This window comes from Plutella xylostella, chromosome 18 (assembly GCF_932276165.1).
Source record: "Plutella xylostella chromosome 18, ilPluXylo3.1, whole genome shotgun sequence".
Taxonomy (NCBI): Eukaryota; Metazoa; Arthropoda; class Insecta; order Lepidoptera; family Plutellidae; genus Plutella; species Plutella xylostella.
Genome location: NC_063998.1, coordinates 9,123,670 through 9,364,031, shown reverse-complemented (window position 1 = coordinate 9,364,031; position 240,362 = coordinate 9,123,670). Strand labels below are relative to the sequence as shown.

At 39.6% G+C, this 240,362-nt stretch overlaps 28 protein-coding genes and 1 long non-coding RNA gene across 38 annotated transcripts in view; 17 read left to right on the top strand and 12 right to left on the bottom strand.

Moving 5' to 3' along the window:
- Positions 1-11,666: 11,666 nt before the first annotated feature.
- Positions 11,667-25,478, bottom strand: LOC105398432 (probable methyltransferase-like protein 25). Its single transcript, XM_011570543.3, has 8 exons — positions 25,259-25,478; positions 24,886-25,061; positions 14,598-14,783; positions 14,054-14,240; positions 13,589-13,786; positions 13,084-13,193; positions 12,263-12,694; positions 11,667-12,031 (listed from the first exon to the last, which is right to left on the bottom strand). Exons 1-7 carry the CDS (start codon positions 25,476-25,478, stop codon positions 12,332-12,334), a joined length of 1,440 nt encoding a protein of 479 aa, XP_011568845.3. The 3' UTR covers positions 11,667-12,031; positions 12,263-12,331.
- Positions 20,633-21,782, top strand: LOC125489868. Its single transcript, XR_007267299.1, has 3 exons — positions 20,633-21,199; positions 21,433-21,596; positions 21,683-21,782. It is a non-coding gene; the product is annotated as an uncharacterized LOC125489868 (long non-coding RNA).
- On the bottom strand, positions 25,462-26,413 carry LOC125489867 (protein LTO1 homolog). Its single transcript, XM_048627298.1, has 3 exons — positions 26,088-26,413; positions 25,638-25,892; positions 25,462-25,496 (listed from the first exon to the last, which is right to left on the bottom strand). Exons 1-2 carry the CDS (start codon positions 26,254-26,256, stop codon positions 25,648-25,650), a joined length of 414 nt encoding a protein of 137 aa, XP_048483255.1. The 5' UTR covers positions 26,257-26,413; the 3' UTR covers positions 25,462-25,496; positions 25,638-25,647.
- Positions 26,414-26,710: 297 nt separating this feature from the next.
- Positions 26,711-30,669, top strand: LOC105398518 (cytochrome b5). Of its 4 annotated transcripts, XM_038114019.2 has the most exons (7): positions 26,711-26,921; positions 27,090-27,178; positions 27,575-27,637; positions 28,250-28,279; positions 28,788-29,018; positions 29,292-29,333; positions 29,712-30,669. In XM_038114019.2, exons 1-7 carry the CDS (start codon positions 26,814-26,816, stop codon positions 29,848-29,850), a joined length of 702 nt encoding a protein of 233 aa, XP_037969947.2. In that variant the 5' UTR covers positions 26,711-26,813; the 3' UTR covers positions 29,851-30,669. The 4 variants fall into 4 exon arrangements, with proteins under 4 accessions (XP_037969947.2, XP_048483222.1, XP_037969948.2 ...); XM_048627265.1 differs by lacking the exon at positions 28,250-28,279 and having other exon boundaries at positions 29,712-30,668; XM_038114020.2 differs by lacking the exon at positions 29,292-29,333 and having other exon boundaries at positions 29,712-30,668.
- Positions 30,670-31,495: 826 nt separating this feature from the next.
- Positions 31,496-38,745, bottom strand: LOC105398431 (alkaline phosphatase). The gene is made up of 10 exons (XM_011570542.3): positions 38,588-38,745; positions 37,899-38,101; positions 36,785-36,977; positions 36,188-36,357; positions 34,195-34,408; positions 33,635-33,768; positions 32,944-33,142; positions 32,431-32,667; positions 32,106-32,203; positions 31,496-31,709 (listed from the first exon to the last, which is right to left on the bottom strand). The coding sequence occupies exons 1-10, from the start codon at positions 38,670-38,672 to the stop codon at positions 31,641-31,643; spliced, it is 1,602 nt and encodes a 533-aa protein (XP_011568844.3). The 5' UTR covers positions 38,673-38,745; the 3' UTR covers positions 31,496-31,640.
- A 2,169-nt stretch (positions 38,746-40,914) lies between these two features.
- On the top strand, positions 40,915-42,823 carry LOC105380701. The gene is made up of 4 exons (XM_048627435.1): positions 40,915-40,995; positions 41,421-41,618; positions 41,965-42,094; positions 42,458-42,823. Exons 1-4 carry the CDS (start codon positions 40,915-40,917, stop codon positions 42,526-42,528), a joined length of 480 nt encoding a protein of 159 aa, XP_048483392.1. The 3' UTR covers positions 42,529-42,823.
- Positions 42,824-50,466: 7,643 nt separating this feature from the next.
- On the top strand, positions 50,467-51,679 carry LOC119692706. Its single transcript, XM_038114124.2, has 2 exons — positions 50,467-50,582; positions 51,143-51,679. Exons 1-2 carry the CDS (start codon positions 50,571-50,573, stop codon positions 51,359-51,361), a joined length of 231 nt encoding a protein of 76 aa, XP_037970052.2. The 5' UTR covers positions 50,467-50,570; the 3' UTR covers positions 51,362-51,679.
- A 6,631-nt stretch (positions 51,680-58,310) lies between these two features.
- On the top strand, positions 58,311-73,013 carry LOC105391292 (endochitinase A-like). The gene is made up of 11 exons (XM_048627518.1): positions 58,311-58,340; positions 58,453-59,312; positions 61,452-61,458; positions 61,886-62,302; positions 65,956-65,988; positions 66,109-66,698; positions 67,113-67,116; positions 69,208-69,252; positions 69,358-69,906; positions 72,244-72,312; positions 72,440-73,013. The coding sequence occupies exons 1-11, from the start codon at positions 58,329-58,331 to the stop codon at positions 72,968-72,970; spliced, it is 3,117 nt and encodes a 1,038-aa protein (XP_048483475.1). The 5' UTR covers positions 58,311-58,328; the 3' UTR covers positions 72,971-73,013.
- LOC105398429 (vitelline membrane protein Vm26Ab-like) lies at positions 61,582-62,393 on the top strand. Its single transcript, XM_048627457.1, has 3 exons — positions 61,582-61,740; positions 61,886-62,105; positions 62,142-62,393. Exons 1-3 carry the CDS (start codon positions 61,729-61,731, stop codon positions 62,324-62,326), a joined length of 417 nt encoding a protein of 138 aa, XP_048483414.1. The 5' UTR covers positions 61,582-61,728; the 3' UTR covers positions 62,327-62,393.
- Positions 73,014-74,928: 1,915 nt separating the features above from the next.
- LOC125489925 (cuticle protein 16.5-like) lies at positions 74,929-80,954 on the bottom strand. The gene is made up of 3 exons (XM_048627530.1): positions 80,878-80,954; positions 80,209-80,756; positions 74,929-74,967 (listed from the first exon to the last, which is right to left on the bottom strand). The coding sequence occupies exons 1-3, from the start codon at positions 80,887-80,889 to the stop codon at positions 74,964-74,966; spliced, it is 564 nt and encodes a 187-aa protein (XP_048483487.1). The 5' UTR covers positions 80,890-80,954; the 3' UTR covers positions 74,929-74,963.
- Positions 80,955-87,679: 6,725 nt separating this feature from the next.
- On the top strand, positions 87,680-94,253 carry LOC125489919. Its single transcript, XM_048627517.1, has 3 exons — positions 87,680-90,681; positions 92,632-93,085; positions 94,224-94,253. Exons 1-3 carry the CDS (start codon positions 87,680-87,682, stop codon positions 94,251-94,253), a joined length of 3,486 nt encoding a protein of 1,161 aa, XP_048483474.1.
- A 138-nt stretch (positions 94,254-94,391) lies between these two features.
- On the top strand, positions 94,392-97,087 carry LOC105386328. Its single transcript, XM_011556850.3, has 3 exons — positions 94,392-94,534; positions 94,810-95,133; positions 96,879-97,087. The coding sequence occupies exons 1-3, from the start codon at positions 94,523-94,525 to the stop codon at positions 97,002-97,004; spliced, it is 462 nt and encodes a 153-aa protein (XP_011555152.1). The 5' UTR covers positions 94,392-94,522; the 3' UTR covers positions 97,005-97,087.
- A 6,535-nt stretch (positions 97,088-103,622) lies between these two features.
- LOC105386329 (DNA repair protein XRCC1) lies at positions 103,623-117,474 on the top strand. Its single transcript, XM_048627196.1, has 9 exons — positions 103,623-103,744; positions 103,836-104,033; positions 104,325-104,492; positions 104,669-104,867; positions 104,996-105,544; positions 115,386-115,560; positions 115,976-116,187; positions 116,717-117,141; positions 117,259-117,474. Exons 1-9 carry the CDS (start codon positions 103,694-103,696, stop codon positions 117,424-117,426), a joined length of 2,145 nt encoding a protein of 714 aa, XP_048483153.1. The 5' UTR covers positions 103,623-103,693; the 3' UTR covers positions 117,427-117,474.
- Positions 117,475-117,630: 156 nt separating this feature from the next.
- Positions 117,631-126,530, bottom strand: LOC105386332 (eukaryotic translation initiation factor 3 subunit F). The gene is made up of 6 exons (XM_038114092.2): positions 126,370-126,530; positions 125,973-126,119; positions 125,538-125,761; positions 124,599-124,724; positions 118,162-118,314; positions 117,631-117,858 (listed from the first exon to the last, which is right to left on the bottom strand). Exons 1-6 carry the CDS (start codon positions 126,476-126,478, stop codon positions 117,781-117,783), a joined length of 837 nt encoding a protein of 278 aa, XP_037970020.2. The 5' UTR covers positions 126,479-126,530; the 3' UTR covers positions 117,631-117,780.
- Positions 126,531-127,111: 581 nt separating this feature from the next.
- Positions 127,112-128,014, bottom strand: LOC105386333 (bolA-like protein 3). The gene is made up of 3 exons (XM_011556854.3): positions 127,777-128,014; positions 127,541-127,699; positions 127,112-127,436 (listed from the first exon to the last, which is right to left on the bottom strand). The coding sequence occupies exons 1-3, from the start codon at positions 127,822-127,824 to the stop codon at positions 127,308-127,310; spliced, it is 336 nt and encodes a 111-aa protein (XP_011555156.1). The 5' UTR covers positions 127,825-128,014; the 3' UTR covers positions 127,112-127,307.
- A 299-nt stretch (positions 128,015-128,313) lies between these two features.
- On the top strand, positions 128,314-138,519 carry LOC105386334 (ribosome biogenesis protein BOP1 homolog). The gene is made up of 17 exons (XM_048627404.1): positions 128,314-128,492; positions 128,573-128,686; positions 128,867-128,965; positions 129,218-129,629; positions 129,822-129,984; positions 130,425-130,566; positions 131,458-131,640; positions 132,180-132,335; positions 133,339-133,506; positions 133,962-134,136; positions 134,641-134,747; positions 135,203-135,314; positions 135,745-135,848; positions 136,199-136,372; positions 136,987-137,132; positions 137,809-137,958; positions 138,338-138,519. The coding sequence occupies exons 1-17, from the start codon at positions 128,415-128,417 to the stop codon at positions 138,489-138,491; spliced, it is 2,637 nt and encodes an 878-aa protein (XP_048483361.1). The 5' UTR covers positions 128,314-128,414; the 3' UTR covers positions 138,492-138,519.
- Positions 138,520-139,219: 700 nt separating this feature from the next.
- On the top strand, positions 139,220-170,370 carry LOC105386335 (rho GTPase-activating protein 4). Of its 6 annotated transcripts, XM_048627230.1 has the most exons (22): positions 139,220-139,654; positions 155,545-155,728; positions 156,799-156,977; positions 157,318-157,442; positions 157,942-158,013; positions 158,237-158,365; positions 158,681-158,905; positions 159,224-159,406; positions 159,766-159,903; positions 160,435-160,571; positions 161,319-161,449; positions 162,060-162,100; positions 162,308-162,409; positions 162,788-162,963; positions 163,326-163,443; positions 164,193-164,287; positions 164,727-164,884; positions 165,279-165,345; positions 165,651-165,690; positions 168,408-168,463; positions 169,459-169,572; positions 170,021-170,370. In XM_048627230.1, the coding sequence occupies exons 1-22, from the start codon at positions 139,549-139,551 to the stop codon at positions 170,322-170,324; spliced, it is 2,880 nt and encodes a 959-aa protein (XP_048483187.1). In that variant the 5' UTR covers positions 139,220-139,548; the 3' UTR covers positions 170,325-170,370. The 6 variants fall into 6 exon arrangements, 4 of the variants coding, with proteins under 4 accessions (XP_048483187.1, XP_048483188.1, XP_048483186.1 ...); XM_048627231.1 differs by lacking the exon at positions 162,308-162,409 and having other exon boundaries at positions 139,221-139,654; positions 162,060-162,202; positions 169,462-169,572; positions 170,021-170,369; XM_048627229.1 differs by lacking the exon at positions 162,308-162,409 and having other exon boundaries at positions 139,221-139,654; positions 162,060-162,202; positions 170,021-170,369.
- A 2,398-nt stretch (positions 170,371-172,768) lies between these two features.
- On the bottom strand, positions 172,769-176,353 carry LOC105396431. Its single transcript, XM_038114175.2, has 4 exons — positions 176,206-176,353; positions 175,547-175,693; positions 173,861-173,990; positions 172,769-173,204 (listed from the first exon to the last, which is right to left on the bottom strand). The coding sequence occupies exons 1-4, from the start codon at positions 176,329-176,331 to the stop codon at positions 172,984-172,986; spliced, it is 624 nt and encodes a 207-aa protein (XP_037970103.2). The 5' UTR covers positions 176,332-176,353; the 3' UTR covers positions 172,769-172,983.
- An 818-nt stretch (positions 176,354-177,171) lies between these two features.
- LOC105386862 lies at positions 177,172-180,586 on the top strand. 2 transcript variants are annotated; one of them, XM_038114177.2, is made up of 5 exons: positions 177,172-177,384; positions 177,669-177,881; positions 178,291-178,420; positions 180,092-180,247; positions 180,280-180,586. In XM_038114177.2, the coding sequence occupies exons 1-5, from the start codon at positions 177,301-177,303 to the stop codon at positions 180,285-180,287; spliced, it is 591 nt and encodes a 196-aa protein (XP_037970105.2). In that variant the 5' UTR covers positions 177,172-177,300; the 3' UTR covers positions 180,288-180,586. The 2 variants fall into 2 exon arrangements, with proteins under 2 accessions (XP_037970105.2, XP_011555811.3); XM_011557509.3 differs by having other exon boundaries at positions 177,173-177,384; positions 180,092-180,586.
- Positions 180,587-180,695: 109 nt separating this feature from the next.
- On the bottom strand, positions 180,696-184,723 carry LOC105386861. The gene is made up of 5 exons (XM_048627516.1): positions 184,588-184,723; positions 184,083-184,196; positions 183,462-183,551; positions 182,153-182,300; positions 180,696-181,063 (listed from the first exon to the last, which is right to left on the bottom strand). The coding sequence occupies exons 1-5, from the start codon at positions 184,666-184,668 to the stop codon at positions 180,912-180,914; spliced, it is 585 nt and encodes a 194-aa protein (XP_048483473.1). The 5' UTR covers positions 184,669-184,723; the 3' UTR covers positions 180,696-180,911.
- Positions 184,724-185,862: 1,139 nt separating this feature from the next.
- Positions 185,863-188,265, bottom strand: LOC105396429. Its single transcript, XM_048627326.1, has 4 exons — positions 188,083-188,265; positions 187,196-187,408; positions 186,775-186,904; positions 185,863-186,039 (listed from the first exon to the last, which is right to left on the bottom strand). The coding sequence occupies exons 1-4, from the start codon at positions 188,167-188,169 to the stop codon at positions 185,924-185,926; spliced, it is 546 nt and encodes a 181-aa protein (XP_048483283.1). The 5' UTR covers positions 188,170-188,265; the 3' UTR covers positions 185,863-185,923.
- A 1,336-nt stretch (positions 188,266-189,601) lies between these two features.
- On the bottom strand, positions 189,602-191,827 carry LOC105386858. Its single transcript, XM_048627333.1, has 4 exons — positions 191,526-191,827; positions 190,950-191,123; positions 190,458-190,605; positions 189,602-189,964 (listed from the first exon to the last, which is right to left on the bottom strand). The coding sequence occupies exons 1-4, from the start codon at positions 191,610-191,612 to the stop codon at positions 189,819-189,821; spliced, it is 555 nt and encodes a 184-aa protein (XP_048483290.1). The 5' UTR covers positions 191,613-191,827; the 3' UTR covers positions 189,602-189,818.
- Positions 191,828-193,324: 1,497 nt separating this feature from the next.
- LOC105396428 lies at positions 193,325-203,567 on the top strand. Its single transcript, XM_038114183.2, has 4 exons — positions 193,325-193,655; positions 194,034-194,207; positions 202,556-202,712; positions 203,386-203,567. The coding sequence occupies exons 1-4, from the start codon at positions 193,569-193,571 to the stop codon at positions 203,547-203,549; spliced, it is 582 nt and encodes a 193-aa protein (XP_037970111.2). The 5' UTR covers positions 193,325-193,568; the 3' UTR covers positions 203,550-203,567.
- Positions 203,568-204,539: 972 nt separating this feature from the next.
- LOC119692747 lies at positions 204,540-206,656 on the top strand. Its single transcript, XM_048627515.1, has 4 exons — positions 204,540-204,650; positions 205,194-205,355; positions 205,966-206,113; positions 206,541-206,656. The coding sequence occupies exons 1-4, from the start codon at positions 204,564-204,566 to the stop codon at positions 206,654-206,656; spliced, it is 513 nt and encodes a 170-aa protein (XP_048483472.1). The 5' UTR covers positions 204,540-204,563.
- Positions 206,657-207,395: 739 nt separating this feature from the next.
- LOC105386857 lies at positions 207,396-209,541 on the top strand. The gene is made up of 4 exons (XM_048627388.1): positions 207,396-207,601; positions 208,484-208,645; positions 209,069-209,198; positions 209,418-209,541. The coding sequence occupies exons 1-4, from the start codon at positions 207,488-207,490 to the stop codon at positions 209,519-209,521; spliced, it is 510 nt and encodes a 169-aa protein (XP_048483345.1). The 5' UTR covers positions 207,396-207,487; the 3' UTR covers positions 209,522-209,541.
- Positions 209,542-212,681: 3,140 nt separating this feature from the next.
- Positions 212,682-223,973, top strand: LOC105386856. Its single transcript, XM_011557502.3, has 5 exons — positions 212,682-212,837; positions 220,502-220,601; positions 221,607-221,765; positions 222,229-222,358; positions 222,953-223,973. The coding sequence occupies exons 1-5, from the start codon at positions 212,809-212,811 to the stop codon at positions 223,042-223,044; spliced, it is 510 nt and encodes a 169-aa protein (XP_011555804.1). The 5' UTR covers positions 212,682-212,808; the 3' UTR covers positions 223,045-223,973.
- Positions 223,974-225,133: 1,160 nt separating this feature from the next.
- LOC119692673 lies at positions 225,134-228,102 on the bottom strand. Its single transcript, XM_048627308.1, has 5 exons — positions 227,950-228,102; positions 227,387-227,490; positions 226,711-226,881; positions 226,081-226,231; positions 225,134-225,578 (listed from the first exon to the last, which is right to left on the bottom strand). The coding sequence occupies exons 1-5, from the start codon at positions 227,957-227,959 to the stop codon at positions 225,454-225,456; spliced, it is 561 nt and encodes a 186-aa protein (XP_048483265.1). The 5' UTR covers positions 227,960-228,102; the 3' UTR covers positions 225,134-225,453.
- Positions 228,103-228,789: 687 nt separating this feature from the next.
- On the bottom strand, positions 228,790-229,574 carry LOC125489918 (cyclin-dependent kinase inhibitor 1C-like). The gene is made up of 2 exons (XM_048627514.1): positions 229,557-229,574; positions 228,790-229,325 (listed from the first exon to the last, which is right to left on the bottom strand). Exons 1-2 carry the CDS (start codon positions 229,572-229,574, stop codon positions 228,825-228,827), a joined length of 519 nt encoding a protein of 172 aa, XP_048483471.1. The 3' UTR covers positions 228,790-228,824.
- A 7,269-nt stretch (positions 229,575-236,843) lies between these two features.
- Positions 236,844-240,362, top strand: part of LOC105386903 (cuticle protein 65) — a 3,919-nt gene continuing 400 nt past the window's right edge. Inside the window, exons 1-5 of the mRNA XM_048627386.1 lie at positions 236,844-236,967; positions 238,753-238,933; positions 239,048-239,163; positions 239,597-239,746; positions 240,198-240,362. The exon at positions 240,198-240,362 is cut by the window's right edge and continues 400 nt beyond it. Of these exons, the coding sequence (XP_048483343.1) occupies positions 236,956-236,967; positions 238,753-238,933; positions 239,048-239,163; positions 239,597-239,746; positions 240,198-240,362 (624 nt within the window). The 5' untranslated portion in view covers positions 236,844-236,955. The remainder of the gene's footprint in view (positions 236,968-238,752; positions 238,934-239,047; positions 239,164-239,596; positions 239,747-240,197) is intronic.

Sequence of the window (240,362 nt, the reverse complement as noted above, 5' to 3'; positions counted from 1 at the left end):
GTAGTGTACTATTTTAGTTCAACCGACTCATCAATGAAAAAGTTTTTAATTTTAGAGAGACTACTGCAGAATAGGTCAATTTCCGATTCGGTGAAAATTCTGTTGTACGTGTTGCATGCCCTTACCAAGAAACTATTTTGCCGGTAGTTACAGTTAGCGGAGGGTACATGTAACAGTGGCCTTTTACGAGTCAAGTGATAAGGAACCCTTAATGCTATCTTGGATAATATTTCCGGACTATCAATGATTCCCCTTAGAATTTTTGCAAGAAAGAGTACATCGGAGATATCCCGTCTCACATACAGAGGCAGTAAATGCAGCTTTGTGCATCTCTGCTCGTAAGGTAGACGAGGTAATTTAAATTTAAAACCTAGGAACCGAGTAAATCTCCGCTGTACTCTTTCGAGCCGATCAATATACATATTGTATCTAGGGTTCCAAATTTCGCTCGCATATTCGAGATGACTCCGGACATATGCACAGTAAAGAATTTTGATAGTCTTCATTGATCTGAACGGCTTTGATACCCTAATTAAGAAACCCATGGCCTTGCATGCTTTACCAATAATGTTGTTTATATGGATATCAAATAGTAACTTACTGTCATGCGTTACTCCTAGGTCTTTGGTGTGCAAAACTTGGTTCAATGCCTTATCTTTTAAACTTAGACTAATGTGAAAGTGATGGCGTTTGCGTGTAAAATTAATAAAAAAACATTTATCCACATTTAGGTCTAGTTTGTTAGCACTGCAGTAATCATCCAGCCTATGGAGATCATCTTGAAGGAGCATCGCATCAGGTGCGTCATTCACGACTCTAAACACCTTCATATCATCCGCAAATAAGAGATATTCTGAATTTAGAAAACAGGATTCGATGTCATTGATAAAAATTATGAAGAGTATAGGTCCCAACAGGGAACCTTGCGGCACACCTGATGGGATGCTCATCCAAGATGAAGAGAACCCATTCAGTACGACTGCTTGACTACGGTTCTGAACATAGGAGACAAACCACTTCAATAAGTTACCTCTCACACCTACGTTCCGCAGCTTTTTAATAAGCAATTTGTGATCAATCCTATCAAAGGCCTTGCTGTAGTCAGTGTAGACAGCAACTACCTGATTGCCGGAATCCATTTGCTCAGTAATAAAGTTATTAAAAAGTATAAGATTGGAAACTGTAGACCGACCCCGAAGAAAACCATGCTGCGCCGGACTGAAAGAGGTTTTTAGTTGATTGTATAGTTGCCTATATACTATACGCTCAAATACTTTAGCGACTAAGCAGAGTTTCGAGATCGGTCTATAATTCCCAACGCGGTCTTTAGGTCCTGCTTTATGAATAGGTGATATGAAAGCGGATTTCCATTTCCGAGGTACCACACCTTCATTCAACGATCTGCGGAAAATAATAGCAATAGGAAGTGATAATTCTGTAGCGCAGTTAGTAATAAATGAAGCTGGGAGATCATCAGGTCCTGCTGCTTTGGATAAGTCGAGTGACTTAAGTAGTCTTTCAATTTCAGCTATGTCAATGTCAATAGAAGCTATGTCACAAACAGAAGGAATATCAAGGTGATTGTCAATATCATTGTCTGAAGTGTCAACCACATTATTGAAGGTTGAATGAAAAAAATTAGAAAACAGCTCACTAATACCTTGTCCTGAATCGCTCACTACTCCTGCATAAGACATACAGGAAGGAAAAGAGCTACTCCCACGTTTATCCTTCATATATGACCAAAACATTTTAGGATTTTTCGCTATGGAGGACTCGATACCCCTTATATAACTTATATAACAATCCTTCTCCACCTTCTTAGCTCGATCTCTTAAAATTTTAAAAGAGTGGTAGTCTGAGTTATTTCCGTATGTTTTATATTTTCTCCAATGTTTATACTTCTCTTTTAGAACCTTAATGAGTGCTGTATTAAACCAAGGTGGATGACACTGTTTAACAGATGGTCGCATAGGTACATGTTTATTCCTGAGATCATATATAAGTCGATAAAAGGTATCAGTGGCCGTGTCTACGTCACCATGTGAAAGTTTATCAGTCCAGTCTATTTGTGCAATATCTTTAGAGATTGATTCGTAATTAGCGCGGGAGTATGCAAACTTTTTCCGAGGCTTAACTGGGAGTGAGCTAGAAATAGGAATTACTAATTGAACACATATTGACTTATGATACTTATCCTCAGTTACCAGTGGGTCGGGACACTCCATGACCTTAACATCAATATTAGAAAGCACTAAATCCAATATGCGACCAAAACCATTACTAATACTATTGTATTGTCGAAGATTGCACAAATTAAGCGTATCAATGAAGTCAAGTAAATAGTTCTGGGACAAGACGGAGGGTGACATTGCGTCACCTTCGCTTGCCAGCCAAGTTATATCACTCATATTAAAATCACCGACGATGAGAAAAGTGTCATTACAGTTAGAGTTTATTAATGATGTCATTTTATCCGAAAAAATATTTAATTGTTCAATAAAACTATTGCCTAGATTCTGTTTACAAAGATACAAAGTACAAATGTTCAGTTTACAGTTTAAATTGGAACGTCCGTCGTGATACTTTAATGTCACCCATATGTCTTCGGCCGAGGATTGCCATTCATAACAGCAAGACGAATTCAAACTACGCTTTACGGCGATCAGAACACCACCACCCATGGACTGTCCAGTAGCCGCGTAGTCGCGGTCCCGGCGGTATACCACATACCTACTGTCTAGGATCTCTGAGTCCGCAATACCACTGACGAGCCAAGATTCAGTTATAGTAATTATGTCATAGTCATTGAGTAGCACGTTGCGAAGGCACTCCTCGGTTTTAGTTCTGAGTCCACGTACGTTCTGGTAATAAATACTTAAATTAGTCATTTATGGATAATAACCCGAAATCTGAATAACAATACGGCACACTATTGCAGGTGAAAGGCTTAGTAACACTCAACTCGGACAATCGACTAAAAACTGCAGCAATCTTTACAAATATATAGTACTTAACTACACATACATTAAACACCATAAATATGTTAAAAGCATTTGTTGATCTGCGTATATAATAATACAATACACAGTCTTTGTATACAAAAACACAACGATTGTATACTTGTATTGCAGAAGCAGGCATTATCACTGCCATCTTATATAAGCGGCACACATTTATTCTTAAAATAATAATAGTTATTAAATGATAAAAACCCAGCAAATACGTATATATTTTAGATCTAAATAGCGCCCTAGTTATTAAGATAGTATATGCAATACAGACAATAAGAATCATCAACAGCAGTAAGCATAGCGGAATGCGCAAGCAAGAGCGAGACAGATGATTAACCATATGCGACACGGCAGGTGTGTGTGAGCAGGCTAAACGATAACCGGCCAGCGACCGGCACTGATAACAGTAGCGGGGGAAGTACATTTTATAAATTCTAACAAAAAATGGCAATGCAGGGGAGTTTAACCCATTACACGCATTTCTAGACAGAGGGAGGCACACGTTATAAGTAAACAGCATAACCCATAGTGGTAAGCAGGCTAAGTAAGCTTGTTTAAATCAATAGCCGAATTAATGACATAAACCGGAGAAGTGTCATTTTTCCTGACATGAATTTTTGCAAATTTGACCCATACAAATTGATATCCTTTGTTTTTAGCAATGTTTTTGGAGTCGTTCAAAAGTTTTTTCTGCGTAGATGACAGGTGATCGTTGACATAGATCCGGTTATTGGAGTCCGCAAAGCCTATGTCGCGCGCCTGGATGGTTTTCACACTCCTTGCTGCGGCGACAAAGTCCTCCTTCGCGTAGCGATTCACGAAGCTTACGAGTATGGACTTCTCATTAGAGTTGAAAGTTGGTAGCCTGGAGACGTAATTGATTTGCGTAACTGGGATGCTACACTTGACGTGGGCACCAATAGCTCCAACCAGCTGGAAGAGATTCTCCGACTTCCTCATGGGCACCCCTTTGATCTCCACATTGTTAGCTCTGGACCACTGATCACGCGCTTGGAGATTCCGCTGGATGATTAAGAGTTGCTCCTTGGTAGATGCAAGCTCGACCTTCGTAGCCTCTAGGGCTTGAACTCGCTCGTCGACCAGCTTAAGCTTACCAACAAAGTCATCCAGCTGTGAACTCATGAAGGAACAAGATGACCTCACATCCTGAAGTTCTTGCTTTACGCTTTTCACGTCCTCGACCAAGGCAGGCAGGGCCGTGAGCTGGGCAGTGAGGCCGTTCAGCCTCTCCATGATAGCCTCGAGCGTTACCGGCTCGCCTTTTTTCGCAACGGGCGAGGAGCTCCCGCGGCTGCATGCTGCGCACCGCCAGGACAACCTCTTCATCTTCCGGTAGTTGGCCTCGGAGATACCGGCACAGTTAAAATCGTAGGTCTTTTTACACGCGCCGCACTGTCACACTATGAAATAAAAATACTTATATATAGTTTTGCAATTAAACCCTGGCATTTGCATGTGTACCTATAAGAATATGTGTGAGTTGATTTCAATATCTTTTCTTAACAACCTGTAGCAACAAACATAGAAAACTTCTTAAACTTACTTCACTTATTTGTAACCTTTCCCCAATATAGTCCCCATTATCCGGTGTCGATTCTGCTATTTCTCGCGGCACAAACGGCTTGCGTCAACATGGTATTCGACAAATCCTGGAAATTCATGCAGGTTATACAATTATTTCAGTTTGTACTTATTATTTGTAATTTTGAACATGGAAATTTGTAAGTACTTACTCAAAGTTCTACCATGAAAAAATAAATCTACTTATCTACGGATACTACTGTCAAGAAGTTATAAAAATTAAGTTCTTTAGATAATTCAAACCTAAAGCTCAAATCCCTTTAGCGAAGATTTTCGTGAAATGATTAGGTATGTAAAAACATTACCCTCCTCCTTCGGCAGTCGGGTAAAAACGTAGCGAACTCGCTCCATTATTATAAGGTATAAGGTATGCCCTATAACAATGCTAAGACAAAATGCTACGTTAATTTAGCAGAATCCCGCCCTACAAGTCTGTAACAGGGCGGAATGTAACTTCGTACACAAGTTATATTGCCCACATCAGCAGCAGATTGCCGACACCTCTTCCGCAACAAACATCACTTGTTGCGGCGTTCGGCAACCGAAAACTAATGACGTCACCAACTGTTGACGTCATCTAATTGTATTGTAGGAAACGATTAGTTTGGTGGTTTCGTTAATACTTACTTCCTCTTGTAATGCGTGACTTAAACTACCGGTAAATATTCTGTTGTTCGTAGGTTGCGGCTGTTTAAACGCAACGCATTTCATCTGTGAATAAGACATATACTATGAGCTGTTTTCCTTGACAGCTGTCAGTTGAGCTTTTGGGTAAGCCGATAGATGGCGTGAAAACGCAGTGTACCAACTGTAAAAAATTACATAGAGAGCAAAGAGTACTAAACTCAGAATAAGAACTCACTAGTTGTGATTAAATGTCGGGTGGTAGCGCGAGCCATCCTTCCGAGGCTCAAACTGCATGTGGCTTGGGATAGTGCTAAGTATTCTGAAGCTGAAGCAACAGTGACATCGACATCATAGAGAAAATAATACTACAATTCTACCTACCTACGTCACTTTCACATTTCGTTAGCCTCACAGAATAACATATTGTGATCTGAGTGTGTTCTGAGGGTTTGAAAGTTGGTACAACCCCAGACAACGCCATCTATTTCTCCAAAAAGGAACTTTTTTTTTTTTAACAAACGCCTCATTACAATGCATATATATACAACTATTACAATGTCTAGGTGATATTCCCACATCAATATCTATAGCATTTATTGATAAGAATTACATTCACAGACGCTAGAATTACAGAAATCTTACCTTAAAGCTTAGTTTGGCCATATTGCAAAGGAATAATTTTCTATGCGGTCGAGGCCCTCCAAAACCATCCGTACGAGTAGTGACAATGTAATCTTATAGGGTTCGCGATTAAACCATTTGAGACCATTGAGATAAGGTATTTTATAATATACCAACGTTAGTGTTATACCTATTTCAATGGTTTAAACCGGCCGATCCTTATCAACCGATGCAAAGCCTTGTCTTACTGCTAAATCGCTAATCTACATACTCATAGACCTTTACGTGAAATCACTATTCGACCCGCTGCGTCATTGTTTTAGCTGAAAACGTTATCGATGATAGAGTGCCTTACAAAAGAAAAAAGTGTCGTTACCAAATGAAGATTTTTTTTCAGTAAAGCAACAATTTTATATTCTTTGTAAGTAATACATTTTCTGACTCTTACAATGTAGACCGACTTACCTAATTAATTTGTTCTTAAAGAATAAAAAGCTTCCATATTCTAAACGTTGCACAAGATTTGTATTGTGGACCTTATGTAGGGTTTTAGAGAATGATAATATAGTGCACACTCATAACTACAAGATATTATAATTTAAAGAATTATTGAAGAGTATTTTCTAATAAATAAGAAATAATAAGCGCTTCAGCAGGTACATACTGACAATTTAATCCAACGGATCGTTAAATTGGGCTCGTGGTTAAATCTTAGTTATCGTAATGGATCTATGAATTCTAATAGATATGTACTTATGTACATTTATGAGATTATTTATAGGAAAACTTCCAGTTATATCTACACGAGTCAGCAGCAGCAACCTAATGTAAAATATTGTTACTCTCTAGAGAGGTACAATCTTTCATGAAATATTGACATTTTTAAGTTTTCCCCAACTATAAAAAAACGGAAAACTTAAAAATGAGAAGTTTTTGGCAATCATAGACTAACATTTATGAATAAAAAAAAAACCTTGGAATTTCAACTTTAGTTTTCATGGTTAGTGTAGGAGGCGTTTGCTAAAACGTGTGTCACGTTAAACAGGTGTTTATATATCGATATCAAATACCAAACACGTTTTAATATTTTGTTAGTACTTAATGCAACTTCGAGAATGTTCTCTATGATAGATCATTGTATTTCGAATAGTCAATATGACGATGACGACTGAATAATGATGCCCCATATACTGTATCATTGGTAACCCCTGGAATAACTGACAAGTCAGTGTTATATGTCTGGTATGTATATCGGTGTGTCTGTCCGTAGTCACATAGATTCCAGTCTGTAGGCGACGACTGAATAATTCAAATATGGTTTGTTTCAGTTTAAGCATATACAAAAGTTACGGTCTTATATTATCTTGATTGAGGGTGTTAAGTTACGGTCTTAAGTATATTATCTTAATTAAGGGTGTTTTACTGTTGTTTTGTCAATGACTATACATTATAGTAATTCAAAACGACATTGTACAGCCTATTTTTTTATAAATTCTACGAAATACGGATTCAAGTAAGTAGTATAATTCGTTTTTTTTTTACATAATTTTATTATAGAACAATTAAAAGAAAATTTGTAACTTTTCTTTCTTGAAGTTGACATTATTTTTTTGTTCTTCATAAACGAAATTCAAAATGACTAAAGAAAGTTTAAACGAAGGAAATGCCAACTTTACTGCAAAAAAGAATGTATGAAATATCGAATGGAAAGTTTTCAGGAAAAAATTAAAGAATGAAAAAGTGTAAACTAAATGCGAAGGTCAGGGGAAATTTCTCAGGCTATGTAATATTAATTATTACTAGCTGCTCCCGCGAGCTTCGCTTCGCCTTAAAAAGTCTTCCCGTTGGAATTCCGGGATAAAAAGAAGCCTATGTTCTTTCTCAGGATCTAGACCATATGCATACCAAATTTCATTCAAATCCGTTCTGTAGTTTTGGCGTGAAAGAGTAACAGACAGACACAGTTACTTTCGCTATTAGTTAGGATTACACATGTAGATTTCGAAATAAGTTTTTTTAAAATATATTCCTGTGATAACAGTTTTAAATTAGTTAAACGAAATTGTTTTTAGACCTACCCAGATTAGCATAAATAAGCTCGCTATTTCAAACACGTATGTTTAGGTTTTGTCTGGAAGAAATTAATTAGGTTAGTATACTTATAATGTACATCACTTAATTGCACAAACAATGGCAATTGTTATAATCTTCATTAACATTTAAAAGAGCTTTCTGGGAATAACCAACCATACATGTGAAGCCGGTATTTTTTTTTATATCTAGCCCCTTGCAAGGTATGTAGAGAGGCAATGCTATAACGTTTTTTCGAATAGTCCCTAAGTAATAGGGGACCTTTAACATGCTGCTACACTGACACCTACATGGAGGTTGTCTGAAAGATAATTATTCGTGCGTTAAGACCGCGTTTCACTTACACCCACGCAGTCTTGTGATAGTCCACTGTTAATCTCTGCTTCAATTCATGGAGATATCACACTCACACTAGAAAGATTTGACATTCAAACCCACATAATAGTTTATACATCTAAAGGATGTCAACAGCACCTTTAAAAAAGCCTACATGTTCAGAAATTGAAACGGTCGCAGATTTTCTTCAACAAAAATAATAGTTACAATGACGAGGGTTTTTTTATTGGAACTACTCTACTGGCTATATACTCTGTATGTCTTTAAAACCTCAATACCATAGGAAAATATAAAACTAACGTTACTTTTTGCTCAGTACAAATTTAATAGCAGAGTAACTTCTTCAGTTTCACAAAAATAATGATGGTCTTATTTAATTAGGAGGTTTTGCTACGCCGCGCGTAGCGGTATGTTCGTAGCGCCAGTGCGTAGCCCAAAAAGCGTAGCACAAAGCTCAAATGAATGAACGTGAAAAACGTTGTAAATTTAAGCACAGTATAGATTTTAGTCTGTTTTTAAGCTAAACAAGTACTTATTTATGCATATTTTCTAACGAGTACATTTTCGTAATAAGGTAGTCAAGTCATATAAAAAAAATAGAATTTCATATTAAAACCCACAAAATTAATTTATATATTATTTAACAAAACACAGAACTATTAAACTACCTGTATACCTTTATAACATTACCTTCGCAGTACACCAACACTGACACTGAAGTGGCTCAGTTCCCCGAAAGCCCGCGGAGTGGGTAATTAAAAGTACGAGCGGCGATACGGGTCGTATCTTGACTGCGATCTGATTGTAAGTCGCTGGTTCCGAGAGCCTCCACTTCGCGGTAACTTCAGACACTCACTTGTTTATTGGAAACTATTAGTTTTGTTCGTTTAGTTTGTTTAGCCGGTATTTGGTATCGAGGAAATGTGACTAAAGCATACAATGGTTTGTGAAATATTATGTAAAAAGGTACTTAATAATTTAGCGTTAACATTAGGCTTGGTCGCCGATGCTATGTTACGTGGAAGTATATATGGATGGGTTAGTTAATATTTGTGTAATAGAGTAATTAACCCTAATTCATCACTATCATCATCAGCTCGTAACCTTTCACTGCTGGGCAAATGCCTATCTTGAAGAACACCGTAAAACTCTGTCCTGTGCCTTCCGCATCCATTACTTAGTACGGTCCTACCAATTAGATAGGCCTAAAGTTAGCCCGCGTTGTAGGTAAGTACTTTAATAATACCTTAAATTAAAAAATGTTGTAACTATCTGGAATAACAAGATTCATTAACACATGGCCCTTGATATTTAGAAGTAAACAGTAACCAGTCCCACACATGCATCGCACACTTCAGAAAACCTGTTTATGGGTATCCTATGCGAGGTTCTTTGGCTACATCAAACTATTATCATTAATATTCCTGCATAATACATTATTAACGTTCCTACCTACTTAGAAGTCCCCAAGATCACGCAATATTACAAACAGACAAGTGAAACTTGCTGATGAGTAAATGTCAATTGAAGCTCGGATTTAATATCTCTTCGCCAACTATTTCTCGCATCTTCTAATATCCCCCTACATCCCTTCATGCATATACGCTACAAAGGCCTGCTATAAATGAACTCGCATGTTACTATGTCTTTGAATATGAATAGTCATATTACTTTGTTTACCAGGATGTACATAATTGTAAATGTGCTTAATAATATTTATATCTAATCGCTGATAGTATATTATGTATCCACTAAGAGAAGTAATGAAATTATTGTATTTAACGACTTATTACCATTACCTAATATTATTAAGATGGATTTCGGTAAGCAATACTTAAGCTGGATGCTCCTTCTATGCAGGTGAACTATGCGAGTACCTACTTTTGCGAAAATAGCACAAGTTCATTAAGATTGCGAGATTTTGTTGAAGGCATTTTACCATGTTCTTCTTCTTAGCCGTTTTCAACCTCAAAGGTGAAGGCCTCCATCAGTCTATGTCACTCATCTCGATCTTGGGCTAACTCTATCCATTTGTTACCAGATGTCGTCGATGATCGTCGGTCCATCACATTTGTGGTCGACCACGAGGGCGTGTCTCGCCATACGGTCTCCATTCCAGCAGCGTTTTGCACCACGAGCCAGCAGCGTACTATGTTCATGTCATATAATATTCAAAATACAGTCAAAGAACCCGAAATACTACCTAAGGAAAGTAAATAATGTATAAATAATATATTATCATATATATTCGGGCAAAGTTTTATGCTTACGGCATTTTGCTACGAGCTACAACAGCTACGCGTAACGGCTACAAGCGGCGTAGCATTTATTACAAATTCTCTGTGTAGATAAATAGGTTTTAAACTGGAAGCAGGAACTTACCGCAATAGAGGGTTCAATCAGCTCGGCATGCTATGCTCTCAGAACTTTAAGAGACGAGCTGACTTTGGAAAACCTTAAAATGGTATATTACGCATTAGTTGAATCCAGGTTGAGGTACAGCATCATGTTTTGGGGTCAGAGTCATGACTACAACATGAAAAAAGCATTTACAATCCAGAAACGGGCCATCCGTACAATGGTCCGGATTCCACCCTGGGACTCGTGTAGGGAACACTTTGTGAGGTTAGGAATATTAACTGCCCCTTCCTTGTATATTTTTGTACTACTCACAAAGTTATCAAAAAATCTACCCAGATACGAATCAGCAGATCTTAAGGAAGCGCGAAATAAAACAAGGAGGAGAGATATTCGCATTAATTCTCTGAGCGCCAGACTCAAAATTGCGGAACATAGTGCGCGATATCAGGCTGTGTTCTTATACAATAAACTACCAATTGACTTGAAACAAATTGACAAAATAACTTTATTTAAGAATTCTTTACGTGCCTTCTTGTTGGAAAAGTGCTTCTACTCAGTTGACGAATTTATTAACTTGCATGTGCATGACCTATTTTGACTTGTTTTTTTTTTATTATTTGTATTATTTTAGTATTTTGTTTTGTATTGCATTATTATAATCATTGTATAATTTTATTGTGTGACATTCAAATACAATGTATTATTGTGAAAGAATAAATGAAATGAAATGAAATGAAATATCACAATTTTTTTTATAGGCGATTCGCAATTTTGTTTATTCGATAGCTTGTATGAAAAACGATTCCAGCTCCCCGATAGTTTATCTATCTATCCAATATTAGTTTATACAGGGGATATTGCATTAAGGAACTAGTTTACAATGACCACCTGAGTCACTCCGCTGACTAGTGACTATACCACTTTTGCCACTGAAAAAACTTTGAGGGCTAAGCGAAGCTCCAGGGAAAATCTAGAACCTAATATTAAAAGATTATTGTAAGTAAAATAAAGAGACATGTATAAAAATCTTTATTCATAATAATAACATACTTAACTATCATACTTAAATGTGTCATAAATATACAATTACCTCTCAAGAGTCTCAAGTAAAGGTCATATTATTTTTACTGAAGGAGACAGCTGTAATATAAATATAATTATGTGTGTAGGTAAAAAGCTATTATTTACGGTAGGTATAACATTATTTAACATGAACTATTAAATCTTAGAGCTAGTTCTCTCCCCTTTAATGTCACAAAATCTATAAGTACTTCATTCCATATAGCCATATTAGACTAAAGGTCGAATTAAGGCATCACGACGACCAAAGGTAATTTTTTATAGATCAATAAAGATACACCTACATGAGAGCAAGAGTAAATAAATAAATAAATAAATATATGGGGACATCTCACACACGGCCATCCAACCCCAAGCTAGGCAGAACCTGTGTTATGGGTGTCGGACAGCTGATATATCTACACAAATACATAGATAGATAGATACTAAATATTAATATCAACACCCAAGACCCGAGAACAAATATCTGTGTTTAAACAAATATCTGCCCCAGCCGGGAATCGAACCCGGGACCTTCAGTAGTCAGAGTATCAGTATTGGTTGATATCATACCTCAGTTTAAACTTTTGTTTAACAATGCTATTTCAAATATAGTATGGCTACCTAACCGCCACTATGCCGTGACAACGCGGCGACAACACAGGGTCAAATAATTTCACTAAAAACACATTCTCAAATCCATTTTCATACAAAAATAACAATCTATCCAACAATATAACAGATTCCACAACTTGTGCTAGGCACATCCTTAACAAATAGAACAAAACCAAGTCTTTCCACCTCCTTTCGTAGTCATCAATGACAGCTGTCAAATAGCTATCAGATAAAGTGTCATAGAGTTGTAGATTTAAAATGGCGTCTGCGGACTTAAAGTATTCGGTAAAAGACTGACTTTTAGATGAAATCCGCTTCAATTTGCCTTCAGCCACTGTTGAAGAAGGCAAATGCTTCATGATGATTACCTGAAAACAAACAATAAATTAATAGCTGTGTAGCATAATTTTTTTAGAAATTAAAAGGTGTTACAAAGGTGGCTCTTAAATTTGCAAAAGTTATAGAACAAAAGTTCTTTAATTACATTTATACATCCTGTAAATAAAATAAAATAAAGATAGCTACTATCTATCTAACTTCGCTTAGCTTTGAAAGATCACAGAGATCAATGTATATTTAATCAGAACCTGAGATCAGAACTAATCAGAAGTACCATTGACAAGAGCAACCGATGACACACGAGATAAAATTTAATATCGGCAGTGGTAAAGTATAGTAACTTCACTCACCAATGACATATTAAGTAACCCAAGTGTACCTATATAGAACTAGGTACATACTCCATATAGCTACTGACCTGTAGTAAAGCGCGGTAGTACAGGCTCCGCGCCGGCATCTGTCGAAGCGCCGCTACGCGGTCTATCGACTGAGCGGCCAACATACGAGCGTTGCGGCCTAGCTGGTAACCTGGAGACAGATGAAAACAGTTTATTTACTCATGATACACATTAGAAAGAAGTAACCGACATGTACCAATGACTTCTTTGGAATTTAAGTACAATGTACAGTGCCACAAACTTATCTGTTCCGGTGAGAGCAAACTAAATTGATCCATATCTCATTACTTACTAATGAATTGTATATTGTAAAAGATTAGATGGGTTTATTAACACCGCAAGGGCGAATTAGCAATACGAGCAAACTTAAAATCTTATAGAATTAAGAAATATTACACATTTATGTGAGCTGTCACCGGAACAGATAAGTTTGTGGCACTGTATACCATTGCTCTACGAAACATGTACTGAACTCTATGGCAGGAAATTATTGGAGAACTATAAAATAATAACTTATCAATTTACCTCTCAAATGCTCGCTCATAGGAAACCCGCTGTCCATCTCCCCGTCACAACAACCTTTGTCGAAAATACTCCAGACAGCGCCATCTGTGGGCTCTGTGAGTAAGTGGTAGCAACACGGCACGTTGAACAACGCCTCGGCGCGGCGGCCGGCGAACAGACGCAGTGACGTGGGGCCCAGGTCGCCGCATGTGTGAAGACCTGGGTAAAGAAATAATTATATAAATGAATGCATTAAAATTATCTAGATTATAGTAGTAAAGGTATCAAAATAAAACGTCTAGGCGTATGGAAGTTAGCGTATCGTTTATTCTCACATAGATGGTAGCGCCTCTAACGGAAAATATGGTAAACTGTAAACAGCGCCATCTATTGGTTCAGTGAGTAAGTTAAAGCAACATGGTACGCTGAAAATGTAAATGTTTCTCTTTTTTTTTCGTAAATTAAGAAACCATCCAAAAATCTTACCAGTCAACAGTATCTTGATATCCTGACCATCATGTTCTGGAAAGCTCTTTTTTACTAAAGCGGTCAAGTCCGTATCTTTAGTGACGTAGGCTTCAGCGTATCTGTGCAACGACGCACGTTCTTTGACGGTTTCCTTGCTAACTTCTGTACTATCGTCGACTTTCTTAGCTATGGCGTGCCATTGTTTCTGCAACATAAAAAACTTTCAAATGTCTTATCGATGATTTTTCATTCAGTTCATATATTTTCTATAACTTTAAAAACTAGTTAGTGAAACTGCAAATTAACACACTCAGTAAATCGCGGTGCCAAACACTGTAGAACTAGAATACCCCCACGATTATCTTCTTTGTCAGATATATTATGACTTCAAAGTAATTCATACTGAATTGACAGATTCTGAACGGCTCATCAACAGTCGATTGTCCCGCGATTACGTGGCATTTTGTTCTATTGGCGGGACAATCGACTGTTGATGAACCGTTCAGAATCGTCAATTTAGTATCTGAGATAAAAAAAACAGACTTAAGACTGTATAACTGACCTGTATAAGCCGATCCCTCTTCACCCCGCCAGCCAACGCCACCGCATCACAATCCACAGTGAGCCCCTGCACCCCGTGCGCCAGCGCCAGCACCGCGGGCAGCGCGCCGCGCCCCCCGCCCGCGTCCACCGCCAGCGAGCAGCCCCCGCTGTGCAGGGACGCCGCGAGTGAGGACATCGTTTGTACCTGTGCAGTGAGATGAGTGGCTGAAGTAGTGGCTATGTAAGTAAATGCTGCTGGGGTGCTGGGTGTTTACATACAGGGAATTTCATATGACAATGCCATATGGAGAGCCGAGCGTGACGCGACGCTGCTATATGTAGTATCCCCTGCATTAAAAACCCCGGCAGAAAACTGGCATCCCTACGAGTGGGGACATCGTTTGTACCTGGGGGTGCACAGTGAGATGAATGGCTGAAGTAGCATCCGAATCCTTATGGGCTGCATGAAAAGCACCCCGATTAATGCAATGCAAGTTGAATGCGTTGAACCCCCCCTTGCAATCCGGCGCCAATTTATGGCAGATCGCTTTATTTATAAATCCTACATACGCGTAAACCACCCTCTCTATGAAAAATTTAAAGTATTATACAAACTTTGCAATAGAAGCGAATTTTGGAGAATAACATTAAATAGTTTTAAGCCCCCCTTAATATTAAATAGTTTTAAGAAAATTCAAGAAATAGAGAGCAATAGCCCAATCATCCGTAATAACAAGTTACCCATTTTTGATTTCCCATACACATCCTTATTCTCCACCCTTCCATCATTTCCTCTATTGGTATTGATAAACAAACCACAGCTGCAAATTCCATCTTTAAATCTGTTTTTTCCTCTAAGTGGCATAATTCACATCGTTTCTTTACTGATGCCTCCAAATTGTCGGATGACAGCCTGATTGGTGCTTCCGTATTCTACGAAAACTCAAACATAGAATTGTTATTCAAATGTCCCCCAGAAACGTCAGTTTACACTGGTGAGTGTATTGCTGTCCTAGAAGCCTGTTTATTCATCGAATCCCATAATATAAGTAATGCCATTATATTCACCGACTCTCAAAGCTGTCTCGACTCACTAACCCAAAACCCTCTTAAAACGAAAACCCATAGCAGACATATTTTGGAAATAAAAGATTGCTTAAGAAGATGCCACGAACGTGGGTATAATACCGTACTTGCCTGGATCCCTGGGCATTCAGGAATTTCAGGAAACGAGCGCGCCGATCGGCTTGCCAAGTTAGCTACGACCAATACCAATAGTGATAGCAAATATTTCTCAATTCAACCATTTGATTTACTCAGCCTTCCTACAAAGGATTCCTTCTCTGCTTGGTCTCTACACTGGAAGGGATCGTGCAGATTCAGGGGCCACTTTTTTTCTTCCATCCAGCCAAACATTCCAACCAAACCATGGTTCTTTAAATATAAGAAACTGCCAAAAGCCGTAGTTTATATTTTATGCCGAATACGTCTAGGTCACTGCTGCACCCCGGTATTCCTAAATAAAAGTTAGGGACTCCTCTATATGCGAATGTGGACGAGAAGACGGGACCTTAAACCACATTTTCCTTAATTGTCCGCTATTTGGTCTGGATTGCCTGTACCCCTATTTAACCAAATTAAAGGTCCCCCTTCCTGTTAACTTCCAACACCTCTTGTCATATTTTCCCAACCCCAATATAGGTTTTTGCGCTTAGCAAATTCCTTCATATCAATAAAATAAAGTTATAATTTATCTATATAAGTATAAAATAACACAATATAATATCAATCCTATATTTATTATACAACGGAGGATAATGTTAGGCACTTTCTGAATAAAGTCGCCAAATCAGACGACTATTTTATTGAAAAACGCGTTCTAAAAACAGACAGACATGCATCTTTTGTAATTGGCATTCCCGAGAGCCTGTATACGAACTTCAAATCGCCCACTGTATGGCCCCCGCGCGTCAAGCTAACGGACTGGTTTCAAAGACGTCCCCGCGGCTCGCAAGAGCGGCAGCGGGGCGACTCCAGACGAAGTGACGAATGCCCCACACCGCCATCCACCGCCGCGCCGGCCCGAAAATAGGAATGTTTCGTCGTTAACTACTACTCCTGGAACATCATCAGCGAGTGTCCCTAGTCCTTCCGAGATGACACTTCGAATTTGGTACCAAAACATCCGAAAACTGGATAATAAAATTGCAAGAATCGAATATTTATTGCAAACAATGTATGATTGTGAGATACTATTGTTATCAGAACACTGGATGAAAGAATGTGAAATTGATAAGATCAATATTTTTAACTTTAACTTAGTTTCTAGTTACTGTCGGCCTACCCGTGAACATGGTGGTGTTTGTATCTATGTTAATAAGCGTATGAATGTAATAGATAGGTCAGACATTCGAAAATTCTCTGTAGAAATGCACTGCGAAATAACAGCAATCGAGTGCGTCGACATAGATTTAATAATAATGTGTGTTTATCGTTCTTGCACAGAGGGCGACTATGATATTTTTGTGTCTCAGCTGAGGCTAGCGCTGGACTCATTAGTTCATGAATCATGCAATATCCTCGTAATGGGTGATTTTAACGTAGACCTACTCGTACCGTCCGCGCGTAAGCGTGAATTACTTGGACTTATATCTGAGTTCAACCTGAGTTCCCGGGTGCGGTTCCCGACGCGCGTGCAGGGCGGCTCCAGTACGTGCCTGGACCACGCCTACACTGACCTGGACGCCGCCAGGACCGACGCCTCCGCAGCACACTCGGACCTCTCGGACCATAAAGGTATTTATTTTAAAATAAAATATTTAAAAAAAATTTGCAATGTTAGACACATCAAAAAACGTATTTTAACTGACGCTAATATTAATAAATTTCTGGATAACTTACCATACTTAGATCTCTCACGGTTTGATAATATAAATCTAAACATCTTCATAGATGAAATCATTCAGCTTTTTCACAATTATTGTCCAATAAAAAAAGTCCCTGAATCGTATAAACATTTCTCGTGGAAAACAGAAAATATTTTAAATACGTTTAACATCTTGCAGATGTTGCAAATGTATAAGGACCACTATACTACAAATCATGATATTAAAGAACTTTACATGGAGTATAAGTCTAAATTTAATAAAGAGGTGAGGGCGGCTCGTCGTGATTGCATAAACTCAACCATTGCTCACAGCTCCAACATATCACGGTCATTATGGACTGTCATAAAATCGGAGACATGCAAGGGTCCCGCTATGAATCCGTTGACAATATTACAGAAATGTGTATTAGGGCCGTCGGGCTCGGCGCGCTCACTGGCGTGCCGCCTCAACGAGTACTACATATCGGTGGTGCGCGACACGGCGCTGCGGCCGCGCCTGCCCGCCGCGCTGGCCCTGCTGCGCGCGCGCCGCCCCCCGGAGCCCTCCTCCATGTTCCTCGTGCCCTACACGGTGGACGAAATTCAGGCAACTATAAAACGAATTAAGAAAAAACCAACCAAAGATGCTTACGGATTTCCGTGTGACTTACTTTGCAGATTGCCCGATATAATATTAGAATGTCTTTGCAGACTTTTTAATGAGAGCGCAACCGATGGCATATACCCTTCGGCTCTCAAATTAATAAGAGTCGTCCCAGTCTGGAAGGGCAAGGGTAGCAAAACTGAGATGGGGCGGTACAGACCGATCGCACTCGTACCGGCCATCTCTAAAATATTTGAGACAGGCCTCTGCAGCAGGCTAATGGGCTTCCTGAACCGGAACAAGGCGCTCTGCTCGGAGCAGTACGCGTACTGCCCGGGGCGCTCCACCGTGTGCTGCGCGCGCCGCCTGCAGCGCGAGCTGCTCGCGCGCCTGGAGCGCCGCCCGCGCCGCCGCGTCGCCGCCGTGTTCGCCGACCTCTCGCGCGCGTTCGACCTGGTCGATCACTCCCTCATTATCGCGAAACTGGAACACTATGGCGTCCGTGGACAGGTACTGGACGTATTTAAATCCTTCTTAGCCAATAGAACACAGGTGACGGAGGTGGACGGTGAATCATCCGAGCCGCTATCGGTTGGTGACAGGTCGGTCCCGCAGGGCTCCAACGTAGGTAACACCCTCTTTGTCATCCTGATGAACGATCTGCCAGGAATCTCGGAACGCGCCACATTTCTGATGTACGCCGACGATATCTGTGCGATTGTAGATGGTAAGGATGACCTGGAGCTGACCACGAACCTGGAATCAGTCATTGACAGTCTCACTGGATGGTTTTCGGCAAATGGGATGCAGTTGAATTTGGAAAAAACCCAAGTACTGCGATTCTCCCTGCGTGGGCAGTCGTGCGGCGACGCGGCCGCGCCCGCGCTCGTGGTGGGCGGGGTGCCGCTGCCGGCCGCCGCCGCCGTGCGCTTCGTGGGCTTCACCGTCGACTCTGCGCTCCAGTGGGGCCAGCATATAGATGCCCTGTGCTCCAAACTCGGTAGTGCGTACTATGCCCTATCAAGGCTTTCCGCCACCTTAAGTAAAGAGCATATGGTGACTGCCTATTACGGCTATTTTCACTCTTTGCTTACTTATGGCATAGACCTGTGGGGCGTGTCCGCAGACTGCAACAAACCATTTATACTGCAGAAGCGAGCAGTCCGCCGCGTGGCCGGGGCCCCCGCCGACGCGCCGGCGCGACCACTGTTCATCGGCATGCGCATCCTGACAGTGCCGTGCCTTTACATTTTAGAAGTCCTAAAATATGTAAAGCGCAACCCCAATGAGTTCCCAGACTTCACTTCAGGGGATCGCAGATTCGCCTCACGAAGACCTAACGACCTAAGGTCTACTGAATGCCGCTTATCTAAAACTGGAAAGTCATTGCATGTAATGGGTCCCCAGATTTTTAACAAACTTCCTGAAAATATAAAGGAAATCAGGAGAGTTACTAGCTTCCTCATTAGCGTGAAGAATCACCTATTAAAAAACGCGTACTACTCTGTGCAAGAATTCTTAGACTCATAAGTGATATCACTATGTGTGTTAAATAATAATGTAATATACTTACCTAGTTACTTTTATGACTTTAAATAATTAATTAACATACTTACCTATTATTAGTGTGTCTACTAACCATGTGATTGACTATCTATTCATTCTTTAAACATAATTATTCGAAATTTATTAATACTATAATATGTGATAATTAATTAATTTAATCTCAATTCTAATGACGTGTAATGTTTATTTATCAATAAATGAATATGAATATGAATATGAATATAATATAATGATTATATAACGACTCTACATGAATCTTAAAGACATCTCTACTTTTTAATTTTCTTTCTCTACATGCTAAGCCAGAACACGACACTGGCACAAATTGTTGGCAAAACCGACAGATTGCCATAAACTAATGTTGAAGTTGAAAACTAATTCAGGCGGCCAGCAGGACGCCTCGTGGATGCTACGCGATTTATTCCTTCTACAGTTGAGATAATACATTTATTACAGGCTCGTTCGGCACCATTTCGTAATTTACCTAGTGTGCCACCTTGTTTTTAATACATAGGTAGAATTCCATGACAGAAGTGGAATTCGATTTTGTGGACCAACAAACTTAGTTACTATGGAATTAGAGCATTTAGGCTTTGGCTTTTCTAGCATCCCATTTGAACAAAAAGCACACTGGGCAGTGAGCCCAGCCACCATGTACGTACCCCAGCGCAGCGCCAAAATAGCATTTAAATGGCAATCTGAAGATAGCTTATTGTGATAAGCAACAACTGTTCAATTTGAAGTAAGAAAGAAAGAAAGAAAGATACATTTATTTGACACACTGAGACAGAATAATAAGACAAAAAAAAAGAGAGAAAAAGAAACAACAACAAAATAAAGAGAATACTTAACATAACAAACAAAACAAATAAAGGTTGCTGTCCAGAGTGTCAAAACGGCACCAGCTCAGCATATGCTATGGACAGTGAGGCCACAGCGCTGGTTTTCAGCTGGCCCTTGTGTTGACCTCAGTCACGAACGCGTAGTTGGTATATATATATTAATTATGATGAGTTGTAATATGTGATAAAATATTAATAATTACATAGGTTATAATTGTTGAAATAAATAAATAAATAGTGGGTGAGACAGTGTTTGTGTAAGGTAGGTAGGTATATAGATAAAATGTAATATGTACAATCTGTATCAAATGTATTGAGTAATAAATATTAAATATTAGAAAGGGTAGAATGAGTAGAAATACAAAACATAAACTAAAAGTAAATAAAAGTGCACAATAGTAGTAGGTACTATTAGCCGTACACAATGCCAGCCAATCATGGTACCGCCTACTTACTTATAAGCAGTGGCGGGTAGCCATTATGAAACGGCACCCACAGCCTGCAGCGTGAAAATATTTTTCAGTATCCGGGCGCGACCCGTTCAGTGTGCCCGCGTCATCCCGCCAGCCGTGCGTAGATAACGGGACGAGGCGGCGCCCGCGCACCCACGCCCGGATACCTACCAAATGAAGTACCCCACGAACAGCTAGCAACAATCATTATACTCCAGTGTATAAGTACCTAAAGTGATACATAATGTTAATTTCATTACATGATGAAGGCTGCGTTGACCAAAATAAAAGGTAAGAGAATAATAATATTATTACTGTGGTGCAATAAAAGACAATAGGAACACAGGAATTAGAAATAAGTAGTAGGTAAATAATTAATAAGTCATGTCGACGACGGGTAAAATATAAATAGATATCTAAACAGTATGGACCATAATTATATTAGTGGACATTAATATATTATAAAAAATATTGTGTATACTCAACATAAAATAGAATATAATAAATATAATATGTGTTTTCAGGGTCAATTTAAGCAGCAGAGTAACCGGAATAAAAAACAGCAACACCAGATGTTATGATGATAAGTTTGGTGATGATCTACTGCGTGCAGCTTGCAGCTAGGCAGTCTGGAACCGTGTCACAACCATGGAACACCGAGTCCTTGCTGTACGTGAATACCTACGAAGTAAGTATGACTTTCTATGGCCCTTTTCTTTGTTCTTCTAGTAGAATCATTTTATACCGGTATTTAAACGTGGACATTGATTTCAGGTCACGTAGGGGTGGCCTCAGCGTGTTCCATATGAAGCTGGCTGTGAATCGGAACGAGTGGCGAAACAAAGCGGTTTTGTGCTTCGGAGTGACCATAAGATAAGTGGACGCCCTAGTATTAATTGTATGACAGTCGCGTGACCATTCAAGTTTGTTGTATAGGTACTGGGGTGATTTATACTTTATAACACCAAACAGAAGCGCAGCAAGGTGCAGCCGCTGTCTGGCGGCTACCTTCAGTAGCCCGCAGGAGTTGAGATAAGGGGTAACATGGGAGCGGGGCGGAATATCCATACAAAATCTGATGCAGGCGTTTTGTACCCTTTGAAGTAGCTTTTCAGTTTTTCGTAATAGACATGGGCCATATACAGTATCAGCATAATTTAGTTTGGACAGAACAAGTGACTCACATAGCTGTATTCTAATATCAACATTAATGTACCGTCTAATTTTATATAGTGTCTTGAGTCTGAAGAAGCAGTTTTTGACCATTTCGATTGCGTGTTTTTCAAACCTCAAATAATTGTCAAATGTTAGGCCTAGGTTACGAGCTTCGCTAACCTGTTCGATATCCACTCCTGCCAGTTTTATGTTGGGGTTATTGATATTAGTAGTTAGTACCTGTTTCCTTGTGCCGACTACAACAAACTTGGACTTATCGGGGTTTAGCTTAAGAAAATTTTTGTCAGACCAAGTTGCAATACGGTCTAAGTCCTGGTTTATGAGATCACAAGTATTTCTAACGTCAGTTGGGGATCCTGATATATATAATTGCAGGTCATCAGCATAGATATGGTATTTGCAATTTAAAATCTCGTTGGTGATATCGCTAGCATAAAGAATAAATAATAGTGGTCCTAAAGTCGATCCTTGTGGGACTCCTCTAGATACTGGATACTCAGCAGAAGTAACTGTATTGCCATCACATTTCCTCAGCTTAACTATTTGTGAGCGTTGATCTAGATAGCTGTAAAACCATTTGACCGTACTAGCATCAAAACCATAGTATGTCAACTTTGCGATCAGCAGCGGAACATTGATAGTGTCAAAAGCTCGGGAAAAATCCAACAAGGTGAGGATGGTGGACATACCCTTGTCTGCGGAGGCCAGTATATTATCTACCACGTCTATTAGGGCAGTAGAGGTGCTGCGGCCTCGACGAAAGCCGGACTGTACATCAGGCAGAATACCATTAACCTCCAGGTAGTGCGACATTTGGTTATACACAGCCTTTTCGAGAATCTTTGACATACATGACAGCAAACTTATCGGACGTAGGTCCTTGTATTGACTCGGAGTAGGTATTTTGGGTATAGGACTAACCAATGCAATTTTCCACGGATCTGGGAATGTAGAAGTTTTAATAGAGAAGTTAATTATAAAAGTGATAATATCCAAGGTTCGCGGTAGCGTCAGCATAATCATATCCAATGATATGCCATCGCACCCGAGTGCATTGGATTTAAAATTGTTAATAATTTTGCCAACCGTTAGCTCGTCGATAGGTGAAATATTAAATTTGTATGTGCCATGTCTGTGAGATTCATAATAAATTATATCTGATAAATTAATGTTATTACTACCTGGAATGTCAAGAAAGTGCTTATTAATCATGTCTGGATCGCTAAAACTATCAGGTAGGCAGTCATTTTTGTGCTTACGGAGAACAGTATTCTTTAGATTCTGCCATAATTTCGCCGAGTTTTTAATATTGTTGTTTATGTTGGACTGAAAATATGCTCGCTTTTCATTGTGTAAAGCTGCATTTACCAAATGTTTCAGGTCCTTATAGTAATTGTTATCTGAAGCGGAGTTAGTGATACGGAACCGTTTATGGGCTGCGTCTCTCAAACTCATCATGTACTTCACGTTATCAGTGATCCACGGGTAGTCGGCGGCCTTCACACGGACAGTGCGCTCGGGAGCATGTAGATCAAATAATTTTATAATATAATCCGTGAATGTAATTACCATTTGATTGACATCATCCAAACTTTTAATATGTTCCCAATTAATTAAATTTAGGTCAGAGTTAAATTGTTCCAAAATAATATTTTTTAATGGCCGGTAAGTAATCCATCGGGGCAAAGGTTTAGGTTTTTTTATATTCAGTTCTACCGTAATAAAGGCATGCTTTCCTAGGGTAGGTATGTAGTCGACATTTAAACTTTTAATTTCCGAGTCAGAGCACACGACATCTATTAAGGTTTCGCTGCTGGTGGTGAAATGCGTAGGTTCGGTTACGTACTGTTTTAAATCAACAGTATGAGCAAAATCATCAAAATGACGCCTTTTGTAGTCAGTACTATTAGGTAAAAGATTAATGTTAAAGTCTCCCAGCACAATGATTTGGTCATAATTAGTGAAAGCTGTTATGCTATCCGTTAACGCATCAAAGAAAGTACTACAGTCTTGCCACGGCGGTCTGTAGGCAGTTCCGATAAGTAGTTTAATGGTGTTTACGGTACAACTTAACCACATTTGTTCGACGCCGGCCGCGGCGGGATGTGTGCGAAATCTTACCTTAAGACCCGTTTTCACATACATACCTACGCCTCCACCACGCATGCGCTTACCTGGCGGTCTCGGCGTGTGGCGTAGTTTGTAGCCGGGTATGACGGGCGCGCGGTCTATTTCCCCTTCCCTGAGCCAGGTTTCGTTGATGGCCATTATGTCGACATCATAGCGCAGTACAGTGGCTATGAGTTCATCATGCCCTGTGCCCAATGATCCCGCGTTAAAAAGTCCAACTAATAATGACTTGCTTTTACCGGTCATTCTGTACATATAGAAGTGTAGATAGTTTGTATAATATATAATATAATGTATATATAGGATAAGTTTGTAATATGTATGATGTGTGCGCGGTGACTGTTATAATAATAATATGTTGTAACTTTGCGTTCGAGCGTGGGCGTGGTAATTAGCGTTTTATATAGCGAAATTTTAAACATCAAACAAACAGGATAATATTGTACAAAGATATTAGGGAACTGGGGAACAGTTTGACCTCTGGGCAGCAACACAATCAGAGCAGTGACTGGGGTACAAGTGGTACAACAACAAGATACATGATTCACATACTGTACAAAACAAAGTAGGCACGTAATACAAATAACACATAACAAAGACACAAACAGGCAAAAAAGTATAATTAAAAAGTATAATACTGAGGTGGTACAAGTAAGTACATATTAACTGACCTCATAAGCCTTCTTGGAGCTCATAAACTCCTTGACCCGGACCTCAGGTTGAATCTCTCCACCCCACTTCACTATTCTATTTTTGAACTCGTCCACAGACAGACATATCTCATTGTCTACAGAGACGCAGTGTGAGCGAGCTGCAGAGACAAACTTGGCCAGCTCAGTGTTAGGATCTAAAAATAAATGTAGATTAAAATGTATTATGTAATTTAATGTATATGTAAGAGAGGTAATCTTGAAAGGATATTTCAAATAAATATTTGCACCTGTATTAAATGTGTAAGTATATAAAAAAATATGGAAATTTAATTTATAATTAGTAATTAATGTATACTTAATTAAAACTAGCTCAATATAGAAAATAAAATACCTTTACTTTTCCAATCAGTAGCTGCTGCCCAGAATTGTTCAACGACTTCATTTATTTCCAAATTTTCTAAATAATTTCTCAGTTGGGATGGGACCAGATTACCCCAGTGATGGTCTGTGAAAAACTCTACCATATGACAATTGGCTAGTGGGAGTAGGGGGCTGAGGTAGCTAGTCAGACAGTCCAATTGCTTCCTTATTTTGTGAGGTGTTGAGTCCATTTTTGATTGTGATAGGGCCTGTAGAAAAGTAGATTTTAAGTTGTATTTTTATATTATTAACCATAACAAAATATTTTGCCTTGCTAGTTATGTGTGTATAAGTCATAACCATACCATAAAGAACTTTTTAACTTTCATCTTCATTAACTAAGATCTTACCTTAAATAACCTAAAAGGAAACCCCAGTACCATAGGGATTGTTTGAAGGTATCTTTAGCAAAGCACAAGCTTTTTTATACTGAGCGCGAATACTCTCAAGAAGAGCAAATATGTCGTGTTCCTCGGAGTTAGTCTCCGGAAATGCTGTGATCAGCTCAACCACTTTCTTCAACTGGTTAATTATTTTATCAGTATACTGTGTGGAGGAATGTTCAGATAGATTAATGTGGTGATTGATAATGCCGCTGTAGAAACCTGAAAAGAAAGGTTTTTTTTTTGTTTAATATACTTAACCAGTATCTAAATTATCTACAAAGTAACAATGTAAATGAAATCTGTGATTTTATAGATTAAGGCATATAACATGGTACCGACATTAGGATAGGTTGTTCTTCTATAAGTTTTCCTTTCATTATAACCTATTGGCTAATGTAAGTAATCCATGCTTACCAAGTTCTCTGCCGATCTCAGCGCCCCGGTGGTACCCTAAGTGGTAGCCTTCAGGGTTGCCCGCGTCGGAGCCGGCCTTGAACCCCTCGTCATAGCTCTCCTTGTGCTGAGTCTCTTCACACAGGAATATGTCGTCAAGAACGTCGTTGAAATCTTTATCTTCAGCCATTGACGAGGTTTCTTTTGGATATTGGGTAAATTATCATGCTAGGCTTTATGTTCTTTGCTCATATTAGGAATATTTTGAAAAGCAAATAAGGAAATTTGATAGAAAACACGTAAAAAACTTTTTATTTAGAGGTTATGTTTACAAAATATTGTGTGGCCCACAGAGTAGGTGCGCCTACTCTGTGGGCCGCAGGGCAGGTGGCGACAGATTAATTTTGATGTGATAAGATATCTACAGATCGAACGTCACGTATTAAAATAAATTATTTATAGCATGTTATAGGATCTAATATTGTTATTATATTAATAGATGTAAAAAAGGTATAAACTAACGTTATTATATTTGCTTCTTTCGTATAAAACAGTTATTTTAACATTATTGAGATTAAGCACAGCACTATTTTTGATCACAGAGTAATGGGCATGTTTTTGACAATTGACACTGACATTGACACACATAAATGTCAGTCAAGTCAATCAATTAGCAAAATTTTATTTTTTTCGGATCAAATCAAAATTGGAATTTTAATTGAATAGTTTATTAATTTACAAACAAAAATGAGCAGAATAATTTCCAGAGAAGAAGTTAAAAAACATCATCGATGTGATAGCACCTGGATTATCATCGCCAACAAGGTGTACGATGTCACGTCTTTCTTAGAAGAGGTCAGTTTACCTTGAATTCAATGTTTCTTCGTTGAAGACTACATTTATTATGATTAACCAGTTCTTGGGCATATCCTAGCTTGTATAAGCCAAGGGTCTGCTAATACTTGCATAATTTTTCACGCAATTTCATACAATCTAAAGTTAAGTTTCTTGTCACTATTTCAGCACCCTGGAGGTGCAGACAGTTTGCTGGAAGTGGCTGGACAGGACGGCACCCGCCAGTTTGAAGATGTCGGCCACAGCGAGGATGCCAGGTTTGTTACTCTATCAAATACCTACAGTAAGTTTTCAAATGTGGAATAGGAGCTTGTTTTTAACAGCATAAAGATTCTACTACATCTTAAAAGATTTGATTGTCTGCATGTATATTGAAGAAAAATATAAATTCTTTCACCAAGGTTACCTGTGAGTGCTACTTTAAAACACATCATCAACTCCTGTAAAGCTGCATACACACCGGGCCAACGAACGCCCAACGAACGCCAACGGTTATTCCAACAATGGATATTTATCATACATAATACAGGGCAGATTGCAGCAACGAAGGCCAACGTAACCCGTTCGTTGGCCTTTGTTGGCCTGGTGTGTACGCAGCTAAAAGGGTATGCAGAAAAGCCAATTATTTAACAGATGCTCCCTTTCATTTGCAGGAAATTATTAAAGAAGTACTACATCGGAGATCTCCCAGTGTCTGAAGCAGGAGAAGGAAGCAGGTGAGTGGAACTGAAATATTCATTAACTACATAGAAAATGTTTGAAAGAATAATTTTACTATCACTGTTGTGGTTGTGGCAATATAATAAACAATACTGTGACTTCAATAATATGTGTGAATCAACTTTTAATTCTAGAAAACACTGATGTTGATTCTAAAGGCACAAAACTTTGCAATGTCAAATATATTTTATTCAGTAAAAAAATAGATTTTCAGATGTGATTTCAAGAGTGTTTAACAAAGAATTTTAGGTTTATACTGTGGTTAATTTAAATTTTGGTGTTTTCCAAATCACTATGTTTATGTAGATAATACTAACAAAGACAGATTATGTGTAAATAATAATATGATAAGAGTCATCCTAAAACTGATAAGAAAATGTCATTAGTTACATAAGATGTTATCTCATGTAATAATATTCTATTATGATACAATAATGGTATGGATTAGCAATAAATACTATTATAGGTACTTACCTTATACCAAAATATTCTTAGATCATGTTATTATGAGATAAGGTAATTAATAGTGGCGTTGCGAAAAAAAAATGTGATGTATCAAAGTATCTTTATGATGTTGTTACTTTTATGTTTTTATTTTTCTTCAACAGCTGCAACACATGTACAAAGAAAGAAATCAGGTTACACTTTATTTTCTAATATTATTTTAGTGATTATCTCATAGTACACTGTATTTTTCTTTGGGTACTATAAATGTTTATTATATTTTGATGTATCAAGCACATCTTGCAAATTGAGAACGTCATCATATTTATAAACTGCCTGTCTGAACTGTTATATCTTTATCTGTTTGTGTGCTGTATTTGAGATATAATATTGTCTTCAACCAACCCGCACTTGGCCAGCGTGGTGGACTAGGCCTAAACCCTTCGTTCATTGGAAGGAGACCCGTGCCCCAGCAGTGGGGACGTAATGGGTCGTGATGATGATTGTCTTCAATGATAAACTATTACCTACTGCAAAACCCTCACTACCTCAATCCTAATGCTGAACCCTAGCCCGAGATAAGTGGCCTGTAGCGTAGATACGAGTAGTCATATAACCCTAAACCAATCCACGAAAACAGCCGCATCAAATCCACCAATAGTAGCCATACAACAACCCTTCACTCCACCAATCACGACGCAGCACGCGCCGCAGCCCAGCCGGCTCGCGCCCGCGTTCGCGCGGCTCAAGGTCACCTTCAGGCTCGTCCCAGCGGTCAGTCAAGCAGCACTCATGCGTGAAGCCAGGCCTCGCGTCTCCCAGACGACCGAGGGCGGAAGAGCGCAGGGCAGTGGGACTGGACAGGGGGGTTGAGCCCTGTATGCCGAGGTTGCCTAGCCCGAGGGTCAGCACTATTGATACGTGCCCGCCAAGGTTTTTTTGTTTTGTTTTTTTGTTGGGTTAGGTTTTAGTTGTTGAATAATGAATAAGCCAGATGTGAGGTACACAAGTGGTTCACATTGGTAAATTTATATTTATCCGCCACACCATAAATTAAAGACTTGTTGAAATTTACACATAGGTAGCCCCAAAGTATCTGTCTAGATAGACTTTCTTATTGTTTTCCCCGAATAATATTAATTCATTTAATTTACAGAAAATCGCGTTTGCGTTAATTTTTTTTACTTTATTTTAATTATTTTTAAGGCACCGCGCAATATGTTGTCCGCGACCCGGAGCCGATGATAGGTATTGTTAAAGAAATGGCTACATTTTGTCGGTACTTTAGTTAGTAGATAGAAGAACAAAAATAAATACTCTAATAGAGATATTGTATCAAATATCTGTTACATAATCCTTCATATCCTTTCTGTATGTAGTTAAGAACATAAATAATTAGGTAGGTAAATATGTACTTATAATAAAGTATTACGTATGTATGATTCATTAATGTTTGTACATGTTTATGTTGTTATTATGTAAGTTTACATAATATTAATGTAGTGTTATGTAGTGAATAGATTTAATCACGACAGTAGTGCCTCCATTCTAAAGGCTCTTAAAAACCATTCTTCATGCCATAAATTACCATACCGACCTCTATACTAACCATGACTTTTGTTTCAGTTGGTGGTGGGTGAAGTACGCTATTGGAGGCGTGGTCATCGCCATAATAGGAGGCCTGGTCTACCGCAAGCTGTCTTCACCCTCGCCCCCCGAGCCCCTCATAGAGCCCGCCGCGCCCGCCGCGCCGGCCGCCACGTAGACCACCAGGCTGGGACTCGATGCACGGAAGTAAATGAAGATGGTGTTTTAGCGACTCGCATTTTTACAGAAGACTTCCTAAAGGATAACGCGTTTTACCCCCATAAAAAAATGCAAGTGGCAACCTTAATGGAATGATGTCTTAGGGCTCATTAAAAAATAACTAAATCGTAGATGACACAGGTACACGGTAGATTAGTTCATTCAAACTAACCTTTTTTTTATATCGGAACCGATAAAAATGCAGGTCGCTAAAATGCCGCTGTCGTTTTGTTTCGTGAAATGAGGGGCAGGCGTAGCAATAAGAGAATGAGCTCTGAACAAACACTGCGTATGCAAGGGTTTTGCAGTGCCATCGTATCGCCGTCGAGAAGTCTAGCATTTTGTTAATAGATATACATATTTAACTCACAGAAATTACGGTTTAACCTATGTCTATAAAAATTTCTGTTCGTCATTAAGTTCTCCTTTAATATAGGGGGCGCTGTTTAAAATCCCTACTTACATTAATATTTATTCTCGATGGCGATACGAACCCGATACTAATCTGATGCTCACGGCGCGTCGACAATCACAAATCTTAGTTCTAAATAAACAGGGTGGATTTTTAAACATTGTAAACGTTGTGAAAATTGCCCATTCATAACACTTACAATGCTTGCCCTTTGAGAATCCACCTAGTTTAATCCACAGGCTCACAACTATCAGCTCAAAAGGTTCCTGAGGTTGATCATTGAGTGACGGGTCTCATTCATTCATAATTTCACTCATAAGTAGGTACCTAAAGATGCAAATGAATGAATGAATCGCTCCCACACAGGTCATGCCTTTTAATTTAAAGAGAGTTGGTGGTGGTGGAGCCCTTAGCTCATTATTTCCAATATTGTGATCTTGAAATACTTAATTTCGCATTGTTAAATGTGCTTTTAATAGTTTATATTTTATTCCTTGTTATTCGATACCTTGAACTTTTGTATCTTGTATCTAATATTTGAGGTGTTATTTTTATGCCAATGTACAAAACTAGATGTGGATGTAGAATTATGTCTGTACGACAATAAAATATACTTTGTTATACATATGTCATCTTTATTTTAACTAACATGAACATTTAAAAATATCCAAAATATAAAATAGGAATACACACACACGCACTCACGCCTTGTACTAATGTACTCCCTTGCGGGGTAGGCAGAGGTGCATTGCTGCACCCACTTTTCGCCAGAGTGTTATGTTAGTCCCAACGTAATAGGGGGCGGGCCTATTGCCATTTTACGGGCACATCCAAGACCCGAGAACAAATATCTGTGTTTTAAACAAATATCTGCCCCAGCCGGGAATCGAACCCGGGACCATCGGCTCATTAGTCAGGGTCACTAACCACTACGCCATTCGGTCGTCGTCTAAAATAGGAATAATTTAGTAACAGCCTGTCTAAAACTTAACTAGGTCTTAAAATACATGAAAAATATAAATAGATAAAAAAATATTTATGCTTACAGCAGAAAGCAATAAGCATAAGCTTTAGCTTCTTTAATGCAGTCGTTACAACCTATTGTGATTAGACTGACCAAGAAAGGTGCAAATAGATAGCGGTCGAAATTAGCAACATGTTACTGGCTGCACAGAAACCAGTGTTTTTTTTCTCTGCGCGCTATGCTACCAATTTGCACCTCAAACACTAATCACAATACGCAGTTCGAACTCCTTTGCAGTGACCTCCTTGCTTCCGCCCCACACCACAGAGTTCCGGCGCGAAGGAGGCCGCATCGCTTCAGGCACACTGCACTATTACCGGGTGAGCAAAGCGGTCGCGAACAAGATGGCGGCTGTGAGCACGCAGCTCGCACGTACTGTTTCCTGCGCATAAGCATAGCAAATAATACGTTTAAAATAATTATAATTTTAGATTCAAACAATCTAATAGATATTAGGTAGTTATTCATTCACATCCTAACTAAGGGGTTTCCTGATAGCTCAACTATTCTATGGACGGTATATTGTTTGATTACAAACTATCAGAAAACTCCGCTTTACAAATAGTTACTTTACTCTATACTATACAGTTATAAAAATATCGCTCCAAATAAATGGTTAAAATATTATCGAGTCCGAGCCACCACTCAACTCCGATAGACGCGGCGCTGCATGCACAGAACTCTGCAGAACTAGACATTGCCGCTTGACTTTTATATTGTAGTTCCGTTTTGCCGTAAGACTTCAGTGGTGGCTTGGACTCTAGCATGTACCCTATACCTGGCTGGACGCGTACTGGCCGAGGCGCGCGGCGTACGAGATGACGTGGTACACGTAGTGCTGCTCGTGCACGTTGTGGAACAGGTGGCTGTATGGACCTGCACACAGAGTAGAGTAGTTTAGAGTGGAAATGCAACATTAGAAGTGCTAGGCTAGAAGAAGGGCTTTCATTTAGAGAAAACTGGCTGTATTGGGCCTCTATAAGCGGCGGAGTATTTTTCCACATCAGAAAACCGGTATCTAACGGTGTGGGTGAGCATGTACAGCTCCTTAGGAAAGTACGGTGCAACAGTGATCACTGATTGGCTAATGACGTTGAACTTACCTCTAGCATAAATAGCCACATCATCACCACCATGATATGCCTCAATGGCCGCCGCAGCCGCTATCTGCTCATACTCGAAGTCCTCAGTATCATCAAGATTAGGGTCCCGTCGCTCCACGGAGGTGTTGTTATTGTCGTCAACCTTCACCGAGTATTGAATAGCGCCGGGCCCGCCGGTGCCGTAGGTCAGGGTCGTGTAGTCTGGGCCGTATGCAGGGTTGGGGTTCTTTACTATGCCTGTTGATTGAAGATGGGTAGGTACTCAAAAGGTGTAATAGGTAGTGGTGTTGATGGTGGAAGTAATAAGCCATAACAATTGCATTTCCATTGCATTATCCAGGGTGGTAGAAAATGGATGCTGTAAGAGACTGACTCCAAAATAAGAGTATCCCGTTTTTCTCCAGACGTTGCCGTCCTAATCTCTCTCAAAGAAATTTCAATGGAATTGAGATCTTTTTCCTTTGCTTCTCCTACCAAGCAATTCCAATAAAACGATAGCTAAAAATAACGAACCGAAAACACTAGACCCCCGTTTTGGGAACCCATTGATTTGCAGCCCGTGCGAGTGGTCGCTGGTGACGATGAGCAGGGTATCCTCTTCATCCACCAGCGCGGAGGCCACCTGGACTGCTTGCTCCATGGCCGCGGACTCGTCTATGGCCTTCTTGGCCTTGCCGCGGTGGTGCGCCATGTCTATGTTGCCGCCTTCTACCTGATGTTGCAGGGAAATTCGAGTTTTAGCCAAGTTGTAAATGCCTATTTAGTTTTTGATGTCTTCAAGACACTTGGTTTTGAATTTTATTGATTTTCCTGTTATAGAGGCCAAAGGGATTTGAACTTTAAAACAGGATTAAATATTTGAACCTGCAGAGTGATCGACCGGAGGGCAAGTCAGTGCATCGAACTGCTCGAATTCAAGTTAGGTAACTCGGGTGCATTGACTGTAACTTGAAATTTATTTTTAGCATCTTTTTTGGACCCAACGGTACAGCATCTGCTAAAAATAAATGTAAAATGCTTAAGGCTGTTCATGAAAACCATACCACACAGTACCTACACACACAAACATGACAAGACGCGCATAGGAGTGAAATTGCATGGGCTATCATCTAATTCCCTTTGGGTTCATACTTCCTTACGTTCAGACATAGAACAACGCGGACTCGGGACTCAATGCGTTCAGACGTTTAAGAGAATCACTGACCATCAGAAAGAACCCCTTCTCGTTCTTCCTCAGCACCCTGATGGCGGCGTCCACCATGGCGGCCAGGGTCGGCATGCCGGCCGGGCCCGGGTCTTTCTCGTGCTCGTACTGTAGGTGGCCGTTCGCGAAGATACCTGAGGATGGGGTGTAGGGGTTTATGGGGCATCATGGCAGAGTTGGTACAGCGAGTCTCTAGGGCGATACCCCATTGGTGTGTGCGTCATGGTTAGATATATATTTTTTATGTCAGTTAATTTAAGGACAACCCACCACTGGGCCGCAAACTTAGATAGCAGAGTGGTGAAGCCACGAGACTGTACCTATGTAGATATAGCTAGGTGTAGTTGCTTAATTATAAAACAAAGAATCGACTAAGTACACGACTTACTAAGTAGGTACTTATACCTACGTGGGATCCTGGTAGTACAACAAACAAATGACTCAGAAGAAAAATTATAATTAATCTACGATAAATTTATCGACTTATAAACTGATAAACGTACATCAAAACATAACCCTTCTCGTATCAGCATATTAAAAATCCTCCACACGTAACTCACCTAATAGATAATCCGTGTTATTGAAGTTGACGCTCTCCAGCTCCCCATTGTTGCTGACGACGCGGTACCTCAGCCCCCGTTCCTCCTTCCGCCTGCGGTACTCCTGGATGAGGTCAGCCCCGTCCTGGCGCCGGCAGCCCCACGTGTCCAGCGGGTCGGAGGGAGAGCCCGAGGAGTTGGAGACCAGGACTTGACGACCGCCGCCCATTATTACCTGGAATGGAGGTGTTGTGATTGATCGAAACCAACCCGGTTTAGAATAAAACAGGAAGGCATTGCAGTGATGGAAGGTTGGTGGGTCTGGGATTGACATAAGTACCTATCCTAGATGGTAGGGCAAAGCTATAGGGGAACCCGGGGTAAGACGGGGTCGCTAAGGGAAAATTAAAAAAACAACAGGTATTTATAACCACAACGTTATCAATTATTTATGGCTCATTAGGAACTTAATGACGAACACTTTGGCACAGCTTTTGCCAAAAAAGTAATCATTACAATTGACTTATTTTAAGAAATGTAAAAAATGGGAAATAAACCATCTTGCCCCATGTACGGGGTAAGATGGGGTACGTATACTATGTGGGGCACAAAACAGACAAACAACACTTCTTTTGTGATTTTATCGTCAACATCAGCACCTGCAGTGTGAGCCCAACGCCTGCACCTTTGAAATCCGACCCACTTTTCCTTAGATTTAAAGTAGGACTGTTGATATCCTCAAGTAGAGGTAGACACAGTCATCTTCGTTGTTATTCTTCTTCGTAGGCAGTATTTGCTTTGTCTTTTTAGCCAACTTCCCTGTAGCCCTTTTAGAGCCCTTCTACAATGTCAAATATCGGGATGGAGAAAAAAAAAACTTAACCAAGCTAGATCCGTACCCTATCTTGCCCCTCCAAAAATACCCCGTCTTGCCCCACGTTATATTTTTTATAAAAATTATTCATAAAAAAAAATATTTTAAATGTTAAAGTGATTTTTCACATATTTAAACAAAGCGTACCAAACCTTAAATAAAAAGACACAATTACCAAAAATGCCACTGTTTTACTTACTGTGTTGTGACGTTGTTTCTACCGGTCAAAAATAACATGGACACTACGCAAAAACAAACAATTGAGCTTACACAAAAAACGCATGCGCTCACACCTGCTGTCACTGGCGCACTAAAGGTCAATCATTCAAGCCTTTCTATTGGCTCATTACTCAGATTCCTAAGATGTATAGTTTTGCATATATGTGGGGGGTCCCGTCTTACCCCGCGACCCCATCTTACCCCGGGTTCCCCTATGTGGTGTATACGAGTAGCACCTACCTTATGTCATGGCTAATGACTGTCGTTTTGTTTTGTTATCCCGATCCAGACTAATGATGTTTTAATAACCACATGTTCATCAGGCAGATTCAGGCACAATTAGAGTTGTATTGTGTCATGCTGATGGGATCCACAATTCCAAATTAAGATTAATAAGACCAAGCTGTCCGATATTTATCTAGACATCAAACACCAAGAAATCAAAGTCATCAATAAGTAGGTCCAAGAGTGAAGTCGCGCATCTGGCCACCATTAACAGCCATGACCACCGTCATTTACAGTACAGTCTTGGCTACCTTATCAGTTTGAGACCCCATTCGTGCGTTGCGCGTCGTTGTTAATGGCTTTTCATAAAAACTGAAAGGAAAACCATGCAGCGATGAAGGAATGTACTAATGGTGGTCTCGCTCTAACTGCTGGTAGCTAAGAGTGATAATGATGGCCAGTCAGCGAGCGTCTACCCAGCCACTATAAACCAATCTTACATTAAGCGATGCCCAGGGCTCGTCTTCCACCAGTTGCCTGGCGATGTCCTTGCATCCGGGAGCAACATCAACAGCCATCATTTACAGTCTTAGCCATCGGACCAGTAATCGAGAGATCCCATTGTTGCGTTGCGTTGCGTCGTCGTCATAAAGCATGAAGGTAAAACCATAAACTATAACTATAAACCAATCTTACATTGAGTGAAGCCCCAGGCTCGTCCTCCACCAGTTGCCTGGCGATGTCCTTGCAGCCGGCGGCTACAGCAGCAGCTGGCATGACGGCCTCGCACTCCCAGCGCCGGTCCGCACTGTGGGCGTAGAGTGGTGCGGGAGTCGCATGCGTCACGCGCATTGAGGTTACTAGACCTGGGGAGAAGGTGAAAGAAGTTTAGGGTTATGGGGAGTTTTAGCTTGCATTGGATATTCTAGAGCAAGGCCATTGATCAGTTGTTGTCCTCACAGAAAGGCGTCAAATGATCAAGGACAAATAACGACTGGCGTTATGAGTGTTATGACCGACTCGCCATCGTGTCACGTCGCCACGCAATCATAGTGTAATTGTATGCTCCTTGATAACTATCTTCTCGTTACAGATTCCTTAATTACTAACGATCAAAGGCTGTTAGTCTAAACTGGCGCATCTGCTTAGTTCTCATATGCAGGATGCAGTCTATGTTACCTAATGGTCATAATGACATCAGCAAGGTTCTGGACAAGTTTTTCCACACAAGGAGGGACCTAATAGCGGGCGATAGAGGGCCAATGATGATTATGAAGGTCTCCTCATCCTCACCAGTGCTCTTCCCAGCCTGCTGCGCCAGCACCGCCAGCGAGCGCAGCCGTGACTCCGGCCTCAGCCCCGAGGCGCAGTCGCCCTCCGTCACCGTGGCGTCGACTCCGACTGTGTTCTGGTTGGTCTTCACTCCGCAGAATAAAGCTGTGGCGGTGGACGCGGAGTCCGGGACCATGTAGTTGGCGTTGTAGGTCTGGAAGGAGTTATTTGAGTGTTATAACCATTGAGTTATTCCTAAATTTGACTTTTTTTTAAACGAGAACTTTCCGCTTCCGTGTTTTTCTATGCAGGATAGTTTTAACGCCATTTGATCAAACCAGTTCGAAATCCAAGAATAGGATAACTAGGTAACTAGTTAGTTAGGTACTTACCTAATTTCAGTAAAAATCTCTGAGGAGTGAGGAAAGAGTACCTAGATACCATCTATAATAACATAACTCGTAATAATTTGTAACTTGTAAAAATAAAGTCGTGTTTTTGATAAATAGGCCATAGGTCAGTGTCATAATGGCTAGAATATTAAATTAATGTCATTACAATTAGTATTTTTATGCTTTTCTGATAATTTACTATCATCAATAACATTTAACCCAAGATTAAAACTTCCATCTCTACTTAAACTACCTACTAACTTAAATACGTGACTGAGATTTATCCACGGGGGCAAACCTTAGTTTACTTATAAGTCTAGTTTGTCATGGACACGCTATGTAGATGACCTACTATAGTCAAACACAGATAAATTCCTTCTATTTATTCCAACATTGACCGTACCTATATTACTGCCTCCATAATCTCCATATTTCGCTCTAGAAACCCTATACTGTCATGGATCAACGTGGGGTGCCTTCCGCCAGAGATGTGCTATACAGCAGCTACATAGTTATTATGTTACGAAGATGTGAAAGAAATCCATATACATCAGAGCTATGCATGCCTAACCAATTATAGCAATTGCATTCATAGCAACCCAGCCAACGCAGCATACTTTAAAATTTGTGGTGGAGAATGATAGGAGGTTTTTGGGAGAGAATCATGAAGGTGCCAGCCGTGTCGGTGAAGAAGGAGAAGGAGATTTTTGGAATGGTAGATAATACTCCAATATCTCACTAACCTTCAGCATCCCAACATGCGGGAAGGTCTCATAGAACAGCCGATGCGACTCCCCGCCCCTGTACAGCCGGGTGGCGGCGACCGTGGCGGGCCCCATGCCGTCTCCGATGAACAGCACCACGTTCCTGGCGGTGCCCAGGTTCCACTTCACCCGGAGCGCCTCCTCCAGCTCGCGGGACACCAGGGACGACCAGAACTCATTGTCTGGGGAGGAATTGGTTGGGCGGTTAGTTATTATAACTGTTGTAATGTATCAGCCAACGGAAGTTTTGAAAACCTAGGTGGTATTAACTTAATTTACGGTGCAATGTCTTTCCAAAATTAATCTCGACATACTTACATACCTAATTACCTACTTGCAATAAAATTAATTAATTGATAGGTACGTTACACCTGTTTAAACACAAACAAAACATAATTATCTGTCTGGCTAAGTACATACAAAACTAAATAATAATCTTCTACAGATTAAATTAGCGAAAACAGCTTATTTATACTAAAAGATAAGTAAAACATCAAAATACGTAGACAGGTAAGCGAAATAGCGAAACATTTATAAATCGGCTATGGTCTCGCCTACTCAAGTGCAATGTTAATTAAGTGTAAGTAATATTTAACTCTACAATGGGCATTGCTGTTATCATGCAAGAGTCCTAACTAGGGTTAGAATCCAAAACTAAACAAACTTACCGGTCCTAGGTCCTTGACACTGCGCGAATCCGATGATCGCAAACAGCGCACCGACAAATGTGACCAAACGTGTGCGCGGGCGCATGGTGACTGACGTTCATGACGTAACGATGTAATTCGGGTATTACATTATTCTGTGAATGTAATTGACGTGCCGGCTGTAGTGGAGCACCAATCAGGAGACACGGACTGATTGCAATGTTCATTCATGAGGACAATTTGTAAGTGAGTAAGTATAAGTAAGTATGTGTTTGTACGCGTAGGGTAAACTAGGTAATATCAGATTAAGTCTAGGTTATTTATACGCGTCGGTAGAAACCTTTACGCCTAATACGTATTCATATAAGTATGTATATGAATATTAAGTAAGTACCCAGTTTCCTTTTAATACATTCACTTAATTACACTGATAAACGGTTAATTATTCCAAAACATTATTATAATTTGGTTCTCTGGGCCAAAAGTAAATTTAACCCGAAGAGAAAAATATACAAAACCTACCTAACTACCCTACACAGGGTGTCTCCAAACGATTAATGGGTCAATCAATATACTTACAATACGAGTGATATTTAAATGTAAGTAGGTCATATCTAGGAGAGGTAGGTCATATTTCACTCGCACACGAGCGCATCTACCTAACTGCTGACGTCCACATACCTAGGTAGGTAACCTGGCTTAGAGTAGATATCGGGTGTGGGTTACCTACTATACTAATAGGTACTTATTTCATTTTCATTGTTTTTTAATTTAATTTATATTAATAAATTAACCATTATAAGGAACCCATGATGATGAATGAATGGCTGTAACTGTAAATGTAAACTATGGCTAACTAAAACGACTGAACAAAGCGCCTGCAATAAAACTCATAGCAAACAATATCACAGCCAATACACGCACACACTCAACAGGCGTTAACATTCAAACCCTAATGAAGTTGTTACAGTTTATCTACCCCTTTCCCCGTCCCGTTTACGCACAATTTTATCTTCTAGTAGGTTGGAGCTAGAGTTCAATGACGGAGATGCATTTTTAAGTTGGTTTTGTAGAGGGTGGTGTCCTATAAAGCGATCGATCGGGTCCCTGAAGGCCGTATTGCGCAGGGTCCAGGCAGACTCTGGGGTTAAGGGGAATATCTCGTCATATTATTTGGTGTTCATTGTTATTATTTTATTGTACTCAAGATATTTTATAATTTTATTCATAATGTAGCTAGGTGTCTTTTTTATGTATAAATACTTTAAATATATACCATAGAATACAAAGTTTTAATCGACAGTTTATAAAGAGCACAAACTCTATAAGTATATTATAAAACAAATGCTCATGCAGTGTTTTTTGTTCGATTTTTTGATAACTCCTAATCGCCTGCCAAACGTAGAGATTAAAGCAAACATCAGTCTTATACGAGGCTCTTAATTGTCCTGTAGAGTATTAGATAGATAGATAAGTTATTTATTTATTTACTTAACACAACACATATACAGGTTACACAGAAAGATTTCTAACATTAAGTTTAAGATTACATTAACACAAAACATTATTTTGTTTGAAGTTTACTTTCACTCATTGGCCAAACTATACCGACAGTGCTGCCAAAGGTTCCGAAATTCCCCCATGTGTCGGGTTTCAGTTACGGCTTTCACGATACGATACCCCTTAACACGTTTTACTACTCCACAAACCCGGCGCGTTTGACAGTGCTACGAGTATATTGTCCTTGTGAGGCGCCTCCTAAATTCCTGCCATGTAGCTTGATCGTAAATTAAAAGTAAATAACCGATGGAACAGTTGTGGAGAGCGTCCAGAGTTATGATTATGGTGATGAGCTGATTTCCGAAGTGGTGAGGGGCGGTGATAGTGCGTTGTATTTGAACAGCTGATAATTTCTTGGTACGTTCTAATCTATATGTAGTTATGAATGAATGTGTTAAAGAAACTTTATGAATTAATAATTGAGAAGCATGGCAACAATTCTATAAAAAGTAATCCACAACGGTGGTGGAAGGTGGTATATAATAAAATAAAATATAGGTAACAACATTTAACGAAAGGTGCTTATGAGAGTGTTAATTTTATTTTCAGTTGCTATTTTTGAAGTTACAATAGCACTTAAATATTGTCGACAAGATATAGTCATGAGTCTCAATTCATGGAGGTCTACCTCCCTGAGTGTAGGCTCATGACTGTGTCTTCTATAGGACAAATCCAACCATTCTGTCAACTCCCGTCGATATGTGCCTATAGGTAGGAATAGCACACCATACACCCACGTGCAATGAAAAATTAGCTAGTGACTATTTATATGAATGTTTTCAGGCAAGATGGAGCTCCCGGTGCTGGACAAGTTCTGCTACGTATTCGACTTGAAGACAGGCTGCATCATCATCGGCGTCATCAATGCTGTAAGTAAATATACTTACCTAAAGCCGCGACAGGAAAGTTATTATAGTCGGCTTGCTTAGGGGCGAGCGATCGCGACAAGCGAGGATATCGCTAGGATCGGACCATACTATCGTCGTGCCACGCATTTCTTTAAAGTTTCATTGAACTCCACACGGCGATATTATAGCTGCGATGATACGATTGGTTGAGTGCGCGAGAAGCGTCATAACATCGCAGCGAGTTGTTTGTTGCGAATCCGTTGCGAGTAGCTTACTAAAACGAACTCTAGACCTATATTCCACAAAAAACTACACTCACGAGCAATGTAATCGTTCCTGTGACATATGGTACAGCAATGACACAGGCAGAACTTTTTCATTGCTCATGACTCGTTAGAGTACTTACCTATCATGTCTTTTGTTCACCCTCCTCATTTCGCCACCAGGTGATGACCCTAATCCACGCGATCCTGCTGACCAGCGTGGCCGTGGACATGGACTCCTCAGCAGCCGTGGCGAGGCGCCTCGGCGAGGGCGACGAGGGTTCCATGAGCACCCTGGTCTACACCATGGTGGTGCTGATGGCGCTGCTGCTGTTCCTTAAGTTCCTCGCTGATGTGTTCTTCGTGTATTCTGTTTATCGGGTAAGGATTGTGTAAGGGTTTAAGTAGTTTAAGTTTGTAAATGTAAGCGTCTATTGCATTGTATGCAACGGACGCATCGCATTCAGCGCTGCATAGGAAAGTCACTGGAATCTGTATGTGTTTTATTAGTGTCTATCGTTACTGATAAGATGAAATTAAGAAATAGTATACAAATTCCAGTGAACAGCCTAACAAATCGGATATAAACAAAAAAAAACCTAAAGGGATACCACGAGTTGCAAGACGCGCAAACATACTACATCATGACATGCCAAACTTTTGCATCGCGCTCACTCATATCGTGCGGCCTCTGAACACTGAAATGACGTTATAATTCCGTCCACAGGAGAAGACCTCAATGATCAAGAAGTACTGCATCTTCTGGATGGTGTTCCTGGTGCTGTTCATCATCGGCTTCCTGAAGACCCTGTTCCACATGGAGGCGTCCCACGTGATCGCGCAGCTCGTGTACCTCGGTGAGTCAGCTTTTGTTGCCCTGACTGTAGTTATTGTGTCTGAAGTGAGTCAGCATTTGTTGTCCTCACTGTACTTGTATCAGGAGTAGAGACTGCCAAATAACCTATTACTATTGTGGCAGAACAAATTTCTACTACGATGGATGGCTTTACGGTTTTCATTGGTAGAGACCTGTATCCAACTTTACGGTTACGGATTTACTGTTCATATTGGCTGTGATTATGATTCTTTAGTATTTTTAATTCCAAGCCACATTGATAAATTCTAAGACATTCCATATTATTTACCAATGGTCCAGCATGTATTTTCTCTACTGTTATATTCAGAGTGATCTAAATTTCTTCCCATTTCTTCTATTCCAGCTGTGAACTTCTACTTCATCGTGACCATCCGCAGCTACCTGCTCTCCATCAACGAGGCCGGCGTGTTGTAAGACCACAGACAACAAGACACAGTCTGTAGCCAACGAAGGTCACTCTAGGTTACGAAAAACTAAACTAAGTTTATCCCCTGAAATTCAACAGTTAAAGTCGCATAACTTTTATCTATGATTAACCATATTATATCAAAATCGTATTAGCCGTTAAGTTATGCTACGTTTACTGTTGAATGTCCGGGGGAGGAACTTAGTTGAGTTCTTCCTAACATTAACTATGACGAAAAAACAAAATGAAAATCGGTTGTGTCGTTTGGGAGCTACTCTACTACAGACTATCTGTCATAAGTACCTATACCTTGTTTCACGGGGAAAGACATCTGATACAACCAAAAACTACCCTTATTCGAATGTAATAAGGGTCCTGTCAGATGTCTTTCCTCGTGACACAAGGTATAAACAAGTTCAAGCTAAACACCCTTCTTTTTCCATCGGGGGTTAAAACGAGTCGATTCCGTGAAAGCCTTAGACAAGTAGTTGACATATCTCTAGTGAAAGCTCTTGTTCGTTCGTTATTTTTAAACTAGAGTAACCCTCTTGAGCTGAGGTCTACCAGCTCCTAGCAGAGAGCTGTATTATCCGATGGTGATTTAGTAAGATCAGCCGTGCGAGATCGGTTTTTTAAATTTTATATTCTTTTATTGATTTTAAACATTCAATTTAATACCAAAGAAAAGAGGCATAGTTGACTAATTATCCATCTCATAAGCTTTTAAAGTTGTTGTGGTATAAATAATCAGCCGGTCAATTTGGTTTATTTACACATACGACATATGAATGGAAGGATACTTACTACACAGGGAATAAAAAATCAGTTGAAAATAGGGAGCTTTTGATTGTCTAACTTGTAAAGTTTGGTTCAGCACGCGGATTGTTATATTTTAAATTGATAATGGACATGATGGAAACGAACATCAGGTATAGTCAGCTAAAGAAGAATGTTCAATTAAATCATCATCATCATCATCATCATCATCATTTACAACTCATCTTTTCTTTTAGTAAATTAACTCTGACGAATCAAGTACCTACTTATTATTATCTTAATTTTAATATTTGTATAGGTACCTGAATTTTTAATTTAATACACATTTTATTAGAATTCAGTTTATGGAATGAAAGTTGTGTTTTAAAATTTAGTCTTCCATTCGTAGTCCTAAGCGAAAATATGATTGTTTTTATGTTATAAATGTTACAGATTTATTGAATACAATAAGGATTTCCTTAAATTGTTTATCTAGTATGTAAACAAGCGGTTATAATAATGTTTTTTTCTACTTAGGGGCTATTTGCATAATAGGTACAGCATTTAGAATATACTTGACAGTTAGTAGCTCAAATCCATTAAAATTATCTTCAAAAAAGTCTCAACTGTCTACTAGGTATATTCTAAAGGCAAGCGTCAACCTATCGGTAAGTATCGTACGTATCGGACTAAACGAATTTTCATAAATGTATGAAGAAACGGTGTCGGCAATTGCCGATGAAGTGGACGTACAAACTTGTCTGAATTTCTATACTAAGAATACTGAATGCGATGCGTCCGTTACCGATACCGATAGAGGTGGACGCTTACCATAAATGTTCATGAAATGTACAGGTAAATAATACATATAAGTGCCCGGTACATAACAAACCAATAAATAATACATGACAATACGTGGGACATATCATGAAATCCACATTTAGTGGTAGGTAATGAGCGAATGGAGAGTTTATTATTAGGTAGTGTTCCGGTACAACCTGGATTGTTTAAATGTCTATATAACCATTATATACTTACCTAGTATGTGATAGTAGGTGTTGTATCAAGATTGTGGCTCTGAAATATAAGCATATATCAAATAGACATTTCATTATAAATTATCATATTATATTAATTCAATCCAAGTATCTATGTAGTCGAAATCTGAGTGGCGATTTTCTGAGTATTTAATCGTTGAATGCTAAAATTAAAGAGAAAAAAGCCAACGATAATTTCTCAGACAGAATCATCTAAACATTTAGAATAAACATGATTCTGTCACATTTAGGGTGAGGCCCTATTGGTGTGTTGCGATGCGATGCCCCGCGGGGCCGCGTCGATTTAAAAAAACATAAATAAGCATGTTTTTTTAAATCGACGTTGCTCCGCGTAATTATGGAAAAACTACACAGCGACGACGCAACGCATAAATGGGGCCTGGCCCTTAATAAACGTCGCGTTGGTAGAAAGTAATCCTTTCCTCCTACGTTATACGTTTTAGGGTGGTTCTAGGTGTATTTTACCGTGTTTTTTAAACCTCTTAAATTGACAATAAATACGTTATGTCCTAATCTCTAAATATCTAAAATCTATCTGCAAATGCTAATGATGTACCTATCTCTACCTTTCTACGAACTAGAACATAATATCATTATTTATAAACATGGTTGAAAGTTTTATACATAGTTTCGAAGTTAAAATATTTTATTAATATATACCTCAGTAAGCAATTTATACCTACTTTTTTCGTAAAAGTCTGATGCAATTTTGATAAATCCGTCTTTTTTACTTGTACGCAACTCATACAGAATCAAATAAGTAACTTAATATATTATATAATTACTTATTCTTTCGTATATTTCAACACTATTTGATTCATAACGAAGGCTATATTTTTAAATTTATACAATTTTATTAAGTAAATATTTTGATATACTTTTATTCATACACTTTTAAATGTGAAAGTTTAAACTAGAGCTTATCAAAAGTTTTATTCTGTAACAGAGTTGTATTCTGCTTACCTCGGCAACTTAATGTTAAAATTAAGTGCATGTTTCACAATGGCTGGATAAACTTACCGGCAGTCTACAGTCAGAAAAAATATACGTTTCAAATAAATGTTTGTGAAACGTAATTTACTACAAAATTATCACAAATTTATCTGACAGGTAGCTTTCTATCCAGATTTTGTGAAATAGGCCAAACCTTCAGGGACGTAAGATACATAAATACTTCATACTACCTATAATATTTAAAAAAACCTATAAAACTTCAGATGTTGTTGTATTTTCTCTATGTGTAGACTATACCTACTGTATTTACCTAGTAAATTAAAAGAAATTTCATATCTCTACGTATTATGTGTTAGAGAATTTAGGGTGAAGCCCTATTGGTGCGACGCGATGCGTTGCGTCGCTTGCGTCGCCGCACAATGGAACGAATGTATGGGACACGTTGGACATTGGGGTGTCAAAAAAAATATGGACGAATTATGAAAAACAAAAAATACAGTTGTATTCTACTATTTAATGCCTTCATAAATGGTTATTATGAATTTCTTCATAACTATCATATATGGGGAATTATTTGAGAAAATGTGATATTTTTGTATGAAAATTACTGTACCGTGCTCTCTCCCTCCCGATTCCGGCCTTGTTTCAAGTTGCAGTCACAAACATCATAATAGTTGTACACGGAGCTACATTTAGTACGAAGACACATAGTGCGCCAAACGTGCACTTTCTGAGATAAATATTTTTTTAGGTTGTACCTATACTGGTTCTTTAGAACTTTAGTTACATAATACATAAGATAATTCAAAGCTCAACTTTTCTAAGAAACCAATAATAATATATACCTACCGGTTAATTATAAAAGGTGATTACGAGATTAGGTGGTTCAAACATAATATGATAACTGATGATGCACTACTATAATTACTTAAAAAATCTCTTTTAGTAATTAACTAATTTAGTCGGTACTTCTATCAGCGAACAATAATGAATAAATGAGGGTTTTTTGAATTACTATAAATAGATCTAGTAATTACGAATAATTAAAACATGAGGATATTTTGAATAATTATAAATAGGCCACTAAGAGTTACTTTAAAACAGTATACATTTACACCTCGAAGTAATCACGCTAACCTCGCAATGTTTTTTCCAAAATATCATACATATCTTGATATATATGTTGCTTTACGTGAAAATAACGATAACATGCGCAACTATAACTATCTATTCGATGTTATAAAAGACAACAGTTGTGTTCAGTTAAGTGCTAGTTCTGAAATAATATTAAAAGACTGGTGTCGTCGATTTTGTTACCGCACCTATGCAAAATGGACACAATCTGGAAGAAATGCAGATAAATTCCGGAAGAAACATGAGACGTGGCTGCAAGCTGCAATTCAGTGGCCGGAACTGCTAAGTGAAAATATAGAACCATCTAAAGAAAATGAAAGTGAAGACATACAGCATATCATTTCTCCTGGTAAATCAGATGCTTCCACTTGTACGCATGCTACACCTCGAAAATCATTTGAGGACCTTAGTAACCGGCAAAAAATAAGACGAACAGAAGATACTCTTGCATGCAGTAGTAGTAGCGCTGAAAAAGTGTTTTCTGCCGAAAGATCGCTTAGAAAAGCTGGGGAAAGTGACAGTGCTGATATTATAAAATACTTGATAGAGAATCCACAAGAAGCCTCCAAAATCAAAGCCTTCATTGATGGTAAATCGATTCAAGTACATGAAATATCTCCTTTGAAGGCATTGGCTCTGTATGTCTCGATGAATTTATCAAAATGGCGCTACAAAGTTCTTCGTGATTTCAACGCTCAAGAAGGATATCTTAAATATCCAAGTTACTATATGCTGGCAAAAGAAAAAAATAAGTGCTATCTACAGCTACATTTATGAAGGAAACTAAAATAAATGTGCAGAAAGAAATGGCTGCAATGGAAACCGAGATTGAAGCCTTAACTCCATCCACTATCACTGATGGAATAAGTGTCAAAAACCAGCTACTGTTGACAATGATTGATGGAAAAATTCATTCCATTATATCGGATACAGCAGCTTCAGTGTGTGACATATGCAAAGCTAGCCCTAAAGTTATGAATAACTTGGAATTAATCAAAGGGAAACACGCAAATGAGGACATGTACAAATACGGCTTAAGCTCTCTTCACGCTTGGATTCGTTCCATGGAATGTTTATTACACATTTCATATAAATTAGACATCAAATCATGGCAAGCAAGAGATGATGATGCGAAAAATAAAGTAAATGACAGAAAGGCGACAATTCAAGTGGCTATAAGAAGAGAAACTGGCTTACTTCTCGATGTTGTGAAACAAGGTAGTGGATCCACTAACAATGGCAACGCAGCAAGGCGATTTTTTGAAAACCACATCAAATCTGCTGAAATAACAGGGATAGACGCTGAGCTTTTAAGAAAAATCTGCGTGATCTTGCAGTGTATTTCATCGGGACTGAAGATTAACATAGCTAAATTCCGAAAGTTCTGCTATGATACTGCTAAGCTTTACGTAGATTTGTTCCCATGGTATTATATGCCTTCTGCTCTCCATAAAATTCTATTGCACGGGCCAGACATAGTTCAGCATTTCTCAGTTATGCCTATCGGTTTTCTATCTGAGGAGGCATCTGAGGCTAGAAATAAAGATTTTCGCAAATTTAGAGAGGAGCATTCTCGAAAGCACAGTAGTATCTCATGCAACACAGATATTATGCACAATTTATTATTGTCTTCTGATCCACTTCTTACAAGCATACGTCCAAAAGTAAATAAGTTTGTAAAAAAATCTTCCTTTAAGGAATTTTATGAACTAACGGATTCTGAAAAATGTGATATAGAATTTGTTAACGTCAATGATTTAGCAGAAATCGATTCTGAATCTGAATTAATTGATGATGATGATGACGATTAAGATAACAATATAAAAATAAAACAATTTGTAGCTTGAAATGATATTAAAAAAATAATATTGTAAACTAATTGGTTAACTTACATAGATTCTATTATTTGTATAAGTAATCGTTATAAATAAGTATTTAAAGTCTGTTATTCCTAAAATATTATCACTCAATAGTTTTTTTTTCATATTTATAAAATATATATAATGTACGTACGTCTTTTTAAGATTTAAAATAAATAAAATAAGGAAAACATATATTTATACTTTTTAATTATAAAAAACCTTATATCTCAGAAAGTGCACGTTTGGCGCACTATGTGCTACTATTATGATGTTTGTGACTGCAACTAGAAACAAGGCCGGAATCGGGAGGGAGAGAGCTCGGTACAGTCTTTTTCATACAAAAATATCACATTTTCTCAAATAATTCCCGATATATGATAGTTATGAAGAAATTCATAATAACAAGTTATGAAGGCATTAATTAGTAGAATACGACTGTATATTTTGTTTTTCATAATTTGTCCATATTTTTTTTGAGACCCCAATGTCCAACGTGTCCCATACATTCGTTCCACTGTGCGCCGTGGGTCCCAAGGGAACGGTAATAAACATACATGAAGTATATATATGCCAGCGACGACGACGATGCTTAAATGACGCAACGCACCAATGGGGACTCGCCCTTACTGAAACTATATGGATGTGCAGCGATCAATTAATAAAATGCTTTAAATGTCGTCTTACGTATATGTATACACGTGTGTAGGTTAAAAAGTAATTTTATAGAATTTTTGATGTTTGTGACTGTTGTACATGATGCTATGTTAGCACTAAGCTATTTGGAAATAAAGTTTAAAATGATTGATCTCATATAAGCTTAGTTTTGTTTTTTTCCGATACAGTTTATAAATATTTAAAAAAGTTGGTGAGCATTTAACTTTTAAGTTACAATACGAACTTGTATAAAACGGTGAATTAATTAGGTAAGTATTTATAAATGGCCTAGTCCGAGTGCTCATACATACATCGGTATATTTTACGTCGGTACGCATGGCTAAAGTGATTATTATTGTTGTTCAAAGTGCAAACCGCGCCCAAGTTTAGCCCGAGGGGTCTCCCACGCCACAACACTCACCTTATCTTTGTAACGCCGAAGCACGGCTCCTTCCGAGACACAATACCGTTGGTTCTAATTTTCCGACAATGCTGTTAACCCCTAGGGTACTTGCTTAACTTCGAATTCTTGAATCTTCAATCTTTTTATCTGTCCACCTACTACCTCTATAACATGAATAGGTACCACGACATCAAATTAAGCACTTGAAAAATTCAGGCGTACCTAATGCTGCTTGGGAGCTTGATCTAACAGATTTAGACCGTTGCTTAGTACACTCACGGGCAATGAAAAGGTTCCAGTGAGAAAAGGACCAAATAACTCCTTAACGGAAAAGGCTAGCTTAATGACGCCTTCTGCAACATTGAAGTACGTTTAACAGAGCATCAGGATATAACCAACTAATAACGATAATATTTTGTTCATAAATTAAATGAAATGTTAGAAAAATTGAGATCGTTTGGTGTTGGCATTTTGTGAGTGGAACAGTTTCTTTGCCCGTGAGTGTATACAGAACGAAAGCTGAGCTTCCAGAGCTCTGATCCGTCAGTTTTATGCAACGCCGAACCAGCGGTAGAGCTGATAAGACGGCTACGAACAATTCTAGTAGGTAAGACAGGAATAATATTCATAGAAAAAGCGTAGTTAGATAAATTAAGTTTCCTGGTGCCGTTACACGGACTCGTTATAGACGTAGATTAATATGGCGCTGTGATTGGTGGAACTCGCATTCATCATCACGACCCATCACGTCCCCACTGCTGGATCACGGGTCTCCTTCAATCGAAAGGAAGGGTTTCAGGCCTAGTCCACCACGCTGGCCTAGTGCAGATTGGTGGAATCCATGTAGCAACCCCTGGAAACTGTAATAAATGAAGGATTTCGTTTCCTTGAAGCTGTAAGTAAGTACTCGTAGATAGAGCAATATTTTATATTAATATGCATTGGCAGTAAAACCAAACAATGCCGTGATATATTCTAAATAATTTAAATAAAAAAAACGTCATTGATCTTAATTTGCTTATGAATTGCACTAAATTTTATAAATTTGTTTGTTTGTGTATTGCAGCTAGGTGTTTCGATGTTTATGCGTATATCAATGTCACAAGATGCTCAGTGGGTGAGGCCCACAACTTGGTATAAAAGCGAAAGGATCCAACATCCTTGCATTCAGTTCATCTGATCCTTTCCAAACGATTACCAACACTTTAAACAATTTTAGAAGAAGCAAGATGAAGTTCTTCGTAAGTATTTATTTTAAATATATTTTTTTATCTAATTTCGTAAAGTGGTCCTATAAGGGTTCCGTTTTTACCTTTGACGTACGGAACCCTAAAAATATGTAGACCAAAACGCAGTAACTTTTTCAAAGCATGTTTGGTTTAAAGTAAATTTAATAGATCACGGTTGTCAATCTTATTATTTTATCCCTAAAGGTGTGTAAATCTAAACAATTTTCCCCTTCACCTAATATTTTTATACTTATTATTTACTTGGTTATATATAATTCGGTTAAAGTTAACCTAAGTATCTCAAATTGCATCTTGGTGGTATTAAATGAATTATTTATTACGCCTATTAGTTTCGTCCTAAAACTGAGGTGAAAGGCAAGCGATGCTCATGATCTTATAAAGTTCATTCAACTACATTTTTCTCAACTAAGTAATACCTTAGCCCCCCATTGATTTGGCCACATGGAGCCAAGTAATCTAACTTTTGCGGCAAACACTTACATACCCTGAACTGAAGATGGGTCATTTTTTAATCTTCAACACTATACTCATCCTCTCCTCTTCCTCCCCAGGGCGTGCTATTCTCGCTGGTGGCAGCCCTGGCCTCTGTCTCCGCGGGTTACATCGGCTGGTCGTCCCCGCACTACTACTCGCGCCCGGTGGTCGTGCGCCGCGTGGTCTACCCCTCGTCTGGCTGGAGCTCTGGCTGGCCAAGCTCTGGCTGGAGCTCTGGCTGGCGCTCTGGCTGGCCAAGCTACAGGAAGTCCGGCTGGAGCAGCGGATGGTGGTAGATTGGAGAGATACGACGAACCGGTTGCTTATTTTTGACATGCTCTTTTTCTTTTGGTTATGTATTGATGGTTTATGGTTTTTTAAAAGCGTATATTTAATGAATATTATTGTAATGATAACTGTGATAGTAAATAAATTAATAAAATAAAGACTTTAAGTGACAGGTGCTGAATTTAAAGTCCAATAAAAAAATATAAAATTCGTTACTCAATCTGCGAAATGTCAATGTGGAAATTGCAATAAAGTGCAAGCCATAAAACTCGTAAACTTTCCTTAAAAGGAGATAAATACATATTTAGTTGTTGACAAAAAACTATCCATCTAAGTGTTCACCTACCTGCTTCAAATATTATTTATATACCTGATTGCTACTGTGATAAATCGGAAAGTACCTATGTATTTCCTAACCAATAAACTATGTATTTAACCAATTTTGCGAGATTTATTTATCCTTTTATTAATCCTTAACTTAAGTAAGTAATTAATAATTATTTTCTTAAGTTATAAACCTGTCAGTAGGTCAATCAGATGATGTGACATTTTGAAATCATCATAATGATATGAATTAATTAAAGGTGTTAATAATTTTATGGATAAGTACTTGACACAGAATCAGGTGCTTAAAAGTTTAGAAAAACGACTAACTATACACTGCGATCGCGCGTGTCTGATGTTTTATCAAAATAATTGGAATACAGTTAGGAAAACAAACAGATGATATTCATAATTATCAGCCCATAGCTAGTAAATTAATTTTTTTTAATTTCTTTAAATTATCCAGTGCTGGTGGTGTAACGAATGGGCTCGGCTCTCATTCGTGAAGCCGTGGGTTCGAATCTAGCCATGTAGTAACGAAGACTTTAAATAAGGAATAGAAGTACAATTACACCACGTACTCTAACGGTGAATGTACTTACACTGTACAGCGAAGCGAAAAGCGGGTGGCTCGCTTCCGAGTCACCTCTGACTACCCCTTCGGGGCTTGAAGTCTTGAGCATGTGTATGCATCCACTGCTGAACATAGGCCTCGCCCAAGGAGCGTCACTACCGACTACCTGTCTACACAGTCTTTGTCCAACGGAATAGACATAATATTCATATATTATAATGTATGTAAATATATGGAATAATGTAAATTTATTAATATTATTATTGAATCGAGTATATTTTGGGCAAATTTTATGTAGGACAAGGTCATTGAATGTTTACGTTTAGTTCCAACTGGTAAGTGATTCATTGGGATGGTCTCTAGAATACACTATATTCGTTCTAATAAATAATTTGTAGGTATTTATTGGATGGATGTTTGTCACTCTTTCAACCCGAGACTACTAAACGAATGTAGGAAGTTGACACCCTGGATTATAAGTAAGGCTATTTTTTATCCCGCAATTCCCACGGAACCACTTTTTAAGGCTAAGCGGAACTTGTGGGAAATACGGCAAAGAGCTTTTTAGGGTTTGTCCGCTACGCCTATGTTGTACGGCTATTGTGTTTTCCTATAGCCCGATTTACATCATCCTGCTTCCAAATTGATAGCATTTTTCGTCACATTAAAATAGGTAGGTTTACAAATTACTTACGTGTGATATATGAATTTGGACTGACACAAAGAGCCTAAACTGTAAACATTCTCTGAACTTTAAATACGGTCTATGCGTGATAGTGTTTAGCAGAGTGCTTTCTTTAAACGCTAAACACTTGCCTTAGTACGCTCTCTTCGCACCAAAGCACTAAATGACTTGCATTTCAAGTTTTATTAAAATACTATACTAAACAATAATATTTAAGTATTGCACTTAATCATTATTCTGACTGTAAATACAAGGTACACTTGTCTCATAAATCTTATTTTATTGACATAACTATAATATCAGACGGATTATTGTAGGTGTGTAAAATTACCATAACGATTAGAATATTTTCTTATTCATTCGGAAATGTTCTTTAATAGAGTTGTCTGCAAGGATGCCGAAGTTTCGAAACTGCGTCGATTAGCATCACAGCATCATTTTATTCAATTTTATTTAAATAAGTTCAATATTAATTAATTCAAATGCCGCGTTACGTTATTTCCGGACCGGATCAGAATGACAAAGTTCACAACCTAACATTAGTGGTAGTTCACAAGATTCTATTCTATTCTGTGGAGGATGAAGCTCCTGTACGTGGCTCTCTCTTGTGGTATCTTTCTACATATTTCCCTTATTTCAGCCCAGCAAGCCTAGCTCTCGTGTAAATTGGAGCAGCAAGCTTGGATGTTGCAAAACTTGGAGTTCACAACATGGATCGATAAGGAAAATATGTAAAACTTAGATAAATATACCGGTCATGGTCGATAGAATAGAATAGCTCTCGTTTTTACTTTGCCGTAGTAGCTGACTAAGCACCCGAATTTCTCGATGAAACAACAAACAAAACATACTCTGTAAAGGTAAAAGGATCTGGGGAGTCTTGGCCATTTGGTCATCCAACATAACTAGACTTGGATTGATGTAGTTATTTTCAAAGTCAAAGTTGTATTTGTCTCATGAGCCAATGGTAAAATTGGGTATTCCGTATTCTTTTAAAGAGAAAAATATAGATTAAAAATTAAAATATATATAAGGGTGAATTTCCCGCGGCCAAAATTTGCGTGGCATCAATGAAATCGGTACTAAAAAACAAAGTTATAATTTTCTTATATTTTTTTCCGGTTATGTGGAATAGTAATCTATATGAAGCACTAAATATTTTATCATTAGGATTAATGGATACTTTACAAAAAAATATTAAACCTCCAAATCTTTCATTGCCGTGTTTGTCCCCAGGTCATCTCGTTTTGTATTATTCTTCATTGATGAAAAAATATTGAGTGTTTAGATATAAACTTAGTTTCATTTGATACATTAATAGTTAAAGTATTGTTACGAAATACATTTATTCAAATAAATAAAGAATATAACGAACGGTAAGTGAAAATTCATGTGTCCCAGAACTACATTTCATCGCCGTGACCTAAACATGATCAAGGATATTGTTTTATCTATGAACTTGAGTCCCCCCCTCGGTGCGCTAATCGTTTTTTACAAGTTTTGCCTAACTACTCGACGTGGAAAGAGGTACACAGGTGCCCACGTTTTCGCGCTATAGTGAAAGTTATATTTGTTTTTGGACACTGGTCATTTTTTCTTTCATCGCCGTGGATAGATATAACTTCTATAAAATTAAGTTTGTCTTCTTGAGTAAGCATTCAAAAGAAAGCATTTAGAAAATATTTGTCTTATAAAGTGTTTGTTTCTCCGAATAGTTAATACTTTTTTCGTTATTTATATTTAATGGCTTGATTTTCATCGCCATGCTTTCATTTCCGTGGTTTCCGTGGCCAAAATTTGCTATGGAAATGAAAAAAAAGTCACGGCAATGAAAAAAATTTCATCGCCATGTCTTGTAAAATAATGTGTATTCATTGCCGTGGCCTGGTTATTAATTTCCGTGGCCAGGTTATTCATTTCCCTGGCCAGTTTATTCATTTCCGTGACATATGTTTTCATCGCCATGGTATGTATGATAGGGCAAATAAAAATTTAATAACCATCTTTTGTAATATAGGTAATACCGATCATTGAAATTACCTACAGGACTTGTTAAATTACCTCTTTTTGCAGTTCGAGAAATCATCGCGTATCGCGATGTATAAAAACTAAATGTATAATTTATCAATAACAATCACAAAATAAGTATTATAATTAATGTAATGTATAAATAAGATCTGTTTTAGCTCATGCGCCCGCTTCTCATGCCAGAGATGCGGGTGCAAATCTCGGCGCTGGCATGTACCAATTAGTTCTTTCAATTTAAGTATAATGTATACCATCGCTCTTACGGTGAAGGAAAACATCGTGAGGAAATCTGCATATCTAGATTTAGCACATCTAGATATGTGAATCCACCGACCCTCAGTGGACCAGCGTGGTCGGAAATGGTCCAAGATTAAAAAGGCAGTTTAGACCTTGGATATATGCACAAAGGTTCCATTCGAGAGAGCCAGGTGCAGGTACTTACACCCCCAGCAGATAATAGAATAGCATAGAATATACATCTCCGCAGGAACTCAGCTGGATGCTAAGTGGCCTAAATGCTGCTTGCCAACGTGTAGGCCTCGGTATGAACTTGGGCAAGACGAAAGTCATGTAGAATGTTCACATCAAACGGGAGCCGGTGATCGTTGGTGAGACAACTATATGTCTACCTCAAGCAGACTATTCGGCTAGGCAGAAGCAATTTCGACAAGGAGGCTGAAAAGCGCATCTAACTGGGTTGGGCTGCATTCGGGAATCATCGTCACATATAAATGCTCCTCGGCCATTCCTCAGAGCCTGAAGACAAAGGTCTTCAACCAGTGCACCCTGCCAGTGATGACGTATGGTGCAGAGACGTAGACACTGAGAGTGGGACTGGTCCACCGATTTAAAGTCACTCAGCGTGCTATGAAGAGAGCTTCGCTTGGGGTTTCTCTAATGGATCGTATCAGAAAAGAGGTTATCCATCACAGGACTAAGGTTACCGACATGTCAAATCACCGAGCTGTCAAAATGTGCAAGCTTAGGTAGGTAGCCGGTAGTAGCTGGATTAGGAAGGCAGAGGTCCGAGTGTTGTGGCGCTCCTTGGGAGAGACCTATGTCCAGCAGTGGATGATTATAGGCTGATGATGATAAAATACATTCCATATTATTATATTAATTAAAATATACTTTCATTTAGCATAGAGCTCATAAAATATTCCATCATATCACGTAATCTGTGTAAAATTACACAACACCATCAAAACCCCTAGCACCAAAACCTTAAGATAGGTGTGATGACGAGGAAAGCGAGGAGGAGCGGTTAAGTGCACATGCTGCGCCCCACTTTGCTGTTGACAAACATGTGCACCTAACTGCACCTATCTTTAGGTTTTGGTGCTTTTGGTGGTTTGTTCGGTGATTTGTAACTCAGCTGATCATGTCATATCATAATATATTTTATGAACTTTACATAAAATTAACAGTTCGTATACTGTATAATATTACTATCATCATCATCATCATCTCAGCCATAGGACGTCCACTGCTGAACATAGGCCTTCCCCAATGATTTCCACCTTTTCCGATCGGAGGCGGCCCGCATCCAGTTCTTCCCCGCGGACTTGACTATATCGTCCGTCCATCTCGCGGGGCTTGCCGCTACGTGGTCTCCACTCGAGGACTCTTCTGCTCCACCGACCATCAGTCCTTCGAGCAATGTGTCCGGCCCACTGCCATTTCAGCTTACGCCGGCTCCATACGTTGGCCCCAACGCAGGTCCCAACGCTACTCGTCCAACGTATGGATCTAGAAAATTGCGTTGGCCCCAACGTTGGGGCGAGCGTTGGGAGTTGGCCGTCTCGTGTCGGTTTTATCAAAGGAATCTGCGCCAACGCTGGCGATCACGCCCACACGTTGGCGCTTTGCTCAGTGCTGTTGCAACACGCAACGAGTGCGGACATCGAGCGAGAATGGATTTCTCACCACAAAATCGTCACCTTTATGGAAAAATTAAAAAGTTACAGATTTTATTGAAATTAACAACAAGCACATCCAATAATATGGGACGCAACTCGAAAGGAACATAAAAATCAAAATGTATTAGCATGCATGGCGCAGCATTCATCAGAATATGGGCATGATCTTCTCAATTGGAGATTTTTAAAAAGGGGGAATCATTAATGAGCACATATTTATCGCCTCAGAGCAGTTAAGATTTCTGTATCAGACATCTTCACGTTGGCTCTGTCGGGACAAAACTGGTTTATTAGCCAACGTATGTACGCCTCACCCAATTTGCAGTCCAACGTTGGTACGAGCGTTGGGACCAACGTGTGGAGCCGGCCTTACTGACTCGATAGGCCATGTCGGTTACTTTGGTTCTTCTACGGATCCCTTCATTTCTGATTCGATCACGTAGAGATACGCCGAGCATAGCCCTTTCCATAACTTGCTGGGTGACTCCGAGCCTATTTAAGAGACCTAAAGACCACGTCTCGGCACCGTAGGTCATCACTGGCAACATGTATAATATTATACTTTATGAAAATATAGATGTTATAATAGATACGGTTAATTATATTTTGTGAACGATATTAATGTGAAATTAAACATTTAGTTTTTATAAGTCGCAATACGAACCCCATAATACTACTTAAAGAATTCCATTCTTTATTATTTTATACATACTGTCGTTCTTTCTTTCGTTCCAATATCTATCCAAATATTTCTACCATACATAATCTGTCTAAGTTTGCGTTTCCCTCATAGTTTTTTTTTATTGCAATGGATTGATTCTTTCATATCCATAGCACAGTTCTTTCATTGCCGTGGGCGTTAGTTTCATTGCCGTGGATGTTTTTTTCATTGCCGTGGACGCTTATTTCATTGCCGTGAACGCATGTGTCATCGCCGTGGCACGAAATTTTTGATCATCTGTGTCTCGTTAAGTTCTTAACTTATCTGCTAGCCATTAAGTAAGAACACTAACATTAACAAAAACTTTAATAAAAGCGCTTTTTCAATATAAAAAACCTAAAGATAAAAAAGTCCACGGAAATGAAGATTTTTTAGGACTTGTTGAAATCCACCCATAAATACGTTCTTATCCTTAGTATTAGTTAGTTTTAGCTATATTATTTAGATAATTATAGTTTTATAATATGCATATCTTATGTAGATGCTTGTTTGAGGTTTTTTAATTCATCGGAGAGACATTAAAATAGGTTAGAGGACGTTGGCCCAGCGTCACCGCTGATGCGGTCACTTCATTATTTATGACATGGACATTTATTAAATGGTAAAATAATTCGGAAAATCTTACCGAGGACCATTGCGACACTAATATGTATTTTTAGTATATATACTGGAGTTTTTTTAGGGTCGTCATCACATCCTACACGGCTGCACACAAAATATCAACATGAAACTTTTGGTTAGTATAAAGCACATATAGTTATTCTTATTTAATTAGCTGTATTCATAAGTTCCATCCTCCAGACTTAATAAATCAGAGCTATGTTATTAACAAATAATCTTATCTTCAGGTTGTCGTCGCCTTCACCCTGGCCGTGGCATCAGCCGGCCAGGTCCGTGAGAAGCGAGGGGTCCTCAGCGGCCTACACGCCCCGGCCTCCAGCTATGTTGCCCCAGCAGTCAGCTATGCTGCCCCAGCCGTCAGCTACGCCAGCTCCCCACTGACGACCTCTGTGTCAAGCAGCTACATCACCCCGGCCACGTCAAGCCACGCCCACCTCCCGTCCGTCAGCAGCTACGTCTCCCCTTCGTACTCCAGCCTGGCCGCTGCCCCAGCTCTTTCCAGCTACTCTGCCCCAGCCCTGTCAAGCTATTCTGCCCCAGCCCTCTCAAGTTACTCTGCGCCGGCCTTGTCCAGTTACTCTGCTCCAGCCTTGTCGAGCTACTCTTCATCAAGCTACTCTGCCCCAGCTCTATCAAGCTACTCTGCCCCAGCCCTATCAAGCTACTCTTCCCCAGCTCTATCGTCTTACTCATCATCATCGTACGCCTCCGCCGCCCCAGTGGTGAGCTACGTGCCAGCGTCGTACTCAGCTCTGGCCCACGCCCCCACTCACGCAGTGTACCCGCCTGCAGTTTCCAGCTACGTCGCCCCCGCTGTGTCCAGCTACTCCCCTCTCTCGACCTTCGCGTCGTCTAGCTATGTTGCCCCCGCAGCTAGCTATGTTGCCCCCTCGGTGTCCTACGCGCCATCAGTGTCGTACTCCGCGCCTGCAGCTCGCTACGAGACGGTTCGCAGGGTGGTGAACGTGAACAAGGTGGTGTCGGTCCCTCAAGTGGTGAAGGTCAACAAGCTGGTGTCCGTGCCCCAAGTGGTGGTCGAGAAGAAGCTCGTCTCCGCGCCCAGCTACGCGCCCGCCTACTCCGGCTGGTGATTGTTTAAGTGTTTGTTTGTGATAACTAGTCATGTAGAGTGTTGATTGTTTGCTGGAAATATATTTTTGTATTTTTATTCCTGTTGTTTTTTTTTACTATTTTTCGAATAACTTCTTAAGTATATTACTGCATACCAAATAGAAAAAAACCCTTACACCAATATAAATTGTGTCCATTTTCCAATTAATGCGCTCGTAAAGCTAGGTGCTCAAAATTGCCCAGACCCCGATTTTCGCTCTCTCGGCATTCCCTGTTACAAGAAATATCACGTGTTCTAAGAAATATTGCATGTAACAGACATGTAAGAGAGTACTAGTAATCGAAGCTACTCGAATAAATACTGATTAATTTGGACAATGCCGTTTTGGTTGCTCTTGGGTTAGCTAAGATTATTACCATAATATAATTATATTGCTATGTAAGTACTTGTTCTAGGACATAAAGCTAAGCACAGGTAGCATTTAAAGTCAAAGTAGACAGTGAGCTGCGAGCGCAGGGCCTGAGCCGCACGGAAGCCAGAGTGGTTGCTGAGGACAGAATGGCGTGATACACGCTTGTAAATGCCCTCTATGTACCACCGGCGTACATTTGGACAGCAACAACAACATGGCAACAAGTAGCATTCTCTTATTCTCTTATAGGGTGATGATGGGTATAGTTTGGCAAGATTCAATGCTCAGCAGCCAGCGGAGTAAGTAGTTATTACATACAACGTTTTATGCATTTCGATCCGAAAGTCTGAAACTAATTGAAAAATTGTTTAACAAATGCATTCGCAGCATCCAGGCTATTCCGTCAGAAAATCATCGATGAATTCCAATATTGTAAAAAAGGAAAGAAATAATGGGAATTATGACACTGAGGCGAAGTCATGTTGTTTGCGCATGATATAACTTGTTGAATAATAATGTAAAACGGACAGGTATATGTGCAGTTTCATTATATTCTTGATATGAATACTTTCTATGATATAACATAAATTATGTATTTCAAACTATATACCTCTAAGGTATGTAGTAAGTGCAGTTATTTTCGTAGCGCAATTATTTCATACAAAAGACATCAACGCGTTGTCAAGAACTTACATTTGCTACGAACATTTCAATGGCACAGGAACTTTACTAGTGCATAGATCTAAGCTCTTCTCAACGTTTGTGCTATGACATGCGAGTATATACGTGATACGTGAAAAAAATATCTTCTTCCCATAAAGTTTGTAAGGAAAAAGAGTATTAATTCTGCAAATATTTTCTAAATTCACAGAACTATCGCGTCTGCAAACAATACCCTTATTCTAACACCTCGTACAGTACCAACTTCAATTTCACTCCAATAAGTTAGTAGCAATTTCATGCGTTGTATAAATTGGTGGAGCATAATCTCAACTTATATGTCTTGCTAAGAAAATAGTGACGGCGCGGTGTTTGATACTATACGATACAGTGCGTCCACAAGCCCACATAGAGGAAAATATACCGAATATTTAGAGGCATTTTAGGGAATGGAGACTTTATTTTAGTTTTAAAACAAATTCTTTGAATTTAAGTACACATCTAGTTTGTAACATTTACATAAACAATTTGGAACGCATGGTTAAGCTGGGAAAAATAAAGTCTCCCTTCAGTAAAATGCCTATTTTCAGTAGTTTCAGTGGGGCACGCATTAGGAATATTAATTAGGCAAACGTCTTAATTCGTATTATACTGTACAATTTTAAAATTTCGTCATCGCATCCTAAGAAACATTTCTTGAAAAAAGTATATATTAAGTAAGTAGGTTTTGTGCAATAAAGCATTTCTTATCTGTAAAATTTATGTAAATTGTCTGTAGATCAAAGCAATATTAAAGACCAACGTAATTTACACTTGACCACATCTTAATTAATTGGTGCATGTTCCTTTCAATTGTTTACAAACAACAAACCAGTTCTTGGCGAATTATTTATACGTTTCGGATATTGCCCCAGTGGCGATCAACAATTTACATTTTGAATGTGTTGAGCGTATCTCAAACTTTTGTGAAAGTACTCGATATCTTTTATCAATATTGTTATTAGAGATACCAGCGACCATTAATTTGATCTATTATATCTAGATCTAATGATAACTTATTTAAAACAACCAATCAATTGTAGTTTAACTGTAAAGTGTAGCTACGCACGAAAAAAAAATTCCGACTGTTGATAAAAATCTCAAAAGTTTGGCAACCACAGGTCGACGAAACCTGTTTCTGTGCAGAAACAGTGCATCAAAAGATGTCCAAAACTGGGGTTGGGCAGGACCTCTAAAAGCAAGGACAAATATTGCGTAAATAATATAGTTCACTTGATATATAAAGTGCAAGCCTCAGTACACAGCATCACACTCGATCTACTTCTTTGCAACCGCAAACAACTACACTTACAAAACAACATGAAATCCTTCGTAAGTTGATGTGACTTTATTTATAGCTCAAATGTAACAAAACACTCAAGCATTTCTAAAAAAAACACCATATATGTCGTTGTGCTTAAGAATCTATTTAGACTCCTTCAATACTCCAATATCATAACAGTGTTTATCTCCCCAGGTGGTAGCCCTATGCGTGGTGGCGACGGCGGCGGCGGCGGCGGCGGGGGAGGTGCGCGACAAGCGCGGCGTGCTGGGAGGCCTGCACGGGCTCGCCTACTCGCCCTCGCTCTACTCCGCGCCTAGCTACAGCTACTCGGCGCCAAGTTATAGCCACTACGCGGCGCCTAGCTACAGCCACTACTCCTCGCCCAGTTACTACGCGGCGCCCAGTTACAGCCACTACTCGTCTCCCAGCTACTACTCGTCTCCCAGCTACTACTCGTCTCCCAGCTACTACTCGCCCAAGGTAGTGTCGGTGAACAAGGTGGTGAACGTGAACAAGGTGGTGTCGGTCCCTCAAGTGGTGAAGGTGAACAAGGTGGTGTCGGTGCCTGAGGTGGTCTCCGTCAAGAAGGTGGTGGCGGCGCCGCACTACGCCTCCTACAGCTCCCTGTGGTGATGAGTGTCGTCTAGTCGAGTGTAAATAATAGTGTTGCTGTTTTCTTTTTGGAAAATAAATTATTTTTTAATTTTATATATTTTTTGTTTTTTAATGTAATCTTTGGTGAGCAATGTAAGAATCTTTAGTAATACTAACCTACTTGCCTTTATCATCATCAGCCAATAGTCCTCATCATAGGTTTTCTAAAGAGTGCCGTATACCTTCCTCATCCAACCAGTCTGGCACAGATTCGATTATTGCCTACTTGATCACCAATGATCAGTGGCTCCCGCTTAATAAGTATTAGGAATGTATTACACAGGTTAAAAGCGGCCCTCTTATGGAGCTTAATGATGTATTGGTGGAAATTGTATAGTTAATTATGTTCCCGTCATGCCTTATGAAATATTTAAATAGATTAGTAGGTAACTATAATAATACTAAGCAGGGTGCTAGTTAAGATAACTAGTTCCAGTTTCTCACTTGAGATATACTTCATATACTACCTAAGATACATCGGGCGTTTTTCAAATCACATGTTCGCGACTCTTCTAAAAGCGGGGCAAATTGCGATGCAAAACGCGCAATGTCCTTTTACATGAAAACTTAACTAGGGTACAAAAGGCTACGGATCAGCTAAGCTTGAATTTAAGTCCTACTTAGAGCCTATTCAGCCAGTCTCAGCGTTGCAATCCATAATTATACTCGTATACTCAAGCATTACTAAAAACGTCAAACTAAAAACATTAATGATCATTATTTTGTCTACATTACAATAAAATATATACACTCACGTGCAAAGAAATAGTTCTACTTTTTTTTTTTTAATAAATGTTTAACACTCCACAGACTTTATGTCCGTGCCTTTTGAAGAGTGGTAATTTTTATGAGATAGTTTTCAATTCTTTTATCTACTTTCTACTTTAAAAAATCCGACAAACAACTTTTTTATAATTTTCATAGGAAATTTTAACAAAATGTTAAGTTTTCCGTTGATAATATTCTGGTGAGCTTTTAAATGTAATTCAATATTACAGGCGGTATAACTAAGCTAGCCTTTTGCGCTTAGGAATAACTTGGTGCTTTTATGACTGGAAGTTTTTCATTGCCCGTGAGTGTATTAGATATTTATTTGCACCAGAATAACAACAGAAAAAAATTAAATAATTATGAACAAAACCGCGGCTTATTGCTTATAGAAATCTCTACCAGACAACCTTGTGAGTTTAAAAATGATTTTGAGGTATAGCTGTCTAATTGTTTATATCTATTAACCTAACACCTAATACCCTTGTTACATTTACCAATTATTTTGGTGAGACATTATATCCTAGGCATATCCGCGACCAATGAACGGCTAGGAATTGACTGATGTAATCAGGGTACAACTTTGGGGTTAGGTTGCTTGCACATCAACTTTTCCCGCTTTGTATCGAGAAAAGTAAGGGAAGACATGACACAATCGAAAAACGTTTCGGAAAATGTAGCAAAATATAGGTGGAGCGGTGGTAGCTCAGTCGGGTAAGCGCTCGCTTCTCAAGCCAGAGATGCGGGTTCGAATACCGGCGCTGACATATGTATTGAGTCTTTTGGAGTTTAAGTATGTATGCCATCGCTCTTATGGTGAAGCAAAACATCGTGAGAAAACCTACACACCTATATTATAGATGTGTAACCTAAGCGAATTGTACTCAATAAAAATCAGCGATACGGCTCGCGACCATCGAAAAGCGGATGACTCTCTTGCGAGTCACCACTGACTACGCCTTTGGGGTGGTGAACATTGACAATTATTTATTATTTTTTTTGTAACTAAGTAGTAGTACTTGGTTATCGTTACGAACTCGACTTAGAACCAGTTATACATTGAAGTACTTACTCTTTTTACTTTTGACCTCCGAGTTTTTTCTACCTATTGCCTAAATTGGCTTTGACTTAATTAATGTTTTTATTAAATTACTTGACGATAACATCTTTGTAGTTTTAAAACTAATCTCTTTTGTGCCACTGATTTCGGCTAAACGGTCATCGTCGTAAGTATTAGGTAATTCAGTTAAAATTATACTCTGAAATATGGTATGAGTACTATTGTCAAATGTAAGTAAATATTTAAGTAATATTGCTTCCCTGTATGGTAAAGTTCAATTCTTATTATCGTGTGGTGTTAAACAAAAATGAAGTACCAGCTATATGTACTTTAAAATATTCCCTATAACTTTGACTCCATTGCAATAAATAAAAATGAGTTGTAGAATTAAATTAAATTTATTTTCCAAAAAGAAAACACAAAAACAGCAACACTACTATTTACACTCGACTAGACGACACTCATCACCACAGGGAGCCGTAGGAGGCGTAGTGCGGCGCCGCCACCACCTTCTTGACGGACACCACCTCGGGTACCGACACCACTTTGTTCACCTTCACCACTTGAGGGACCGACACCACCTTGTTCACGTTCACCACCTTGTTCACTGACACCACCTTGGCGGGCGAGTAGTAGCTAGGAGACGAGTAGTGGCTGTAACTGGGCGCCGCGTAGTAACTGGGCGAGGAGTAGTGGCTGTAGCTAGGCGCCGCGTAGTGGCTGTAGCTAGGCGCCGCGTAGTGGCTGTAACTAGGCGCCGAGTAGCTGTAGCTAGGCGCGGAGTAGAGCGAGGGCGAGTAGGCGAGCCCGTGCAGGCCGCTGAGCACGCCGCGCTTGTCGCGCACCTCCCCCGCCGCCGCCGCCGCCGCCGCCGCCGCCGCCGCCAGCACGCATAGGGCTACCACCTGGAAAAACAAATAACACTGTTATGACATTTGAATAATTAAGGAGTTTAAATAGATTTTAACAATGACAATAGATTTTCACAACGATAGAGTTGATAGTTTCTTTTAAATGCTTGATAGATGATCTAACATAGATGAACTTTGTTGAACTGTAAATAAAGTCTGAACAACTTACGAAGGATTTCATGTTGTTTTGTAAGTGTAGTTGTTTGCGGTTGCAAAGAAGTAGATCGAGTGTGATGCTGCTGTACTGAGGCTTACACTTTATATATTCACATGATCTAGATTTTGCGTAATATTGTCCTCGCTTTAAGAGCTCCTTTCCAACCCTACTTTTTGTCATTTTTTATGCAGTTGTGGATATAAATAATCAATTAGGTAAATCAAAAACACATAATCTGAAAACGGTTTCTGGAAGGTCACTTTTGCTTTACGAAATACCTACAAGTTTCGGCAGCATATCTCGTTGCATTAAACATACTCGTACCGAATTCCATGAAAGCTCTCCGATTTCTCATGTCTGAAACTAACTAATTTCGTCAAGCGTTGGGATTTTCACTGTGGTGAAAAGATTGGTCAACGTAATTAGTTACCTGACTGCCCTGGATGCGCCGGACTTATACAGGATGTTGCAAAAAGGGTATACTTACTAAGTCAATACCTACAGTAACTATTACGAATGATTAATATATTAAATATTTATATTCAAAATTAGGAATATTTAAAATCATTTATAATGAATTTGCTACATATTTTACCCGTTTCAATGTCATTGCCCGCCACTAGGTCATCGATGCAAATTATTGAGACGAATTCGTATAAAAGAGTAGAGCAATCGTGTTACATCACACACATCATCTTCACATCCTTTGAAGACACAACGAAAATACTCAGCCATGAAGACCTTTGTAAGTATTTTGTGAAAATGAACCAATCACCATTGAACATACCTATACTTACTCGTCGAAATAAATTAAACTATTGATTCTTTATTGACGAAAGATTGATGATCTGATTCTTGTCTCTAGGTGACCGTCCTCTGCTCGCTGGCGCTGGCCTCGGCGGGGCAGGTGCGTGAGAAGCGCGGGTTCCTGAGCGGCCTGCACAGCTACGCACCCGCTGCCAGCTACTCCGCCCCGGCTGTGAGCTATGCAAGCTACTCCGCCGCGCCTAGCTACAGCTACTCCGCCGCGCCTAGCTACAGCTACTCAGCCGCGCCGGCTGTCAGTTACTCCGCCCCAGCCGTCAGCTACTCTGCGCCGGCTGTCAGCTACTCTGCCCCCGCTGTCAGCTACTCTGCCCCGGCTGTCAGTTACTCTGCGCCTGCTGTCAGCTACTCTGCCCCAGCCGTCAGCTACTCTGCCCCGGCTGTCAGTTACTCTGCCCCAGCTGTCAGCTACGCCAGTTACTCTGCTGCGCCTAGCTACAGCTACTCGGCGCCGGCTGTGAGCTACGCGCCGCGGCTGGTGGCCGTCAAGAGGGTGGTGAACGTGAACAAGGTGGTGTCGGTCCCTCAAGTGGTGAAGGTCAACAAGCTGGTGTCCGTGCCTCAAGTGGTGGTCGAGAAGAAGCTCGTCTCCGCGCCCAGCTACGCGCCCGCCTACTCCAGCCCCCAGTGGTGAACCCGCCCCCGATAGCACTCTAGTCAACTGCAAGCCTTATTTTGTAATAAAATAAAGTATATTTATTGAACTTACCTAATTGTTTAATATTATTTTCTCACCAATGTAGTTTTTAAATTAAGATAGTACCGTCTTAGTTTGAGCATCGGATATTAAAGGCCCATCAAACAGGACTAGGGATCTCCTAGGTTATATCCACTTTCTTTCAGCATTAACTGAAGGGTCAGACAAGGTCATTTAGAATTTCTCAATTTGTAAATGTTTACGCAAACGTAAAAGTAGTTTATTGACATACTTCCTGTGCGAAATATAAACTTGATAGCTCTATAGATAGTACTCGTACGTGGACTTCATTCTATGTTTTACAGTCAACCCAGTATCAGTTGTTCTAAATTATGGTCCCCCCAAAGGTACGTAAGTACCTACTTGATCAATGTTACTCATTTAATTTCATGATTTCTCATTTTACTCAGAGTATGAGCCGATTTTTGTTGATGGAACGTGTTAGAACACTCTTGATATCATCAAAAACTTAACTTGTAATAAATCCAAGTCTCACAACTTTGCCATAGAAAGTTTTGATATGCCGTATTACCAAGTTTGTTTATTTTATCAGTCTCTGCTTAAAGGTTCGCCTATGCTAAGTTATAACGTAATTCCTTAACCTAACACTATCTTGCACGGACATAAAGTCTGTGGAGTGATAATCATTTATTTAAATAAAAAAATAAAAACATTATCTTGCAGTGACCAAATTAATATAAAAAATCTTGTATTGCATTAAACAACTCAATTTAATATGATTAACGGGCAAGAGTCGGAAAACTAATAGGACACTATATTATTTTTTGAAATGTATACGAAATTATGCCGTGCAGGAGGCAGCCGCCCTCGGCATGAGCTGGCACGAAGTCGAAGGCGTGGCACAGGACCGGTCACAGTGGAAATCTACACTTCGAGCCCTATGTCCCTGATTAGGGATCCCAGGACTTGATGATGATGATGATGATGATGATGATGATGATGATGATGATGATGATGATGATGATGATGATGATACGAAATTATAATACTTACTAATAGAATTTAAACCCGACAGCTGAAAAATTATTCACCTACTCGACTGATGTTCACATGTGATATGAACAAATGAACATCACGTTCACATTATATTCCTAATTATACATATTATGAGCAATCAAGTATACCTACGTCCGGCTGCTCATGCTTTATATACAGGGTGTCCCAAAAGTCAACGTTATCCCTTGACGGGCTGATAGGCCAGCTCATGGGTGGCCAGAACATCATAATATGACCTTAGTAAAAAAAAAAGTTTTCGATTTATAGTTTATAGTTATATAGGGCATATCGTTGAATTTTGGGACACCCTGTATACATCACCCTAGTAAACACCTGTAGTGAAATTGACCAACATGTAGAAGACTCCTGTTAGACTGTATGCCTTCAAGACCACGTATTGTGTATCCTGTAATGATGAAAATCATGTGAAATTTTCAACTAGTGCATCCTGCACATGATGGCATGTTGTATGGTGCAATATGGTGATAGCTGACGCTTTGGCTGGTCCACCGATTTAAAATCTAACTAGTGCTATGAAAAGAACTATACTTACAATGGCTGACATGTAATTTATTTAATAAATTAATATTTCAGTATGCTCAGAGCTTCTACGAAGGATCGCATGAGAAATTAGGTCATGAAATTGAGAATACCATTATATGCAGCTCTGGGCTTGAACACAAAACTGCGATGCGACGTCGCAAGTGTTTTAACAGTTTTCAGGCCAATTGCTTGATTACTGTTGCAGGTTTTTGCGATGCGACGTGGACACGCAGTTTTGTGTACAAATCTTTATGCAAGCTGGAATATGGCAGTAGGGGAGACATAGGTATATATTAATATACCTATTTAAATGATGAATGATATATTAAACAAGTATTTGAATGAAGACCACGAACAGACAAGAGGAGGTGGGTCGACGAGCTCAGTACATCACATGGACATTAGACAGGTAGCTGTGACTTGCTGGAGGAGGAAAGTCGAGAACAGCGTATTGTGTCGCTGCTAAGGAATCAACGATACCTATGTCCAGTAGTGGACGTGTATTGGCTGATGATGAGGATGACGATACTATATGTGCGTTTTGATAATTAGGTAATACATAGAACACTGGTTTGTCAATTATTTTATTTAATTCATTCGTATTCAAATAAATTAATTGTGTCATATTGTTAAAGTACTAATGGAAGACTGAAATTTTGTTTGTAAAGGGAAGAGCAATCAAGCGGAAGCCTTCATTCCTTCTTCTAGAACAATAAACTCTGTGTATGAAAATTCACCTTTGACATTGAACACAGTTGACCCCCAACAGTGTCGCATGTCTGCTCGTCACTAGGTCATCAATGCAAAATATTCAGATGAATTAGTATAAAAGAGTAGAGCAGTCTTGTTACATCACACACAACATCTTCTCATCCTTTGAAGACACATCGGAATCTGAAATCTTCTCACTCAGCCATGAAGACCTTTGTAAGTATTTTGCTATAATTATATTTATAAAGCATTTATGACAATAAGTGAAACTAAGTATAAATTACCATAGATACCTAATAACCAAGTCATGATTGTCTCCAGGTGACCGTCCTCTGCTCGCTGGCGCTGGCCTCGGCGGGGCAGGTACGGGAGAAGCGCGGGTTCCTGAGCGGCCTGCACAGCTACGCACCCACTGTCAGCTACTCCGCCCCGGCTGTGAGCTATGCGAGCTACTCCGCCGCGCCTAGCTACAGCTACTCCGCCGCGCCTAGCTACAGCTACTCCTCCGCGCCGGCTGTCAGTTACTCCGCCCCAGCTATCAGCTACTCTGCGCCTGCTGTCAGCTACTCTGCCCCAGCCGTCAGCTACTCTGCCCCGGCTGTTAGCTACTCTGCCCCAGCTGTCAGCTACTCTGCCCCAGCTGTCAGCTACGCCAGTTACTCTGCTGCGCCTAGCTACAGCTACTCGGCGCCGGCTGTGAGCTACGCGCCGCGGCTGGTGGCCGTCAAGAGGGTGGTGAACGTGAACAAGGTGGTGTCGGTCCCTCAAGTGGTGAAGGTCAACAAGCTGGTGTCCGTGCCCCAAGTGGTGGTCGAGAAGAAGCTCGTCTCCGCGCCCAGCTACGCGCCCGCCTACTCCAGCCCCCAGTGGTGAACCCGCCACCGACTGCGCTCTAGTCAACTGCAAGCCTTATTTATTTATGAAAATAAATTATTTTTATTGATCTTACGTACTTGTTTAATATTATTTTCTCACCAATATAGTTTTAAAATTAAGATGCTTAGTTTGAACATCGGATATTAAAATCCCATCAAACAGGACTAGGGATCTCCTAGGTTATATGCACATTCTTTCAGCAGTCACTGAAGGGTCAGACAAGGTCATTTAGAATTTCCCAATTTTTAAATGTTTACGCAAACGTAAAAGTAGTTTATTGACCTACCTCCTGTGCGAAATATAAACTTGATTGCTATTATAAAGGATTGGTTAAATTTAAGTTGAACATTATTATTTGCAATTAATAATTATTGTTCAATGTCAAAGCCACTATAATATTGTGCAATAAAGGATTAAAAAATATTTTTATTATTTAATCCTTTATTGCACAAATATAAACATAAGTGTAAGTAAGTGTGAGTAAAGGGTGGACTTAATGCTATGTATAAGTATTTTTGGACAGTCAAACCAATATCAGCTGTTATAAATGGTGTTCCCACCAAAAATATTTACCGAAACGAACTTATTTGAAACTGAAATCAGTTTTTAAAACTCATTTAATTTCATAATTTCTCATTTCATGAAGAGTATGAGCTGATGAAACGTAAAATTAAAACACTCTTGATGCCAACAAAAATATAACGTCACGCACAAAGACTGAGACAGAGACTGAATAAATAGTACACTAATTTTAGTAATGTAGTTATTGTAATTTTAGTACCTATATCAATAGTAAATTTAGGCAATAAAAAAAAAACTTAAACTATACGACATTAAAATACTTAAATGACCAAAATGTAGGTACCTGACGAATGACTCGTTTGTGCTTATAAAATGTAAACCCGACAGCTGAAAAATCATTCACCACCATTTATACATACGATGAATCAAGTATACGTTCGGCTGGCCAATCCTTACATTGCTATAAAATAATATAGTATAAGTTGTTATTTTTGTTCATATTAACGGCATCAATTTAACTTTAACTGAATTGTTAATTTAATTTGTTCTTTGTGTTGCACGCATGTAAATGTACATTTACTTTGCAATAGTTACCCATAAGCTACAATTACAAACTACATACGTTATCACACCTACATAGTTACTATATTAAAATTCATAACGTGGAGAGGCGCTTTCTCCTGAGATACAGTTTAATCTAGTATTAAACTGTATCTCAGGAGGTTGCAACCTTTTCTCAAGATATACCTACACTATAGCCTATAGTACACTGAAAATGTAACTAATATAATGCTGTGTCTTAGAATAAGTTTGTACTGATTTTTTTCAGGAAATAAATGTTTTTTTGTTTTTTTCACCACTCTAGTATACAGCTGTAGTACTAGTAGCCAATATTTGAAGTAGAACACCCCTGTTAGACTTAGTATTTTACTGTATGTATATCCTTTGATCATGAAAATCGTGTGAATGTTTACTATTTTCAACCAGTGCATCCCGCCATTGATGATAACATGTATTGCATTTATATGGCAGTAGGTGAATCATAATACATTAAGCGAAAGAAACGATGTACGATGGGTTATATGTACAAAGCTTTTGAATGGAGACCACGAGCAGGCAAGAAGGCGTGTTAAAACGAGCACATAAGCACATCACGTACTCACCCTTAGACAGGTAGCTAATAGCTGTGACTTGCTGGAGGAGGAAGGCTGAGGACATCCTAACTAATATTATAAATGCGAAAGTAACTGTGTCTGTCTGTCTGTCTGTCTGTTACTCTTTCACGCCAAAACTACTGAACGGATTTGAATGAAATTTGGTATACATACGGTCTAGACCCTGGGAAAGAACATAGGCTACTTTTTATCCCGGAATTCCCACGGGAAAACTTTTAAAGGCGAAGCGAAGCGCGCGGGAACAGCTAGTATTTTATAAATTGTATTATGACTATTCTAATCAAATGCCTGTATCCAATTAGTAGTGGACGTGTATTGGCTGATGATGATGTTAATATGTGCGTTTTGATACGTAGGGTTGCTGCGATTTCAATAGTTTTATTTATTTCATTCGTATTCAAATTAATTATGTTAAATTTTAATGCACTATCGAAAAACTCTTAAAACATAACTAACTTTGTAAACGGAAGAGGAATTAAGCAAAAGCCCTCATTCCTAATTCTAGAACAATAAAATCTGTGTATGAAAATTCACCTTTGACATTGAACACATTTGACCCCCAACAGTGTCGCATGTCGGCTCGCCACTAGGTCATCAATGCAAAATATTCAAATTAATTTGTATAAAAGAGTAGAGCAATCTTGTTACATCATCTTCACATCCTTTGAAGACACAACGGAAATACACAGCCATGAAGACCTTTGTAAGTATTCATTTAGAAAGAACTAGCACACTTAGGTACTAAGTAATCTAAATAAAAGCAACTCTTGATATAGACAGCTGATTTGCCATAGATACCTAATCATTAACCCACTCCTGATTGTCCCCAGGTGACCGTCCTCTGCTCGCTGGCGCTGGCCTCGGCGGGGCAGGTGCGGGAGAAGCGCGGGTTCCTGAGCGGCCTGCACAGCTACGCACCCGCTGCCAGCTACTCCGCCCCGGCTGTGAGCTATGCGAGCTACTCCGCCGCGCCTAGCTACAGCTACTCCGCCGCGCCTAGCTACAGCTACTCCGCCGCGCCGGCTGTCAGTTACTCTGCCCCGGCTGTCAGCTACTCTGCCCCAGCTGTCAGCTACTCTGCCCCAGCTGTCAGCTACTCTGCCCCAGCTGTCAGCTACTCTGCCCCAGCCGTCAGCTACGCCAGTTACTCTGCTGCGCCTAGCTACAGCTACTCGGCGCCGGCTGTGAGCTACGCGCCGCGGCTGGTGGCCGTCAAGAGGGTGGTGAACGTGAACAAGGTGGTGTCGGTCCCTCAAGTGGTGAAGGTCAACAAGCTGGTGTCCGTGCCCCAAGTGGTGGTCGAGAAGAAGCTCGTCTCCGCGCCCAGCTACGCGCCCGCCTACTCCAGCCCCCAGTGGTGAACCATCGCTGCAACTAACTGTACTCTAGTCAACTGCAAGCCTTATTTATTTATGACAATAAACTATTTTAATTAAACTTATCTGCATTATTCTATTGTCACCAAACTAGTTTTTAAATTAAGCGCTTAACATCGAAGGTGAATCAAACGAAACTAGGGATCACATAGGTATCTGTTGATTCACAATATTTCAGCAGGTCTTTGGAATGGTATTGTCAGTTGTAAAGTATTATGCAAACATAAAGTTAGTAGTGTATTGGCATAAGTAAGTACCTAATTTAAAAACTTGTTTGCTCAAAAGTAGGTATAACTTGTTCAATTTAAGACAAATATGGTTTGTAATAAAATTAATACTTAATTGATATATTATTCAGAGATATAATTTATTGTCCAATGTCAAAGCTACTGTTTTCACTCTACTATAATATAATATATTTTTGTGAAGATGCAACAACATGCTGTGTGGTATAATATGAAGGGGTCAAACCTTAATTAGTACTTACATGACTTATTTTTATCTGAGAAGTCACAGTGCCAAATCGTAATTTTCCATGTAGACTATTTTTATATTTGGGTGATTCTTCAGGGACCGTATTTTCGACTTTGAGGATTTGTGCAATAAAGGATTAAATAAATAGATAAATAATTAGACAATGCTTTAATCGCTGTGATATGCAGTGGCGTTTTAATAATAGTTTCTAATATCTTTATGGGGAATAATCCTTTGAAAGGTAAACAAATTTAATTAAATTTTATATTTTGAGAATAAAACAATATGAATTTAGGTCGATGTGCAATATGAGGTTAGGTTAATTCACTGTAAAATGTCTTGTGCGTGGCGTTTTAAACAACGTTTGTAACATTGCCACAATTTTTCAATGTTTTCGTTTCGTTTCACAGTTTTCTTCAAAGTTCTGTTGAAAGTCGTTTTGGTCCGGTGACAGCTCACATAAATATCTAATATTTCTTGATTCTATAAGATTTTAAGTTTGCTTGTATTGTTAATTCGCTCTTGTGGTGTTAATAAACCCATCTAATCTATATATCAATATATAATTTATAAGTAAATAATGAGATATGGACCAATTTAGTTAACTGTCACCGGAACAGATAAGTTTGTCGCACTATAAAATAGTTTAACATATTAGTGTAAGTACTTAATTGCCAACTGAAACCACTGTTTTTTTTACAAAGATTCCAAGAGGATTGTGTACATACTTACATGTGAGTTTATTTATTCAAATAAAGCTTTTTTATGAGTTGTTAGAAAGTAGGTACTCTGCAAATCACGTTTTTCTGTAGCAAATTAACATTATTATAACTATAACTCTATTACTCTATACTAAACTATCTATATATTTTACAAATAAAAAAGATAATAATATAAAATACTTATAACAACATCCTGGCCTGGAAATATTCTACCCTTAATAAACAGGAGTTTATCAAAGGTAGAATATTTCTTTTAGTTCGCTGCCGTCGCCCGGGATGGTTCCGAGGAGGCTGGCAGCGTTCCCTCTCTGTATAGCCAGGCTGATGCGCTGGCTGAGATAGCTACCAGCCCTCTGGTCCCTTGATACCTCGACCAGGCGCGACGAAAGTTCTTTTACTAATCGTCGCGCTTCGGGTCCCCACGGCCCCAGGGTCTCAACCCCAAACGGTTTTTCTTAAATTTTAAGATTAATTTTGGGCAAGTTGTTATTTCGACTACGTGTACTACTTCCTTTTACTTTGCAAAATAAATATTCTCCTGGACTCTTGTCTCAATCTTATTGCCTCACCTTTTACTTAGAACGAGTTGAATATACGACAACATTGCTGTGAAATAATGATCCAACTCCCATTTTTTTAGCATTTTATATTATACTGCTGATAGGGCTACTTATACTATTGTTAAAGTAGAAAACAAATATTTAGGTAAGTTTACTAAAACATGTTTATTCTCATAAATAAGGCTTGCAGTTGACTAGAGTACAGTTAGTTGGAGCGATGGTTCACCACTGGGGATTGGAGTAGGCGGGCGCGTAGCTGGGCGCGGAGACGAGCTTCTTCTCAACCACCACTTGGGGCACGGACACCAGCTTGTTGACCTTCACCACTTGAGGGACCGACACCACCTTGTTCACGTTCACCACCCTCTTGACGGCCACCAGCCGCGGCGCGTAGCTCACAGCCGGCGCCGAGTAGCTGTAGCTAGGCGCAGCAGAGTAACTGGCGTAGCTGACAGCGGGGGCAGAGTAGCTGACAGCTGGGGCAGAGTAGCTAACAGCCGGGGCAGAGTAGCTGACAGCCGGGGCAGAGTAGCTGACAGCTGGGGCAGAGTAGCTGACAGCTGGGGCAGAGTAGCTGACAACCGGGGCAGAGTAGCTGACAGCCGGCGCGGCGGAGTAGCTGTAGCTAGGCGCGGCGGAGTAGCTGTAGCTGGGCGCGGCGGAGTAGCTCGCATGGCTCACAGCCGGGGCGGAGTAGCTGGCAGCGGGTGCGTAGCTGTGCAGGCCGCTCAGGAACCCGCGCTTCTCACGCACCTGCCCCGCCGAGGCCAGCGCCAGCGAGCAGAGGACGATCACCTGGAGACAATTAGGACTTGTTTATTATGTCATGTCAAATCAATTTATACTTTATTTCATTTATTGTGATAAATGCTTTAAAAATATAATTATTTCAAAATACTTACAAAGGTTTTCATGGCTGTGTATTTTCGATGTGTCTTCAAAGGATGTGAAGTTGATGTGTGTGATGTAACAAGATTGCTCTACTCTTTTATACGAATTCGTCTCAATATTTTGCATCGATGACCTAGTGGCGAACCGACATGCGACACTGTTGGGGGTCAACTGTGTTCAATGTCAAAGGTGAAATTTTATACACAGAGTTTATTGTTCTAGTAGAAGAAGGAACGAGGGTTTCCGCTTGATTCCTCTTCTATTTACAAAGTTAGTTTAGTTTTAAAAGTCTTTCAATTAGTACACTCTCGGGCAATGAAAAAGTTGCACTCAGAAAATTTTAACCAAACAACCCTATTTTAAAAAAATATTTAATTTTAAATTTGAACCCAACATAACCATTTTTAGTTGGTAATAATATATTGTATCCTGATGCTCTGTTAAAAAAATGTACATTTAGGGTGGGTTGCACCATTTAACTTTAACTATTACAAACGTCAAATCTCTTGAAGATTGATCTCTCTCGTCAATGGATTTGACGTTTATAATAGTTAAAGTTAAATGGTGCAACCCACCCTTAATATTGCAGAAGGTGTCATTAAGGTAGCCTTTTTCATTTAGAAGTAATTTTGTGCTTTTCTTAGTGGAACCTTTTCATTGCTCATGGTTGTATATAAACATTTAACATAATTTATTTATTTGAATACGAATGAAATAAATAACATCTATTGCAATCGCAGCAAACCTGCGTACCAAAAAGCACATAGTATCATCATCAGCAAAGACACACGTCCACTACAAACTGGATATGCAGATTTGATCAGAATCACCATAGTTACAATATAAACTTTGTCTTCAGCCCTTCTCATCTGGCAAGTCACATCTACCTGTCTAAGAGTGACTCTATGTGAGCTTATCGCAGTACGAGCTCGTTGTCCTACTTACTATTGTCTGTTTGTGGTCTCCATTCAAAAACTCGTTTAGCCCTTCGTTTATTGTTTTTTTGCATAATGTTTTATGACTCGCCTACTGCCATTTCAGGTCTATATCGGTAATCTCAATTCTATTATTCTGATACGAGCCTTCGTAGAAGCCCCCAACAAACTGAAATAGTTACTCATTTATTAATAAATTTTAAAAATTTAAATGACAGCCATTATATATGTATAGTTTTTTCATAGCAATTGTGAGATTATAAATCGGTGGGCCAGCCGTCGTCGGCTATCACCTTTTTGCACCATACATGCCATCATCAATATGGCAGGATGCACTGATTTAAATTAAATATTCATATGATTATCATGTGAATATTTAATTTAAAATAAAATAAATTAAATGTGTCCAAGTACAGGACCACAAGACAAGACCTATCCAACTGCAACGTCGAGTGAGACAGGGGGATGTGATATCTCCGAAACTGTTCACCAATACATTGGAAGATGTCATTAAGACGTTGGACTGGAAAGGGCATGGCATATGTATAAATGGCGAGTACATGTCACACCACCGCTTCGCGGACGACATCGTTATTATGGCAGAATCTCTGCAGAAACTCAGCTGGATGCTAAGTGGCCTAAATGCTGCTTCCCGACGTGTAGGCCTCGGTATGAACTTGGACAAGACGAAAGTCATGTACAATGCTCACATCAAACCGAAGCCGGTCGCCGTTGGTGAGGCAACAATCGAAGTTGTGCAAGAATATGTCTACCTCGGGCAGACTATTCGGCTAGGCAGAAGCAACTGCGACAAGGAGGCTGCAAAGCGCATCCAACTGGGTTGGGCTGCATTTGGGCGACTTCGTCACATATTCTCCTCGGCCATTCCTCAGAGCCTGAAGACAAAAGTCTTCAACCAGTGCGTCCTGCCAGTGATGACGTATGGTGCACTGACGGTAGGACTGGTCCACCGATTTAAAGTCGCTCAGCGTGCTATGGAGAGAGCTATGCTTGGGGTTTCTCTGATGGATCGTATCAGAAATGACGTTATGTGTCAGAGGACTAAGGTTACCGACATAGCTGTCAAAATATGCAAGCTGAAGTGGCAGTGGGCTGGTCATATCTGCCGAAGAACCGATAACCGTTGGGGTAGACGAGTTCTCGAGTGGAGACCACGAACAGGCAAACGCAGCGTGGGACGCCCTCCTGCCCGCTGGACTGACGACCTTAGGCGGGTGGCGGGTAGTGGTTGGATGAGGAAGGCCGAGGACCGAGTGTTGTGGCGCTCCTTGGGAGAGGCCTATGTCCAGCAGTGGATGATTATTGGCTGATGATGATGATGATTATCATGATCAAAGGATATACATAATAATACGTGGTCTTTAAGGCATACAGTCTAAAAGAGGTCTTCTAATTTACATGTTGACATAGGTTGGCGTAAGGAATGGCCAGACGAACGTATACGTATGTAAAAAGAACATAATACTCGAGGAGGTTAATTATTTTTCAGCTGTCTGTATTCATTTTTATAACACTCTTAATGCTTGTGAATAAAACAGTCGTTCGTACACAATACATTTTATTTTAAATTATTGTATTTTATTTTATTTTATTGGAAAAGGTGTAATAACAGCCAATAGATTACCATATTACATAAAATTCGGCACTATAAAAACATTTTAAATCTATTGCCCTATTGATAATTACACACAACATTTACATTAACACTAGCTTAAATAAAACTTAACTTAATTAAGCTAAAAATATAACTATTCATGCATTATTGTGTCCTATTAGTGTCCTGTCTGTTAATAATATTTAATTATATTAAATTTAAATTATACAATGCGATTGCCAAGTCAATCTATATAGGGGAACCCGGGGTAAGACGGGGTCGCTAAGGGAAAATTAAAAAAACAACAGGTATTTATAACCACAAAGTTATCAATTATTTATGCCTCATTAGGAACTTAATGACGAATACTTTGGCACAGCTTTTGCCAAAAAAGTAATCATTACAATTGACTTATTTTAAGAAATTTAAAAAATGAGAAATAAACCATCTTGCCCCATGTACGGGGTAAGATGGGGCACGTATACTATGTGGGGCACAAATCAGACAAACAACACTTCTCCTGTGATTTTATCGTCATCACCAGCACCTGCAGTGTGAGCCCAACGCCTGCACCTTTGAAATCTGACCCACTTTTCCTTAGATTTAAAGTAGGACTGTTGATATCCTCAAGTAGAGGTAGACACAGTCATATTCGTTGTTATTCTTCTTCGTAGGCAGTATCTGCTTTGTCTTTTTAACCACCTTCCCTGTAACCCTTTTAGAGCCCTTCTACAATGTCAAATATCAGGTTGAAGAAAAAAAAAACTTAACCAAGCTAGATCCGTACCCTATCTTGCCCCTCCAAAAATACCCCGTCTTGCCCCACGTTATATTTTTTATAAAAATAATTCATAAAAAAATATTTTTAATGTTAAAGTGATTTTGCACATATTTAAACGAAGCGTACCAAACCTTAAATATAAAGACACAATTACAAAAAATGCCACTGTTTTACTTACCGTGTTGCGACGTTGTTTCTACCGGTCAAAAATAACATGGACACTACGCAAAAACAAACAATTGAGCTTACACAAAAAACGCATGCGCTCACACCTGCTGTCACTGGCGCACTAAAGGTCAATCATTTAAGCCTTTCTATTGGCTCATTACTCAGATTCCTAAGATGTATAGTTTTGCATATATGTGGGGGGTCCCGTCTTACCCCGTGACCCCATCTTACCCCGGGTTCCCCTATATACTATAAATAACATTTAAAAGAATATATATATGGTCACTGCAAAAAAGTGTTAGGTAAGACCTAACACTTCCTTCACCTTCCTTCCTTCCTCAGAATTACGTTATAACTTAGGATAGGAGAACCCTTAATACCTACTGAATAAATAGGTAAAGTTGCGAGACTTATTTATTATTGGCTTTATTACAATTTAACTTTTTTATGGCATCAAGAATGTTTTAATACGTACCTTTAAAATCGGCGCATAATCAGAATGAAATGACAAATCATCAAATTAAATGAATTTTAAAAACTGTTTTATGTTTCATTGATTAAGTACATCTCAACAACTAATATAGAGTTGGTAAGAAAATTCTTATAGCATTAAGTCCACCTTTCTTACACTTATATTTATAATTGTGTTATAGAGAAGTAAATATGTAGTAATAATATTATATTTCCACAAGAGAAAGTGGCTTTGACATTGAACGATAATTATTAATTGCAAATCATGTTTAACTTAAATCCAAGTAATCAAGTTTTTATTTTGTATAAGAGGTATGTCGATAAACTTCTTTTACGTTTGCATAATGATTTATAAGTAGATCAATTATAAATGATCTTTTCGACTCTTCAGTGACTGCTGAAAGAAATGTGAACCTAGGAGGTCGCTAGTCATGTTTGATGGGCCTATAATATCCGATGCTCAAACTAAGCAGGTACCTATCTTATTTTTAAAACATGTTTGGTAAGAAAATAATATGAAACAAGTAGGTAAGTTCAATTAATAGTTTATTTTCATAAATAAATAAGGCTTGCAGTTGACTAGAGCGCAGTCGGGGGTGGGTTCACCACTGGGGGCTGGAGTAGGCGGGCGCGTAGCTGGGCGTGGAGACGAGCTTCTTCTCGACCACCACTTGGGGCACGGACACCAGCTTGTTGACCTTCACCACTTGAGGGACCGACACCACCTTGTTCACGTTCACCACCCTCTTGACGGCCACCAGCCGCGGCGCGTAGCTCACAGCCGGCGCCGAGTAGCTGTAGCTGGGCGCAGCAGAGTAACTGGCGTAGCTGACAGCTGGGGCAGAGTAGCTGACAGCTGGGGCAGAGTAGCTGACAGCCGGGGCAGCGTAGCTGATGGCTGGGGCAGAGTAGCTGACAGCTGGGGCAGAGTAGCTGACAGCAGGGGCAGAGTAGCTGACAACCGGCGCAGCAGAGTAGCTGTAGCTAGGCGCGGCGGAGTAGCTGTAGCTAGGTGCGGCGGAGTAGCTCGCATAGCTCACAGCCGGGGCGGAGTAGCCGACAGCGGGTGCGTAGCTGTGCAGGCCGCTCAGGAACCCGCGCTTCTCCCGCACCTGCCCCGCCGAGGCCAGCGCCAGCGAGCAGAGGACGGTCACCTGGAAACATTCAGGAGTAGGTTAATACCTTATACAACAATTAGACTAATAGTTTCAATTACGTAGCCTGTCGCAATTGCTTTTCATATTAAAAAAAAAAACTAAGTACTTAAGTACTTACAAAGGTCTTCATGGCTGTGTATTTCTGGTGCTTCTTCAAAGGATGTGAAGATGATGTGTGTGATGTAACAAAACTGCTCTACTCTTTTATACTAATTCATCTGAATATTTTGCATCGATGACCTAGTGGCGAGCCGATATGCGACACTTTTGGGGGTCAACTGTGTTCAATGTCAAAGGAGAATCAATTTCATACAGACACAGACCTATGGTTTTAAAAAGAAAGTGTACACACTAAGAACACTCTCATCTTAAAGCGTTTGTAAATACGAAACTAGGTAGACTGGGTAGGCAGATGTGCATTGCTAGAAGTGCGACTTTCGCTATTGCCCATCTGAGCAGAAATCAGAACTATTAACCATCAATCAAGCTAAACAAGAGTATTCATCAATAAAAAAGCTTAAAAAGTCTTGAGCTTTAAGTAATTACTTGTTAAATTTTATCGCCTGATAAGAGTTTTTAATTGAAGCCTTCGATCCGGCCGGTATCTTTTGCATTTCATTGCTCATGATTTCAACAAATTATATAAAGGCGTTCTCAATAAATTACTTATTGGCTCCTGGCTCCTTGCTTTAAACGATGTGTTTTATTTACTTAAATGAGGGCCTTAAAATGGATCATAAGAAATTATAATGTAGACTGGCAAACTTTTTTTGTATAAATTTTATTGTTTGCCTTTTTTAACTTTGACAGGTCATAAATGAGATATTATGACTTCATCTTCCTATCCTAATCCTAACTATATATCCTAACTAATATTATAAATGCGAAAGTAACTGTGTCTGTCTGTCTGTTACTATTTCACGCCAAAACTACTGAACGGATTTGAATGAAATTTGGTATACATACGGTCTAGACCCTGGGAAAGAACATAGGCTACTTTTTATCCCGGAATTCCCACGGGAAAGCTTTTTAAGGCGAAGCGAAGCGCGCGGGAACAGCTAATATATATAAGTACATAATTAAGTAAGGATGTACCTACTTATAATATCCATGGGTGTACAGTACAATATTAGCCTCCCCGAGTGTTGAGCAGTTCTGTAGCGAATTTCGGAAAAAGATTTCGTCTAATAAAAGGTACATTACACAGTTATAATTACGTAATTAATTGAGTAAGTAGGTAATACATTGACCTATTTATTAAGATAATCCAAATATTTGACATTTACAAAATAATAATTGCTACCAGTTTATAAAAAACATAAGTATCATGTTACGCAGCGCACGGTCCAAGCTGGGTGGACATTGTTAAAGCAAAATTAAGATTAACTTAAATAATAGTAAGTAATCGTCCTTGTAACTGCTTCATATTTTTGGTCTCTTATGACCTGTTTATACGGTATTAATTTTCACCTTAACTTTATATGGCGTTGAAGTTCTCATATCACAAAATCTATGATGAAATTTAGTCATTTACTTCAAGTTGTACAAAAATATGTATGTCCAGGTAGGTACACACATATATTAAGTACATACCTACCCAGCCTATAACTATAGATTTATAGATATCATATCATGATTAATGAAGGCACTAAGCAAACACTGATTTTGCAATACATAATAAAATTGGCTATAATTTTTTTTTTTTTAACGATCTCTTCATGAATACCAATAGAAATTTTATTTTCTCTGACTATCAATGATTTTCTAACACTAATGTGTTTTAATTTTCAATAACATATTTTAACGCATATATACTTACCAAATTAAATTATTGATGTACTAAACATAATTATTAAAATTCTGATAGTAATATTATGTTGATGTGATGTGCATCAAGGCAAGCAACCAAGGTGCTGATCTGTTCTAATTATAATATATTTTTTCTTTCTACAGGGTTCTACACCAATCTATGAATGAACATTATAGTATTATTAAGGGACAGTTAAAAGTGCGAGGAAGTACGCGTACTTACGTATTAGGTACTTATAGGGCTTGATGACCCTTTTCTCCGGTTCGTCTCTTTAAATTCGAGTACTTCATTAACAAAAAAGTTCATCACGCTTTAAATAAATAAAAATAAAATAAATTGTCATTTATTTCAGGCTAGACACCCATATTACACATTATATAAACACAAACGTACTTACAAAAATAAATTAAATTGTAGTATTACAATTATTATCAGTTTAAACATACATATACCTATTAAATAGGTAAGGTCATTTTTATTTTCGATTTGCGTCTTGATGAACAGAGAGCCAGTGTCTGTAGAATGGATTTCTAAAATCCTCACTTACCACTTTCAGTATTGCATTCCCAGTGCTGCGCAGCCCCGACCAGAATGTCGCTATACGTGACCTCAGGACTGCGAAGAAGTCAGGCACTCCCGCCTCAGAGAACATGCCCGACGCGCTACAGTACCGCGGCCGCCTCATGAGGGTGCGGTATGCGTCATTATACTGCACCCTCATGGTGCTCATCGCCTTCCGGGTGTAGTTGATCCACAGATGCCCAGTGTAGATGTTCTGGCAGTATGCCCTAAATAAAGTTATTTTAACTTGCTCACTGCATCTGTGGAATCTTCGGGCAAGCATGTTACATCTGATCGAGAGTGCCCGTCTTTCACGCTCTATGTCAGTGTCATCCCTGAGGTCACTCGTCAGTATATGGCCGAGATATCTGAACTGCTGCACAACCCGAACCGGTGCCCCATCCAGAACGACTTCGGGCACCCTCTCCGGACCCCTCCCCGCTCTGAACACCAGCATTTCGGTCTTCGACACGTTGTACTTCAGTCCATGCGCATTTGCATAATGCTCACAGACCGAAAGTAGTTTCTGCAGACCCCTGATCGAGGGGCTGAGGAGCACCATGTCGTCCGCATAACTGAGATTGTTTACACAAACGCCCCCAATATGACAGCCGACATTGGCGAATTTAAGTATGCGTACTTAGTACTTACTCGTACCTTCTTCTGGCCCTTTAGGCTCTCTCATTGGTAGATTGAATGAATCTTGTTTAGCCAAAGATAAACATAATATAGCAGTCCGTCGACTCATGACGAGAAAAGTTACACCGTGAACGAATGACAGTAAAACTGTACCCTTCAGTTTTACTGTCATTCTGCATATAACAACCTATCGTCAGTACTGAATAATTAGATATAAGTACCTAATTACCAACATAATTTTTACGTTTTTATTTTTGAATAATTGAGCTAAGTAAATTAAGGATATAAAAGTAGGTCATTCCACCGTGAATTCGAACTTGTTGGAACTTTGTACGCACCAAGTATCCATTATTTTGTATTGCTACGTGAATTAGTGTAGTAATTAGGTACAGAGTTGATTGCCATTCGTGTTCAACAGTGATATCTTTGCAGAATTGACCCGTGATCGGTATGGGTCCACTTAAGTATTTCTAAAATACACTAAATAAAGTTTCCTTGACTAGTAATTGTACACAATAATAGATCCCACATTGTTTAGAATTATAGCCTGTGTAATAGAGCAGAGCCAGAAATCTGGTCTATGGACCATATAGTATGGTGCTATGATATTTGGTTCAATGAGTGTGTTTAGATCAGTACTGCCATCACATGATCACAGCATATAGCTGCACAGCACATCTCTAGTGGAAAAGCGCCCTTATTGTAGGGTTATTATCCTGTCAATTCACATATTTTCATCTGTAGAGCGAGCTAAAACAAGAACTATCTACCCACACATTGCATTAAAAGTTTAGTATAAGCGTCCATCTTTCGGAATCGTACGTAACGGACGCATCTCATTCAGTATTCTTTGTATAGAGTTCATCGTTCACTTCATCGGCATCGCCGACGCCGTTTCTCCATACATTTATGACAATCCGTTTGGTCCGATACATACGATACCGATAGGTGGACGCTTACCTTTGAAGTTTCTTATCCACAGTTTGCATCCAAATGAAGTAAAAACCGAGCTCGCATTGTATTTATTTGTTTTACGAACATACTACGTAGATACGTAGCCTTCTCAATGGTGTGAATAATGTGGACAATCTCCATAATGAATAATGAATAAATATATTTATTTCACAAATAAGCTTAACCTAATACATCCCACAAAACCAAGTACATATTGGTTTGTCTGTGGGGAGGGAGTCGCACTTCTTTTTCTATGGTTACTTATACTTAAACAGTTTTAACTTAACATTTTCTTAACTTTACAAAAGATAGACATACCTAACGTTACATACATAGACATATTGTTGATTATTAATGTTATATAGGGTAGGTTTTTAATTAGCAATAATTACATAGCTATATTTTGTAGAAGGAAAGTTTTATATAATCTTGAAAAAGTATTTTTATTTGGTTCATTTCTTCATAGGAGGGGCGCCTCACATTCGCGCGTTATTTTAATATTATATATAGGTATTGATAATATGCATAATCATAATACAATAAGGGCCTATGAGTAATCGGTAAATATGCATGGACATCTATAATTATAGAATTAGATAGGTACATACATTACATATTTGCGGAGACCTGTTACATATCTATAAATTTAGTCAAATATATTTTATTGCTAACTACAGTTATATAACCATTAAATAAATGAAAATCCAAGGCATTAATTAAGTAGGTATTTAAGTATTTTTTTTAAAGTATGCATCGGCAATATCGGCATGGAAAGCGCTTTAAAGTATCACAAATCAAAGATGCACATTGAATATACATCTATGATTATTATTCAATCCTAATGTAGATTAGTCTGATATTATGTATGACATGGAATTAAAGAGCAAAAGTTTAAGGTTCTATTACCCAAAAGCAAGTTCCATTGACCTTGGCGGCGCAGAAGGGCGGTTGCACAATAACGGCCGTTTTCTCATAAGTGCGTGTGTCCACCGCCGCCGTCACTGTCGCGTCACCGAGAACGAGATTGTTTCAGGCCGAGTTGAATATGACTTGACGGCGACGTGACGAATGTGCGGTGGACATGCGGCTAAAGTCCTGTTTCACAATGTCTGGGTAATGGCTACCTGTGGGATAAAATACTGTCACTTTCCGTAATTATGTTTTAAGGCGGCGCTGTTCGCACCCGCGACAGAGACTGGAGACCACGACCGCGACACCTAAAATGTATCAAGGGAGACCGTGAGGTTGGTCTCGCTTCATACATTTTATGTGTCGCGGTCGTGGTCTCCTGTCTCTGTCACAAGGCGCGGACCGCCGCCTTTAGACAGTGACAGCGTGTCTTTTATCTCACAGGTAACCATTAACTAGACATTGTGAAACAGGCCATCTCGTTCTCGGTGACGTCACGGTAACGGCGGCGGTGGACAGACGCACTAACACTCACACGACTCTACGCATGCTGACGTAGACAAGTGTGATTATACGTAATGATTATCAACATTGTGCGTAATTTTAATATCAGTATGGCTGTAAAAAAAGGTTGGGAAGAAGTAATTTGGTGCGGAATGAACTTTAGTGATTGTAAATGCAAGTTCGTGTAGTTTTTGTTTGTGATTCCGAAGGTTGATGCGTTTACAGCTCTTTCGATAAGTCATTTAGACATCTCACAATTGGCCATCCGACCCCAAACTAGGCAGAGTCTGTAATATGGGTATCGGGCGGCTGATATATTCACACAAGTTAGTACATAGATAGATACAACATATTAAATATAAATATCTGCACCCAAGACCCGAGTACAAATATCTGTCTTTTAACAAATATCTACCCCAGCCGGGAATCGAACCCGAGACCTTCTGCATAGCAGTCAGGGTCACTAACCACTACACTATTCGGCCGTCTTTTGCTTTGTCAGTTGCTGACTAAGCGTATTATAAAGCGCTCAGCTCACTGCACAAGAGTCGAGGCGGCGTCGTGGCGGCGGGGCGTCAAAGAACTGCGCCTTCCCTATGCAGACGAGGCGAGAACAAGACGCCGCCGCCTCGATTCCTCATCGACTCTAGCAGTGAGAAGAGTGCCTAATATGTATTAGGTATAGTTGATACGTCACTCGGTGAGGCAGCTTTCGTGCCCCACAGTGATACACCAGAGTCCGCTTTGTTCTATGCGTGTGAGATACACTCACGGGCAAAGAAACAGTTCCACTTACAAAATGCAGACACCAAATGGCGTCAATTTTTTTAAATATTTAAGGAAATGAACATAATATTTATGTTTTTAGTTGGTAATATCCTGATACGCCGATAAATGCACTTTTAAAACATTGCAGAAGGCGTCATTAAGGTAATTTTTTTTCTCTTCGGTGTAAATTGGTGATTTTCTGAATGGAACTTTTTCTTTGCCTGTGAGTGTATTAACCTAAGTCACAGAATCCTAAGTCCAGAAATTTACAGGACTGCGATCCTAGGTCGTTCATTGCATATAACATTTGATTAGTATCGTAAACGTATCCACATAACATTATCAAAAAATTAATGCCTTGTTAAAACGTTTATACCATTTGTTACCAACAGGTTCTCATAATAATTACGACCTCCTTTTGTATATATTCTTCTTTATTTTTTTTGACTGTCAAGAGTTGCTTTTTGGTTTGTTTTGTGTTGTAAATAGCCTAGCTCCGAAAATACACGATTTTATTTGTTTACAAATCCTGGGTTTCCCTATAGCCTACGCACCGTAGTTTACAAGTGGTCCTTCGAGAAAAATCAGTGCGCCCCGCCGGGGAATGGTTAAAACGCGTAGCACAGTCCGAAGAGAGATGGAGGACGCTGATGCCGACTCTACACCACATACTCTGGTCGGTACAGTGGAAATACCTTCTACCAGTGGCCTTACTCACAAGCCAAAGGTTAATAAACTGCCGTCAGAAAATGAAGGAAAATCAACGACGTCAAGAATGTCGAAAAAATCCTCATCTACAGTCATATCACGGCGAGAAGACGAAATAGCAAGGGAAAAGGCCAGGATACGATTGGAACTCTTAGACAGAGAGCTAGCCTCACTGAAACGCAAACGCAGCCGCAGTTCACGATCAGCACAGAGTGAGCACACTACTGATAGCCAGTACGTAGAGAGGTGGCTCGAGCACAACGAGCAAGAACTGGGAAAGTACGGGGCCTGCACTGAAGGTACAACCGCGGGACCCGTGCTGCCGCCGATGGGGATCGGCACTGTTGGCCCGGTTCAGCAGCTCGCCGCCGCCGCTCCGCCGCCGGGTGAAGCCGGCACGGATGGGGCTATCATGCAACTTGTCGCTGCCATGAAGGAACTAGTAACAACCACGGTTGCAAGCAACAACAACACCAACAACAACCTATTGAGTCGGATTAGCACACCGAAAGAGCTGCCACCGTTCTATGGTGATCCAACGGAATGGCTAGCATTCAAACAAGCTTACGAAGAATCCACTTCACTGTGCAATTTCAGTGACAGAGAGAACGTCTGGCGACTAAGGAGATGTTTACGTGGCCCCGCGCGAGAGACCGTGGCCGCCCTGCTCATGACCGCCGCCGCGCCGCGCGACGTGATGGCCACGCTTGAACTACAGTTTGGAAACGCAGAAGTGATCTTATCAAAAATCATGACGGAGATCAAAAAATTAAACTCAGTTTCACCGGAATACCAGAAAGATATTGTACCATTTTCCATAAAAGTGAAGAACTACGTGGCCGCCGTGCGCGCGCTGCGTCGCGATGAGTACCTGGAGGGAGTCAGCGTAGTCAACATAGTGCTCTCCAAGTTGCCTACAGTGCTAGTGTCGAAATGGGCTGACTACAGTTACCCGCTCATCACAAAGGGATGCAAATCACGATTGGACATAATATCAGACTTTTTAAACGAAGAAGCAGTCAAAATTTCTACATGTGGTGCCAGTTTGATGAACGTTCGTGATACCAAACGTATACATAAAGAGAACAGTAACTTCAACCAACCACAAACTGTTTTGGTACAAAGTGCACAGTATAAAGACAGACTAGATGAAAAGTGTCAATTTTGTCGCGTGTCCAAACACATACTGACAGACTGCAAAAAGTTTAGACGATCGTTAAGAAAATACCGCTGGGCATTTGTGAAACGTACTGGACTATGCTTTAAGTGTTTGACAGCGCAGCACGACCGACAGACGTGTCCCGCCGCCGCTTGTGACGTCGACTCTTGCGGTGAAGCCCACCACCGTCTGTTACACTACGTGCCTAGTCCGCGCCAGAACAATGTCGTCGCTGTGCAAGTTACACAGACTGAAAATGCAGACACTGAAAGTGAAAGCCCTGAAACTGTAACGCACATAAACTCTAATAGGTGTTCAGTGTTGCTAAAAGTTGTAAACATAAACATTCACGGACCGAACGGTGTGATCAATGCCACCGCGCTGCTGGACGACGGCTCCACGGTGTCGCTCATCAGCGCCGCGCTGGCGGAGCGCGCCGGGCTGCGCGGCCGCCCGCACGCGCTGCGGGTGCGCGGGGCCTGGGACAACACCGACCTAGTGTGTGATACGGAGATACTAGACTTTGAACTATCGAATAAACACGGAAAAGTTTTCAAAGTTAGTGCGCGAAGTGTTAAAGAACTAAACTTACCCGAACAGAACTTGAGCGTAGTAAACTGTGAGAACTATAAGTACTTAAGTGAACTGAAAGGTGAACTGTGTACTAGTGATAAAAAACCGGAAGTACTGATAGGCCAAGACAATTTCCACCTACTGCTTCCACTGGAAGTGAGGAGCGGCAGCCAGCGGGAGCCCTGCGCCACGCGCACGCCGCTGGGCTGGGCCGTGCACGGCCGCGTCGTGGCCGCACGCTCCCCGCCCGCGCCGCCGCCCGCCTCGCACGCCACGCTCTTCATAACCGATGTTGATGCATCAGATACACGCAATGAGAACCTTCACGAATTCGTACGCCGCTCCTTTGAGATAGAGTCGATGGGTGTGTCCGCTGCCTCCAAGCCTCGGCAGAACAAGCAAGACGAGCGAGCCTGGGAGCACCTAGAACACACGTCCAGGCTTGTGAACGGCCAATGGCATGTCGGCTTACCCTGGAAGGATAAACAGAGTGTAATGCCTGACTCCTACACAAATGCTATAGCAAGACTAAAAGGGGTAGAGAAGAAAATGAATCTTAATGAAGAATATGCCGCCAGATACAAGGAACGCATTCAGCATTTGTTGTCGAACGATTTTGCCGAAGAGCTGAAAGAGTGTAAAGTTGGACCTAGAACATGGTACTTGCCACATTTTGGCGTCGACAACCCGAACAAAAAGAAACTACGACTGGTGTTCGATGCTGCAGCACAGTCGTCAGGGTCGTCGCTGAATGATTACTTGCTGAAAGGACCGGATCTGCTCATGTCACTGTTTGGTATACTGTTGCGGTTCAGAGAGAATAAAATAGCCGTAACAGGTGACATCAAAGATATGTTTTTGAGAGTAAAGATTCAACAAGAAGATAGAGATGCCTTGCGCTTTGTTTTTAGAGACAACCCTGACGGTAAAGCAAAAAACTTATCACAAAAGCTAAGCGCAGATAATGAAAATCCCGTGAAGACTTATGTCATGTCATCGCTTATATTTGGTGCCAATTGTTCCCCATTCATTGCACAATTCATAAAGAACAAGAATGCTCGGCGCTTCGAATCCAGCATGCCAGCCGCCGCCGCCGCCGTGTGCTACCAACACTACATGGACGACTACATCCACAGCGTGCCGGACGAGGCTACTGCTATCACGCTTATCAAACAAGTCACCTACATACACTCACAAGGTAGCTTTGAAATACGCAACTGGAACAGCAATAGCGAGCGCGTACTGAGTAGCGTGCCAAAAGAGGCCCTGTGTGAAACAGCTGTAAAGTTCAAAATGGGGCAGCAATATGACGGTGAACGAACGCTTGGATTGATATGGTATACAAAAGATGACACTCTTGGATTCGATATCTCATTCAAAAAAATACCTGAAAACATAATCAACGGAAAACAAAGACCGACTAAACGAGAAATGTTAAGAGTTGTGATGTCCATATTCGATGTTCATGGATTTCTCTCGCCTTTCACGATTAATGGAAAAATAATATTACAAGAAACGTGGCGTTTAAACAATATTAACTGGGATGATCAAGTACCAGACGGAATCTACTCTAGATGGCAAAAGTGGATTGGTCTAATACCTACATTGGGTAACCTACGCATACCGAGGCACTATCCAGCTGCAACGTCAAGAGACTCAAGTGTAAGCGAGACAGAGAGTGATATGGGTAATCAACCGCCCTCCTCGCACGCAGGCAGCGCCTCACAGGATGCCACGCCACTACGCAAGCCTCTGAGAGATAATGAAAGAAGATCATTTGATACTGCTAACCACTATAAGAACCTCCAGTTGCATATGTTTTGTGATGCTTCAACGAAAGCGTTTTGCGCTGTAGCTTACTGGCGCTGGACAGACGATAGTCAAGGAGCGCAAATAGCCTTTATAGCAAGTAAAAGTCGAGTGGCAGGAAATAAAACGACAACGGTGCCACGCTTAGAACTACAGGCCGCAGTGCTGGCTTCACGACTCGCTGCCACGGTAGAAAAAGAACACGATATAACAGCAAAGCAAAGATTCTTCTGGAGCGACTCGACTACAGTGCTACACTGGATAAGAAATGACGCACGCAATTACAAAACATACGTGGCAAACAGACTCGGTGAGATTGATGAACTGACGCAAATAAATGAATGGCGATACATACCTACTAAGATGAATGTCGCAGATGTGGCTACCAGAGAAAGCTATGATTGCAAAGTGCTACAGCAAGAGTGGTTGAATGGACCCACTTTCTTAAAAGGTAGTGAAGCTGATTGGCCGCAAGATGTCATTGATCCTGAAATAAATAATCAGCGATTAGAATGTGTCACGGTCGTACAAACTGAACAGACAATATTACCTGTACCCGACGCTACCGGATTTTCTTCGTGGCTCCGCCTCCTAAAGTCTACCTACCGGGTCCTGACATTTTTAGACAAAGGAATAATGGCTCTGCAAAAGAAATTCAAAGATAGAAAATATACTTACAATCCTAATGACTGCAGACTGGATAGAGCTGAGCGATTACTGTTAAGGCAGTCACAATTGCAGTCTTTTGGATCAGAAATAAGTCTACTGGAAAATTCTAAAGCTATACCTACCTGTAGCAAGCTGCTAACATTATCGCCGTACCTAGATGAACACGGAGTCCTGCGCGCTGGTGGCCGGATCGACGCTGCTCCAGATGTGGCACCTGAAACAAAAAGACCTGCGATACTAGACGGACGAAATTACATCGCACGATTGATTGTCAGGCATTACCACGTAGCCGCCGCGCATGGAAACCAAGAGACGGTAGTCAATGAGCTGAAACAAAGGTACTGGATTACTAGATTGCGACCAACAGTTAAAAATGTCGTATCAAAATGTATGTTGTGCAAATTAAGAAAATGTCAACCGGAAATACCTAGAATTGGTGACTTACCTGCTGCCAGAATGGCTCATCATCAGCGCCCATTCTCCTTCTGCGGCCTAGATTTATTTGGCCCAATGGAAGTGACAGTCGGAAGGCGCCGTGAAAAGCGATATGGAGTTCTCTTCACTTGTCTCACTACAAGGGCGATACACATTGAGACAGTGCCCTCACTTACTTCCGATTCCCTCATCATGGCAATCCGTCGGAAGGCTTCACGGCGAGGATGGGCAACCCAGCTGTTCTCTGATAACGGCACGAACATGAGAGGAGCTGACGTTGAGATGAAGAAGGCAATAGCTAAGTTAGACCAACGAGCTCTTACAGATGAAGCCATGAACCACGGTACTAAATGGACATTTATACCACCCGTCAGTCCTCATTGGGGTGGAGCCTGGGAGCGGCTGATCCGATCAGTAAAGACTTCACTGAAGGTCGTGCTTAAAGAACGTGCACCGAGAGACGAGACATTGTCAACCCTGTTAGCTGAGGTTGAGAACATAGTGAACAGCCGCCCTCTAACACATGTCTCAGTGGAAGCCGGAAGTATAGAAGCCCTGACTCCAAATCATTTCCTCATTGGTTCATCATCGAATTTGCCACAGATGGGAGTTTTTGATGACTCGGACCTGCACCTAAGGAAGCAGTGGCGAATCGCACAGCGATTAACAGACATGTTCTGGAAAAGGTGGGTCAGGGAAGTGCTGCCAGAAATGATACCCAGAAAGAAGTGGACCAAAGAAGCCAGACCATTGCAAGTGGGAGACCTTGTGTACGTTGTAGACCCGGATGGGCCAAGAAACCTCTGGGTAAAGGGCCTGGTCAACGAGGTATGCCCGGGGAGGGATGGCCGGACCAGAATGGTCAAAATAAGTACGAAGTCCGGAGTATTCACAAGATCGGCAGCACACGTCGCCCGAATCCCCATGGAAGTGGAGTGCTGCTAGCAGCACTGGGGTGGAGAATGTTACCAACAGGTTCTCATAATAATTACGACCTCCTTTTGTATATATTCTTCTTTATTTTTTTTGACTGTCAAGAGTTGCTTTTTGGTTTGTTTTGTGTTGTAAATAGCCTAGCTCCGAAAATACACGATTTTATTTGTTTACAAATCCTGGGTTTCCCTATAGCCTACGCACCGTAGTTTACACCATTGTTTCCGCTGTGGGAAATGCTAGAGGATTTTGATAAAATCTACGGAAATACCTACCTGCACCCAAGAACGTAACTATTACGTATATTGTATTGTACATACAGAGCCTACATAGAAGGTAAAAGTCACATTAAAGATCGAGAGGTCTGCCCTTCCCGGGGAACATACCAGCTCCAGGGTTACTGTGGTAATTACTTATTTTATTATTTTAGTAGATAGAAGTCAAAATCACGGTCATGATAATACTTATTCTTGTGAAGAATGGTAAATTCGTATTTTGCGTGTTTCACTTCTTTGTTCATGATAACGATGCTTTATATTGTTTTAGCCTGTGTTTTTAGGGCTGTCCGGCTATTGGTAGTGTTAAATAGGATTTTTCCTCAATGAAAATGATTTATTACCTATGTATTCTAATTCAACAAATTGGGTGTATTTATGTAATTATCAATAGGTAAATGTATAGGAATATAAAGAAATGTGAAGAATAGAGGATCTGAAGAAGAAATGTGAAGGTTTGGGGATGGGGTGAGATGCATGAGTGGAGGTGACGGGAGTGTAGAGCAAGGGTGTGAAGGATAATGTAAGAGAAGGGACGGAGGAGAGGTTATCGTAGAAAGGCAAGCTAATGCAGGGGATGTGGATCAAAGTGGAAGGGAACGGGACTTATTTAGCCAATTATTATATTTTTGAGTTACCTATTTAGGCAATAATGTTGAGGAATTGGATGGGAGTCCTTCACGGAGAAACATCTTAAGGCAAAACGAAGCTGTTGGTCCTCTATAAACCTAAAAAACATACATAAACTATTTCTACAGAAATCTCGAGCAAACTCCAACTCTCCTTGACCTAACATCAAAACCGAATAACTCACTCAAAACTTAGTAAACAGATACCTCATTGATACAGTGTCGTAGTGAATGAACCTGATACGATTAATTAGAAGCCTATGTCGCAACCCGCAGGCGCAGCGAAGCCTCTTTTGCAAAATTGTGTGCGGCCTCGGGGGCTGAGTTTACGTTTCGAGTATAAAAAGCAGCAATAACGTCCTACCAGCATCAGTATCCTCTGAGCCTTCTCTTGTGTATCAACAAAGAACCACCCAAAAAAAAACAAAATGAAAGCCTTCGTAAGTGTCTCTGGATTTGTTTTAGAAAAATAGCTACGTGATAGAAAAAAAATCAAACAAGTGTCATTTTTTTTCTTTATATTGAACAGTTATAATAAACCTTTAGCACAACCCTATAATCATCCCTTATCTTCAATCAAGGGGATATTTCAAAGGTTGCACAGGAGCGATCTATTGGAGTAAACCCTGCTTTTAGGATACAGTTCGTAAGACCACAAACAGAGCCCCAATCCACTATATACAACCTTCAGAACCTAACAGTAACCTCCTTACAGGTGTGCGTAGTCCTGCTCGCCGCCGCCGCCCTGGCCGCCCCTGAAGGCAAGCGCGACAAGCGCGGCTACCTATCCCTGGACCACGGCCACCTCTCTCTGGACCACGGACTGGACTACCACTCCCTCCACGCGCCCCTCTCGCTCTCGCACTACCCGTCCCTGTCGCACTACGACAGCCTGAGCCACCACGACCTGTCGTACGGCCACGGCTACGGCCACGACCTGTATGCCCACGGACACGGGCTCAGTCTGCTGGACCACGCTCCCGTCCTGCACTCGTCTGCCAAGATCGTCTCCGTCAACAAAGTCGTTGAGGTCCCTAAGGTATGTTGATTGTCTTTTGTTTCTTTGGGTCGTTGGGGAGATTAGGGGGTTTGAGAAAGTCAAGTGGTCAAGTCATTACGTCTTGCCTTACAAAAGGAATAAAATGTGGGACATTGGAAATACCTTTCGGCCATAATACCTAATAGCTCTAGTAGGCCATAGTATTTAAAAAAGTTATAAGCGTATTTCAGTACCATTATCAAGTCCTTTGGTCCTTCATCAGATTTGATCTCTGAAAACACAAAATTGTACAGTCCAGTATTATTTGAATGCAATATGGAACAAGGATTCTAAGACTATCCCACGACCTCTCACGTCGGGAGCCTGTGAACGCTCAGTAGATACGTTTATTTCACAATAGGCATATGCAGAAGTACTGACCATTTATTTACGTCCATACCTTAATGTACATTGAGTACTTTAAATATTATATTACCCTATTTATGAGCCTACCTTATGTTAATTATACTCGTAGGTACACTACTCTCACAATCAACCAAATATAGGTAAAATCTCAATACAGCTATAGTCTACGCGATTTTTTGGCTGTTAGCTTTTTTTTGAAATAGCTGTATTTTTTCACTGTAAGTAATATCTAAAATAACTGAAACTTTAACACCGATTGAAATCGTAGTAGAAACCTAATCGTTCATCCAAAAAAACTAAGTATAACTACGCGTAGCAACTTACTTAAAAGCATATATATGCTTAAAGTGTCTGTTTACCTAAAACAATGAGATATAAGATCTCGGTCACACATACGGGATGATTAGTATCTGTATCACATACAAGTTGTGACGAAATGTGTAACATTGACACCGCCTGGGTATCAAGTGTCCGCGATATGTGTGACCACTTGTGAAATGTTACATAAAGTACCACTTTGGAATAAAATTGTTAACCTAAAAGTGACCTGTAAGTGTAAGATACTGTAATTCGATAAACCAAGGTCAGGTTTATGATAAATAATTCACTTTATTTAAAATTAAGAGAAGAACTTACTTTTACGAAGCGCGTTGAATTCTTTTGTACTCGTATGGACGAAACACTTATGCAAAAAAAATACTCAAATTATAAAAGCGTTTCTAAGTATTGCACTATAGATACACATGTGCCGAACTTATAACACTAATCTTCTTTGGCTAAGGTTAAAAAATACGGCTCACAGTATAATTTAAATTTAAATGAGACCATATTTAAAATAATAGTTATAATCATTAGCTTCATAGATAGAGTGACTATTTCTAAATTCTTGAGGTCATAATATGCGTTGAACCTTGAAAGAGATCTGAGCTAGGCCTAATGGTTCCTGTCACATCACAATCTAAGGCCTTCAGTACTTAACTGTTATTAATGTTTATAGGATTGCTAAGAAGAACCCTAGGTCCATTAATATGCAAGCTCGCATAGCATATTTTAATTCACAAAAAAATTACCAACACCTTCTTCACACCATATTTAACTTTTTTTTGTTGCTACCACTAAACATACTCGTCCAACGACCCGCAACCAATACAAACTCTTAAATAACAACTTCATATTCAATATAAACTTCAAAATTAATTAATCAATTTACTTAAAGTTCTGTGTCTTCTTCATCCCCCGGTAAAACTATGAAAACCAAACATTTTAATAGAAAAAAAGTCATCATAAAAAAAACATCGTTCTAACTATAGAACACTTGAGTGTTCTAAACTCCTGTCCTCTACTCAATGTTTCTAACCCCTCCCTATCTTTGTCCTCAGGTGGTGTCAGTCAAGAAAGTAGTGTCAGTCCCTAAGGTGGTCTCTGTTCCTCAGATCGTGAAGGTCTCCAAGCTGGTACATGAGCCCACTCTTAGCCTTTCATCCCACAACTCTGGTTGGTGGTAAACTAGACTACCCACCTTAGTATAGAGGCTACTGTTGTATTACCAAATCTATGATTAGAAATATACTTTAAGTTTTTTTACTGACTTCTGTTTTTTACTGATCACCGTCTACCTAAACATTTGTAGAGAAAGCAAATAGTGACTTTCGGAGGATGAGGATTCTGACGTCCTTTAAAAAAACATAGTGATTAACAACTCTAATTCAAAAGCACCTAATAACAGCCTTCAGAGTATCATAAGCGATACAGTACATAAGCATTCATTACGTATACATAATGTGTTGTTAGTTTTAAACAAGATTAACGAGATCGTAAGCGATAGTTTCGCAAGAGCCTCTCCACTCTAGGCCAGATGTCGCTACCAAAACGATATGATCTTGAATTTATAAACATTCATTTATGCGTTAAAAGTAGGGTAGAATTTTTGAAGGCCAATAATTAAATATAGCTTTAGCTCATAAAGTATATGATTTCAAAAAATATTCTTTATTTATTTATTCCTGTGTATGTATGGTACATATTTTAGCATTTATAATAAACTAGCTGTTCCCGCGAGCTTCGCTTTGCCTTTAAAAGTTTTCCCGTGGGAATTCTGGGATCAAAAGTAGCCTATGTTCTTTCCCAGAGTCTAGACCGTATGTATACCAAATATATATACAAAAATAAGATAAATAGGACTAGTGCGAAAGTAGAATTATGTACCAAAATGTAATCAATCATCAAAATCATCACAGGCATATATTACAAGGTTAATGCCATTAATCTAATATCCTGAAGGTTGCCATGATTTCGTTAAGTCACTTTAAATTATGCAGAAGGTGGAATCAGAAGCACGCCTCAAGTTCAACAGTGTTATTGTGCAATTCACTGATCTATAGTTATTATTTAATTCTTTATTGCACAATCTATTTATAAACATAAACCCAAAAGGGAGACCACTGCTCTCAATGAGTGTGTTCATCAATTTATTATAATACGCAGATATAGAACGCAAATAATACGTATAATTAATAGCAATAATGATCTATAATCAGCTGTGAGCGGCGATGCGCGCGCGCCGCTCCTCGACCGTGAAAACGTATTAACTACTCGCGAAAACTGTTACGTGGAAGTTGATATAAATCAGACTCACTTTCGATTGGTGGTTCCGTGTGGAAGCACATTGATTATTTTCTTGCTGAAAGCGAATGTATAAACCTAGTTACCTCGTTTTGGTTTCTAAGTTATCTTTATATTTAATATGGCTAAGGCTAAAATAAAATGTTAGAAAATGATGTCTTTTTTACTATTTACTGTGTCACAGCCGCAAATCGATGATCGTTGGACAATAGATGACCAATCCGTAGCTTTATAGGTAAACCCTAAACTCAAAGTTTAAATATATTTAGGAACGGATTGAAAAATATAACCCTACGTTTTTCTATACTCTGTCCATCTTATTATTGGTTTTTTGACATTCGAAAAGGTCAAAAACAATAATTTAATTTATGCCAATAAAAAAATAAACTTATAAAACATAGCAACAATACGTTTTTGGTTATATAATTTTTCCTTATTATACAGGAGTATGTATACGAGTTATTGAGTAATTTATCGTGGTTCTCTCGTTGCCCAGGGAACCCTAAACTTGCTGTAGCGCGCTAGATTTATAATTCAGCCGTCGTAGTTCCGTCCACATCTATCACCTTTCCAATCCAGTTTGAATTTTAAACTTCAGTAAGCATACCTTTTAAATAACACCGGATACATACCTGCTGAAAGTTACGCTTCCTTTCAGGAGATGGTACTATTAACCGATCATTATATTTTTTTAATTGAAATTGCGGAAACGCGAATAAATTCAGAGATTCCACTTATAATGAAGGCGATTTTACTTGTTGAGTCGATGGCACTTGGTAATAAACTTACAGAATGGGCCGAAATAGGTAATCTTTATTTTTCAGGAGGTTGTGTTGCGGTGTTGACACCTACTGTTTACCGCCGCTGTTTTGTTTCAACTAATAACTAAAGTAGCATAATATATATTTACAAGTTTTGTATCCGCAGCTTATACTTATCAATTGAAGAGCTTGGACTACAATAAACATTTTACTTTAGGTCGCAATCACAATGTTATGATGGCTATTCTAGAATAAAACACTAAGTAAGTACTACTTAATTAATGAAAACTACTTGAAGCATTCCATAAAAAGTGAATAAAATGCTAAAGACGACAGGTTCATTAGTTTCCATTATAATGTATTAAACGTGGTTGTCAATAGTGCAGTGTGCTAGTCGGAGACGGAAGGAAGACATAGGCGGCAACCACGCATGACCAGCACGGCGGATTCATATAGAGCTGCTGAAACATCGGTTATATTCCAATATAATAAAATAATATATGAAATGTTACTGACTGGAAAAACCTTTTACCTTGGTACCGTCAGACGAGGTTACCAGGGACCGGACTATTTGAGATTCAAAAGATGTTCAATTATTAAGTAGTTAGCTACCACACAAGTAGCTTTGGTAATTGGCTCCAGAAAGTTATGCAAATGCAGAAGCTGATTTTGATTGTGATTAGGTTCATACAGGATTTTATCGCTAACTTTGCAGAGGCCAAAAGAGATTGCAGGTTGGTAATACCTACAGTGGTTAGATATACCTATGTTCGTAGCTATATCACCTATATTTATAGATATTAACACAAGCCCAGGTTCTAACAAGTTACAAACTAAGATATTTCAGTCGGAACGGGCCTAGTCGAAATTCGCGTTGTGTTAAAACCAGTGTTGTAGTAGCTCCATATGCCATACAGTTGCATGTGGCCCGCCTGAAGCGTAGTCAGGCGACGCCGCAGCCGCCGCCGCAGTCCCGAAAGTGCCTCCGACTGCAGCGGTCATCGGCTTCAGCATCAGAAGCAACATGGATAATTCAGTGAGTGTGCACCCTATTTTTAGGTTACGGAATATTGTGGGTTGTCTAGTTTAAGAAGAAACAGTGTTATCTGGTGTGGTGGATCTGGTGAGGTTTATATGGGTTTGGATGAGGAAGGCTGAGGATAGAGTGCTAGGGAGAGGCCATCATGTGTATGTGAAGCATAGGACGATTTTAACGGATAATGATGATCTTAAGAAAAAGAGCTTCTGAAAATAAGGGCACATGGCAGTGTATCATTTATGGTAGCAATGTCTAATTGTCTATTCGTCATGGTGTTAGTCAATCCATCGATTAAGTGAAGTTTGGGCTGAATTTTAATAGTTATCATCTCGTTATCATGAATTATGATGTATGTGATGGTGTTTTGTTTGTGTATTTGTTGATAATTCTCGCATCACAATACCGGTCAAGCCAAACAGATCATACCGCAGTTTAGGTAACTATACATACTCGTATATACTCGACGTCAAATAACGTTTTATAAGATGTTCGATTACCTGTTTTTATTTATTCTCTCTACACAACCGTGTCCAGCATCCATCTTCATGGTGTTCCTCTCCCTCCTCAGCTCCGGATCCTGATGCTGTGCGCGTGCGCGTGTCTCGGCGGCTCCGAGCCCCTGAAGGAGGCCATCAAGAGCCGCAGCGAAGCGTTCCTGGTTTACGCCAACAGCTTCGCCAACGAATACGAGCCTATAGCCTTCGCCGCGCTCCCCCTGCACCCCCCACTGCCCGTCGTTCACATGCTGAGCACCAAGCCGGGCGCCCCCCGCGCGCCCCGCCCCGCCGCCCTCGCCTCCAGCCTCACCCCCGTCTACCACCGCCCCGACCAGAGACAACCCGAAGACTACTACAGACCAGAGCCGTACCACAGACCAGCAGCTGATACCTATCAAGAGTCCTTGTACCGAGGACCAGATTCGTACCACGCAGATGTGTACCGACCCTACGCGTCTCAGTACTACCCTCAGCAGTATGAAGAGTCGGAGCGAGTGATCACCTCGCCCTCGGAGATCCTCTACGCCAGGCCCGACCCCTACGGAGGGTACACCTACTACAGGAAGCCGACAGGACCAAAACGACCGCCAGCCAAGAAGGTTGTGAAGAAGAGACCGAAACCCGTCATCGTCAGGATACACAAGTACAGGGTGGTCAGAGACAAATAGACTGTAAAGTAATATCGAACTTTCTAGGCAATTTTGTATGGTCATGAAGACTATTAAACAAGTGTTACCTCTATGTTCTAAACGAGCTCGGTCTTCAATTATCTACGAAGACGAAGAGGGTATTCTATCTTCTATAAGTTTTCTAAACTTGAAACGACATCGAACGTCCGAAGAACTTTGTCATAATTTGTTAGCATAGCACGAGTAACGAGTATTGTAGGGAATATATTTATAATAATTGCTTTTATACTAAATGAACGGAAGTGCTTTCAGCTGAATTTTTCAGCTGCGAGTACCTTCCTATTAGACTTGTTTGTTGAAGAACATTCTAGAGTGAAAGAATGCGACAATCTAGTCTTTGGCTAGAAGTCTAGCCATGATGTAGCGTCGATATTAGTTTCAGTGTTTTGTTTAGATTCTAGATTATGTTTTTCCAGAGGTTGGGATCATAATGGTTGATGGACAAGAGTTTATATAATTACTTACATGTGAAAACAAGATTGTAACGGGCTATGATAGGCATCTAAGTATGCATCTTTCAATGATCGATTTTGAATATTAGGTATATTTTAGTGATTTGTAGGAATAGAGGTACTTACTTATTATTATACAGGTAGGTACCGAATTTATTTTGCGCTCAATTGACCTGAAAAAACCAGCTAAGTTAGGCCGCTATGCTGGGATAATTAATTGTAGTAGGATAATCTTTTAAGAGAGCAACAGCTTTTTTATTATTAACTAGTTAGAGATCATCTGTGGATTCTATATAACTATAAAATGGAAGGTAGGTATAATATATTTTTACTAAGCGATATAATTTTATAACTAACTAACTAAGATAACGGTTCATTAGGTAGGTATTCGGTAGGGTTTATCATTGCTATCACAATTAAATTAGAAATAAAGTAACGCCCGAAATGTAAATAAATGTAACTAGTTAAATAGTTAACTAGTTATAAGTTCTTCAGGGTAGCGTACCATAATTATGTATACGTACATAGCTATATTATTTACTTTGAAAATTTAATATAAGTAGGTACATAACATTGAACTTATTAAAGTTGCAGTCAAACTTACTTACAATGACTTGAACTGTTAAGTTTGTACCCCACTTTGACTATCTACCTGCCAGAGTAGGTAATAAGTTAGGTTTGAATAAGATGGGTATTTTAATAAAGCATTGCTGTTATTCTTTATAGGTAAGTAGGTACAACATCTTCATTTGTAAATGGCATTAAATTTAATTCATGACATCTATAGTTAACTTATTATTTGGCATATTCCCTGAATAGCTGAAGACACTCACCGTCACGAGCATTGAGTATGAATCGAGTCCGCGTTGTTCTATGCTTGTGGATGTAATGTTATACCGGAAGTTCATTTCTATTATTCTGAGAAATAGTACTTACTTAAATCGAACCAGGAGCCCTAGCACACAACCGAAAAGCCTGAAATATACATACCTGAAATATACTTATCAACACAATCTATTCTGCAAAATATTGAATAAGGTGGGAAATGATGATCATATCACTTTCCTCGATTAATTAATTACGATCATAAAACAAATTACATAAATAAGGTAGGTTAGGTACCTACCTTCTTTACGATTTATCAATGACGGAAGTGAAATTTCAGTGGACATAGCACGCTGCCACTGGAGGGAAATGTTCTCAGTGCTATAAAAACGAACATGCGATCAAAGTGTTAAAGTTTCCGCTTAGGTGTTAAGTTCGTGGAATTAAGGCTAAGTACTTACCTAAGTAAGTAAGTATCATGGATTAACGATTAGCTACGCTACGCTGGCTAGCTGGAACTCCAACAAAGCCTAGGCTCGCGTAAAGCGCAGAGTACCTAGTACCTACATCTAACACCTACACTACACCGCCAGCTAGCAGAGCGAGCTAACTAGCTAGTAGAACACATCGGTTTGACGCTCGGACTAATCTGAAAAGAAAAATATGCTCAGGCTCGCTACTCTCGCTAGCTGTAGCTAGCGAAGTTGGTGTGGCCCTTTAGACACTGTCTTGTGTTCGGTGCGCTAATAAGATTTAGCTGGGTACCTAGTTACTTATTTATCTCTTTGTTACTACTACTCTACTCCATATCTACCCATGCAGAAACACTATCTGCCACCTCAAAAACGCCAACGGTTCTTAACCTTTTGAACCCCGACGCGACGTGTCGCGATATCTCGCAAGGCTCAATAGATTTTCTATAGTTTAGAACTCTTAGGTCTCAGATCATAATACCTGCAATGTAGAAGTTAGGTAGTTCAGAATATTAATGGATATTGCTAAAAGTTATAGATGCGTTATTTTTTTGCTTGAAAAGAAACGACAATAGTAACGTTTATTCCAACAACTGCCTTGTGTTGTTTTCTGAAACACAAAACAAGTGGATTATCATCCAACGTTGTGCAACGTAACTCAATAATCGTCAAATGACATCTGTCAAATCAAATGGCAACATGTTTTCAATGTTTTGCGGGCTTAGTTTGCGGGCAAATTTCTGTTTTAATTAGATGAGTCCCCACAGATTGTAACATATTTTCACAAAATACGATAAAATTAACCATTTCAATGAGACAGTGAAACAAATTTAAACATGCCCCGAGTTAAAATCGATTACGTAGTCAGCTTTAGCAGCGAAGACTCTGTAAGTACACAATCTACCAACCAGTCCCTTGTAAACTATAACCCATAACTCCAAAAACACAGGTTAAACCAACTATTTCACCACTCCCAAGGGTAACCCGGCCAGTAATCTCCTAGCGAATGAGATCTCTAAGAAGAAGTGGCTGTGCAGTCGAGGGGAGCCGTCGTGTTCGGTGGTGCTTCAGTTGGCGGGAACTGTGAGGATATCCTCGGTGAACGTGGGGGCGCACCACGCCGCGCTCGTCGAGGTGCTTGTGGGGCGCTCCGAGACTCCCAATGAGCCCTACAAGGTGTGTACAGTGGTGGTGGATAATGAACTTGATCAGCTTTGGGCTGTGGGCTCTGAGCCCGACAAGTTGTGTAGAGTGAATAATCAACTAAGTATATTACAAGTGAACTAGGATTATGGTTCAGTAGCCTAAAAACTGTATGTATGCTGTACAATAATCAGAGATTACACTATAAACTATATTTACTGTGTAAAGCCATGCCAACAGTATTTTATCTTAAATTATGATGATTACTTACTTATTTTTGTATTTTCCAAAGTTGAAGAGTCTGTAACCCAGTTCAATCAACAGGTGCTGGTGCCAAGTTGTGTGTTCCTGTCACCATCTGACTCCAGGAAAGGGGAGGGTGTGGACAAAGTGAGGTCATTCAGTGCCGACCAGCTCGCTGCCGACGCAAAGGACCAGAAGTGGGACAGAGTGAGAGTGGTGTGCTCGCAGCCTTACAATAAGCATTGTCAGGTGAATATGAATTATGGTGAATGCTTAATTTTATTCTTGATATTTTGCTAGTACCTGTCAAATAAATACAATTTTAAATTTTTCTTTCTTTCCCTAAAGCAGGCAAAAATTACATAAATGTTATTATATTATTATTAATATTAATATACTATTAATATTCCATTATTTTGTTACAGTACGGCTTGTCCTTTATCCACATATTTGAACCTGAAGAGGGACCCTCAGCTGCAAACCCAGTTACTGCATCAAACCCCTCCGCTGTCCCTAACCGCCTGTTCTCCATGGACACACACTCCTCCGATGAAGAGGAAATCTTCAAGCCCGGAGACCTGTTTGCTAAATATCTACAGAACAAAAATGCTGGAACCTCAACAGGTAGATTCATGAAAATTACAAGTTGTACCCTTGAGAAACTATACTAATACTGTGCAAAACAGGCAGCCATTGCAAGACTCTGTTTATTAAAAATAAAAATGTCTACATAATTGTTTTCTACTTTTCAGAATCTCAAATTAAACAAGCCAACTCACTAGCAATCAAAAACGCATCTGACTCAGCTTCAAAACTAGTGAAGACACCAATTTGCAAAGACAAACATAAAACATCATCATCATCATCAGCCAATCACAGCAACTCAACCCCAGACAGGAAACGAAACAGCCTCATGTATGATGATGAAGATGACAGACCAAACTCTAAAATAGATAAAATAGTTCAAAGACATAATGATGACAAGAAAAAGAAAGAAGAATCTGCTAAAGTGGAGACTCCTAAACCCAAAACAAAAGACAATAAAACAGATAAACAAGAAAAAGACAAATTCTCCTTTGCATTAGAATCTGAATCTGATAAAAGAACAGAAAAGGCTAGTCAAAGTAAAAGTAGAGATAAAGAAAAGCTAAATACAAGTAGAAGTAGTGAAAGAAACGATGACAGACATGGTAATAGAACCCCACAGTCCAGCAAAAAGGATGAAGATAGAAATGGAAGGAGTCGCGAGGAATCAAGAAAGCATAAAAGAAGACATTCTGGAGAACTTTCCTCTGAAAGAAGTAAGTTTATTGCAGTTTTTTTAACAAGTTTGTTAACTGTTAAAAAAACTGCAATAAACTTACTTACTGTTTTTTTAACCAGTTTCTAACGAGCTTAAACATTACGGTGGTGCGGTACTTGCGTTAAAATGGTGCAGTGCAAAAAATGTAAGCAATATATCTCCAAAACTAAAGGGGATAGTGTTCAATGTAAGGGATTGTGCGGAAACTACTTCCATAAAACATGTGCCGGAAACATAAAAACCTTTGCACTAAACGATACGTGTGAGGAATGTTCAAAGACACCAAAGCAAAGCCCGAAAACAGTACCTAAGATTGATCTAGATCCCTCTAAACTAACTGTTGAGAATTTGTTAACAGAAGTAAATAAGAAAATGGAGGTTATCTACACAATGAAAAAACAATTGGATGAGATGGCCGAAACAATCGACTTCTACGCAGAGAAGTATCAGGAGTTAATTGATTTTAAGGCCGACTGCATCGAGAAAAACAAAAAAACTGAAAACAAGATCACCGACTTAGTAAATCGGAACAAGTATCTAGAAAAGTGCAACAGTGCACTTGAAGAAAGAGTACAGTGGATAGAACAAAAAGAAACCGAGAAGAAAGTAGAACTAGTAGGAGTACAGATACAGAATGATTCCATAAGAGAAACAGTTTCCCAAATTGCATCAAAATTGGAACTGCCGATACAAGATATAGTGGATGTGTGGAGGGTAGGCGGTGAAAAAGGCAAAACGGACCGCCGCAACACGACGCTGATAATGAGCCTGCGCACAAAGAGTGCGCGTGACTCATGGCTGCAGCGCCGCAAGCAGCGGCTCACGAACAACTTTTTCTTTAAAAACGCCACTGAGGATCCTATATATATCAATGAAAATATTACTAAGCAAACTCGCAATCTGTTTTGGCAAACAAAAACGAATCTTAAAACTTCCCACAAGTTTATATGGATTCAAAACTCAAAAATCTTGGTGAAAAAAGATGCCGATTCAAAAATTATTAACATACGACAAGAGGCCGATATACAAGCACAGATGAAAGACTAGTATCCCGGTATTCCTACTCATCATTATTATCCCCTCCAATCTACACACATAACCTCAAGTAATATTATATTCTCCTACTTATGGCTCACGACCTACCAGCAGATATAGATTACACAAGATACACGGAAAGTAATAAATGGGCTACGTGCATAAATAACCAAAACACTCATTTACAAATTGTGCACATGAATGTTAGCTCATTTAGAAAACATTTCAATGAAGTACTTGTTATTCTACAACCATGCCTATGTAGCTTGGATATAATGATATTTACAGAAGTTAACTTGAAACAAGAGGAGCTCTGCATGTACAATATAAACGGATTTAACATGTAACGTAGCGCCTTAGGGGCGGCTAGCTCAGGGGGTGCTACGCTAACATAAATTAACCTAATGACTGATCATTTGGGTTACCTATCTGAGTGGAGTTTGAATTGAAACAACTGATTTGGTTTTACGAATACAACGAGGATAAAATCTTTGACTTTTATTTATACATAATGCTTAACCAACGACACGTTATAATTACAACATACGGCCCAGACTATGAATACGACCAAGAACCGATAATCTAATTTTATTGACAATTCTGATGCGACTCGTTATGCTTTTAAATGCTTTTGGATATGACAATTATGCTTGCGGCTGAAGGCCCTTTTACAGAGAGGTTGAGGAAGCAGGGGTGGAATAAACGTGGTACAGAATCCGGCAGTTCCTTTGGGTTCTGGGAGCGACGCGAGCGATCGAACCGCAACCAGACTTAGTAGAAGTGCCAGGTCTTTCGAGAACTCCGTAGTTCCACCAGGCTCTTGCAAACGTGTGCGGGGGAAGACCACAACGCAAGCTTGAGGAAGGCAGACTTACTGAGCCGGTCTATGTCTTAGCGCACTAGACCTCCGGAAGCGACGCGGTCGACCGAACCGCAACCAGAGCTAGGTGTGAGCACTAAGACGACCCCACGAGTATTGCCTTTCTGTCCGCGCGTGCGCCCTTTTATATGCGGCTTCTGTAGTGGGGAGTGGCGGCACGCGGCGGCGGCGAATCTTGTTTACTTCAGTGGCAGTGGAATCTTCCATGACGTCATCGAGTGGCGGCAGCGGCGGCGGCGGATGTTGTTTACTTGCTCGCGGCCGTGGAATTTTCCGTGACGTCGCGCTGGCTTCTTGTTTCTATGGTGCGCGGGCGTCACATTCTCCCCCTTCTTATGGAGATTTTTACCTGTAAAAATCACCGTCTAAGTACATGTTGTATACTCTGAAATCCTTTTGTGGTTTTGTCCCTCAAAACTTGCGAAACTTAACTATCTTCATACTTTTAAGTGCTACTTAGAAAAACTAATTTACTAACTATTCCAAGAATAGTAGTCCTATACCTATATAAGCGACTATTTTACTAACTATTTTAACCAAATTTTAACAAATAGTACTCCTTCTGCTTTTGACTTTGAGTACACAGAATAAAACAACAAAAAAAAACTTTGTCAAAATTGTGACGAACCAAAAATACCAACAAAAAAAATAAAAAAAATGTAGCTCCTTTGCTATTAAAAAGAAAAAGAAAAGGAAAGGGAAAACCGCGCTCTTATTGCGATTTCCTGATATATTTAGGGAGACGGACTATCCCACTTCGGTGTCCCCCGTTCCTTTTTTTTCCACTCCTCTTCTTCTTTTTCTTCTTCTTCTTACCATTGGTACTCTTTATATGCATTACCCCTGCCTTTTTCTCTTGTGATGGTTTATGCCTTTGACATGCTTCGCATCTGCCCACGTATCTCGTTACGTCCTTATACATCCCAGGCCAAGTGTATCGTTGGGCGATTCTGTTCAAGGTTTTCTTCACGCCTAAATGTCCCGCACTTGGGTCGTCGTGATTTTGTTCTAAAATTTCTAAAGTTTCCTCACGTGGTACGCATAATTTCCATTCTGAATATTCTTCTAATTTCATGCCGTACAAGTTGTTCGTGATTTTTTTATATAGCTTTCCGTCTTTTATACAGTAATTTTCGTCTTTGTTTTGGTTTTCCGCGATTTCCTTAAATTTCTTGTCATACCAATTTTGTTTTTCGACTGCACTGGCGTATCCTGGGTTCCTAGACAACTCGTCAGCTATTTTGTTTTGTGTCCCGCTGCGGTATTGTATCTCGAAATCATATTTAGGATATTCTCCGATTTCCTTTTTTGCTAGGACTACCGGTGAGCTGTAAGGACTACTTGATTTTTCTATAATGCCGTCTTTTAACATCTTATGTACGTGTTCATTAATGATTTCTTGAATCTTTGGGTTCCGTGGGAAGTATCTTTGCTTGACGGGTTCCTTATGTTTAAGCTTTATTTTATGTTCCACCCATTTGTTACCGATTGGGCTGTTTTCGCATTTCTTGAACTCTTCATCTAGGACTTGTTCTAATTCCTTTTTTTGAGCTTGATCTAAACTATCTTCTGATGGTATTACTGTGCTTTTCATTTCATTTGTTTCGGCTAATTCAGGTTTAATATCTTTATTTTCCTCTATCTTGTTCCACTTTATGTCCATCCCTAGTCTTTTTAAGATATCCATCCCGATTATTATCCTTTTCGTGTTAGGTAACATGTTGACTTGGTGTTTTATTGAAATGCCGTCTATTTCTATGTCTAATGTTAGCGCTTTATTTATTTCTATTATGCTTCCGCCGGCTAGGATAACTTTCTTTATTGTGTCAAACTGCATTGCTCCTGCGTCTAATAATTCCTTGTAAATTTCGTGGTTTATATATGAATTTGTTGCTCCCGTGTCTAATAATGCTTCATATTTCTTCCCGTTAAGTTGTATCTCAATAAATATTCGATTATCGCGCGTTACGTCCCTGATTGTGTACGATTCATTTTCTATTGTTCTCGATTCTGTCTTCAGGCAACAATTAAAACTGGTTCTTCCCATGATTCCGCATTTACAACAAAATATTGCCCTCCGACTCCTACATCCTCTAGCTAAGTGGTCCGGCATTCCACACTTCCAGCAGTGTGTTTCGCTGTTGTAGTTTGGATTTATTTTACGACCGTTGTTTGACCTATGTATTCTATCGTCGTCAAGTGGTCTACGGTTGCTTGGCAATGTTGGTTTTGTTGCGGCGTTTGCTGTTGACCTTGGTTTATATCGTTCCGCGTTCAGTTTTTCAAAGTCTTTAGTTATCGAGATGAGTTCGCTAAGGTTACTGAAATCCTTCCGTTTGACGTAGTATTTGTAATTTGTGTTTAAGTTTTCGTAAATTCTTTCGAGTTTTCCTTCTTCTGTCAGTTTCCCGTATCGCCTCATTAGTGTTTGTATATCGGTTAAATAAGTATTGAAATCTTCTAAGTATCTTTGCTTTCGCGCGATTATTCGTTCTAATAAACTATTTTCCTGGTTATTCGGGTAATACTGGAGTTGAAATCCTTGTATAAAGTCGTCCCAAGTATTCCAGAGACTTTTATTGTTCCTATACCATGCTAATGCCTGTCCTTTAAATATCCTCGGTAACAGGTGTAATAATTTCTCCTTATTCACTTCTGTGCCTTCTATGAATTCATCTAATGTTTCTATGAAATCTACTGGGTCGTTGTGGTTATCAAATGTGATATTCCATCCCAAGACCGCCTGCATGATTTCCTTGTTCGCTTGTATTTCTGCTGTTATCTTGACTGCTGAGCCGTCTGTCGGGCTCCTGGCAGTCGTTGTGCTGTTCTTTTCTTTTGACATGTCCTCTTCTGACCTGCTATCCTCCCAAATTTCTTCCCCCCTATCTGCTTGTTCCCTTAGTTTTTTAATTAATGTTTTTCTTAAATCCTCTACTGATAAATCTTTAAACTGTAACTGTATATCCTGTTTTTCTAACTCGTTGATTAAATCCTCCTTTTTTAATTTATATATCCACGATGACATTTATTTATTTCTTTTCCTATTTCGTTCCTTCTTACTCCGTTGTTATTTCTTGAATCCCGGGTTTATTTTAATTTTTTGTACTGACCGTACCTTTCTTTGTGACTGGTGTTTGACTACTGAAACCTACCGAATCACTTACTAAACTGAGTCGATTTTAACGTATCCTACTAAGTTACTCATAATACGACAAAAACCGAACCTCCCTTGTGGTTTGACCGACCGATGAAAACGAAAGACTACCGAAGTACCTACTTGTACTCTTGGCCTGAATTCCGAACAAAATGGTCTTCCCGTTTGGATTACTAATTTTGGGCAACAAATGTAACGTAAATCTTAGTATTACGAAACAAGTGGGCCTACCCTTTCAGGGTTATTTCGTTGGGCGCCAAATGTAACGTAGCGCCTTAGGGGCGGCTAGCTCAGGGGGTGCTACGCTAACATAAATTAACCTAATGACTGATCATTTGGGTTACCTATCTGAGTGGAGTTTGAATTGAAACAACTGATTTGGTTTTACGAATACAACGAGGATAAAATCTTTGACTTTTATTTATACATAATGCTTAACCAACGACACGTTATAATTACAACATACGGCCCAGACTATGAATACGACCAAGAACCGATAATCTAATTTTATTGACAATTCTGATGCGACTCGTTATGCTTTTAAATGCTTTTGGATATGACAATTATGCTTGCGGCTGAAGGCCCTTTTACAGAGAGGTTGAGGAAGCAGGGGTGGAATAAACGTGGTACAGAATCCGGCAGTTCCTTTGGGTTCTGGGAGCGACGCGAGCGATCGAACCGCAACCAGACTTAGTAGAAGTGCCAGGTCTTTCGAGAACTCCGTAGTTCCACCAGGCTCTTGCAAACGTGTGCGGGGGAAGACCACAACGCAAGCTTGAGGAAGGCAGACTTACTGAGCCGGTCTATGTCTTAGCGCACTAGACCTCCGGAAGCGACGCGGTCGACCGAACCGCAACCAGAGCTAGGTGTGAGCACTAAGACGACCCCACGAGTATTGCCTTTCTGTCCGCGCGTGCGCCCTTTTATATGCGGCTTCTGTAGTGGGGAGTGGCGGCACGCGGCGGCGGCGAATCTTGTTTACTTCAGTGGCAGTGGAATCTTCCATGACGTCATCGAGTGGCGGCAGCGGCGGCGGCGGATGTTGTTTACTTGCTCGCGGCCGTGGAATTTTCCGTGACGTCGCGCTGGCTTCTTGTTTCTATGGTGCGCGGGCGTCACAAACATGAACAGCAGAACAAGGCAAAATAAGCGTGGTGGAGGTATAATTATATACTCAAAACAACACTTACCATTTACAATAAATAATACAAATAGTAGCTGTGAATTGGAACTATTACATGGAAAACTAACACAAAATAGCTACAAAATGGATATCTTTGCAATCTACCGGCCACCTCATCGCAACAAAAACCTATTTATCACCGAAATAAATAACCTAATGAGTACTGTACCAGCTGATAATGACGTCATGCTTATCGGAGACTGTAACATAAACATACTCACATATAACATGGATCCAGCGGCGGAGCCGTACCTAAACATGCTTTCACAACACGGATTACAGTGTGGAATAAGAGACGTGACCCGTGACGTCATAGTTGCGGGACGCCGGGTTACGTCATGTTTGGACCATATTTTTGTACGTGCTGAGAAATCGTCGTCATCTATGCTGTCTACTTACGTTTCGACCCAGCGCGTTGCTGATCACTACTTGACGGGTCTAACAGCTGATACATGTGTCACGAGGGATGAGTCACCTAGGAGCAGCGTTATGTACAATAACAAAAGGGTTAGCGAGAAATTACAACAAATAGATTGGCTAGAGTTAATGAATACTGACTGCCCTATCGAACTGTACACGAACTTATGCGCGATTTTTGGTGAAATCTACGAATCTTCAAGAGTCCTGCGTGGGCTAACAAAAAGAGACACCCAGAATTGGGTTGATAAGGACCTACTTAGGATCCTCGACAGGCGGGATACATTATTTAGACAATGGAAATCGTCCCCTAAGAGTATGAACCTGCGACTTCAATACACCAAATACAGAAACAAAGCCAATAAGATAATAAACAAAGCTAAGAATAAGTACAAGCAAGATTTGTTAGTAAAGTGTAAGGGAGATATGCGAAAAATTTGGTGCAACATAAATGAGTGGCTGGGAAAAAAACCATCGAGTGTTGACAGTGTAATTGAGAAATATCTGTGCAAATCTGAGTCCTCATTAGTGAATGTGTGTAATAGCTTTTGTGATACCTTTACAAAGGAAATTGACGGAATAAAGCATAAGTGTAATAAAAACTTTTTAAATAGAAGCTCATATGTTAAGGAAACTAATGTAAGTTTTAGAATTAAGAAAGTTACCGCATTAAATGTGTCTAAAATTATCGATATTATGGAGTGCAGCAAGTCGCCGGGGTCTGACGGTGTCAGGGTGAGAGATCTCAAACAAGTAAAGGAACAAATAAGTCCAATAATTGCCCGTTTTATTAATTTATGCATAGAAAAAAGCTTATATCCTGATGCTATAAAGATCTCTTTAATACGACCAATATACAAACAAGGATTACATTCAGAATATACCAATTACCGACCGATTGCTATCTTGAGCACTATAAATAAAATAGTAGAAAAAATTTTAGTTAACCAAATCACTAGATTCCTGGAAAATAATCATGTGATAACAGATGTCCAGCATGGATTTAGGCCAAATAGGAGCACAGCAACTGCCTTATCTCAATTCACTAATTACGTAAACAACTCATTAAACGAAAGAAAACTGGTAGTGGCTGTGTTCATTGACTTTAAAAAAGCGTTTGACACCTTGGACCATGACGGCTTGCTGCAGGCCATGAGTGAGTGTGGGATCCGCGGTCCTATCAATAACTGGTTCCGAACTTATCTCGCAAACCGCAAAGTTCGAGTTCGTGTGAGAGAAACCATAAGCTATGATGGTGACGTTAGGTACGGGGTGCCAACTGGATCTGTATATGGCCCTTTGGGGTACATTATGCATGTTAATAGCATGCCCAACGTCATCGAAAAGTGCAATATGTACATGTATGCGGATGATACTTGCCTTATCTACAGCGGTAAAGATGACTTATGTATACAAAACGCAATACAAGACGATTTTGATCGCATTGTGTGTTGGGCCCATGATAATGGCATTATAATAAACACCAATAAAACTAAGTGGCTAAGAATATGCTCACCTTACAGTAATTATAAGTATAGCCAAATTAGTTTACGAGGGCATACCTATGACTGTTTCCATAACAATAAAGATAACTGCCTATGTACGGAAATAGAAGAGGTAAGCTCATACAAATACTTAGGTTTAACTATAGACTGCCGCTTTTCATGGTCACTGCATGTAGAATATGTTTGCACTAAATTAAGATCAGTTATAGGTAAAATGTATAATCTAAAAAGAATTGTAAGTAAAAGTATTATGTATATGTTGTACTATGCATTGGCAGATGCTATAATGTGTTACGGGCTGAGTAGCTATGGACTTACCTTTCAAACATACATAAATAAAATAAAATTACTACAAATGAAACTTCTAAAATTTTTAATAGACTCAAAAACTAAACGAAATCTTAATAAAAACTATGAAAAAATATACAATATCACTAAAATACTACCCATTGATCTTAAATTAAAACAGCTGTTAATATTAGAACAGTATAATAATACTGAATTTAAAATTGAAAGAATTCATCGCTATCCAACCCGTAAGGCGGAAACCAGTACTTATAGTGTACCGAGCACCTGTAATTACTTTGGTGAGCGAACAAGGCAATGGCTTACTCCTACCTTACACAATGAATTACCTGAGGGTTTTGTAGAAAAAGCCACTTCAAAAACGAACCTGAAAGTAAGATTAAAACTACACTACCTCTCACAGTGCGCCTAACATTGTTATCAATGCGTAGGTACTTTATTGTGTACGCTGGCGGTCTCGCTAAACGTACACTTGTCCAGGGTTGATAATGCACATGCAGATCTTCACAGTCTTCACACCCGAATCATTAAATCGTAAGAGCCTTAAAAAAAAAAACACTTGCATTTTGCACCTTGTTCGAAAGAAATAGGAGTCAATATCAGGTGTCACATAATCGAAAACAACCGAGCTGTCAAAGATTTCTATGCGCATTATCAAAGCACTGTACACTTTGTTTGGACTCATTATCGATCTTAAGCCCTCCTTCGTAAGAGTCAATTTTGACTGCAGGCTGTACCTATTTAAACATTTTTTATTTTTTGTTTCTGTTATAATTTTATTATATATACCTAAAAGTACTAGATTAATTTGTCGATAATATTACTTACCTGATATTAAATTAACTTACGATGTCAAGTCCGGTTATCTACCTACTTACCGTCTTCACTGTTTCAAAGTCAAAATTATTACTGCATCCTTCTTTGTGTTCTCTGACTTACTGTTGTTCAGATCAGATATGATAATGTGTACCTCACCTTATATAAACATAGATATGTAAGTACCTAAAGTATTAATAATTGCCTATTTTATTGTATTAAGAGAGTGCTATGTCCGCCATCAAACTGCTGCGCAGTTTGGCAGACCTAAATTGTAATACCAATTAAGAAAAATATATGAATAAACTTTAAAAAAAAAAAAAAAAACATAATTATGTATTTAAAGTTATCAGTTTTTATTATAACTATACATGTATAACCTGCTCACGACTTTTTCCAAATATCCACTTTATTACCTACCAGTGGCAATCAATGTCTGTTATTTATTTTAATATGTATTAGGTACTCAACATTATAATAATCGCTAGTTTTCCGAATAAAATAATTAAAATAAAACATACTTCCCCCTTTTCCACCCAGAAGCGAAGCGCCCCCGGCCCGGCCCGGTGTCCTCCACCCCGCACACTCTTCTCTCCCACGTCGTGTTTGTTCTCTCCGGCTACGAGAACCCCCGGCGTGGTACAGTCAGAGACAAGGCGCTAGCTTGTGGAGCTAGATATTCTAGGGATTGGGATGCGAGGTGCACGCATCTTATGTGAGTACTGGTGCAGTATGTATTTATTATCTGAGGTGAAAAATACGCTGATAAGACGGAAGAAAGAGATGGCATCGCCTTTCGTTTCACTTTTATAAACATTTATAGATTTGGTATGTTTAAAAATCCTCTCTCTTGCATCTGTTCAGTGTGTCTTGAGCCTTACATTAAGGCATTCAGCCTTTAGTTGTTAGATAGGGATCTATCATGATGATATGGTTGTTGCGACACTTATCCACTTATCATACTACATAATTACATATGTATAAGGGGGTACTTCATAGTATTTTTGTATACTTAAATAAAGAGCAAGAAAAGAGCGTTAGTAGGTAAAATATTTCTTTCGGAAAAGATACAATATCCATCCATATACTCACTCACAAGTCATTCATAAGTTTTCCAACATTACCCGCAGATGCGCGTTCCCAAACACGCCCAAGCTCCGTACAGTCCGCGCGGAGCCCAACGGCGCCTCAGCCATCATTGTCAAGGCTGAATGGGTGGACGAGTGCTGCGCGCGCCGCCGCCTGCTGCCGTGGCAGTGGTTCGCCACGGAGCCAGCTAGGCTGGTGAAGAGGAGTGAGGAGGATGAGGAGGAGTTGGAGAGGGAGGGGGGTGGGGATGAAGGTAAGTCGATGGTTTTGTGTGTGATGACTGTGATGAGGGACGGAGGTGGCGCAGATAACGCTCACGTGTTTAATGGCCTGTACTCACATACGGTATTACTCGATCGAGCTAAACTGTCGAGTAAAATCCATGGCATAATTACTTTCATTTAATTCCATCGAGCTGTGAGTTTTGCGTAGATTTTTACTCACTTCGAGTAAAACTATCGAGTAATGACGATAGTGAGTAGTGGCCATTAGAGTGCCTTTCCACCAGATAAGATAAGATAAAATACTCTTTATTGCACACAAACAGAAACAGTGATATGTGCATATCTCTAGTGGAGTAGAACTTAAAACAACTGGAGGTTGCCTAGATTTTCTAATATTGCAAGATCTTTTTTTGAAAACCATGAAAAGGCGAGCAAACCTTAGGAAAAGCCGCATAAAAACGAATAGTAAACACGAATTTGTGAGAGAATGTAAAGATATTACTCTTATTACCCCTAATATAATTATTTTACAATAACGTCTACTTATCTCATTTCCAGAGGGCGACACCGACGAAGAAATTGAAAAAGTTGTGCGAAAGCAAAAACAGGATGAGGAGGGAAAACAAAAGCAAGAAAGAGAAAGAGATAATCATTCAGCAGCAAAGAAAGAAGACAGAAATACCTCAAAAGACATGACCAGCCCTAAGAAACAACAAGACATCAACATGTCGCAAGGTTCAGATGATGTAGCGTTTGTAAGAGACGAAAGGATAAAAGGCAATGTCACGATTAGCGATTCTGAAGGTGAAAAAACTGAGGAAGACATTCCAGTCAGAACCAAAGTGAAGATAGATGAGAGTAAAACATTGCCAGATTTTCTAGATGGTTCCACATTTGTCATAGACAAGGGTGTTGTTGATGAAGGATTTGATATGGAACTGCTGAAGCGATATGTATTAGCGTACGGTGGAGAGGTATTAGAGGTCAGTTTAAATCCAATTATCTTGATCTTTATGAATTGCTGTAAATTATTATGTTCTATTCATCATGCATGGCAGAAATTATGTCACACTCTCACAAATTATTTCCTTTTTTTTCAGCCATCAAACATAGATTCGGAAACCGGAGTGACCTATGTGCTATGCGCAGACGCAAGTTGCGACGCGGCGCAAGTGGCGCCCTCAGCGCAGATACTGCGCGCTGATTGGCTGTGGCAGTGCCACCGGAAACGGAAACTGTGTTCCACTGACAAGTTTCTGATAACGTAGTTTGATTTTTGATAAGATTATTGTTACTGTTGTGTTGAATTAATTGTTATTTATAATACAGATGTGATTTGATTACAAAAACAAAGTATTATTTGGCTAATTGAGATCCTGTGACTACTTGCCTAGTCCAAAGTCTAAAGGTAAATTGAATAGTCACTTATGATGGGTACGATACGAAGATATATCAAAATAAATACAAACGGATGGGATCAAAAATAGTGTTTATTACAAGGAATGTAATAAGTACACTTATTTATTTGTATCCTATAGCCGGCCTTGTAGTGTGTTACTGGTGTTCTTCAATAATAATAATAATACAAATGATAGTTTGTGACGCAACCTCCGTTATTCCTGTTACTGTGTTCCCGTCAACAGAGTAAGTTTCTCGTTCAGCTGAAGTTGAGTCTTGATCAGTTGGGCCAGGGTTACCACCTGGAAATGACAACACAGATGAGGATTAGAATATGTCTATTGGTCACCCAATCACCACAATAACATTGTCAGACAGAGCTGCTCATTACAAACTACGAATGACAGGGCTCTGCAAGCTGAAGTGCCTATGGCTAGTCCTGGTCATATCTGCCCATGAACTAGTAACTGTTGCAACAAATTCAAAATTTATTTCGATGACCTCCTGAATCACCCCCTTAGACTTACTATACTAACTATACCATTCTTTATCATTATACTTTTCAATAACCTGTATAAATCTGACACAATCTGAGTAAAACTGACCATAAGTAAGTCCTTGATGCTGCTAGCGAAGGCATCGGTGAAGGAGTCTGCAGCGAGGTTGGGCACGGAGTTCACCAGCTCCAGCAGCTGTCTACCGACTGCGTTGTTCGGGACCGTCTTCTCTGCTAGCACATCTTCTACATATTGTAGCACCTGTAGATTAGAGGAGTATTGCTTTTATTTTGGTTTTACAGACAGAACAATTAGTCTCGAAAGTTTTTTTTTTTTTTTTTATCTTTATTTATTTGAGGACTTTTGTCACTGAGTGACGATGTCAGTCCCATAATACCTACGCTTAAATACTACAAAAACTAACAATTTTATTTACCTACCTACTTAAACTAAACTCAAATAATAATTTGGCTGCCTCTGACCAAGGTTCAGCAAGGATGCCATGGAACACTCCAACATCAAGCCTATTTAAGTTAAATTTACTAACTAGTAATTGTCTTTTATCGCGGTTCCGGACACATTCCACTAAGAAGTGGTAACAATCCTCTTCAACCCCGCACTCGTCGCAATTTGGGGAGTTAACTTTTCTCATTAGAAACCCGAATTGATTCAGTGGAATGTGTCCAGTCCGTAATCGAAGAGCCATAACAGTTTGAGGTCTATTCAACTTGAGATTGCTAAACCACGGTATACGAGGAGGCTCGCAGACTATACTTTTATACCAGATGCCTTTTTGCTTAGAAATTAGGTTAAAGAGTATTCCTTCCAATTTTCCCTTATCTTCTGTCTATATTTACCTAATATTTCCGACCAACCTATTGAAACAACTGTTTCACAACCATCTGTAGATGCTTGTTTAGCAAGTCTGTCAACCTCCTCGTTACCGAGTAGCCCAATATGAGATGGAATCCACTGTAGAATTATTGATTTGTTACTTTTATACAAATTTAACAGTTTGTCTATGATTGAGTACGCTATAGAAAGGCCTCGACCCCCTTTTACACATCTAATTATATGCTGTAGAGCACCTTTACTGTCTGTTAATATTACAGTTTTAGGAAAATTTCGAGTTTGAACATAAACTATTGCTTTGTAAATGGCAAGTAATTCTATAGACATAATGGAGATAGGAGAGTTAATCTTAAATATATTATTTACATTATAATACGGATCATAGTAAGCTGCTCCTCTGCCATCATTTGATTTGGATCCATCTGTAAATATTTGGTGGTATCCACTATATTTAAGAGCTAATTCCTCTTTGACAACATTTTTGAGTAAATTGGGCTCATATATACTTTTAGCGTCACACACACATTCTAAGTTAGGCTTCACTAAACCATTAATTCTAATAGCTGAGATCCATACATCTAGACTAAACATTTCTAAAGGAAAGACACATGAAATATTTTCTACCTTGGTTGTCTCGAAAATATCTACCAATAGAGGCTTCTTTTTTCTAGCCCAATATACGCTATTGTTATTACATTCAGATAAAAGTTCAGATAGACATTTGGTAGTAGGGTTGTCATGAAATGATTGGGATTTGAGGCAGTATTTCATTGCCAGATATAGCCTTCTCAAATTAAGGGGTACAATACATAAATCGCTCTCCATAGCATATATCGGAGTAGATTTTATATAACCACCTATCATTCTTAGAGCCTTATTTTGTAATATATCTAACTTAGCCAAATGTGTTTTAGCACTATTATCATACAAAAAACATCCATAATCTATTGTACTTCTTATAAGGGCTATGTATAGCCTTCGTAGGTGTGAAGGATGAATACCCCAGCCCGACCCAGATAAAACTGACAAAATTTGTAAAAATTTGCAGGATTTTTCATATATTTCGTTGATGTGTTTTGTCCAACGGAGGGACCGATCTAACCACACGCCTAAATGTTTTATGTTTTCAACGCACTCTAGCAGAACACCATTTACTGAAACATTAACGTTTTGGGGTCTAAAGTTTCTACTAAAAACACATATTTTTGATTTAGAAGCAGATAATTGAAGTCCCAGTCCATCTAATAAGTCTACTAAAATATCCAAAGATAATTGAATATCCGATTCGCTGTCTCTTAATTCAAGTTGATTACTATATAGCACAAAATCATCGGCATATTGCCCTATATAAACATTTTGTATATGGCGACAAATATCAATAGTAGCAATATTAAATAGGAGTGGAGAAAGAGGATCTCCTTGGGCGATACCTTTGCTGGCATACCTTAAAAAATTATCAAACTTCTCTGAATCATCTTTAATTCTGAGATGCCGTTCATTCAAAAAATTCCAAATATATCGACAGATCATTGTACCGACTTTAATTCTATCCAAAATATTTACAAGGGCTTCAATTAAAATATTATTGTACGCTCCATCTATGTCAACAAAGCATGCTACGGTGGATGTATTTTTAGAAAAACCTATTTGTATGTTTGTTATTAGTCGAGTTAAGTTGTCTAAACAGGATTGTCCTTTTCTAAAGCCAGTTGTATAGACCGAAAGTAACTTATTTTTCTCTATATACCATTCTAGACGTTTATTAAGTATGGAGTGGAATAGTTTGCAGATACAAGATATCAACGATATAGGTCTCAGTTTAGAGTTATTATCCCCATTGTTTTTCGGAATAGGTATTATTACTACGTTTCTCCACTGTATAGGTATATATCCCGAATTAAGTATATCATTAAATATATTTACAAGTATTTTTTTTGCATTAATAGGTAGATGTACTAACATGGAATATGAAATGCCATCATCTCCTGGCGAAGTATTTTTAATTTTAAGATTATTTTCTAGTTCATCTATCGTAAATTCAGATTCGAGTACCTCGTTAGAAGAGTAGAAATCAGGACATTCATTGGGTACAAAGTCTGGAGTTAACGATTGTAGCAATTCTAATTTACTCTCCTCAGAAGCACACCTCCTTGCTTGTCTGTAACCCCTCATCCACCTCATCTTTCTCCACATGTCAGAAGCGTTAGTGGATTCGTCAATTTTATTGCAAAATGAGTGCCAACTATCCGATTTAGCGCGTCTTATCTTGCGTTGAGCTTCTCTGATTTTATCCTTAAGCAAGATAAGGTTTTCCGGCGTGGGGTTACGTCTAAGCCTCTTTAAAGCCAGCCGACGTTCAGCAACTACTCTTGATAAGGTTTGACTCCAGTATTGCTTGGGGGTGAATTTACTATTAGGGTTGGTACAAATTTTTCTAATTGGTATAAACTTGTCCGCAGCCAAATTGACTTTTTGTAGGAAATAATCATAACTGTGCTGGGTACTTTCATGATTCAGCTGATCAGAAAAGACATCGTTTAACAATTTTGCATAATCCTGCCATTTAGCCTCAGCAAAATTTCTTTTACTTATAAAGTTTAAGCTATCCTGATAACGTAGGGAGTACTTGATAATTAAATGATCACTGCCTAGATTTTCGTTAGTTACCATCCAATCTAAATTAATAGAAATATCATTAGTACAAAAAGTAATATCTGGGGCAGACTGTTGTAAACACCCATTCACCAACTTAACACGAGTCGGGCTACCATTATTCATGGAAATGTAACCATGTTCAAGAGAACTATCAAACAACATGGTTCCCCTAGAATTACCACTATTCCACCAACATGGATGGTGTCCGTTAAAGTCCCCAGAAATTATTGACTTAGATGAAGCTAAAGAAAATACCTCATCCCATTCAGTAGGACTAAGGGTGGATTCGTCCAAACATCACGTTACACGAGAATAACTATACCGGAATTAAAATTATACGCGAGTAAATATCTAGGATAAGTACATTTGCATTCTACCAAGTTATACCATGATTAAATTGAATGAACGAGGAACGAAACTGTAATGCAACTAAAATAAAAATAGCTGCGTTTCAAAGCATGCAATAGAAATGACATGCCAACTTAGTTTGAATGGATTATAAAAGTATGAAATTGTTTATGTTTTAATATTTTATTCGCTGTTGTTATTCCGAGACTTTGCCTTTTAACGTACTTTTGTTTATGTTTTGACAGATGTGTTTATATGTCATTATGACGGTTTTCTAATCAGCTGATGTGCTGCCGCCATTACAAAATTACTCTCGGATAAGCTCGTTACACGGTCAATTTTGGCGGTATAACGGCGGTATTCTTGGGATAAGCTAGTTATCTTGGTTTCAGGTTTGGTAGAATGCAAAATCTGCTTACTCGCGAGTAACTGGTACTTTACTCGTGAGTAAAAAGTTACACGACGTTGGCCGAATCCGCCCTAACATGGACACTAGATGGACAATATACAGAAAAAATTTTTTCTAAAGTATTACAGTTGGTTATTCTTATTTGAATTATCTCAATACCATTATTACTAATATTTACAGGAATTGTATATGCTTGCAAGGACTTATGGGTTAAAACTGCTACGCCACCAAATGAGTCACACCTATCTTGCCTGAATACATTGTAGCTATTAACATTTAAACTACTCTCCGGTTCCAACCAAGTCTCGCTAATTATACAGACATGTATTTTATCTCTAGACAACAGATCTTCTAGTTCTACAATTTTAGGTCTGAGACTTTGAGAGTTCCACTGTATGATATTAATAGCACAGGATATAGGAGTTTTAGCCATTACGGAATAAAGATAAGAAAAAATCAGTCACCTCACCTTTAGCAAAAATACTTGTTATAAATTTAGAAAACTTCTCCACAACTACCATGAAGACACCAATGATTTTCTCCTGTAGCGAAGATTTGGATAGCAATAAGTCTTTAATTTTTTTTAACATCAGGCAAATCCAGGAGTATCTTTCTTCATTCAAGAACCTCTGTTTCTCTTCACCATCCACTTTATCTTCCACTTCCGAAGAACTCTCAGAACTTTGGTCCACTTCTCTTTGCTTTTTCTTTTCTTTGGGTTCCTTAAGTCCTGCATTCTTATGAGAATTGTCTTGAGTAGGTCGCTTTGGACGTGTCTTCTGCTGAGAGGAATCCTCATTTGATTCTCGAGGTACTTTGGCCAATACGGCATCTCTGTAAGTCCTAGTTTGACTTTGAGGTATCGGTACTACAGGCATGCCTGAAGTCGGGTTCTGCTGTTGAAGATCCGCAACACAATCGTTCACATATTTTGTCACTGTCATCGGCTTGTTTGATTGAATAAAAGAGTTCAAGGCTTTCTTATATTTCACATTTTCTTGACTCATAATAATGCGGATTTTCTTTTCTTTCAGGAAAATAGGACAGCATTTATCGAGGGCCATATGAGGACCCTTGCAGTTAACACATGTATAGTTAGCGATATCACAGTTTTGGTGGTTATCACCGCACTTTGGACATCTGATTTTCTTAGTCGGGCAAAATTTTAATGTATGTCCAAATCTCCAGCAACCCGAGCATTGAGTTACTGGGAACGTGTATGACTCCACCTTGAACGGAACCCCGTATGCTTGGACATACGGCGGCAGGGAGGAGCTCTTGAATGCAAAGCGAACAGATTCGCTGACGACCCATTCACCAAGATCGTTCAGACGATTTAACCTCCGGACAGAGGCTATTTCTAGGGAGTCACACGAGAAAGAGTTAAGAATTTCCTTCTCATCCATGTCTACGTCTATTTCCCTCACAATACCATATGTATAGAGTATATCGTCAATATGGCATCTGTACTCTAGTCGAACCAGCTCCTCGCAACCAATCAATTTCTCAGCATCTGTCCGGCTTGCAAATGTTATGAAAGGTTTATTCACACCCATCGACTTAATTTTCAAAATATTTTTAACACCTAAAGAGGATAGGAATTTCGCCATACCTACTTGCTTCGGCAATATAGTTTTAGCCGTTAGGACAACTACAACGTTTTTCTCTGAGGATAGGATCTCATTTCCCTCAACAAAATTATCCTTGGACAACGTTCGTGCAACCCGTTTTGAATTGCGTTTACGTTGGACGGTCGAGAATCCCTCATCATCAGCTTCATCACTCGGCGGCCGAGGTCGCTTTTCCGTCATCCGAGTCTGAGCAAGAGACTCAACCTCCATATCCACACTATCAGACAGTCCGCCACTCGTAATTTCATCTGTCGGAATAGCCTCGAGTTGCTTTCCTAAGTCCTCACTATCATTACTACAATCACAATCAGACAGCCCTCTTTGCTCATCCATAGTTATCCAGGACACCGAACACTATAAGCAATCCTCCAGGCACACCACACACATTCAAATTATAATCTAGGCAACCTCTTGGTCGAAGTAGTTGTAATTTTCTCTTTTAAAATAATCACTTCTGAGTCTCGAAAGTTATTTTCGTATTAGGTCCTAATACATATTGATTTTAGGTTAACATACAGTGCAAGTTGGGGCACTGGTATCCCTACCAATGAAGGAAGGGTTTTAGGCCCAGTCCACCACCCTGGCCTAGTACAGGTTCTTTGACCTTGAGGCTTGATAACCTTTGTTGTTAAGTAAAAGCAGTAATTTACCTGCTCTATGAGAGTGGACAGCTTGGCGGCGGCCTCCGACACCTGGGCCAGGTCCTGCATAGGCTGCACCTGCCTCGAGCGCCCATTGGGGGCCATCGTCTTCTGACACAGTTGCAGACCTACGATCTGTAATGTGTGATGTGAGATGAGTAGAAATAATATAGTCCTAGCCATGAGAATTCGCTCCGGACACATACCGACTAACAAATTTGGCTTCCTAATGAAAAAAGTCCCGTCCCCGAACTGCTCGGAGTGTGGTGTCCTGGAGGACGCCACGCATCTGTTGCTGGAGTGTGTCCGGAACGAATCTTTTAGACGACAGATATATCACAATGATATGTTTAATAACTTGGGTGGTTGTAACGTAGTTCTAGCTAGTCCCCTATCAGATGAAGCCAAATTATTGTATACGCTAGTTAAAATAGGTTTAAAAAATAGATCATAAGTTAGAATAAGATAAAGCCCCTACGAGGGTGACATAGTCACTTTAGTGTACTAAACCCTCAATAAAATAAATAGATTAAAAAAAAAAAAAAAAAAAGGTGTGTTTTTTAATACATTGATGTTCAGGTTTTATATTTAGCTGTAAAGTTGATTTATAAACTACTGTGCCACAGAAACCCAAATGTATCATAATTAAATTTTAATGATACTTGTACATTGTGCTTGCTTTGAATCAATTTAAGGCTTTTATCAAGTTTTCTTTGATATTCCCCATTTAGAATAGAATAGAATACATTCTCAAATGAATTCTTTGTTCACCAAAAAGAATAATAAAATTCACAAGTTGTAACATAATTAGGGTACAAAAGCCGGTCTTATAGACAATCTTTGATATTTATTCATACAGATATTTATTAAACAACCGACCTGTTTTCTATTCATCACAGATATTGGACAATACTTTATAAATACATAACAGAGACTCAAATTACTCACCTCGGGCTCATAACTGGTGAGCGACACATCAATAGGCGTGAACATGCAGCCCTGCTTGCCTCCGGGCACTCCGAGTGCCACACACACATACGCACGGAGACCCATGCGACCTCCTTGCAGGGAGGTGTCCAGTGTAACGTGAACTGGCTCCCGGCACTCCCGAGAGTAGTACTCGTGGATCACCGAGGAGTGGTTGGTCACCTCGTTGCCGGTTGCCCACCAACCTGGAAGTGAGAAAGGTTTTATATGATTAAATGCAGAGTCAGAATAGATACAATTGATTGATTTAGTTTTCTAGGCAGACCGGCTATAAATAACATCACTTTATCTCATCAATGGGTAATGATAACGAAAAGGGATGTATAAATATAAGTTCCTTTTCTATAGAACCAGTAGAATAAGCGAAAACAGTCGTGAATTTGGGTCTTTACTTACCGATGATGTTTTCGGTGGCGTTAACTCGGCGATTGAGCTCGTATACGTCCATGGCGTAGTTGAGCTCGGCCTCCACCTGGTCCGCATGTTCCTTGTGCGGCACACAGAAGCAGTTGGTTACCTCCACGACACCCTTGTCAGCGGTCCCTGGGAAAACAGCATCACAAAACTTAACCTCAAAACACTGCACTTTTCATGGATAGTATCAGGAGAAATAATGGTAAATTTTGCAAAATAGCGTTAATATACACTGAAGCAAACAATATTACACTGAATAAATTGGTTTTAGATGCACAGAACTGCGGAAAACCGGTAGATTTTGCTGCCACATGACAACATGAATTTTATCACTTAAACTTGGTTATTGAAGGTTTTGTAGATCACAAACATAAATTACCGAGTAGAGTGCCGATAACACGATGTGAATCGGCATTTCGACGTTCATAGGCGTCTACAATTTGAAATAAAACAACGGGATGGATCTTGACAGATAGGTTGAGCGCCATTTTGGTTTTGGAAGGATTAAAAAAACAAATTTCGTTCCAATACACGCTTATTTCAATAGGAACTATTCACGTTCCATTTTCAACAAACAAAATGACCACGTCAGTTATTATTCTAAGAAAATTGCCAAATATAGCATCAGCCAACAATCATTATCACCCCCTGCTGGTCATACGCCCTTCTCGTTAGAGAAGTACTTAAGAACACGATCCTATAGGCCACATCACAATAGTATCCTGGGTTTTCTTCATAGAACTACTACTGGCTACTTGCCACCTTTGAGGGTTTGCTCATTAAATTTGTTATCTCCCCTCTAACTACTTAAGAGCGTGTTTGGAAACCCCTAATCATTATTTTTCAACAGATATGGATGAAAGAATGAAAATCAAGACCTATTTCATTGTTTGAAATATTAATAACTATGACCTACTCTTACGAGATAAGCTTTTAATCTCTGACCTTTCTGATATCTTTCACCCTAAACCAAACAACAAAAATTGGTATTAGGTACATTCTTAGGGGATTCATTTAATAGCTACACGGTAGTCATGGTACCAACGTTTGTGTAGTATATAGGTATGCTGTGGAATACATTTTTAATAAGTAATGATATTAAGTACTTATTTGCACAACAGTTTGCATAATTTTAATTTTTATTGCAACATAATCTTCATTAAAAACATAATTAGACAACTAACATTACATCACACAAGCTGTAATTTAACAAAAACAAAATCATTTTAGCATCTAAGACAACCTGTTATTATATCCTAACTATTTACATATAATTTTTATTGTTAACAAGAGAGTCTGATGAGACAGATTCATTATTTATTTAGGTGCAGTAGTGTGGATCCGTATGCCATGCATCTCTGCTATCTCACTCTTCAATGTTTCTGTAACTATTCTATGTTGTTTAACTGTTGAAAGTCCTACAAATTCTTTGGCTTCTATACTAACCTGCAAGAGAAAGAAATATTGACTTATTAACATGATGGTAACCTTTAGTACACATTAGACTTTAATAAGTTAATAAGAAAATTTCACTTTAAATAAGTGCTCACTTCAAACATGGCTCCACAGCCACCGGAAATATCTTCAACGCTGATGAATGTGATACCCGGCATTTTCTTTTTCAAGGCTTCCGTCAGTTGTTCTTCTTTTGATACGCGGTTCTGCTCATAAACACTGCCCTCACCGTTTAAACTTCCAACTGCCCGGAACTGAAATGAATTGCCATTATGAGACTCTAGATCAAGAACCAAGCTTGTATGAGATGTTTCGAGAGCTGCTTACTTACCAGCCGCCTTCTTACAGGCTCCAAAACTTTACCAAATGTGCGCAACATTTTTCAAGTAAATTGGTAGTTCAATTCAGCTAATGAGATATGCTGATATCTAGATAGAATAGCGCAGGCAAGGCACAATTAAACGCACATTATTATTGAAATTTCAAGGGATTCAACATTAAATTTCACGTTTGTTTTGGCAAAAAATATTTTACATAACCTCGAAATGTCGAAAGTATTCAGAACAATAACTCAAGTTGACATTAAAACTTTTTAATTCTCGTGTATTCTTCATTTCTTGCTTTACCCAATAATTTATAATTTATTTATTTAAATAGACAACTTAGGCCCAATGTGTTAGTAACAATGTTCTTATTCTATGTTAGTATCCTAATTCTACACACATTTACAGGTACAACTTATTAATAATTATTACAACTATAACTAGGGATATAATGGTAGTAGATTTTAAGGGAGGTAAAACTGGTAACACTATTAAAAAGTTTATCGACTGGAAAACCATAGACAAACTCAAGCTCGAAATGTCACTTTGACAGTTGTTATTTGTCAAAAACACGTGTGTTTACTTGCGCTGTGCAGAATTTGGTGTGGTTTTTACTTTTAGTGAAATGCACGATATTTAACAAAAAATGCCTCCATTTCGTGCTGGATTACAAAAGAGGAAGTTAAATGCTGAGGAAGCTAAAGGCAAGCCAGTGAAAGACGAGGTAAGCATCAATTTTATATACTCAATGTTGACAAACGTTGTAGTCATGTTACCGCTTATTTTAATCTTTATTTTCTTCAGTCTTCCGACTCCGGAGAGGGCGAGGATCTGCTGGTTGGTGGTTTGGACAATGGCGAGGATGCTACAGACTCAGAAAATGAGGCTGAAGCTGCTAATTCTGACACAGAACCAGATGTAAGTTGCTACATTTAAGGTTATACTTTCACAGTGTATTTTGTCTTATGTTTGTTCTTTGCTCTCGGTATTTTGATAACCTATTCAGCCCTATAATATCAATTCAGAGTTAGTTTGGAATCAAGAGATATGAGAATGTTTTCTATATTTGTGCTATCTACATTACTTTTAACTTTACAGGGTGTAATGTTTGGTGATGATGCAGATTCAACACTTGGTGATGATGATGAAGATGATGAGGATGAAGATGACGTGGAAGAGGCAACTGATGAATCATCAGTAAGTTATTGTTATACATAGGGAATCCAAGGAATACATTGTATTGAAGAAGGGAAAAGGATTAATAACATGAAGTTGAATAGCTCCCTATTTAATTTATATTTCAATTTTGTGTATAGTTATCAATCTATTTAATTTATTAATTTTCTCACAGATTATAATGTAACTTCAAAAAATAAATGAGTTACACTTTAGACACACACCATAATAAATTTAGTTTATTTATCATGATTATTTGTGATCTTATTACAGGAACTGACAGATTCAGAGGCTGATGACGAATCTGAAGATGCAGATGATGATGATGATGACAAAAGTGATGATGAAGAGAGTGCAGCATCAGACAGTGGAGAGGAATCCGGGCTCGGACACACCCATGGTTCCAGTGATGAAGAATCAGAAAAAAACACACCCAACATAGCTAAGAAACAAAATAAAACTAAGACTAAACCTGATAGTAGTAAAGAAACTAAAATTAAGGAAATAACTAGTTCAAGTAAAGAGTTTGGACCCAAAGAAAAGGAAAAAGTAGAAGTAAAGAGTAAAAAGGATAAGAAGGGTAAAGGAAAATCAGTAACAACTATAGCAATTAGGGATAAATCTAGCAATGCAGTTGACAAATTACAGAAACAAATAGAGGACAGCCATATTATTGAAGGAAAAGGTAAGCTATAAGTATTTTAATTCACAATATTTATAGTAAAAACTACAGGTTGAGTCCACAAACTGTTTTTATAAAATTTCCTTATTCAGACACCTGACCATAAAACATTATAAAACAGGTGTGACAAGCATGTTTCAGCAAGTTTCCCATATAAAGTAAACTTGCAGAAGTTAACTTTCACAATAATTCCAGATGAGTACGAGTCAGGGGACTCCTCAGACGAGGAGGACCGTAGGAACACGGTCGGGGACATCCCCATGTGGTGGTACAACGAGTACCAGCACATTGGCTACGACCTTGACGGCAAGAAGATCATCAAGCCACCGCAGCGGGACCAGATTGATGAGTTCCTCAAGTAAGATTATATTTAATGTTTAAGCCTGTCTAGTTCAACTGGGATAGTGATGTTTAGATGACATAAATAATATTTGAGAAATATATGCTTAGCTTATCCTGGTGTTAACCTTTCTTTATCTACATGCAAAGGCAGAATCAACAATGTTCAGCATGATGCGTGATGGTTCATAAATTTCAAGAATATACACTTCATACAATTTTTTCCCTCAATTTTAGGAGACACAGGGCATTAACCTTTATTACCTTAACCTTTATAAAGCAAAACAATTTAAATATTTTATTGTATTTCAACATTTTCAAAACCTTAACTCTTGCATAGAGTTCAAAATAAGGTGGCAGTATTTCAGCCACTGCCTGTAAAAGGGTTAGCATCCCAGTTTTGAATGTCCGAAAAGTCCAACATCCACTTTAGATTCTCACCAAACAATTTTACTCCAGAAAGTGCGAAGACCCGGACTTCTGGCGCACGGTGCGCGACCCGCAGACCGGCCAGGACGTGGTGCTCAGCGCCGCCGACCTCGAGCTGCTGGCCCGGATCAAGAACGGGATGGTGCCTAATGCTGACCATGATGAGTATGAGGTGAGATGACGTTTGTGTTGTGTAAGCACGGAGTTACTGGAGGTAAGGATGAAATAAGATTACAGTCTATTTCACGACGTTTCAGATGGGGGAAGTTTCGAGGTTGACAGTTTTAGAGACGTCTCATAGAGAAATCGTAGTGTGATGTAAATGTTGTGATTGAGGGCAGGTGCCTAGCCCATTCAAAGTCAAGTGATAATCAAAGTCCTCTTCCAAAAATCAAACTAGTCTCTTGAAACCACTATCAATTTATTCGACTCATTGTCGGGACCTGTGGTTCTAATCAGAGATTGCACCGGTACGAATTATGGACCTCCTGTTTTGATGCGTTCGATAAACTGCTTTGCAGTTTGGCGGTGTGTACTGTCATTTAAATTTGTGTTTCTTATGAATAAATAAATAAACTGTAATAAATATCATCGACCGCTGACGCCAAAAGCAGACGCCCCCTAATGATAGTACACAACCATATTTACCTAAAAAAAACACACGCACTCACGCCTTGTACTAATGTACTCCCTTGCGGGGTAGGCAGAGGTGCATTGCTGCACCCACTTTTCGCCAGAGTGTTATGTTAGTCCCAATGTAATAGGGGGCGGGCCTATTGCCATTTTACGGGCACATCCAAGACCCGATAACAAATATCTGTGTTTAAACAAATATCTGCCCCAGCCGGGAATCGAACCCGGGACCATCGGCTCAGTAGTCAGGGTCACTAACCACTACGCCATTCGGTCGTCAAATTATCATATTTACCTCGTACATTATAAACTAAATTTTCCTCAACCACATCCTCTTCTTTCTTGGATATTTTTTCATCTTAATATTTTTATTAAACTTACTTGTTTTCTAATACGCATAATACTAACTTATCCCCCTCTTCCCCCGCAGCCGTGGGTGGACTGGTTCTCCCGCGAAGTCCTAGCCACGCCGGTGCGCGCGTTTCCGGAGCACAAGCGGTCGTTCCTGCCGTCGCGCTCCGACCAGCGCCAGGTCAGCAAGCTGGTCCATGCGCTGAAGATGGGCTGGATCAAGACCAGGAAGCAGCTGGCTGATGAGCGGAAGAAGAAGAAGGTTTGTCACGTTAAATGATGTTAATTTTTAATAATAGTACCTAATTTTTTTAAATGCAATTGGTGTTCGGTACTACAGCGTCCCCAATGTTCTATGGTTAGCTAGTAGGTATATTAAATATTGCAGTTTATTAATTAAGTAATATTAATAATAATTATGACCAATCACGTTTACTTTATTTTATTTAACACTTTATTGTACAAATATTACTTTAGTGAGTAGAAAGTATTTAAATTTTTGGCCCTATGGATTTTCTTATAAATTAGAATGAGTATGACATGGTCGGCTGATTGGCATATTGTATGTATAATGTAACAGGCCATACAGTTTTTTAAGAAGTTTGTGATCTAGGCGGTTCTTACTAACTCTACTAAATTGGTTCAGCGACCCAAAGCGAGTCTTCGCATTAACAAGATGTTGTCTCTCGACATTTTATCGGCCAATCAAAAGATATTCGCTGACTTATCATACCGCATACCGTAATCAATAACGTTCTTTCATCTGCAATTACCAACCCCTACCATTCCACCTCCCCCCAGGAGAAGCAGTTCTACAACCTGTGGGGCTCGTCCAGCAGCGAGGAGGAGCAGCGGCTGCGCGGCATACACAAGCACATCGCGGCGCCGCGGCGCGCGCTGCCCGGACACGCAGAGAGCTACAACCCGCCGCCTGAGTATCTGCTGGACTCTAAGGAGGTAATATTATCATTAGCACAGAGAAAAGCGAACGTTGACCTTTGCATCTACCAATCACCATCAAGGTTACCGTGCGCGTGCGACAGAGACAAATATAAAAAGGACAATGCCTATTTTTCGTTGAGCTTAGCGACCATGCTTTATTATAATAACACACGATCGTAGGAAATGACAGCTCCTGTCCGATTTAAAGCTACGAGTATGTTGATGGAAACCCAGTCGAGACAGCATCGTTTCAATCGAAGTAGGTATCTTGACTGGTGTAACACCTGGGTCTGGTGCTGGTATACACAAGCACATCGCGGCGCCGCGGCGCGCGCTGCCCGGCACGCCGAGAGCTTCAACCCGCCGCCAGAGTACCTGTTCGACTCTAAGGAGGTAATATAACGTTCTAAGCTTATTTATGGAGTTATCTGCTTTCAATCTGATAAGATCTACTATCGAACCGTCATCTATACAAGCATACAAGCAATTAACAATGCTTAAGGCTGAAAGACGCTGTTTGGACATGCCGAGAGCTACAACCCGCCGCCTGAGTACCTACTGGACTCTAAGGAGGTAATATATAATATCTCACATACGGCCATACCTGGCCCTAAGGTAGGCAGAGCCTGTAACATGGGTGTTGGCTGATATGTCACATATACAAAGATAGATTCATATTGTACCCCTATGGAGATCTGGTCAGACTTAAAATTGATGGAAATCAGGACGAGACACTGCTATATACCAGTATGGTCATTTAATATATACACAAACACATACTTACATTTACAATTAACAAAACAACTTACTCCACTATCAAGTGTATTATTTCCCATTCTTATTGTCAATGTAACATCATTTCCTATCTATGTGGTTGTCTGGAAGATTGCTTTTAGTAATAAGGCCGCCGATTGTTCTATTATATATTTTCTTTTATATGTTTGTAAAACGGTTTCTGTTTGTGTGCAATAAAGAGTATTTTATCTTTATCATACTAACCCTCTTTCCCCCTCAACAGCTGAAAGAATGGAACAAGCTCAAGGAGACCCCGTGGAAGCGCAAGTACACGTTCCTGCCGACTCAGTACAAGGCGCTGAGACAAGTGCCGGCGTATGAGCGGTTCATCAGAGAGCGGTTCCTGAGGTGTCTGGACCTGTACCTCGCGCCCAGGGCTATTAAGATGAGGGTGAGTCTGTTGGATTCATATACAGGGTGTTGGAAAATAGGTAAAGTAAGCCGAAAGGTGAATTTACAGAAGTCGTAGAAGAAAAGTTTGGAATGAACCCCAGAGTTACCCTCTTTCGGCTCATCTACAATAGATACCTACGATGTTTCAACGATTCGTATTCTGTAGCGACCATATTATAGCTACGCGCTGAAAATTTGAAAGCGCTCTAAGCATCAAATTTATTCTTGCAATCACATAATGTACCTCCTGTGGTTTGCCTGGGAGAAAAAGCTATTAACATAATTTTTATTAAGTCTACCCTTTCTACTCTTATTTCCTAATATGTGTACGATAAAGAATGAAATAAATACTTATATACATCATTCATCACGTCCCCACTGCTGGGACACGGGTCTCCTTCCAATGTTTTAGGCCTAGTCCGTATACTTACTTATCCCATATTATATTTCCAGCTAACCATAAGCCCAGAGGACCTGGTCCCCAAGCTACCGTCCCCACGAGACCTACAACCATTCCCCACCAAGGAAGTGCTACAGTTCAAGGGACACGCCAACATAGTGAGGTCCTGTGACTTCGACCCCTCGGGGCAGTATGTGGTGTCTAGCAGTGAAGATGGCACTGTTAAAGGTATGGGCGTTTGGAGATTTTGCGTTTGTTATTATGGTGTTGTGATGATGTGCCTTGTTTAGAGTTAACGAAGATAAATGGCCCCTTGTTGATGTTTTTGTAAATTTCTTGGAGTTGCAGGGTGACGCAACATCAAAGAAATCCTAACAATATGGAATTTTGTACCGGCGGCATGCAAAAAACTGATCCAAGGTGTCGATTTTCAGCAAATTTATTAAAGTGACAATATCTCGAAAACTATCGACTTTTTACGGTATTCTGGCCACTCCTGAGCAGGCCTATCAGCCCTTTAAGGCATAACGTTGACTTTTGGGACACGTGTATGTAACTATTTACCTACTACCTAATCTGTTCAATTACGAAATATGAGCTAAAGCTAGGCCTAGATAGCATCCAGTGGCGTGGCTTTAGCTTTGGGAGAGGCACGTCCAGAACTAGACTGCTATAGGCTGATAAAGAACAAGACTAGGACATTTTGACATCAACAATATGTATTAATTCCAGTGTGGGAGGCGAGCACGGGGCGCTGCCTGCGCACGATAGACCTGGGCGAGCCCGTCGTCAAGGTGGAGTGGACCCCCGCCAAGGGACTCAGCCTCATTGCTGCTGCTGTGAGTTATAATAATTATACAATGATGTCGATTCTGAAGGCAGAAATTTTAATTTAAGAGCTGTTAAATCCTTCATTTCGACTCTATGAATGTTTCCGTAAATGTAATTTTTGCTAGCAAAATTTATAGTTTGATAGAATTTCTGCCATCAGAATAGCTACCAATATTACTTTATTGACAAAACAAAATACAGATATTTTCATCATTAGTCACTTTTGGTTGTAGGGATCTTGTCCACAGTTCCCCTCGCTGATGTCACCTGACTATCATGTGGTCTGCTAACAGCTTTCTGATAATCTCTAGGCCACCATACTGAGCTTTGTCCATCTTCCATTGTCCCGAAGAGCCACTACCGATAACCTATCATAGGCTCCACTCCAGAACTGTACCCCACAAAATCAGAAATTGATAATATTTTCATAAAACTTACAACCTAACAACAATACTGCTTCCAGGTTGGCAACAGATTGCTGCTTCTTAATCCTGGCTCAGACATCGGCGCTCACAAGGTGGCCGCCGCCACGGACGAGCTGTTGGAGGAGCCTCCGCCGCAGCACGACACCGTCAGTAAGTACACCCGTGACTGTTTGGCTGACTGTACTCTTTAAGTTTTCTGCCCACTACACCATATCGCACATACATGATCATGGTATGATACGGTGTAGTGTGCAAACTCCTTTAAGCTAAAAGCGAGCTAAAGCTTTAAGCGAGTTTTAGTTAATCGACAGTGTTGGCAGGTATTGAATAAATGTGAATTCAGGGCCCTATTTTGCAGTCCATGCTGGTCGGCCATAGATGATGTCAGAATTTTTAAGTACCGGTTCTGTAAATTCGCCTATCTAAATTTACATGTTACAGTTATAGGCCAAGATAGATCGTGAATAATTTTATTGTAGATGCATATAAAGTCGTATAATCTGAATTTACATGTTCACGGCCAATTTTCCTCACAAAGATGTAGAAACTAGTTCTAACATAGTCCTTACAACTTTTCCAGTGGACGAGAGGACGCAGACGGCGATCCAGTGGGAGAAGGTGACCCCCGAGGAGTGGGCCAAGGGCATCCGCATCGCCATCAAGCACTTCAAGCCCGTCACACACGTGAGTCAATCAGAAACTCTTTATTGCACACAAACAGACACATGAAGCTGTACTAACATGCACACTCTCTCTTCTTCTTCCTAGCCTTTTCCTTATTTACGGCTTTGTACGTCATGCCTCGCCATTTTACCCTATCCTCTGTCATATCCTCATTTACTCAGCACTCTCTCATATCTTCTTTCACACAATCAAGCCACGTCTTTCTTGGTCTTCCTCTCTTAAGCCTTCTATCAGGTCTCATTTCCAACACTTTCTTTGCAATATAATTAAAACAAGCACACTCTTTATTAGTTTCAAATCAATGTACTGTAGTCTAAGTCTATAGTCAACTAATCTTTCACAACCCGCAGTTATCGTGGCACGCGCGCGGCGACTACATCGCGGCGACGCTGGCGGACGGCGACAGCCGCGCCGTGGTGGCGCACCAGCTGTCGCGCCGCCGCTCGCAGCTGCCGCTGTCGCGAGCGCGGGGCCGCGTGCAGGCCACCGTCTGGCACCCAGTGAGGCCTTGCCTGCTTGTTGCTGTGAGTATTTATTGATTTATTTAATTATAGTTTAACCCAGAAGGGCTAGCAAAGGGTGTAAAACGCGTACGCTAAGACGTGACAAAAGTTTACGACGATGCGCTCACTCACATTACTCATTCATGTGTCAAATAAGTTTCTAAATATATATACATGGCGCCGTTTCGATAGCGAGTGCGACAGAAAACTTTTGCCACGTACTGATGTGAGCATCTTTCACCTCGTGCTAGGCTAGCAGGATAAATCTGCATAAAATATAAACTGGTCTAAAACACAGTAGGCTACTTTGCGCTGCTTAATGGTACGCACCTGCGTAATAAGCGATACCAGCTGCTACATACCATAATAATGGGCAAAGTGGAAGGAAAGAGACGGCCTGGAAGGAGAAAATTGACGTGGCTGTGCAACATCAAAGAGTGGACCGGTGTAAAAACCGTGGAAGAATTATTTAAAACAGCCAGGAATAGAGAGCGCTGCAAAGAGCTGACTGCCAACCTTCAATGATGGAGAGGCACTATAAGAAGAAGAAAACACAGTGAACATTCCGTATTGCATCACGGGTTAACAATGAAACTATCTAAAATCTAAAACTAACATTAACCCCTCCCCAACAGACGCAACGAGTGGTCCGCATCTACGACCTGGTGAAGCAGGAGCTGGTCAAGAAGCTGCTGACGGGAGCTCAGTGGATCAGCACCCTGGCGGTCCATCCGGCTGGGGACAACCTGATTGTGTGCTCGTACGACAGGAAGTGCATTTGGTGAGTGATGGTAGTGAGTGGTGGCTTTTAGTCTGAACATAAACACAGCCCGTAATAATCCACTACTGGATCCTGTCCTTCCTAAGACTGGAGGGTTGTAGCTATAATCTCTAAGATATTAGGAGGGTTGAAGATATCATAACAATAAGATATAATTTAAAACATACTATGCTTTTTAGTTACCATTTTCTCAAATGTAAAGTGGCGCCTCTAGCGGAGACTATCGTCAAATGTATGCTAGAAAAGAAGCGAAGAAGCTTGAAAATTTACATGCCAGGATTCCAACCCATTCCACGATCTCTCCAATGTGAGCCGAGATCTTATCCGTTACGCCACCACTGCTCATCAAACCCTACTACATATTTCTAAGTCGTCACTCTATCAACTATGAGTACTTACTTAGGTACTTATTCGCAATTTCTGCTGGGGAGCAAAGGGCCGAAGTGAAGCGCCGCCATTCTTTGCCCAAGACATCCTCAACTATGAATAATCCTAACTAATATTATAAATGTGAAAGTAACTGTGTCTGTCTGTCTGTCTGTATACATACGGTCTAGACCCTGGGAAAGAACATAGGCTACTTTTTTATCCCGGAATTCCCACGGGAAAACCTTTTTAGGGCGAAGCGAAGCTCGCGGGAACAGCCAATAAGTAATAGTAACCTCTCTCCCCCCAGGTTCGACCTCGACCTCTCGTCCAAGCCGTACCAGACCCTGCGCCTGCACGGCGGCGCGGTCAGAGCCGTCGCCTTCCACAAGCGCTACCCGCTGTTCGCCACCGCTGGAGACGACAAGTATATTGTCGTGTCGCATGGGATGGTTTACAAGTATGTACCGAGACTATTGTATTATTCTTATATCTTTTAATTTCATATCAGCATCAGCTCAGTCATAGGAGCTGAACATCTACTGCTAAACATAGGCCTCCCCTAATGTTTTCCACCTTTTCCGAACGAAGACGGCCTGTTTCATGTATTGAAAGAGCATAATTATAGCGGCTTCAAGAAATTCTTATTGTACAATGCAGATGAATAATATTTACATAGTACTTGTGCTGCAAAAGCCCCACACTAGACCAGATATGACTAGGCTAATGATCATACATTCAGCTTGATGAGAGAAAGAATAGGGCATAGTGCAAAAATCTAACCACAACCTACCGTACGATGAGTGTACCACAGATTAACCACTTTCTTCCATTTCCAGCGATCTCCTACAGAACCCGCTGCTAGTTCCACTGAAGCAGCTCCCGGCGCCGGCAGTCCGCGACTCTCTGTGCGTTCTAGACCTGCGCTTCCACCCCACGCAACCGTGGCTGCTCGTGGCTGGGGCCGATACAACTATGCGCCTTTACGCTTGAGGAATGATAAATATATTCGTATTGTAAAGTTGGTGTGTTTGATTTTAACCTGTAAAGGCCCACATTCACGCGCGTACCAATCCGGCGGATTTGTCGCTGGCGACAAGTCCGCGGACAAATCCGCGTGTGAATGGGTAGGTGTGATGGCTCGCGGTACGGCGCGGCGGTCGCCGACTGGGTGCGTCAAGTGAATGGGCTGCTTAAGAGCTGAAGCAGAGCGGAGCTACTGTTCCAAATGTTGGCTATTAGCCCAGAATAAGAAATAACTAAACTTTCAACGTTATTAATTTCTATAGAAGAAGGATTTGTTAGCATGTTTCCAGCAGCACTGAGCAAATAAACTACGTCCAGCAGAGCTCAGAACAATAACTGCCGTATGCATTAAAATAAAATAGCTGAACTTATGTATCCAGATCTTAAAGTATATTAGAAAGTAGGACTGCCTCCGTTAACGAGACAATCGCAGTGTTAATTATATTCATTATTATTTAATACATTAATATATGAATATAAATCATTATTCCGAGATACATATAACCGCTAGCTTTACCCAATCATACACGGAAAATGTCAATTTTATTATTTCTACCATCGATTACTACTATATTTTTCGTTAGGTAAATATGGCAACATTGCAAGAATCTGTCAATACTTTCAGTCGTTTTGATTGGCTGATAGGCGGCGATCTATTTTTTGCGTGATCCTATTGGTAGTTTATGTTAGGTCGTTGATGCGGTGAGGATAGAGGTGAAGAGGGGGCGGGCGTCGTTTGATTTTCCGTTCGCGTTGCTCGTACACTTTGACTTTCGCTTCTTTCTTTCCGTTTGTTTTGTTTATTTCGTTTCCGCGGCGCCGTGTGAAGCTCGTGCGGTTGTAAATTACGGCCGGCGCCCGCGTTATTTTCGTTCTAAGCTTGGAGCGAGCGTATCGCCTAGCTTTCACAGAAGAAAACATTTTAGTGCGAGAGGTGTTTGGACTTTCATAAATAATTCGGTTCCTGATTGTGCCTGAGGACTTGTGGTGGTTCAGTGATGTGTAGGAACTGAAGTAGCTCACCATGTCGGTATCCTCGACGGCCGTGGAGGTGTTGGACGACCGGGATGCGGAGCCGCGGACTCCTATGAAAAGACTCGGCTCCACGAGAAAACTCGCCGCTTTCAACAGTAAGTTTTGCACCTATTTGCCGACTCCCGGCTAGAAATTCGAATGTTGGAGAGATAATCATGACTGAGATTTGGTTTGAGTATGATATCCTTATTAGAAAGTGGATGGTTGAGAGGATTTCAATACGAATTTTATGTAGACAAAGCGCCGGCGTTAAATAGTGCCTCTTTTGTAATTATTTTCCTTGTTTTATTGTATTGTTGACTATAATGGACATTTTATTTTGCCTGTTATGAATATTGGTTGGCGGGTCATAATCATCACATCATGTAATTCATCATGAAATATACTGATTTCATGCTCTGAACCTGTATTCATAATTTAATTTTAAAACAACAAACAAAAACTAAGTCTCCTGTTTGAAAAAAATCAATTTCCCTATTATAAATAACAAAAGCTTGGTTTACAGATCACCAGTAAATGGAGACATACTTATAGTTGAACTCTGTTCTATTTCTATTTAGTCAGTAATGGCTCTTCCTGTCTGAGTGTGGGGTGTGATATCTCCCACTTTATATTATTAGAAATTACATTTATCATGGGAGTTCACTGCGTCTCAAATTCAAAGCTTTGAATCTCTTAAAGCTTTTACAAAGTGAGCTTTGATAAATCACACTCATTAGAGTACTGTATTTTTAACAAAATGTTAGTGAAAAAAAGTAGAAAGTATGTTAATTTGAGAATGATTTAAGTTAACTGAAGTTTTATGGGCATTTAATTACTTAGTATGCATTTGTGGTTAAGGTAATTAATTAAGTATTTCATATAATATCCATTAAATAAAAATGGTGCTACCAAAGTTTCATGTAAAGCACTAGAAGTTTAAATATCCATTGTCTTATGGGATATTTTTAGCATAAGTTTTGTTTAACTTTCATAAAGTCATTCTGTTAAAACATCACTCAAAGACTTTGTTAATTGCAAATAAACAACCAGCAATTATATCATACCTACGATACTAGATGCTTCATGATAATATTGCATATTTGTCTATCAACGTCAATCCTTATCACACTTTAAATAGAGTCCATAATCTTTTAATGTGATGCTGAATGCCACTTAATCCATAGTTATACTATGTCCTCTTTTCTGAGTGCCAACATTTATCATATCTGTTATCTACATGGATTTCAACTCATTCTACTATTCAGTAAACCCTATTTATTTGTGTTAAAACATAAAAATATAGTTGGATATGGTGGGAATTTTTAATATAATATGTAACTTGCAAGTTTAGTAGCTAATAGTGTATTGTACTCATACTCTCACAATTAAACAAAAAGAAAAAATATATTGATGGTGGAAGGATGTTTAAGAATTTAAAAATGTAAAAAAAAAAACATTTTTTTTAGAATCAAATATTATAATATTATGTTTCAGTATTTTTTGTTATTTTCACTATAAATTTTAACATTTAAACATAAACTTTGGGTTTATTGTAGGTACCTATTTTTCTGTATAAAACTGGGAACATTACAGAATAAACCAAGTGCCATGATATACACTAAAAAGCTATCTATAAAGAAATTGGTCCTTGTACTATCAGACTATCCAACAGAACTGTTGAGATAATATGAATGAAATTTATTGTTAAGCTACACTTTGAGTTGAATTCACTATCTCTATTCTATTAATTACTTCCACGATAAGTAATTATGCAAATCTATGATATACAATTGAGTGTTTCTGAAATGGTTATTGGTTATTGTTAATTCTATCCCCTAATTATTATTATCCTCACATCAATGAAAATACCTTTAATAAATAAAATAAATAATCTCCTTTCTCTACATAGATAGGTATGCATTATTTTATTTTAATCCTATCCACTGTATAATAATTCGATATAGGTACCTAGTCATGAAATAAAACTTCATACCCATTACAAAAATGTTTACGTAAACCTGCCGATCTGCCGTATGCCTAAAGCATCCATACTCAGCTTATGTTTAATTGTACAAGCCGAATTGTGTAAGCAAAACTAGGTGTTTTCGGATTGTTTGACAGAACCCAGCTGTATGTTATTAACAAGTGCTGCTATTTGGGAAATTCTATTTCTCTCGCGGATTCTTATGAATAACCTGGTGCTGTATTCAGGGCTCCTTTACGATTCTAAAGCATAGAGTACAGCCGTGAACATAGTAAGAAGTAATTGTGGCGCTATGGCGTCGATACAGGTACAAGGTACAAGGAATTCGCTATCGCTATAGAATCGATTGGTGCTACTGAATAGGATGCCAATGGGAGTGTTTGTGGTGTATTTATGAGCCACCATTGATCACACCTATAGCTGAACACAAAAGAGTAGAGATTAATGTTTTTGGAACTAAACAGATTTAAACCTGGCAATAAAAAAAAACTTGTGGTCTGTTTCTATGGTTTGAATGTCAAACTCGCCCTGTTCCTGTATAAACAAATCGAATTTTGCTTAATTTTGGAGTTTTGTGGATTGTTGAGTTTGTTCACGAAGTGAAAATGAATAAAACCATTCGCAGCGAAGCTAGACAGATGATTTACAGCGTTTACCTACGATGTTTGGCGGAGAATGAGGCTGGAGAAGTATTAGTCAATATATACGATGTTTATGAAAGAGCAGCGTTTTATACTGGTGAGTAGGTACTTAATTTCTAACCATTAACATACATTGCTTATATTTCTTGTAAAAAAGTACTATTTTGATGTAATAGAATGCCTTTAAATGTGTATTTGTTATTCTTATAGAGGTTAGAAAATACTAGTGTCAAACGTTACATGACATCAGGGTCTGGATGCTAATGTTGTTAAAACATCAGGTCTAGATACTTTTTTACTAACCCCCGACTCATAAAGGGTATCGATAAGTTTTACAGCTGTAGGTGTCTATGTGTGTCGGTCTCTCCGTGTTAGAGTACCTATTGTAAAAATATGTGTAAGAATATGTAATGCCGAGTTGCAGAAAGGGACTTTAAGCTAATGTGGACATTAAATCTATGTCTGTCTCTTTCTGTCCGTATACTGTCAAAGCAAGGCAACAATACATTTACCTAATGCCGACATTAACTTAAAGATCCTTTCTGCAACTCAGTGTAAGAGTCGGTATAAATTCCCCAGACATAATAATTTGCAAGTCACTGCTTTTCTGACCAATTAAATGATTTGTTGCAGGAAAATCGGTAAACACAGTTTTAGAAGAATTGCCGGGGCACATTTGAACTTTTTCCTGAGCAAGAAAAAACTGTAATAAAATATCGATGTGTGAAACTATCACTTTTCTCCTATAGTAATTACATAATGGGATAACCAACACGTGTTTCAGTGCAAAAAAACATTATGAAATACACAATGAAATAAAAGTTACAGTTGTTTTGATTTAATGAAATTCATTCAATACTGCCCCCCTCTCCCCTACTAATTTCTTCTCTTAACATAAACCTCCCCAAAAAGTGGCATTTTATAATTAGCAAATATTTGAAACATTTCCCGTTTTGATTTTTTCTGCTAAAGTATCGTGATACTTTTGTCCGTTTTCTATACTATAATAGTGTGGCCACTTTCTTAGATTGCCACGCCCTCAATTATTCTTTACTCTTTTATGTTCAGCTATACTACTGAAAGTCTGAAACGGTACCTACCGGACGTTGAGTATAAGAATCGTTTTATTTCAGTTCACGGCTAAATTATTAATAATTTTTAAAAGTAACGTAAATTCCACGTGTCGTTACTAAAATTGGATCTTGTCGCTTCCTTACCTTACTCTTTATTTTGGTAAATATTAAGATGGGAACCGAAAGCTAGGCCCAGAAACCGTCCCGAATTCAATTGAAGTGGACGACATGTTTACGCCACTTTATTTACACAACAAACATGATCTTCGTTTAATTAATTGTTTAAGAAGACAAGGCTCGTTTCTTTAACTAACTAATATCGTCCTAAGATCTGGCTTTGTTAGATATAATATAGAGAGAGAGAGTAAAGGAATGAAAATAATCATTTAAGAAACTGTTTTCTCAACAATATATTTCGGTAATTCATTACAAGCTTCTGTAGAAATAAGTTTTATTTTTAGCTTCGTAGAGCTGAGAACTTTAATGAGGACATACTCAATCATAAAAGGAAAATAAAGTAAACTTAATATATATAATGACTTAGGACCTAGGGGAATGAAGTCTGATCATCAGGTTGTTATAGTGTAGAAATGGTCTGCTGGTCGTTAGATCGATCCTCCTTTTTCATCTATTCCATTACAGAGCTAGTGATGATCTATCGAATAATTAAATAAAAGCTCTCCAGATCAGCTCAATACGTTAACCAATTGCAAATAAACAAACCGTATTTTACACCTCATACGAAATTAGTCTACGCAAGAAACACTGCCAAGAAACCCATCAGCTTCAATCAAGGTCGCATCCATATTTATTGTGTTAAGCTTACAGCGGCATCATAGCGCATACAAAGTACTTGAGCAGTAAAACGAACCCCTACAATGTACAATAATGTACATAAGCTCTCTATGGACAGCACCGTATGAATTTTAAACGGAAACTTCGTCTTCGTCTTTGCAGTCGCAAGAAATAGCTATCGATCAATAGTCTAGAAATACTGTAGCCTAGACTGTGCCAATCAATACCCTATTAAAGTAAGACCTCTCCTCGAGAAGCCCACTTGACTGGAGCCGAGGCTCGTCAAAGACCCCGTTAAGGGTTCAAGAGTCCCTTTGTTCCAGTCCTGCGTTTACTGCTTCCGCCAGTAACGAGCGTTTCCGTAAGTGCTGTCATGAATTGAATAAATCATACGACTCTGACATGGATTTTCCTGGCGGAAATTGCGTAAATTGGAACATTTGGGTTCTCATGAAACGAGAGTGAAAATGAGTGATTTTCACACAGCAATTAACATTTCAAATCAAACAGTGTAATGGATGTAGAATGACACTGCTGGACCGAACCTCTTTGACCTTTAGCACAAAACAGACCATCACTAAACTCCAGGCGTCGTCGTAGGCTGTCGTGTCTCCAAATCAAGATCATCTTACACCAATTACACAGCAGCACCTCAAAGGTTGTATCAATCTATGCAGCTCCAGACGCATGTTGTGATCACGCGAGCAGCGTGGTCATTGGCTGCTTCCTCTCGCCCACGCGGCCGTCACCCCGCGCCTGGAGGGTTACTCTATACTGACTGAAGAGCGAACGAGAGCTGTCGAGCATTCGGCAAGTTTAGTACAACGAGATAGAGTCAGCAGCGCTCCGAAACTTTGTGTTTCGTCTTAGAGAGTGACCCCTTCTGGTCCCGGTCCTGTCCCGCCCACGCGCTATCAGGACCATAACTAATGTCCCGGCCTAGCCAGACCCGCAGAAACTATAGTCCCGCTCCACTGGAAATTCTCGTCCGGGAACCTGTTTTAATAGGCCAGCTTTAGATAAGCGCGAAATCTGCAGGAAACTGATGCCGTTTAAAAGGATTTGTAATCCGATTCCAATGGCAAAACTATTAGATGGTGAAATTATTGTAACATGCGATGTAATTGTTGTGTAGAGTTGCGTCCGTAGAATAATGGGATCCACACAATGTGTTGTTCATTATCAATTCTGCGAGGCGCGCCGGTCCCCCGAGTCTTGCCGAGCCCATGTTTTATTAATTCGAGCACCACGAACCTGCCTCGTCCTTACCTACGCTATAAAGGGATTTGCATCAATTGCTAAAAATAACCCCTTCTGTAAACATAAATCGATTCGGATCGGTTTTACAGCTCTGTGAAGTGGTGATCAAATTGATGAGTCAAGGGTATTTAAATGTCTGGATGGATGATATAACACGGGTGCACATAAAGGACACACATGTTGGGACATGTGTTGTACAAATGCTGTGTGAGACGAGACGGCCCATTGCCCCCCAATAGGTTAAAGTTGCGGTTGCTACGAAGTTAATCGAACTCTACACGAGGAAGTAATTTCATGCTTGCGAGCTTCGGGCTTCGCAACATCACTTTCTCGGAAAGGTGGATTTTTCTTGGATCCGCGAGTAGTTCTGGCTCCATTTAATTTACAGCGTGTTGTCGACAATGCTTTGTACGACAAGATTTATCTCCTTTGTTGTAGAACAGCGGTGAAGCACGTAAAGGTGTGGTTATCACGAGCTGCTAATAATTGGTGTCTGCCACCGCGGGCCGATTATGATGTATTGAGGCAATGAGCGGCCAATTAGCACAATCGCTTTTGTTTCGCACTCCCCCCTTTGTTCGTTTCGGTAGGAACTTTATCGTAATCAATATTTTAACGACTATAACTTGGGCAAGTTTCAGTGCCAACTTTATTAGACCATTCCGTATAAATTTTCTTCGAAAGGCAGCAGCGGTCGCCGCGACTTCTATTGTTGTCGGGCGCATTTATCGCGTCTTTCGAATGCTAATCGCCCACTTATTATAACCAATAGCCGGCCATTTGTCCTGTTGTTACAAATTATGAGTTAACATTGTTCGCTAATCTGGAAATAATTTCGAATGGCGTAATTCATGGTCGTGTCTTGTTTACTCGGTTCTCTTCAATGCGGCGTGCATGAAGACTTTTGTTGTAATGAAGTGTTGCAAAGTTACGCCATTGACTCACCGTTTACTGGTCCGCTTTTATATATTATTTTATTGTCCTCATTTGTGCTTCATTCTCCTTTTCAAACGTCTTCCTAATTAGGAGTTTAATCTTCACAAATGTTTAAGATCATCTGTATAATAAGACCCTTTAAAGAGTGATCTGTCACTGGCAGGGCCTGAAACGTCTGAGTAAAGCGTAGGTATCTCTTCATGCCTCCCTGGTTGTTAGTCAGTGGGAGCGGTAGTGTGGTCCGGTGCAGCGCTGTCGCGTGATTCAGTGCCGCTGCGGCGCCGCGCTATATTTAGCCTCCCCCAAACTCGCGCCGTCTGAATGGAGCCGTCCTTGTTTGTGGACATCCTAACTAACCAACTAATTCTATAACCAGCTCTAAATGGCGTTAACTCGATAAGCAACCTTATACATTAACACGGAGGCGTCTGTTCACCCTGACATTACTCATCCAGAGAAGACCCAGACTCCAGAACGAATGGGGCACTTTCGCCTCCGCGCGATCATTAATATCGCAGCGAGATAACGTATCTCTAGGCTGAGGTTTCCGTATTGATTTAGAACGGCATCTGTGTGAGGAGCGTAAACAGTTTAAACATAAATCAAATGATATCGTTGCTATCGCTCGCTTCTGTGATTGCTGCATTGTTAACGTGACATTGTGACATGCAGCCGAATTTTCAGCTCCAGTTTTAGAATGTTAGTTGTGTACGGAAGTATTTTTGGTTTCCAGTTCCCCCTTATTGGTTAAGTGAGCTTACCTATTCATTGAATGTATCGTATTACGGTGGTTGTGTTATACGGTGAGGTGGCGGTGGTCAGACTGGGGACGCACCCTCGCCAGCCACTAATTACTGAACCACCGGCGAGCCCCAATAAATAACCGACACGCAACTTTTTAATTCATCAACATGTGTATTAGTTTGTCCTAAAAATAAATAGTACCTTGAATATGTGGAATAAGTTAATTGCCATTTTGTGGAGTAATTTTCCTGTATGATTTGTGCGAATGTTTGAATTTTATAAATTCCACTACTCTACCCACTTCGAAAGCTATAAATTTGTTATTTTAGATTTACGGACAACGGACGCTACAAAAAATTGTCTAGGATTGCCGAGCTCGCCGCGGCGGCGCGTGGCTTTAAGTTCCAATATTTCGAGTTTTCGACAGAATCGTGGCAATAAAAATTTGTTTCGCGTATTTTTAGGATGCCTCTTGTAATGTTGATGTGGTGTTTTATGGTTTTGTATTATTATATTAGCGTTCACATACATACTCATCTACATACGTACACATTTAGATTTAGGTTATAAGCCTTACTATAGTGGGCGTGTCTTCACCGCGAAGTATGATAGATGTTTTAGTTTCCGAAGCGAAGATATGCGGCCGCGATGAATGTGATCGATTGCCGTGTTGTTATCGTTATCATTATCCACCAGCGCCGCTTCGCGAACGGTTTCATGTTTCAAGACAAAAACATTACCACTATCCAGCGATTGTTTCTGTAGATATTCTGTTTATATTATAGTGTTACATACAAGTGTAGTGGTTGTTTCATGGGAGCTAAAGCGAAGGCGCGCAGAGTACGGAGAAATATCAGTGATGGTGCGTACTTGTTGCATTTTACTATTCGTTTTACGAGCGACGATAACCGTGACTGACTTCATTATCATAATCCTTATCGTTGCATCGTAGTTCAAAATTATTTTGACTTTCTAATTTCTTCATTGTATTTGTGGCACTCGGAATATTTTTAACAAAAGATCTAGTTCTTGTGTGAACAGCCCCGATGTGCAGTAATGTGTTATATTTTGTCGGCGTTCACAAAAATAGCGTTGATCTTGACTGTGCGGAATTGCGGATGGTAATAGCGGCGTATGGATTCGATCTCTCATCGGTCGAGGGGCACGTGGCTGGCCCCTGCTAGGATGAATAGTTTGATTCACCCAGTGTTCACCGGAGCTGCACTCAAACGCTAAAATTCGGCGAACTCGTCGGATCAATTTTCTATAATTAAGGTCAGGGCGTACTCTCGTTACCGGGTAACCGCCTCTCCAAATGAGGTCGCCGCCGGCCTTTTTAGTTTGTTTTTATGTTTGCGATGTTATTTATAGCATCTTCTTGATGTTTCCCCAAGTTCCTGATGTTTTCTAACGGAGAACAATGACATACAATGGGCTGTTTGGCGGAGACAATAATAACCGGGTCCCACGTTGTGCTTGGATGATGTTTTTTTCCGGACGGCGTCGGACGGTTGGTTGGAAGATTCAGCTGGGAAGGCGGGTGGTGATGATTGTTGGAACGGAGACAATGGGTGCGACCGCGGGCTGGCTTCCGGCGCGCGCCCTCCGCTGCAAGCTAATGAGCAGGGGAAGCGCTGAGGCGCCGGTTCTGCTAAATCTATTGCGGTTCACGGTGTGTCCAGAGTGCACAGCCGTGATATAGAATACTCAGTAGTCTCAGTACTTACTTATATTTATAATTTATTTTTTTTATATTGGCGTTACTATATTTTCAATCTTTTAAAAGTATTTAATAATCCTAACTAATATTATAAATGCGAAAGTAACTGTGTCTGTCTGTTACTCTTTCACACCAAAACTACTGAACGGATTTGAATGAAATTTGGTATACATACGGTCTATACCATGGGAAAGAACATAGGCTACTTTTTTTCTCGGATTTCCCACGGGAAAACTTTTTAAGGCGAAGCGAAGCGCGCGGGAACAGCTAGTATCGTCATAAAAATCACCCAGCTTATTTACTGCAGAACACAAAAAAGCAGAGCCATTCTGAAAATCACATCCTCTAAAATACTAGAATGGATTTACTGAGAACCACTTGAAGACCTTGTAAAGAATTGAATGCGCAATCATTGCATTTTGTCCGTACACTCTATCGAGATAATATACAAACCTCTGCGAAGAAAAAGGAAAAGGATTTTATTTGAGCTGACTATGCACTAAAGTTCTGTTGAACGGTAGTTAAACTAGCGTCCTTGTAATAAAACATTCTGATTGAATGTCACGCGTCCGTGACTCATGTGGGAACTTACCATCGGAAATATACAAGTTCGATGCCAGAACTTACGCCAGCTATTGCCGATATCAGCGACTGCGCCGAGGGTCTCAGGTTCGATTCCCGGCTGGGGCGGGTATTTGTTTAAAGGCAGATAGTGCTCTATGGTCTAGTCTAGTATCTCCGACCCGCCTGCCAAAAGTGGAGTTCTCGGGAGTCCTTGAGGAGTCAAATGTCCTACAGTGAATTGCTTAATTCAACAAATAAATATTTAAAAAAAAATACCTTTATCATTATGTTTTGTAACACAATTTTTGAAAAATCTTTCTTGTCTACAGTTGGATTATAGGTAATGTCATTCATCCAAATAAAAATAAGTGATACTTAATAATTTTATGCTAAGCAAGCATTCGGCAATACTTATCGAGGAATACGTTTCCTCGGACCTTCATTTCGCCAATGCAAAGCAGGTAAACAGGTGTACACATTTTGGCGATAAGGCAGGCCCGAAACACGGCTATACGGACAAAAAACTGTGATACACAGAACACCTGCTTGCAACCTTCTTAAACTGCACCTTTACTTTTTATGGAAACCCGTGAAGAGTAAAAATAAACTATTATCAACTTAATTATATTGAGAAACTGATTAAAAATTCGGATGGAGATTTGGCTGTAAATGGTTTAAATAAGGTAATGGTCGTTTGAACTAAGGTCGGTGACTTAAACGATTTTGCCGGTCAAAGCTACCGACATTCAATTGGCTTCGGCTCTTTATTGTAAGAGTTGTATAAACTAACAAAGTTTTTAACTGTAGCACATGCTGAGCTCGTTCCCTTTTCGCAAAATTCTTTTTTGTGTTATTGTTTTAATTATGGTATATTTTATATAGCTTACTCCTGTGTCTGATAGGATAACGAAAGAGGCCGATAGAGTGCATTTTATTACCCAAGTCATCCTAACGTACCTATAACAAAATTAGTTTCCGTATTAGTTTTTATTTTTTATTTTTATTTTATTTTACAAAAATAGACACACCAACAGCACATATGATCATACATTATCAAGACATAATTAAAGGTATTATTATTCTATCTATGCACCAATTACAGGCGTGCAACAGTTCCATTACATAAAATTAGTTACACGAAGACTACATTTTATCGCACGATCAGAAATTACCAACTTTAAATAGTGCCACAGATCAACCACAAATATTGTAACTAATCTACAAGATAGAAAATAATTTATACAAGTACCTACAGGATATTTTTTTTATAATCCTATACACAACAAAGTCCCGTGTTGTTGTCTCGTTGGTAAACGACCTCGTTGCAGTTTTGCGGTCGACAGAAAACAAACGAGAGGTTTTACTCTAGCTTAAGAAAAAGTAAGTTTCGAAGCGCTGCTGCGTTTACCATGACTCTTACGTAGTTGTATCAAAAGTTCAAATTGCATGACAGCTCTCGTTGGTTGGTCTAACCCCCGACGCAAAAGATGGGTGTTATGTATTTAAGGTTGTCCGTGGTAGCGTAGCTCCCAAACGTCTGAAACGATTTTCGTTCAGTTTTTTTCTGATCATAGACAATGTTATCCCGTGTGTTCTTAGACATATTTTATCAAAATCAGCTTAGCCGTTGAAAAGTTATGCAAGTGTTAGTGTTGAATTTCGGGCGGGTTTTAACGTTGGTTAAGTTAACGTTAAGGTAGAGTGACCTCGAGACGCGGCGAGAGGGGCGCGCGCGCAGATTTAACAAGCCCGCTGCTGCGGACGAGGCCAGGTAGGACCTTGCGATTGGACCGTAAAATATATGTTAATATTAAGTACTAGTGTTTTATTAACATCACTTACAACTACTTATTTTTTGTGTACAAAACCAGCTAAATGTCTTATCAACTTTCAATGAATTACAAAATATTCAAATTAGTAGGCATGTTACACAATGGTTCACCTATCACTTACAACAAAATGTGATCTATATAGTATGATTCTGAACTAAAATGGGTAACTACTGACTAGTCACCAGTCACCTCTGATGATATCAGCGGATTACAGTTATGAGTCGTCAAAAATTACATTCCGTTCGACCGTCTCAGTACTTTTATTTTGAAAGGCGATTGACTCCCCCGTGTCTACGACATACATATCCAAAATCCAAATCTATATAATACCTTTGTTTACGGTCAGGTTTGTTGATGAAAATGTATATGTATATGTCATCAAATCAGCCATGGATTCCATTTCGAAATGAAATAATGTTCTACCACAATTACACAAAGGCTCGGCGGCCACTAAGGAAAAGTCATATTATTATTGATGCATCTACTCTCCTGTCGCGCCACATAAAGTGCGTCTGCATCAGATTGCCCAACATCGAGACAAGATCGCATTTATTATGAGACATCCTCGTTAGGGCCGGGGCCGCTACTTATGTCGTTAAAACTATGAACCGCTCGAAATTGACCAGCCAGAACGACGCGCTTGAATGGTATTACGACTTACGGCTAATGTGTCACTTATTATGCTTTGTTTTATTGTTGAGTCTATCGTTTGATTGAAAATAAATCCATTATTACATAATTTTACCTGGCAAAGGAAGGATTGAAGAAGTATCGCCAGAAACCTTAGGCCGACACGCCGGCCCCTGCTCCTGCGCCTAAAGCGAAGGCCGCGGTCACTGATAAGGTGATATTTGGATGAATTTGCTTCGCATTCTCTTATTATAGCCGTTAAGATAATTAGCTATGTTTCAATATGAGAAAGTCTTCTAATATTCAAACAGGCTACCGCGATAACCGTCTAAATTGTATCAGGATCAAACATTGGTCCAATCCAAAGGCGCAGTCGGAATGGTGCACTTCTTCGACCGGTTCTACTTATGCTTTCCCTCCCCCCTCTTACCTTCGCTCCCCGCGCCTCACCCCCTATCGACGGGCGGACTCCTCATTTGTATCCTCATTGCTTATCGCCTCCATTCACCTGTCAACTCCAGAGCTTGTTCGCTCACTGATAAAACTGTGCAACTATGGGAGCCATCTTTTATGTAGATTTCTATGAAGTTCAAGTCTTGCGATAGATTCCGTGACGAATGGAAAATCTATAACAGAGTTCCTTTGAATTGATCATAGTTCATCATAGAATCATTCGTATTGAATACAGTAATTATAGCAATGTGTGATTGTATGAATATGCATCGTGTAGGCAGCGATTACAGCAGTATGCATTAGATAATGACATGCACCGAATGTGATGCTTTGTTTCCCGTGAGATCATTCTAATGACTGTTGACTCTACACGGTTCGTAATCAGAATAATGTTCGTAATTTGATTTCTATTATTAGCTCGAATTGCGGAAGGGTATCCAAAATTCATTCGATCTATTATAAATTCAGCACTCCTAGTCTGCGAGGCTATTCTCGTCTCCACTACATTTGCATATTTAGCTGTGAATTTCGTGTGTCCGTATAAATGAAGCAATGTAGCACACATAAGCCGGGGCTCAACCCCCGCTGGTGGCTGCGAGAGATGCTGGAGGTTTCCTCGGAAGCTCCCACCGTCCAGCTAATCCTGGCCCCCGTCGCCGCGGGGTGGACGCGATGTTCCATTGCCTTCACCGTCACGTTTATTACACCATTTTATCTTCACACGGCATTAATTTTAAGTATTATGTGCTCTTGTTATCAGCTAGATAAGGTTAGATTTTTATACAATGACTTTTGTTATCAAGCCAAGTCGCAAACAATCTAAAGTTATGTACAAACAACTTCAATACCAGCGCAATACGAGGCATACGCGTGTCGGGTCTGCCACTTCTTTGAAAGGCTAGATCGAAGCAATCTTAAGCCCAAGGACCAAGGTCCCATAAATATAGACACGTCGATTCAACAAGTCCGCCCCACACCCCGCACCCTGGAGCTGCGCAGGGCGCGCGCGGGGGCGGCGGCGCGCGGGGGCGGGGGCGCGGAGGCTGCGGGCCGGCGGCAGTCGCGCGCCGCAGCCGCCATGTTCCACTGCATCGTGCAGCCGCGCCACGACTGGGGGCCCATCGAGGACAGTGCTGTTAGCGGTAATACCCCACACACTATGATACGACTCTACACAAAGTGCGACAGACGACAGCTTTTTGTTTCGAGCTTTTCACGGCCAGCGGCCGGGAGAGCAGGAAACAGCGTTTGTTATGAGCTATTAATGTCCGCAAAAACGTTTAAGTCGCAGCGAAGTGCCAATAACTAATAATACTTACATGATTACACCGTGTGTGTTTCGCTTTTTGTTTGTCTGTCCGGGAAGTATGTGTTGTGCGTGTGAACTGGTGGATGTACTACAGGTACCTGCGTGGTGCCTCAACACAAAGAGACCGGTCCTCGGCGATGCCCATTATCTCGTACAAACAACATCTGCCCCTGCCCCTATGCCCGACGGAGCTATGTTTGTGTACTACGCCGAATGCGGGAAATCAGCTTCCAACCTCATAATATCTACTGTTTGCTCACCTGATACCTTTCCAAAACCGGTACCGAGTAGTCTAGTAATACGCGTTCGATCGCCATTACTCGATGAGTGCGTGTTTACATTACATTGCTCAAGAGGAAAACCTCAAATATATAATTTATGAGTATTCGTTCCTGGATACCGTGCTCTAAATCATACATTTTAAAAGTGACTCACTTTTCACGTGAAATAAACACGAAAAATGAGCAATTACTTCCAGATTCTGAACTTTATGGATTAAAAATAAAACTGGTCTTCAAGCGGGATCGGCTTTCATTACGCTTATTACTCTCATTAGGCAGAAAGTTTTACTTAAACGAACACTCACGCAGATGCGAGCGATCAATGCTCCTAGAAATGTAGAAAAAATGGGAAGTAAGGGATTAGGGGAGCAATAATTGAATGCCGTTTTAGGAAGACGCGTGAAGAATAAGAACCATTGTTTGATTTTCGAGGGGATTATGATTGCGGCGGCGTTGAGTGTGCACAGTGGAAGGCAGGACAAAAGTCACCCTTATAGGTTATCGGCGTAGACGGCAGCGACTCCACTCATAACCATATCTACGAATAGGAGGCAGTAAAGTTCTTGGCCCCTCGCCGTCTGCAAGCGCCCTATCGGCGCTCCCCTTTTGTTTTGATCGCGTACATCGAAATGTACTTTCGTATATTAAAAGTATGCTTACCAAAGCTTTTATTGCCGGAACGCTAATGCTATCAAAATAAAGCAGTAAAAAATCAGGCTTAATTTCGAAACTCTGTAGTGCGAAATTGAGAGAGACACTTCAGAACCGCACTGATTTTGAAATGCATAAACAATGATACACGACATTGAACCTAATTGCAAAATGAGCTCCCGAGAGGCATTGAGGCATTGTCACATACAAATTAAGCTGTCCCGACCCTCCGTCAATAACAATAAGCCAGCAATTTGTGAATACATTATTTGTGTTTTAGCCAGTTATTGTTTTATGTGCATCCCCTTTGCGATTGCTTTCGATGCCGTATTGTTCAGTCTTGTCATTGAATTAAAGAGTTGGCAGGATTTATCCAGACACGCTACTACAAATGTCATGTTATTGATAATGGATGCAGATAATGTAAGCTGCCCGCTACCATGCCGACCTATTATAATCGTAAAAACAACTTTAAATAAATGATTTGTTCTTTCATGAACACAAACATTTCGAGTATGTACAGTACTCATTGCATGTAGGAGCAATGTAATTTACGAACTCTGCATCTCAACTGACCCAACTCATTCAATTGCTCAAAATCGGAGGCTTATTACCTATCATTTACATCTCGTCACCTTCATTACATATTACTTATCTGGGGCTACTGACTGAAACTTCTGAAAGGACGATGAGATCATCAGTCCATATTTTTATATGTACAAACTTAAAGTTTTTTTATCTAACCACATGTTTCTCAGACGGAGTCGACAGGGTTAAATTATGTCGACACATAATTATGAATCTGTCTTTCAAAATTACTTATTTGATAAATCTCTTCCGATTCATTAGGTTGTTGTTTTCTTTTCTCAAAGTATTATCGAATCGTAACAAATTGTTATCTTCGCCGGCGCCCTTTAGCCTTGAACTTATATCTTCAATTCGAGCTTGCCAATGATCGAAGTTGCCAAGCGTGGATCTTAAAGCATACCTAAGCGACCTGCTGCCCTATTCACAGCACAAAAGTTCGATCCAGTTGTAGACTTCTCTGATCATTCAATCCTTATCAGAGAATCTTCACTCCCTTCCAGATCCATAACTGAATGCTGACCACAGAATCTATCCCCTTCCAGATATCAAAGCGCAGCTATCGGAGCAGACGCGAGTGTTGGAGGCGCGCGCCGAGGCGGCGGCCGGCGTCGCCACCGAGCTACATGACTACTGCAAGCGCCGCGCCGACCTCGAGCTCGACTACTCGCGCTCGCTGGACAAGCTCGCGCGGTACGCGACCCAGCGGCATCGCGACCAGAGGCACAAGTATGTACTGTGTCATCATCAGCCGTCACCGCCATAGAGCTGCACGACTGTGCTGTGCCTTTGAGGCACAAGTACCTATGTACTGTGTCATGATCAACACCCGAACCACTACCAGACGACAACAACAGAGCACCACAATCCACAACAGTCTGTTTTTATACTTTATCATCCTACCTCCACTGGCTACCTGTCTAATGTCGTCGGTCCAGCGGACTGGAAGCGCTACGTTTACCTGTTTGTGGTCTCCATTTGAGAACTCGGTATACACGGTAACGGTTTTTACCATAGTGTCGTGTTGAAAGCTCTTAAACAAATGCTAAGCGGACCGTTTACTCCTATAACGACTCCGTACTTTATAATGAGAGCTACAGCTAAAACCCTCGGTCTAGACATAAAAGTATGTCATTAAATCCCTCTCAAGGGTCTGAAAGATAACGTCTGCCGCAGTAATGTATTCAAAACGTTTCCTTCCTCACAATACGTCCTTGCCTCGCCCGCACCACTCCCGACCCTTCTCAGTCCCCGCACCTTTATTTGAAAGAAGTGCCTAACCTACCTACAATTACTGCGGTCGCCCCTATAAGTCATTTCATTTGCGGAGTCCCTTCGGAATATAGGGGTGTCCTGTAATATAAATGTCAGGCCTCTGACATGTAGGACCGTTGTATTTGTTCGTTCATTCATATTTAAGTCTCTCTGAAGTGGATTAACGTCTGTTATTCTGACAGACGTTGTGGTTTGATTATTTTATTGACTATTTCGGAGTCAATTCGATTTTCATTGTTTTTTAAATATCTCTTATCATTCGTGTGGCTGTCTTAGCTCAGCCCTGCTAGACGAAATGCGTGCTATCTTTGTATAAATTTATTAAGCATCGAAAATTAATAATCTGCAGATAGACAGCTGCGTTGGCTAAAGCCGCTTAAGCATAACCTCTCAAAACACATCATCATTGGCCACAACAAGCGCCACAACAAGCTCACATACCTCACCAGCCCAAAAACCCAAAACGGTCACCTACATTTCACACCCCTATCTCTAAGTTCTCTAACCACCTCTCTCCTCCCCAGACGCACAGAATGGCAGCTAGTGGGCGCCTACTCCTGCTGGCAGACAGCCCTGGAGCAGACGCGGGCGCTGGCGCGGGACCACGCGGCTCTGGGCGAGCTGTACGGCGGCAGGCTGGCGGCCCGGACGCAGCGCGCCGCTGAAGACGTGGCTCGGATGCACAGGAAGTGCAAGGATATCGGTGGGTAACGGTTGCTTTTGTTTTTTGTTTTTGTGCTGGAGTAGCTTTGGTCTGAAGCAATGAGTTGTAGATACAGCACACTCACGTATTTCAAGCAAGTCTCGTAGCCGTTCATGTAGTATCATGTCATGTCATTTACCAGAACCTAATCAACCAATGCTGGACACGGTTAGTAAAGTAGTTCTGTTCAGCAACTTGGAGTGTTCTTCCTTCAGAAACTCTAAGAATTTCATAGATTACGATAGCGTATTTAAATCCGTGTCACTATGTGGCTATCCGTCTCGCAGCTTGCCCTTCTAGTGCTAAACATAGTTATAAACATAAATTCATTACCCCACAGTGCTGGAGCGTCATGAAGAGGTCGGCAACGCGCTAGCGGAGGCAGGCGCGGCGGGCAAGGCGCGCGCCGCCGCGGCGACCGAGTGGCGCGCGGCCGCCGTCAAGCTGAGGCACGCCTACGAACAGGTACTGTGATACCCCAGGGATGTACTTACCTAGGATACTCAGCTATCTTCATCAAAGTGATACCGGTGTACGAGCCACAACTCGTACATAGCCGTATCAGTGGATGATCCGAAAGCCTACTACGAACAGGTACTGTGATACCCCCAGGGATGTACCACCTACTATACTCGGCTTTCCTCATCAAAGTAATACCGGTGTACGAGCCACAACTCGTACATCGTCGCATCAGCGGATGATCCGCTTTACAACAAATCAATAATTTTCCATGTTTCATTAATATACTTTCAGCAATAGCATTGGTTATATACTCATCCCCATCATTATCATAAGGCATTGGTTATCAATAAATCAATTTAAAGTTACAAAACTCTTATCATTTATCTTCTGTACGGTCCATACCGTACAACCGGCTACACAATATAAATTTACCCTATGTACCGTCCGGAAACTTGTCTCCCCTAGTGTTATTTTTTTAATTCCAACTACCTATTTGTTTCAGCGTGAACGAGTGGCTGCAGCTGAACCGACTCGACAGAAGAAGCTGAAGGCGACAGACAAAGAACTTGAAAAGGTAACTTCAGCATAATTATAAATTATACGATATCGAAAGACATTGCACTAACCCTTGTATTGGGCCTGGTTGGATGTACCATCCAACCACTCCATGTTAGCATTTCACGGTAAGTTAACCTGTTCTAGATCCCCTTTTGTAAATTCGTCTAGTTCATCGTTGGTTCTTAGCCAAATACATATGACTGCTTTTACTTGACTTATATTTTTTTAATAACTTCCAGCGTCGCCAACGCCACAGCGAGGCGCGCGCGCGTGCGCTTCGGGCGAGGGCTGACTACGTACTGTGCCTTGAAGCGGCCAACGCCACACTACAGCGGTACTATCTGGATGACATCGCGGAGATTATGTTGGTGAGTATACATTGTGATTTGTTAGGGGTCTAGTGGTGAACTTGACATTGATGTGTAGATTCCAAATGAATATAGCCTGTGACTTTCCTAAAATGCCTCACCTGTGTGTAGACTAAACTCCGAAAGCTACATTAATGACCTCATGTCTGCAAAGGTTACATAATCATCTTTGTTTTGTTTGAAAATCAAGCAACCTAAACTGCATAAATAGACACGATTCGGCCGATTCGGTTGAATCGTGTCATTGTTTTTGTACCACACAATCCGCACATGTATAAACGTATAAAGAAGTAATCCCCCTTTCTCTCCCCCCAGTGCATGGAAGTAGGCTTCGAATCCGTCATCTCTCGAGTCTCCAAATGCGCCGCCGAGGCGGACAGCTCGCGCGGCGCCGCGCTCACCGCCGCCGCTCGCACCCTCCTCGCTTGCGCCTCGGGGCTGGACGCACAGGCTGATAGACAGAGGGTGATGGATGCGCATGCGCAGGCGTTCACTCCGCCGAGGGCTACGGGGTACCAGGGCACGCCGCCGCTGCAAGAGGTAATGTTGTTTCTTAGCTACCTGCCTACCAATTTTCAGACAAATCGCTTCGTCCGTTCGTTCAGCAACGAGATAGTCATAGTTAGAGCAAAACGTTCTACACGGTTTCGTTAGCGACGTAGATAAACGTCACTATATGGTTTTCCTAAGTTTCGGAGCGCTGCACTAATCACGACTCAAACAAAACCGCGCTGCGTGACGTATGGTACCCAAGTAGTGCGCATTATATCTTTCGTCGCTATTTATATATTGCGGCTACGTTGCCCTTCGAATCCTCTCTTTCCACTCTAACCTCACACACACACATTTCCTCCCCAGGACGCAGAACTCGCCTCCACGCTCGGCGACGCAGCCCCCCCAGAAGACGAGAACACATCAGCCGTGGACAGCGAGCTGGCGGCCAGGCTGGCGCAGCTGGAGGAGGCGGCCATAGCGCTGCGGGCCGAGTGCCGGGAGCGCTCCAAGACCGTGCAGGCGGCCGAGGAGCAGCTCATACTGCAGGTAGCTACGTCAGCCGCTGACTCCATGAATGATATGTGTTTATTGGTCAACAAAATAGCAAAATAGCCAAATTAAATTTGTAAACGAGGACTTAGGACATAAGGAAGATTTCATACATAAACTCGTATATATACGTAATATTGAAAAACAAAGTAAAATTATATACGTGCGGAACCCCTCGTGTTTGATTACGAAACGAACAAAGCCTGTTTTTTCTTTAAAAGAAACCTCGAAATTTCCTTTCAAATAAACAAAAACATTTGAAAATTTTGCTTCACAAAGATTTTATATCTAGTTATAAAAAGTTTAAATTTCTTCATCTTCACCTTCACACTTTAACCCCCACCCACCCCCCACAGATGGAAGGCGACGAGTCCACATGGGACGTCACCGGCATGTTCGGGGGCTCCGGCACCGCCGAGGACGCGCCCCCCGCGACCCCCGCGACCCCCGCCGCCGACACCCCGCGTAGAGAGCAAGAGGACTACTACTTGGCTGTGAGTATTTCGTATACACATAGTAAATACAGTAACTACATTATTGCATTGCACAGCCTGGCAAGAAAGAGTAGAAAATGTATAGGGGCGCCTCTTTTCTTAAAACATGGCCAAGTAGCAAATCCTACAGTCTATCAAGTAGCTTTCCTAACTTGACAGGCTGTAGGATTGAAAAACTAGACTAACTCTCTACTACTCTCCCAGCTATCTTTGCTCCACAGAAGTAACAAGAAATCATTCCATCACATTTCACACCTATCCATTCCCCAACAGAAGTTCCGCTCCTATGTCTGCGCGGCTGGAGGGCCGGGCGCGGATGCTGCTTATGTAAAATGTCGTCAGAATCATTCCATAACATTTCACACTTATATATGTTCTCCCGCCAACAGAAGTTCCGCTCCTACGTGTGCGCGGCGGGGCGGCTCGCGCGGCAGCTGCTTATGTAGAAATTTAAAAAGAAAAACATGATCCGCAGCCGCACGTCAGAATCATTCCATCACATTTCACACCCATCTATTCTCTCCCCAACAGAAGTTCCGCTCATACGTCTGCGCGGCGGGGCGCCTAGCGCGGCTGGAGGGCAGGGCTAGGACACTGCGCGAGCGCCTCGTGCCGCCCGCGCAGCTGCCGCCCGCGCCCGCGCGCACCCCCGGCAACGCCTGCAACAGGTATGTACCTATACAGGGTGTTGCAAAAAGGGTATACTAAGCCGAAACCAGCATGTGCAGCATGGTATATCTAAGCCCGAAACTGAAATAAGAATTTCAAAATTCGCAAAAATATATATATCATTTTCCATAGAAACTTAGTTGGTCACGTTACTTTTTTACTATGGAGAATGTTTTTTTTTTTCGCGAAATTCTGATTTCAGTTTCGGGCTTAGATATAGGTACCATGCTGCACATGTAGGTTTCGGCTTAGTATACCAATTTTGCAACACCCTGTATAGTGTGTAGCGTCGGCAGGACACATGAGTGTGTATATAGTAGTGCCGCCCGCGCCCGCGCGCACCCCCGGCAACGCCTGCAACAGGTACAGAGAACTGTTCTCGCGGCACGAGTCTGTTAAAGACGTAGATAAACGTTTATACAATAAAATCAAAAAAGGCTTTCCATCTGTTGTTTTATTAGGTGTCTATGTAAAGTTGGTTAAATAAATATTTTATTCATTTTCATTTTTCATTCGTTATTTTGCCTGTCTTGTACACAGCTTTTTATAATTCGAACAAACGAAACAAGTTTTGTTTTTACACCTCTAACTGACATGAAACTTTTTACAGAGATAAAAAAATTATTTTAATATTGGTCCATAAATTTATACTAGCTGGACATGAGCCTGTCCAGAAGAGGCATTTTACGCGCGTTGCTTGACGGAACATAAACTAACTAATAATCTAAACTCAATTTCCTCCGCAGCCGCCTCTACGCCTCCCAGCCGATGGTGAGCCGCGGTCAGTTCGCGTCTCCATTAGACGAGCACCTCGCGGCCACGCGGCGCCCGCTGCCGCTCGTGCTCACCGCCTGCGTGCGCGTCATCGCCACTTACGGTAACTATAGTCATAATATGTTGGTGTGGGGACATCTGACTCACTGCCATATGACCCCAAACTAAGCAGAGCCCTACTGACACACACGACCATCCGACTCCAAGCTAAGCATAGAATGAGAGAATTAATGCCCCGCCTAAGATTCGAAACCGGGACCTTCGGCGTAGCAGTCAGGGTCACTCACCACTACACCATTGGGTCGTCGACTGAAAGAATGAATGAATGATTACAATGGTGATCCACTTGAGCCCGTAATCGTCAACTGATGGAAATATGCTATGCCTCTCCCAAGGAGCGACATTATAGGTACCATCCCCTCGGCATTCCTCATCTAACTTCTACCTCTGTAATACAGTGTCGTTCCAGCGGGCTGGAGGGCAACCCACGCTATGCTTGGCTGTCCGTGGTGTCCGCTCGTGAACTTATTATTACTTTATATAATCAACCGATTAACCGATTGTTCCCAATACAGCTAATAAGTACATGGCACTATGTTAAAGACCACGTATACATTATGTTAAGATCACTGTAAAACTTACACAGTTGCAACAAATATATTACAATTACTATAAGTTTTCACAATTCCTAAAACAACCCCATTCACCCCCAGGTCTCCGCCACCAAGGCATATTCCGTGTGAGCGGCTCCCAAGTCGAGATGCAGTCGCTGCGGGCCGCCTTCGACCGAGGGTTGGACCCGTTGAGTAACGTGCGTGACGCCTCGGATATTAACTCTGTGGCTGGACTGCTGAAGGTTGGTGGTTTGGTATTGGAGGGGTGTTTTAGTGGGTGTTAGAGGGAGATGCGAATGTGGAGGCGATTTTTTGTGAGCAAAACTCGTAATGTTTGAGAGTTTGAGGTCGAGATGCAGTCGCTGCGGGCCGCCTTCGACCGAAGACTGGACCCGTTGAGCAACGTGAGGGATGCCTCGGATATTAACTCTGTGGCTGGACTGCTGAAGGTGGGTGGTTTGGTATTGGAGGGATGTTTTAGTGGGTGTTAGAGGGAGATGCTAATGAGGGGGCGATTTATTTCGTAATCTTTATGTTTGAAACGATAATCAAGTGAATAGGCCCTCGAGCTAGAAGCTTCAATTCTCACTAAAATGTATCTGTTACTTTTTTGTTATTCACTAATTATTGTTCTTTTTGGCCCCAGTTTACCTAAACGTTTGTAATCAGAAATATACTATATCAGATGCTTATTATATACGGCTTGATTTTAGCCACGAAAATACCATAAATGTTACTCTCTTTTGCTCCAAACCTATTGGTCCTTCGGACCCTATTACTACAAACCAAACCAATGACAACAACTAACCCCCATTTCCCCCCCACAGCTGTACCTCCGCGAGCTGCGCCCCCCCCTCCTGCCCCCGTCCCACCTCGACCGCCTCACCCGCCTGGCAGCCGTGCCCGACGACGAACAGTTCAAGCAGCGCATGCGCGAGCTGGTCGCCGCGCTGCCCACCAGCTCCGCGCTCGTGCTGCGGTACCTGTTCGCGCACCTCGCCCAGTGAGTGAGACACCTGCCCCCGTAGCATGTGCCCGACGAGCAGCAGTTCAAGCAGCGTATGCGCGAGATACCTGTATATGTAGCATGGGGCACAAGAAGTGCACGACAAGAAGCGACAAAATATTTCGCGCTCACTCACATATCGCCTGACGTCGAGTCGAAAAACTTTTGTCCAACCTCCTCGAGTTGAAATCGTCATGACGCACGCGCCTTGCGCACCACGTCAAGCATGCTCTAGCATTTACACACCCGCAGTACATACCTACGTGTAAATTGTTCACAAACAAATTGTAATCAAAGTAAATCCTCCTGTCACTTTTGACACAATCAAACATTACTAAAGAAACCCTTATCTCTTACAGCATAGCGGAGTACAGCGACGAGAACATGATGGACGCGTGGAACCTGGCCATCTGCCTGGGCCCCACGCTGCTGTGGGCGCGCGGCGACGGCGGCGGCCAGGTGGCGGCGCAGAACCAGGTACAGTCCGCCACAGGTACAGTCCGCAACAGCACAGCGGAGTACAGAGAACATGATGGACGCGTGGAACCTGGCCATCTGCCTGGGCCCCACGCTGCTGTGGGCGCGCGGCGACGGCGGCGGCCAGGTGGCGGCGCAGAACCAGGTACAGTCCGCCTCAGGTACAGTCCGCCACAGCACAGCGGAGTACAGAGAACATGATGGACGCGTGGAACCTGGCCATCTGCCTGGGCCCCACGCTGCTGTGGGCGCGCGGCGACGGCGGCGGCCAGGTGGCGGCGCAGAACCAGATACAGTCCGCCACCAGTGCACGTGTGATGTGTGCCTGCGGCCGACAGTACTATTCTGAAATATTGGTCAAGATACTTTTATGGTTTTGTACATGGTTCTCCCGAGTGAAACTTTTCGTGTGCCGGTAGTGGAGATAAGTAACATGACGACAGCAATAGAAGATCTTCTTTAGGTCTACTATGAGGTGGCAAATTCGTTAAAACCAACCGCATTTTTATGCATTTAGGCTGTTTTTAACAGCATACGGATTTGATCACGCTGGCCTGCCCTTTATAGAAGTATTCATTGTAACGCGTGGAATATGCAAGCGAGACTCGGGAAAATGGCGTGCCATCCCGCGTGCTTGATGAATTCCGCATGCTGTTAAAACAGCCTTACTGTTTTGGCCGCATTCTAAAAAGCTACGAGAACAACAAACTTAATAACATTTTGGTTAGTAATAATGTTTGTTCTTTCAGGTGAACGAGCTAGTGAAGCGGCTGATAGTGCATCATGAGGAAATATTCCCGCAAAATGTCGCGCTCCACGCCGCCTACAGGAGAGAAGACTTTAAGTAAGAAATTTGTACATAGAGAAATAAACATACATACCTAGCCTTGCTTTCTAGCTGAAAACCAGCGCTATGGCCTACCATAGCATCAAGCTGAGCTAGAACCAGTTTTCATGACCGGAAAGCAACATTCCTGCTCATTTTTTAAAACTTTCTTTAAGTTACTTATTATTTTTTTGGTGTGAATATATATTATGTATATGCTTACCTGCTTACATTCAATACACACACAATAAGTAGCAAATTCAATTGCGCTCTGCGATACAATTAGCGATTCCTTTTTAATTCAACCTTCTCCCTATCGTGTCGTTAGTAAAATCACATCCTTCTTGAGTTCTATGTATTTAGGGTTTATATAGTGTCTAAAGTTTACACATAATAATGAATATCTCCTCCAGGGTTTTCTGTCTATAAATAATAATGTATATTTCCCCGCCTACAGTACGGAAGACAACCCATGCCCCGACGCAGAAGGCGACATCTCAGTGGAAGCGGAAGCCTCGTGCTCGGGCTCAGAACAGAACGGGGACGAGCCGGACGGGGTCGACGACCTCTCGCTCTACGATGATGAGGAGGAAGAGGAGGAGGACGATGATGATGGTAGGTAGTCGATGAAACGTGTCTAAACATGTGATGCGGTGATGAGTTTTTTGAGCTAAGATATCTGCCCACTTCTTCTTTGAATTACCTACTCGATAGTTTCTGCACATTCTATTTTATTCTGAAGGAGGGTGAATCTCCTTCGTGGCTATCTCGAGTGGAACTTTTGTGCCCCTAATTTCAGCTCAGCCAGCCTAGCTCTCGTGTAAATTGGAGCAGCAAGCATGGGTGTGGCAAAAACTGAGGTTTAGGTTTCTGTACATTTTATGCAACATCTTTTTAATTTAACAGTATTAGACTGAGAAAACCTTTGTACGTCCTTGTCATTATTATGCTTGTGTCCTTGTTATCGTAATGTTAGAATGTACTAATGACGTGTTATGTTAATTCGCAGATGACATAAGTGACGACACTGAGGCCGGCCAGTGGAATGGAGATCGAGACTCGGCTACAAATGAGAGGTGGGGGACTGCTTTTATTTAATTTTACAATACAGTGTACAATACAATAGGGTGTCCTCACTCATGCTCAAGGAGTTTCTTTTGCCATTTCTTCTCCTTCGTGACGGAGCCTTTGTGAAATGGTAGAGTAATAGTATGACTATCGGCAAATGATTATAAGATTTTACGTCGAAATAAAGAACATTTAAATTTCAATTTACCTCATTTTATCACCTCCTTTAATATCGCCTTCTTGTACTTTATCTTGATGCAAGTGTTTTGCAATGTATTGAATTATAAATTTTAACCTATTTTTGTTTTGACAGGCCGCCGAGCCCAGAGCGACTGCTGCCGGCCGCAGCTCAGGTACCGTTCGAGACTCACGTGTGACTCATATTCGAGTCACCTGCACGACACAGGGGAGGCCACACAGAGTTGGAAAGTCAAAGCCGAAGTTGCCAACTTTCGCCTCTGTGTGGCCGCTCCTTAAACCTAATACGGAACTTTATTGAGAGCTATACTTTCAAGTGGAAAGTTCTAGACACACGATTTTTCATGCAATAACAATACGCAAAGTAGCTTAGCAGAGTCTTTTACTGACGACCAAAAGGATATCAACTCAATTATTCCTTATTTTTGCAGAAAATCTATCTAATTTCTTCTCTCAGTAAAGTAACGTAAAGGCTACATGAGTGGATGAATATCAAACTGCCATATGTCCACCTACCCGAAAAATTGACTTTTTGATTTGGTCGTGTTCTCCGTTAAAATGTCAGTTTGCCTATGCCCTTCAAGTTACAATAAGTGCAAGGGATCCATGAGAAAAATGCCGTTAAAAAAGTAAGTTTTTTTCAAATCCTTTTAAGTCTAACCGTTTCGCATTACAAATTTTCACAAGTCCATTCCGGCCAATCACAAAGCGTAATTTTTTCAACATGGCGTCAGTCTTGGTGAGAATTTCGAGGCTGTGGTGTGTGCTTCCAGTGTTTTATAACGAATATGAATGAAAATGTTGAGGAAATTGTGATTGTGGACCCTGATAAAGCTCGGAAAAGGAACAGATTGAAGACTGTAGCAAAAAAACGACAGAAAACTATGGCAAAGTAAGTTTAAAACCCCTTATTTTCCAACCCACGTGTCAATCACAAAGCATTTTCGTAGTAAACACGGCGCCGTATCGGGTAGAATATAATACGGTAGGTAGGTACTTTTCTACCAATAAATTTTGGTTGATTAACTTCATTGTATTTATTAGAATATAGACTATATTAGTCTTACTGAGTCCGGCCCATGATATTAGTATTTTTCAAACAACTATAAGTCCTTATAACTCATATCAAAACAGCATAAGTCTTGTATGGGCATATCAAACTGCTTTAAGTCCAAACTGTTTATTAACTTTTACGCCTTTCTATGAGTGTTATAATGGATTTGTTTATTAAAATACATTCTTAAGGTTACAAGTCAACTGATTAAATCACGGGGCAAGTTCTATGACCGTTAAATAATAGAGAAAACAAAAACCTCCATTTCCCAAATTTTGCGTGGACGTGACATATGGCAGTTTGATATTCATCCACTCACATTTAAAGAGTGATTGATTTGATGATTGTAAACTATTATTATCATCATCGAATCGTCTTTTCATGTTCTATTGTTCCGAGTCTATCGAATGGATACTCGTGTTTGAGATTAAATAAACTGTGATAGAGTGGTGTTCATAAGTTAGTGACCAATCAGAAGCGAGCTTGACAAAGCGGCGTCGCTATTGGTCAACCACTGATTGCCGCCGATTCGGTCCAATAAAACCTTTTCAAATAATAAATAAAAACCGACTTGCCAAATTAAATAAGAAACATTGGATAGACTTTTACCCAAATACTTACAAATAAACGTGGCATAAGATTGCTTAGCTTTTGCGAAGGTTTTGTTACACTATCACTGCGGTGATTTTTAAATGAGATCAAACATGGAATGGGTATACCAATGTTGTACCGGTTTATTGAAGAAGTAATTTATTAGTTTAGTATTGTTGTACTTGTGTTTATCGAAGCCACCACTGCATGCGAGGGTGCTAACAGTTTTGGTAATTTTAGTTATTTTAAAATTCTTATTGTGATATTACTCAGCCTCATTTAGGCGCAAAATTGTTTATAATTATTATTTAGTTTATGTACATTTGTGCTGTTTTGTCATTGTGTTCATTGCATGTTTTTATTATGTTGTGTTTATGTTTGTGGTCTGTTGGTGGCTTTTGTGTATTTTTGTTGCTAAAGAATAAAGCAGAATTGATGTAAAGTATGATTGGTTCCTAAATCTGAATATAAATAACAATTGAGAGATATAAACTATATTCTTTTACCGCTGCATCTTTGAAGGAAAGAGATTCATCGTCATAAACGAACGTATTTCTGCTTTATCTTTGGCTGAGTATTTTTATGCTTCGACTGATAATTATATAGTTTCATTGTAGACATTATTAAGTAGAACCAAACATTTTGTAGAATTTCATCAGCACATTTCAAAAAACAATAATTATCAATACAATCACAAATATTATATTGATGTTTCATACAATCATGTATTTAGTTAAGACTTACTTTCAAATAGTTTATGTTTTAAGAAAGACTGCATTTATTTTTTACTTTTTATTACTCCTAGAAAGCTTTAAAAAGCTCATTAGTTTATGTTGACGAGACAACTAATTAAACGTAAGTTTTAACGAATATTATGTAGTTTTATTTGGCTTTTGTGCTTCTTTTACTTTTCATTTGTATGCTTTAACTGTGAATGTGTTGTGGGGCTTTCGGCTGTCGGGAAATTTATAACATATTTAAACATTAAAATAATTAATCCTTCAATAAATGGTCACTTCTTAAATCACTTTTTAATTTAATCGCTCAAAATTAATCAAAACTCACTCATTGAAATCACAAACCCCACCTTATTAGATCACAACCTCTTTCTTCACAAGAAGATTTCACTACTCCTTGCACTTCCAAAAAGTTTCCACACCTCAACTCGTATGGTGAGTGGTGTCAATGTGTGTGTCGTCTCAGCCCTGTCTACCTGTGTGTGTGTAGGTGGCGCCCGCGCCCGACGCCGCCGCCCCCGCCGCGGATTCCGGCAGTGGGCCTAGGTAAGTGAATTCATGTCTGCACATTTTACATTTACATCGTATACGAGAGAAGTACTGATGGACTTTTTTATGAAGTTCCTTCAGCGTTGTAGCGAGATTGTATCATCCAATGGAATCTACATAAATATACCTACGTATTTGAAAATGATTGGAAATTTAAGGTCTGACATAACTAAGTCATGAGCTTATTACAGAGATATTGTCTAAGGCTTATTATTATAGTTTGAGTAATAGGTAACTAGTAGCGTACAGACAAAAGGGAGAATTATATTGCAAAAAAAGTATTCACAAATCTATTTATTACCTATTTGCACAGCACAGAAAGCACTTGAATGTATCCAAATCCACAATTCATTGTATTTTTATCATCATGTAATTTAAAACCCACACCCTGCAGAAAATTAAATTCATTTTATAAAGCGTTGGGTAGGTAAGTAGGAGTTGTCTTTATCTTCTCTTTTGTATGAGCCTGTGTCAATGTTATGTACGCTTGCCTTTAAATTTAAATTGAAGCGAACTAATGCTGAGTAAACAATAAGTGTCAGTAACAAATTAATAACTAAACATTACTTACCTACCATTATGCATAATACGTTCATAGCTTAATGGCTAAGCCGATTAACACTGACCAGCGTTCATCGTGGTCAACTTACGTGAGTTGAACTGTATAAGTACCTACTACTGTAATATCCAAATAGCATTAGGATTTCCGGGTAAAACTGTCACAGATCAATAAATACGTACATACCTACATAAGTGCAGTCCATCTACAAAGTCATGAAAACGGAAAATCGATGTATTACCTTTAGGTACTTAAGCACATAGCTGCTCAATAGAAATTATCCTTCGGTAATTATTTTTATGACCATGTTAAAACGTCAAGGCAAACGTTGTAATAGCACTCTTTATTTTCATGACTAGGTAGGTATATGTAGATGGACTATACTTACCCTTCCTTTCATCTTCCTTGTCCTTAACCTTCCCGTACCCTCCAGCAGCCGGCGACTAGCGGAGTGCACCCCTGACCTGGTGCTGGACCTGCCGGCGCGCGACCCCGCCGACACCTTCCTGCACAACCGGGACACGCTCAAGAAACGACCCCGGGCCAAGTACGTAGCTTCATACTGAGACACTGGCTAGCCAGCTTCTAGTGACTTAAGTGCATAAAGCGGATGATCGTAGTGGAGCTGTTTTATGTATACCGCTGGCCGGGCGAACGATGAAGAGGCTGCGATCCCAGTAGACAAACTGCTCTCTTATCTAGACGCGCGCCGCGCGTAGGTACCTACGCCGAAATTTGCGTAGCGTGGGCTTAAAACTAAACCAGCGCGGCGAAGACACGATATACAATACACGAGCAAGAAGAAAGTTGGCTACCTATTACGTAATTATCATCAATTCATATGTTAGTTCTGTCACGAGCTGCTGCTAAATAAACATATCCTACATATACCTAGAACGCCACGTTATTCGTGTCCATCTGATCGTAAGAAAAAACAATCTTTCACTACATATTTTGTTACTATTAGGTAATAAAATCTATGCTCTCATCCACAGTCAATCATCATCCGGCGAGAGCGGCGCCGAGGAGCCTCCACCGGCGGAAGAAGAAGAAGCCCCTAAGCCCGAAGAGGCCGCCGCCCCCGCCGCCGCCGCCGCCACCGGCGCAGAGAGCCCCGTGCCCGCCAGGAACACCGCGCGAGTCGCCGCCAAGTTCGCAGACCTGACCCTGACCGGAGGCTCCCTGAAGCCAGCTCTAGCCGCCAAGCCAGCCCTACTGAGGAGGCCGACGCCGCACCCGCAACATGCGTCGCCGGCTAGCACCCCGCCGAGGGTGCCGAAGCGAGATGACAGCGCGTAAAGAGGTCAAAAGATGTGTTTACAACCTATTTCGTGGCCACAAAAAAGGCTGAAATGAGAGAGGTTGTGTAGAGAACCTTTTTGGTGGTTAAAAACGTTGAGGTGTTCCGCGAGTTATAGCCTCTTTGGTGATGAGATGAAGAGTTTTTTGTTGGCTGGAGGGAGACGGGAAGAAAAGGCTTGAGATTTGATTTGTGGGAGTGCGAGTAGGATAAAAGACTTAACTGCGTTGTGTATAAGTGACTACGAATGACAGTAAAGAGGTGCTATATATAAATGACGTGCAAGGGACGATTTCCTCAGTATATTTTTGTAGTAACACTCTTAATCATATTTTATTCTTGTATGGTGACCATATTATGACTAGGTTAGTGACTTGTAATCGAATAGATTTAGCATTTAACGGTGGGCGTGGTCTCGGTACTGTTTTTATATTACTTACTTATATTATGTATATTTTATAGAAACTACACGATCACAATTATGTTATTCAACGATAATTTCTTACACAAATAGGTGCTTTAAGTTTGCATTAATGTAAGGTGCATTTATCTCCCTTTTTGTTTTCACCAGCATAGATAAACATTGACCATGCACAAACATATTTATGGATAGTTTTTACATTTAAATTAAATTCCTTAGGTACTTACCTACTAGGCTGGTGTAATCAAAAAGGAACGACTCCCTATTCTTGATGTAGCATTTAGCTGCTACTTACTGATCGGATAGTTCACGGGTGAAGTCATTTAAAATAAGGCGTAAAAGATAGAATTGCACCATAACTGTCATGGCACAGAGTTCAAAATAAGGTGGCAATATTTCAGCCACTGCCATCTGCACTATGATTGGACCAGCATAACAAGTGCTGTGTTTACCACGGCCTTTGACCAATCGCAATCAGTGTTCTCTACCAATTATCCAATCATAAGGTAGCAGTAAGTGTCTGTAATCGTTTTTTAGGGTTCCGTAGCCAAAATGGCAAAAACGGAACCCTTATAGTTTCGTCATGTCCGTCTGTCCGTCTGTCCGTCTGTCCGTCTGTCACAGCCGATTTACTCGGAAACTATAAGTACTACAGTGATGAAATTTGATGGGAATATGTGTTGTATGAACCGCTACAAAAATATGACACTAAATAGTAAAAAAAAGAATTGGGGGTGGGGCCCCCCATACATGTAACTGAGGGATGAAATTTTTTTTTTCGATGTACATACCCGTGTGGGGTATCAATGGAAAGGTCTTTTAAAATGATATAAAGTTTTCTAAAAAACATTTTTCTTAAAGTGAACGGTTTTTGAGATATCAGCTCTCAAAGTCGTAAAAAGTATGTCCCCCCCCCCTCTATTTTTATAACTACGGGGTATAAAATTCTAAAAAAAATAGAGGTGATGCATGCTAATTAACTCTTTCAACGATTTTTGGTTTGATCAAAGTATCTCTTATAGTTTTTGAGATAGGTTGATTTAACTGTAATTTTGCTGCTACGGAACCCTTTGTGCGCGAGCCCGACTCGCACTTGGCCGGTTTTTTTATGAATATGTGCTCAAATGTCGTATAATTTATTATTTATTAGTCACAATCAATTCACAAAACACCGAGGCCCGCGCCTTCGTAACGATCAATGGACAATGAAAATTGTTATTTTTATAATTTATTATTTTATGATATCTAAGTAAGGTGTATCAATCTATGTGCTATAATGTTGTAAGTGTCTAAACTCATAAAAGGTAAACGATACATGTGTATGCAAATACTTATTCCACAATAAATAAGTATAAATATTTTCGACATGTGTATCTATGTACACTCAGGAACTATTTCGATTCTACATGGAAAGCTGAGTTTTGATGAGTATATTTCTAAATAAATGAAAAAAGTATGTATGTGAAACGTGACATTTAAATACTAGAAGAACGTATGTGTTACCGTTTGTTTATACTTTATCAAAAGGCCGAAGTCAAGCTTAAACAATGTTAACCAGCTTCCAGAAGCATGTTTAAATATTATCAGTCTACCCAACTTGTAGTCTTGTAATACTTTTTACATAGTATATTATAATTCAAATACATACCGAGAACTCAAAAATAAATCAGTATTATAATATTTTTGTTTATTTTATTGCTAACTGACCTAATAGAATGTAGTCTAGAGAGTGCCATATTCGCTACGAATGTTGCACTGAGCCGCGAGCACAGGATTCGATACTATTTTCGAATCTACACAAACATATGGAAACAACAAATGCCACTTTTGGAACTAACAAATTTGCCTTTGCCTTACATTTTGAGTGACATATGACGATACGCAACGTAAACGGAGGTTTCGAATCCTGTGCTCGCGGCTCGATTCACATCCGAAATTACCGTATACATAACACTAATGTATTTAGAATCAGGTTTTCCCGAGGTCGGTTGAACAGTGCTGCGAGCATAGGATTCGATACTATTTTCGAATCTACACGAAGGGTCACTTTTACCAAACGCTAAACGTATTTAAATCAAATTATAAATACATTTTGTATTAACTGACAGATGTATGACAGGCTAATAAATACGTTTAGCGTTTGCTGAAATTCCACCTAACATATGGAAAAAACAAATGTCACTTTTGGAACTAACTTTGCCTTACATTTTGACAGTGACAGATGACGATACGCAACGTTAACGGAGGATCGAAAGTGGTGCTCGCGACTCAGAGCTATGGCTGGCCCGGGATTGTTGGCTGCCCCGGGACTGCTGGCTGCCGGCAGAGTCTTTGGAAGTCTGTGGTCTCCTCGGGTTGTCTCTGTCTCTCGTCTCTTGTCTCGCTTTCATCTGCTGCTTCTTCTGCTCCAGATGTAAGCACGTGCTTCGTATTACTACCACGTAGAAAAACAGGATTACTGAAAATAATTAACGGGGTATAAGGAAATTGTTGTTCGTGATTATAGCGTAATTTAGTAAATTAGTTATAACATTCAACAGGAAAGTTAAAAAGGCGCTTGTAAAAGGGTCTCTTGCTGCTCGTACACTAATAATTCAAACCACCTTCATCTGATGATTCATCATCATCATTATCTGCCCGCGTAGTTGTCTACTGTTGGACATACGCCTCTCCCAAGCAGCGCTACAACACTCTGTCCTCGGCCATCCTCATCCAGCCACGACTGGCCACCTGTCTAAGGTCGTCAGTCCAGGTATCCAGTCATACTCTACTTACACAATAATCATATTTGAATTATTGCTTATTGAAACGAAGAGATCCTCTACCCTCTACACAGAAAATAATGTAAAAGCCATGTAAGTAGAAAAAAAGTCGGAAGGGATATCGCAAACTAAAAAATGAAGCACAGCAATGGCGGTGACATGAGAGTGTGTGGGTGCGTAGGTGCGACGTGATTGGCGCGCGGCGGCAGACAGACTTACTTTGAGTGTGAATGTGTGTGTGTCGGGCTCGTCGCAACAATGAAATCTACTTACATACTTTGGGTGCTTCAATTTTTAGTTAGCGAGATTCCTTCCGTCTTTTTTTCTACTTCCATGGTAAAAGGCAACTTACAAAGAGTAAGACACATCATAATCCCGAGCACGAAGTTGACCAGCGACAGTAGGACGAGTGCCAGCAGCGAGCCCAGCACCACATGCGCCAGTTGCACCACGTAGTAGACTCGCAGTAGCAGCAACATCTCCTGTATGTGTTGACTTTGTAATAGCTGCGTACAGACCGGCCCAACGATGGATATTTATCATACTTAATACATGGCAGATTGCAGCAGCGAAACCGACTGAAATACTTACTAGACCATATTGACCTCAATATAACTAACTACCTTATGTATATGTTACTGTAAAAGCCCGAACAACGGTAAATCCTAAGATTTACGCGTAAAACCTAAGATTTACCAACTCTTAATGGTAAAAGCCCGAAAGATTTTGCGATTCGCACTTTTACCACTATTCACTTGGTAAATCTTAGGATTTACATTAAGGCACGGTAAATGTTGAAAAAGCCAGGTTATAACTTATAACCTCCGTAGTCCGCTTCAGTGATCGTAACTGATCACTGAGGTTTAGCAACAACCAGCATGGTCAGCCATTGGATGGGTGACCGATTTCAAGTGGTTCTTTTCTGGATGCTTTCGTGCTTCGGACGGCACGTTAAGCCGTGGGTCCCGGTTGCTGCTTCGGCAGCAGTCGTTAAGCCTAGTCAGAGGCCTTCGGGCGGCTTGAAAACGTCTGACAGTCGGGTTGCCCACTTACCCGACAACTCGCTCAGCAAAAGCTTGCTTGTGTTGGGGTCCACCAACCCGCACTTGGCCAGCGTGGTGGACTAGATCGAAATCCTTCCTTCATTGGAAGGAGACCCGTGCCCCAGCAGATGGGGACGTAATGAGTCGTGATGATGATGATAACTTATAACTAACCGAACTTAAGAAATATTTATTATTGCAATCTACTTTACTCGACGTCAACAATAATAATACGTGAAAATTATTTTACTTCCGGTTTCCGTGTTTAAATTATCGTTCAGTGAATGAGTGAAAATAAAGTTATTTTCCTATAATCCAGCATGCAATGATAATTCGCATCTATTACTATACACATAAATATCTTTGTTTTATTCCCAAAACCAACTTTTACTAGGTGTCAGTGGTAAAACCTAGCATTTACCAAATTGTAATGGTAAAAGCCCGAAAAAAATGACCCATTTTCACAAATCCTTACATTTACCAACTCATGTTGGTAAATCCTACGATTTACTGGTAAATCCTAGGATTTACTGGTAAATCCCAGGATTTATCGTTGTTCGGGCTTTTACAGTAACATATACTTAATACAAAACACATTCTCCCTAAAGAATCATTAAAAAGGAAAGATAGAATTTTGGAAAATCGTTTCGTAACCGGTGCCTTAGTTATACAAGAAACAATCCCTGCGCGTTTCAGGAGGATCCGTTCATGGTTTGGCCTGTGCGTTGATTCTCGGTCGGTCATCCAGAAGGATTTTATTAATTAAATATAGAATAATCAATCGAAGAAACAGAAACAATATGTAATAATAGCGACGTTACCCAGTGGAAGTAGAAAGGAGTGTAACGAGTACCTATTAGGTATTATTTATTGATTAACGTTACTCGCTTGCAAGCCTCTCTCTGACTACCGCTTCGGGGATTACAGTCGTGAGCAAAGTACCTATGTATAGGTACGTTACTTATGTAACCTAAGGATCCAACTACTCTACATACCGTATGCAGTCCAACAATGAGTATGAAGTTAAGTATGAAGAACCAGAATATTCCCGTGATGTAAGAGGTGTGTGCGCCCGAGGCGGTCCGGTGCCCGAGCGGGTCTACCCCAGTGCGCAGCAGCACTCCTGATGTCACTTCACCACACTGAAATAAAAGAAATAAAGTAACTAAGGCTGTGAAACTACGGTGTTGTAATTTTCGTAACACTATGCATACTCTTATTTTAGACAATATAAGTTTGTATGGTCCATTATTGAGTCCTTGTCCATTATAATATACAAATTGGTGCCGTTACGTTACAGTTACTGACAATTAGTTTTCAGCTAATAAACGGAAATATGGATATGGATAGGCCTTCGACCATGGTCGAAGAGATAGGCCTCTCACAAGGACTGCCACAGCCCTCTGACTAAGGTCTGCCTCTGCTAGACGAACATAGTCATACCTAGGTACCAGACCACTAGCACCACGAGACTAGGACTAAGTTTGATATCTTAACTGAAGATGTTTGTTTGTCGATCTTCGGTTCTTCCACAGATACCTGTACCGTCCAACGAGACACTTAGGCTCACTTCCAGTTTGACTTGCAGCTTCCAGATTCTATGTTTCTAAGAATATATCTAAGTTACTTAGTTGATAGGTGCTTGACCGCTTACAATCTGAAAGTACCCGATACAGAAAGCAGCTGTTTTTAATTGGAGACCGAAACACTTCTTTATGCGCATTATCGGCAAAAAGTTACGTCTTGTCCATCTCCTGGTATTTGTATTTGTACTATGCATTACTTGCTGTATTTTTCCAGTATCCATCCCTCATCATCCCAATCTATTGAGAAAACCTTAGTTAAAGTTTTAATAAAATTAATTTAAAGTTTTTACAGTCAGTCCTTGTTTTTGTTGGACTTGGCATGGACTTGGCCAAAACTTTGGAAAAAAATAGCAAAGTCGTTGTGTCAGTCAACGACGTACTGCTTCTCCTTATTCTGATGATCTCGTAAATCACGGAGTTATTTTTCTGCTATTCGTAGGTGACCCCGAGTCCGCGTTATTCTATGTAGGTATGTAGGCGACCCAACCATGACCCCATGCCATGCCCCATCAGACTCCCTTGCCTAGGTACGCACGAGCTCATGTCCGTTTGCGTCAGTGCAGTAGACTGAATTCATCATTGCGATGGGGGTGGAGGACAACAGCGACAAAACGAGGGTATATATTCTATGAATTTGGTAGTATAATAGAAGTAAATAAACTAACTTTATTGTTAGCATAATTCGAAAGGACCAATGCTTAAATCTACTTGTCTTACAGGTGGATGAATACAGTCCTAGAGTCCTCTCTTGAAATTATAAATTATTATGAGTAGAGCTTTTTTTGAAGTAGTTAACTACAGGCTGTAAAGCTAAAATTCAAACTCACCTCTCTAAATCAGTTATACTAAAGTAAGTACATACATTATAATTAGGTACCTACCGAGATTACAACATTTGTTATTTTTATGTTGTTAGTAGTAACCGTTATCCAGTTCCAGTTAAATAAAACTAATCTATAAAATTAATTCTCCGAAGCGCTATCCTTATCAGTGATATGTATCGATATTAACTTGGCCAATGTTAAACCTGATAACAATATCCTGCCAGACAGACGAAACATAGTTTTTCAGTCAGTTTACCTGGTATAACAGGAGAATTCAGGAGATAGGTACCTCATTTGATAAATTTATAAAAGTTCTTGAGTGAATATTTTTTATTAATCATGGGTTGTGAGTTGCCTCGTGTTAATAAGTGCTGTTGCTGCCCATTACGAACTGGAGCACTGATAATCGGCTATTATTCACTGGTTAGTACTTACCTATGAAGGAACTTTCATGCGTCTAGGGTTCATTTAAATAAAGTTTGGACCATTTCCTGAAACACTGGTCTGCAGCAATAAAGTGGGTGGGTTCATGCTTAACGCTAAATCTTTATGTGAAAAATGTAGTACCTACTTAGCTACCTAAAGTTATGTGCACTCTTTAGTCTATGCCTTGAATCCATGTAGGTGATCCTTTAACTCTAGTGTTTGCTGCCGACACGCGAAGACATTCCCCATACCTGCATAATTATCTAATCTGCCCATAACAGATCAGCGCGGGCTTCTCCCTCGCGTCCACGTCAACCCTCATCTACCAAGTGGCCCAGTACGTGGCTCAGAACCAGGACCACCCGCCTCCGGGGCTCACTTCGGCAGACGTGAAGAGCAAGGCTGTGAGACAGTACATCGCACTCGGGCTTCAGCTGGCTGGATACCTGTTCTACTTTACTATTAGTTTGTTGCTGGTCATTGGCGCTCACAAGGTAATCTTCATGCAAAGCGTAAACTTTATAAACATAATCTATTGAACAAAGAAACTCGTAAGTAGACTGCTAAACTAGGATATTACCCTGAGCGTTTCCTTCATTTCTTGGTCTTTCCATGGAACTGGTGTAAAGCTTCGGCCTAGCAACGCTTAATTGCTTGCCAGACACCATATTCGAAATGGCAATAAAGCCTAAAAGGGCATCGTTCAATAAGTAGGTACCTTCTTAAGTACCTGTGGAAATGCTACAAGCTGTAGGTAATCATACATGATCGATTCAACGTGACATCGTGTCTTGGATATACTTACATCAATACAATATTACATTTATCTAGGTGTCTAAGTATCATATATTTTAAGTGGATTAGCCATGACACCATCCATGACCATATCGCCAAACATTCCAGAACAAGCCGCGCTACATGCGGCACTACTTCATCGTCGGGATCGTGAACCTGGTGTTCAACCTGGCCGTGGTCATCGTTTCCTTCCTCTTCACCGGCCTGCTCGTCACGCTGTGGCAGCTCTCGGCTTGTGGTCAGTACAGAATAGTATACTATTTATATACAGTATACCAAGGGCGTACCCAGGTAGGGGCAGGGGGGGGCAGCTGCCCCCCCCTAGAAAATAAAATAAACGTAAATTTTCCTGCCAAGTCGGAATTAAAAACGTGTTATCTACTCTTACCTACCTACCTATTTTGTTTTGTATCTTAACCAAACTAATTAAGGTCAACTGGGGTTACGTTGTATTTTTAGATCACTAAAAGTTTTCGGAATAATGGGAGCAAAGGTATGAAAAATGTAATGTAAAAGTGAGATATTTACTTTAAGAAACTAACGACTATTGAACAACTATTTCTTAACAAATTTAAAGCATTGATTTCTTTGGTGGAATCTTATAAAAGTTTCTTATTTAGTGTATTAAAAAAAATCGTGATTTTGAACGCATTTTCCAGGTTTGAGGCAAATGTGTTTTTAGTATGTAACTATTCAATAAAGCTCAGTAAGCTTTCCGTGAAAAAAATCACGTTAAGCCGTGGGTCCCGGTTGCTGCTTCGGCAGCAGTTGTTAAGCCTAGTCAGAGGCCTTCGGGCAGCTTGAAATAATCATTGATCATCAGTCATGACAGTCGGGTTGTACACTTACACTTACCCGACAACTTTAGTGCATTGTACTCAATAAAAAACGGCGATACAAATTTACAGCGAAAAGCGGGTGACTACAGTCGTGAGCATAATTATGTATGTATTAAAAGGTTGACGATTTCTGTTTTGAGGCAATGCGTTGCAACAATCGCAATATCCCCATTACGCCTAACGCATTTACCCCAAGACTTTTATCAAACATAAAAAAAAACATCATTGATTCATCAAATAAAGCTATTTCATTGAAAATTTGTGTATAAGTAGCCCAATGACTATTGTTTAGAATACCTACTGAATAAAAATCAATTGATAAAGAAAACTTTAGATTCACATTTTCAATCACCTGTCACAGTACCAAACTTTCAAAAAAATGTGCAAATCACAAAATGACTGAATACTTGGATAATATTATGTTGACTACAACACCATCTGTCTGCAGTTCATGTAAAGTATTTAGTTTAAGCCACCGTAACTACATAGATGGCATTTTTCAACATTGATAAAGCCGTTTTCAAATAGGATCGAAAAGATTAATTTGGCCCGTAGACGCAATTGGCCTAGTTGACCTTAATAAAAGACAATTTTCATGATTTTTGTTTCAATATACCCGACCGACCATCATCTCAAGAGCTGCCCCCCCCCTAGCTGAAATCCTGGGTAGGTACGCCCTTGCAGTATACGAATAGTTTAATAAATTTATTGTACAATTTTAAATAGAGTAGAGGTGAAGGCATGGCGTAGGAAAGTGTAGGAATAGTTAAACTACCTACAAAACTATTAAGGAGCAAGTCGTTTGCCATAACCGTTACCTGTGTCGTTAAAACGGTGATAGCGTATAACTCTACGGTTTGAATAGGCCTTTGGAAGATTTGTTGCAAGGTGGAAGATCGCTTCATGTCAGAGGCGACTGAATGCTGTTTCGCAAAACACGCGCACGTTAAGACTTGACAAAAGTTTTCCGTTGCTCTCGAGGCCGCGAAAAACTTTTGTCGCCTTTGTGACCGATGTTTTGCAAACCTTTTATGAATTCCAGCTCTTACAAGTGCTCTCCCATCTTCCAGGTCTAATGTTCTACTTCCTGCTCGTGATCCGGAGCACTGCGCTGGAGATGGAGGAGGCGGCTCGTCCCAAGGTGTACGAGATGACCGAGACCGGGCCCAGGTCGCCGAGCTACGTGCCCACGCCGCCGCAGTATGCGCCTGCGCAGGAACCGCTGATGCAGTAGACATGGTGACCAGGGGTTGGGTTGTGCAGTAGTGGAGTGGAGTGACCAGGGGTTGGTGATGCAGGGGGTTGGGAAATGGATATTGTAAGGGGGGTTTTGTGAACAATTTTTTTTGAGTATAATTTACTAAGGTTTTATGTTTATCGTTATGAAAACATCAATAATGTTCAGTGGAGTAGACCACTTTTAGCTTACAATATCATTTCTACCCCGTTTAGGTACTTAAGTAGGTTTACTTAAGGTATAATTGCAATAACTGCCCACCTCGGTGTAAATGAATGGATGCTAATTTAAGTTAATAAAATACTTAGGTGTTAAATTAAGAAAAGTACTTAAATAATTTGTTTCTTTTTACTGGCCTTCCCCTATCTACATAAAATGCTTATGATTATGTAAGTGCTAGAAAAGTAATATTTATTAATATTATTACATTGTTTATTTATGAGACAAATAAGTAATAACAATGGCTTGTAATCATGTCATGATTTTTTGTACAATTCAGTACTGTAGTTTGAATCATTGCATTGAGTATATTTACAGGACCTTATCCTATACTATATAAAAGACTAATGTTCAAGTGCCCTAATCTTAAATACCTACATTTCATCTCTCTAACTCCTTCTAACAGCTGGCGGGAACGACACAGATAACTGTTACTAAGTGGTTTCATCAGAGACTTCTTCTGTGGGTAGAGCCAGCTCCAACTCTTCTCGACCACTCTCCAACGCCGTGTCCACTGATTTTTTATCACTCTCCAGCCATTTCTTTACTACGCTCCGTATGCATAGAATGTAGTAGCATTTGTAGGCTGAAAAATATTAAATAACTACTTAAGTACATTAGTAGGTACATATTATTATTTAGTCAGACGGGCGAGATATTTGTAACTTGTACGACTACCATAACTAGTCGGTTCTTTCTGACTGTCTAATATGGATTATTTTACTTCGACCGGATACCACGTGCTCATAGGCGATTCACACACGCATCGCCTCACCCATAGACTAGAATATTATAACTGGGCTTCACTGCGCGGATTGTGGATTTTAACTTACCTACTTAGTAATTTTTTAAACGATACGTTATGCGGGTAAGCGTTTTTTCTATATAAATTGTAATTTTTGCATACAATGATAATACGCCTTCCGCAGCGGTGCGCGGTCAAGTGTGTGGTCCTAAGGTCCGGTATCGACGTAGCTAAACGTCTCTATATCGCAATTTGCTATAAATAGGGCAACGTGATTGGCGAACGAGTTTATCGATGTCGGACAAAGGAACCATGTAGTGGAGTTTGTTCAAGTAACTCACTCTAAATGTAGAGCATAAAGCAGGTAGCTGCAGCAAAAAAAGAAGACGTAACTTACACAAATGCGCCCACTACAAGCAGACGACTGGAGAGCGACGCGCAGGATAGAGACATGAGGCTAAGATCCACTTCACCAGCCAGCGGAGTAAGTAAGTAAGTGACTCACCCGCATAGACGACAGCTGCGAACAGCTCGGCGCGCCAGCTGTAGTGGCCCACGTCGAACATGCGGAACAGGAACATGAAGGCGGATATCAGCACGTTGAAGTAGAGGGTCACCTTCAGCAGGTCTAGACGCTGAAGCACCATCAGTCCCCACTGCAAGGGTCCGTTATCGACGTCTCTATATCGCGATTCGCCATAAAGCCCATAAATACGGCCACGTGATTGGCGAACGAGTTTATCGATATCGTAGAAAGGACTCCGAATGTAGAGCGTAAAGCAGGTAACTGCAGCAGAAAAGAGGTAACTCACATGCATACACCAACTTATCTGTGGCGCCAGGAAAGCGACCAGCGACCGGCGACTTCTTGTATCTGAGGATAAGATAAACTTCAGGTCGCTGAGCCAGCGGAGTAAGTAAGTGACTCACCCGCGTAGACGACAGCTGCGAACAGCTCGGCGCGCCAGCTGTAGTGGCCCACGTCGAACATGCGGAACAGGAACATGAAGGCAGATATCAGCACGTTGAAGTAGAGGGTCACCTTCAGCAGGTCTAGACGTTTCTGGAAATGGTAGATCTAGGCGTAAATCAAAGGTTTAGTCCAAATTATTCGTAATTAGGTATAATATATTATGCATGGGTTCCGCTCATCTCGCATAATCTTTATTGACCAAAACTCATTTCGCATAACTCGTATGGTCTAAACTTTTTTGGCCGAACCATCACTTTGCCATTTGCCAAGACTTATGTGGCATAAGGCTCGTTTCGTCTAAAACTCTTTAGGCACAATCTTTAAACACCTAAGTTTCGTTTGCTCAAATTTATGTTCGTCTATACCTATGTATAATCTTGTTTCTCCTAATATTATCCTAATAAATAATATATTAAGTATGTAGTAAATGTACAAATTGTAGTATTTTTCTCCTACATCCCGAAAATCACGATATTGTATGATAAAAAAATCGAAAGTTAACGACCAATATAATTATTACAAACCCCATGAGATCGAAACCTAAAAATAGGTGCGACGACGAGCAAAGCGAGGAGGAGCGTGTTAGGTGCACATGTTCATCAAAACCAAAGCGGAGCGCAGCGAAGCGGAGCGGAGCGTTTTCCAAACAGCGGAAACAATACAAGGCACCAGTTTGCGCTATGTAGGGAGACACTCCGTCAAAGTTAAAGCCAAACGAATATTATTACTTTGTATAAACCTATGCCATAGCATTATTAGGCTATTCAAGATTTGGCCATACCACTATTAGGCTAAACAATGTTATGCGAAATAACTTTTTACTAAACGAGATTTATGCCATACGATTTTCGGCGTAACGAGACTTTGACCAAACGTTACTATGCAATACGAGATTAGGCAAATAAATCTTATGCCAAAAACGGTAGAACCATTATGCATATATGCGCAAAATTGCTTGTAGAGTAGTGGTTTCGCAGATGAGAGGTGCAACCATGAAGTGCATGATGTTCCATTGAAGTTAAAGTCTTGGTGACATCCTATCAAATGAGCTTTTATGAATTTATAATTTATTTTCAAGTAGGTACTATCACTCTAACGTTGAAAGAAAACCTCGTAAGGAAACCTGCTCATCTGCTCAACTATCAACTCTTAGTGGACAGGAGTTAAGTTCTTGAGAATATGCACAATGCACAAAGGTTCCATCTGAGAGAGCCAGGTGCAGGTACTTACACCCCCACAGATAATAGAATAGAATAAATCAGCTACCTTATGCAACCCAACCAGCGCGACCACAGCCATAGCCAGCTCCAGCAGTAGATCCGCCAGCAGCAGGGGAGCCACCAGGTACGCGTGCACCTGTGTGAGATGGAACCCCGTCACTGCTAGCCAAGTGCGTCATTCATTTAATGAGTAGTAATAAATCTCCTGGATCTGACAACATAAGAATGCGAGACTACAACTACAAGGGTAAATAACTACTTTGGCGGGAGAATGCAAAAAAACAGGTTCCTAGATTAATTAATGAAATTCCAGCTCATATTAGACTTGAAAAAAATATAATTAAATTTTCAGTCATGTATAAAACTTACCTCTTAAACAGTATCCAAAGTACCTAATTGCCTATAATGTAATGAATCAAAATTACCTTTATACCTGTATGTATGTGTCGTAAACATCATAAACAAAATCTAAAACTTATTGTTCCTATTAATATTAAACTACTTATACCTAATGTAAGCTAGGTATATGTACTAATAAGCTATGTAATTTTGTTATGTAGTGCGACTCCTTACCCACAGTCATGGTTTTGTGGAATGTATGTAAATACCTACTTATCATAAGTTCTTTTTCTTGACTAAAGATTTATTCTATTCTATTCTATTGTACCTTGGAGCGGAAGGCGCGGTGCAGTCCGGTGTACCAGTCCTGCAGGAACAGCCGCAGGAACGTCTTCATGAAGTCCAGGAAGCCGAACGCTAGCACTGCCATGGCGCATATTAACTGCGGGTGTTTGAAGACTATAGGTTAGATATAGGGTCAAGGGTTTCTAGTGTAGGTGTAGTGGGTCTGAGATTCTGAGATGATTCCTTAGCCAACAATATTCCTGTTTTACACGGAGGCTTCTTTCAAGCGCCACAAAACTCTATTGTTGGCGTCCTTACCCACGTCCAGCTCGAGACCACGAATAGAAAGCATAATATCTTGAAGATGGAAGCTCTAGTAAAGTGGTTGGGTAGTAAGTAAAGTGGCTGGATGACAATAATAAAGGCCTCACTTCTGGATGAGGAAGGCCAATAGCAGTTTTATGGGGCTCTATGTCGTACGAGTACGACCATAGGTGAATATTAATATCTCATTTATGCAGTAAATTATAATGAAAGTAATAACTTACCAGATTCAGGTAGACCAGCAATATGCAACCTCTGCGGAGGTGTAAACACCAAAATACTCTTTGGAATCGCGGCACTCTCATTTTAGAACAAATAACACTGGCCAGTATTTAAAAAAAGTCAATTGTAGAACTTTACTGTGTGTTTGTATTCTCTGTTGTTAATGATATTAATAAAACGATACGTTGTGTGTTAGAGCGAGGCCACTGTTAGTCAGGAAGCTTTACTACTGATAGTGGAATATCTCTCATTAATAATATCCTGGGAATTTTGCTTTAGCTATCAGTGTTGTTTATTATTGCTAATGTGGTCGGGATTTCTCGTTTGTTGATGTCTGGGTAGGGATATGATGCTCATCGTAACATGGGTCCTCTTCCCAGGTGTCCATGTGGATTTTCCCCCAGCAGTGAAAAAAAAAAGAGAAAAAGAACAATATATATATAAAAGAAAGAATATATAAACTAAAGACAAAATAAATATATATAAAAGATAATATATATAAACTAAACTTCCTTACCGAGTAGAAAGTAGATAAAAGAATTAAAAACTATCTCATAAAAATTACCACTCTTCAAAAGGCACGGACATAAAGTCTGTGGAGTGATAATCATTTATTAAAAAAAAAAAAAAAAAAAAAAAAAAAAAAAAAAAAACACCCATTAATACATTCTTACCTACATAATAATTATTTACTTACATACATACTACTGTAGTCGATAATATAATAATGTACGTATTGCCTATTAAAAAGAAGCAGCAAATAAAAAAATACGTATTGCATCTTTCAAAATCTAGGATCGCTGGTCTGAACATAAACGGCAAGCATTATGTTATTAATAACATTATTTTTAATCATACTTATTAAGGTATTCATTACAAACTTGTTCGGAAATCAAAAGTAAAATAATTAACAGTACACTTGTCCAAAATTAATAATGCACATGCAGATCTTCACACCTGAATCATTAAATCGTAAGAGCCTTAAAAAAACACTTGCATTTTGCACCTTGTTCGAAAGAAATAGGAGTCAATATCATGTGTCACATAATCGAAAACAACCGATCTGTCAAAGATTTCTATGCGCATTATCAATTTTGGAGCACTGTACCTACCTAAATAACCCTGTGTCAATTTTAACTCGCGCACTTTAGACGGTGTTCTCAGTAAGCGAACCAACTATGTGATTGTGTAAACCAAAACTAACGAACTTTGAACACTCTGCGGCGAAAAGTTTGCCTACTGGAAACACAGCCTAGTAACGGAATATAAAGAAATTAGGTATACACTTTGACAGTCTCTTCAACTGCTTTCGCAAAGAGTTCAATGGTCACTCCACCACTACGTGATGAGCGGCGCGGGCTGGTACTGCGTGAGCTCGTAGACCTTCGGCCGAGCCGCCTCCTCCAGCTCCAGGAACGCGCTCCGGATCACCAGCAGGAAGTAGAACAGTATCGCTAGAAGCAGAGGACAGGGAAATGTCTATAAATATGACTCTTCAAACATTGGATGACCGGATAGCGTAAACAGTTATTGGCGTCACGTAATTTACTAAGACTCTTGTGCTGTATGTGTTGGGCTAGCATCGCGGTTGGTATAGTTACGCGAGACCGCATTGCTGTATGACGGATTTTGTTTTGTGTTTTATCATCAGCCTGTAATCTTAAACAAGGCCAAGGAGCGCTACAAAATCGCTTTTTTCAGCTGTGTAGGCGGTGGCATGCTCTGGGACATATTAAATAGAGGTCATCTCTTAATAAGCACTAACCATTTTATATGATAAATTAAAAAAATAGTCAGAAAGTGTCAGAACAGAATTTATGAAAATGACCCAAATAAACAACAACGACTCGATAAAACGTCAACGTCAATCAAAAATGAAAGTGACAGTTACTTTGTTTTTAAATCTATAGGCTTTGATCATCAAAATGCATCGCACCTGATGCATGACGTCATCAGCACTTTTTTACTATTTTATGATTTTCTCGAAAATGATACATCCAAAAAATACAAAAACATTTTTTTTGTGGCCTTGAGAGCTAAATCTCGAAATGGTTTTCGATTTATAGCAGCTTTAGTTTTTTGAAATGTTGTCCATTGTCGGCTGAACATCAACGAGGAAACGTCATTCAATGAATAGTGTTTCGAAATGGCGTAGGGAATCCTCACTGGGTACTAAAGCATATACTGACCACATCCCATCAGCTGCGCCACGGTGGTGAGGAAGCCGGTGAAGAGGAAGGAGACGGTGACCACGGCCAGGCTGAACACCAGGTTCACAGCACCCGCCAGGAAGTAGTGCCGCATGTAGCGCGGCTGCTTCTGGAATTACAAAATATACAGTCTTGTTAGAGCCTTTGGGACTGTAGATTTTAAAGGTGAACTTTCTGAAGGCAGGGTTTGTACTGTAAGTGAACTCACTATACTTAAGTACTTACTGAAAAAAAAACAGAAATAGCAAAATAACACTAGGTTTGTCTCTATGATGAAAGGATTAGCCCGCGCGTCAGAAAAGCGTGTCATCGGCGACCCATCAGGGTGCGCAAAATGTATGTTAAAGTAAATGGATAACTTTCTACCTCCCTCGGTGTGGCTCTCTTCGTGCATACCCACCTTATGAGCGCCAATAACAAGCAGCAAACTGATCACAAAATAGAACAGGAAGCCCAGCAGTTGCAGTCCGTGCACTATGTACAGTCTGACGGCGTTGCTCTGCACCTCCGCCTGTGTGTGGCCCTGGGGCGGGTTGTCAGCGTGCTCGGACACGTAGCGGGAGACCAGGTAGATGAACACGGAGGTTGACGCGAGGGAAGCCAGCGCGCTGAGCTGAAACCACCAGTTATGATAATATGTGGGCACATCCAACAACACCATTAATCAAAATGTATTAGCCACTGCTGGACAATAAGACCACTCTCAATGAGCGAAATAACACTCTGTCCTCGGCAATACTTTGTAAAAAAAACTATTTAGGACATCAATGATCCTTCCAAGTTTTTTAAATAACATGTATTTGCGCTAGTGCCTACTTTAAGATTATTGTAGTTAGGTACGGTCAGGTGCAGAGAAACCTGACCCCCCTCTCATAGTAACAATGCTTCTTATGGGGGTCAGGTTTCTCTGCTCCTTACTGTACCTACACATCTTCTGAAAATATCATCAGCCTATATCAGCCACTGCTGGACGGTTAGGCTCAAGGAGCGCCACAACACTCTCTACTCAGCCTTTCTCATCCGGCCATAACGTCCATCTATGTAGCATCGCGCACGAAATCTAGGTTGGTGGCCCACCTTAGCTAAGGACCACTTGAAGCATGCCGCGTCTTTGCTATAGGTATAGATACTTTGTAATAGCCCCGATAGTAACCTGGTTTTATATCCAATAGTTGTCTATATGCCATTATTTATTATCCTGTAATCCCTGTATAAGTTCTGAATTAGTACTTACTTACATACACACTCTCACAATGTAAACAACATACACAATATTAATTCACTGACCATTGAAACATAACCTATCAACAGCGCTCCAGTCCTCAATGAGAAGCAGAAACAGCACATCGTCACACGAGGCAGTTCAAAACCCATGATCACTTCTAAATACACTACAGAACTATATAAAAATAAACAATAGAATGTTATTGATTGGTGATTTTTTATGTTGCTGCAGTCGAAGTTTGTAAATTGTCTGTTCTCCAAATGGCAGGTAAAGGTGTTATCTGGCGTCCACTGTCGTTATCAAGTTGATAAGGCAACGGTTTAAACCGTTCAGATTGCTTAAACTGGATAAAGTTTACGACTGAGTGTTTATTTTTGTCTGTAGTATTCCACTGCTGGACGCCTTCTTTCTCCCAAGAAACACGTCACTCTAACCTTTCCTTCCTCATCCAGCCACCTGCTAAGGTCGAATCCCTTAGCATGTGGTTAGGTACGGTTCTACCTTTTTTGGCATAAGATTTTTTTGCCTAATCTGGTATTGCATAGTAACGTTTGGTCAAAGTCTCGTTACGCCGAAAATCGTATGGCATAAATCTCGTTTAGTAAAAAGTTATTTCGCATAAAATTGTTTAGCCTAATAATGGTATGGCCAAATCTTGAATACCCTAATAATGCTATGGCATAGGTTTATACAAAGTAATAATATTCGTTTGGCTTTAACTTTGACGGAGCGTCTCCCTACATAGCGCAAACTGGTGCCTTGTATTGTTTCCGCTGTTTGGAAAACGCTCCGCTCCGCTTCGCTGCGCTCCGCTTTGGTTTTGATGAACATGTGCACCTAACACGCTCCTCCTCGCTTTGCTCGTCGTCGCACCTATTTTTAGGTTTCGATCTCATGGGGTTTGTAATAATTAAATTGGTCGTTAACTTTCGACTTTTTGATCATACAATGATATCGATTCTGAAGGCAGAAATATTAAATTTAGCGATGTCAAAACCTTAATTTCTTTGTATAAAATTCGACTCTATGATTGTTTCCGTAAATGTCATTTTATGCTAGCAATTTTTTTAGTTTGACAGCGTTAAAATTAGAATTTCTGCCTTCAGAATCAACATCAATATCGTGATTTTCGGGATATAGGAGAAAAATACCACAATTTGTACATTTACTACATACTTAATATATTATTTAATAAGATAACATTAGGAGAAACAAGATTATACATAGGTATAGACGAACATAAATTTGAGCAAACAAAACTTAGGTGTTTAAAGATTGTGCCTAAAGAGTTTTAGACGAAACGAGCCTTATGCCACATAAGTCTTGGCAAAGTGATGGTTCGGCCAAAAAAGTTTAGACCATACGAGTTATGCGAAATGAGTTTTGGTCAAAAAAGATTATGCCAGATGAGCGGAACCCGGTTAGGTACCAATGAGTAGCCTGCTTATTTGAAAGTAAGTATTTATATGAAAAAAAGTAAAATGTTAGTAAAACAAAGTACCGTAAGGAGATTTCCACGAAAAGGATTTAAGTACTTATTTATATGTATGCCCTTAAGTTACAATTCGAGTGAGATACAAATAATTATGTTGGATTGCAAAATTTTAATGACTAGTAAACTTTTACAACAAACATTTTACTAAACAAAAGTAAGTAAGTAAGTACTTATAGCAGAATCTAAATTCTTACGCTCTATAATAACAATTAAAAACACTATAATTATACACTATACAAAAACAACTTAACAACAACCCTACTCCAACAATTCACACAATACAAACACCCTGCTCCTAACTCTTCACGCGTGCTCGTCAGCAGCAGCAGTCTCTGTCTCGAAGTCCCCCAGCACCACCTGGGTGAGGTGGTTCTCGTAGTGATGCGGGCCAGCTCGCTCTGTCTTGGCCAGGAGACTGTAGACTAAGACGGACAGGTACACTTGGACACCTGCAATGTGGGTGTAGATACGTAGATAAGTTATTTAATTACTTAACACAACATATACTTACACAGATTACACAGCAACATTACTAACATTGAGATTAAGGTGTGAGGGTTTAGAGCCGAATGGGCACTGGGTAGTAGTGGTATTTGTGTCTAACGTAATAAACTGCATGTTGCCTGTGAGCGCTGCTTTGGAGTTTTCGATTAGGTCTTCCTGGTTAAATACATACATAGATGCCTGACTATTAATATAATTAATTATTATTAATTATGTATATGCATCCCTAAGGGTAGCCAGAGGTGATAAAAAAGTCGCGAGGAACATTAAATGATCAGCGTCATTTTAAAACTGTATCGCAAAAAGCACGTCTAGCGTGCGCCTGGCCTTATCCCGGATTTCCCACGGTAAACCTTTTTACGGCAAAGTAAAGCTTGTTATTCCTGCTCACATAAAATATTAGTGCTTAAAAAAATAACAGTAGAGTGTAGAACTTACACAGTCCCGAGAACAGCACAACGAGTACCTCCGTGGAGAAGTACAGCGCCCGCCTGTTGATGGACACCTCGACGATCGCCAGCAGCACCGCCGCCGCCAGCGTGGAGATCGTGAAGTAGAAGAAGCTCTTTATGTAGGCTGGTATTTTCTGAAACATGCAATAATTACTGTTTTATGCACCTAGGTACTCAAGCGATATATTATGTGACAGCATGAGAATATAATGAGAACACTACTTGGTCACGTGACTTAACTATGGAGTGCAGATTTGTTTTCCATGATTTTCCAAACGTAGACGAAAAATTGTTAAGTAGGTATAGGCACCTGCCCCTGAGTCATCCCCTTTTGACTTACCACTTTTGCTACACGTATACATACTTACCATAAAACATTGTGTTTTGTTTATTTCGAAGTAAGCAGAGGGGTGCTTATCGCTATTCCCTGCACTAGCCAGTTAAAAGCTTTTTCGAAAAAGTCTCTTCAAATACTCACCCTATGAGCTCCATACAGCAAGAGAACGCTGAATATGATCTCCAGCAGGTATATACAAAGACTCAATTCTTTAGGCAAGTTCTCTGACAAGGCACCGTGGTAGAGAATTACTGAGTGAGTTTTCTTATCGTGAATCAGCATTATGTATATTCCAGCCAATATGAGGGAAAACAACTGAAAAAAAACACACCCATTTAATATAACTTAAAGGTATATACAGCATAATATATACTCGGTACCTACATAAGTAAAATTTCATCATCATGTTCAGCCCGTAAAATTATCCTCTGCCTTCGGCTGTCCACATCAAACCAATACCCTCATTAGTAACTCAACGGTTTTCGGCAGATAAGGCCAGCCCAAGGACCATAGAGCTTAATCATGGAAATAACTGGGAGTTATAACAAAGCAGAACTTAAATATGGAAGATGAGATTGGCTGAATTTTCATCGAGTAGGAAATTTGGTTTTATTACTCAGACGTATATTAATAAGTTCAGATTACCCAAGAGTAAGAAACTTCCACTTAATTAAACTTATAGAGCTATAAGTACAGTAAGTATACTTGTCTACTTACAAGGTTAAGGTATCCAAAAACTAGCACTCCGATCCTGAGAGGCAGGCAGCAGCAGCACCGCGTCACACTGGGCCACTCGAACCTCATCTTTACACTTATTTTAACCGACTGACGCAAATAAGAACCTTCCTTTGTGTCTGTGAAAATATCTGTTGCGTAAGGCTAAAGTTTTATAACTTGGAAGTTTCCAAACTTTTATAAGTATTTAAAAAAATATACGCAAGGAGCGAGTGGTCACTGAATATGCACAGTTTGATATGCACTGCAATATAACAAATAAAATCAGTTTTATTTGAGTTTACGGTCACTATCTGGGGTCTGGGCACTACCTAGTTGTGTTCAAAACAAAAGTGATTCCTAGTTGCTGAGATAAGAGAAGGTCGCGACATGTGTTTACTGAGCGATAGATAAAGAAAGTGTTCATTCAAAATACACTGGATTTGTGTCGCATTGAACTTCATCGCAAGAAGTCAATCTACATAGGTATTTTTTACACTTTTGGTACCTATAGGTGTATTTATAAAGATATATAAATAAATAAAATAGAATAGACGTTACCTGGCGAGGTGTGTAAATTCTGTAATATCCTATGTAGAGTTGTTTTTTAAAATCTGTTTATGAAAAATCAATCAATAAAATCAATGAATAACCACTCCAGTTGTATTTTGTCAGAGGTGTTCTGTAAAATTCCACCATATAAAATACGATTCCATGTATAATATACTTAGATAAATATTTATAAGTAATTTTTAAAATTGAAATATGTATTGTCTGTATCATTTCCAATATGTTATTTTGATTAATTTACTTAAGTAAGTAGGTATATTTTGTTAGTAATATCTGAATATAACCTGTAAATTAACAGTAAAGCATTAATACTTAAGACGTAATATTTAACAGGGTGCAAATTTCGCAGAAAACAGAGATAATTAGCTCTACAAATAAATATATTTACACTTTTTTTTATCCAGATTCGTTGTTATTGTTTACAAACTTAAAACAATATTTCCTCATTATTCTGACTACTCTTAATTTTTGTTCAGTCTGGGCCAAGGTGGGTACTTATCTCATAATGACTACTAGCTTACTGCCCCGTATGCAACGGTCTGATTTGTTCGAATTATCTATGTATGTAAGTAGTCATATTATTCAAAGATACAGAGCTAGCTGAGTTAAACTAAGTACTACTACTACTAAAGTACTTAATAACTATCTAAGATTAGTTCGGGACACCAATACCACTCTGAAATGACTTTCTAATTAAGTAAAAATGTAGTTTCTTATATAAAATTTTGAGCTAAATATTAACACAGTATAATTTGTGATGTTCGTTATGTTGCAACGGACAATACACCCACACACATACATAGGTGCGCTATATGCACAGTAAATACACGTATTAGGCAGGAGACACACAGCGCATTCAAATAATTACGGCTAAGTAGTTACAGGCGTTTTTTTCTAAATGAATAAATGAATTCATACATACATGCAAACAAATTATTATGCCGGCGACTGGACTGCGACTGTACCTAATCCAGAAAAGGTAATCAGAGGTGACTGGCAAGTGTCTGAATCTTAATCTACAGGTTTCCTCACGATGTTAAATTAACCGTAAAGAGCATTGCACTTCCTACGTGATAAGTCGTATCGCCGTTTCTGAATGAGTTCCTAATTCCTATAATGCACTAAGGGTTCAAGCCGAAACCGCTAAAATAAAACTCTGGACCCTGTGTGCCTCTGGCCTAAAACATAAATAGGATCACAAAAAGGAGCTCCATTGGATAAATGCTTGTTAGAGAACAGTCTGTGCGGCATCCAAGTGCCTACGTGTGTTTAGTGCACGGATTATCACAACACTTCTTTAGTTATTCTTATTCCATTTTACATATTTTTTGGAAATTCTGAAGGCAATACCGCAAATACCTACATAACTTCGTAAATATATTTAGAAAGATGAGTGTTTGTTTGAATCCTAAATTGTAGTGGCATAATTCTATACCCAGTTTGATACTTATTGCAAAAAAATATTAGGTGAATATAATGAAGTTTGAGTTGCCGGATTTGTCTCGATGTTGTTTCTGTTTGCCGCTGCGGAAGGGGGTGATTGGGTTTGGATATGCCAACTTTGTAAGTTAAGTTATTTTTTTAATGTAAAACAGGCCGCGAGCCTATCATCTAAATAATCGAACACTGCTTAGACAAATAGTTCTTAGTGGTATCATGAAGAAGGCAGAGGACAGAGTGTTGTGACGCTTCGACCATGTATAGGTACTAATACTCTTTAAACCCAATTGAATCTTCCATGGAAGGAGACCCGTGCCCGAGCAGTGGGGACGTGTTGGATTGTGATGATGATTCCCTGCAGTATAATAACGGGCTGATGCTAACGTTAATAATGCTTCATCATCATCAGCCTATACCAGTCCACTGCTGGACGTAGGCCTCTCCAAGCACGTTACTGGATGTGATCTATAGCTTTTAGCTAAAATAATGCTTTCTTTACAGATATACTCAGCCTTCATGGTAGGCGTCTACAGCTACTGGCTACACTCGGGTGCGGGGGGCGTGCTGGTGGTGTACCACGGCGCGGCGGCGTGGGGCGCGGCGGGCGAGGCGTGCGTGGTTGTCTATGTGATGGAGATGCTGTTTAATGTGCTGCTGCTGTATGGCGCTCATAAGGTGAGGGGACGTGGTTGACGTCTTCTTCTTGGGCCTTTCTCCCATTTCGATACGCCCGGCGACTGTAATCTCGGAGACTAGTCGCCGCGAAGTATCTCACATACTTACATTTAAGCGTAGAATACCTACCGAGACTATATAAGGTCACGCGTGCGTATCGTAATAGGAGAAGGGCCTTATTCTTACTAATTCACTATGGATGTTATATCTGAAAATAAATGTTTAATAATAATAATAATAATTAGCTTAGCTTGATGACAAATACTGGAGCTTGGATAGCTTAATCTTCATAGCAGATGGGTGGCAAACACTAGAGCGAGACTACGGACACCTTGGCGTGGTAAATGGATTGATCCGTCAGATAAGAGAACACTGACTGTGCAGATTGCACCAGACATATACAGGGCGAGTCGTACGGAGGATTTAAACAGGTCGTTAGCTAAGATAAAGGCGTTTGTTTAGTCAGCAAGTCAGCCTAGAATTCATTTGGCTAACCGAAGTTAGAGCTGGGTACCAATAAAATGATTTAAGGGGATTACGAAACCTAAAATGCTAAAGTCGGTTTGATATATTTGATTGGATTGGAAAAACGGTAGCTTCTATCACTTTGAGAAAAATATATATTGTAGCAGAGGGTATACTCAACATGATATTTGCTTAGAAATTGGTGCAGGATTATAATAAGTATGTTAAAAAAATTGCAAACAGACCATGTCTTTTGCCATTTTTCGACTTATTATGAAAAAACCCTCGAAATCAGAGGGCCCATTTTCATGGAATCTTATATGTATGTGTAGGTAATTAAATTCTTAACAAAGTTACCTTAAAGAGTTGGATTTAATGGACCAGAAGTCAACTTATTTTGCAAAAAACTAATAAATTCCGGTTTAAAAATGATGACGCCGTGACAGATTTCAGATTTCTTCAGTCGTCGCCCTGGTGGCGGCCTGTTAGGAGCGATACCCACGCCATTTTATTTTTAATCAAATATTTCACAAAAACTGATTAAATCAACAAATGATGACTGCAAATATTATAATACATATGCATTTGCTATGAAAAGTTAATTTTCTAAACATTTTAGATGGAGAAAAGCCGAAAATTCTTAGAAAACATTTCGCCTTTTCGATTTGTTTACATTTTTTACTATAGAGTTACAGATGCATAGATAAAGGTAAACATTACACATAATGACACTTATTAGATTCTCCGAATAAGAACTATACGGTCAATACAGTATGCCAAAGCGCGAGCCTGTTTATATTCTGAGGGGTAATAATTTAACTTTATTTTATTTTAACGGTTGTGTATGCTAGGTAAGCTACACAATATACAGGGTGTTGAAAATTAAGTTCTCAATTTGTATTATTTGAAACCAAAAACCGTAATTTTTTATAATATATATTTTAAGATGTGGTAGTCTGTACACTAAAGGGTGTTCAAAAGTATAAGTACTTTTAAAAATTGAAGAACTAAAATGTACATATTTTTTTAAATCTATGAAGGTATTTAACAAGCTTTGCAAAAAAAGCGGTTAAGTGCGACTTTATCTACATATCTACACACATACATACACTCTCACGCCTTGTACTAATGTACTCCCTTGCGGGGTAGGCAGAGGTGCATTGCTGCACCCACTACCTCTGTAGTACGTGGTGGTACGGTCTCGACCTTTCGGACAGTCAGTTTGGCATCCGAAATGCGTGATCGTTCGTTCACTGTCGGAGCAGGATGAGAACTAGCTCTTAGCTTAAAAATAGTAACCGCGTTCCTAGAGGGCTGACATCCCAAGGATTCATTACGAAAAAATGGACAACATTTCATTTTTTTTACCCTACATTTTTATTAGCTATTCGGAAAGTTTATTAAAAATTAGAGGACCCGTATTTTTTTATTTTTCATGTACATTTCTTTTTCCATGTTATTTTTAACTTTAAAGTTTATTATTTTAAAACCGGAAGTGACGTCACATATTAGGCTCAATTTTGATTTAAGTCCTTTGCCTTAGTCTCGAAAAAAAAAAAACATAACTGACACTGACAACTGACAGGTGACATAAACTTTGTTTACGTGCCAACCAGCAAATGGGTCATTTTCAAATGACAAAAAAAGTGTGACATTGATAATTCTGATGATACAAAATACTTATCATGAAAAAATAATTTTACTAAGCATTCCAGTCAACCATAATTGAAACACATGAATGCATAATAAATTACTATTTTAAAATAAATATAATGTACTTACCCCAATTTTTTTAGCTATGTAGGCGGTGGCATGCTCTGGGACATATTATATAGCGGGTCATCTCTTAATGCGTACTAACCATTTTATATACGATCAATAAAAAAAAAAGTCAAAAAGTGTCGGAACAGAATTTATGAAAATGACCCAAATAAACAACAAAACGTCACGATAAAACGTCAACGTCAATCAAAAATGACAGTGACAGTTACTTTTTTTTTTTCATCGATAGTCTTTGAGCAACAAAATTCATCGCACCTAATGCATGACGTCATCAGCACTTTTTGACTATTTTATGAATTTCTCCGAAATGATACATCCAAAAAATTCAAAAATATTTTTTTCGTGGCCTTTATAGCTAAATCTCGAAATGGTTTCCGATTTATAGCAGCTTTAGTTTTTTGAAATGTTGTCCATTGCTGGAGCTGTGCTCGCCATGCAGTGCATGGGCTACTTAGGAATCTGGGAGGCTGTTGCAAAGGAGTCTGTTGCCTCTATACGGTACGGGTGCCGTGCGATTTATGGCCCTTCCAGGAGCACCTGTTTTGTCAAGTCGAAGAGAATGGCTCGTATTCGACGCAACCTGCAGTACTGGTGGGATTGGTTGGAGGTCTGGACAGCACGTAGCTGCAGCAGCCGTCATGCCGTCATTCGACGCATAGATGCAAAAAAAAGTTGAAATTCATGTTAATAATTAGATTTTAATTTTACAATATTGCAAAAAAAAAATATTAACATTGTTGAGTATGTTATTTTATTTTAGTAAAGTAGTAATAAAAACAAAGGCTTATTGCATAGTTTTCGTTCACGCTCGCCTACATCGCCCGTTGTATATGAGAATAAAGGGAATTACTAAATTTTCTTGTTTAAAAATCACGGTTTCTGGTTTAGAGGAAAACAAATTGTAAAATGCGGAATACAGTTTTTTTTTCGAATAAAGAGTAAAACAAAACATGTAAATTCAAAAAACGTTTCTATTGACACTAGGGCATACAATACCGCAATACCGGGAACCCGGAAAAAAAATAAGTATTTTTCAATACCAGTATTGAAAGTTAATATCGGTATTGAAGTAATACCGGAATCGGACTTTTTAGGCTATAAATAAAGCGATTAAGGTATAGTTAGCCTTGTGTTCTTATATACTATGAAAGCGCACTTGTTTCCAATAGTTTAATGTAGTTTTTGGCCGTTGGAAATCTACTGTTGCCCATGCGTAAACCGACACCAAATATTTTTTTTCAAATCTATCATTTTAACTCTAATACTCAATTGTCGTAGAAATCTATATCTATAATTATAGAATTTGATTGCCTTTTCTTGTTTAATTTTGGCCTATAGTCCTTTAAACACAATATTTGCCATTTATAACAACAAGAAAGTCTAATACCGGTATTAGTACCGGAATCCCGAAGTAGTAATACCAAAACTCAATACCGGTATTGAAAATTATTCCGGTATTGCATGCCCTAATTGACACCAACTGACACTAATTGACTTTTCGCCGAGAAAAGTGGAGTTACAATGTTTGCGATCTAAAGTGATTATAGAATAATTAGAACTATCTATTTTTTTTCAGTTCACCTGGTGTTGACTGAAATTGTAATTAGGTACTGACTCCTTGACTTGAAAATAACTTTTTTTATAATCGTTATTACAAAACCGCAATTTTTTTAATACAGCAATATTTGTAGGTACTTACAGTGAGCAAAAGAGCGCAACAAGGTTTTATTTTTTTTTTGGTTTTAAGAAACAAAAATATTATTTCTATCATATTCAAAATACACATACTTAAGTACATATTATACCTCACCCAGACCACCCCATATCACCACCTTTGCCAGCTACGTAACCTTTTGGGACACCCTGTATATGCAGAGTTCTGCAAACTACTGTTCTGCTTTTAAAACACCAAAATAACGTCTTCGGTCGACTAACTAAAAGGTCACGTGACCAAAAAAAATATATGGAGAAGCGTTTTTTTTTTCACGAATATAAAAAAATACGTAGGATAAAAGTTATTCAGAGTAACGCCCTTTCGGCTAACTATACTTTTTTTAATACAACACCCTGTAGTCCCTCTTATATTAAAATCTGCCCCCAAGTGAGGCTATACTTAATTCGCGAAAAAAAAAACGCGAATTTTTACATTCTGATTTCATTTCCAGGGTTTTAGACATAACATCAATAACATGCTGCACACGTAGGTTTCGGCTTAGTTTAGTATACCCTTTTTGCAACAACCTGTATAAATATCGGCACGGGCACGACTTTTTATAATTAATGATTAAATATTAAAAATACATTCAAATAAAAATAAATATTTTCGTATCACTTACAAAACAAAGTGGCATGTCTTCACTTTAATGTTTTCGAGTACTATGTTAAAATTTCATGTCATTGTCCGGAGAACGCCCCGCATACCTCAACCCCCCCTCACTAGATTTGACAGATTCTGATTTTCTTCTAGCTTTAGTGACAGCCTTAAGGGCCCGTACAGGGTGACGTGCCGCGCCAATTTTGGGTTTTCAATGCTCTTCACACAGCACACGCAGTGACACGCACACATGTAAGTTTGCACAGTGGGTCGATAAACTTTTACTCGCCAACTTTATTGACAATTATGTTCAAGTACATTTTGGGTGATTTTAGGGTAAGTAAGTATAATTCTTACTTACACTGGTAGGCACCAGGAAAGAGTAGAAATTAATAGGGGTGCCACTTTACTCTATACTCGGAACCCGATTAGCTTTCTCAAACAAATGTGGTATTTACTTGTAGAAAGGTAACTAAAAGTATTGAAGTGTAGATAATAAGTTTCGGGCATCCTCCAGCCAACTGAACCCCGACGACAAAGCAAAGTAAATACATAGTGTCGCAAAAGGGCTATACTAAGCCAAAAGGGGATGACTCAAGGGGTCATTCTGAACAACTTTTGTTCTACGAGATTTGCAAATTCGCGAAAAAAAATATTCGTTTTCCATGGTAAAAAGTCACATGTCCAACAAAGTTTCTATGAAAAAGGTTTTTTTTTGTTAATTTCCAAAACTCGTAGAGCAAAAGTTCAGAATGACCCCCTGTCTTACTCCTTTTTACCCGACTGCCGAAGGAGGAGGGTAATGTTTTTGATTGTATGTATGTATATATGTATGTTTGTCTGTTTCTTTGTTCCCTCCTGTAGCCTAAACGGCTTGATAGATTTTGATGTATGAGGTATTGTTAGAAGCGTATTGATGGCGCGATGGCTATAGGCTATGTGACGTTCCATTAAAATGTACATAGCGCCCTCTTGAGGACATAACGTGATAATCGAAAAAATAATAATTCAACTTTGCCGTGTAAGGTATCAAATGAAAGGACTTGATTTTCACATTACAAAAATATGCATATTGAAGGTATTTAAATAACAACACCAAAATTATTGAAATAAAAAATGATCATGAACTACCTACCGACGTAAAATTTCATAAAATAAAAACAACTAAAAAGTTACAAATAAAAAAATACAATTGTAAAAAACTAAAAACCTGACTGTACGCTAAAAACATGAAAACGAGTCCCAATGTTAATGGAAAGTATCGCAGGCGGGGACCAACTTGACCGCCACTCAAGGCCGTTTTCTAAGTAACATTCAGCTAAATGATGAACCCTCTGCTGGTATAATTTGTTTATATACCGCTTTTTCAATACCTGTAAGTACATTTTTTGGCAGCATAATATTTTTACTTAATTTTAGGGTTTCGAACGTCAAAAGAAAAAAAGCAACCGTTATAGGATCTCTTTGTTGTCCGTCTGTCTGACTGACTGTCTGTCACCGCCCTTTTTCTCAGAAACGGGTAAAGATATCAAGCTTATATTTCGCATAGATGGGGAGTACCCCAAAAAAAATATTATGGTACTCCCTGTCCCACACAAGTAAATTGGGGCTTATATTTTTTCCAGTTATTTTGATGGCTATCAAAATATATAACAATCTTCCCATAGAAATCACATCCGAAACCAATAGCTCAAAATTCCACAGTAGACTTAAAACTTTTCTCTTAGACCGTTGATTCTACTCGATCCAAGATTACATAAGATATAAAAGTTCAGATAAATATGATGTACTCTCTTAATAAGTTGATTATCTAAATTTATTATATGTTTTATTATTGTGTTTACATTTAATTGTTCTTTTTTTTTAGTTAGATTGTAAATGCTAAGTATAACTATCTTCTTTAGATATAAGGACAGACAACACTGTCACTTTGCAGTGCCCAATATGGGTAATCAAGTATTAAGCACATCCCTATATTGAAGATCTAATGTACACTTGATTGCAATAAATATTTTGATTTTGATTTTGATGTGTATCCTTTTTTTTTCTTTGTTGTTTTGTATAAGTATGTGTTTCTTTTCTTTAAATCTGTATTTTTTTTGTTGTTGCTGTCTATGTGTCGAAAAAATGTATCTTTATCTTCAAATCACGCCATCTATCGTTTGTTTTTTTTGTGGCTACTGTCTATAGAAGAAATTCCGTCATTGACAATTTTACGTTACGAATTTATTTTTATTTATTTTATTTTTATTTTTACATTTTCGTGGAGAATCAACAGCATTTTGTTAATAAATAATTATTACTTATGAACACATAACAACTTGATGCCATTAACAGAATGAACTTAGTAAACCCAGTAAACCTAACACATCCAGAGGAAAAACAAAATCTCTTTCTCTCTCTCTGAAAAACATACTTAATAGCCCAAACTCGATGCTTTTAGCTATTAACATCTTTGAAATAAAATTGAGCCACCACCGTGTTACTGCCCTCATCAGATCCTCACGAGACCATACCTCAACCAGCACCAAGAGACTGTATTTTTGATCCCTAACCTAATGTTCGTGCGTATTGTCATCACTTAGATCCATTCGCTATATTCCTGCTCCTCATCAGACCTTTACGAGACTGTAATATCACGAGAATATTGCACACTATCTAATTTAATTTAATGTATTGAATATACTGGAAGAATTATGCTTCCTCAATTTCAAATCAAATTATGTTGGTGTCATAAAAGTTGAAAAAGTACAATGACAACCAATGTGCAGTGATTTTGTATCTGTACACGATAAGATCGCGAGCTGTCAGTGCTGCCTAAACCGACGTGACCCTTCTTTGGAGGCCAGCGGCCAACTGAGTCAAACGTCACTTGTGTTTATGATTTTATAACACAGAAAGCCGCCATAGATATTTGTATGAAGATTTGAGGGAAAAAAATTGCTCAAGTTTGGGATTAATTTACACAAAATAAGTGTGTGTTTATTAAAAAACAAGGTATTTAGCGCCTAGTCCAAGCCTTTAACTTTATAATATGATAAAAATCATATGAAAATTCTTAATAATTACGACACAGTTGTTACAATACGGGAGTGTGATTGACTGGTTTTTCTTGATATTCTGAAATTAATTTACAGTTATCCATAATCATTTACTTAAATTCGAATGATTCAGCACCTAGCTAGACTCTTCAACTACCTGTGTGATTTTTTTCAAGGCTGTAGAGCATCATTTACTACATAATTCTATGACAATGCCAACCCTCGATTCCCTATTGCAGACCCTTAAAGTATGTTGTTTCCGTGTTAATTTTATACCATTTTGTGTGATTTGTCACCTGCTCACATTGTTATTGCAAGTACATAAAACATAAATGTCGTATAAATACAGGAATTATTGTCCTTCATGGTCGGCTGATCTTTCATTCTCAGAGACTAACAACAATCCATGTTGCTGTAGTATACATAATATAGAATCATGACTATGTAACTTTCTCAGTTTTTCAGTGTATTTTTCAACTTTGAATCTGTTTTCGAACGACAGAACATATCCAACGTCCTATGCAAAAATTCCCCTGTCTTCTTTTTAGCGAAACGTGGTGATGAAAGGATTAGGCAGCCAGAATAGCGTTATGGCGCCCAGATTGCTCAGGGGCTTGCATCACACGTATATACAGTATATAGATATACGTCACTCCACTCAGGCTCCTTTCGTGTAACTATTCTCCGTGAAAACCGATAAAATACATAATGACGTCATTATAATCAAACCTCCTGGTTGGTTCCAGCAAATCCCCAGCTACCTGCGGGTGTTCCAGTACTTCGGCTGGGGCTCGCTGGCTGCGGCGGCGCTGCTGCTGCTGCTGCAGCTGGTCACCTCCACCGACAGGTACCGAGGAGTTGGAGTGGATGTGGAGCTCATGGCGGTCGCTTTTGCGGGATTCAGTGAGTATCATGTAATAATTTTATGTGTGTGTACAAATAAAGAATATCTATCTTTTTTTCTGTGTCCGCGTTGAGCTGATACCAGGAGAGTATACCCGTTGAGAGGGTGTTTTGTTTTGAGTTTGCTTTGAGGTGCTGGCTCCGATGTCCGATTCCTTAAAACAAGAGTAGGTAAACTGCACCGCGACCGGCATCAGCTGCCGGATATTAGGTGGTAGATTTTATTTATCCTGACAGAACCCTTTTTAGAGATCAGTAACAAAATGTAAAATACCGGCTATAAGATAAGATAAGATAAGATAAGATAGCCATTTATTTAACTCGTTTTTACAATTTACATGCATATACATTAACAGAAATCATAATATAATAATTTATACATTTTTCCATTTCATTACAAATTACTAATTAAATTATATCATAAAAATTATATTAATAGCATTCAAATTAATAGATTAAAAAATAATATGACTTTAATTTCTATTAATTAATTATTAATTTTATATAAAAAAAAAATAAAAAATTCACATGTAAATTAATAGGTACATAATTACTCTCATAAGTTTAAAAGAAAGAAGAAAAGAAGAAAAGAAAAAAAAAATACCGGCTATAAGATACATTAAATTGGTTATACTATGGCAAACATATTCCAACATTTATCTATTTTCTCCAGCCATACAACTCTACCTACTCTGCCTGGTGAGAAGCCTCATCAGGAAGCTGGCGGAAGAAGCGACTCCGCACCAGTACGAGAACCAGCTGCACTCCATCACGGCCGCAGACCTGAAGATCGACAGGACCCTGGACGAAGGGCCGGCCAGACCTGTCGTGTACTAGATATGAGCAAACTTGGACGTTAAAAGGAAAATCCAAAAATCTATGCTCTTTTTAACCGACTTCAAAAAAAGGAGGAGGTTCTCAATTCGTCGGGATCTTTTTTTTTTTTTTATATTTTTTTTTATGTTTAGAATTCTTTTTTTACAGTTGTGGCTTGTTTTTTTTTAAATATTTTAGATCAAATATTTGATAAAAATTATTATATACATTATTTGATTATCCCTAAGTGCTTTCCCGATTACGTAGTTAATAGATAATTAATAATATAGGCATCGTTATTGTTAAGTTTAAAGTTCAGTTTCCTAGGTGATATTTTTGTACTTGTATAATATAGATAGATATGCATAGATATGTAATAAATTATGTACCTATACTTAAGCATTTTGTTAGGAATGTAATGAAGTATTATTAAATTAATTAGATAATAATGAAAATGTTAGGAAATTTCGATGCACGATGTAAATAAATAGCTAATCATTTGAAACTCGTGATGACTGCTACATCTTTGATCATTGACTGTTCTTCTACCTATTTGCAATCGTGATTGTTATAATAAGTATAAATTAATAAATAAAATGGAGTCACTGTATTGTTTGTTGCTTCTTATTGTTTGTTGGTCATCCATTTACAAACATCAACTATTCATTCATTCAATTCTCAGTTAGCGAATGTGCCTGTACAGTATACAGAGTATACACATCACAAGTTTTTTTTATGTGAGCTAGTAAAACGGTGTAAATCTAACTATCTAGACACTTCTAGATCTCAGGATGTTCTACCCAGACGTCAGGAATCTTTCCACGAGGATTTAACAAGGTAATTACCCTGAATCATCTTGTGAATTCACACTTCTTTATAAGGTCAAAGTTATATCTAGACTTAAAAAAAACGATGTATTATGACTAACATTTCATGGTTTTTCTTTTTTTTTTTTCAGCATTTTATGAAAAAACTATCAACGACACCTTTATTTCATATGTATGTACCTATATCTGAATAGAGCATTAAATTAAAATGCGTTTTGAAGTTCCAAAGTTTGAGAGGGCTTGCTTCTGCTTGCCGCTACGAGGGGGGATTATTGCGATCGGTTACTTGAATTCTGTAAGTTTTATTTAAGTATACTTTCCTTTATATTATTTTTTTAACTGAATATTTATATAATAATATGACCATAGTAATAATATTCGCATAATATGAATAACCCTTATTAAGTAAGTAAGTGCTACAAAAATGATGCTACGAAATTTCGTAGCAAAATCGTAGCTTCTCTTGACTTGTCTCCTATTATCGTTGCATACGTAAAAAAATGCACTAAAATCCTACTGAAATTTTCGAAAGATAACTTTACATACCGATTTAGATACACTTTTAAAAGTAAAGTAAAGTAAAGTAAAGTATAAGGTTTCTATATGTGAAAACCTTTAACTGGCATGTTTGTTACTATTAATTTAACTATTCCTAGATCTATAATTCCATGCTGTTGGTTTTCCATGCTTCATTAATAAATAAATAAATAAATAAATAAATTTACCTGCTCCTAGGTCTCCTTGTAAAGCGTCCCTACATTTTAAATGAAAAAAAAAGAAACAGTTGACTGTCTGATTCCACTACACCTGAAATATAAATCCTACATTTCACTTCCAGCTCTACTGTATCGTGGAGCTCTCGCTCCTCTTCCTGTTCCCCGGAGCGCCGGCGCTGGTGGTCTACCACGGGGTCTTCATCAGGGCCGAGGGCTGGGTCGCCGGAGCCATGTACGGGGCTGAGCTAGCGTCGCTGGTGCTGCTCTTGGTCGGGGCTCATATGGTATGTAGGAATGAGAGAGATATAGGAAGGTGATGAGTTCGTTTAAGTGACTTATTACCTACGCATTACCCCAGATACAGATAAAAAATAATATGAAAATTAACAAGATGTAACCTAATTACTTCCCCAAGGCGGTCTTATCGATGTCTTCCAGATAACCTTAACCATTGAAATTTTCCACTTTACTGCCAGTTTTCAAGCTTAGCGTGGAGAGTCCTCAGGCCTTGTAATACGTTATTTGTCAAATAAAGGAGCTGAGGACCCAATTATTTGTCGCTCCTTAGGACTATAGGCCGATTTATAAGCTGATTAATATTGCCCGAAACCTTGATTCTCCAATTACATTTTCATTAGAATTATGCCTAGTTTCACCATAGCCTGTTAGGTCATTAACTCCCCTGTTACATTCATCATTTCCATCCAAATTCTTGACAGATGTGTCAAAAGCCAATAACTAATCCCTTGTTATGATCTAACAGCGTATGGTGAAACTAGACCTAAACCTCGAATCCTGGAAACCTTGAATCTCCAATTACATTAGAAACCTCAAGAATTCCACCTCTCCCTAATAGTATATCATATCCTCCCCCATTCCACCTATCCTTCACAGAAGTGGCCGCAGCTGCTGCGCGGGTACTACTACTACGCGGTGTCCACGTCGCTGGCCACCTTCCTCACGTTCCTGGTGCTGCGTGATGAGGAGGAGAAGGGGGTTACTGACTATGTGCTGGAAGCGGCGTTCTTCTTCTGTGGGTTTGGTAAGATATTATCAGCAGTTAGACCTCAAAGTTGTGCAGAGTGAAGAGCTCACTATTGACGCCCTTTCTAATGTACACAACATTTACACATTTAGAGCGGACGGTCATACTTCACACTAGCTTTACATCAACTAACTTAACTATCATCATCATCAGCCAATAAACATCCACTGCTGGACACAAGCCACTTCCAAGGAGCACCACAACACTCGGTCCTCGGCCGTCCTCATTCAGCCAGTACCGGCGACCCGCCTAAGGTCCTCGGTCCAGCGGATAGGGGGGGCGTCCCACGCTGCGTTTGTCTTGTCGTAACTGAATTAATCAAGACTCTATCTTCATAGTTGAATACATATATTATTGCATGAAAGTTCTTCTAAACTTTATAAAGGAAGAAAACCTAAATAATCTTTTATTCCCCTCCATGCAGTGCTGCAGGTATACCTGGTGCTGCTGGTGCGCAGTGAGCTGCTCAAGCTGCGTGCGCAGGCGCAGCCGCGCTCCTTCGTCAATCATACCGCCGAGCTCACCGACACCATCGCTTGAAACTACTGGTGATAACCCTGTGTTTAGGGTTGTCAAAACACTCTGCACCTGAATATTAAAGTCTTCATAACTAATTTTGTTTTTATCTAATCAATAAACTTTTATGATAAGGTAGATCATGTATGAAAACACTGAGTCCATGATTGTTTTATTCCTTTGTAATCCTCATTCCTATTAGACATAAACCCTTTTGATAAAAATAAAGCTGCTTTGTATTTGTATCTAACGCCTAGCCATTGTGTGAGGGCAACACCGCACCACTAGATTATGCTGCTATATGAATAAGTGGCGGTCTAGATCCACGCAACAGGGTTATTCTGAGCTCTGATCGAGTCTGATCTAGTCAGTTCCAGATCAATGAAATCAATCTAACGGCTGCTGTTCTTACAATTACCTACCTACATGCTGAAGAAGTTTGCTGATTACATCATCGGTAGCTAAATTATCGTTTTCTGAATAGACGAGTTAACAAAATGAAATTAAGTAAGTACCTAATAGGAGAGTTTTGGAAATAGTTATTTTAGAAACTTAACTAAGTACCTACAGGTAGATGGTTCTACCCAAGACGACCTCTGGGAAATGTCTAGATACATAAGTGTTTCTTTGCATTCTAAACCGAATAATAAATAATACGCAAGCGCGACGGCCCGGCGACGCCATCACAAACTAAATCCAATCTCTCCGAGTATTTAATAGGCAGGATGAGGCTCATTATATCCATATCGTAAGGATGGCTTGGAGGAAGCCATTCCTCTACCAATCTGTCAGTCAGTCTACTACAAGCGGTGCCCAGTGCTGGTGGTGTGAGGGTGTGATGATGTGCAGGTCACGATGTGGAGGAGCAGACTCACCCAAGTGACGTGGCCTGAAGTGCCAAAAGTTAAAAAGTGCTGCTTTTGCATCCCAGTGCGGAAAGGGATCATTATATTTGGATACATCAATTTGGTTAGTGACTTTAGTTACTTAAGTATTTTAGTTGTTGTTAGTTTTTTTATATTTCATATTGTTAAGGACGGCATTAGTTAGTCACAGGTTTTTCAAGAAGGGTAATGATCATAGGTTTATTGTTAAATTTTAATCGTAAGTGCTGTTTTTAGAAACTCAGAATGCCAACGTATTGAGCTATATGCAGGGTTCCTATGATGAGGTTATCCATCAGATAACTAAAGAGACAGACATCAGTGTAGTGGGCCGATTATATCATTATCATTTATAAGCCATTGAAAAAATGTGGACGTTTTCTTTAGGAATAAACGTAGCGTGGGATGTCCTCCCACCCGCTGGACTGCTACTGGACTGATTCCCGTAATGTCTTGACATTGAATCTACAACACTACAAGTGTTACATGACACTACAGTATGAAGTTAACAAGGAAGTGCAAGGAGGCAAGTCAGGGTCGCGGGAACCGTATCAAATTCACAGACCATTACGTACATTTAACGGTGAGCGGTACTCAAATTACAATTTGTTAAATTACACAAATGATCATGGCGAAATCGCGGCTCTTGTCTGTTTTATGTGGTTAGACAATGACCGGTACAGAATAGCGTAAAAGAAGTAAGGTCGCAAATTTTGGTGGCTATTTTCTGACGACGACAGAGGAAGATTATCGGCTAATGACGATTAAACACGAGATTTAGCGCCCACTGCACTCTACTTATATCGTTAACCGATCCACACCAGACGATTCAACGCGATCCGATCGCACAAACCACAACTTTTGTACAAATTCCTTAGCGTCTGGTGTGGTCACAGAGCTATTCACATTCTATTAATTGGAAAATTAGACCATCCCAGATCTATATCTCTCATTCTCTCTCTTCCAGACGCTCTCCCTCCTAGCCTTCCCCCTGCTGGTGTTCCTGCTGGTGGAACAGCTCAGCGAGGACTCAGCCCCGGTGCGGGAGCCGGCGCGCCTGCCGCTCACCGTGGCCTGGATCGCCGTGGACGTCGCCATGAACCTCGCCCTCATCGCCAGCGCACATAAGGTTGGTAGCGACTCCCTCAGCACAAGCTAGTGTTGAAGTCCACCAACCCGCACAAGGCCAGCGTGGTGAACTATTAGGGTAGGAGACCCGTGCCCCAGCATTGGGGACGTGGGTTGTGACTGCTGGAATGACAAAGACCGACGTTGCGTTGCGGGTTGTTGTTGATTATGGCAATGAACCTGACCGGATTGCTTTGTACTTAAGTACTGAATATATCTCCCTTGTCCCTGAGTATAATGACTCTTTCGTAAGCATGTCTAAGGTGACTGAAATCTATGTATCTATGTATCTCTGTATATATAAATCGAGACCCATGTTACAGGCTCTGCCTAGCTTTGGGTCTGATGGCGGTGTGTGAGATTTCCCCTCATATTATTATTATATCTCTTTCCTCACTGTCTCCCATCTCCTCTCTCTCCACAGAAGAACGCGTCTCTCCTCCGCTTGTACCTGGTGGTGGGCGGCGGGTTCCAGCTGCTGACGCTGCTGCTGGACCTGCTGCTGTTCGACCTGGGCGACGTGCTCGAGAACGTGGTGTACTTCTTCTTCTTGAGTATGTGGAACTTTTAGTTTATTTATTTATTTAAATAAGGAACACCATGATGAGTGTGGAGTGAATGAGGATATGACAGAGGATAGAGTAAAATGGCGTGGCATGACGCACAATGCCGACCGATATAAGGATAAAGCAAGGAAGAAGAAGAAAAAAAGGTAAACAAAATTTATTGCCAGACATTGTAACATTCACAATCTTATCTCCTGCTACTTCAAGGTCTGAACGTGTACCTCCTGTACTTGGTGTTCTGCACTATCCACCAGCTGCGCGAGACCTCGGGCGTGCAGTACATGGCGCATCGCGACCCGCAGCCTCTGTGACCTGCACACCTGGACTCCTGGACTCTCTTGTACACCTGCACATCTGGACATTTGCCGCCGCTGAGACCTCTGTGCTATTTCTGGGCTCCTGCTTACCTCCTGCTGTTTGTGTTATGTAAGTTTCATTTATCATTAATTTTCATAGGTCTCTTCCAAGGAGTGGCACAATGCCCTGTCCACCACAGCCGACCTCTCCAAAACAATTCCGACTGTACTTATATCATTTAGTATCGTTTCATCCGTTTGTAATGTAGCAGCTCAGCAGGAGCTGGTCTGGATCACCGGGGAGCGACCCCTGGGCGAATCGACCTGCCTGGCCTTCCCCGAGAGTAGGGGTTGGGTGCTATATGTGGCTTCGGTATGTGGGTAGGTGCGGTGGATGGTTTGGTAACGGCTCGTTACACGTTTGTGGTCTTAGTTGATGACATGTTGATGCAACTGAGAAACTCTCATCATACATGGAAGAAATTTTAGGGGACGTCTTACGCTTCCATCAAGGAGGCACTAACCTTAGTTAGATAGTTAGTATCCTTGAAAACATTTAAGGTAAACTTTTATTTTTCCTCCCATATAGTGTTGTGGGCTTGTGGGATGCCCCACTTTTTTGCATAATTTACTGTTGAATTTTCCCATAGTGCTTTACAGGCGCTCGGCTAAAGAGTGCCTATTCTGGTAATTACATACACTGCCATGGATACTTACACTTGTGACTGTTGCAATAGTAAATAACATAACTTGTTGAGGCGTATTCTCACGGTGTTATCCACAAAGAAAAAAAACGCTACGTTATAGTGTTATCCAGCTCCTTTGTTCTGGTAGTTATGTAGTAGAAGACCAGTTGCAGCATATTATGTACCTATACTAAAGGTGTCAATCTGTTAATAATTCAACTTTTATGCCATGTCCATTGTCCAAACATAATAATTGATTAAATCCAACAGGACTGGACCATTTCTGGAAGTGTTCTTGTTATTGATACCAACAAAAAGCTAGAGCTGCTTAGGGCATGTGTGTTTGCAGATGGTGGATATGAATTAACAACTTTAAAATTATAACAGATAGTGGTAACCATTCCAAACCTGGAAAATAAGGCGGGACGTGATGTTGGTTGAGTTATAAGAGTTATACCCTAAGTAGTCGTAGGTTGTGGCTTCTGGCACATCTATGACTGTGGTCGACCACGACTCAAGCATCTCATAATTACTGCGCGAATTACAGACATGTGTATAGAGCTGCTGCTAGTAGGAAAATGGCTCTTTGGATACTTTTTAAACCTGTTAACTGGAAAAGGGGGAGTCGATTATGTGTAGTCTTTTTATGTGTCAGCATATCCAATGAACGCGTTAACTAGTGATTCAACCAGATGCCTGCGACATATGCATATGTACTCCTTTTTTATTAGGTCTATCATACAAAGTTTGATGTTATTCATAAAAGAAATACTTATCAAACCATTTTATAGGGGTAAGTACTAGGTACCTACTTATTATTGAAGCATGACTGATTGCAATATGCATGATGCTCTTTTAATTTCATTGCTTACTCATAATTTTAATAATTGTATTTGTAGACTGAAAATTAGTTTCGCCTTGACTGCAGTTGAGTAAATAAGTCATTGTTCAGCATTTCACTACTGCTGTGCTGGCTCTTTAAAATAATGCAATAAAGAAAATCTATATTTACCCAACGTAATTAACTAACACTTTCATAAAAAGTAAATTGTAAAGCTTATAGGTAGGTACCTAAGTACTAAAGTTATGGTACTAAAGTCCTCAATGGCGAAAAGAAGAAAATATTCTGTAGATTATTATTATGTTGTGTCGTTACCGTCTCGGGACCATGGGGTCCTGGGCATTTGGAAGGCCGTTTGACAACATTAATTTATATGAAATGTAACACCAACCGACGATTTTTCCCTGTGCAGACTATAGAAGTAAACCCAAGGAAAATCCCCGGTTAGTGCAGGACTATTGTAGGATATGGAGAAACTAATAAGTACAGGGTTATGGAGTGGGGTGCTAAATGGACTGGGTAACTGGGACTATGGAAGGACCATGGCCCCTGCCTGACCTATATGTTTCACACACGGATAAAAAGGCAGAGGGTGACTCGCACACACATTAAATGGGCCCCCAAAACAGTCGCTAGCACATTACAGTGACGTAGCAACAAGGGGGCAACATGGAATGAGGTGCTGAGGGTGGAGAGGTATACCAAGGCTCTCAGAGCAATCGCGGATGCCGGTCAAGACCTCTACAAGCACTTACTGGATATACATCCTTCCTCCGAGCATTTCTGCTCTAGCGGTACACCACTCAAGCCAGCCAATAAAGGCAAGCAAGAGGTGGGAGATCCTGTTCCTCGTCAGTGTTCACTCTGGACAACCAATAAAGGCAAGCCAGAGATGAGGACCAGGGGTTCTATTATAAATTCTTTATTGCACATAAAAAAACATTGTACAAAGGCGAACTTAATGCTAGTAGCAATTAGCATTCTCTACCAGTTAACCTTTGGTGATGTCGAGAAAGTGGTAGATTATCGTGTTCATCTGAACTGAAGGAGTAGCAGGATTTCGGTATGTAATAATCTAATAATTATGATGTGAGTAAATTAAATGTCCATGCTTCTTGCTATGTCGGGAATCTCCAATATTGAAAGTTAAGTAAAGGCTTCCTCATTTATTTTCTATCGCTCGTAAAATTTTGATTTCCTACTAATTTTTGTAATTTTTTTGTTCTTGGTGCAAATAAAGTGTGTGTGTGTATTGTATTGTAATAGCTATAAGGAAAACGGTGGACCAACTTTTATGAAATTTTGCATTGTAGTAAGCTAACTAACAGTTTTGATTGACTAATACGTAGTCTACTCTCCGTCCCCGAATTTCCACGTGAAAACCATTTAAGGCGAAAGGCGAAGGCTTTCATGTCAATAAATATTGTGATCCGTCTGTTTATATTGATGGATCACAATGTTTATCTTGAGTGTAGCGCTTGCCAAACGAAGCTCGAGGGAAAAGCAACTCAATGTGCTTGGATTAGTTGTAAGTAATTCGTTCACTCATGGTTTCGTAACAAACTTCATTGTTCGATTTTCCGTCTGCCACCAAACTTTTCCTTCCTTTAGAAAATACTGGCTTGCAAAAGAAAAGGAAACCTCGTATCATCAGCTCCTACTACATACGAATACGAAGGAGGCTTCAAGCGGTCTGTGGCGCAAGAGCATAGACAAGCCAGACTGCCTCAGTAGAGGCAGATACGCGTCGCGGCCCGGTCGTGCATCCAGCCAGCATGTCGGCCACCGTGGAGAGTACTTGGAAGTAAGTGCGCGCGCTCCGGCGAAAGTGTTCCATTTTCGAATTTTACTTTTTAATCTGTGTCACCTATTTACGCGGTTACGGTTTGTTTTTTTTTTTGTTTGTTTCGGTCTTCAGTTTTGGCGGTTTCACGTTTAGATTTCGAAGTGTTTCTTTACTTTTTAACTTTAATTGGAAAGTGGTCTTGTTGTTATTGATAAGATTGCGCTAATGGGCGTCCATTACAGCGTGTTTTGAAAGGAAGTTGTTAGAATTAAAAGTAAACTTTGGAACTCGGATTTGTTACAAGGTGTCAAAAAGTGAAATGTAAATAAGTCGTTTTATTTCGGTCATGTCTGGTGCCTATTGTTAGGAAAAGGAAAGTTTATAAATATTTATATCGTAACAGTAACCTATGAAGATTCGCCGGTTAGCCGACGACGTCGCTTGGTTCGGGTTTATGACCCTGTGTCTCTGTAGTTGTTAGTCGTTTGACCTAGAAATTAGTTGTTGTAAAGCTTGTTTATCGTGAATTATCCGACAAAAAGTGTTTTCACACCATTCAGCGAATTAAATTTAACAATCTATAGCCACTTTGTTGAACGTAAACAACATTTAGATATCAATTCTGAGTGCGAACCTTGTGGTTTTCGTAGAATAACAATTGCGGTAGTCTGTGCATATCACAGCACATCCTGTATTTTGGGAATTTTTAATTTTTGTTTGTAGTAAATAAAAATATAATAGTTTTAATCTACGCAGGAAGGAGTCGAGATAAATACTCTACTTATTTATCTACTGGAGATATCACCACAATGCGCAAAGGTCTCTATTAATGGCTCATTATTAATTATGCCTAGTTAACTATATGCAGCATAATTATAAAGCTCACTAAGGTCTACTTTGAGTATTTATCGATGAATATTGCAAAAATATTCTATAAGTATAAGTACAAAACTTACCTACTTAATCGATTCTTGCCGGCTACGTGTATCTCTCTAGTCTTCCTCTAATGTATGTACATATTGTATATATACTAGGGTTTCGTTTTTCCCGACTTTTTTCTGTTCCCGGGAAACGGGAATTTTTTTCTTGATTTCCCGGGAATTCCCGGGAAATGGGAATTTATTTTAAATGCTTGGTTTTGCTATTTTCTGGTATTAAAAGTCTATTAAAACACGTACAATTAAATCAAATATACTTTTATCACTCGTATAGGTAGAAAAAAGCAATAGTCAGATAAATTAACAACCAAAATTATAATGATTTGTTTTACATGCCAAATCATTTGGTTTTCTTAATAGTAAATTAAAAAATAACAAATGTATTATAATTAACAGTTTGAAAATAATATTATTATGACAAATAATTAAAATAGAAAATTAATTAAATTTGAGGTAATGTTTGCCTGCCGATAATTTTTTTTGGTTTAAGGTAGGAGAAACAGATAAATAAAGATGAAAATATAGCATAGAATCGATTAAAAATCAAACCCGGGAATTCCCGGGAATGCTATTTTTTTTGCTATTTTTTGACAAATTTCCCGGGAATCAACACCGGAACGAAACCCTAATATATACCCATCGTACAGCCTATTTTGATAGAGCCACCACTTAGGACAGCAGGGGCACGTTAACACCATAAACCATAACCATTTCAGCTAGGGGGAAAATGTCTTAAGTGACAATCAATATTTTCTCGGATTACTAAACATGCCGTTTATAATGTTATGTATGTTACGTAGGTAGGTACGTTACCTTGTTACAAATTTTTATTTTTAGTCTAAAATAGAGAAAAGTTGTACCAACTCAACACTACGTGAATGCCATTGAAGTAGGGAGACAATGGCACATTGTGAATGAGAGATAAGTAACTGTTAATTGGCTGTTTTTTATAACCTTCATAATTTTGGACGCTACTATTCTATAAAAATGTATCTGTGCAGCGAACACAGGATCCGATACTATTTTCGAAACTACACAAACATATGGAAAAAACAAATGCCACTTTTGGAACAAACCAATTTGCCTTACATTTTGACAGTGACAGTTGACGATACTGTTCTTTTTCCATATGTTTGAGTAGTTTCGAAAATAGTATCGAATCCTGTGATCGCTGCACTGATAATAATTTAAAATTGATATTCAGATGATTCGAGCTATTCTGATCGATCAAGTGAATCGAGACGTGAAACTGACGAGGACAATTAACTCGTTAATTCCGGTATAAGGAGGTCAGCATTTGCAGAATTGATGAACTCTTCCCGATTATCCTATACGGGGACTCTGTGTACCCGAGTGTGTGTCCGAGTTGTTCTATGACTATCATCTTCTTCCTAGCCTTGTCCTTATTTAGGGTCCGTCCTTTGTGCGTCATGTCACGCAATTTTACCCTATCCTCTATCATATCCTCATTCACTCCACACTCTCTCATATCTTTTTTCACACGATCCCACGCCACGTCTTTCTTGGTCTTCCTCTCTTACGCCTTCCTTCAGGTCTCATTTCCAACACTTTCCTAGTAATAGTACCTTGTCTTCTCTTCTCATGACATGCCCAAACCAAAAAAAGGCGATGGCTTTTCATCTTCTCCACTATAGGAGCCACTTTCATACTTCCCCTTTGTATACTCATTTCGTATTCTATCTTTTCTTGTAACACCACACATCCATCTCAACATTCTCATCTCTGTCACATCCTTCATCTGTAGAGAGAGAGCGTTTCGATAAATAAAACATCTGAAATGTGAGACAGTGTGTAGACAAAATTCGTCCCATAGAAAAAAAAAGGCAAATGTGACCATAGCACAGTGGAGACGCACTAGAAAAAGAAGAAGGAGACCGTATCAAAAAAACGGACACCACTGGGTTAATAAATGCTATTAAGATGACTGAAAAAAGGTTGGAAATAACCATTCTAGGTTAAACTTGTGCCACTGTAAAATACAATACAATACAATAAACTTTATTTGCGATTTATGGTGTATAAAAAATACTAAAATATAACTTAAATAACAGAAATGCACAAATGGCGATCTGTTCCAGACAACCGTTGTAACTAAGAAAAGATAAAAAGGCCATTTAAGTGTACTTACAAATATTATTTTAAAAAGAAAATATACATAGTCCATTAATGCTAAGTATATCATGTACTGCACTATAGCAACTGAAATTATCCATCAATTAAATATTAACTTACTTACTTTAGTTTTGCTAATGCACGCAGGTTCAGACTTACGTCAGAAGCAGAAATTCTTCACAAAGTTACTATTTCTGCTTTCTTAGCACTTATTAGTGTGTGTTAAGGGCTGTTTTCCTTTGCCTTCGTCTGCGTTAGTGTGTAGATAGTGCAAGTAACCTACTTGCAGGATAGCTTTTGCAATTGGGCAGAGTATTAGCAATGTTTAGTGTGGACATGGCGATTTGGAGGTACCGATGCTACTAACGTTTTTTTGCGTTAAACGTACTATTAAAATGAAATCATTAACTAAATGTAATTTGATAAATAATTTAATTTAAAAAAACAGTTAAAATTACGTTTACGATGTGTAGTGCACATTATGAATTCCTTTTAAAAGTAAAATCAATTTTACATTTTATTTCAAAATTCTAATGTTACATTTTCTTTATTCTTGTTTCTTGTCTGATATTATTTTAGTTTGTTCGTGAAATCTGCAGCTTCGCAATAGCTAATGCCTGGCCCTTCGGAATTTCAACATTCACTATGTAACCTAACCTATGTGGCCCTTAGAATTGATAGTCGCACATAGAAATTGAAGATAATCGACTGTATACACACTGTCAATTGTTATTTTCATCTAAATTACGTGTATACTTTCACAGTCAACGAAGACAAATAGGTAGGAGATAATTATAATAATCGAAGATTAGTATGTATTTACATAATTTAAGATTATGAATAAAAAATCCCAAGAGTTTTATTAAACACTTTATAACATGAACCTTAGCCTAGCCTTATAGCAAAGTCAAAAGGAAGTTCTTACTTAACATTTACAAAGTAACAAGTTTGAAATTCAATACCTACGTACATTTTAAATCCAAAAATGGTCGTTAAAAAAAGTTCGCGATGGGTACAGTGGATCTAGTGTAATACATAAAAGTTAATTTCATTATAACATGACATCTCAGCAAGCATCCACAACCATGACGATAACATAACATGATGCGATGACTGGTACCAGTAGATTAGTATAAGATTGTTCTAAGTCAGGACGGCAACAGTAACTATTGCGTGCAGTTATTCAGGCCCAAGGTGTAGGAGTTTGCGATATACGAGACTCTTCTCCCATGAGTATACTTACGGTAGCCTGCCTATACGTATGTTTTAAACAAGCCATGCAATGCTTACATTATGCTGAGGGCACAAGCTTAGCCAAGTGTGAAAGCTCCTACTACCATAGACTTTAGTTATGGTCTAAAAGGGTAGTGAAAGCTTTACGCAGAAAGTAGCTGAAATAAGCTCTTATTTAATAAAATAGGTATACTTAATATAATCTTCCAAATACAAAAGTACTACATAGTAAAATTCAGTATCCGTAAGTACCTACATTTGAAAGACCAGTAGACTTGCATTTATACCAAACAGCAAATACAGACGATTAAGAGCAGACAATAGTAACAGTATGATTTACGTGATTCCTATCGTTAGATCATAGGTTCAAGGGAAAACCTGTTTTATTATTAGTGAGATAAGATGCTGGTATTGTAACTTGATGGCGTTACGATGACAATACAGTAACTGCTCTCAGTTTTTTCATTGAATGGTTGCTGTAATAAGATAAAGTCCTCCTCCTCCAAATTTATGGCAAATGTGACTTGTAGATACTTGAAATCATAATATTATGTCTCACCACAATCACACACACACATCAATCATCATTATTAAGTAATCATTATTTATTTTATTTTTTTTTTCTTCTTTTTTTTGTTTATAGTTAGGCTAGGTACCTTTAGTCATAATTTTTCTTAAGTTTAGAATAAGTTATTTAGATTGTATTGTGTACATAGATATTTACAGTTTGATTAAATGAATTAAATACAGTAACTAAAAAAAAAAAAAGAAAAAAAAAAAAATCATTATTCTAGTTATAATCATTTCAATGTGAACCTACTTAAGTCCTATATTCTTCTTTACTTACTTAAATAAAGTTCTCAATTGATTCGATGTGTGTATCGTTAACATAATCGTGTTGCTTCTTCAATAACACACTTCACATTATATTTTAATTAATTCAGAACTAACACGAAACATAAGTTGCCTTGCATAATGTATCTACCTACCACCGTGAAGAAAAAATAATTATTTGGGTTAAGTAATTTTATAGCATAATCTCTTCTTTATTAAACTAATTATATTTCTTATGTGTAAGCTTTTGAGTAGCTACATAATGGCAGAATTTCTAGTTGGTAGTATTTTAGGAATTTAATTGGATGACAGCTAATGGATCTCCCAAGACGAATCGTTCAGCTTTCCCAGCACTAGCAATGTTTTAAGAACTGATATTTCTGTACATGATTGCTACCCTTCTTGTTTTACACACACACAGCATAATTACCTAGTAAAAACTAAGTAGAATTATATATGTAAGTAGGCACATTACGTATATTTTGCTGGTATAAAACCGTCTCACAGGAAATGGCAAAATTTAGATTTGATGACACTGAAAAAGGAAATAATTTTGTAATCATCAAATTACCGATCCTATTTTGCATTTTACGTCAATCAGGTTGTTTATGTCGGTACTTCGGTGGGTCGATGACTGATGATGATGACTATAATGAGTGATGGCAAGTTATAATCTCTAACCAGGGTAAAACCCTCTCAAGTAAAAACAAACCATTCGGGACAAAGATAAGTCACAGATAAGTCTTTTTAGTTAGGCTAGCGGCTAGTATAAAAAACATACAAATTATAAACTTTTGCATCGCTCTCGCTGTATAATTTGTACAAACAAATGCAGTCAATTCAAATAGTAGAAAATTTAGACTTATCTATGAAATTTCATGCGCAGACATGACACAGAAGGCATAAACAGTCATTTTCCTCATCCATTACCGTGATGATGCTCGTGAAATGCAAAATAAGTAGACTATTATCTAATAATTCACATGTTTAGACTACGTCCAAGTGAGTATGTCCTTGACAGTCACGGTAAATCACTCTTACTATTATCCGACAGATTCACACCCACATTACAATAATAACATTCGTACTTAACTAGTTAATAGCCAACACAGCGTGACATAGTGTTAATTTTTTGGTACTTAACTGGAAAATGGCAGCCATTGAAATCTATTTTGTTTTATTTAGCAATGTCAAAACATACAATTCTTAGTTCGAAAACGACTTTATCATACAACTATTATCCAGCCAATATAACACTGAACTTGAGCCCTTAGCTACATATGTTTTGCGAGTGTTCTCTCAGCAGAAACTGTAAAAACTCAACATTTTCTTTCTTTATGTTATAAAAATATCTGCTCTATCATATTTTCTCCGTTATAATGAGAGTGACCCTTGGTGATCGTTTTAAGTCGTTGTATGAGTTGTTTCTAATTATATATATTGTAATTGCGATGTTTCTGTGTATGTACCTACATAATACCGCTGTATATGTACAAGATTAGGAATGATTTAACACACAGGTCATAGTTATAAGTGTAAAAAAGTTTATATCTGCATAGTTATAAAGCGGAGTTCACACTGGCAAAAAAGACTCGACGAAATCTGGTTTAGAACTGCTAAAGTTGGCGGGTGCGGGTGGTAACAGCTACGCTAGGAATTCAATGAAAACTGCATCAGAAAATGATCACATTAAAATGAATAGAGACACATAATTTTATTATCATTGGAACGAACGATACATCCGCCGTTCTTTGTTATCTTATCAGTGGGTCACAGTTCAGTTCTTATTTACCGGCTTCTAATAAAGTCCTATTATAGTCATTTTTAGGGCTTTACCATCAAAACTTGGACACATGCTAAACGCTGTCAGTTGACTGTCAAAGGCCTTATAGATGTGACAAATTTTGATCTAAACACCAAGTAAACATGGTTTTATTTTTTTGATGAGTGTCACAGTATTTTGTCAATTAATTCTAACTGAATTATATATCGTATTGAATTATAGAAGCACTTTCGCCGTTTCGTTAAAACACACACGCGTTCAAACTAATATAATAATTCAATGAATCTCTATGTATCGTGACAGGGTCAATGATATTTAATTAATTAATTATGTGCGCAATTTGTACGGAAATGATGTCGGAATCAGGAATACATTCACCACTTTTTATTTAGATGGTACAGTGCCGGGCTTCATGAGCCGATTTACATTTAGCATATTATGCAGAGATAAGAGATATACAAGAGGTATACAGGCAATATTGTATGTATTTTAAGACATACCTAAGTACTTTTCGTGTGAGTCGCAAACTGAGATTGTGAATATTAATATGTTTTCTTGTTCATCAGTCAACTGAATACATATCTAAATCTTGTCATTTGTTTCACCTAGTGTTCAAGGAACATAAAAGTAGTGACCTAGGTATATAGCTGTATTTATGTTCTGTACCGACGAACTTTTTGTGAGTTTTACGTGGTTTTAGCTCGTTTCCTCATTAACTCACTTACATAAATATAAAACAGATGTAATGTCTCCACTTGCAGGTCCAAAATATCGAATAACATCGAGATCCCGAACCTGACGCGATGCTGCTTCTGCGTGCCGCTGCGCCGCGGCCTCGTCGCCTTCGCCTACGCCAACCTGGTGGGTTACAGCTTCATTATCTCTACTATAAAGTCTGTTTTTTAATCTTAGATACTAAATTGTCAGATTCTGAACGGTTCATCAACTGTCGATTATCCCGCGAAAGGATCGTTCTAATGGCGGGACAATTGACTGTTGATGAACCGTTCAGAATGCTTTAGCCCCAGTTTCACCATACTCTGTTAGATCATAAAAAGGGATTAGTTTTGACATATCTGTCAAGAAGTTAATATGGAGATGAGGTATAATTGATGACATTACAAAGTAACAGGGGTGTTAATGATCTAACAGACTATGGTGAAACTAGGCATAAGGATTGTAAATGATTGCTAATGTCCGGTACCTACTTAGTGAAAACCGTGGAAACCCCACTGGCAACGTGAAAGAGACACATCCATGATTGTGCTACTCATAAAACCGGATAGCAGATATCTGATTGTGATGAGTCAGTACTCATTATTTCTCAAACATAATACTTACAGCAAACCTCATATTCGGTTTTGTAATCTGAACTAAAAACGAAACGGTGCGCGAAGAGTTGTTTAATTACTTGTGAAAACAGTCGAATCTGACTCTCGATGGATAGTTTGATATCACATGTTAAACTGAATGGGCGATACGTGACATGAGTTTGTAAAAAAAGTTGCTATAGACTCACCACTGACCACAAATTAATGATGCCGAATGCTGTAAAATTTTGCTTACAATCTACGCTCATGAATCACTGACCACATCCTCTTTCCCGCTCACTCACTAACCGATCCTCATCTCCCGTCTCCCTCCAGGTGCTACCCCGAATAGCTAGTCACCCCGACTAGCTACAGAAAGCCAGTAGGCGATCTAGGTTATTTATGACTTCCCGGAGAGACCCCGGAGATCCGAGGGTTTTGCTCGTTCTTTCCTCCTCACTCACGAACCGCTCCTGATCTCCCATCTCCCTCCAGGTGTTTTGCTCATTCGTTCTTTCTCGCTCACTCACTAACCGCTCCTCATCTCCCATCTCAGGTGCTGACGCTGGTGGTGTGTGGCATCCTGTCGTACTACATCTCGTACCTGCGGCTGCACGGGCTGGGCGCCGCGGAGTTCCCTCGCCTGGTCGCCGACACCGCCGCCCTGGTCATTGAGACTGTCATGACGATAGTGTTTATTGTCGCGCTGCATAAGGTAATTTCATTGAGATTTTACGTTATTTTCTGCTGCATGAGAATAGCAGTAATGCTCCAGGATCGAAAATCTGTGTGTGCTGCTTGGGATATCTTCCAAGAAGCACCTAAAAACTTGGTCTATCGATTTGCCCAGCTATACCACTTGTCAGCTGTCGGGCCCGATTTTTTATCGGATGTTCCAGTGGTTATTTGTTACATCGATTTTACATATAAAAAGCTCATCCGATAAGTTGGAACAATGGGTTTAGGTAGGAGGATATAATTATTACCAGATACCTGACAAAATTTGTTCAAATAGCCCAGAGAGCATCCCAAAACAAGCTCACATATCTACGATCTACAATTAAACTTACAAAAGAAAATAATGAAACTGCTTATAAAATAAAATAATAAAATACCCTACGTGCACCCCAAAATATATCTCAAAACCTCACCACAACCCCCCAATCCCCCCCTTCCAGAAGCACGTGACGCTGATGAAGATCTACCTGCACTTCGAGATCGTGTTCTCCTTCGTGGGCTTCCTCTACTCGCTCGCCTTCCTCACCAACGAGACGGCCAGCGAGCTGTTCCTCATACTGTTCCAACTCAGTAAGTTAATTGGCATTATCAATAATCAATCACTTGACGTCAGGAATCATTTTTTTTCCTTTGGACGTCACTCTTTGGGCCACCCTGTATAAGTCAATGCAACATCATCATCATTTTGCTCTATTTTCTCAAAGTAAGTCACCAACATGAGAATGATCGCATTAGCATCAGGCTGTTCGATTTGTGGAATTCAGACATCAAACTTTACGTATCGATTGGAAGTTTAAAATCAATAACTATATGTTTTTAAAATCTAATATGCACGAAATGCAAGCCTGAATACATAAATTATGAAATATATTATTATCTAAAGACTTTGCTATCCAAAACTGATGAATCATGATTCATGATTCACAAACACACAATCAATGCCAGTGTGTTATATTGTTAAAATGATCCTACATAAAAAAAAACAAGTAAAAACCCATATAACCAGTTTGGATGCACGATGTTGTTGAATTTTAAGACCTGTACCGGTTTTTATTCGTATATGTAGATATCATCAAAGGTATATCAAAACATCTAACAACCCCACATTTGTCAATCAGACTGCGTCTCCCGCTTAAAATTAATGATTCCCTTAATCTATTCCAGCTCTTCAAATCTACCTGGCGATCCTGATCTGGAGTCTGATACTGAAGATGCAGCGAGATGGGACTGTCAAGTACGTCAGAGAAGACGCGTAGTACCGGCCCAGCGTCCACTCTACTTACCACTGGAATAAAAGGTTGGAGCAAAGTAACGAGGATTAAAGATCAGGTGACCAAGGCTGATATTTTTTCAGGTGCATAACTGCATAGGTATTTCTAGATGAAACTCTACAAATTATAGGTTTAGAAATGTTTGATGGAGAATAAGATCTAATTAGATGTCTATCAAAACGGAATTTTACTTTTCATAGCTATATAGACATTGTATAAAATTCAGGTGCTAAGTTAGACGATGTGATAATGTGCCTCTTATGTAAGGGAATTATTAAATTATTAAGATATTAATTATAGAATAATAATTGAAAAATACCTAATCCATAACAATTATAATAGTAACCTTAGGGCTGATTTCTATATTCCTAGGCAGGTCATGTCTGACTTTATACGTAAGAAAGTATCAGCAAGTATATACCTAGGTACTTTTATTCATCCCTTACGTAGTAAACCTAGATTTTGAACAAGGACAATAAATTCAGTAAAATGAGATATTTGTTATTTACTTAGATTTAGAGGTAACGAGTAACGTAACGTAAACGTGTTCAAAGTTACCATGATTTATCCCGTGTTGTAAGTTACATTATTATTGCTGTTTACATAAATACCAATGCAACATACGTCGACCTAAGCATATTTTTGGTATTTTTTGTATCTCTGTACCTACTGTTAATTTTAACCCTAGTGTGATGTAATTAATGAGATGTTTATTTCCTTATTATCTTATTTGAGATGATCGTTATTTTTCTATCGACAGAATTTGATAATGCCGTTTACAGGCTGATAGCATTATAATTTATTATTAAGTTATAATTTGTACATATAATTCTTAGTTCGTAGATGATTATCATTAGTTTTCATAAGTGCAATTATCATTAGTTATATAAAGTCTTATCTATGTTATGCCAAATTAAATTTAGTTTTACTTACCGACTAATCCTCCTCGTTGAAATTTATATATGTTACTGTAAAAGCCCGAACAACGGTAAATCCTAGGATTTACCAGTAAATCTTAGGATTTACCAACATGAGTTGGTAAATGTAAGGATTTGTGAAAATGGGTAATTTTTTTCTGGCTTTTACCATCAGAATTTGGTAAATGCTAGGTTTAACCACTGACACCTAGTAAAAGTTGGTTTTGGGAATAAAACAAAGATTAATTATTACCTATTCATTTATTTCAACCCAATAACCACTTGTCGAAAAGAAATTGGAGGTCAAGGTCATTCATCAACTTTTGGGCGATGTAATGCACCGGATTATGGTATTTATGTGTATAGTAATAGATGCGAATTATCATTGAATGCTGGATTATTGGAAAATAACTTTATTTTCACTCATTCACTGAACGATAATTTAAACACGGAAACCGGAAGTAAAATAATTTTCACGTATTATTATTGTTGACGTCGAGTAAAATAGATTGCAATAATAAATATTTCTTAAGTTCGGTTAGTTATAAGTTATCATCATCATCACGACTCATTACGTCCCCACTGCTGGGGCACGGGTCTCCTTCCAATTAAGGAAGGGTTTCGATCTAGTCCACCACGCTGGCCTAGTGCGGGTTGGTGGACTCCAACACAAGCAAGCTTGTGCTGAGCGAGTTGTCGGGTAAGTGGGCAACCTGACTGTCAGACGTTTTCAAGCCGCCCGAAGGCCTCTGACTAGGCTTAACGAATGCTGCCGAAGCAGCAACCGGGACCCACGGCTTAACGTGCTGTCCGAAGCACGAAAGCATCCAGAAAAGAACCACTTGAAATCGGTCACCCATCCAATGGCTGACCATGCTGGTTGTTGCTAAACCTCAGTGATCAGTTACGATCACTGAAGCCCGCTCGACTACGGACGCTTTGTTCGACTATGGAGGTTATAAGTTATAACCTGGCATTTTCAACATTTACCGTGCCTTAATGTAAATCCTAAGATTTACCAAGTGAATAGTGGTAAAAGTGCGAATCGCAAAATCTTTCGGGCTTTTACCATTAAGAGTTGGTAAATCTTAGGTTTTACGCGTAAATCTTAGGATTTACCGTTGTTCGGGCTTTTACAGTAACATATATACAGTTAGTAAGTAATAAAAAAGTTTAATACAAAGTAATACAAACACAGTATACATATATTGTAATATTATTACTATAATATATATACAAATTATACAACGAACTTAAAGCCCTATCCCAACTTCTTTCAGTCTACTTTTGTTTCCAAACTTAATGCGATCCAAGCTACCGCCAGATCAGCTGGCTACCTCCACCAACACATTAGCCATCAACGAACCATGCTGCAGCATTTTGTCCATACATACACATTATGACAGTTTTCACGTATGAGCATTGGAAAGATGGTTGATTGCTAAAGTGCGGTGGCGCTACGCCAGCACTTCACCGGCTAGCAATAGTGCGTCATGGCGAAGTCCTTGTCTAGCAGCGACCTCAGCCGCTCCGTCTGGTCCTGCTCCTCTTCCAGCTGTCGGTAGTAGCTACCCACCAGCACCAACATGTAGACTCGGATCACTGGGAAATAAGTATTAACTGGTTAGAACAAAAAGTTTAAACTAAGCCCCAGTTTTATCATATAGGTTAGATCATAACAAAGGAATTAGTTCATTAGATTCTTCAGAATTATTAAATTCTTGACAGATGTGTAAAAAGTCAACAAGTAATCCCTGGTTAAGTCGTCCCTAATAAAAAATATTCGCTAAGTGCATCCTCCAGCTGCCGGTGGTACCTGCCCACCAGCACCAAAATGTACACGCAAATCACTGGGGAATTAATGTTTAGTCTCCACCACGATTTTTAATAGCGCAAAAAGTAAAATCGTTATGCGCACTTAGCTTTATACCACTTTCAGGAACCGTCTTTATACTTTGTTCATAGCTACACACTGCCAGCGAGCGGTCAGACGTCTTGTCATTCCAATATGTCAGCATAATTCTAACCAATGCATTTTAGGATAAAAAAGGCATCGTTATCCCCTACCAGATTTTCAATCCTTCCCTCTAATCACCCCACTCACTGAACACAGTCCCCTGCAGCAGGTAGTAGCCCAGCAGGTCCCGGCTGACCGGCAGGGCTCCGCTGGCAACGTACGTGATGAAGAGCAGCAGAATGGCCACCACCTGCACCGACACCCACACCAGCCACGGACGCATCAGGGAGGGGGTCTCCTGGAGTGGAGAGATTATGGGGAATATAGTGTCATCGTTGTATGTAGCTACGTCTTTCTTAATGTAGACAAGGTACTTTTACTTAATGCATTGTTAGGTAGATATGTACTGTGCTTCTCTTTCTACCAGTGGAAGTGGTAGGATTGTTGCTATATTTTGGGTAGAGCTAAGCTCACACCCGAGATCAAATATCGGTCCAGAAAAGTTAGCAGTTTAGTCATTGTATGTACTAACATCTAGAGATTTCCTCTATAAGTATTAGAAGGTGAGATATGTGCAATTTGTGCAACCAGTACCTACTTGACTCTTCAATAAGTACCGCGATGTAGAAAGTCTAATATGGATTGTATTATTGGCATCATCGACGTGCATTCCGTTTCACTGCCATCTATTGTTAGTTTGTAGTACTGCTTCGTTTCTAGGATACCCTCGACACAAAGCTGTACCAGACAACCAACAGATGGCAGCACACATCTTACCCTTAAAGCTCCAATCATCATCAGAGTAGACAAGAACAGCGTGACGAGCGAGTGCACGGCCGTGTAGACCACGGACCCCAGCCGCAGGAGGGGGGCGGGGGCGTCGGGCGAGGCGCCCGGCAGGGCGGACAGCGCGCGCCCGCAGTGCGCTAGCACGAAGATTGAGTATAGCTGGAATGTGGACAACATGAGGTGGTTGAAACGATCTCTTATTAAGGTAACGCTACGTAAAATCACAAAGCGTCTATTATTGAGTATAGCTGGAATATAGAATATAAACAGGATGAGGTAGTTGAAACGGTCTCTTATTTAGAGGTATGAACGTAAAATCACAAATCGTCTATTCTTGATCGTTTTGTATTGTCAGGCACTGATAAATAAAGTCACACAAAAGTTCTGGTTTATTATGAATCCCTTCTCATAGATATAGGTAAGTATCGGTGAATAAGACTGTAAATATACTTAGTGCAAACCTAGATTAGAAAGAATCAAAATAACAAAAGAAGGTAAAATTTCTCTTCCTAATCTTCCTTTTCTAGCTAAAATCCTAATGCCTTACGAGTCTCTCTCTTCTCTAATCGACTATTTTAAACCGGGTTCAACAGAATAATTAAGTTCTTACTAATCGATGATATAAGTCAGCAGTTTAGTAGAAAAATATGTGGTAAGTACTTACAATGAGTATGAGCGCCGTGAGCACGCAGCCCAGCTTGAGCGAGAAGCAGCCGAACGAGCGCCGCGGCCGAGGCAGGTTCTCCATCGACACGGGGAACGGGAACTCTGCAATATTCCATCATCATCACCTTTATACCTAGTTTAACCATAGTCTGTTAGATCATTACACCCCTGTAACATTGTTACGTCATATCTATATTAAATTCTTGACAGATATGTCTAAAGTCAACAACTAGGTAATCCCTTGTTATGATCTAACAGAGTATGGTGAAACTGGTGCTTATCCATCCAACTAAGATGGATGTCTAGAGTCGCCAATCATACTGTTTGTTATTGTTTATGTTAGTACTTTGTTAACTTTAATGTATATCAAAGTTAACAAAGTTAACGTTTTCTAAACTTGAAACTACGCGTAAAAGTCCATTGTTTTGAAAATATGTTTTAGTGCCTTAAAACTGTTCCTACACAATTTTTTTCCGTGTTAGGATAAGAATTCTGTAGGAACTAAGTACATATTATTATTTTCTACTGTAAACTAGACTTAACTATATCGTTTCTACTCACTTGAATACATCCTAGGTTGAGTTGTTTAACTTTTGTTCACACCAAAACACACTAAATTTTCTAAACGAAGACAGCCAATACCTTTGTTCACTGATCGGTACCTACTGGCTGTAGATAGCGTATTATCAATAATATCATAAATTAATCACGTACGAAGATAATAAAGTTATCTGACCTATTAGGAGTTTTCTAATATAGTATAGTTGACTGTAATTTATAAATGACTAGCTGTTCCCGCGCGCTTCGCTTCGCCTTAAAAAGTTTTCCCGTGGGAATTCCGGGATAAAAAGTAGCCTATGTTCTTTCCCAGGGTTTAGACCGTATGTATACCAAATTTCATTCAAATCCGTTCAGTAGTTTTGGCGTGAAAGAGTAACAGACAGACAGACAGACAGACAGACAGACAGACAGACAGACACAGTAAGGATAAGAGCATTTAAGGACTAAAATTGGTCGATAGTGGTTACAACCTAACTGTATCGAAATGTTTACAAATAAACGAATTTCTATTAATAAATTTTACAATACAACTGTTGTAAAGTACTTCCTGAGCAATACGCAAGGGTAAGTCTTGATATCCGAACCAAGATACCAATATCTATAGGTACTTATGTGTGCCAAATAAAAGCCTTATTCAATTCATCAGTTTCGTTTATATTTCAACATAAAACTACAACAAAAATAACACAAAAAGCTAGTCATTCTTATTTCTAGATTATCAGATCAAAGGCATTTGGTAACATTAAAATAAAATCCTACATACAATACTGATAACAAAACAAACATAAACATTGCTCCTAGAACTTCAAGTTAACTCTACATAACAAACATTCGTTGGGAACCATTTATCTATCCTTACACTAATACAGTCTCATTCAATACGGATGTACTACAGCCTGTCCACTGCTCGACACTACCGTCTGTCCGGCGACGACCGGCACCGGATGCGGCACCCGGACCGGCACCGCCGACGGGTACGGCACCGGGTACGGCTGCGGCACGGGTATCGCCACCCCCTGCGTCACCGTCACAGGTACCGGGTGCGCGTACGGGTACGGGAACGGCCTATCCACCGGCACAGCTACCGGCCTATGTATGACTTGAGCCACTGGATGAGGAACCAACACAGGTACCGGCCGCGGTCGTATGACAGGTACGCCGACAGGCACCGCGTACGGTACGCCGCGAGGTACGGCCACGGGTACGGGGTGCGGGACCACGATGGGTACGCGGTTGAGGTACTCGGTGACGGAGTGTCGCGTAGGGAGGTGACCGGGCGCGTACACGGTGTTCACGATGTGGCGTTTGTTGTGTTGTGATGGTGATGTTGATGATGATGAGCTGGATACGTGGGTGATGGACAGGACGAAGAGTAGCTGGAAAGAAAAAAATATATTAAGTATGGCTGCAGGTTGCAATAGCATTATAGGGATGTTCTAAAAATATACCCTCTGTTGCTTAGGGTTTAAATATAGAAGTCAGGAAAAGGAAATCACGAAGTACCAACAACATTTGCTATACGAGAAATAGATTCTTGAAATGAAATTTTCTTTTTAAAACAGTATCAATTATTGTGATTCATACATAATTTATAATCAATCACTTACAAAATAAACGAGGGCCATTTTCTGTAAAAAGGAACAAGAAAAACTAACAACTTATCGAAGCGTGTCAAGGAAAGAAAGTGCGTATATTTAGTGAAGTAAAAGGTATTTATATGCCCTGCGCGGGAGTCAAACCCGCTGCTATGTACCAGTGCCACACATCCGCGGTGAGTACATAGCACGCCTTATGTACTAGTATGGGAGTACGGAACTGCAAACGCCCTGTGTAAGCCGCAAATATCTATACAGAGCTGTTGTAAAAATAGTTGGAAAATAAAGACACCTTTATATGTATATATATGTAATACACTTTTATAGACATATATACATATTACACTTTTATAGAAACTATCGCCCTGACGTTAAAGCAGGTCGGTAAGGTGATAATTGATTCATAAACTAGAAACTGTAAAAGTTTTCTTGATGAACCAAGAATGCTGAAATTAAGATACTAAAACGATGCTCAAATGTCACTCAATAGGACCTACACTGTTGGTGCTGGAGCGCTGTAACGAGATAGAGTCATGATAATCATGACTCTATCTGATGAGACTACTAGTTAATTTCTTGTCAAGATCGAGTGACCCACATATTAAAACAAAATTCCCTGCAATGCAATAACGCGTCTTATTTTTGTGTCATCGCAGATTTCCTTTCTAACCATATTTATTTTTATAGAGCTGAGTCTAACATCAGCTCTATATACATGCTTTCTACGTAAACTCTCAATACATGCCACACATGACATAGGTACCCGATAGCGGACTAGATGTGTCTAGATCGAGACTTGGACGTAACACTAACCTGACCGGTGTTGCATAATGTGCTTGCTACTGATTGTTTATGTTAAACTTGCTGTCACATTATTCGTGTTTATGATGTAATTATATCATAGGCACAGCGTAATGCTGTACTATATTGTAGACTTATAGTAATTTTAGAGCTTAGAGACATTGAGATGGTCATACCTGTCGAACAACCGATAATCGTTACAGAAGACGAGTTTCCGATGGAAACCACGAACAGGCCAAGTACGCCCTTAGCCCACTGCACCGAAGGTTTGGACATAGATAGAAGGTTTGGACGAGGTAAACAAAAGACAGAGTTCTGCTATAAGTGTGACCTGTGACATGTGACACTCTTTGGGAGTGGCTATGACCTTCCTAAAACAAGAACGACACTAGGGTCTTTCATCGTAGTGAAAGGATTAGTCAGCCAGATTTTATCTCAGTCTCTGACTGCCCTGGATGCGCCGGAAGTACATAGGTACCTATATGAAGTACTGTCGTCATGGACGGGTCTCCTTCGATGCTGATGATGATGTTTATAATCAAGAATTTGTCATGTCAACGTCGCATATGCATAGCCAGCAGAAAAATCTCACGGTTCATTTACGGCCATATGCAAAGTTTACTGTCTTCAGTTAGCTAAGTAATGAAACCATCACAATCACACCTACCGACACACAAACACAGTCAAGCAAATCAATTGACAAACCACTTACTTAAAGGGATAATCGATGTATTAATGTGATGCAACGGTGAAATAATCAGGGTATCCCATAGAATATCCTTACGTTGTGAAATAATACCATTATATTACCTCGTTTTAAGGCTGCGTCCACAGTAGGGAAACAATTTGCGGGCGACTGAGTTAGCAGTGTATCGGTTTAAATGTCGAGTTTTCTCATTTTGCGAGCACTATACGCACGCACGCCTTGTAACGTTCATACAGTTTGCCTACTGGGAACACAACACAGCCTTATAAGCCCTATACTTACATATTATTATATAGATATAATGTAAAATGTATTATGGCCGTTTAGTGTGTAAGCGTAACATACAGACCGACAGTCGTACTTCCTGCACAATCAATCTGCGCCTTCTTGTGACTAGTTCCAGCAACTGGTTCACACATCGGAGGATGCAATGGGGCGGGAAATCGGTTTGTTTCAATCTTAAAACTTAAATCGTAATATTCTGATGCTCTGTTAAATGTAGGTACCTATTAGTTACTTACCTACTTCAATATTGCAGACGGCGTTTACCGTTTAGGAAAATTTAATTTGATGCTATTGTCACTGGAACTTTGTCAGTGCTCGTGAGTGTAGTATTTATTTTTTATTATAAAAAACTTAATTGTGCTGCACGCTAAAAAAATCGGTTAGATAATTTGGAAACGTCTGAAATTAGAAAACATAAATACGGAGATCTTCGTAACTAATCATGAAATCGATCGACACTTAATTTGACCCCTACATGAAACTTATAATACCCCTGCGAGGCTGCGATGATCCTCTGCCTAACCCGTAAAGAAGTGAATGTATTCAGGCTTTTTTCAGCACTGACGTAACGTAAGACTCCTAAACTGTATCTAGACATCTTCATAACTTTTGTTATGGTTGTCTGATTATAACGCGAAATCATCAATATATTCCACGAAAAATGTTAAACGCCTCCACAGTCGGCCTGCACGCAGCCTGGCGCTGCTCTGGCATCACATTCTGTCGCGGTGGGCTAATCTCAGACGTGCCGGGCGTACCGATGCGCTATTCTCAAATAAATATGGAGTGTATGTTGAAATTATTTATATTTATAAATGTTTTACACCGCAGATGTCATTCTTGTATTCAAAAAGCTTCTGGAATAGGTCAACGTATTGAAATAGGGGCATTGTTCAATTTTAATATGCGAATGCCATGCAACCATAATATTTGAAAATCTCCGCCCCATGTATTTGAGTAAGTACTTATTTTTGGCCATTCTGTCTCTTTTACTTCACGTAGGTATGGTTTTTACGTTTTGCTAGTCTTAAGAGTTAGTAGTAGAGCTCTATATAACCACTGAAGGTTTTAATATACAAAATGAAATAATGCATTTGAAATGAAATGATTTCAGAATATCTCATATTACCTGAGATTAGCTGCATTCCTTATTAGTGAGGTTTGGAATGCGCGTTATGTCACACATACATAAGTGAAAATGCCGTAAAAACTGTTCGGGACCACACCTTACCTCAACTAGATCATACCAAGATGACTAAACGACTCTATGTATATTAGCGTAGGGAGTAAAATCACTTTGAATGCCTAGATTTATACTGTAAAGGAAATTTTACGATAAGTAGGCTCGTAAGTTGTACAAACTGGGGTGTAATGAAAAACCTCTTACATCCATATCTATAGTTAGCTGGACTTTAGAAGTTAGACACTCTCTAAATGGATGAAGGAACGAACAATAATTTTCAGGCAATTAACAATGCACTTACCTGAAGTCGATTACTTAACATGATAAAGGTGGGTATTATTTTATTATTACAGTATACTCCGTGTCTCATGATACCTACCTATACCTGAAGGGCTAGTACGGGGTGCTTTTAAGACGTGACAGGAGTTTTGCATTGCCTCCCCCTTCTCACAGCACTCTCCCTTGATCACTCACATTGCGCAGCCTCAAGAGTGAGCGCGACGGAGAACTTTTGTCACGTCTTAATAGCGCCCCGTGCTACGGGATCAGCAACATTTAAATTATCACTGTCCTGGTAAAAAGTTAAAATTAAACGATAAGTGGATGTCATGACTATAACTACGGCTATTAAAATATGCATGAGATGATAAAACAGATGGATCTAGGCTGTTTTAGTTCTCCTGCCCAACTTTGCCATATAATTAGCAAATAGAAAAACTTATTTTATTACCTAAGATGTAAGTGCTGATTGAATGTTTCCTTTTTAAATTATGTAAAATCTAAGGTCAACACATGTTTTGGGTAAATGGATCAGTTTTTGTGCATTTTCCGTACTTGATCTGATTTTCGCTAAGAACTATGAATGTTTTACTTTTCAGTATGCCTACCATAGGATAGGCATAGTGGGTAACAGTGTTATAAATATAATTCATTTTGTGTCCATATTTTAAGTCATTATTGTTTTCAGAGGTCTCTATCAAACGGGGAATTTCACAAAAGATCTAAGTAGTCATGTTTTAATGACATGGAAGGCAATCTGTAAACTTTAACTAGGTGCCTTATTCTGTTTTTAGTGATAATCTAACCAGAACGGCTCTACGTCTACCCAATGGTTAAAATGGTGGTGTATTTAAACTGTTAAATTGTTAACAGCACATAAATACCAAACAAACAGGGACAATGTCCTTGGAACCACCAGACATACCTACTACCATGGAAAGTAGAGCATCGGTGCATAGTTGCCAAGTCAAGATATCCCTTTCACTCCTGCAGGGGAAAACCAGCCCTGTGGGTCTAGGCTTTGAAGTGCTATTCAATTGATAATGTGTGGTAATTATAGTGATTTGTATGTAGAGTATTTCGATGGAGATCTAGAGGAGCTGTGGGAACAAATGTCCCTTTCAAATGTGTCCGCAGGATGCTGTGCAATCGCTGTTTCGGTTTTCAAATTTATGGTGAAAAAGAGGGGTTATAATTTTTGCCTATGTGTGTCTGTCCGTCATATAAAGTAGACTACGAAGGTAGGAAGTTACTAGTTTTTTTTATCAAAATTGGTATAGCCTGCTGTAATTTTATTTCAAATATTTAAGTTCAGATATTTCTGGGTTCTAAGTGGCAGGAGTCCTAAATTCAATATGGACTGTTTTTTTGGGATTGAAAAAAGGTATATATAATGAGTATATAAGTAATACGTTGTGTAGAGGGCCCTATGAGAAGCCTATGTCCAAATAAGTATACTACACTCACGGACAATGAATAAGTTCCAGTGTGAAAAGTACCAAATTACTCCTAAGCGAAAAAGGCTAGTTTAAGCCTTCTGCAATGTTGTACTACATTTTTAAAGCGCACCAGAATATTACAAACTAGAATCGTAAACACTTTGTTCAAATTTCCTATTAAAAGTTTAAAATAATTGATATTATTTAGGGACGGAATTTTGTAAGTTTCATTGCCCTTGAGTGTATATACCTTCTGTAAATGATTTATTAAATTTTAGAAAACATCCTGTATCAGCATTCAGCACTGATCAGAACATTTGTGCTGCTCTTTATTTTATTAGTATCCAATTACGTGCCGAGAGCAACAACACAGTGCTTAGGTCACCGATGCCGATGTTGACCTATAGTTAGCGTGGAATGGATCAAGCAGTGTTTATTAAACTGTGGTGGACATCTCGTTTATGTTTCTTATGTTACATTGAGAGACCAAAAGTTTACTGAATTATTTACGTTATATCCTGAAAAACTGAAAATTGCCCATAATAATTTTTGTCCAATTCCGTTCTAATCTGTACAGACCTATTGGATTGGTAATATGTAGTATAGCTAAAAGAGATGATACTCTAGCTACTGCGACGACGATGCAGGGGATACACAAAAGCTTTCTGAGAAATAGTAACATGATCCTAACTAAGTTATTCGGAACAAATATCTCTCATAAATTATAATAAAACACCTACTACCAATACGGCTACCTTTTAAATTAAATTAACTAATTAAATCTAATAATCTAACAATCGTTAGTTATCAATAGGTTATTGCTAAAAATACCCACATACCTAAATACAGAAGGTTGATCAGTTTTTTAATGTGGTCGGAAAATAATATAAAATTGCTCGCATAATAATTATGGATCGAACTTCACTTATAGAGCACGAGGTAAGCTCGTTTGTTCATAAATTCATTGAGCTTTGTGCATAACTGAAAAGGTTAGGAAACGCTGGGACAGAGCAATGGGCATTTTACACAATGCAGCTCACTACTGGACCCTTCGCAACCGCGGCGCTATCGCCGGATCTCTGCTAGCTGTGTCGCTTGATGCAAAGGGCTTGCGCTACAGCCTCCCGATACATGTACAGTAGAATTACCACATTAGAAGACCGAACATTAAAAGTAAAGTAAAGTAAAAGTAAAATAGCATTTATTGTCAAAAACAAATGAATCCTACTACATAAAAATACTTAATTCTAAAGTAAAAACTAAACACAGAGAATGGATTTAATTAGTAATTAAATCCATAAGCAGCGTCGCCCGCTTTTAAAATCTGACGTAACTTGTATGGATTTGACTGATGTTTGACAGGCGAGCGACTCTGTTTTTGTGTTGGTGATGGTTACTGTTGGGTACTGTAGCTGGCCTCCTCCATAACCTTGATGTACTTAATTACTTTTTAGTTGTAGGTACTCTGAAAGTAGTCCTGAAACAGCCTGAAATTTGAAATTAAAACACATATGGTGATGTCTGAAAGAGATCGCGTTTAGCTATAAGACCGTAATTTGTTTACGTATAGTTGTATTATATTGCATAATATTATTATGTAGGTAGTTATATCGCCTAGTGGGTAATACAAGGATTAGACGTAGTGCAAAATAGACAAAAATGTAAGTACTTAGTCGAAACGCTTGTTTTAATTTTTGCCATTTAGGCATAACAAGAAATAGGCAGACTGCGTTTTAGGCACTTAGCGACCAAAGTTTAATAATGTGCACCCTTGAATCTGGGCATTTTTTTATTGTAATCGCACCTATTTCTAGCACACAGCTGCAGGCCCTGCACGCCATCGCTCCTTCATATTGCATAAAGCCCTGTTCTGCCATCGACAGCTTTTTGTCATCAAATGGGAGCCCCGATGAAATATATCACTCTTAATTAGAGACTCGTCTCATAATTCATAGCTTCAAGCTGTTATGGGATAGAATGTTATTGGTATGAGAGGTAGGAGTTATGAAATTATTGGTACCCCTTGGACTGTAGGCAGTAGCACAGAGTAACTAAACTATAATTATGTATGTGTGCTACATTACAATTTTCACATTGTTTTCCTTTTCCTTTGGTAGTATTGTAACGATACGATAATGGCGATAGATATTGAAGTGTCTTATTTCATAGTTAACTATATATAATTATCTATAGGTATCTGCTTAATATAAATCTCATTGAAAGGTTATCTAAAATTTATGTTATATCATTTGTTTATTGTAATCATAAGAACTAGAGCATCAAGTAGATTTTCATTATGGAACCTTTTCGAAACAAACATTTAATTTTGTGATGTACCTAACCTTACAAACCAACCTCCATGGCCCTTCCACTACCAACAAAACCTAAATCTTAAAGGGTATCTCTAATAATTGGTCACCAAAATCCCTCCGAATGAAATGTAAACACTAGAACAACCAGGTCTGTGTATTCCTACTGTATGTTTGTCATTGGAGGCCAGCGTATTCTGGTAGGTTGTGTAGTTACTGTCCTGGGTTTTAAGTGGGGAAGTGTATTACCAGCCTTATATAAGTGTCAAGAAATGTAGTAGAGACCACATACATGACTAGTGCTCGGCTGGAACACTTAGTACTGAAAAATACGACAGTTTTATTTATTTAGTTCGTATTAAGTGTATATTAAATAGTGTGTGCCGTGGATTGTGCTTGAAAGTTCGATATGAAAGCTTTTGTAAGTTTGGTTAGCTTTCGTTATATTTTATAATAGTGCAAGTCCGTTTTAACATTAATTTTCATTTATTTTCTGTAGTTCTCTACAGAGGTATTTTTTTAAAGTCTTCCCTTTGTGGAAATATTTAAAATGGTAAAGTACCTAAATATTCTATAATATATTTTCATGCGAACCCCGAACGAAAACTGAAGTGGTGTTACAATATAAGGATCGTCCATCTCATTGAACTATGTAATGTTACTAGTAATATTAGTGTAATGGTCCATCTACAAAATCAATTACCTGTTGGCACGTGGTCCTACTCGTACTGGTTTAGTATGACTGATTGGACCGGATCGGTTTTTTTTTTCGGAAATCGGACCACCAGGTATTCAAATTCTGAGTGGTCCTAACTCATTCTACTTACATAATATATGGATTGTGTCACTTCAGCCTTCTTAGGGTTCCGTAAATATCCATTTTCGATATTACTTTTTTTTTCATTAAATAAATCACGAAGACCTTTATTTGATCACTTATGGGTTTAAGTTATGATTAAATTACGCACAGTTTAATTACCTCGTTGCTAAGTGCGCCCGCCCTAATGTTGGTAATCTGTATCCGCGTCTCAGAGGTTGGGCACTGCGCCGTCGACCGTGGGCATCCGTGTTTGTTTCCTGTCACGGACAATTAGATCCATAGAGTCCGACAACGCTAACTTAGCAACAGAAACCAAGTGCCATAAGTTGATTTGACATGATTTGCTCATCTTCATTCATTACAAAAAAATCTCCCATCTTTGTACTAATAAGTATAACAAAGTTAATAAAATATCTAGAGCTAGAGCAAGTGTTATGGTATGTTATGGGAGGAATAGAAGAATTAAAGAGGGATTAACTATGGTAATATTCAGTGATGATGTAATGATACTTACATAATATTAACACAAAACCAACTCTACATTGGGGTATAAGTCGATGTGGACATTTATTATTACACTATTTCTTATTTAACTTCGTTTAAGAAGACGTGCATTGCTATACATAATTTTAGCCAGTGTAAATCCCGAAAAGCCATCGTTCAAGCCTAACCAAATAACCGACATCAAACGTGTGTCAAAAAAACCGTAATTGAACCTAAAACCATCGATCGGACACACCAGTCAAAAAGGTACCAAACTTAGACTCATGCATAGTGAACAACCGTGCAACAACAACCTTAACTGCGTTTAAAATGCGTCCAACGCACCGAATTTCGTGTTTCGATCCTTTGAATATCAATCAGTGAATAGTTGACACAGGGCTCCATGGACAAACATCACGAAAGTAAAAGTGATTCTTCTTTCATTGTATTCAGATTCGGACACGATTATTATGATTTATTGCGTAATTTTATCGTCAGACAGGACCCAAAACATAGGTTCATAACGTAGTCCTATCAAGGAAAACAACTAACTGCGAACCAAAGATAGCCAGAAAGCCAGCCATTTTCAGCAGATAGCCGGATTAGGTGGCCACAAAGCTAGAGGGCGCTTCACAAAAGCTCAAAGTAGGTATTTGTAGTGAACTCTGAAACATTATTTCTATAAGTTCAAATTTAATTATAAGTCTTTTTTACGTTTGTGAAATTATACACACGTAAATAAATTAGTAGTAAGTTATAATTATAATTCTCAGGAGCACGGTTCACATCCAGGCAAATATTTATTTACAGACAGTATTTTTCCCCGGATCTTCTTCGACTTTCATGAAACAAAATATAAAATTGTCTTACATTTTCAAAAACCTTACCATTTCCACATTACAGTTGACCATCCTGTGCCTCGCGGCATCAGCGCTCGCGGACCCCGTCAAGGTGGTCCAGAAGCGCAGCGGCATCGGGCACTACGGGTACGCGGGGCACGGGCTCGCCCTGGGGCACGGGTACGGGCTGGGGCACGGGCTCGCCCACGGTTATGGGTTGGGCGCGGGCTATGGGCTGGGCTATGGTAAGTGGATTTTCGTGACGTGAGGATAAATACGATTAGGGATTAGGAAAGAGTTACCAAGAGTCCACCCAATACCAGACCCCTCCATTAACACACATTTCATTTCCCCCGCAGGTGGCGGTGCGATTGTGGGCGCGGACGTGCACACGACGGTGACGAAGCACGTGGGCGTGCCCGTGCCCGCGCCCTACCCCGTGCCCGTGGACCGCCCCGTGCCCTACCCGGTCAAGGTGTGTACCTACTGTGTACCCCTTTCTGCCCTCGGATGGGATGTCAGCGCCTGCACTTGGCTCGGTCGAATGGAATATTTATGCATATCCCTTCAAGATTTAAACTGTCTTCTTAAGATCGCCAATCTTAAGAAGGCAGTTTAAATTATTGCCACCACGTTGGTCCACTGATGGGTTCATATGTCTAGATTTGTAATATCGATTAAATTTTAATTTGAATGCGCTTTACCTTATCAGTGAGGCTTGATTGGGTATGATTTTGTCGATGCAACGGACGAAATGGGGCGTTTTTCTGAGTCATAACTATTATATTATGATAAACTTTTTACCCCTGAATCATTTCTACTCTTTATACAAGTAAAAAGTTCCCTGGCAGACTGATTAAGCAGTATTTACACCCTTATCACGACAGTACCCTCTTTCCCCCTTCCAGGTAGCAGTCCCCGTGCCCGTGGACCGCCCTTACCCCGTGGCGGTGCCCCGGCCGTACCCCGTGACGGTGGAGAAGCACGTGGCGGTCCCGGTCGACCGGCCCGTGCCCGTGCCCGTGCCCCACGCCGTGCCTTACCCGGTTATTAAACAGGTCAGTGCGGCATTCTGTTCTATTACTTTTCAGGGTGAGATCTCACCACCCCGAGGACACTCTCCTAGAATACTGTGGCATTAGCTTCAGCGGCTAGATCCGCTGCTCCATGGACCGCTTATGGCAGACTTCTGTCTAGCTGACGGTATAGTGCCTGTAGTTATGGACGACTAATTTGCGATGGTGGTACCACAGTGGTACAGTAGCAGAGCCGTCGAGTCGTGGTGTAAACATCATAAAGGTCATGGTTCCAAATAAATCCTGGCATGGTTGCAACTAGGGGCTTGTTTCATGATCCATGTTTATCTTTACTGCTGGCTCAAATCGCTTTTCATCATCAAGCCCTCAACTCCTGAACTGATTTCTGTAAACTCACTTCAATTACAATAGAAAAATTCTAGCAAATAAAGTAGAGAGTCTTTTATAATACCTATTCTGTTATTTATTCCAGGTGGGAGTGCCAGTGCCCCAGCCGTACCCAGTGGCCGTGGCCAAACCCGTGGCAGTCCCCGTGCCCCAGCCCGTGGCGGTTCCCGTGGTGAAGGCCGTGCCCGCCCTCGCCCATGGCTATGGCTATGGCTCCCCTCTCCTCCACGACGGCTTATCCCATGGCTAC

What these genes read in the sequence shown, in the direction of transcription:
- LOC105386334 (XM_048627404.1), top strand. Translation starts at nt 128,415, where the DNA reads ATGCCTCCATTTCGTGCTGGATTACAAAAGAGGAAGTTAAATGCTGAG. An exon ending in CAGATTGATGAGTTCCTCAA is followed by an intron (nt 129,985 to 130,424) that starts GTAAGATTATAT and finishes ATTTTACTCCAG; the next exon opens with AAAGTGCGAAGACCCGGACT. An exon ending in ACTTCAAGCCCGTCACACAC is followed by an intron (nt 135,849 to 136,198) that starts GTGAGTCAATCA and finishes CACAACCCGCAG; the next exon opens with TTATCGTGGCACGCGCGCGG.
- LOC105386862 (XM_038114177.2), top strand. Translation starts at nt 177,301, where the DNA reads ATGGGTTGTGAGTTGCCTCGTGTTAATAAGTGCTGTTGCTGCCCATTA. An exon ending in TAATCGGCTATTATTCACTG is followed by an intron (nt 177,385 to 177,668) that starts GTTAGTACTTAC and finishes TGCCCATAACAG; the next exon opens with ATCAGCGCGGGCTTCTCCCT. An exon ending in TGGTCATTGGCGCTCACAAG is followed by an intron (nt 177,882 to 178,290) that starts GTAATCTTCATG and finishes CAAACATTCCAG; the next exon opens with AACAAGCCGCGCTACATGCG.
- LOC105386329 (XM_048627196.1), top strand. Translation starts at nt 103,694, where the DNA reads ATGCCCCGAGTTAAAATCGATTACGTAGTCAGCTTTAGCAGCGAAGAC. An exon ending in GCGAGGTGCACGCATCTTAT is followed by an intron (nt 115,561 to 115,975) that starts GTGAGTACTGGT and finishes CATTACCCGCAG; the next exon opens with ATGCGCGTTCCCAAACACGC. An exon ending in ACGGTGGAGAGGTATTAGAG is followed by an intron (nt 117,142 to 117,258) that starts GTCAGTTTAAAT and finishes CTTTTTTTTCAG; the next exon opens with CCATCAAACATAGATTCGGA.
- LOC105398429 (XM_048627457.1), top strand. An exon ending in CGCGGCGCCCAGTTACAGCC is followed by an intron (nt 62,106 to 62,141) that starts ACTACTCGTCTC and finishes CGTCTCCCAGCT; the next exon opens with ACTACTCGTCTCCCAGCTAC.
- LOC105391292 (XM_048627518.1), top strand. An exon ending in TGGTGGCGGCGCCGCACTAC is followed by an intron (nt 62,303 to 65,955) that starts GCCTCCTACAGC and finishes CATCCTTTGAAG; the next exon opens with ACACAACGAAAATACTCAGC. An exon ending in CCTACTCCAGCCCCCAGTGG is followed by an intron (nt 69,907 to 72,243) that starts TGAACCCGCCAC and finishes ATAAAAGAGTAG; the next exon opens with AGCAATCTTGTTACATCATC.
- LOC105386328 (XM_011556850.3), top strand. An exon ending in AAGTCGTTGAGGTCCCTAAG is followed by an intron (nt 95,134 to 96,878) that starts GTATGTTGATTG and finishes CTTTGTCCTCAG; the next exon opens with GTGGTGTCAGTCAAGAAAGT.
- LOC105386333 (XM_011556854.3), bottom strand. Translation starts at nt 127,824, where the DNA reads ATGTTGCGCACATTTGGTAAAGTTTTGGAGCCTGTAAGAAGGCGGCTG. An exon ending in AGCCTGTAAGAAGGCGGCTG is followed by an intron (nt 127,700 to 127,776) that starts GTAAGTAAGCAG and finishes AATTCATTTCAG; the next exon opens with TTCCGGGCAGTTGGAAGTTT. An exon ending in GCTGTGGAGCCATGTTTGAA is followed by an intron (nt 127,437 to 127,540) that starts GTGAGCACTTAT and finishes TTTCTCTTGCAG; the next exon opens with GTTAGTATAGAAGCCAAAGA.
- LOC105386856 (XM_011557502.3), top strand. Translation starts at nt 212,809, where the DNA reads ATGTCGGCCACCGTGGAGAGTACTTGGAA. An exon ending in TTATTGTCGCGCTGCATAAG is followed by an intron (nt 221,766 to 222,228) that starts GTAATTTCATTG and finishes CCCCCCTTCCAG; the next exon opens with AAGCACGTGACGCTGATGAA. An exon ending in CCTCATACTGTTCCAACTCA is followed by an intron (nt 222,359 to 222,952) that starts GTAAGTTAATTG and finishes AATCTATTCCAG; the next exon opens with CTCTTCAAATCTACCTGGCG.
- LOC105386861 (XM_048627516.1), bottom strand. Translation starts at nt 184,668, where the DNA reads ATGAGAGTGCCGCGATTCCAAAGAGTATTTTGGTGTTTACACCTCCGC. An exon ending in TGCTGGTCTACCTGAATCTG is followed by an intron (nt 184,197 to 184,587) that starts GTAAGTTATTAC and finishes AAACACCCGCAG; the next exon opens with TTAATATGCGCCATGGCAGT. An exon ending in CGCAGCTGTCGTCTACGCGG is followed by an intron (nt 181,064 to 182,152) that starts GTGAGTCACTTA and finishes AATATTTTTCAG; the next exon opens with CCTACAAATGCTACTACATT.
- LOC105396431 (XM_038114175.2), bottom strand. Translation starts at nt 176,331, where the DNA reads ATGCATAGTACAAATACAAATACCAGGAGATGGACAAGACGTAACTTT. An exon ending in GTATCGGGTACTTTCAGATT is followed by an intron (nt 175,694 to 176,205) that starts GTAAGCGGTCAA and finishes CTTTTATTTCAG; the next exon opens with TGTGGTGAAGTGACATCAGG. An exon ending in TATGATGTGTCTTACTCTTT is followed by an intron (nt 173,205 to 173,860) that starts GTAAGTTGCCTT and finishes AATTATTTTCAG; the next exon opens with TAATCCTGTTTTTCTACGTG.
- LOC105380701 (XM_048627435.1), top strand. Translation starts at nt 40,915, where the DNA reads ATGGAGCTCCCGGTGCTGGACAAGTTCTGCTACGTATTCGACTTGAAG. An exon ending in TCATCGGCGTCATCAATGCT is followed by an intron (nt 40,996 to 41,420) that starts GTAAGTAAATAT and finishes TTTCGCCACCAG; the next exon opens with GTGATGACCCTAATCCACGC. An exon ending in CGCGCAGCTCGTGTACCTCG is followed by an intron (nt 42,095 to 42,457) that starts GTGAGTCAGCTT and finishes CTTCTATTCCAG; the next exon opens with CTGTGAACTTCTACTTCATC.
- LOC105396429 (XM_048627326.1), bottom strand. Translation starts at nt 188,169, where the DNA reads ATGGGTTTTGAACTGCCTCGTGTGACGATGTGCTGTTTCTGCTTCTCA. An exon ending in TGATAGGTTATGTTTCAATG is followed by an intron (nt 187,409 to 188,082) that starts GTCAGTGAATTA and finishes TGGTGGTTTCAG; the next exon opens with CTCAGCGCGCTGGCTTCCCT. An exon ending in GGCGCAGCTGATGGGATGTG is followed by an intron (nt 186,040 to 186,774) that starts GTCAGTATATGC and finishes CTCTGCTTCTAG; the next exon opens with CGATACTGTTCTACTTCCTG.
- LOC125489919 (XM_048627517.1), top strand. Translation starts at nt 87,680, where the DNA reads ATGTCGAAAAAATCCTCATCTACAGTCATATCACGGCGAGAAGACGAA. An exon ending in CGAACGCTTGGATTGATATG is followed by an intron (nt 90,682 to 92,631) that starts GTATACAAAAGA and finishes ACCACCCGTCAG; the next exon opens with TCCTCATTGGGGTGGAGCCT. An exon ending in TAAAGGGCCTGGTCAACGAG is followed by an intron (nt 93,086 to 94,223) that starts GTATGCCCGGGG and finishes CTATTTCTACAG; the next exon opens with AAATCTCGAGCAAACTCCAA.
- LOC105386335 (XM_048627230.1), top strand. Translation starts at nt 139,549, where the DNA reads ATGTCGGTATCCTCGACGGCCGTGGAGGTGTTGGACGACCGGGATGCG. An exon ending in CAGACAAAGAACTTGAAAAG is followed by an intron (nt 158,014 to 158,236) that starts GTAACTTCAGCA and finishes AATAACTTCCAG; the next exon opens with CGTCGCCAACGCCACAGCGA. An exon ending in AAGAGGACTACTACTTGGCT is followed by an intron (nt 159,904 to 160,434) that starts GTGAGTATTTCG and finishes TCTCCCCAACAG; the next exon opens with AAGTTCCGCTCATACGTCTG.
- LOC105386858 (XM_048627333.1), bottom strand. Translation starts at nt 191,612, where the DNA reads ATGAGGTTCGAGTGGCCCAGTGTGACGCGGTGCTGCTGCTGCCTGCCT. An exon ending in TGCTGTATGGAGCTCATAGG is followed by an intron (nt 190,606 to 190,949) that starts GTGAGTATTTGA and finishes TGCATGTTTCAG; the next exon opens with AAAATACCAGCCTACATAAA. An exon ending in TGTGCTGTTCTCGGGACTGT is followed by an intron (nt 189,965 to 190,457) that starts GTAAGTTCTACA and finishes CCCACATTGCAG; the next exon opens with GTGTCCAAGTGTACCTGTCC.
- LOC105386332 (XM_038114092.2), bottom strand. Translation starts at nt 126,478, where the DNA reads ATGGCGCTCAACCTATCTGTCAAGATCCATCCCGTTGTTTTATTTCAA. An exon ending in CGCCACCGAAAACATCATCG is followed by an intron (nt 125,762 to 125,972) that starts GTAAGTAAAGAC and finishes TCTCACTTCCAG; the next exon opens with GTTGGTGGGCAACCGGCAAC. An exon ending in GCATCAAGGACTTACTTATG is followed by an intron (nt 117,859 to 118,161) that starts GTCAGTTTTACT and finishes TGTCATTTCCAG; the next exon opens with GTGGTAACCCTGGCCCAACT.
- LOC105398432 (XM_011570543.3), bottom strand. Translation starts at nt 25,478, where the DNA reads ATGGACTCAACACCTCACAAAATAAGGAAGCAATTGGACTGTCTGACT. An exon ending in GCTCCAAGAAGGCTTATGAG is followed by an intron (nt 14,784 to 24,885) that starts GTCAGTTAATAT and finishes CTCACTGCACAG; the next exon opens with GTACAAACGATGTCCTCACT. An exon ending in TATGAGCGAGCATTTGAGAG is followed by an intron (nt 13,194 to 13,588) that starts GTAAATTGATAA and finishes ATCTGTCTCCAG; the next exon opens with GTTACCAGCTAGGCCGCAAC.
- LOC105398431 (XM_011570542.3), bottom strand. Translation starts at nt 38,672, where the DNA reads ATGCGCCCGCGCACACGTTTGGTCACATTTGTCGGTGCGCTGTTTGCG. An exon ending in CGCATGTTGGGATGCTGAAG is followed by an intron (nt 36,978 to 37,898) that starts GTTAGTGAGATA and finishes AACTCCTTCCAG; the next exon opens with ACCTACAACGCCAACTACAT. An exon ending in TAACACGGATTATCTATTAG is followed by an intron (nt 33,769 to 34,194) that starts GTGAGTTACGTG and finishes CCCCATCCTCAG; the next exon opens with GTATCTTCGCGAACGGCCAC.
- LOC105398518 (XM_038114019.2), top strand. Translation starts at nt 26,814, where the DNA reads ATGAGCAGAATAATTTCCAGAGAAGAAGTTAAAAAACATCATCGATGT. An exon ending in GGCCACAGCGAGGATGCCAG is followed by an intron (nt 27,179 to 27,574) that starts GTTTGTTACTCT and finishes TTTCATTTGCAG; the next exon opens with GAAATTATTAAAGAAGTACT. An exon ending in CGACCCGGAGCCGATGATAG is followed by an intron (nt 29,334 to 29,711) that starts GTATTGTTAAAG and finishes CTTTTGTTTCAG; the next exon opens with TTGGTGGTGGGTGAAGTACG.
- LOC105386857 (XM_048627388.1), top strand. Translation starts at nt 207,488, where the DNA reads ATGTGGAGGAGCAGACTCACCCAAGTGACGTGGCCTGAAGTGCCAAAA. An exon ending in TCATCGCCAGCGCACATAAG is followed by an intron (nt 208,646 to 209,068) that starts GTTGGTAGCGAC and finishes CTCTCTCCACAG; the next exon opens with AAGAACGCGTCTCTCCTCCG. An exon ending in GGTGTACTTCTTCTTCTTGA is followed by an intron (nt 209,199 to 209,417) that starts GTATGTGGAACT and finishes TGCTACTTCAAG; the next exon opens with GTCTGAACGTGTACCTCCTG.
- LOC119692747 (XM_048627515.1), top strand. Translation starts at nt 204,564, where the DNA reads ATGCGTTTTGAAGTTCCAAAGTTTGAGAGGGCTTGCTTCTGCTTGCCG. An exon ending in TCTTGGTCGGGGCTCATATG is followed by an intron (nt 205,356 to 205,965) that starts GTATGTAGGAAT and finishes TATCCTTCACAG; the next exon opens with AAGTGGCCGCAGCTGCTGCG. An exon ending in GTTCTTCTTCTGTGGGTTTG is followed by an intron (nt 206,114 to 206,540) that starts GTAAGATATTAT and finishes CCCTCCATGCAG; the next exon opens with TGCTGCAGGTATACCTGGTG.
- LOC119692673 (XM_048627308.1), bottom strand. An exon ending in TCACGGCGCTCATACTCATT is followed by an intron (nt 226,882 to 227,386) that starts GTAAGTACTTAC and finishes TCCACATTCCAG; the next exon opens with CTATACTCAATCTTCGTGCT. An exon ending in GCTGCAGGGGACTGTGTTCA is followed by an intron (nt 225,579 to 226,080) that starts GTGAGTGGGGTG and finishes CTTATTTCCCAG; the next exon opens with TGATCCGAGTCTACATGTTG.
- LOC125489867 (XM_048627298.1), bottom strand. Translation starts at nt 26,256, where the DNA reads ATGGCTGAAGATAAAGATTTCAACGACGTTCTTGACGACATATTCCTG. An exon ending in TGAGATCGGCAGAGAACTTG is followed by an intron (nt 25,893 to 26,087) that starts GTAAGCATGGAT and finishes CTTTCTTTTCAG; the next exon opens with GTTTCTACAGCGGCATTATC.
- LOC105396428 (XM_038114183.2), top strand. Translation starts at nt 193,569, where the DNA reads ATGAAGTTTGAGTTGCCGGATTTGTCTCGATGTTGTTTCTGTTTGCCG. An exon ending in GGTTTGGATATGCCAACTTT is followed by an intron (nt 193,656 to 194,033) that starts GTAAGTTAAGTT and finishes CTTTCTTTACAG; the next exon opens with ATATACTCAGCCTTCATGGT. An exon ending in GGTCGCTTTTGCGGGATTCA is followed by an intron (nt 202,713 to 203,385) that starts GTGAGTATCATG and finishes TATTTTCTCCAG; the next exon opens with CCATACAACTCTACCTACTC.